At 40.5% G+C, this 288,358-nt stretch overlaps 2 protein-coding genes and 1 pseudogene across 4 annotated transcripts; 2 read left to right on the top strand and 1 right to left on the bottom strand.

Moving 5' to 3' along the window:
* The first annotated feature begins 2,412 nt into the window (after nucleotides 1–2,412).
* On the top strand, nucleotides 2,413–3,032 carry LOC308244276 (small ribosomal subunit protein eS24-like; annotated as a pseudogene). Its single transcript has 2 exons — nucleotides 2,413–2,600; nucleotides 2,824–3,032. The product of its transcript is annotated as a small ribosomal subunit protein eS24-like (transcript).
* An 80,193-nt stretch (nucleotides 3,033–83,225) lies between these two features.
* On the top strand, nucleotides 83,226–235,113 carry FAR2 (fatty acyl-CoA reductase 2). Its single transcript, XM_080662856.1, has 12 exons — nucleotides 83,226–83,335; nucleotides 177,189–177,417; nucleotides 192,100–192,275; nucleotides 194,391–194,570; nucleotides 216,668–216,845; nucleotides 218,850–218,894; nucleotides 220,696–220,814; nucleotides 222,418–222,485; nucleotides 225,174–225,345; nucleotides 229,586–229,715; nucleotides 232,536–232,663; nucleotides 233,501–235,113. The coding sequence occupies exons 2-12, from the start codon at nucleotides 177,229–177,231 to the stop codon at nucleotides 233,661–233,663; spliced, it is 1,548 nt and encodes a 515-aa protein (XP_080518982.1). The 5' UTR covers nucleotides 83,226–83,335; nucleotides 177,189–177,228; the 3' UTR covers nucleotides 233,664–235,113.
* Nucleotides 235,114–238,034: 2,921 nt separating this feature from the next.
* Nucleotides 238,035–281,109, bottom strand: ERGIC2 (ERGIC and golgi 2). Of its 2 annotated transcripts, XM_080662855.1 has the most exons (15): nucleotides 280,972–281,015; nucleotides 278,602–278,727; nucleotides 273,431–273,570; nucleotides 270,771–270,879; nucleotides 268,874–268,920; nucleotides 260,039–260,109; nucleotides 258,351–258,391; nucleotides 256,830–256,928; nucleotides 254,879–254,974; nucleotides 251,310–251,365; nucleotides 250,354–250,452; nucleotides 243,893–243,990; nucleotides 240,514–240,676; nucleotides 239,409–239,491; nucleotides 238,035–239,244 (listed from the first exon to the last, which is right to left on the bottom strand). In XM_080662855.1, the coding sequence occupies exons 3-15, from the start codon at nucleotides 273,534–273,536 to the stop codon at nucleotides 239,182–239,184; spliced, it is 1,131 nt and encodes a 376-aa protein (XP_080518981.1). In that variant the 5' UTR covers nucleotides 273,537–273,570; nucleotides 278,602–278,727; nucleotides 280,972–281,015; the 3' UTR covers nucleotides 238,035–239,181. The 2 variants fall into 2 exon arrangements, with proteins under 2 accessions (XP_080518981.1, XP_080518980.1); XM_080662854.1 differs by lacking the exon at nucleotides 278,602–278,727 and having other exon boundaries at nucleotides 280,972–281,109.
* Between the last annotated feature and the right edge of the window lie 7,249 nt (nucleotides 281,110–288,358).

The raw sequence follows: 288,358 nt of genomic DNA, 5'->3' as shown, positions 1-288,358 counted from the left end.
AGGTGCTCCATCCTCTATCTTAAGGGCTTCCCCTTTTCCATGGCCCTTGCACAGTTCTTCATTTCTTCTTGCTCAGCAGTCATCCTTCAAAGAAACATATGCCAGCCTTTGTTTTCTACAGACACCTGCAAACTTCATAAGCAAGGTGGCACTCTACCCCATAGAATACTTACTACTTCCTGAACTCTGTTCTCCTTAAGGTGATATCATCTCCACTGCCTCAGCTTGTGTGTGTGTGTGTGTGTGTGTGTGTGTGCACGCATGCATGGGTGCACAGGTGCACAAATTAGAGGGAATAGGGCTTCCTATGCTGATTTTTCTAGAACTTATCTTTGGACCATTTTCACTGTGATATCCACCCTCAGAAAAGGATTATAATAAATAATTCATAACTATATAATCCATTGGAGAAGTAAGATTGACAAACAATATGATAATAAAGATAAATCATTTTGTTTTCAGCCTTGCCAGACAGTCTGTACCAGTTCTATAGAGCTCATGTGCACTCCTCCATTGCTGCTTCTGGAGTTTCCCTAAGAATGCCAATGGGAAGCACAGACCCAAGCCATATTCTTTTCCCCAACCCCTGGTTTTTCAGCTTTTAATCCTCAAACACTAAATAAACATTACCTCCCTGTGGCAGTCTGAAACTCTCTTTTCACCACCTATTACTGTAACCAAAACACAGATCCAGCTGCTTGCCCCAATGAAAGTCAAACTCCTGGGACAGCTCCTAGTGCAAAAGGAAAGAGGTTTATTCAGGTGCCACAACCTGGGAGAATGGTGGACTCCCATCTCAAAGACCATCCCCTCTTCCTGCTCAAGCCCATGGTTCTTATAAGGATAGGGATGGGAGCACTTTTTTTCTATTCGATTATCTTGCAAGCTTTTGGCATGCTGGGGCCCTGTCCATTCATCTTTCTAGCTTTTGGCTGCTTATCCATTCATCTTTTGGCACAAGAACCACCGCCCCCTGCACCCCGCACCATATTGACCAATGGAGGAGACTCCCATGAGCTCCCTAACTATCTGTCAGGGTCAGTGGGGAAGAGGGGCTGCAGGACCCAGTGTCAGGAAGCTTAGTGATATCCTAGCCCTTAGCCCACCTTCCTACACTGGACAGGACATCTGCATGCAGGGGAGCCAGTTGGAGTCCACAGGGCATGCCTGGATCCCAGCGTGGCCACATCCTCTGTGCACACCCCACTAGCTGCTCACCCCCCTGAAGTGGCCAGCGGTTGCACTCACCCTGCTTCCAGCTGCCTGGACTCTGACTGACTATCTACAGTAGCGTACCTTTTGCAGCAGAACCAGAACTTCTATAAAGGCCTGTCTCTTACCACAAGTTGAGAAACAGGGTAAATAGAGTGGGGAGATTAGAAGAAAGAATCTATTATATTCTTACATCTTTGTACTTAGCACTCCAAAACTAAGGCACAGCAGAGATCAGTGTATGCCTGCTATATAGCTCTGTGTGCTCAGTCCTGGCAGAGATGCTAGAAAAGAAGCAACACCTCTTAGAGGTGAACAGGTTCTAGCTTAACAAGGGTGTTTCTCTCCCACCCCCACCACCACTCCCACCCTCGAAGGATTTTGAAATCATCACAAGATAAACTTGTTCTCCAGAGTCAAGAGTATTTTCTGACTACTAGGGGAAAATATCACAATTTCTTTCCAAGTCCAGAATCTACTCACTCAATTGCATGCCCCAATTACCTTAATCCCTACACTGAATCCCTTTATTCACTAAACCCAGATAGGATTCCATACTTAAAGACAGCAGACAAAAAATTGGGTGAATCCTCCAAATCTGGCAGTGCTTTTTATAACCAATCACATGCCTACAAACACCAGCCACAATATAAACTGCAACAGCCCACAAATTCAAAGATTGGCAAGGCCTATGTTTAAAGCCATCTACCCAAGCCACTCCAAGACACGCTTTCTTGCTATTCTAACTTTTATGTTGATTTCTTGAGGTTTCCAAGCTAATGTACCATGCATCAGATTCCTTGTCCTTCCAGATTTTGATCCAGTTAATATAAAAAGACAAAACATTTGGCTACCAATGCAGCAATAATTTGTTAAGCCAAAAATCATCAGTAGAAGCTATAACCAATGCATCAATATTGTTAAACAGGATCAAACTATTTACATATAGAAAAAATTGTTCCTTTATTGTGACAAAAATTGCACTAACAAAGTGATCAAAGATAATGTCTTCTTGACTGGTACAAACTGACTTCATGTGCCTCCTTATGTAATAAACTGAGAAGAACTGATCACCTATCTGTATTGTATGCCTGACAAAGACACAAAACCTAAATCTAGTCATGAGAAGACCATCAGATAACCCATGTTAAGAGGGCATTCATCTTTTCCTCCCTGGCTGCTTGAAGATCAATGTCCATCATGAACAACACAGTAACTATTCAGACCAATAGATTACTTCAGCGGAAACAAATGGTTATTGACGTCCTTCACCCTGGGAAGGCAACAGTAGCCAAGACAGAAATTTAGGAAAAAGCTAGCCAAAATGTATAAAACCACACCAGATGTCATCTCTGTGTTCAGAACCTATTTTGGTGGTGGTAAGACAAGTGGCTTTGACATGATTGGTTGATTGATTGATTGATTGATTTTATAATCTTTATTGTTAAAGTATTACATATGTCCCATTTTTTCTCCCATTGACCCCTTATAGCCTGTCCCAGGCCTTCACCACCTATTGTCTATGTCCATGGGTTATGCATATATGCATACAACTTCTTTGGTTGATCTCTTCCCACCCACCCCCGCCTTCTCTGAGATGTGACAGTCTGTTCCACTTTGGCATGATTTATGATTCCTTGAATTACGCAAAGAAAAATGACCCCAAACATAAACTTGCAAGACATGGCCTATGTGAGAAGAAGACCCCAAGGAAACAGAGAAATGAATGCAAGAACAGGATGAAGAAAGTCAGGGGGACTACGAAGGCCAATGCTGGTGCTGGCAAAAGTGAGCTGGGGATTGGACAACTGAAGCAGTAAAGATTCAGTGACTTTATCTGTGGTGACTGTGCAGATTTTTCATGAGAAGATTAATAAACTAAAAACTTAAAAAATAAATTTAAAAAGAAGGCATTCATTAAAGAACCAAATTGTATTCTTCAGTAATATCAGTGTCATGAAGCCAGAAAGAATGAGGAACTCTACCAGATTCAAGGACACTAAAAACACAAATGCAATGTAGAGTCCTGGATTGAAACATGCATTAGGAAAAACAATTGTTATAAAGAACATTTGTGAAGCAATTGGAAAAATTTGAATATAAACTGTATATTAAGTACAATATGCAGTTTAATTAGGTACAATATTGTGTTAGTGCTAAATTTCTTGAATTGGATATGCCTTTCTTCTTAGTATACTAGTACATATGCATAGGAGAATGTCTTTGTTCCTAGTATACATATACTGAAATATTTCGAAGTGATGGTTTATAAAATCACCAATTTACTCTCAACTGGTTCTAAGCAGTAATAATTATATTAATATGCACATATTTGTGGAGATAGATAAAGTATGTGTGAAAAACTTTTTAACAATTGGATCTAGATAAATCATATATGTGTATTCATTGGCTTACTCTTGCAGGTTTGTTGTAGGTTATAATTTTTTTAAATAAAATATTAGAAAATAAATTTGGAGCATATAAAAATAAGAATAAATCTAAAAATAGATACAAGAATCAGATTGAAGATCCCAATATCGGCTTTATTACTGGTAAAGTTGGATTGGAAGACAGCAGAAGTAACAACAACAAAAAGTGTGTTTCCATTCCTTCCTGAAGTGATTTACTGGAGACAGAGACCTGAAGAGCTCCATGCATTTCCCAAGCTACCTCACTGCCTTTTCCTCTCCTGAGAAAAGTATACCTCTCTAATGGGTTTAACCACATAGAGAGTATTCTGTCATATTTTTTCTACTTTTAATATTGTTACATGAAATATACACGATAGTTTTTATTTCAAGAGCTCCTGTTTGGTTCAGAAAAGCCTCTCTGTCTGTTCTTGATATCATACTCATCATGGTAATTGCATGCTTTCTTGTAATATGTAAAATAATAATACTTAGTTTATCTGCATCCGGTATCTGCCAATTCTAATATTGTCAGTCTCTTAGTATTTCCGTGTTTTGCATACTGCCTCTGTTGACTCACTATGATTGCTTGAGATCTCATTTTTCAGCAATCTTGTTTCTGAAATTATGCTTACTTTTATGGTTGAGAGTATTATGCTGAGACAGTTATGAACAGCTCTCCAAATTGTGATCAGCCATATGATTGATCCCCTATGCTGGGACAATCTCAGACTCCTCCATTATCTTGGCTCAGAACAGGTATCTCAGACTTAGCTTCCCTCACCGCCCCCCCCTTTTTTTTTAAATCGGTAGCCCCTCCACTCCGATGCTATAGGAATCTGGCTGGCTTTAGGGAAATTCTCACTGCCTGTTGGCCCAGACAGAACCTCTGCCACTCTGGTTTAGTAGCTCTCACTCATTCCACACTGGTTTGGCTTCTAAGCATTCCCGCTTCAGCTCTGGCCATAAATATCCAGGCTCTGTACCCTAGAAAATCCAGGCTTGTTTTTACTACTGTCATTTTAAGTGATTGCTGACTTTGCTGATATTCCCTCAAAGTGGTAGATTTCCTTGTGTGTTATTTAAACTTGGATTGTGAACTCATCTTCAGTTTTTTCTTCTCCTGTGAAAGTCCTGTGTACCCTAGGTTGTGAAACTGTTCCTTTCAGAATGGTTTTGAATTTTATTCTTCAAAAGACTCCCCAAGCTTTTAACTTCTGACTAATTTTCTAACTAGAGGTGGCTTTTTTCTATACGCATTACCAGGTGGGTGACAAGCATCCTGTTGCTGTTTCCTGTTTGTAGATCTGTAGGTGGAGTTGTTCTAGTGCTTTTCCCCAAGTGGGACTTGAAGGCTTCCAGCTTTATGTAGAGCTTGGTTTCCGCTCTCCTCCTTGCATGGACCGCAGATTATATCTTCTGTGGCTTATGTCAGGCCTTGTGCACTTCCATTCTGCTCTGTTATCAGCTCCTGGTTGTGCCTTTGCCTGGGGTTTCCTCTAGTTCTGACACCTGAGGATATCTCACTTTTTCTTAGTTATGCTTCTCCATAAGTTCAGTGTGTTCATAACAGGATCAGAAGAGGTTGTGGGTTCCATGATCTATTTCATTTCAATACCCCATTTTTCTAGCTATTCTCATAATTCCTCTATAACACCATTTAACAACTTCCCTGGCTATAATTAGGTGGACAGTTTGGTAGGATTGAGCCTACCCTCAACTCCATGGATGGGCTTAAGCTAATTAGTGACCTGCATAACCCTAGACAAGAGGATTGGCTTAGAAATGGTCACATGCACTCAGTACAAGTCAATGAGAAAAGAGAAGCCATGTTCTGATACACTTGATAAAGTTACCAAATTTTAAAAGATACAGGATAGTAGTGTGGAAATGTTATTGACAACAATACATATTAGAATTTTTATTTTACAATTTCACTTTAAATTTTGCTTGACTAGGCCCACAAATCACTCAAAATAATGCAATTAATCTATTACAAAATGTAATGTTTATTTATTTTTCACAAAGGGGCTTTTATATGGATATATAGAAACCCTTTCAGAGAAGGTTCTTATCTTGTTCTCCATTATATAATAGAGATTAAGTTTCTTCATACTGTATTACTAGCTAAAGTTATCAGTTTATTTCATTACTTACTTTGTCTCCTCCACAAAATTTTAATCTCCATGATACAAAGACCTTCTCTCTCTTTTTTGTTTAAATTTCTTTATTGATTAAGATATTACATATGTGTCCTTATTCCCCCATTACTCCCCACCTCCCATTCATGCCCCCACCCACCTGTTGTCTGTGTCCATTGATTAGGCTTACATGCATGCATATAAGTCCTTTGGTTGATCTCTCTCTCTTACCCCCACCCTCCCCTACCTTCCCTGAGGTTTGACATTCTGACTGATGTTTCTCTATCTCTGGATCTATTTTTGTTCATCAGTTATGTTGTTCATTATATTCCACAAATGAGTGAGATCATGTGATATTTATCTTTCTCTGCCTGGCTTATTTCACTTAGCATAATGCTCTCCATCTCCATCCATGCTGTTGCAAATGGTAAGAACTCCTTCTTTTTTACTGCAGCGTAGTATTCCATTGTGTAGATGTATCACAGTTTTTTAATCCACTCATCTGCTGATGGGCACTTAGGCTGTTTACAAATCTTAGCTATGGTGAATTGTGCTGCTATGAACATAGGGGTACATATATCCTTTCTGATTGATGTTTCTAGTTTCTTGGGATATATTCCTAGAAGTGGGATCACTGGGTCAAATGGGAGGTTCCATTTATAGTTTTTGGAGGAAATTCCATACTGTTCTCCACAGTGGCTGCACCAGTCTGCATTCCCACCAGCAGTGCACAAGGGTTCCTTTTTCTCCACATCCATCCTCGCCAGCACTTGTCATTTGTTGATTTGTTGATAATAGCCATTCTGACAGGTGCGAGATGATACCACAATGTTGTTTTGATTTGCATCTCTCTGATGATTAGTGACTTTGAGCAGGTTTTGATATGTCTCTTGGCCTTCCTTCTGTCTTCTTTCAAAAAGTGTCTATTTAGGTCAGTTGCCCATTTTTTGATTGGGTTGTTAATCTTCTTTTTGTTAAGCTGCATGAGTTCCCTATAAATGTTGGAGATTAAACCTTTATCATTGTTATCATTGGCAAATATGTTCTACCATGCATTGGGCTTTCTTGTTGTTTTATTGATGGTCTCCTTTGCTGTGCAAAAGCTTTTTATTTTGATGTAGTCCCATTTGTTTATTTTCTCTTTAGTTTCATTGCCCTAGGAGCAGTATCAGTGAAGAAATTGCTTTGCATATGTCTGAGATTTTTCTGCCTGTGGATTCTTCTAGTATTTTTATGGTTCTTGTTGTATGTTTAAGTCCTTGATCCATTTTGAGTTGATTTTTGTGTATGGTGTAAGTTGGTGGTCTAGTTTCATTTTTTTGCATGTATCTGTCCAATTTTTCCCAACACCATTTATTGAAGAGACTGTCTTGACTCCATTGTATGTTCGTGCCTCCTTTGTGAAATATTAATTGAGCATAGTGATTTGGGTCAATTTCTGGGTTCTCTATTCTATTCCATTGATCTATATGTCTGTTCTTGTGCCAGTACCAGGCAGTATTGAGAACAGTGGCTTTGTAATACAGCTTGAAATCTGGTATTGAGATCCCACCTCCTTTGTTCTTCTTTCTCAGGATTGCTGTGGCTATTCAGCGTCTTTTTTTATTCTAGATGAATTTTTAGAGAGTTATTTCTAGGTCTGTGAAATATGCCGTTGGTATTTTGACAGGGAGTGCATTGAATCTATAGATTGCTTTGGGTAGTATGGACATTTTAATGATGTTGATTCTCCCAATCCACGAACATGGTATGTTCTTCCATCTGTTTATGTCTTCCTCTATCTCTTTTTTCAGAGTCCTGTAGTTTTCCGCGTATAGGACTTTTACCTCCTCAGTTAAGTTTATTCCTATGTATCTTAATTTCTTTGATGTGATGGTAAATGGGATTGCTTTTTTAGTCTCTCTTTCTGTAAGTTCACTATTGGTGTATAGAAATGCCATAGATTTCTTGGCGTTAATTTTGTATCCTGCTACATTGCCGAATTCATTTATTAAGTCTATTAGTTTTTTGATGTAGTCTTTCGGGTTTTTTACATCCAATATCATGTCATCTGCAAATAAAGACAGCTTTACTTCTTCTTTTCCAATTTGGATGCCTTTTATTTCTTCTTCTTGTCTAATTGCAATGACTAATACTTCCAGTACTGTGTTGAACAGGAGTGGTGAGAGTGGGCATCCCTGTCTTGTTCCTGTTCTTAGGGGAAATTATTTTAGTTTTTGCCCATTGAGTATGATGTTAGCTGTGGGTTTATCATATATGGCTTTTATTATGTTGAGGTATGATCCTTCTATTCCCACCTTGTTGAGAGTTTTTATCAAGGAAGGGTGTTGGATTTTGTCAAATGCTTTTTCTGCATCAATTGATATGACTATGTGATTTTTATCTCTCAGTTTGTTTATGTGATGTATCACGTTTATTGATTTGCGGATATTGTACCATCCTTGCATTCCTGGGATAAATCCTACTTGGTCATGGTGTATGATCTTTCTGATGTAGTGCTGGATCTGATTTGCTAGAATTTTGTTGAGGATTTTGGCATCTTTGTTCATGAGGGATATTGGCCTATAATTCTCTTTCATCGTGTTGGCTTTATCTGTTTTTGGTATTAGGGTGATGCTGGCTTCATAGAAGGAGCTTGGAAGTGTTCCTTCCTCTTGAATTTTTTGGAATAGTCTGAGGATAGGTTTTAGTTCTTTCTTGAATGTTTGGTAAAACTCCCCTGTGAAGCTGTCTGGCCCCGGGCTTTTGTTTGCTGTGAGCTTTTTGATGACTGCTTCAATTTCTTCCATAGTTATTGGCCTATTGAGATGTTTAGATTCTTCCTGATTGAGTTTTGGAAGGTTGTATTTTTCTAGGAATATGTCCATTTCCTCCAAATTGTCCAGTATGTTGGAATAGAGTTGTTCATAGTATTTTTTAACAATCCTTTGTATTTCTGTGGGGTCAGTTGTTATTTCACCTCTTTCATTTCTGATTTTGTTTATTTGGGTCCTCTCTTTTTGCTTCTTGGTGAGCCTGGCTAGAGGTTCATCAATCTTGATTATCCTTTCAAAGAACCAGATCTTGGTTTTGTTGATCTTTTGTATTTTTTTTTTTTTTTTGGTCTCAATGTCGTTTATCTCCGCTCTGATCTTTATTAATTCCTTCCTTCTACTTACATGGGGCTTTTCTTGTTGCTCTCTTTCTAACTCTTTGAGTTGTAGGGTTAGGTAATTTATTACCATTGTTTCTTGTTTTTTGCAGTATGCTTGTAGAGCTATGAACTTCCCTCTCAAGACTGCTTTCACTGTGTCCCATAGATTTTGGATTGTTGTATTTTCATTGTCATTTGTTGCCATGATTTTTTATATTTCTACCTTGATCTCTCTGGTAACTCAGTCATTGTTTAATAGCATGCTGTTTAGTCTCCATGTGTTTGATTTTTTTGGATTGTTTTTATTGTAGTTGATTTCCAGTTTTATGTCAGTGTGATCTGAGAAGATGCTTGATATGATTTCTATCTTCTTGAATTTGAAGAGACTTTGCCTATGACCCAACATATGGTCTATCTTTGAAAATGACCCATGTGCACTTGAGAAGAGTGTATATTCTGTGGCTTTGGGGTGAAATGTTCTGAAGATGTCAATTGATTCCATCTGGTCTAGTAAGTCATTTAGGATTGATGTTTCTTTGCTGATTTTTTGTTTAGAGGATTTGTCCAATGGTGATAGTGGGGTATTAAAGTCTCCTACTATGATTGTATTGCTGTAAATCTCTCCTTTTAATATCCTCCAGGAGTTTTGTGGTTTTTTTTATGTGTTTGGGTGCTCCTGTGTTGGGTGCATATATGTTTACCAAAGTTATTTCTTCTTGTTGGATTGCTCCCTTTAGTATTATGAAATGGCCTTCCTTATCTCTTGTTATGTCCTTCACTTTGAGATCTAATTTGTCAGATATAAGTATTGCTACCCCACCTTTTTTTTTCCATTTCCATTCACCTGAAAAACCTTTTTCCATCCCTTCACTCTCAGTCTGTGTGTTTTTTCTGAGGTGGGTTTCTTGTAGAGAGCAGATATATGGGTCGTGTTTTCTTATCCAATTTGTTACCCTATGTCTTTTGATTGGGGCATTTAATCCATTTACATTTATAGTTAATATTAATAGGTACTTATTTGTCACCATTTTTATTCTTTACCCCTGTGTTCCTTCTTCGCTTCCTATTTCTTTTTTTTTACAGCAGACCCTTTAGCATTTCTTGCATTGCTGGTTTGGTGGTAATAAATTCCCTTAGTTTTTGTTTTGTTTTTTGTCTGTGAAGCTCCTGATTTCACCTTCAATTTTGATTGATAGCCTTGCTGGGTACAGTATTCTTGGATTCAGACCCTTCCTTTGCATGACTTTGTATATTTCATTCCATTCCCTTCTGGCCTGATGAGTTTCTTTTGAGAAATCAGTGGCTAGTCCAGGGTTGGGCAAACTTTTTGACTTGAGGGCAACAATGGGTTCTCAAACTGGACCGGAGGGCTGGAACAAAAGCATGGATGGAGTGTTTGTGTGAACTAATATAAATTCAAAGTAAAGGAGCGGAGGGGAGAGCAAGAGAACCCTCCACTCTTTCGGCTCTGCGGGCCGGATAGAACAGCCAAATGGGCTGGATCCAGCCCACGGGCCATAGTTTGCCCACGGCTGGGCTAGTCTGATGGGGGTTCCTTTGTAGGTAACTTTCTGTCTCTCTCTGGCTGCTTTTAAGATTCTTACTTTGTCGTTGGTGTTTGCCAATTTAATTATAATGTGCCTTGGTGTTGGTCTTTTGGGGTTCATTTTGCTTGGGACTCTGCGAGCTTCTTGGATTTGTATGGGTTTTTTCTTCCAAATATAAGGGAAGTTTTCTGTCATTATTTCTTCAAACAGGTTTTCTATCCCTTGCTCAGTTTCCTCTCCTTCTGGAACTCCTATTATGCGGATGTTGTTTTGTATTGTGTTGTCCCAAAGTTCCCTTAGGCTCTCCTCCTGCTTTTTAATTTTTTTTTTTTCTAGAAGCTGCTCTATGTGGGTATTTTTTCCTACCTTGTCTTCTAGCTCACTGATGCGGTCCTCTGCTTCTTCCTGTCTACTGTTGATGCTTTCTATTGAGTTCTTTACAGCAGCAATGTCATTTTTCATTTCTTTTTGGTTCTTCTTTATTTCTTCTTGGTTCTTACTCATATTGTTGAATTTGTCTTCCATTCTTTTCAGCCACCTTATGACAATTTCTCTGAATTCTTTCTCTGGCAGGTTGCTTGCTCCATTTCGTTTACTTCCTTTTCTGGTGATGCCTGCTTTTCTTTCATATGTGGGTTGTTTCTTTGTCTCCCCATGGTCTCTCTTTTCCAGGTGTCTGGTTATGTAGTTCTCTCCCTCCTGCGTTGATTTAAAGGCACAAAATACAACACAACCAGGTACAACACACAATTCACTGAACAGAAATGTATTCACAATATTAATAACCCCAAATAAAGGTGACCACCAGAGAAAGCAAATTAGGGGATAGGAAAGAAAGAAGAAGAGAAAAAAAAGAAAGGAGTGCCAAAATGAAATTGGGAAAAGGAAAAAAAAAGTAAGAGAGAAAAGAAAGAGAATAAGAAAGAAAAGGGGAACAAACTATATATATGGGGAGAAAACTCCAATAGAAGAGCCACTAATCCCAGCAAATGCCAGCAACAAGTACCTGGAGATGAATACAAACTATAAACAACAACTAATATCAAGTGAGGTGAGGGAAAACAGATGCAAAAAACAAACAAAAACAAAGCAAACAAAAAAACAAAACAAAACAAAAAAAGAATAAGCACAACAATCTCACAAATAAGCATAAAAAATCGATATAATCAACATTCAAGCAAACAACAACAAAAGGACAGAGAGAAAAACAATTTTTTGGATAGTGAAGGCAGAGAAGAGAGAGGTGTGTATGAACTCTGAGCAGGGGATTGGAAATTAGATATATAAGTAGGGTGAAATTTTAACAGGGGGTAAAAAGAAAGAATAGGGAAAACCTAAAGCAAGAAAAGGGTAAGAGAAACAGGACAACAAAAGGGCAAAAGTTAGGAAGAGAGTGATGGCATAAAGGTAGACTTGAGATAGAGTAGAATGATGCTAAAGGAAAGATGAAAATAGAATGTAGAACACTAATCTCAAAGTCAAATAAAGAGAAAATAAAATGACACTTTTTTTAAAAAAAAAGGTAAAATAGTAGTAGTAATAATACTGATTGAAAATAAAAATGTAATAATTGAAAAGGTAAAATCAAGTGAGGAAAAAAGAAAAAAAATAGTTTCTTAAGTAAAAGATGAAAAAGAAAAAAACATTTTTTAATAAAAATAAAAAATAAATAAAATGTGCAGTAATTAAGGTCATTCGCTTCCTCTATTGTTCTGTTTGGCACGCCTGTTTCCTAGTCAGGACAGTATTGCAGTTCCCTGTGTTCCACTGCTCCTCAGTGTTGTAAGCCAGTCCTGATTTTTAAGCAGGCGGTGTGTCTTACTTTCTTGTATTCCTTTATTTGTGATTACACAAGAGTCAATTTGTGATTCAGCTCCTGGGTGGCAGTGTTTCTGGATTGATCTCCGGGTCTATAGGTCCTCTCTAGCCTGTGTTTAGATCCTGCTTTCCCTGTGGCATTCAATACCGGTTTGTGGGAGTGGGCTGCCCCAGAGCTGGTTCTCCAACGGTCACTCCCTGCTCTGATCCCCAGGTTCCAGAAAAACAACTTTCCCCTGCAATCTCCTAGGGTGTCTCCAACTGGGTGATCCTATGTATTGGGCTCAGTAATCAGAAGCAAGGATTCAAAGAGGAAAAAGCACAAGTGTGCGAACTCCGGGTCTGTGTGCAAACCTGCGCAATTCCCTTTTCCCCCTTGTGTCCAAGCAGCTGGTACACTCCCAAAATTTTTAGGCTGTCCTTCTGCGTCAGATCAAAATGGGTTGCTTTTTAGAGATCCCCTCTGTTAGCAGCTCTGAGGACCCCCTTCCACATTCACGGATCACGCCAGCCCCAACAGCCATGGGTTTTTCTAGGTGCAGACTTCCCCCAGTCCTCCAGCTCCCACAGTGCATGCGTTTCTCTGTCCTGCCAGGACCAGAGACCTCACCTTATCCCAGGCAAAATCTGACCTTTCCATGGTGGAGTGTAGAGCTCCTCTGAATCCGCGTGTTTGTGCCAATTGGGGACTGGTGCTCTGGGGTTCGCAGCTGTTCAGTGGGTGCCGCAGTTATAGATTTTCAGGCTTCTGATAACATCCACTTTTCCCTTCAAGATGGCGCAGTCTCCGTGTCCAAGCCGGTGGCTCCGGGAGGGAACCCAGCAGCAGTGATCTGCCCGGTCAGGGGAGCCCCGTCCAGCAGTCCCCCACCTTCTCCTGGAGTATAGCTGTCCCTTAACTCTCCAACAGACACTCGCCATGTGACCCTCAGCTGTTCTTTCTATCTGCTCTGGGACAAGGCTCGGGACACGTCTGTCTATTCTGCCACCATTTTTTTTCCTTGAGACCTTCTCTCTCTTATTAACCACTATATTCTCAGTGCCTAAAACAGTGTGACATGTATTAAAGACAGTATTAGGTGAATAAACCCTAACCACAACTCAGGCTTTTTTCTGCTGAATCTCTTCCCAATAACCTGCTCATACCCCCAAAGAAAATACTATCTCTCTTAAAAACACTTTAGAATATAAGATTACTGTGTTGTTGTTTTTCCCAAGAAGCCACACACACAAAAAGTCTCCTGCTTTCATTGGCCTCTATCAGGACATGTGACCACCTCTGAGGCAATTACATTGGCCAGAATCATGGCCTTCACTAATTGACTTAAGCCATCATATTACTGAGGGTAGAAAGAATCCACTCAAACCAGTTGGGTAAATATGTGAAAGAGGCAGTTCCCTCAAAGAATATTCTGGTGCAATTACCATGAAAAAAAAAAGAGGTATATTCACTAGTATCGCCAAAAGCTGACCACTATACCACCCAACCTATACAACGGGATCTTACAAATGTTAATTTTCGTCCAAGCCTTAAGGTCAAGTGACTCGTGTATGGCATTAACAAATAATTAACACAGAAAAGGGCTAAATTAGAACAAAATCTCCAAATTTTCTGCCAATCATTTAATTATTATTTAAATTAATTACTATTTAATTTCTTGGTATACGTTCATTAATTTATTTATCCATCAGCAAATATTTTTGATCATCTACTATGTGCCAGACACATGCTGTGCCAGATATTGAGGCTAGAGCAGTAAACTATATAAGCAAGGTCCCTGTCTTAATGGAGTTCATATGTTAGTGTGAAAGACAAATGATAAACCAATGGGTAAGTGCTTATATAATATAATGTCAAGTGGCAATAAATGCCATGAAAAAAAGGCAGGGTGAGTAGATAATGACAAGGAGAGACACCTTATGAATGGTGGTCAGAGAAGGCCCCACTAAGAAGGTACAGCTGAGCAGAGATCTGTTTCACACAAGACAGTGAGATATGAGGATATCCGTTAAGAGGGAATTTTAGCCAGAAAGAACAGCAAATAGCAAAGACCTTGAAGTAGAAACATGCCTGGCTAGTTTGTGGAAGAGCAAGGAAATGATGTGAAATGATTAAAGAAACACAGGTGGTATAATCTTGGACAAAGAAGCCAACCTCTCCTAACTGTAGTGTCCTCTTTCGTAAATAGGAGATAACCTACTTTTTACTATGGATAACAGGGGACTTTACATAGAAAGCCTCTGACACATAGTAGGTGTTCAGCCAAAGATATCTTTCTTTTACGCCTTTTACCTTTCCTGTGGGTCCAGCCTTCCCTCAAGTCATCTTAGGACACTAACTAACCATATGCTCAATTTGCCGTTATAAACCGTTTGGGTTTGAAGGCAGCTGCTGCTTTGAAGTGTTCCCTGTCCAAACCATGTGGTTTTGTGACCCTTTTGTTCATGATCCTGTTACACTAACCACAATCCACAAAGAAGACTGCAACATGCTACCTTCTTCATTCTGGTGTGTGTGTGTGTGTGTGTGTGTGTGTGTGTGTGTGTGTGTGTGTGTGTGTTACAACTCAAGCTTTTTAAACTAAGCGGGTTGTGTGGGTGTCTGGTCCTATGAGTCAAAGGTTCCAACCAGAATATAAATAAAATCCAGCTCTTCGTCAAAAGAAGCCAGTGTCAACTGGTATGAACCAGAACATGCATTGTACCATAAACCCTTGTAAACTATTGAAACCCATTCTTCGCTAACGTTTCCAAATGTATTGGAATAACATTTTCTATTTGGCTTCTATGGTGCTAACTTTTGCGAAATTGCCAGGTCTCACTTTAGGTGTAGCTTTTAGATATACATCTTGTGTACATACATATGTGTATGTGTGTGAAGACATATGAGGTATGTGTGTGTATGCGTGTGTAAATAAACTGGTCCAAGAATATTTATTTGCCTGTGCTTTTTATAGATCCCCTTACGGCCCTGGTTTTTAACCTCAGCTCCACAAAACTCTTTAGATGGAGGGAGATGGAGGGAGTGTAGATGTATGTGGGCTGAGATGTGGGCCATATGCCATTGCTATTTCCAGTGGAACTTTGGCTTTTATGTATTTCACATAGTTGGTAAGATTTTATTTGAATAAAGAGTCCTGCTAATAAAAATATGAAAATGTCTTAGGATACCAGAACAAAGCCAAAGGGAGATCTGCTTGGAAATATAATTAAACAAATTATGCCATATTATCAGATGGTGAAGAAAAGAGACTTAGATTTGCCTGACTTCTTAAGTCAGTGACAAATAAGCATTTCCTTCTCTTGTGTAACTTACGGTATTAGGTCCACTTTAGGTATATGTGGGTAAAGTGTTTAAGTGAAAGAAGGAAAAACTAGAATATTGTATAATTACTGTGAGATAGTAAATTATAACATTATAGGGATACATCATTTTGAATTTCACAAGTAGCATTATTTCTGATTTGCTAGTTGCATTGCCAGGAAAATGGCTTTGCATTTAGGGTATTTGTCATCCCAGAGTTACAGGACTATTTCACAGTTTTAGAGGCAAGAATATTAAAAATTTATATGAACTGTTCAGTGAACAAGGTCTTATGAGCAATATAATTTATGTTAAAGTTCTGATTTGAGTTACATTTCCATAGGAAATTTATTTAAGATTCTTTTTTAAAATCATTAGAATTATTGAGGGTTGTTTGTTTGTTTTTTTCAATGAAATTGAAAAGGTCATTTTGTGAGAAATATGCAATAATTTTTCTAATCATCAATGTTCCATCCTGACTATCCTCCATTCTGTTGGCCATTTCAGGGCATCCTCATTTAAAACGAAGCCCTGGTCCATTTGATCCGGGTGCCTTCCAGCTCAAAAATTCTACGATCCTATGAAACGTTGCCTAGTGGAGTTTTCCACATCTCCCATGTTGTTTATTCTGGAACACATCACAGCAGTGGAGAATTTCCAGTTCTTTTTACTGATTTGTTTTTGCATTTCCTTCCACCTAGATTCTGAAGGGGTGGTGGGAAGCTTTGAGCCACTTTTTTTTATTATTAAAAAAAAAAAATCTTAGTCTTAAAAATAGCCTTTCAGAAAGACTAAATTCTTACTAAGGGTTTCCTGTTTTCTTTCATTCACTGTTCTCTACCTTAGGTGCCAATTTTTCAAAGCCAGAGAAGAAATGAACTGCATGAGGTGGTTGGGTCTCCCAGGTGGACCCAACCTGCTGGAACTGATATAAAAAAAATATGCTTTTTCTCAGTGTCTGGCAATATAACCCACTGGGGAGTGCACAGTTTCATTATCTTCCCTGCTCATATTCTTTCTAAAATGGTATATTAAATTTAGAATGTGTCTAGGATCCCCCCAGAGACTCTCTCAAAGTCTAAAGCCCAGACAGCTGTCTAAATTCCTGCCCTCAATACCCACTCCCTAGTGTCATCTACTTACATCGCAATTGCTCTATCATATTGACCAAAGATTTTCATTCCCATTTTTTAAGATATGTTTTTATTGATTTCAGAGAGAGAAGGAGAGAGGGTGAGGGAGAGAGAAACACCAGTCAACCAGCTGCCTCCTTCTGGGGATCAAGCCTGAAACCAGGGTTTGTGCCCTGACCAGGAATTGAACCTGTGACCTCCAGGTGCATGGGATGATGCTCAACCAACTGAGTCATCCTGGCCAGGCTTTCATTCCCATTCTAAAGTCTTCCGCTTCATCCCAAGTTCTGCCACCATCTTGATTGCTGAGAAATGTGCTTGTATGACACATCCAACTCACTGACCCTTTGGTTTCTTGATTTACTCATATCTGTGGACTTTTATCCATTTCTGTTTTCCACTCTCAGGACTAAAATTTTGTCCTTGTCATCAACCTGGAGGGGTCCATCCCTGATGTAATCAACTCCAACAATTTAGACCATAACTTCTGTTCTTCTGCTCTTCCTACTTACTAGTACTCACTGCCATTGTGCCCACACTCTGACAGTACTGCTGTGTCTTTCACCCATCTATTTTTTCTATGTTTATCCAGACTTTCTCTTTACTCTTCCAGCTCTATCTAGCTAGATTTCATAAACCACCACCTCTATTAAATCCTTACAGTATACCTAGTCATCTTAATGCTTATTGATTTGATCACTGCCTGGCAAAACCCAAGCCGTGGTTTAACTCAGCTAGCTCCTTTTACTTTTTGAATGTCATAAGCAACTGAAACTATGATATCCAAAACTGGACTCATCATCCTCCCATTGGCTCTAGCTTACTGTGTGTTATCCTCATACCGGGTACTATGATCTATTTGGTTGTCTCAGAAATAAAACATCACACTCGACTCGTCTACCTCCTCACCAACCCTCATTTCCAATCTGTCACCAGGCCTTGATGATTTAGCTTTAGTCTTTGTTTCTTCATTCTCACTTCCACTCATTTATTCTAGTCTCTCTTTGTCTCTTAGACTTCTACAATAGCCTCCAAATTGGTCTCCCTGCATTCAGTCTTGGCCTTGTCCAATTTATTATGTACACTGAATCTAGAAGGATAGTGTTAAAACACACACACACAAAAAAAAAAATAAAAAAATTCCAAGTCCTTGGCCTGGTAGCTCAGTTGGTTAGAGAGTTGTCTCAATATGTCAAGGTTGCAGATTCAGTTTCTGGTCAGGGCACATATAAGAGTTAACCAATGAATGTATAAATAAGTGAAACAACAAATCTCTTTTTTTCTCTCTCTCTCCCCCTTCCTCTCTCTGTCTAAAACCCATACATTTTTTAAAAAAGCACACAATTGTGATCAATTACTCTTCTAATTAAGACCTCCAGTAACTAACCATCGCTCTCAGAATCAAGTCCAAACTAACTGAAATGACCAGAGCCTGCCCATGATCTGAGCCTATCCCCTCCGGGTGCCTTGGATCTAATCACAATGAAGTTCCTCTAATAAGCCTTGCTCACTTTGGCTTCCAAAACTTTTTGTATGAGCTCTGCTTAAGCATCCAGTCTTGCGTTCTTTTCCCCCAATCCACTAATCTGTCTAGCTGCTGGTATTAATTTAGGTAGTATTTAGACTTCCCAAATATGAGAAGGCATCTTTCCTGTATTGCTTTCCTTATCATACTCTTGATCATTATCTTGTGATGGAATTGCCTATTTATTAGTGCCACCTATGCCCTATCCAAGTGAGACTATAACCCCTAAGAGGGCAGAAACCTTAATTATGTGGTTCACTCATAAAACCCCAGAAACTAGCATAACAATAGAACATTGTAGATACATAATAAATACTTGTTGTATTAATGAATGATTCAGTGGGTGTAGTCTATCCATTAACTGAGTCATTCATTAAAAAACATGTAATATTTTTTTAAATAAAGATAAAAAATAGAAGAAAGCCTTAAAAATTATGAAATGCCATTCATAGTTATAAGTGCAAGAAAGACAAAATACAATCTTATAGGACACATTGGAATACATTTCTATAATAAAGGTAATGTGATAATAATAATAACAAATCTTTTTAAAACATTATGTGCCAGTCACTGTTCGAAGTGCATTCTATGTCTTGTTCAATCCTTATAACAGCATTATGAAATATGTATTATCTGCATATTACAAATTTACAAAATGAGGCAAAGGGAACTGAAATAACTTCTCTAAATTTAGGAAACAAGTGGCAGGGCCAGGATTTGAACCTAAGTAGTCCGATCCGAGAAACGGTGAAATGCCAGTTCTTTATCGAAATTGTTTTCTTGGGTCATAGTTATTTCTGTGCCTATATTTATTTCAAAAAGTAAAACATTAATTTGAGAAGTGAAGAGACCTTATGAATCTCAGTTAAACAAGGGAGGTGTGTTGTTGCCCTGAAGGCTTTCACAATCTGTATGGGTGTGGTGAAGGTAAAGGATAGATCAGTACATGAAAAATCGTGATTGATGTAATTGGACTGTGAACAGAGCATTCTAAAGGTTCAAAGGAAGTTGTGATTTTCTCTGTCCTCAAGAGGTAAGGTGTCAAACAAACTTTTATGAAAACATTTATTTTTAGCTGGATTTTGAAGGATAGAGTAAACAAAGGCATAGAGGTAAGAGTATGAATGACTTGGAGAAATAGTCACAGTCCAGACTAGTTGGGGCATGGGCTGCTTGGGTATTTTTAAAAGGCATAAAACAGCAAAATAGGGTAAAGTTTTGTGTATCCTGTTAGAAAATTCTGATATTTTTCTTGGTAAGGTGATAGCAGTGAGGAGTCCAACCAAACTCTGACTAAACTTCTTCCTAGCTTTGAGACTTTAGGTAAATCACTTAAGCTCTCTCCCTCAGTTTCCCCATCATAAAATAAGGTTAATAATGATGTCTATATTACCAACTTGTTGTTGTGATATTCAAATTAGTATATGTATCACTCTAATATATACCAAATTTGTGTGCAGTCTATTTGTTTATACTAGCCTGGCAGATAGTAAGCACTATGTGTATATGCTTGCTATTATTATGATGTAACTTTCAAACATTTGTTAAAATTGAAACATGTGAAAATAAAATCTTATGTGGAATCCATATGTAGAAAATAAATTAAAGAACTATCAAATAAATAAAAGCTGTTTTGTTAAAAGAGCTCCATCCCCTTGAACTGTTGTTCAATCTGTTGAGCTGCCCCAATAGCAATTTGTGGTAGAAGAGTTTGAAATCCTCCATGGTATACACTGGAAGGAAACCCATAACTCGTTAGGGAAAGAGGGGCTTCCCCTAGCCTACATCTCACTCCTAAAATCCAGACTAGACCTCTCTACAGCAATGTCTAACAGGCATCTCTAACATATCTAAATAAAACTCTTAATTTCCTTTTCTTTGCCCGCACAACCCACAAGTCCATTTTTCTCTACCTTCCCCATGAGTAAATGTTTCCACCATTCAATTGGTTGTGAAGCCAAACCCTTGATTCCTTCCTGTCTCTCACTTCATATTTATTCTGACCTGCTTAAGATCCTTTCAACCATATCCCATAGCATGTAACATAGAACACAAACTGGTTCATATGAGCATCATTCAGAGTTGGGCATGATTTGATCTGACCGCTGCCTTCTTCTCCAGCATTGTTCTGTATCCCTCACTGGTTGCTTTTCTTCCTAGAACATGCGGCCCTACTCCCCTCCTCAGGGCTTTTGCACTTGATATTATTTCCCATCTATTGCAGTGGGCTTTCTTTTATTTGCAGTGGATGCATTCCTAACATCTGGAGTTCCACTGCAGAGCTGGTATTGTAAGAACTATTCTGTCTTACTTACTCATGAATTCTTTCAGCTAGTTCTTATGGCTTATATTCCCCCAGTTATTTCACTTTGCATCTTTAAGAGTTCATTTGTCCAAGAGAAAGCCAAAGGTCAGACCAGGGAAGGGTGTGTGTGTGTGTGTGTGTGTGTGTGTGTGTGTGTGTGTGTATGTGTGTGTGTGTGTGTGTGTGTGTGTGTGTGTGTGTGTGTTTCACTAGGGAACCTGGACCTGTTCCTGGAGACTACAAGGTTTTAAAGACAGAGCTTCTTGTCAAATTTTCATTTTAGATAGATTTCTCTGTCAGTCACATGGAGGCTAGATTCATCTCCATTTCACAGATGTGAAGTTTTAGGCATTAGGAAGTTTAACAAATACCCAGACTATAAAGAGAATAAATCACACTTGAATCCTGATTTTCTAACTTCAACTTCACAATTATTCACTTTATTGAGTGAATAGAATGGATTTTCTTAGGCTAAACATCTGTTTATTCTTTCCTTTCAAATCTGCTTTTCTAAGTCCCAGGAATAGAGAAATAAAGAAGATTCAGTCCCTGCCCTTTAGAATTCACAGTCCTCTTATGTTTGAGCTTTAGTTTGGTTCCTAATACTCTTCTATTTTCTCCCCATTGAGGTGATTAAATCCATTCCCCATTCTTCCCTGGTGTGAAGGGAACATGGAGTATCCTTCTGTAGCATTGGCTTCGCCCATGTTTCTGTTTGAGAGAAGTCTCACCATTCTTGTGGCAGCTAAATTGAGTTGGAAGACAAATAGAAATTTGACCAACATTTGACGTTTGTTGTGCTTCCATCTTGAACAAGTGTTCTAAGGATTCTGGTTACACAAACCATCACAAAGTTTCCAAGAGAAGAGAGATTGAACTGGTGAGGCTATGAACCTTGCCCAAAATGAAGTGTTTGTCCAGAACACTCAATGGCTTCTTTAATATGAAAAAAGAGGAAAAGAAAACATGGATGCATTCACAGAGGTTTAAGCATTTTTTTCACTGTCTCATCTCTAAAAATATTGCATTAACCCCAAAGTTCATAATAACATTTTTGGTTTGAGAACTATTTTCATTATAGGAAAGATGATATTACACAGTGAGCAAGTATGGGGGTTATATAGCAGACAATAATAAATTCAATGATGGAAAGCAATGATTAATAGTCCTAAACACTTAAATAGCTTTCTTAAACCATGTTATTTTTAACCTTGTAAGAACCCTGTGGTTAAGTGGAGAGCAGGTAATCATACAACAACTGAAGAAAATTAAAACACAAAAGGCTAATCTGTTTAAAGTGTTGATGGCTGTACTGGCATTAAAAGTCAGGTCTCTGAATTCCCAGATGATATCTTTCCTATTAAATTATACTCATGTGGTAGTCAACAAAAGTATAAGTCTGGAACTCAGACAGCTCTAGATACAGACCTTTTTGTATACTGCTTCATTTGTACCTTAACAGTAGATGTCTTAGTGAGAAATAAAGTGTACACTGGGGTATTTCTGTATACTTTATCTAGGTTCACTCTTATTACATTTTAATTTGTATGAAATATTGTTTTTGCTTAATCTGGAATATAGAGTCAGGAATCTTGGGTCAGAGATTTAAAAGTGATATTAATTCAGCCTTTCAGATATGACCGGGGGCCCCTGTGCAGAATTAATAGATCACTCCCATGTACCTTTCAGCTGTACTGAAGTGCTAGAGAACACATGCTCTAAGTGAGAGTCTACATTCATGTCTTGATTCATTTTTCCACTGTGTGAACTTGGGCATGTTACTGAACATTTCCGTACCTCAGTTTCCACATGAGTACAAATTGTAAGTCTTTATGTATGAAACTGGAAGGATTAACTGAGACAATACATGTAAAACACCTAGAACAATGTCTATCACATACTTGGTTCTCAATAAATGTCAACTATTATTATAAATCCCAACTATTATTATAATTACAATAAATGTTGCAATTATCTTAATTAGAGTAGCACTTTACCCCATGTGTGACAAATACACCTAACGCCAGTAGCTGGCAATTTTCTGTTAATTTTAATTATTTTAATTATGTTTCATTATCTTCCAAGTGAGGCCACATCATGGCAGCAAATTCTCAGATATTCCATCTTCTATTGACCTATCTATGTAATTGTTCCTTGCCTGACAGACAATTGATAATGGCAAAAACACCCAACTTTGTTTTAACAGGTAATCAGCTCTTTTAAGATAAATTTAATTTCCTTGCATGTTTATGCCTTACTCTGTTATGAGAATAGATTATGACAATGCCATACTTGGAAAATATTTATGTGTGTTGAATTTTTCTTACTTCAGTTCATTCAATAAACACCCATTAAGCACTGTGGTTTCTGCCCTCAAGAAATGTACAGTACAATAGGGAGGAAAGCATAATTCTAACACATATTTTCCCTCTTAAAGCTTATTTTGAGATAAAGCCTCGCATGCAGGTGGCTTATTTAAGACTAAGAACCAGAAAGCAGGTGTGAGGGACAGGGGACTAAAAAGTAAAAGTGGGGGGGAAAAAACACAATTGAAGTATGTGATAAAGATGGTCACTGCTCCAGATAACTGTTTCTTGATTTTGTGGGACTGTCAAAGAAACATTGGGAAATATGCTTTACATTTATCTAACCAGGAGACAAAAGAGGGATGCATTTATCCATGAGCTCCTATATACCATTGATTAATTGCGTTCCCAACAACCTTAACTCTCCTGCACTTTCTAATTGCATATTGTGAGTGTTAAACTAAAAATCAGGCTAATCACTCTCATCTTTTTAGTCATTTCAAGTTATTTCATTCCTTGCTTGCTGGTCTGATGGCATTTGGAACCAATAGATTTCTTATTCTGTCCTAGGGAACTACAGCCTCTGATAAAGCAGTTCAGGTTATGAATATTCCACAAGTGGTATCCAAAAGTGAGGTGAACATGAAAGGGACCAATCTACTCCCATCCCTTGATTTTTTGCTTTTTTTTGACCATTTAGTCTACCTGGTGAGGATATAGACCCATATACTTACTGTTGATTCAACACACATACTGTATTTTGGAAGACAGCACCCCAAACAGCCAATGTTAGCCTCATGCTGGCACCTTACGTGAGCTTTGAACTGAACATTCCATCATTCTAATATGTCATTTGCTTCAGGATAGGGAGGTATGTGGTAAAAAAAATAGAGTCCATTGCCATGCACACAGTGTTATCCCTATGTTATCATAAAACAGGTCAGTTGGTCTGAAACAACAAGTTTGGTGTATCATGCTAATGGATGACTTATTCTATAAGCTCTCAAGTGGTGCTGGCCAAGATACTAGGTATAGACAAAGCAATCTTAAATCTAGCATAGATAGTTTTGTTAAGAAGAAATCACTGCCCTTTTAATGGTAGAAAGGATCTGATATAATTAAGTTGTTTTCAAGTAGAAACTTGGTTATACCATATTAAGAGCCCAGTGTTGGCCTAGTTTCCAGCAGATTGAACACAGCCATGGCATTAGCTAAGTCAGTCTTGATTAGAAGGATCCCATGCTTTAGACCCAGGTAGAACCTCCATCACTGCCACCATATCTGCCTTCATAGGTCCTCTGGGCAAACAAAGGTGTGCCTAATGGTAGAGACTGGCGAACATCTACTATATTAGTCTGCCTGACTACTGGTTGACTTCTCTGTAGTGGGTGCAGTATGTGAGCATGTTGTTACTACAATGTCCTCATATTTTGTGCTCATTTTCCCCAAAAAAATAAATTTTTATGCCACTTTCCCAGATCTCCTTTTCCTGGATCTTGCTCCTGCCAACCTACTTGCCACTAGCCAGAATTCTGTGTATATTCTTACCAAGAGCTATTTCTCTAACCACAAAAGGGATGCCAAGTGCACCACTTAAAGATTTTGCCACTTAGTGGATCTCCCCCCACCACAGTCTTTAGGACATTCCCGAGTGGGGCTATAGTTCTGTACCATTTAAATCACCACTAGAACATTTTAATAAACTCATCTGTGAAATAGTCCCAAATTTCTTCATCTTCTATCAGCTGGCCTTAGGAAATCTTCCATGAGGCATGCTGTGAGTTGAGGAAGAAGCATTTGTTCAACAAAGGTTGGTGTCATAGGAGTTTGAGATATCAATTCAAAGAATTTACTTGTGCCCAAACCAATATAAGATATGTACAATGCATTGCTTCTGTGCCCATCCAATCTTGTTACTGCATGGGTCTGATATTATCTAGCTCATGATGGGCAGCTTGGGTTTATAAGTAACCTTCTTGATGCCCCAAGGCCTGACTCTTGGTCTTTGCTAAGATCACATATGACACCAGGACAAACTCCCTCATATAATGGGGAGTTCTCTGTCAGAAAAGCATGGCCTTGCCTTAGCTGTGTTGCTCAATGAATAGAGTATAGGCCTGCAGACTGAAGGGTCAAGGGAACATGCCCAGGTTGCGGGCTCAATCCCCAGAAGGGTGCATTCAGGAGGCAGCCAATCAACGATTCTCTCTCATCATCATTGATGTTTCTATCTCTCTCTCCCTCTCCCTTCCTCTCTGAAATCAATAAAAATATGTATATTTTAAAAAGCATAGCCTTCATTAATATCCTTAGAGATATAAGCTATGAGTCTCTTACTAGAACTTTCCAAAGACCCCACATTTTAATCCACCATGGATATTATAGCAGTTATCTAATTGCTGCATGTTGCTGCATAACAAAGTACCCCAAAACTTAATGGCTGCAATTATTTTATCTTCCAACTATCATTTATTTTATATCACTAGAAGGAATAGTAGTCTTGATAGTGCCTTCTCCCTTGCCCATTCTCATTTATATGGAATGGGATTGGAGAGATAAAAACATGAGACTCTCTCATCCACTAGTAAGTCATTTGCCACTATGTGGCCAAGGTTATCCCTCCTGTGAGGTTTTTATCTCTGTCTAAATGGCTTCTAATTATAATTCTTGTATTAACCCTAACATACTTTCCATTCAGCCCATTCAGCTGTCCCCAAGCAACTCAAAGACTCCTGGTTGCAAAATATAAGTTATCTCAATTATTTCATGCTGTAGTTTTGCTCAAGGATTGGTACCATGCTTCAGGCAACTCAAGATAAGCATGTAATTGATAAGTAATGCAATCCAGTTTGGCTGAGATTAACACATGCTATACAATAGAAATCAACCCACTTTTTCTGGAAGGAGCCAGAGAATAAATCTTTTAGAATTTGCTAACAATATGGTCTTTGTTGCAACTATTAAACACAGCTGTCATAGCATAAAAGCAGCCACAGACCATGCATAAATGAAAGTGCATGGTTTTGTTTCAAAAAATCTTTATGTACCAAACTAGGCCAATAGCTTACAGCAAGCTGACCCCTGCTATGCACTATCACTCCTCCATATACAGTATCTGTACCTTTTCTGAATCCAACACAGGTGAACATTTTTGTCATTGTAATGCTACAACTTGCCAGGAGTTATAATCATCTTACAGGTGATTAGTTCTCCACTTATCGCTATTAATGCCACCGACTGCTCCTGATAGTGAGTGAGCCAGTTCTATAGTCCAAGTCTGAGACCTGGCTTTTAAGAACCACTTCTCTGCTAACTGTTTTGGTTTGGGTTCTCCAAAAGCAGAGGCTGAGCCAAGAACTTGGGTGAGATTATTTTTATTTGGGATATGATCCCAGGATACAGGGTGAAGCAATGTGGAGAGTAAGACAAGGAAGGAGGAGAAGAAACTATCTGTCTCGACTGTGGGTAATGAGGACACCAAGAGAAGCATGCAACATGTTTCCTAGAATTGTCACTTAATGGGACAAAGAGTGGGAGGCTATAATCCTCAAGTACCAGCTTTCATCCCATATTTGTTGACAAAAATTAACTTTCCTGAATTCTGGACTGAGTGTGTGCATGGGCCAAGTGATGTCTCTGGGCTCCTGCAGAGCTGGGAAAGGCATGAAACAGAACGTGGAGAGAGTGTGGTGCCCTTGGAAGTGGGAAGCTGCCAGTGCAAGGTGACTCTTAGGTCATGCTGAACTCTCATCACAGGTACGGCTGAAATCAGAGGTGGGCCAGGTGAAGTGACCCAGGTGTCAGAGGTGTAGTTAAAAGGTGAGACACATAAAGGAAAGTTCATTTGTAACACTGAGAAAGAACCATCTAAATAAATATAAGCATGGAGAGGAGGTGTGAGATGGCCCAATCGGGTGGAAAAGCAGGGGGACCAAACCTAAGACCAGTTGTCTAACTGGCTTTCACTTCTTATGTCAAACTACATCCAATTTATGATCCAAGGTTTTGAGCCATTTTGAGACAAAGTAGATTCAAGGCAGTTTCCATCTCTGAATTAAAGATGGGGAGTACCTACTATTCTTTCAATGGTCTCCACAAAATCCTAGCGCTCAGATGGTCCTACTGCCCAGAAAGACTCTTTCGTTTGCCAGGGCCACACAACTAAGGCCTGAAAGTCCACACCTGGCAGCCTTTCTCCTGTTTTGTTCTGCGGAGCCAATAAACTGCTGCTTAGGAAACCAGAAGCTCCTTGCCTCTATTTTATTTTCAATTCTACTCCCCAAGACCTTCAGGATAAATATGAGAGGAGATAAAGGAAAAGTTAAAAAAAAAAAAACAAAAAAACTCTGTTACTACTTTGATATTCAAATCCAAGACAGGCCCAAAATAAACCAAAAAATGTCATTATGAATAAGATACTTAATGTAATACTGTGTTTAAAACAGAGCAAACTTTAATAAGAAACATAAATGTCAGAATTTAAGAAAAGTGTCACATAAATTATACCGTCTTATTTTAAAATCTTACTTACTATTCATCTCATATTTTTTGAAATATCTAAGAATATTAAACATGGGAACAGTATAAAAGCAAGTGTGAAAAGGCAGAATATAAAATTGCCTGTACTATTACTGAGTCTTCATTTTAGACAAATAAGGTGGTACATTTTCTTGTCACTATGAGATTGACCCTTGTTGAGGGTATTCCAAGAACATCACTGTGAAGTGGAGGGATTGTTCACAGGAATGATCACTTATAGAAGGTGAACCCAAGGGTCCCTGCTGGTGGATTCCGACTTGCATGCCTTGGAGATTGAAGAACTGAAATATTTTGTCCTGGCCACTGACCACAAACCAGAGGTAAAGGACACACAAAGCCTCAGCTGGCCCAGAACCAGGAATGTTGAAATGGACACTGAGCTTATCAGAAGCTTTGTGGTGCAGAATGGATGACAGTCTAGGAGCATGGTGACTAGTTGTTCCATATAATGTGGGGGAAACCGGGGCACACTCGTAAATATGGAAACAGAAGTCATAAAAGTCTTTCATAGTGTAGGAATGCAACTAGCAGTGACTAATGCCTTGTGGTTCTTTCTAGGATAATAAAATGCAATGTTTATGGAGTTTGGCCTGAAAATAATTTCAGCTATTTTAGGAACACAGTCTTGGACAATGTTGACACCCTGGCAAAACAAAGACCATTCTCAAATAGTAAATCAATCTTCAGAAGGTAAGGAATCCTGATTTCTTGAAATAAAGAAAGCATCACAGATCTGAGGTGAAGCCAACCCTGAACAAGAGGAAGAAAGGGAAGAAAGACATCATTGGTAGGCTAGGATTTTGAAAAGAGATTGAATGGAAATTCTGTAATTGGAAGATATTCATTTGTGGGGTGGAGGTGGGGTAGGCAGCATTCAGCTTCATTTTGAATTATTTGAGTGATCTAAAATGTCTCTCCCTTAATTTTGGCTTTTCCCAGGGTTCTTCTTAGGCCCTCACACACTGTCTCAGGACATTGGCAGAAGGGCAAATTAGCAACCACACATCTCTGAAATTATTGGATGCAATTTCTCCTTTACTTTAGCTTGATTTGGCATCATTTTAATTCAAGAACAATTTTAGATTTTGTTAGTAATTGTTTTATTTCTAGCCTAAGAGAGAGTCTACTCCTGAAAATTATGAAATTCCTAGATTCTGTGGATGACAAGTCACTGTATCAGAAATAAAATAGAAAAGAATCAATATTGTCCAGCCAGTGTGGCTCAGTGATTGAGTATCAACCTGTGAACCGGAAGATCACAGTTCCATTCCCTGTCAGAGCACATGCCCCCGGGCTGTGGGCTCGATCTCCAGTGTGGGACATGCAGGAGGCAGCCGATCAATGATTCTCTGTCATCATGGATGTTTCTATCTCTCTCCCTTTTGCTTCCTCTCTGAAATCAATAAAAAACATTTTTTTAAAGAAAAAGTCTATAAAAAATACAAAGCCTACATCCCTTGAAACAATTGAAGTATCAGAATAGACATGCTCCTAAGGGAGAGAAAATTGGAATGACCATTTGTTTGCATTACATTTTTTTAAAATTAATATTCTCCCAGTGATATTTGTTCATAAGGATTTGATCAGACCAGTCTCTATTTAGAGTATTGGCAACATCTTTTGACACCACAGGACTTGGGAGTAACAAGACTTTGTGCTGCCCTCAGAACCATTGACCCGCCAACAGTTCTCTAGCCAATGGTCAGAGAACCATGGACAGAGTTGCTCTTTCATTTAGTGTGGATCTGTTTTGAATTAATTCTCAGTGAAAAACAGGTGACCAAACTTTGAAAGTTCTTCTCTGGAGCAAATGACCTACCAGAAAACAAAATGGCATGTTATTAATATTATATAGAAACACCACAGTTTTATTAAGTCATCTACTCCCTTGGCAAAGAAGGAAGAATCCAGTTCAACTACTGGTTATCACTAAATGGAAGAATTGCTGCAATAACACCCACAAACACTAGTCATAGCAAGTAACCAAGATTAACAATTGAGCTCTTTGAGAACGTTATCTAAATAAACTACTGCCCATCATATATTTTATTGTTAAATGTTCAGAATTCTAACTGTGCAGACAATAAAAAAACCCATTAAAGAAGAAGTTCTCAAGTACCTATTAAGGGAGACTGGGTGGTTAGCCCACATCCATTCTGAACTAACCTTTTCCTTTCCATGGAAACGGACTTATCCAGCCACCCTTACAGCTACAGATGGCCATGCCTACTCTTCAGGCCAGAGACTGAGCAGAAGTCTGCTGGGGTAATCTGGAAAACTTTTTGCCTCACTGGTAAAGGGGGCAGCAATAGTTGGCAACAGCACCTCATGGCTTGAACATGAACCTGATGCCTTGAAGCAGATCACAAGAACTTCAGAAATGCCAGATGTGATATCTTTGAGCTGCTGAACCATCAACTGCCACATTTTCTTGTTATATGGGAAAACACACTCTTTTTCTTCAAGCCACTTTTTGGTTGAATTTTCTGTTACTTGCAGTGAAAAGTACTCCTAACAATAAAAGACCAACATCAGAATCAATTGAGTTTTCTTTAAATAATTTATTTATCTCATGTTTGGTATCAGAAGGGAGTGGAAGTGAGACACATTAACCCAAAACCATGAAGATGCAATTCCAATAGCTATAGCTTTCTCCCTTACTGCCCCCCTCATCTTGATATTACCTTTAAACAAGGAAAAGAGTCTCTCAGTTTTTTTGGGTTTTTTTTTTAATATATATTTTATTGCTTTTTTACAGAGAGGAAGGGAGAAGAATAGAGAGTTAGAAACATCGATGGGAGAGAAACATCGATCAGCTGCCTCCTGCACACCCCCCACTGAGGATGTGCCTGCAACCAAGGTACATGCCCTTGACCGGAATCAAACCTGGGACCCTTCAGTCCGCAGGCCAACGCTCTATCCACTGAGCCAACCCAGTTAGGGCGAGTCTCTCAGTTTTTAGCAAAAACTATTTAATAACCAAAGAAAGCTTCACATTCTGAATTGTCCAATGAGCTCAGGAATAGCCACCTAACAATGAAGCACATTTATAAGCATCATTCACAATCAAAATTGGGAGAGGACAAATAATAATCAAACACCACCTAGGTACAGATATTTTGCTACTAATTTTACATACATTATCTCACACATTTAAGAAAGTTTGAGAGATTTTTTAAAACTTAAATCAAATTTAATGGGGCAGAATTTATTCGCAATAAAACACATTTGTTTCAGGTGTAAAGTTCAATAAGTTTTGATAAATATACATTCATTTAATTCCCACTACAGTGAAAGTAGAGAAAAATTTGCAAATCCTAAAATGTTCTGTGCTGTCCTGTCATGACCAATATTCCTCAACTCCCAGCCCAAGCAACTACTGATCCGCTTACTGTCACTACAGTGTATTGCATATTTATTCTTTCCCTTTTACTCACTTCAGGTTTAATTTTCTTTTTTTTTATTAGAAAAGTTTCAGGTGTATAAAATTACCTTAACATCGATATACACTATATAGAGATCAAATCCAAAAGTCTAGTTACTATGCATCACCATGCAATTGACCCTCTTTACCCTTCAAACCCCTTTCCCTCTGGTAATCACCAATCTGTTCTCTGTATCGATAAGTTTGCTTTGTTTTACATTTTTTTATTAGCCTTATATTCAACATATGGGTGAAATCATACAGATTTGTCTTTCTATGTCTGGTATTTCACCCTAAAGTTCGATCCATGTGATTGTAAATGGCAAGATTTCATTCTTTTTTTATGACCAAGTAGTATACCATTGTGTATATACATATACCACATCTTCTTTATTTACTTATCCATCAATGAACACTTAGTTCCCATCTCGGATATTGTAAATAATGCTGCAATGAACGTAAGAGTGCATATATCTTTTCAAATTAGTGGTTTCATATATTTCAGATAAATACCTAGAGGTGGAATAGCTGGATTACATGATAGTTCTATTTTTACATTTTGAAGAACCTACATAATGTTTTCTATAGTGGCTGCATCAATTTGTAATGTACAAGGGTGTTTTTTTTTCTCCATATCCTCTCCAACACTTATACCTTGTATTTTTTTATAATACCATTCTAACAGATATGACGTGATATATATTATTGAGGTTTTGATTTTCATTTCCAAATAATTAGTGATGTTGAACATCTTTTCATATGCCTGCTGGCCATCTGTATGTATTTTTTGGAAAAACATCTATTTAATTCCTCTGCTTATTATTGGTGGTATTATAAATTGATTTGTTTTTGGTTGTTGTTGTTGAGTTGTATGAGTTCTTTATATTTTTTTGGATGTGAACCCCTTATCAGATATATGATTTGCAAATATCTTCTCCCATTCAGTAGGTTGCCTTTTCATTTTGATAATTGTCTCCTTTGCCATGCAGAAGCTTTTTTGTTTGATATAGTCCCATTCATTTATTTTTGTTTTTATTTGGAGTTGGACCCACAAAAACAGTTAAGCCATAAGTCAAGGACCTTACCAACTACATTTTTTTCTAGGTGGTTTTTAATCCATCTTGAGTTAATATTTGTATATAGTATAAGATAGTGTTCTAGTTTTATTAGTTTTCATGTGACTATCCAATTTTTCTAACATCATTTATTGAAGAGACTGTTGTTTCTTCATTGCATGTTTTTGGCTCCTTTATCAAAAATAATTGTACATATGTGGGTCTATTCCTGGGCTCTCAATCCTGTCCCATTGGGCAGTATATCTGTTTTTGTTCCAATAACATACTGTTAGATTACTATAGCTTTGTAGTATAGTTTAAAATCAGGAAGTGGAATCTTTGAAAATAAATCAGTGGGATTCACTTTAATAAAATAAAGGAATAAAAATATATTATCATTTCAGTAGTTGAAAATTTATTTAATGAATTTACTCATAATAAAAACTCTCAGCAAAGAAGTAATAAAATGAAACTTCTCAATCTAATGGAGGGCAACTACAAAAACTGTACAACTAACATTATACATAACTAGGGGCCTGGTGCACAAAATTCGTGCACTGGAGAGGGGTCCCTCAGCCCAGCCTGCCCCCTCTCACATACTGGGAGCCCTCAGGGGATGTCCTACTGATGGCTTTGGCCTGCTTCCCGTTGGGAGCGGACCTAAGCTGCAGTCTGGCCTCCCTTTGCGGGAGGCAACCAGGCTGATCAGGGGAAGGCACCAGCCCCATCACCCCACTGCTGCAGCCACTGCCAGTCACCGCAGCAGCCAAGGTATTTTCATCAACATGGACTCCAGTCCCTTCACCATGAAAAAATGACAACTTTCTTTGAGCATTTTCAAGATGTGTCTTTCACAGGCTATGACATTTCTTTCTTTCTTTTTCTTTTATCCTCACCTGAGGATATGTTTCCATTGATTTTTTTCCCCTTCCCTCCAATCCCAGGCTCAGCCCCTTCCCAAGCCTAAAGCCTCCGCCCCAGGCTTTAGGCTTGGGAAGCGGGCACCCCCCACCCCCGCCGCCCCTCCGATTGCAGGCTTAGCCCCTTCCCTCCGATGGCCGGCTGGGAGTGACCTGGGTGCTGAGGGGGTTCCCGGGATCCAGGTATGTATGCAAATTAACCTCCATCTTTGTTGGGTTAATTTGCATACTCACTCTGATTGGCTGTGGACTTTGTGGAGGTACGGTCAATTTACATGTTTCTCTATTATTAGGTAAGATGGTAACAGTATGACATGAGAAAAGTTTCCAGGTTGAGGGTAATGTTCTATATATTGATAGATGTTTAGGTTACCTAGATATATTCATTTGTCAAAACTTAATAAAGGTACTCTTAAAATTTACAAATTTATAAATTATGTCATTAAATAAAAATTCCTGTAAACAAAGTTTGAAATTTAGTTAAAGAGAAGCATGCAGAAGCATTTAGGGAGGAGTATACTTATATATATTATGTACTTTGAAATGCATCAAAAATTCAGATGAGTGGATGGATGACAAATAGAATAAATAGATGGACGAATGTGCAGTAAGTATAATATAATGCTGATTGTGGAATCTACTTGGTGGGAAGCAGCATCCCATGTGCCAAACCTGAATATAAACCATCATTGGAAAGTTTCTACTAACTTACTACTGAAATCTCTGTTTAGTGGAAAATCTTCCAGGCTGTGCAACCCAGGAAAGAAATATTGTCATTGTTCAAACTGTCAGAATCTCCACTTGAGCACAGAGCCATTTTCAGGGGCATCAGATGAGAATATATTATCCCTGACAGTGTACTAGTGAGAGCATTTCCCCAGGTCTATTCTAATGAACTGGCTCTGCCTCATTGCTGAACAGCAGCTAAAGACAGAACCATCTGGGAAGCAGAGTATAGAATGATTTATATTTTTCCAAGAATCAAAGCAAGGTGGAATATTACTGAATGAAACCACGGATGTTATTCATAAAATCTGAGCCACATGAGGTTAGAGCTATATTGTTTTCCAGTCTAAGGATGAATGGCCACCTTTGGCCTTTCAAGAAAATAATCACATATTAAGATGATGAAGAACAGATGCCACTATTTGAAGCTTCAATTAGAAAGCTCTAAATGGGCTTAATTGGCAAGACAGTCATAATAACTATGTTCCGCCACAGGGTGGTGGAAGGGTGACAGATGTTTCAATGTGGTGAAGACAAATCCTAGGTCTAGTTGCTTCTGAACAAATGATTGACCAGGTTTGAAGCAATCAACTTGCCAATACTTAACAAGTTTCAGGGCAGCCTTAGATTTGACCAATTCCATATTGGAATTAGGTTTGAGGGGGAAAAAACTATTACAATGTTTTCTTAGAGGAGTTCGTTAGTAAAAATATTCATACCTAGCAGGGCTTAGAGAACTCAAAGATACAGCTTTCCCCCGGCTCTTCTAGAAAGCTCTGCCTCCCATTTTCTATCCCATCTTCTGTTTGAGTAACCCTTCCCTTCCTACTACCCAAAAGTCTCATCTTCATATGATTTTCTAAACAATATATATATATATATATATATTAATATCCCAGACCATACTAGTATACTGGTATAATCATATAAGTAATAAGTGACAAATGACTACTGATGTTGGACTATTTGCCTTTATGGAAAAACCTATAGTGCTTAGGCCACTGAAATGTATCACTAATGATTAAATTTCAGGTATCAGTGACAAGTTGGAAAAATATTGTTAGCAAAAAGCATTCATTACACAGTCATTTATTCATAAGGAATGCATTAGCACCTTTTCTTTGAATACCTTTTTGTAAGTTATATCAAAAATAAAATGAACTATAAGTCAGATTTCCTTCCCTCCAAGAGTTTACAAACAGAGGAGTTAAGATATGTACATAGCTAAACAAATACACAACCATTTTAATTTAGACCATGTAATTTTAAAAGATCATCTATTCCCTAGAAGTTCAGAGAATAGAGAGAGACTTCTAAATGAGGGGTGCGTGGAAGGCTTCAGTTGTCCATGAAGGATTCAACTGATGAAGCGAGGAATAAGGAAGACAGTCTGGGTGAGGAAAAAGCCATAAGCAAAGGTGTGGGGAAAGGCAGGTTTGGAAAATGGGCATCACTATCTTTTCATGTGAGTGATCATCGAAGAGTGTGTCGATGTACACTGGGCTTCTACAGAATAGTCAAGGAAACGGCCATTTATGTTCTGATTTGGCGACTCTAACACATGCTAAAAGTCTCTGTATTGTTCCTCATTCTATTACTTCTCACATGAGACTCAAAACTCTTGGGAGCCATGGTCATCTAACTTATATATGCCAAGCTAGAGTTACATTTTAAAAATTATCCTAAGTGAAATAAGCCAGTCAGAGAAATAAAAGTAACATATGCTTTCATTTATATGTGGAATCTAATGAACAAAATAAACCAATGAACAAAGTGGAGACAGACTCATGAAGACAGAGAAAAGGCTGTCAGCTGTCAGAGGGGAGGGGGTTGGGGGCTGGGTGAGAAGGGTGAAAGGATTAAGCAAAGAAAAAAAAAAGAAAGACTCATGGAAACAGACAACAGTATGATGATTGCCAGAGGAAAAAAGAGTGGGGTGGGAGGAGGTAGAAGAGGGTAAAGAGGAGACAAATGGTGATGGGAAGAGACTTGACTTGGGGTGGTAAATACACAATACAATATACAGATGATGTATGGTAGAATTGTATATCTGAAATCTATCTAATTTTATTAACTAATGTCATCCCAGTAAATTCAATTACAAATAAATAAAAATAGCAAATATACTTGATGCAAAACAATTCTTTGAAGTCCTAGTTTTATTTTGTTTTCTTTCTCCATACTGAAATCAAATTAAATTCCATACATTCCCTCTGAAATTACCAGCCTCTTTGCTTTATTTCTTTAATAAAGAGAAAAACATTATGCTTAACTGCAGTTTTAAAATAATTCCAGAGATTATCCAATCAACACTTCTGTTTCCAGGCATTATTGCATTTATTTCATTTCATAAATAATATAAGCAATACTAGTGATGATTAATAATTTTATAAATGAAAAATAACTCTGAATAATCTGGTCTTAACATAATAACTGGGAAATTAATTTATCTCATTATTAAAGTTATTTCACTAGTGATTTCTATTTGCAGAACAAGGACTTAGAAACTTTGTCCTCTAAACGAAGACAAGAATATGAGAAATCATTTTTGAGAGGATGATTATCATTGTTGGTATTATTACTAGACTTTCATAAAGCATACAATGTGGGATCTCTGTGAAGGGAACATTCACTCTAATTTACAGGGCAATGTTTAGTTAGTTTCAGCATATTCATATATTTCCAACCTGCACACATGGAAACTTCAAGCTAGGAAGGGAGCAGGTTGTGTAAGAAGGAAAAAGTGTGGGTTTGATCTTTGGTAATTGACCTAATTTTTCTGAGCCTCAATTCTTTGAATGCAAAGTAGAGATCCAAGTGCCTATCATATATGTGTGTTGGGAGGATTAGGTGACATAAAATCTATACAGTAGCTGCAGAGAACCCACACTGACAAAGCATTCTGGGAGAAATTATTTTCTGTAGTTGATAATAATCAATGAGCATGTACAGTAGCTGAAAGAGTAACTTACTCAAATGATCTATTCTCAGGGTTATATGTGTGTTCCAGGTCTAATTATACAGAAATTCCTATAAGGAAACCTTTTTTTTCACTTTTTGGAATAACAACAAAAACAACAACTATGAAAATAATGCTGGTGAAAGAAATATTCCTTATAATACAATTCGAAGCGATCTTTTCAGAAGACTTATGAATAGCACAGTATTATTTGCTTCTACATAGTGCTATGCATCACCTCACCAAATACTGTTAGCTATATATCTTTCTTATCCCCATTAATATATTTTAAACCTATAAAATATTCATAAAATTTAAAATCAGAAACACACAATTCTGTTTAAAAAAAACTTCTATATTTTTCACATAAAAATATTTCTTCTACTGTAATGTGACAGAAACTCAATCTCAGACTTACCCTTAACCAATTCACCAGCTTAATGAAAGCTCTCCATTCCCAGTGTAACACATGTTGACTGATAACCGCGTCCCACCAAATGCTCACTTAGTAGGGATGCATACTCCTGCACTCACATGCTGCATATGTACCAAGACACAGTTGTGTTTGTCCCCAAACCTGTTTATCCCAGTTCAATTTATTATCTTTATTTCACAATGTAACTAAACATTACAAAAGACTCTGAACCATGAGTAAGAAAATAAGGTTGCTGTTTCTATAAAAGTTGAGTAGAATTTTTGGAAAGACTCAAAAAATGTCAATGACAATAAAAAAAATAACCAATTAGGTGGAAGCAAGCAGATGTAAACAAATTAGGGGGAAAATTAATAGAAAATCAAGGACTTTTCACTTTAGAATATTTTTTTTTTCAAAAAAAAAAGACCCTGGACATTGCAAGTGATATAATTGATGTGATTAATGGAAGGGAAACAACATTGCATTTCAAACAGTGCACCCATATTCAAAGAAAATATTTTAGATCCACAAAAAGAAAAATAACTGTATATGAAGATTCATTTATATGTTTTAAGTTAACATAAAATGTTATTTATTTATTTTTGCAGTGTGTTTTGATTCCTTTACCTTTTGTGTATCTACTAGTGGTTTCTTTTTTTCTATTTATCATTAAGTTTACAGGGAGCACCTTATAGTTGTAAGTCTATTTTAAACTGATAGCAACTTAACCTCAATCTCATTTAAAAACAAAAACTAAACTAAACAAAAATAACCTACACTTTTACCGCTTACCCTCCCCACCACACTCGATGCTATTGATGTCATACTTTCTATCTTTTTATATTGTGTTTCCATTTAGAAAATTACAGCCACTTTTACATTGTTGTCTTCTAATTTTTATACTAGAGATAAAGGTGATTTGTGAGCCAGCATTAAAGTATCAGAGTGTTATGAATTTGATTGTATATTTACCTTTATCAGTGAGTTTTATATTTTCACTAGAAGCCTGATGCATGAAGATTCGTGCTAGAATGGGCCTTCCTTTCCCTGGCTGCCTGCACCACCTTTCCACTCCGACCCAGCCCTGGAGCCACCTCTTTCGCTCCAGCCCCGCCTTCCCATGCTGCCCAGAGGCCGTGAGAGACCGGTGGTGGGGCAGAATGCCTGCATCATCACCATGGCGATGACATAAGCATCCCGCCAGCCCCGGGTGGCTCAGTGCCTATGTATGCAAATTAACCACCATCTTTGTTGGGTTAATTTGCATATCACTCCTGATTAGCTGGTGGGTGTAGCAGAGGTACAGTCAATTTACACGTTTGTCTATTATTAGGTAAGATATGTTTTCATTGTTGTTGCTTAGCATCCTTTCATTTCAACTTGAAGATCTCCCTTTAGCTTTTCATGAATGTCCAATTATTCCAACACCATTTGTTGGAAAGATTATCTTTGCTCCATGGTATTGCCTGTGCACCTTTGTCAAAGATCTGTTGGCTATATTTTTGTGGGTCTACTTCTAGGCTCTCTGTTCTGCTTTATTGATCTATTTGTCTATTCTTTCATCAACACCACACTTACTGTAGCTTCATAGTAAGTCTTAACATTGGGGAGTGTCAATCTTCCAACTTTGTTCTTCTCCAATGTTGAACTGGCTAGTTTATTGCCTCTCCATAAACGCTTTGGAAATCAGTTTGTTCATAACCACAAAATACCTTGCTGGGATTCTTATGGAGATTGCACTGTATCTATATATCAGGTTGGAAAGACATCTTGACAGTATTGTCATCTTAATCGTATCATGTAATATCTCTCCATTTACTTAATTCTTCCTTTATATCTTTAATCAGAGTTGTATAGTTTTCCTCATATAGATCTCTGCAAAACTGTCTCAAAACAGCACAACACATTGTATGGGACATTTGTTACTTCTCTAGCTTTTGGTGGTTCCACATTTATTGTAGGTAACTGCAATTAACATAAATTATTATTCTGCCTATTGCTATTGCTTGAGAAAGAAAACTTACTAATTAAAATCCTTAGGGAGCATATTGTTAGACTAGGAGTTTGAGACTGTGTTATTTAAACAAATAAACAAAAATCATTATTTTAAATTGTATTATTTCCCAAAAGATAGGTATAGGCACATGTAATGGTTAGTAAAGTCATCTGTAAAGAGAGATATTCAGAACTAGGATTCTGAATTCTTGATCATCTACTTCCCATGGTCTCCAGAAAGCACCCCAGCTATATCTCTGAAATATATGTCCATAAAAAATTATAAAGGGGCACACCTTTTATTACCGGCTGGTACTGTCTCCCAAATTTTTATGTAATCTCATAACCTAGAATATCAGTCAGAGTCTTCTAAGGAAACTGAACCAAGAGGATGTATATATACATAGTGACTTGTTTTAAGAAATTGTCTCATGCGATTATGGAGGCTGGCAAGTCCAAAATCCACAGGGTAGACCATCAGGCTGGAGACAGGAAAAGCAGATGCTGTGGTTCAAGTCCAAAAACCAAAGGCCAAATGCCATTTGCTGGTGGAATTCCTTCTTGCTCAGGGGAGATCAATCTTTTGTTCTATTCAGACCTTCGATTAGTTGGAGAACCCCACCCACATTAGAGAGGAAAATCTTCTTTACTTAAAACCCACAGATTTAAACATTAATTTTTCTTTTAAAAAAGTGTTTTTAAAATCTTAGTATATAAATTCCTGCTAATTCTTTCAGGATAAATTACTAAAGTGGAATTATTGAGTAAAAATACCTATATCTATTTAAAGATTTGAATCATTTATTTCAACACTTGGTAAACAGTCATTATACAATATAAAAGTTCCCATTATGCTTAAAGGAAGAGCAAGACTCATTTAACTTGAAGATAGGGTTTCTTTATTTAAAATAAAATTATGTAAACTCAGAAAGGAGAATAACAATAATTAACATGAGAGAAGAGCCATCCTCAGAAACGTAGGAAATGACTTACTGACCAGATTAAGGTTTTTCCTACTCAAATAAGGCACATAAATTCTGTGTGGAGTAATGCTTCGCATGTGTTCCATTAAGCTACCTAGAGGCTAGTACTGTTGTCTGAGAAAGGAGAATTGAAGAAGCTGCTCATGATGTTCATGATGGACTCAGTCACACACTTCTCCAGAAAAACACCCTCACAGAAACATCAGAATAATGTTTAACCAAATACCGAGGCTCCATAGCCCAGCCAATTTGACACTTAAAATTAACCATCACATCTGGCTCACTGCTCCGAACTTTATTACTTTAGCATAGAGTTAGATGCCACCCAAGGTCTGTTTGGCTTTTCAGTAGACGGGCAATAAATACAGAGACCCAAAGGATCTTTTTTTCTGAAAAGATCCTAAGAGACCTGAAAATCAGAGCAGTCAGAGAAAAATGGTTGAAAGCGTTGCTTGGATCCTCTTCTACTTTAACCTTTATTCCTGCCACTATAACCTCTGCCTCTATTTCCGTGGTCCCATCTTGTGTTCCTTGAAGAATCCCTATCAGAACCTCATCTTGGGAGTAGAGTGAGATGTAGGTAGAGTGGGGCTCCTCTGGGAGGTGACAGAGCACTGAAATCAGAGGCACACATCACAAAGCTTCGTGATAGGCACTTGCAGAGCCTTGGTGGTCTAGCCAGGGTACTGGCAAATAAAAAGGTGCATATTCTGTAGATCATCGTAAAACAGTCATAAAACTGATTAAATGTTGGTCTGCTTTTTATTATCACCATATGCTGGAAATTCTAAACAAAGACAATGATATACCTTTGCCCACCAAAAAGGACCACTCCCACAATCCCTCTCTTTGGCCACTACTGTGACAGAGGCCTTTAGAGCATCTGTAAATATGCTCTAAAAGCAGTATCCTTATGTCAACCCCACATGTGCAGATGGGAAATTCTCTTCAATCACAGCATCTGTCTCCCACCCATGAATTCATGCACCTTATGGCAGGAAGAGGGGGACTGGAGCTGGGGGTACAGGGGGGCTCTAATTCACTTTGCTAGAGACAAACTAAAGTTCCAAGAAAAAAAAAAGGCAAGGAAACCTGAATCCACAGTGTGAAGTTAACTTTTTGGTTTGTTTACTAAAGTGCCTATATGTATATACAAACAATAATTGTCATTTGTCTCAGGTATGAATCAGTCTACAAAATCAGGTGTTCGTTCACATATCTGTAGACAAAAAAGAGGCCACGTACTTAACCTGAAAAACTTAGAGAGACCCGCCATGTGAGCCTTACAAACTCAGAGACAGAATGTAACCACACTGGGTGGTCTAAACATAAAAATTCGTAACTAAAAGTGGGTCATGATGGGTCATCACTCACTAAGCCTGTAGTTTCCCTGATGGTCAATCTTTACTTTTGAACTTGTACATTGTCTTTGTGCACCTAAGATAACATAACTTTGAAATGTCAAAGTAATTTTCTTTTCCAGACCCCTCAAAGGTACAACTGTGGGCACCAGAGCAGGAGCCCACAGAACTCTTCATTGTTATCTTGTTGCCCATATACATCTCTATGTGCTGGAAATGCTAGCTGTACTGCACCCACCAATGTAAAAGAAGAATGTGTCTCTATATTTTGCTATTTATCCAATCGCAAATTTTCCCAATTTGCTTTCTCCTAACTTCCTATTCTACCAACAGTGAATTTCATGTAACCCTTCTTACATCTCCTCCTTTAATTCTAATGCATAAAATAAGCTGCAAACTGCCATTCTCCGGAGCATTTTCTCAATCTGTTGAGATTTTGCTTCTCAGAAATTGTCATCAGTTTTGCTCAAATTAACTTTCATAAGATTTGTCCTTAGGCTGGACATTCTTTGTTGACATGTCAAAAAAAATGTTGTAACACTACGTGCTGGGCACTATTCTATTCTGGAGGCTTGATTCTAACAGTAAACAATACAGAGAAGTGTGGAATGCAGGCACTCCTACTTCTTTAACTATTGGACCTGTTGAATCAAACAAAAACACTTCTATCTTGCAGAGATATCAGTTTCCAGTGACAGAATAGTGTAAACTGATACTGAAAAAAGAAATGTTTCCCTTCATTGTCTAATAACTAGTTAGTGATCATCCCTGGAAACACCAAGATCCATCGTCTCTGGAAACACCAAGATCCATGACCATGCAGAGCAGGTCAAACAGTTGCAAGTGGATAAAGTCAGTGGTGAACTCTTCCAGTTACACATATAGATACACATGATTTGCAGTGAAGGAAAAACAAAGGAACAAAGAATGTGCCTGGTATGTAGGCACATGTTCCAGTCATGGTAACTGAGACTTAATTTGAGAAGGCCATTTGTCACTTACAGGGTTCATTCTTGATAATTCCATCAGATAAAGTATTCCCATTGTTACATACAGAGAAAGGAATGTACCTTAACTCAGAATTTAAGTTTGGTTATTAATTTTCCCCCCAAAAGCCAGAAAGATTTTCTCTTAGCTTGATTCAATTAAAACACCAAATAATACAGTTTTGAATTGCTCCAACGGAAAAACAGATGCAAAATTTTAAAATCACGTGAGCTATTGATGCCAATGAGCTTAACCCTGCAAAGGTAATGTCTGCTCAGGTTAGTGTGTCCTCTCCCAGGACTAAAGTGCTCTGCAGAAAGGTGCTTTATGATTAAAGGTGACATGGGTTGAGACACTCACAAAGGCTTCTCTACCAGTTCTGCCTCATTGGGATCCTTTCAAATTGTGAGATAACTTAGATAATTCTAGACCATACAAGATTCAAGCATGAGTGCTATGTTAGACTCAACAATATTTTTACTATTCAGTTCTTTCACTTGCCTTTGAGCAATTGCACAGAAATAAATGCAAGTCAAATACCAGAGTAATGTAACCACCAATGATGACCTAAAGCATGGATCAAATTCAAACCCATTAAGGAAAAAAAGAGGAGAATGAAGAGAAGTGTGTGTATTCTAATGGCTAGAGACATGGTGGTACCCATCTTTAAATATAAAAATCAATGGCAAATGACCATTTTAATTTAATGGGCAACCAGAGGTACCATGATCTGATGCTGTTCCACCATATTCAAAGAGCAAGAGTTTCTCTGTGTGTATGTATTAAAGAAATATTTTGTTATAGATTTGAGCATGCCCACATTTAGTAAGCAGTAGAGGACTGCAGAAAGGAAAAATTTGGGGCACATATTAGAAATATAGCTAAAGGATTCTTCAATAAGTTTCTCTTCTGTGGTCCATTCTAAGTCAGGTATTATGATCCTTTGTGACTTCAAAATTTCTGAAAGAGAATAAGCAAAGAATACAAATCTTCTGAGATGCCTGTAATGGTTAATGTTATATGTCAACTTAACTGGCTCCTGGGGTGCTCAGCTTTTGGTCAGACATTATTCTGGACATGCCTGTGAAAGTGTTTTGGATTAACATTGAAGTTGGTAGACTGAGTAAATCAGATTGCCCTCCTTAATGTAGGTGGGCCTCATCCAAACAGTTGAAGGCCCAAATGGAACAAAAAGGCTGACCTTCCCCTAAATCAAGAGAATTCCTCTTGCCTGATTGCCTTTGAGCTGGAGCATCAACTTTTTCCTGCCTTCAGACTTGAATGGAAACATCAACTCTTCTTGAGTCTTGAGCCTGCCGCTCATTAGGCTGGAACTACGCCATCAGCTCTCCTAGGTCTCCACCCGGCCAACGCACCTGCAGATCTTAAGACTTGTCATCCTCCATATTATGTAAGCTGTTTCTTATAATAAATTAAATAAATAAATAAACACACACACACACACACACACACACAAGTGAATAAACAAACATACATATACATGTATACATTGTTAGTTCCGTTTCTCTGAGAACCCTGACTAATGCAATGCCCAAGAATATTTTTCTCAAACATGAATAAACTTTCCCCTTCCTACCTACCTCTTTTTTCCTCTTCCTTCCTTCCTTCCTTCCTTCCTTCCTTCCTTCCTTCCTTCCTTCCTTCCTTCCTTCCTTCCCTTCTCCAAACAAGAATACAGCCCTAGCCAGTTTAGCTCAGTGGATAGAGCATTGGCCTGCTGACTCAGGGTCCTGGGTTTGATTCCAGTCAAGGGCAGATACCTTGGTTGCAGGCTCCTCTCTGGTCCAGGCCCTGGTCAGAGTGCGTGCAGGAGGCAACCAATCGATGTGTTTCTCTCACATCGATATTTTTCTCTATCTTTCCCTCTTTCCAAAAATCAATGGAAAAATATCCTTGGATGAGGATTTTTAAAAATAAGTAAGTAAAAAGAATACAGATATGTACAATTATCCTCAAAATATATACTGAATAGTTGATTAGATTTCTGATGGCTACTTTATCTTTTACTAAATTTCTATATGCACTTGGGTATATTTCTGGGTTTTCTACTCTATTTCAATAATCTATTTTATATGTCCATAGCACTCCTTTTTAAAAATTATTTTTAAAATTTTAGCACCACTTTTTTTAATTATTGAGATTTTATGAGTTTTAATATAAGGGTTTCTCCTCTGCCTGTTATTGGTCTTCTTTTCCAACTTTATACTAGGTGTATTTTAAATTCTTTTTTAAATTGAGGTATAATTTACATATAGTGAAATGGATGAATCTTAAATGCAAAGTTTGATGAGCTGAAAATTTTAAACAGCCATGCCCATTTCAATTCACAGTGTTGTATTTGAATTTATTTGTTTTTGAGAAGTGATATTTTTATATTGTTGCATCTTGCTATGCAAGCATAAAGTATGTTTTTTCCCATGTGGTCAGATCACCTTTGAGTATCATTATATGAAGGTCACAAACAGCATCTGCACTGTTTTGGGGGGTCAAAATGAACTATTTTATGAAGCCACTAAGAATTTGGCGGTTATTAATTACAGCAGTTAGCCTATACCAGCAATACAGTTAGACTTAATGTCAGGGTTGGTTTGGACTTTGTTGTCTTATCATGCCTGTGTTATTTTGGCTACAAGATCCTGGTATGGCGAGTGCAATTAATGTGCAAGTGTACTATTTGTTAACATAAGAGAATTTCTACAAAGCACCACTAGGTGTCCTCTACTTATAATTTTCACTGAGCAACTGATAGACTGAAACTATTTTCCCTGTTTATGATTCCTTTTGACTGTGCTGGCTAAACTCATCAAAAGTTGACCCAGGATTTCACCTTTCTGCCATCATTGCTAAAACACAATTTTATTGGAAAATGGAAGCAGTGTGCTCTCTATTTTTAGAAACATTGTTTAATAGATCATTCTTTCTTCTTGGAAACAAACGTGTAGCCTTTGTCACATTATAAAGATTAACCCTGAGCCAGAGACTGGTTGATGATTTCTCTGAGAGTTAAGAAAAGATTTGGGAGAGATAATTTAGGCTCCCTCATCTCCCACCTCTTATCTAGCACTATAACACAACAGGAAAATGTTTCAAACAATATCAATGTGAGATCTAAAGGAGAGAAGTAATTACAAAGTGGGGGCATCTTGAAAAGGAGGGACTTGACTTTAGGTATGTGCTTGGAGGGAGGCATTGGTTTAAGATCATTTTAAATGGTTATTGGTTAAACCACCCCATCCCCCACTGGCTTCAATATTCTTATCTGGATAAGAAGAGAATAAGATTGAAGAAAAGTAGACCAAATCAGAGGCTGTTAAGGCAGACTAGACAAGAATCAATGGTGCCTAGAACGCAGGCAAGGGCAGCAGGGACAGAGAAAAGGGAGATGGCTTTAAAAGGAATAAAAGAGATGAAAATATACAAGATTTGGAAGCCACTAGGTGTTTTAGGAGAGAGAAAGAAAGATGTCTAGAAAAACTCCAGAATTTCAGGATTGAGTTACTGGACATGATGGTGCCTCTTCCTAGGGAAGGAAAATCTGAAGAAGGGAAAGAATTGTGGTAGAAGGAAAGAAGGAATATGTTTTCCCTTTTTAACATGTTAATTTTGATGTATCTGGGGCACATCCAAGTGAAAATATCAAATAGACTGAAATCATTCTGAAGAAGATTTTTGGTTAAACAAGAGAGAGTGGCGGAATTTTTAATCTTCTCCACTCCCTCAAACTCCACCAAAAACAACCGAAAAAATAGAGGGAAAATAATCTATCTTCAATGAAACATGGAAAAGGACACAACCACAAGCCACAAATTAGGAGTCAGGTCTGCCAAATACTGTGAAGTCTAGACTAAGATGAGAGAAGCGAGCATGAAGAGCCAACCCTTGCCTCCTAGGATCTAGAACATGATAACTAATTTCCCCCAAAGCTCCCGTCACCAACAGCCTAAACATCCTTTGATTGGCATGGTGAACTGAGCTCTGTGGGTTCAAGCAGTCCACGAGAAAGGAGGGATGTCCCTATAGAGACCCAAGGCGACATCTCAGAATGCAGGGAAGGTGCAGTAAAAAGAAATCTATCCTGCTGACCCAGTGTCCGTATGAGTGAGAAAGAAGAGGAGACACGGGAAGGGAAAGGAAAGATTCACAATCTGCTGTCCTAGCCAAGGGAGACCTCTGGAGGTGAAGTGGGGTGAAAGAGGGAGGAGAAGCAGTTATGGCCAGACTACAACAGAGCTTGTGACTTAAGAGACTCTGCTGTTATCCTCAGCCACACCTAGCCACAGTGTCTATTATTTTATTTATTTACTTATTTTTCTCAAGTGGCTGGCTTACATTTGAAAATGAGTAATAATTATGAAGAAACCAGCATGGGCTAATACATAAAAACTGCCAACACACAGACACAGACAAACACACACAGACACACACACACACACACACACACACACACACACACAAGCAAAAGGCAGATAAAGAGCAGTTTATCAAAAAGAAATAGAAGCATTACTCAAGAAAGTAGGTAAGAGTAGTTCTCCACTTGATATAGAAATGTGATCTCTGTTAAGAAGAGACACACGAATGAGATAAAATGTCATAGATATTTGCTGGTTTGGGCCATCTGGCATCCACTTCCTTTCTCTTATTAATAGTACCCACCCTGCCCTCATGTAACCAACATGCTTTAAGAAAAAATGACCCCACCTTCATCTCTAGAGGTAATGTTTCAGCCATAGTGAATGGTTCAAGAATGGGCCTGTGACTAAAATTGGTCTGCTCATAATGAACCTGTTATTTCTGTGTAACATTTGGGGATGGGGGGGGGTGGGGGGGGGACCAACTAGCAAACAAATAAAACCTTTTAGTCTTTGTTATGTGCATGAAAGATAAAGTTCTGGAAGCTGCTGATAGCCATCTTACTAACATGAGGGAAGCTCTTGCCTATGAATGGAACTAACACCAAAGAAGCTAATTTGAAAAGGAGAGAGAGAGAGAAAGAAAAAAGAGAGAGAGACCAAGTCCTGAACAGGTAGTTTTAACCCTGGACAAACTCATTCCCTCATCTCCTCAAGATCCAGTCAGTTTTCTCTTATTATTTAAGCCATTTGGGTAAGAGTTATATATTGCCAATTTCAGAAACATTCCTAATTGAAACATGAAAAATTAAGAAACAATATTTAATAGTAATAAATAACATTTATTAACTACTTTTTCATGCCAGACATAATACTAAGCACTTTATATAAAGTATCTTAGTTAAACATCAGAGCAAACCTCTACAGGCAGTCCTCGGGTTACGTCGGACTCGATGTACATCGTTTTGTGGTTACGTCGCCATCTCCCATTTATTTATATATAAAAAAAGTTCCGTCATTTCAACGTATGTACATATGTGCTTTATGTTTTTTATTCTTTATTTACCATAAGTAAAGGTCAGGAATTGTTATCTTTCTTTTAAATTTTTTTTTACTGTTTCACTTCAATACTGCTGTGTATGTGCTCCATGTGAGTGATGTAGGTGCTTACATAGGTGGGGTCTGACTTACGGTGAAAATTGCGTTATGTCGCCATCTCGACATCACCCGAGGACCCACTGTATAATAGGTACTATTATTATCTCCACTTTACAAATGAGACAAGTGAGTGACCCAGATGAGATCAATAATGTTTCCAAAGTCACAGATCAGGTAACCAATTTAGCAATAATTTGAACCAAGTGAATCTAACATCAAAGTTATATTTAAAACGTCAGCTAGACTTTCTTCTGCACAAAGTCATTTAGGCAACGTACGAAGATACATTAAATAGATACACCTAAAGTGGAGCATAGTAACTCTGTAAATTTTTCTCTGTTCCGCTAGTTTGGTTTGTTTCTTCTTGAATACTACTTATATAAAAGTTGGGTCTCCTCATCCTCTTCCATATTTATCATCTTTTCTATAAAAGTGTTTATATCCTTGTTCTTTTCCAATTGATTTTGTGAGATTTCTCCAAGGTTCTTTATAGTATTTCAGTGATGTTCATTGGGGTTTATTAAAAATTTGGTTGCTCTGTAATGTTCTCTGTTTATTTCTTCCTTTTCTGGCTTTCCAGCTCTTGTCTTTATCCATAGTTGACATGATTACTAGAATTAATAAGTGAGTTTACTAAAGTCAATGTTTACAAGGTCGATATGCATAAATCAATTGTATTTCTATCTTGTTGCAATCAACATTTTGGAAATTGAAAGGCAATACCATTGGTAACAGCATCAAACAATACAAAATAAAGATAAATCAAACACTTAAAAATACAAAGCATCACTGAGAGAAATTTTAAAAGACCTAAATAAATCTAGAAATGTGCTATATTCATGAATTATAATATTCAATGGTGTAAAGAAATCAATTCTCCCTAAATTAGTCTATAGTTTAACAGAATTACAGTTAAAATTACAAAAGGCTTTTTTTTTTAGAAATTGGCCAATAGACTAAAACACATCGATATTTACTATAAAACTGTAATAAGAAATTCTGACATAGTGTTACAAATCAAGCAATAAAACATCAAGCCCAGAAATGAGTCCTCATAAGTATAAATAGATTATCAACATAAGAGCATATACACATACAATCAAATGAATCTCTACCCTAACCTTACACCACACATAAAAGTGTATATGACTTAGATCACAACTATATGTAAGAGCTAGAACCATAAAGCTTCTAGAAGAAAACACAGTGGGGAGTGGGGGGAATCTTTGTGAACTTGGAATAGGCAAAATCACCAATCTTGGCATAAATTCTTAAGTAAATCACATACACACACAAAATAAATTATACAAGAAAAAATTGACAATATATACTTTGTTTAAATTAAAGCTTGTACCATTCAAAAAATAATGTTACAAAAATTAAGAGAGCCTAGTTTGGGAGAATTATTGCAATGCATTTATATGTAAATGGACTAGTGTGCAAAAGCTATAAAAAACACTGACCACTCAATAATAAAAAGCCATACAACCTAATTCTTTTTTTTAATTTCTTTATTGATTAAGGTATTACATAGGTGTCCTCATCCCTCCATTAACTCCCTATACCCCCTTCATGACCTCACCCCCTTGGTGTTCATGTCCATTGGTTAGGCTTATATGCATGCATACAAGTCCTTTGGTTGATCTCTCCCCCTTACCCCACCCTCCCCTACCTTCTCTCAGAGGTTTGACAGTCTGATCGATGTTTCTGTCTCTGGATCTGTCCCTGTTCATTAGTTTATGTTGTTCATTATATTCCATAAGTGAGTGAGATCATGTGATATTTATCTTTCTCTGACTGGCTTATTTCACTTAGCATAATGCTCTCCAGTTCCATCCATGCTGTTGCAAACGGTAAGAATTCCTTCTTTTTTACCACAGCGTAGTATTCCATTGTGTAGATGTACTATAGTTTTCTAATCCACTCATCTGCTGTTGGGCACTTAGGCTGTTTCCAAATCTTAGCTATGGTGAATTGTGCTGCTATGAACATAGGGGTGCATATATCCTTTCTGATTGGTGTTTCTAGTTTCTTGGGATATATTCCTAGAAGTGGGATCGCAGGGTCAAATGGGAGGTTCCATTTTTAGTTTTTTGAGGAAACTCCATACTGTTCTCCACAGTGGCTGCACCAGTCTGCATTCCCACCAGCAGTGCAAAAGAGTTCCTTTTTTTCCCCATTCTCACCAGCACTTGTCATTTGTTGATTTATTGATGATAGCCATTCTGACAGGTGTGAGATGATACCACATTGTCGTTTTGATTTGCATCTCTCCGATAATTAGTGACTTTGAGCATGTTTTCATATGTCTCTTGGCCTTCCTTATGTCTTCTTTCGAAAAGTATCTATTTAGGTCCATTGCCTGTTTTTTGATTGGATTGTTTATCTTCCTTTTGTTGCGTTGTATGCATTATCTGTAAATGTTGGAGATTAAACCCTTATCGGTGATGGCATTGGCAAATATGTTCTCCCATGCAGTGGGCTTTCTTATTGTTTTGTTGATGGTTTCTTTTTCGGTGCAAAAGCTTTTTATTTTGATGTAGTCCCATTTGTTTATTTTCTCTTTAGTTTCCATTGCCCTAGGAGCGGTATCGGTGAAGAAATTGCTTCGGCATATATCTGAGATTTCTCTGCCTATGGATTCCTCTAGTATTTTTCTGGTTTCCCATCTTATGTTTAAGTCCTTTATCCATTTTTAGTTTATTTTTGTGTATGGTGTAAGTTGGTGATCTGGTTTCATTTTTTTGTATGTATCTGTCCAATTTTCCCAACACCATTTGTTGAAGAAACTATCTTGACCCCATTTTATGTTCATGCCTCCTTTGTCAAATATTAATTGGGCATAGTGGTTTGGGTCGATTTCTGGGTTCTCTATTCTATTCCATTGATCTATATGTCTGTTCTTGTGCCAGTACCAGGCTGTTTTAAGAACAGTGGCTTTGTAATACAGCTTGATATCTGGTATTGAGATCCTACCTACTTTTTTCTTCTTTCTCAGGATTGCTGGAGCTATTCGGAGTCTTTTTTTATTCCAGATGAATTTTTGGAAAGTTCATTATAGGTCTGTGAAATATGCCGTTGGTATTTTAATGGGGAGTGCATTGAGTCTATAGATTACTTTGGGTAGTATGGACATTTTCATGATGTTGATTCTACCAATCCATGAACACGGTATATTCTTCCATCTGTTTATGTCTTCCTCTATCTCTTTTTTCAGTGTCCTGTAGTTTTCCGCGTATAGGTCTTTTACCTCCTTAGTTAAATTTATTCCTAGGTATCTTAATTATTTTAGTGCAATGGTAAATGGGATTGCTTTATTAATCTCTCTTTCTGTAAGTTCACTATTGGTGTAAAGAAATGTCATAGATTTCTTGGCACTAATTTTGTATCCCGCTACATTGCCAAATTCATTTATTAAGCCTAATAATTTTTTTATGAAGTCTTTAGGGTTTTCTATGTACAATATCATATCATCTGCAAATAAGGACAGTTTTACTTCTTCTTTTCCAATTTGGATGCCTTTTATTTCTTCTTCTTGTCTGATCACAATGGCTAGTACTTCCAGTACTATGTCAAACAGGAGTGGTGAGAGTGGGCATCCCTGTCTTGTTCCTGTTCTTAGGGGAAATGGTTTTGGTTTTTGTCCATTGAGTATGATGTTGGCTGTGAGTTTGTCATATATGGCTTTTATTATGTTGAGGTATAATCCTTCTATTCCCACCTTGCTGAGAGTTTTTATCAAGAAGGGGTGTTGGATTTTGTCAAATGCTATTTCTGTATCAATTGATATGACTATGTGATTTTTATCTCTCAATTTGTTTATGTGATGTATGACATTTATTGATTTGCAGATATTGTACCATCCTTGCATCCCTGGGATAAATCCTACTTGGCCATGGTGTATGTTCTTTCTGATGTACTGCTGGATCTGATTTGCTAGAATTTTGTTGAGGATTTTGGCATCTATGTTCATGAGGGATATTGGCCTGTAATTCTCTTTCATTGTGTTATCTTTATCTGTTTTTGGTATTAGGGTGATGCTGGCTTCATAGAAGGAGCTTGGAAGTGTTCCTTCCTCTTGAATTTTTTTGAATAGTCTGAGGAGGATAGGTTTTAGTTCTTCCTTGAATGTTTGGTATAACTCCCCTGTGAAGCCATCTGGCCCTGGGCTTTTGTTTGCTGTGAGCTTTTTGATGACTGCTTCAATTTCTTCCATAGTTATTGGCCTATTGAGATGTTTAGATTCTTCCTGATTGAGTTTTAGAAGGTTGTATTTTTCTAGGAATATGTCCATTTCCTCCAGGTTGTCTAGTTTGTTGGAGTAGAGTTGTTCATAGCATTTTTTAACAATCCTTGGTATTTCTGTGGGGTCAGTTGTTATTTCGCCTCTCTCATTTCTGATTTTGTTTATTTGAGTCCTCTCTCTTTGCCTTTTGGTGAGCCTGGCTAGAGGTTCATCAATCTTGTTTATTCTTTCAATGAACCAGCTCTTGGTTTCATTGATCTTTTATATTGTTTTTTTGGTCTCAATGTCGTTTATCTCCGCTCTGATCTTTATTATCTCCTTCCTTCTCCTCACTCTGTGCTTTTCTTGTTGCTCTCTTTCTAATTCTTTCAGTTGTAGAGTTAGATGATTTACTACCATTTTTTCTTATTTTTGAGGTAAGCCTGTAGAGCTATAAACTTCCCTCTCAGAACTGCTTTCATTGTGTCCCATAGATTTTGGATCATTGTGTTTTTGTTGTCATTAGTTTCCAGGATGTTTTTAATTTCTTCTTTGATCTCATTGGTAACTCAATCATTATTTAATAGCATGCTATTCAGCTTCCAAGTGTTTGAGATTTTTGAATTGTTTTTATTGTAGTTTATTTCTAATTTTATGCCATTGTGGTCTGAGAAGATGCTTGATATGATTTCAATCTTCTTGAATTTGGGGAGACCTTGCTTGTGACCCAATATGTGGTCTAATTTTGAAAATGTCCCATGTGCACTTGAGAAGAACATATATTCCATGGCTTTGGGGTGAAATGTTCTGAAGATGTCAGTTAAGTCCATCTGATCTAGTGAGTCATTTAGGATTGCTGTTTCTTTGCTGATTTTTTGTCTAGAGGATTTATCCAGTGATGTCAGTGGTGTATTAAAGTCCTCTACTATGATTGTATTGTTGTCGATCTCTCTCTTGATATCTTCCAGGAGTTTTGTTATGTATTTGGGTGCTCCTGCATTGGGTGCATATATGTGTATCAGGGTTATATCCTGTTGTTGTATTGATCCCTTTAGTATTATGAAGTGGCCTTCCTTATCTCTTGTTATGGCCTTCACTTTGAGGTCTATTTTGTCCGCTATAAATATTGCTACCCCACCTTTTTTTCATTTCCATTCGCCTGAAAGATATTTTTCCATACCTTCACTTTCAGTCTCTGTGAGTCCCTTGTTCTGAGGTGGGTCTCTTGTAGACAGCATATATATGGGTCGTTTTTTTAATCCATTCAGTCACTCAATGTCTTTTGATTGGAGCATTTAGTCTGTTTACGTTTAAAGTTATTACTGAAAGGTACTTGTTTGTAGTCATTTCTATTTTTGTGCTTGTGTTCCTTCTTACCTTTTTATTTCTTCTTTTTACAGCATTCCCTTTAGCATTTCTTGCATTGCTGGTTTGGTGGTGATAAACTCCCTTAGTTTTTTGTTTTTTTTTTTGTCTGCGAAGCTCCTGATTTCCCCTTCAATTTTGATTGATGATCTTGCTGGATAGAGTATTCTTGAATTCAGTCCTTTGCTTTGCAACACTTTGTATACCTCCTTCCATTCCCTTCTGGCTTGATGTGTTTCTGTTGAGAAATCATTTGATAATCTGATGGGGGATCCTTTGTAGGTAACTCTCTGTCTCTCTCTTGCAGCCTTTAAGATTCTCTCTTTGTTGTTAATATTTGCCATTGAAATTATGACGTGTCTTGGTGTGGGTCTTTTGGGATTGATCTTGTTTGGGACTTTCTATACTTGTGGAACTTTTTTCTTCCCCATATCCAGGAAGTTTTCTGTCATTATTTCTTCAAATAGATTTTCTAATCCTTGCTGCTCTTCTTGTCCTTCTGGCAGGCTATTATACGTATGTTACTTCATTTCATGTTGTCCCAAAGCTCCCTTAGACTCTCCTCCTGCTTTTTAATTTTTTTCTCCAGTTGCTGTTCAGATTGAGCTTGTTTCTGTACCTGATCTTCTAACTCACTAATTCGGTCCTCTGCTTCTTCTAGTCTACTGTTGAAACTTTCCATGGTATTTTTGATTGTAGCTATATCACTTTTCATTTCTTCCTGATTCTTGCATAGGTTGTTGATTTTCTCATCCATTCGATGTATGAATTGCATGACCATTACTCTGAATTCTTTTTTGGTCATGTTGCATGCTTCAATTTCACTAATTTCCTTTCTTGGAGACTCTTCTTTCCTATGGGGATTGTGTCGTCTCCCCATTCTGACTGTCACCAGAAGGTGCAAACTTCGAGTTGTGTGGACCTGGGCCATGTGCAGTAGGAGCTTCACACTGCCCGAGTGTCACTGAAGTGCTCCAACATTAAGACGTGTGGCTGCCGTGGGTTGGTGGGAACCAGGTTTGCCCAGGGTCATTGTTACCAATGCTCAGTGAGGCTTCATGTGCACACCTAGAATCAGGGACCCCGCCTGCACCATGCTGTTGGTGTGTGCCAAAACTCAGAGTCTTCTAGTGCATGCCAAGAGTCAGAGTTCCCCTGTGTCTGCATCAAGAATCGAGTATCAGAGTCTCTGTTGCTTCATGCGGCTTCTCCCTAAGAATCAGGGTCCCTGTATGCACATGCACCAAGAATTGGAGTCACTGGCTCTTAGTGTAACTGCGCTGCGAGTCAGGGATCCCAGGCACATGTGTTAAGAAACAGAGTCAAGTCAGTGGTGCTCAGTGCTGCCTCCCGCCCAGAGAATCGGGGTCCCGGTCACCTTGGGGGACTGGGTTGCACAGTAGCACGGTGTCAGCCAGAGGTCTGCTCCTATGCTGTGAAAACAGACTTCCATGTACGCTTGCCCAGAATCGAAGTCAGGTGGCACTGCCACCCTGAGTGGGCTTTGTGTTTGGTTGCCTGATTGCGATGCAGGGAGCAGATTTCCAGTCTCTGTGCCTGCGCAGGCTCAAATTCCCATAGCGGTGCTGCAGCCTGTGAGAGTGGCAGGTCTATCAGTTACTATGGTGTTGCTCACAAGTCTGCGGGGAGGGGGATAGGCTCTGTGACTCACCAGAATTTGCGGCAGGGATGTCTGGATTCTTGTTGTCTGTTGGTCTGCAGCTGTGATTACAGGTCTCTGTCCCCAGTGGCTGTAGGGTCTTGGTTTGCGTCTGAGACCAGACTGGGTGGTGCTGAGGCCAGGATCCTAGTCTCAACAGCTCTGTTTCTCAAGATGACATGGTCTCTGTGCCTGCACTGGCCGCCCAGAAGTGTCCGTGTTGTGCGTGGGGCTCCACCATCTGAGACTGCCCAGTTTGGTAGCCCCTTGGAAGACCTGCAGAATCTAACTGTCCCTAGCTGATACAAACACACACACCACACACGTCCATACACTCCTCTATCGCTCCCTACTCTCTCACACTCTCTCCCTCCCTACCTTCCTGCAGGTCATCATCTTCCCCTCCCAACCTAATTCTTTTTTTTTTTTTTTTTAATTTAGGGAGCCTTTATTAGCCAGCCGGTGACTGCTCTGCCTTTCTCCACACAGGGAGGAAGAGAGCAGCCCCGACCCTTTGTGTAGGACCACTTTTAAGCACATTTACCACATCCTGTTTTTGCAAAGCAAGCAACCCAAGACAAAACAGTTTTTCTTAAGTAATGTCAGGGTCATGTTATTGATGACCATGTTATTTACAGGGTCATCTATTCTTCAGAAAGCTGACAGTGTTCTATGTTCTATCTTGCAAGGCTATTTTGTGAGGTACAGCTAGGATTCAAGGCTAAGTCGACTAGGAAGAAGCATGCTCAAAAATTTCTACTCTCTAACATTCCCCACTGGTTTTATGTACGTGAGTCAAATCATTGACTCTTTTGGGTCATTGTTGGTGAGGGAGTTATATTGACCCCTGAGGACTATAAGCTTGATAGAATTAATTCTCTGCTGAATAAAGTCAGTGGGCCTTTTTATAAGATAAGGGCCCAGAATGAGGGCCAGGACTAATCTTTAGAGGGTCCAAAGAGTCCTGGACTCTCTATTTTGCCTGGGCTGTCTTAAGCCAGGTGTGATGAAGCCACGTTGGGATTCTGTCGAACTTGACTGCTGTGGGGGTGGTCATTACCAGGTAGGAGTCAGTCCTTATGTGGCAAATTTCTTTATCTAAACAGAGTCACCAGGGTGGAAGGATGGACCGGGTCAGAAATTGGTATAGGCAGAGTACCTTGGACATGCTTCTGGACTGCTGTCTGGGTAGACTATAAAGCCTGTAAGAACTTGACTAAAGATTGGTTATGGATTTCAGCTTTTCTAGATTGGGTTTCCATGTAAGCTGGTGAGGTGGGTAGGTCAGGGTTTAGAAGAGTCACTAGAATCTGTAGAGGCCCCACTGGTTTTAGGGCAGCCTCCAGGGCTGCTTCATCTGCAGCCTCATTCCCTCTTGCTTCTGTGGAGTCCCCTTGTCTCACATAGATAGAGATGGAAAGACTTAATTACATCTGGTAGTGCTAGTTGGCCCATCGTCCTTGCTCTGCTCATATCTGTCTAACTGCCTAATATATTACCTCAAGGATCCTGGCTCTGAATTCTTTTAGGGAAAATGGACATCGGTGGGCTCTTCTAGTACTTCCTGCTGAGGCAGGTCAGAGGTTTCTCTCAGAGCCAAGAGATCCTTGCTGTCTCTCAGAGGGACAATGAGGCCTGAAGGAGGTGGGCTTGTGACCTGGTGGAGACAAACTGTAACAAATGGTCTGGTGGAAGGCAAAGAAAACCTATCAATTTTAATAACTTCTATTGAAGTAGAATTTTTCTCCTCAAAATTACCCCCATGTTTATCAAAAGAGCCAAATTAAGACTAATTTATCTACTGTATTTAATTTGGCCTGATTGTTTGCATAAACATAACAAAAATGGTCATTGACTACCTTTGCCAGAATTTCATGTTTGAATCTTAATGTGCCCCCATAGGGCCAGGAAGCCAAGCCATCCAGCTGCCGTCAGGCCTGCCTGTAGTATCTGCTGAGTTAGGTGAAGTCCTCACCTGTAGTGGCTCTACCCGGGCCCATGCCCTAGGCTTCAAGGCGCATCTCAGCCCTCCTATTCATCGCGGCTCAGAGTCCAACCTAATTCTTTTTTTTTTTAATTAAATAAATCTTTATTGTTCAGATTATTACAATTGTTTCTCCTTTTTCCCCCCATAGCTCCCCTCCACCTGCTTCCCACCCCACCCTCTGCCCTTACCTCCCCCCACACTGTTCTCATCCATAGGTGTACGATTTTTGTCCAGTCTCTTCCTGCACCCCCCATACCCTTTCCCCCTGAGAATTATCAGTCCACTCCCTTTCTATGCCTCTGATTCTATTATATTCACCAGATTATTCTGTTCCTCAGGTTTTTAATGCACTTGATTTTTAGGTTCACTTGTTGATAGATATGTATTTGTTGTTCATAATTTTTATCTTTACTTTTTTCTTCTTCCTCTTCTTAAAGACTACCCTTCAGCATTTCATATAATACTGGTTTGGTGTGATGAACTCCTTTAGCTTTTTCTTATCTGTGAAGCTCTTTATCTGACCTTCAATTCTGAATGATAACTTTGCTGGGTAGAGTAATCTTGGTTGTAGGTTCTTGCTATTCATCACTTTGAATATTTCTTGCCACTCCCGCCTGGCCTGCATAGTTTCTGTTGAGAAATCAGCTGACAATTGTATGGGTGCTCCCTTGTAGGTAATTAACTGTTTTTCTCTTTCTGCTTTTAATATTCTCTCTTTGTCTTTTGCCCTTGGCATTTTAATTATGATGTATCTTGGTGTGGTCCTCTTTGGATTTCTTTTGTTTGGGGTTCTCTGCGCTTCCTGGACTTGTTAGTCTATTTCTTTCACCAGGTAGGGGAAGTTTTCAGTCATTATTTCTTCAAACAGGTTTTCAGTATCTTGCTCTCTGTCTTCTTCTGGCACCCCCATAATTCTGATGTTGGTACGCTTGAAGTTGTCCCAGAGGCTTCTTACACTATCTTCAACTTTTTGGATTCTTTTTTCTTTTTGCTTTTCCAGTTGAGTGTTTTTTGCTTCTTTGTATTTCAAATCTTTGACTTGATTCTTGTGTTCCTCTAGTCTGCTGTTGGGTCTCTGTATAATATTTTTTATTTCAGTCAGTGTATGTTTAATTTCTAGTTGGTCCTTTTTCATATCCTTGAGGGTCTTGCTAAATTTATCAGCATTTTCTAGGATATTCTTGAAAAGCCTTATAACCATGGTTTTGAATTCTATATCCAGTCATTTGTTTTTCTCCATTTCTTTCGTTTGTGATCTGTTTCTTTGTCTCCACATTTTTGCTGCTTCCCTGAGTTGGTAGGGTAGCTTTGTGTGCTAGGTTTCCTATATGGCCCAGTGGGTTGGCCTCCCCAATTAACCTGAGGTGGACACTCTTGGTGCATCCCTTTGTGGACTGTGTGTACAGCCTTGTTGTAGTTAAGTCTTAATTGTTGTTGGTATCACTGGGAGGAATAGACCTCCAGGCCAGTTGGCTGTGAGGATCAGCTGTGTCTGCACTGGGAGAAGTTCGGTGCTGGAGACAGCCTTATAGGATTAGACTTGCAAAATCGCAAAAGCCTCTGTGCTCAGCTTGGATGGGGCAGAGTCTCAGGATGAAGCAGACAGTCTTAGCTTCCTGTCAGCCCTGCCCTTGCGCGCGTGCCTCCAGACCTCTGTCTTCCTCAACTCCCCTGAGTTTCTACCTGACAGTCCAGATTCCCCCTGTAAGAGCGTGGGTCCCCAGGGGCTCGCCTGGAACTGGGGTCAGGAGCAGTCAGGAGCTTTAGACTCCCTTCCGCTAGGGAATGCCTGTGGCAACGTCTGCATTCAGCTTTCTCTGTGAGCACTTGTGTGTGCGCGCACGGGTGCGCCTCCAGACTCGCCACGGCTCCCCCGGGTCTCCGAGTCTCTGAGTCTCCATGTGCCTTTCTCTCTACCTGACAGTCCATACTCCCCCTATATGAGCCTGGGTCCATGGGGTTTCGCCCGGAACTGGGTTTCAGTGCAGTCGGAACTGGGGTTCAGTGCAGTTGGGGGCTTCTTTCCCCCTCCCACCAGAGAAAGTCAGCCAGGCACTCAGTCGCCCTTCCTTTCTGCGCGTGTCTCCGTACCTTAGCCCTTTTTTGCCGCTCCTCTGATTCTCCGTGAGCTTTCCTCTTTCCTTCTAGTTGTGAATTTCCACTCAGCCAGCCTTCCTGTGGTTCTGGATGATGTCCGTTCTGTCCTTTAGTTGCAGTTTTGAAATTGTTGTGCAAGGCAGCAGTTTAGGTGCTTACCTATGCTGCCATCTTGGTTTCTCTCCTAATTCTTTAATAAACAAAATTTTTGAACAGTCACTTCACCAAAGACATATAGAAATAACATATACGCACATGAGAAAATAATTAGCATCACCTTTAGGGAAATTCAAATTATAACCATAATGAGATATCACCCTAAAATGTCAAATATTAGGTAGATTGATAACATCAAGTGTTGGCAAGGATTTGGAGCAAATACACCCACTCACACATTGCATATGTCTTTATCATATGCAAAGTGATAAAGATAATTTGGAAAACAGTTTAGAAACATAAAGTGTTTAAATGCAATTCCAATAAAACACAGAAATTTATAGCTAAGTATTTACCTGAATAAAATGCACATGTCCACAAAATGTATATGGAAATGTGAAGGATAAAACTTGAAGCAATCCAAATGTTAATCAACTAGTAAATAGATAAGCAGTGTGGTATATTTATAAAATGAAACACTACTCCATAATGAAAAGAAATGTACTACTATACACACCACATAGATGAATCTCAAGAACATTATGCTAAGTGAAAGAAGCCAGGCATAACAGACTACATAATGTATAATTACATTTATATAAAACCTTGAAAAGGTAAATATAGAGTGATGGAAAACAGACCAGTGATTGCCAGGATCCTGTAATGAGAAAATAGGATTTACCACAAAGGGACATAAGAAAACTTTTTAGATTAATGGAAATGTTCCCACATGAATCTCAACAGGTTTTGCATAATAACCTGAAGTACACCACTTTGACTATTCAATTTAATAGGTCAACATACTTAACCAATAAAGCCATGTGTATAGCATTTGTGAAAAGTGTATATGCTGGTGAACTTTAAGAAATTATGTCTAAACATTTTAAGAGCTGGCCAAAACAAGCAAAGCCCAAGATATAGATAATGTTTTGTCATCATATCTGGAAGCAGTTGGTGTTAGCATTTGCACGGATGGTGCTTCTTCAAGCAATTATGTTCATGAACGTTTTCACCTCTCTTGTAAAATACCTGAAAATATTGACTTCGTCACAACACATTTCTTTTTTCAAGAGGGATTCTGGTGTCCAATATTCTTGAAAATAAAATTAAAAATTATTAGGATGATACTAAATGGTTAGCTTTATTAAACAAGATGAGTTTGCTCAAGAAAAGACCAGTATGAAAATATAGACTAAGAACAAATAAATCTGCTATACACAGAAATCTGGTGATTTAACTGATGATGAGTTCTTACCAAGTTGTTTGAATTGGAAGATAAATTTCAGGGGCATTTTCAAAAAGCTAGTAGTCTGGATTTTCCTTTACAACTTAATGATGGCTGCAGAAACTAGCCTTCTTTGCAGACATTTTCTTCATATAAACCAGCTGAACAGGTCTATGCAAAGCCTGGAGACAATGTTTTTACTTCACAGGACATGAGTTTTGGATGTAAAACAACAAAACAAAACACTCAATATTTGGGAAAATCATGTTGCAAAATGAAATCTTTAAACTTCTGTTTGGACCTGAAAGTGAGAAAGGATATCAGTAAGTTTCAAATATTGTTGAAAATCAGCAAGAACTTACAGGATAGAATTCAGCAATATTTTCAGTCCCTTCTCTCTGAATTTTCTGCTCAGCTTGAGACCATGACTTTGACAGAAGAAAGAACTTCTTGAGCTACACTTAAAATGATACTTACCAATCTGCCCCAGAGAAGTTCTGGATTTCAGTGTAAGAGTATCATGCAAGTCATCAGGAAGCAATGAACATTCTGCTGAGCTTTTCAATTTCTTAACATGCATGATTAAGACTTTTCTTGTTTAAACAATCATTAAGAACAGGGAACACCCTAGCTGGTTTGGCACAGTGGATAGAGCATAGGCCTGGGGACTGAAGGGTCCCAGGTTCAATTCTGGTCAAGGGCATATTCCCGGGTCATGCAGGAGGCAGCCAATCAATGATTCTCTCTCATCATTGATATTTCTATCTCTCTCTCTCCCTTCTTTTCTGAAATCAATAAAATATATATATATATTTTTTAAAAAAGAACAAGGACAGAAATCTCATTTTAGTTAAAAATAAAATCTATGTGTGCTTTTCTCAAGTTTAATCTAGAATTATTTGTTAGCAAAAACCAAGCATAGGATTCAAAATAAGGAGGTGAATTTGATTCTTTACATTTACTAGTAGTGTCAGAACAGCACTTTTATGCATATATTAGAGGCCCGGTGCACAGATTCATGCACAGGTGGGGTCCCTCGGCCTGGCCAGCGATTGAGGCCTATGAGGGGGCCAGCCGGCTGGGGAATGTGGCCCCAGGATGTTGGCTGGTTGCAGGGAGGGACCATGGGAGGTTGGCCAGCTGGCCAGGGGAAGGGGCTGCAGTAGGTTGGCTGTGGGAGCGCACTGACCATGAGGAGACAGCTCCTGCATTAAGCGTCTGCCGCCTGGTGGTCAGTGCATGTCATACCGACTGGTCGACCAGTCGTAACGGTTGTAATGATTGTAACGGTCACTTAGGCTTTCATATATATAGATAGCTCCATTAAAAAAATCAAGAATGCTTGTATAATAATTTTGCAACAGCTAGGGCTATGAGCTTGATCATGTACTTTGAGTAAAGTAGGAGTAAAATTGTGTCGGGTATATTTTTATTCATATAGCTTCGGTTTAAGACTTTAGCAGTTTTACCGTTCAGCATTGTTAGTAAATTTTATGTTGTAAGTAGCATTAGTTAAAATCAATTAATAATTATAATTTAAAGTAAACCTGTCAAAACCATCTTTAGAAAATTGAAATTCCATTTCAGCTTAAGGTAGTAATTTACTATGTTCACCTTGTGGATTTTAAAATTCATAAAAATCAAAGATTAATTGTGAGAAAAGTAAGCAAATCTTACTTTCAAGAATTTTCAAGAATGTGGGACTAAAATGTTGTTTTTAGTTTTAAATGCAAGAAAAAAATACTTGTTCATATACAATCTATTACATATACCATGCATGTATCATAGCTCATTAGCATCTTGCAGAGTAAAAATTTGTTGTAAGACTTTTAGACTTAGTTGGATATAAAAAAATCAATTAAGAAAAAAAAACTGAAGTTTTGATATCTATACTGCTTTAATTTTGTGGGGAGAAGGAAGTCACACAAAAAAAGTAAGCTAATAAATTGGCTAAAAAAAAGATCATAATAAAAATAGTATTCTTTACTCAATGATAATTAGTAATAATTGGTTCATTATATCTACATCTTATTTATCACATTAATGTACCATGAGCTGTAAATATAATTTTTGTGCAAGAGTTCCTGATTCTTGATCATTATTGTAAGAATTCTTCATGGGTAAAAGATTACAAAGGCTTCAATAGACTATCCATTGGGAAGCTTCAACGCATCATCCATAAATCCTCTGAAATGGAATGCAACATTTTGCAATAATTATTATTTTACAATAACTTCTAGAAAATTTATATTTTGTTATTGTAAAAATAATATTTATTTCCATATTTTCTAATTGGTTATTATATTATATAAGAAAATGATAATTTTCTGTATGCTTTTTATCCAAGTTCCTCACAAAGTTCTTTTTTGCTATTAGCTTCAGTTGATTCCCTAGAATAATTTAACCTGCAAACAGTGATGGTAAATGATGGCACGTAGTAAACGTGTTATTTAAGGATGTCCAACATTCCAATCATCTCATCTCATTGTAGCTTTGGTGGGAGAAGCCCTTGACTTTAGAGTTAGCCAAGTGACCTTCTCCTGGGACTTTGCATCTTGCGTCAGTGACCTGGCATTTCGCTTACTGTTGGAGGTTATAATCATTGAAGCTAAGGCAGCTTTGGTGGATAGGATGCACCAGGACTATTTCCGGCCAGATACGCACTGTCCCTACCATGTGTCCTGCTTCCTGACCCTTCTGAGTTCTTCGACTCCTGTTGTTTCCAAGTCTGGTCTTCCAGCCTGTCAACAAATCTGTGAACACTTAAGAATTTTCCAACCCATGACCGGTTTGGCTCAGTGGATAGAGCGTCGGCCTGTGGACTGAAGGGTCCCCGGTTCGATTCCGGTTAAGGGCATGTACCTGGGTTGCAGGCACATCCCCAGTGGGAGGTGTGCAGGATGCAGCTGATTGATGTTTCTAACTATCTATCCCCTCCCTTTCCTCTCTGTAAGAAATCAATAAAATATTTTTTTAAAAAAAAGGAATTTTCCAAGAAATTCCCTTTCTGCTTAAATCAAATAAATTTCTAAATTACACCATTTTCATACTTATTTTTTTCTGGTTTTAATTAGACAGTTTCTAGTATTTCACTCTTTAGTATTATTTTGGCAATTGGTCTGTAGCAAATGGTATTCCTTTTTTTTTTTTGATTACTGAAATTAACTTCAAAATGTGGGTTGCTAAAAAAAAGTTTTTAAACAAGAAATGGCTATCTCATTTAATCTATGCCATTTTTAAGCAGCTACTGAAAGGATTGTTTGTTTCTGTGAGTTGACCTATTTACATGACCTATCATAATAATAGTTTTTCTCACATTAAATCATTCCTGGGGGGAAGTTCACTTGATTGTGGTGGGCTATTATTTCACTTTACTTCCATTTGCTGAGTATTTAAATTCTAGACTTCCTAATCTACACATAAGTAAGATATTCTATCATGAGCCACCTTTATTAGTTTTCAGTACTAGATCTATTCTCAGTTCAATTGGTTCATATTTTTATCTTTTTCTACACCATTGAACAGATTATATATTATAAGAATATATATATATATATATTATATTATTCTTTAAGAGTTGAAAAGAACTTAGAATATAGCCAGAGGCCCTCAAGCATTTATAAAAAGTAAACCTTTGACCATAGTTAGACTAAGATAATAGTCAAAGATCTAACAAGAATGATATTTTTAATGTAAGATTTTGTTATATTGCTTACCCATTCTTATATTTTTATTTTTAGAAGATATTAAGTAGAAATGTCATAACTTTTTTTTAGATCCTAGATACAAAACACATGCTTTATATTCAGATCATAAACACACTTAACCCAATCTCTACGTCTACCTGGTGATAAGTTACCATGGATAAAGGCTATGTATCCAAAAGAATGTTCTCTATTCCTGTGTTAACATTGTAAATCTCCATAAGAATCTTCTACCTATTTCTTGGTACTTTGAGTATAAAATGGAAAGCTGGATTATTCGTTACATAGAAGATACAGTTGTATTGTACTGCTGCTGCTTTGGATATGTGTAAATTCTGAAGAAGCAAGGGACAAGATTTCATTTGGATTCTCTGTGGTCCTTTTTCAGGTCTTTTTATGCTAATCTACTTTTATCAGGTTTCTATTTGGAATCAGGATTTATTCTTTCAACTGGGAACTATAGGACATCTCTTTTATTTTTAAAAGTATTTTATAAATTTCCATTTGCTTTTATTCATTTCACTGACCCTTCAGGCAAAGCCATTTGCAGTTAAGGATAATAGTTTCCAGAAGCTGGCAGACTGCTGATTCATTCTTCACTTAAGAATAAGAAATGGTAAAGTTATATTAAAAGCAAAGATAATTTCAATAGTGCCTTTTTGTGAATGCTACATGAATACTTTAACAAGAGTAATAATGGAAAACAATGTCTTAGCTGAACCACTGCAGAATTTTTAAAAACAAAGAGATGTCCATCAATTCCACTTCTGAATATTTATCCCCCAAAATGAGGCAAGTACTTGAATAGATAGTTGTACACTGATATTCATAGTAACATTATTCTCAGTCATGGAAAGGTGGAAGTAATCTACATGTCCATCAACAGATGAATAGATAAACGCAATGTGGTATATACCTGTTCTGGAATATTATTCAGCCTTTAAAAGAAATATAATTCTGATACAACAAGAGAATGACTAGACATGCCACAGACTAGGAGAAAAATTTTGCACAAAGCATATCTTATAAAGGACTGGTGTGCAAAATATACAAAGAACTCTTAAAACACAACAAAAAGAAAACAAACAACCTGATTTAAAAATGATCAAAATATCTGAATAGAAACTTCACCAAAGAAAATTACCCAGGGGGAATATATATGAAATAAGTATATGAAAAAGTGCTCAATATCCTATGTCCTTAGGGAACTGCAAATTAAAATGTGATCAACCACATACCTATTAGAATGGCCAGAATAAAAAACACTGATAACACCAATAGTGGCAAGGATGTGAAGCAACAAAAACTCTCATTCATTGCTGTTTGGAATGCAAAGTGGTACAGACACTTTGGAAAACACCTTGACAGATTCTTACAAAATTAAATATACCCTTACCACACAATCCAGCAATCACACTCTTTGGTATTTACTAGAATGAGCTGAGAAGCTATATCCACACACAAAAACCTGCACCTGGATATTTATAGCAGCTTTATTCATAGTTGCCAAAACCTGGAGGCAATCAAGATGTCCTTCAATAGGTGAATGGATAAACGAGCTCTGGCATATCCGGACAATGGAATTTGATTTAACACTAAAAAGAAATGAACTATTAAGCCATAAAATGACATGAAAGAAATGTAACTGCATATTACTAAGTGAAAGAAGCCAATATGAAAAGGGTACATACTGTATTATTCCAACTACGTGACAGTCTAGAAAAGGCAAAGCTATGGAGACAGTAAAAAGTTCAGTGGTTGCCAGAGGTCAGGGGAGGGAAGGATTAATAAACAGAGCAGAGAGGATTTTTAGGGCAGTGAAACTATTCTGTATGATATTATAATGATGGATACATGTCCTACATTAGACAAAACCATAGAATGCACATTATCAAGCGTGTACCCTAATGTAATGATGGTGATAATAATCTGTCCAAGTTGGTTCATCAGTTGTAACAAATGCACCACTCCTATACAGGATGTTGATAGTGGGGGAGGCTGCCAGGGGCAGGGCAAGCAGGGAGAATATGAGAACTCAGCACTTTCCACTCAATCTTTCTATCCACTGAAAATATCCTAGAAAATAAAGTCTATTGAAGAAAAAAAGAAAAATATTCTGATGCATGCTACAACATAAATTAACCTCAAAAAATTATGCTCAGTGAAATAAGCCAGATGAAAAAAAGACAAGTAATGTATGATTCCACTTATAACAGATACACAGAATAAACAAATTCATAGAGACAGAACATATAATAGTTTCCAGGGGCTGGGGGTTGGGGGCGGTGATAATAACGAATCATTATACAGAGTTTTACTTTGAGAGGATGTAGAATTTTTGGACATGGGTAGTAGTGACGATTGCACAACAATGTAAATTACACATTTAAATTTATTAAAATTATAAAGTTTATGTCATGTATTTTATCACCATAAAAAAGGAAACTCTTTGCTTTCATATTTTTCAGATTTATCTGTGTTTCCAATGAAGTTAAGTAATAACCAAGTTGAACATTTATATGAATAACCCTGGCTCACAAGAATTATGGTTTATTTGACTTAAGATTTGATAACTGAACTTTCTCTTTTTTTCAGTCTCTCTTTGTTCAAAACCTAAATTCTATATGAAATGCCTTCCATCACTGAACAACCCTTAATTCTCCTGATATGCTTCACAGTTTAAAGCTGGAAAATTTAAAATAGATCATACTGAGTGACAGAATTCAAATTGGTCCTGGGAGAATTGAGTTCAAAATAATATTTATAAAATGAGAGATAAGGTAATACTAAATTATTAATAATATCTTGTGATCTGCTTTTCCTCAAACTGGAACTGTTCCCCTTGTTCTGACACAGTAAAAATACATATCTTCAAACAGTACAACTAAGTTGGAGCACCCAAATATATTAGCCAGCCCATGGCACCATACAATGGGGAGGGACTCCCAAGTTTCCAGCTTCTACCTTTGGACCATACGCCGAATGCCCCAACTTTTATAGCTCCTACCTAAAGTATGGGTCCCCATGGGTCACTATATAATGATAAAGGGTTGATTCATCAAGACTTGAATGAAAAAACTTGCATTTAAGACCTGAAACCGTAAAAATCATAGAAGAAAACATAAGGGGTAAGCTCCTTGATAATGGTCTTAGTGATAATTTTCTAAATCTGACTTCAAACAGAAAACTAAATAAGTGGAACTACAATAAATTAAAAAGCTTCTGCACAGCAAAGGAAATCAACAAAATGAAGGCAACCTACTGAATGGAAGAAAATATTTGCAAATCACATATCTGATAAGGGTTAAATATTCAAAATATGTAAGAACTTATACAACTCAAGAGCAAAGAAACCAATAATCCAGTTAAAAATTGGAGAGAAGATCTGGGTAGATATATTTTCAAAGAAGACATGCAGATAGCCAACAGGTACATGAAGAAACACCAGAGAAATACAAATCAAAACCACAATGAAATATCACCTCACACCTGTCAAAATGTCTACCATCAACAAATCAATATATGACAAGTGCTGGTGAGGATGTGGAGCAAAGGGAACCCTAGTACACTGCTGGGGAAATGTACATTGGTGTAGCCACTATGGAAAGCAGTATAGATGTTCCTCAAGAAGTTCAAAACAAAAGTACCAGCAATCCCACTTTGGGGCATCTGTCTGAAGGGAAAGAATCATTATCTCAAAGAGATGTGTGCACCCCCATGTTCATTGAAGCATTATTCACAATAGCCAAGATAAGGAAACAACCTATGTTTGAGTTGACAGAGAGAAGGATTAAAAACATGTGGTATATGTATATAATGGAACACTATTTAGCTTTTAAAAAGAAGGAAATCCTGCCATTTGGGACAACATGGATAAACCAAGAGGGCATTTTGCTATGTGAAATAAGTGAGACACAGAAAGACAAGTACTGTATGGCATCACATTTATGTGGACTCTAAATAAAAAAAATACAGTCAAGCTCATAGAAATACAGAGAATGGTGCTTACCAGGGAGGGGCTGGGAAAACAGGGTGAGGTTGGTAAAAGAGTACAAACGTTCAGTTATAAGATGAATAAGGTCTGAGACTCTAATGTATACCATGGTGAGTATAGTTTATAATAGTGTATTATATAATTAAATTTTGCTAAGAGAGTAGAACTTGTGTTCTCACCCAATTAAATAAATCAATAAACATGTGAGGTGATGGCTGTGTTAACTCCATGGTGGTAATCCTTTCACAGTGTATATACAGGGTGTCCCAAAAACATGTATACACACTTCAACAGCTGGTAGCTCAATTTTGAAAATGAAATGTATTTTAATAAACACTGCCTTTATAATTATTCAAAGTGTATATACACATTTTTGGGACACCTTATATATTAAATCATTACACCATATACCTTAAACATACTACAATTATTTGTTTATTGTATCTCAATAAAGTTGGAAAAAAATAGATCACATCTGCTCCTTACAGTAATCCCCTAGGTAAATATTGCTCACCCCTCTCCTTTGGTACCAAACACCACTCTTATGGTCCCTCTATCTGGGAAGGTGACAAAATGCCCCTTAGTCAAATCTACTGGAAGTAAATTGTATCCAGAAAAATCAGCAAGGATTAATAGACACCTGTTCTAAGGGAACAATAAGTAAAATGAGGAGCACTGACAAAATTCATTCAACAGTGACTTCGACAAGATGCAGCTCGGTGTCTCATTTTCCTAATCTGTAAGATGGAGATAATCATAGTACCTTCTGCATAGGGTTGTAATAAGAATTAGATGAATTAAATGTATTATGTCTTTAGAGCTATGAACATAGTAAAAATTATGTAAATGGTTGTTAATTTTTTTTAACTATTTGCTTTTTAAAAAATTGACTTCATCAGCCCATTTCTCTCTACAGAGGAGTCTTAGGCACTGTGTAGCTTCTGACGCACATCACAGCTAAAGTTAGCCAATTGCCAATTGTACACCAAGATGAGCAAAATGCTCAATGGAATTATGGTTAAGCTCTTTCAGTTTCATTTATTTAACAGTTGTATTCAGGACTGCCAGGACTTGCATTCTGAGTTTGGTGAAGCTGGGGAAATGACAAGCTGTGACTACGCTGGATCTTTGGTTCTTGAAGTTACTTGTAGGAAGGAAAATATCGCTCTGGTCTACATAGTCTCTACTAAGGACACCAATCAACAGTAAAAGAATATAGTTCAAAGTGAAGAAACAGCTATTAACAAGATCAATTGCTGTGAGTATTTTATGTCTTTTATTTCTATAGGCTCATTTTGTGTTTAATAATAAGCATCTGTTTTGATTTTTTATAAGCTATGTAATTCTGTTTCTAAATTAAATCTCCTAATCACTATATCCACAATTCATTTCATACAATTTTTAATTGGCCAGAAAGGGAAAAAAAGGGGGGGATTTTCAATGAGAAGCTAATAGAGTTTATATACTTTATTGTTCATTATTACATTTAATTATCATTGAAAGATTATCGAGTTAGCATTACCATTTCTGTTTTTACAAGTAAGAAAAGAGAGAATGAGAGCAAGGGCAAAAACAAAAGCAAGCAAGGGAGAAAGAGAAACTGGAATTGTTTACTTCTAATATTAAATTCAGAAGATTATATTAAAGTTTTAAACATTTTTGTCCACATTTTCATAAATAATGAATTCCACATTAATGCTGAAATAATTGAGATAATGCAGTATTTTGCTTTGAATTTCAAATTTATCTTTTTATTTCATGCTCTTGTCTCCTAAGAACCTCCCAGGGGAGTGTTCACTTTGCTTAATCCTGATAATTGCTTGATTTGTAACATATTTCTTTCCCACTAGACTTACAAAATCCTCCAAGAAAGAGGGCACAGAATTGCTAAAGAACAAAGATTTAGTGCTGTGTTTGCACATGACTCAATTCTAACCAATTTGGAGCCTGTCGATTTAAGGTTTAACACAAAGTCCTTGTAAGACACGGACTGTCTTGTTTAAAAACATGCAGGGCTTCTGATAATACTACTGTTCTGTTACAACCAGAAATTTTACTAAAGCAATTGATGGAGGAAAAGAAAAAGCCATCTCTAATCTTTAACCTTTTCCTTTAACTTTCCAGATTTAGCTGAGTGGTATCTTCATTTTTTAAGGATCTAAGTGTATCCAGTATGCTCAGTAAAAAAAGCTTCAAAGATTCTTTGTTCAACAAAGCAAAAATGGTGACCACAAATATTATTAAAATTATTATCCTCTTGCCCTAGTTGGTTTGGCTCAGTAGATAGAGCATCGGCCTTCAGACTGAAGGGTCCCAGGTTCGATTCCAGCCAAGGGCACATGCCTGGGTTGCGGGCTCAATTCCCAGTAGGGGGCATGCAGGAGGTAGCCAATCAATGATTCTCTCTCATCATTGATATTTCTCTCTCTCTCCCTCTCCCTTCCTCTCTGAAATCAATAAAAATAAATTTTAAAAAATTATCCTCTCAATTCATCTTTCTTCTATATTTGTTCTTTGGGTTAGACATCTTAAAGTACTCATTTACCTAATAAAAGAGTAGCATGCTAATTGACCGTACCTTCGCGACACCCACCAGCCAATCAGGAGTGAGTATGAAAATTAACCAAACAAAGATGGCAGGTTAATTTGCATACACAGGCACTGAGCGGCCAGGGGCGGGACGCTTGCTTCGTCACCATGGCAACGATGCAGGCGTTCCACACCACCCCAGCCACTCTGGGACTCTGGGCAGCGTGGGAAGGCGGAAAGGCAGCTCCAGGCTGGAGGAGAAAGGCGGTTCCAGCCAGAGCAAAGGTGGTGCCGGTAGCCAGGGAAAGGAAGGCCCATTCTTGCACAAATCTTTGTGCATCGGGCTTCTAGTAAAATATAATAGAAACTGCAGAAAATTATGAGCTGGTAAATTATATTAGTTAAGGCTTTTTTATTTTTTTAAATATATTTTTATGGATTTCAGAGAGGAAGGGAGAGGGAGAGAAAGATAGAAACATCAATGATGAGAGAGAAACATTGATTGGCTGCTTCCTGCATGCCCCCTACTGGGGATCAAGCCTGAAACCTGGGCATGTGCCCTTGACCAGAATCAAACCCGGACTCTTCAGTCTGCAGGCCAACGCTCTGCCCATTGAGCCAAACCAGCTACAGCATTTAAGGCTTTTTAAAATGAAAGTAAATGAAATCTACTTAACTTGAACAAAATAATAATAATTAATAATAAATAACTTTTCTTAGAATACTGATATATATCAGAATCCAAAAAAGATAAAAGGCCTTGAGAAGGACAGGAACTTAGAAAACTCTGAAGACCTAGTACAAGGGTGGGCAAACTTTTTGACACGAGGGCCACAATGGGTTCTTAAACCGAACCAGAGGGCCGGAACAAAAGCATGGATGGAGTGTTTGTGTGAACTAATATATATTCAAAGTAAAGGAGTGGAGGGGAGAGCAAGAGAACCGGATAGAACAGCCGGATCCGGCCCGCGGGCTGGTTTGCCCAAGGCTGACCTAGTAACAAAAACTCACAGATTTTCTAGAATGCTGTCTAGGGTTACTGAGGTTCCAGAAACTTTGAATCTGTGTCTTTTGGGTCAAAATTTTCACATTTCTGGAAGGGAAAACCTGATTGGCTTGCTAAGGTCAGGTGATCATCCTTGAATGAATCAGTTTCAATCACTAAAGGTAGGCTCTTAAAATCCTTCTTAAAACCCTTCCATAGCACTGTGTTACTTCCCTAGGACCAAATATCCTACCAGGACCTATAGGGCCTTATTTCACCTGGAGCCTACCTATTCTCTGAATTTGCTCAAACCACATACCCTGTTACCCAAATACACTGTCCCTTGAGATCTTTGACTTGTTCTCTTGCCTAGAACTTTCCCCATCACTCTTTCTCATTCTTTACATATCAACCAAAATGTCAATTGACAGAGTTTTATCTTCATCCACATCTAAAACAGGTTTCCCCTGTTATCTCTCTCTCACAGAGTTCCATTCTATACCTTCATATTTCAGTTTGTAACCAGATGTTTACTTTGGAGATAGTTTCATCTCTGTCTTCTACTCTCTCCAACTATCTTACCTAATAATAGAGAAACATGTAAATTGACCATACCTCCACAAAGCCCACAGCCAATCAGAGTGAGGATGCAAATTAACCCAACAAGATGGAGGTTAATTTGCATACATACCTGGGTCCCCAGAACGTCCTTGACACCCAGGTCACTCCCAGCCAGCCATTGGAGAGGGGAAGGGGCCTAGCCTGAGATCGGAGGGGCAGAGGGTCCCCTCTTCCTAAGCCTAAAGCCTCAGCGGACCATCCGGAAGTCAGCACTGGGTTGCCCAGCTGCAGCCTGGTGACCCAGCACTGACTGCCCAGGTGGCTGAGACCCAGAAAATGAGTCAGGGTCTGATCTGCAGCCTCAGTGGAAGCTGTTGATCAGTTTACTTACCTCTCTCTTCCTCTCCCTCTTTCTTTCTGCTCTTCGCCAGCAGCCAGGCTTTTCTTTCTCTCCTGGCCTCCTCCGAGATTGCTGTTAAGCGCTGCCTCTTTGATCAGGCCCAGAGATAGGCCTGGAGATGCTGACTGGCATAGGAACCGACCAATCAGAACCAAAGGTGGGTGCTGTGGGGAACCTATGGCTGCCTAGGAGGTGGAGCTTCTGACGCTGACTGGCATAGGAACTGACTAATCAGAACCAAATCTGGGTGCTGTGGGGAACCAATGGCTGCCTAGGAGGCGGAGCTTTTGATGCTGACTGGCATAGGAACTGACCAATCAGAACCAAAGGTGGGTGCTAGAAGGAGCCATGGCTGTCTAGGAGGCAGAGCTTTTGATGCTGACTGGCATAGGAACCGACCAATCAGAACCAAATTGGCCAGCAGAGGAGGGCAGTTGGGGGTGACATCAGGCCTGCAGGAGAGGGCAGTTAGGGGTGATCAGGCTAGCAGGCAGAGGCAGTTAGGGGCAATCAGGCAGGCAGGCAGGTGAGCAGTTAGGAGCTAGTGGTCCCAGATTGTGAAAAGGATGTCTGACTGCCAGTTTAGGCCCGATCCCTAGGGATCCCAAGGGGTCCCCAATTGGAGAGGGTGCAGGCTGAGTTGAGGGAACACCCCACCGTGCATGAATTTCGTGCACCCGGCCTCTAGTAATCTATAAGAGGGAAGAGATTTTGATTCTTTTGTCTCAGTTTCAAAACTAGCACAGTGCCTGATATATAGCAATCAGTCCATAAATATTTGTAAATGAATGAATGAATGAATGAATGAACCATGGCTGATGAAGGATCACCCTTATGCTTCAGGGGCATTTCTCAAAGAGGGAAACTGGTCATCACCTTACACACTATCTAGCACTGATCATGGTGACAACTGACTGACAGAAAATTTGAAAACAAAATTGGTAGAATTTAACCCAAACTGACTCATCCTATATAATAAAAGGCTAATATACAAATTGACCAGATGGTGGAATGACCAGTAGCTATGACACGCACTGACCACCAGGGGGCAGACACTCAATGTAGGAACTGCCCCTTGGTGGTCAGTACGCTCCCACAGGGGGAGCGCCACTCAGCCAGAAGCCCTGAGCCAGGCTCATGGCTGGCGAGCACAGCAGCGGTGGCTGGAGCCTCTCCCACCTCCTCGGCAGTGCTAAGGGTGTCTGACTGACGGCTCCCAGACTGCGAGAGGGCGCAGGCCAGGCTGAGGGACCCCCCCTGCGAGTGCATGAATTTCGTGCACCAGGCCTCTAGTACTCAATATTTCACATAGCTATTTTTTTTCTTTTACTTTGCATAGCTATTTTCCCTTTGGAAAAAAATTTGATAATATTTATTTTGGGGGAATGTAGATAGGAATGGGATTTAATTTTACTTACATGTGCCAAACACTACAGTTAGATGGCCTTAGTAATATGAAAAAAGTATGGAGATGAAGATAATTATCTAAATAGAACATGCCTCTGAGTATTTGAAATTCAGAGGATAACACATTAATTATTAAGCAAACAGCTGAAAACTTCAGTTTTTCTGCTTAGAAAAGCTATTAATATTAAGGAAAGACTGTAAAAGATTATGTGGATATAAATTTAATAGCAATTCTCATCCTAACCTAAGTTTTGTCCTAACCAAAGTTATGGAGGACAAAAGGTGATGTTTTATCTTGGTATCCACTCACCTATTGGAATTCTAGGCCTGGGAAATTCAGGCCCAGGTCAGGATATATTCATTGTAACCTGTTGCAATACTGAACAGCTTGCATTGGTGGGGCACGTGTCTCTTTCACCCTTCCTCCTCAGGCCTATTTTCAAACTCCAACAGGTTATAGGAGGTTATTAGGAGTGGACTTCCTTTATCCCAGCTGCACTGCATGCCCAAGGAACAAGAGTGCTTAGTGGATCACTTACTAAGCAGAATTGGTGCTGTGGAATGGACCATCGTTGCTCAAACCATCAAACATCTATAAGAATAAGTTCAGTGGTCTTCTTTAATCAAAACCTACATTAAACCATCATGAATCATAGAGACAATCCACTCCCAGTGATCACAGCAAAAAGAAGAGCAAAACTTATATTAATATAACTAGAGGCCCAGTGCACAACATTTGTGCACTGAGGGGGGTCCCTCAGCCCGGCCTGCACCCTCTTGCAGTCCAGGACTCCTCAGGGGATGTCCGAATGCCGGCATAGGCCCACTCCCCAGGTAATTCTTGAAGTTGGGCAGTGTCAGTTCTCCAGGGAGTGGGCCTAAGCTAGCAGTTGGACATCCCCCAAGGGGTCCTTAGCGCTGCCGCGAAGGCGGGAAAGGCTCCCACCACCGCTGCTGTGCTCACCAGCCATGAGCCTGGGCTTCTGGCTGAGTTTGCTCCCCCTGTGGGAGCCCACTGACCACCAGGGGGCAACTCCTGCATTGAGCGTCTGCCCCCTGGTGGTCAGTGCGCATCATAGTGACCAGTCATTCTGCCATTCGGTCGATTTGCATATTAGGGTTTTATTATATAGAATACCCTATATCTTGATCTTGGGCTGTTTATTTTCTTATTATTGAGTTTTAAGAGTATATTTAAACTCAACAATAACAAAAATATTTTAGATACAAGTCCTTTATCAGATAGAGCTTTTACAAATACTTCTCCCAGTCTGTGGTTTGTATGCACATTCTCTTGACATTGTCTTTTGCAGAGCAAATGTTTTAGTTTTAATGAAGTCCAGTTTATCAATTATTTCTTTCATGGATTGTGCCTATGTTGTTGTATCTAAAAAGTAATTTCCAAACCTAAGCTCATTTAGGTTTTCTCTGTTTATTTTCTAGGTATTTTATAGTTATGAGTTTTACATTTAGTGTATGATCCATTTCTAATTAATTTGTGTAAAGGATATAAGATCTGTGTCTAGATTCTTGTTTTTATTTTTATGTCCAGTTGTTCCAGCACCATTTGTTGAAAAAGACTACCTTTGCTTCATTGTATTGTCTTTGTTCCTTTGACAAAGATCAGTGGACTATATTTATGTGGGTCTATTTCTGGGCTCTCTATTCTGTTCCATTGATCTATTTGTCACTTCTTTCACCAGTACTACACTATCTTGATTACTCTTGCTTCATAGTAATTCTTGAAGTTTGGCAGTGTCAGTTCTTCAACTTTGTTATTCTCCAATGTTGAGTTCTCCTAGTCTGAGTCTGAGTTTACAATCTTTGCAATCAGTTTGTAGATATCCACCAAATATCTTGCTGGAATTTTGTTTGAGATTGCATTGTATCTATAGATCAAGCTAGAAAAAAATGGACATCTTGACAATATTGAGTCATCCTAATCATGAACATGTAGTATCTCTCCATTTATTTAGTTCTTCTTTGATATCGTTCATCAGCATGTTGTGGTTACACCTTTTATAGTCCTTTGACATTCTGTTCTGGTTTTCTCTGTCTTTTTTTCCTTTTTGCCTTTTCAACTTTGGAATTTGTGTTGTCATGTCCTCCAGCTCAGGGTCTTTCTTCAGCTGTATCCAGGCCATTAATGAGCCCATCAAAGGCATTCTTCACTTCTGCTACAGTTTCTTTTTTTTTTTTTCTCTCTCTAGCATTTATTTGTATTGTTTCTTAGAATTTTTATCTCTTTGTTTATATTATTCATCTGTTCTTGCATGTTTTCTACGTTATTCATAAAAGCCTTTAGCATTTTTTTTTTAAAATATATTTTATTGATATTTTTTTTTTACAGAGAGGAAGGGAGAGGGATAGAAAGCCAGAAACATCGATGAGAGAGAAACATCGATCAGCTGCCTCCTGCACACCCCCCACTGGGGATGCGCCCGCAGCCAAGGTACATGCCCCTGACCGGAATCGAACCCGGGACCTTTCAGTCCGCAGGCCGACGCTCTATCCACTGAGCCAAACCGGTTTCGGCAAGCCTTTAGCATTTTAATCATAGTTTTTAAAAATTCCTCGTCTGATCATTCCAATAGTCCTGCCATATTTGACTCTGGTTCTGATACTTGTTCAGTGCCTTTAAAATGTGCTTTTAGCCTTTAAAGTGCTTTTTATTTTTTATTTCTTGGTAGGGTGGACATGAATACTGGGTAGAAAGAACTGCAGTAAGTAGGTATTTAGTAATGTAATGGTAAGGTGTGAAGAGAAGAGAAACATTTTAGTCCTAAAATTGTGTCTTAGTCTTTTGGTGAGCCTATGCCCCTGGCTATGAGAAACCCAAGTGTTTCTCAGATTCCCCCCCTTGGATAATGACTAGAGGGGGGCTGGATTTGGGAACCTCCCTTCACATAGCTAAGTCAGGCTCCAATAAAATTCTACCAGGTTAGTCTCTGATAAAATAGTTAAGAAGGACATAATGTTCTGGCTATTTCAAATGGTTGCTCTTCCCCTCCTCCTGCTGGGAGCACCAGGATTTTTCTTTGCTGTTCACTGTGAGGACGTGGTAGAGGTCCCGGAAGTAAAATTCACAAAAGTGTTTCCCACTCCAGCCCCATTACTAGGTACCACTGGGGGAGTTTTTAACATACAGTTGTTCATGTGGAGCCTCCAGCAATTGGTCAAGTACAATTAAGTTTTTCTCCCTAGATACCAGTATTTGGAGGTGTCTGCTCATGGGTTCTGTTCCTGCCATTTGTGATTTTCTGTATGATTTTCTGTATCTACTTGTCACTTTCTCCAGTTTTGGTGGCAGCAGTTTGCCCTGTGACTGTACTTCCCTGACATATTAAGAAGGATAGTTTATTTTTCAATTTGTTTAGCTTTTTATTGTTAGGAGGGAGTGGAGGCTCATAACATTCTTTCTTAAGTAAAAATCCTATCTAATAAAAGGGTAATATGCAAATTGACCGTACCTCTGCTACACCCACCAGACATGCCCACCAGACACGCCCACCATCCAATCAGGAGGGAATATGCAAATAAACCCAACCAAGATGGCTGCAGCCACAGAGAGCAGGAGGGAGGCTTGGGTTTCCCTGGCAATGGAGGAAGCCAAGCTTTCTGCCTGCCCTTGCCGGCCCAGGCCTCCACTCAATGCTACAAAGTTTCAATTATAGAAGATAAATCCCAACAAAAATGGCAGCAGCCACGGAGCTGGAAAGAGCAGGAGGCTAGGGTTGCCCGCGGTGATGGAGGAAGCCAAGATTCCACAGCCCTGGCCTGCTTTGGCCTCCACTTAAGGCTACAAAGTTTCAATTATAGAAGATACATAAATCCCAACAGAAATGGCACCACCACGGACAGAGCAGAAGGCTTGGCTCCACTCCAGGCTACAAAGTTTCAATTGTAGAAGATAAATCCCAGATACCAGGGCCTCCACTTGGGTCACCAGGGGGCGTGGCCGGCCTGCAAACCACCACAGGCCCCTCGCCCAGGCCACCCCACGTCCCAAGGGAACCCCACCCTGATCCAGGACACCCTTCAGGGCAAACCAGCTGGCCCCCACCCGTGTACCAGGCCTCTATCCTATCTAATAAAAGAGTAATATGCAGATTGACCATCAGTCCAACACACAAATGTCTGCCCCCATGTGGTCAAAGATCCTGCCCCCATGTGGACACAAGATGGCCACCACAAGAATGCCAGCAGGGGAGGGCAATTGTGGGCGATCAGGCCAGCAGGGGAGGGCAGTTGGGAGGGACCAGGCCTGCAAGGGAAGGCAGTTAGGGGCAAACAGGCTAGCAGGGGAGCAGTTAGGCATCAATCAGGCTATCAGGGGAGTGGTTAGGACGTGATCAGGCTGGCAGGCAGAAACAGTTAGGGGCAATCAGGAAGGCAGGCAGGCGAGCAGTTGGGAGCCAGCAGTCCTGGATTGTGAGAGGGATATCTGACTGCCCGTTTAGGCCCGATCCCAGTGGACATCGGACATCCCTCGAGGGGTCCCAGATTGGAGAGGGTGCAGGCTGGGCTGAGGGACACCCCACCCCCGTGCACGAATTTCATGCACTGAGACTCTAGTTTTTTAATATAATTTCAATAAATGCATAAATGTGATCATACTATACCTTAACTCATATTTTAGTCTTTCTTTTTGTGTCTATGTTTGCCTGGTACTCCTTCTTACTTTCCCCACATGTAGCAGGGCCCTCTCTCACCAATCAAGGTAACATGTTAATAACCCAGTACACATTCTCCATGTTTTTCTCTAGGCCTCCAGAGACCTATATATCTATGTATGCAAGTACATATTTAAAGTTATTTGATTTTGGTTTAATAGAAATAAGATCATATTAGACATGTTTTTCAGCATATTACTTTCCTCACAAACTAAACTGCTTGGAAATCACTGCAATTCAACTGGAATAGCTTTAATTTATTCTTTTTAATGTCAACATAATAGTCAATAGAGAGGATGTGCCTTTAGTTAATTCAGCTGTAACTCTATTGCATTTTTGAAACAAGATTCTCAAAAGAATTCTCAGTAGCATTCTCAAAAGACTCTTGATGTTTATGACGCAAGGCTTAAGGAACCATCAGCTCAGACTACACTCCACTTAGATTCAGAAAATAGCAGTTTAGTCTTCACCTGTTACACTTGTACAATTGTGAATGAAGAGGTTATATAACTTTCAAAGACCTGTATATCTCTGTAGGGGAAAGGAATCAAGAAAAAAAAAAAAACTATGAAAATCCATAACTATCTGCTTCGTATAATGGGAAGATAATAATTTTTTTTTCTCATGCAGAAGATACTCTTAAATAAAGTAGGAAACAACACTGCTACCACTGATGCTACACCTACCACCGAGGTCAGTGATAAGATGGCCCAATTCTAAGCCACGCGAGGTCACCGCACTGTAGTGGATGTGTTCCGTAGAATCCTTTTCCCTCCAAGGGGTGGGGCTGTGCCTATGATGGGTTTCACTCCTGTCATTGTTTATGTGATGAAAGTGAAGGCCCCAAATCAGTTGATTTTGAGTTAATCAAAAGCGAGATGATCCCAGGTTGCAGCCCTTACAAAGGGTCAGAGATTTCAAGAGGGAAAGAGATATTTTCTTCTGCTGGTTTTGCAGAAGCAAACAACCATGCTGTGAGAGAGCACAGGGATAGGACCAGAGAGAGGATGGCCTCTAAGTGTTGGAAGAAAACCCTCACCAAGAGCCAGTGAGAAAACAAGGCCCTCAGTCCTGCAGCTGCAGGGAACTAACTCCTGCCAACAACCAATGAGGAGCTCAGAAAAGGACCCCCACCCACAGATGAGATTAGAGTCCGGGCTGACCTCGTGATTTCAGCCTTGTGAGACCCTGGACAAATAACTCAGTTACACTGTGTCCAGATGACTGACTTACAGAACTTTGATATAATAAACGGATATTGTTTTAAAACACCCAATTTATGGCAATTGGTTATGGGGAAATCTAAAACTAATAAAGTGACCTTAGACAAGACACAAAGTCCAGTCTTCACCACTATAAAATAAGACAGTAGGCCCAAAGAACTAGTTTTCTAGTTCCAGAACACCATATTTTTATGATTCTACTGTAGATCAAAATCAAACCTCTTGTTTCCATGCTACTATCCATCAACAGAAAAGTATTTGTTTTTTAAACTCTTTATTTTATTTTAAAAATATTTTTAAATTGATTTTTAGAGAGAAAGGAAGGGAGAGGGAAAGAAAGAAACAACCATGTGAGAGCAGCTACCTCCTGCACGCCTCCTACCGGGGACTGAGCCTGCAACCTGGGCATGTGCCCTGACCAGGAATCTAACTGGAAACCCTTTGGGGCATGGGGTGACGTCCAACTAACTGAGCCACAACAGCCAGGGCAGAAACAGTATTTGCTTAAAGAGATAGTATTGGGGAATGGTAGCATTCTTTTGGAACACTGTATTTATTCACAGTCTCCAACTTTAACATGTCATTAGAATGATCTGACGTATTATATTAGGTCTAGCACATTTTGTAAGTATTTTGCATATTAAATAAAATCTTCCAGGCAGATTTACAAAGAAACATTCATTTTATGAGGTTGAATAAAATGGTAAATCATTAAGCAATGGTGAAGTAGAGAAGACTTTGAAAGTAGATGCCAGTTATTGTAATAATGTATTTCTCAACATTGACCTTCAGCAATAGTGGTTTTGAGATAAACCCCTAGAGAGTGCCCTTCCCCCTAGACTTTGTTCCCCCTCTCCCACCACCAACAAATTCATACGTTGAAGTCCTAACCCTCAGAATATGGCCTTATTTGGAAATAGAAATGTGGAAGATGTAATAAATTCAGATGAGATCATTAGGGTAAGCCCTAATTCAATATGAATTGGGTCTTCATACAAAGGGGAAATTTGAACACAGACACACACAGGGGAAGAACACCCTATGAAGATGATCACAAAGATCATTTACAAGCGAAGAAAAGCCAGAGATTACAAGCAGACCCACCAGAAGGGAGGCATGAAACAGATTCTCCCTCAAAACCCTCCAAAGGAACAAACCCTGCTGACAATTCCATCTTGAATCTCTGTCCTCTAGAACTGTGAGACAATATGTTTCTGTTGTTTAAGCTGCCCAGCCTGTATACTTAGATATGGCAGCCCTAGCAAACTCATACATAAATGTAATTTTAATGGTGATAATCAAATTATGACTTTGTATTTTATAATAATGTTGATAGATAAAATAATGTTGCATTTTATCTGTCAACACTCCACTGAAAGTATGTTTTATTTTCTCCTTTATTAATTAACTAGAGGCCCTATGCACAAAATTCATGCATGGTGCCCAGCCTGCATACTCTCACAATCCGGGACTGCTGGCTCCTAACTGCTCTCCTGCCTGCCTGCCTGATCACCCCTAACGACTCTGCCTCATTGCCCCTAATGACTCACCTGCTTGCCTGATCGCCCCTAACCACTCTGCCTACCTGCCTGATCGCCCCTAATCGCCTCTGCCTCGGCCCTGCCTTGGCTTTGTCCAGAATGACGTCTGGAATGTCATCTGGAAGGTCATTTGGCTGTCTGGTCTAATTAGCATATTACACTTTTATTATTATAGATGCTGTAACAAACCTGCAATTTTGTTCATGTGGCATTTCTCTTTTTGTGGGTTATTTCCTTCGGATGCATTCTAAGAAATGGGAATCATTTACCAGTCTTTTACTGTTGAGAACATTTAAAAAAAAAGTGACTAAAAATATTTTATGCCTTGGAAATGTGGGCTAAATTGCTTTCCAAAGAGTTGTAGCAATATACCTTCTTTTTAATGTCGACCTGCTGTGATGAGTGGTTTCAGCACATTCTCACCAACGTGTGACTGTGTCTTTTCAAGTACTTTCATACACGTTTTGAGGACACATTCAGATTTATTCTTGAGTAGGGAGAGGGGTAACAGAGTATGTTTATTTGGTGCTAACTTTTCCTCTCCCTGTTGATTTCAGGCAGTCGCCAGAGGAAACTAGCCAGGTGTCTTTAGGCTACGCTTTCCTTGACGCATTTAACTGAAGAGAGTCCAGTAGAAGATAATTCAAATTGGGTGTAAATTGTTTTAATGCAGGAAATAGCTCATTGCATTCATTCTAACCTTCATGAAGTCTTTATCTATGGCGATCGGTGAAGGGGAATGAAGACAGCTTATAGAGCAATATTCCTTTCTGGATTTTCTTAATGTAGCATAGTTATGCAGGAATTTACCTTCCACCTGTGCAAGGAATTAGGCTGGGCATTTGCTGGGTTTCAGCACATCTTGGATGAGACCTGTGACAGCTCCACTCACATGCCTGTCCTTCCCTCTACAACTTCGCCCTGATGCCGATGGCCACACCTAATCACCCCCCCCCCCCAAAATCTATCAGGCTAAGAAACCAAACGTCTTTTTGAAGAAACTGAAGGGCCGCTGAGCAAAGCTAGCCCGCCGCTTTCCTTCAGCAGCATCTTATCCTCTCCAGTCTCCATCCACCTGCCCACTCCCACCCGCACCGCTCGCAGATTTCTGTCCCCCAAGCCTGGGGAGGTCTGAGTAAACCGCGCCTCCAGCCCCTCCTGGGTGTTCGGAAGAACCCTGCGCTGTGGGTCGTTGCGGGGCGCCTCGCAGAGTTTGGATCACATAGATACAGAGCATCCCTCCCAGGGGGGATGGGGAGGGGGGTGCAGAAGGGACGAGCTGAGTCAACTCGGATTTGGGACTGCCCATCCTGCTAGGGTGGCTGGGGAAAGATGTGTCCTCCAAGCATTCAGACCAGAGCCTTTGACCCCGTGTCTGTCTGTCTCGATCCTCCCTCCGTCCTCTCCTCTTTTTCTCTCTCGAGGTGTGGGAGCTCTCCTTCTTTTCCAGACCAGAGAGGGGCGCCTTTCCTCTTCCCTTTCCCCTCACCCACCGATTAAAAAATGAGGAGCGGGGGTGGGAACCCGTGGAGTAATAGTGGATCTGCCTGGTGCTGAATGAATGGAGGCTCAGGGCGGGACTGAGCGAGCGGCCCCCTGCCCTCGACTGCCCGGTCCCCGCCAGCCCCCGCCAGCCCCGCGCCCCCCTCCGGCCCCGGGCTGAGGCTGCCGCCTGCTCCGCGCCCTAGCCGAGGCCGCCGCGCGGCGGGGAGGGTGGGGGGAGGGCGGCTTCCTCCGCTCCACACCCAGTCTCCCGCCGGATATATAGTGTCACGTTCAAGAGCCCAGAGACAGGAGCTGTTTCCTTGCGGCCGGAGCACTTCCCGTAGCCCCGGGGAAGGAACGGATTAGAGGAGCCCACCCCGAGCCGGAGGAGCAGGTATTCCAGAGTCTGCAGCCCCGCGGCTGGCCGAGCCCGCGCCCGGGAAGGCAGAGCGCGGGCTGGGCTGGGCTGGGCTGGGTGGGCGCGGGGCCGGGCGGGAGCACCCTAGCGTTTTCCAAGGCTGTGCGCGCAGGAGCGCCCCGCCGCACCCCGCCGGCAGCCAGCTGTTAGAGCGCGTTGGGCGCCCGCATATTCGCCAAAGTGGGGTACGCAGGAGCGGGTACCGCGGATCGCGAGGGTTCCAGTGGGGTGCTGCTCCCGGGCAGCCCGGGACCGAGGGAGAGAGGCGCCCGGCTGGGCTCGCCCAGGCCTCCTTGGCCCGCGGGCTGTTCCTAGAAAGAGCGCGCCGACTCCCGGGCCACGTGCGGCGCGGCGCCGCCCCGGCTGCCCTCCTGCGCTTCCCGCTTCCCATTTCCCGACCCGAGATCGCGGCCTCGCCCCCCCTCCCCCAACCCCACCCGGGTCTGGGAGCATCCAGACCCTCCCATTCGGGTCTGGCTGGACACGGTCTGGGGCCCCGGGGCGGAGTCTGTCCTGGTTGAAAGTTTGGACCTCTCCCTGTGGCCTGGGCGTCTTGGAGGGAGCAGGGGAGCGAGAACTAGAAGACTCCATCTGGAGTCCACGGCTTGCGGGGAGGCAAGTCAGATTATCCGCAGGCAAATCCATTTCATTAAGAGACATAATGACTACCTGAATCCTAGAAACCATCCCCGCCTGCCAGCCTCCTTCTCTTTCAGCTGTCGGGATAGGTAAATTATGAGCACTTATTCTTCCATGAGTGAGTTTCCTGGTGTGAGCAACCGAGGTTCTCTCTGGAACCCAAGAGCTTCGAATCTCTGTGCCCCATTGTGCCACGCGCGAGAACAGTGACCAGAACACAAATGGGTGATGCTTTTTCTGCGTGGGAGAGGCTGCATCTAGACAAGTTGGACACTGTGCAAATGGAAATTTGAGGATTACGCCGTGGATTCAATTACCCATCTCTCTCTATCCCCATTTCTATAAGTTGGAGATTTGGCTGAAGAGCATTTTTAGTCTAAAAGTGCAAAGGAACTGAATACAATTGGAATGCCGCCCCTCACTGCAGGAGCAGGCTTTTCAGCAAAATCTACATGTAGGGATATTTGTGTGTAGCACCTCCAAGAGATGACCACCACCCCTTTGTTTTTTCTGAGGGTGCCTCCTGCACCTGCTTTATCAACAATCCTACCTTACTCCAGTTCCTAACATTGGGTTATAGTTATCTGTAAAACAGGTATAAGTAAGCATGAGTTGGCAGATCTTCTGGTGATATATTTCACCTTTCTTAATAGGAGGGAATGTGGTATCTAACTACAGAAGATGGAGAACCTTCCTTGAAAGGGGTGAAAATAAATAAAATAGCTCGTGTTTAGGTAGTACTTCGGGGTTTGTAAAGAATGGGCTCATCTGGAATATCTCATTATTTGCTTTCCTATATTTTGAAGGTGCATCCTCAGGCGTCTGTCTTTCTGGCAACAGCTGGGCAGCCTTAACAATTTTTTGTTTTGTGCTCATCCCCATGCATTCATGAAAACTCACTCATTCACAGTCTTCTGAAGGATCGTGCCTAGGGCCCACCAGCATGCTGTATTGTGACATGCTGGGCTCTGTGGGAACATTTGCTGCTCTCGAAGATGCACTCTTATCCCTTTATTGTGTTAACAGACCACTTTGAAAATCTGACAATAGCTTTGGAATATAAGAAACAATCATATACACATCAACACAGAATTCTGCCTAAAATTTCAGTCTCCTTGATACCCAGCCACCCAAATGTTAGCCATCCAGGGACCCCAGGCACGCCCAGCTTCATGGAAACAGGGCCCTGTACTTGGAAGGGCCCCCACGCTTGGTTTAATGTCCTGCTGTTACCTTCAGCTGTCTTAAGAACTTTCAAACAAGGAGCCCCAAATTTTCATTGTACACTAGACCAAGCATGTCAAACTGGCGGCCCGCATGCGGCCCACACCAAATATTTTTGCAGCCCAGCCAATATAATGAAATGGTATGTAAGAAAACATTAATTTTATCATTGCTCTTATTCTATTTTAGACTTTACTTTTCTAAATAAGCCTACGTTTCTCTTAAAATTGAAGCTTGGGGGTTTTTTTGTGGCCCACATAAACTTAAACCTTGTTTATTTGGTCCGTGGTAGCCGTTGAGTTAGACATGCTTGCACTAGACCCTGCAAATTCTTTAGCCAGTCCTGACCCCAGGTTAACAGCCCTATTCTGAGCAACAGCATTATCTCATACCAATTCTTCAGGGGAATTCTCCAACACAAGTTATCAGCTGCATACTTATGTCAGTGAGCCCTCTGTGGCGAGTTTCCTCTCTGACAAAATCAAGACAGCAGACAATAGCTTCCTTCTACTCTGTTCATCTTAAAGCGTTGTTGTGAAGACACACTAGGTAAAAAGAGGAAGTAATTGTGAAAATGTCTACTTACCTGGAATAGTTCTACGCTAACAAAGACAGTATTACAGGCTTAAATATCACTATTTGGATAAGATTAGAAATGGCAACTCGAAGTACAGAATAAGTTCTTGGATCTCAAAGACACTTTCTGAATTAAGTTGATGTTTGGGTCTAATTCATCCAAATATTGAGTCAATGATTCAATTTTTTTGAGGATATAATCCTCTTTGTTTCGTTTAAGTTTTAAAAATCCATATTTTCAAAATCTTGAACAAGTCACTTTTTTATATGTTCTAGGAGACACCTAGCAATATAAAACACACCTATTCCCTTATTGCGTTATCTTCACCTCCTGTAACGCTGGGGAGGAAATGAGACACTGGCAAGTCTTCTGTCTGCACACTCCCCTTAATTACTTCTCCTGACCTCAGAGCTTATCTTTATACCAGCCTTTATTCCCAGCATAATGTTAAGGTACGCAGAAGGGCAGAGGAAGAAAGAGTGAAAGGAAATGGGTCAAACTCTCACATCAAAGTCTTATAATGGGGGCACCAGAGGGGTAGGGTGAAGACTCCTTTTCATGCAGCTGCCCTGTTCAGGGGCACACTTATGCTTTAGGATATGAAGTACCAAGTCCTGTACTTGATAGACTTACGACATCATTGGCAAGACAAAATGTGTAAATAAAAGGTGCCAATAATAGCAGATAAGTTATTACAAGGTATTATAAAATTTGGCACAAAATGAATGGTACAGAAAATAAGTGCAATGAGTTCCCAAGAAGAGAATAAAATAAACTGAAATGGACAGTGAAGCTTAAGCGAAGAGTTACATGAGATGTCCCTGTAAGTTCTGCTTATCATAGTGATGAATGAGTGAGTCTTCTAGGTGATAGGTATGCAAAACATGAAAATCTGGATGGGACTAAATTTCACATTAAGAAAAAGCAGGAACTTAAAACCATGAGAGAACTTTCCACTGGCTAAATTCATTCATATCCTATATAATAAAGATGTAATATGCAAATGGTCGTATGCTGTGAAGCGTAATAACCAACCAAGTAACAACCAGATCACGGATCAGCAGGAGGGTGGGGCAGTGAGCTACAAGAAGGCAGTGGAGAGCTACAGGAGGGGGCAGGGCAGCAAGCTATGAGGGGGCACAGGGGGGCGGAGGGAGCTACAGGAGGGCGGGGCAGCAGGGGAGAGCTACTGGAGGGCGGCAGCGAGCTACTGGCACAGGGCTACTAGTAAGTAAATAATTATTAAGCCCATTCTGTGACCAGACAATGCCAATTTCACAGCATACAGTGTTAAATAAAGCAGATATGCTCCCCATTCTTTTGGAACTTAGAGACATTTTTAAAACAAACATAAAATAACAAATTGCTGGAAGTAGTATGGAGAACAGAGTGCTATGAAGAAAAAGACACAGGGGCTGACTCAGATTTGATGCTCTTTAAATTGATATTTGAAAGAAGCATATGGGTTAACTTGGCAAAAAAGATTTTTTTGGGGAAAATCCATCTGGGCAGAGGAAATAGCAAATGGGAAGGCTTTAAGGAGAAGAAGAGACCCAAAGTGTTCAAGGGACAGCAGGCACCTGTGGCTGGTGTTTGGTGAAGGTTTGCTGAGAGGCTGGCTATGGGTGCGGGGAGGTAGGTAGGAGCCTGGTCATGCAAACCTTCACAGATCTTGATAAGGATTTTGAATTGTATTTTAGTGGGGAGCCTTTGAAGACTTTGAAGCCAGAGATCACCTAATTTATATTTTAAGATCTTTATGAGTACCATGAGAGAATGGACAGAGTGCCGGTGACAGTGCTGCCAGGGCATATGGCAGGGAGAGGACAGAGAGATGCATTTGGAAAGTAAAATTGATAGAACTTGGTGACAGAGAGGATGTGAGAGGTGAGCGAGGCAGGAAGAAGTGTGAGGACAAATTTCTTCAATAGATACTGCTGAGTGTTTATAATTAAAACAATAGGCTCACATGTGTATGATTCAGAGTTGCATATAAAGAACCGAAAAATGAAATGAAACCTGCTAATCCTACTTAGTACCTCTAGGAAGTAGGCCAGGCTGTTGGGTAGAGGTGAAGGTGAGAGAGAGGAGGGAGGAGGCTTTCGTTTTTCATACTATCACTTGCACTGTTGGGCTTATTTTTAAACCATGTATTCTTTTATAATCTATAATAATAAAAGTGTAATATGCTAATTAGACCAGACAGCCAAACGACCATCTGGACATTCCTCCGGGGCTTTGAGGGCTGGCCGAGGCGGCCGGGGCTGTGAGGGCCGAGCCCCTTGCACGAATTTTGTGCATTGGGCCTCTAGTTGTTTAAAAGTTACCACTACAACAAATACGGCTCCTGTTTTTCTGGCTTGAGCATATGGATAGAATACAGGGTAATTTCCTAAAATGACAACAACTAGGCGAGAAGGACCTGATCCTCACCAAAGTGGTTTTCCTAAAACATAACTCACTCCCCTGCATAAAACCTTTAGATTCTAGGGCACACCCCCTCCCCACCCCCGTCTATAGCAGTGTTTCCCAAAATGTAGTCAGTGGATCATTCGTTTCTTGGAATATTAATAACAGTTACGTGAAAGAGAAAAAGGCTTTCCTGATCATATAAGCTTGAGAAACACTTGATTCAACTTAGTAAAGCAGTTTCTTTTCTTAAAAAAAATTTTTTTTAATTGATTTCAGAGAGGAAGAGAGAGAGAGAAATAGAAACATCAGTGATGAGAGAGAATCATTGATTGGCTGCCTCCTGCACACCCCACACTGGGGATCGAGCCCACAACCCTGGGCATATGCCCTGACTAGGAATTGAATGGTGACCTCCTGGTTCATAAGTCCACTCTCAACCACTGAGCCACCCCAGCTGGGCAGTTAAGCAGTTTCATCGCAGGAATCCTCAGAGCCTTTAATATACTACGAATCACTGAAAAATAAGAGGTATTTTATGGCATATTTCCTAAACTTATTTGTCCTTGAAATGCTTTTTGGTGGAACCTGTCACAGAGTCAGTGTTCAGCAGAACATGCTTTGGGAAATGCTACCCTTGTATTAATAGATTGAACCTTTTAGCATACATAGCTCTCTTAACCATCAGCTTCCCTCATGTCTTTCATGCTCTTTAGTTGGAAGAAAGCAGATTAGAATTGACCCTGTCAATTGGCTTGAAATGGATGATGAAAACAATTCTGCTATATGGATAAGAGATCCAGAGATAATTCACCTGCACGATCTGCAGTCTGATTAAAAACATTAAAAAAATTGCTTCATGATGGCAGGGCTATGCAGGACCTCTCTGGAGTACAGCCTGTCAAGTCTAGATTTACACGTGAGGGACCTGGAGCATAAACAGTGGAGAAGATGTTACGGGGCCTCTCGTGTTCCATGGCAGGTCTGGGCCCTACTTGATGTTTGTACTGTATCTCTGGCAAAGCCACACCATCCTATATAATAAAAGCATAGTATGCAAATTGTCCCCTCAACCAGGAGTTTGTCCGGGAGTTCAACAAGGGAGCAGGGCCGGCTGGGGGAAGGGAGGGAGTACCCAGCTGGCAGCCACGAGGGACCCTACCAGGGCACGAATTTTGTGCACTGGGCCTCTAGTGTGAATACACAGAGCATGTGATTTTGCAGTGAATCTCAGACATTCTTTCCTGGTCCCCAGTGCATTTGAATGCTGGTGGGGTGGAGGCCAGAATATAATCTGTGACCAAAGAACAGTGCAATAGAATGGAACAGAAGGGACAGGTTCACACAACTAGAAAATTGGCTGTGGTTTCACCCCTTTGGTGCTCTAGCCCAGTAGCCTGAGGGCAAATTTGGCTCCCCCCTGTTTTGGTATAATGCTCGAACTAAGAACGATTTTTGTATATATATATTTTTTACTTTTTTTTATAAGAGAACATTTATTTGGTTAATCACAGAGGTATAAAAAGTAATTCCTAGAAGAAGTGTGATTAAGAAACAAGTTATAGAGGTAAAGGAAGGGCCCTAGGAGCTTGGGAGTGAGGAAGGTAATGGTAACCTGCTTGGGCCAGGGAGGGGAGGGGAGTGGGGAAAAGGGAAAAGCATAGGCCAGGGTGTGAGCTCCCTGGGAGGTAGGGCGCACTGGGTCCTCCATCCTAAGGGTTTTAAGGGAAGGTCCCAGGAGATAGTAATAGACCAGTGGTTGGCAAACTGCGGCTCGCGAACCGCGGTTTGCCGCTCTGTTGACTAATGAGTTTGCCGACCACTGCATATAGACTATTCAACAGTTTTCCAGGTGTGTGCTTTCAGGGTTGTGGTCTCCGCTGATTGATTAGCTGGCACCAGGGCAGGGTAATTATCCAATGCAGCTGGTCCTGAGGTCAGCCATGGGGTCACTGGTCTGGTTTTGCTGCTTTTCTGCACCTGGAGCTGAAATACAACTTCCCATTCTGACTGGCAAAGTCAGGGCTCTGGGTGCACCTGAATTCCGGGGGCCACTGCCAGTCAATCACTGCTATCAGGAAATCTTTCCAGATCAGGGTGTTCTGTGGGAATCAAACACTATGAAATATGAGGCTCCTGGCCAGCCACATTCATCCAGGAATCTTCCATGAATAACTCAGAGACCTACCTTTAAGAAAAGAATGTGTTTCAGGTGAGATCATTCAATAGGTATTTATTATTATTATTATTATTATTATTATTATTATTATTATTAAACACCTGTATCAAAGCAAAGAATATTATGTGGCCAACAATCTGATTAAGTAGACAGTGAAGAAATTAATTACCAGACACTAAGAATAGCATTTGTTTATTGTTCTCATCATGGTTTATTTAACAAGTCTTAGATAATTAATTTTGTATACTTATCCCTTCCAGTCCAGCAAAATGATTTCCAAGCTGCAAGTGACAACAGGTGTCCCCTATGGCTTTTGGGCTATTCTCTTGTATTTAAGGCATTTAAACTTCCCAGGCTCCTCCAGAAATGGCCCCACACCATTAGAGCACGGAGTTGAGTGGGTGGGGAAGCAAGGGCTCTTCCCTGTGACTCTCTGAAGAAAAGGCAAAAACACGCCCTCTCCTACCCACTTTTTCATCCTTCCACTTCAGATGAGGAGTTGTTGGGTCAGTAACATTGGCTGGTGAATAACAGGATGACCACGGGAGGCAAGAATAATATTTCCTCAGTCAAGAAATGAGAAAAAGTCATTGTGAAAATGCTCCACATTGTAGAAAAATAGGGCTTTATGTAGCAGGGGTCAGTGAGAGGACACATTCTACAAACCCAAGGTAGTCTTGAAAACAGGATAATTGGAAATTAGGAAGAACACTAAGTTATGTGTCTGGTCCCAACATACTTGAAAGCACTTAGTACTTCAAGCAGACTTAGATCTACCAATGCACACTATTGTCAAGAAACTGGAGGAATCTGCCCAGCTGGGTGTAACAGTTCAGTGTGTGCATATATTGAAGGCTTTTGCTTGCTACTTTGAAGGAAGGACATTTATACTGTAAGATGTCCAGATAGTAGCAGCATAGTCTTATGTAGTAATGAAAGCATCTTAAAGATGGACAGTCATCTATCTATATAATAGAGGAATATGCAAATTGCCAGGATGCCATAATGTCACGACCGAACAGCAGGGACCTGAGGCTGCATGGCATCTGGCGCTGGGCTGGGGACCTGAGGCTGTGCACCCCCGCCTGGAGGGGCTTGATGGGGGTGGAGCCGGCCGGGTCTGGGTCTCTTGCATTATCGAAGCGCGTGCAGGTGATGGGTGGGCACTTGACTCTAGGTCCTGCGGCGCACTCCAGACTCTGATAGGGAGATTTTCATATACATTTTACTATTTTCTTTCATCTCTGACACTTCTATTATAGAGAAAGGGCAAATAGCAATATTAAAATATTTTCTCTAATTAATTCCCTTTTAATGTCCACGAATTTTGTGCACCGGGCCACTAGTCATTTAATAAAAATAGACCCATTTAATTAAAACTTAAGAGAATTTGTTCACTTAATTCCACTTGAAACAGAAATGTAAGATACCTTGATAAATATTAATGAAATCAACTTTATGTCATTCTATGTGGGTTTTATTTGTTCGTTTGTTTGTTTCTATTACACTATAACTGTTGTCTCATTCTGAATTGAATCTCATTCCTATTGTGTGTTTATACAAGACCTTCAGGACATATCTGCCCTCAAGATAAGTGTGTAATCTAAAAGTTGGACACTTGTTCTAACAAAAGGTTTCAAGAGAATTAAAAGCCAGTTACAAACTATTCTCAAAGCTGCAGGAATCTTAGATGGTTTGAAAAGAGTTCATTTCTTTCATCCAAATGAGCAGTTTCCTTTTTTCTCAGCATCTTGTACTTGTCAAAACTTTCTCCTTTGTAGAACTGAGACATTACCTCTTCCTTTCCATCTACAATTTTGGTCTAGTCCTGCCTGAAGCAATGATTATGCAAATTGCAGGGAGAGCGTGCTGATCACAGGATTACACTATAGGTAAATTAGGTTTCGATTTCTTTAGGGACAGAGTGCAACTTGCTCGAATTAGACTTTCCTGAACTCTCCTAGTCAACTATATGCTGGCACATATCACACCAACTTATCCACTGTGCGTATGGTGACTACAAATTGCTTTGCTTTAATTACGTATATTCATATTCTACATTGTAGAATGCCTGAGTCCCTTATCTATATTTGGTCCCCTGATTTTATAGAAAGGAAAAGCTACTCGCAAAGATGTAAAGTAACTTGTCACACGTCTTCTTAATGGATGAGTAGACTAGTATCCAAATCTATTACTTCAATCCCATGACCATCCCATTCATTATTTTATTTTATTTCATTTTACTTTATTTTATTTTTAGACAGAGTGGAAGGGAGGGAGGAGGGGAAGGGAAAGAAAGAGAAAGAGGGAGAGAGAGAGAGCAATAAGGGTATGATGGGAAATGGAGTTCACATAAAATATTAAAAAGTCCACAGGGAAGAGAATGAAAATTCTTCCCAAGGAGACAATGTCCTCCTTTATTCACAAGACCTGAGGATTCATTAGCCTGTGCTCCTCTCCTCTTAGTTACTCACTTTCCCCAAACCTGGCTATGGAGTGGGTTCATCCCCTTTTCTTTCTGCCTGGAAAGACAGACCCACAATCTCTTTGAGTTTTAAGTAATTAACTACTAATCACTGTGGGAAAAGATATAGGGGAAGAGCGAAAACAACCAATGTGGGAAAGTTACAAAGTTTCCAGAATACCTGTGCGTCCGGGCATAGAGCCAGTAGTTAGTTGCTGCCTTCCTCTGAGATGACAAGTGGAAATCCCGTTTTCTTTAGCCATTCATCTTTATTTCTAGAAGAAAGAGCAAAAAGCCAATCCTCTGCCTTAAAAATCCTTACCCATCATCTTACATCTGGATGAGTATGACATTTGTCCGATGAGATGATTTATAGCTTTCAGCAGATTCTCAAAGAGGCCATGAAGGAAGCAAGATCGAACCTTTGGAACAATCAAGTTACTCATTTCCCCTCTTTGAAATACTCCAGACCTAAGCCACTGCCAGGTCAGGAATGAGTCCCTGGTAAAGATTCCTCACAGGGCCCAGAGAACTGTTTGGGAGGCTTAGGTTTCCATATTCCATCTTCATTTTGTCACATGGTTCAGAGCACTATATTGTTCCAAAACAGGAAAAGAATCATGTCCTTGTCCCTGTATAACACCTTCCATTCCTCCCCATTCCTTAGAGCAGTTTTGCCAAGTGTGTGAGCTGCTAGATGAGGTGTGTGTGTGTGTGTGTGTGTGTGTGTGTGTGTGTGTATGCGCATGCACACGTGCACGCATGTGCACGTGGAAGGGGTCCCTAGTGCATAGGCGTCTTTTAACATCACCTTCCCTTCCTGCTCTGTTCTCTGGCTGGGTGTCTATAGACAAGATACTTAACCTTTTGGGCTACTTGGACTGCTGTAAAAAAATACCTCAAACTGAGTGGTTTAAATAACAGAAACCCATTGTCTCACAAATCTGAAGACTAGGAATCCAAAATAGAGGCATCAGCAGGGTTGGTTCCTTCTGAGAGTTGTGAGGGAAGGATCTGTTCCGGGCCTTTCTGCCTTGTAGATGGCCATCTTTTCTTGTGTCTTTACATCATCTTCTCTCTATGCATGTCTATGTCTCTGTCTAGATTTCCTCTTTTATACAGTCATCGTGGATTAGGGGCCCACCCTAATCCAGTATGGCCTCTTAGCTAGTTACATGTACAGCAATTTATTTCCAAATAAGATCACATGCTGAGATGGTGTGGTTTAGACCTTCCATATATGAGTTTGAGCAGGGGGCACAATTCAACCCCTAACGCTCAGGAAACTAGTACCTGACCTAATACTTGACTCCTCCTTACCACAATGGAATGTGGTGATGAAACTATCTACTAAGTATTTTTGTGTTAAGACAATTCATCAAGAGTTTTTTCTCCATGTGACTTTTATTATTTTTATGAGATACATTTGGAAAGTGAATAGATTGTAAATGCAGTAAGTGGAACATGAAGTTTCTTTCAGATTCCAGCTTCCAGATCAAATAAACAAAGTACTTGAGTGCTCCATAAACTCCCATCCAGTCACTACCTATTTTCCCCCAAAGCCATTGCTATTCTGACTTCTACACCATAGATTAGCTGGATTCAAACCTAGATTAGCCTTGACAGTTTTTAAGAGTTTCTATAAAGGAATTCATATAGTATGCTTTCTTTGGTGTCTGGATTCTTTGCTCAACATTATGTTAGTGAGATTCACCCAAATTGTGTAAATTTGTAGATTATTCATTCTCACTGCTATACAGTGCTCCATACTGTGAATATACCACAATTAATCCCTTTGTTTCTATTAGGGGATTCTGAGGAACAGCGCTACTAGGAACATTCCTATGAAGGTCTTTGTTAAACATATGTACACATTTTGTTGGGTATGCCTAAGCATTGAATTGCTTTATATAGGCAGCGCTTCAATGAAATCTGCCAAAGCGTTTTCCAAAGTGATTGTATAATTTATACTCCCAGAAGCAGTAGTTAAGAGATCCCCTTGTTTCAGATCCTTATCAACACTTCCTGTTTTCTCTTCTCATTTTAGCCATTTTGGTGGGGGAATTGTTGTATGACATTGTGGTCTTGTTTGTATTTTTTTGATGACTGACAAGATTGAGCACTTTTTTATTTTATTTTATTTTTGATCACTTGGATATCTTGTCTTGAGAAGTGCCCAAGTATTTATCCATTTTTCTGTTGTCTTTTTCATAATGATTTGTGAATATGCTTTATATATTCTAGATATAGTTCCTTTGTTGGATATTTGTCTTCTCCCAAGTATGGCTTTCCTTTTCAGTCTGTTAATTTTTTCTTTTGATGAACATTTTAATAGAGTCCAATTTATTAGTATTATTCTTTTGTGGTTAGTGTCCTTTTGCCTACTTGAGGTGAGAAGATGTTATTTTCTAAAGAGTTCATTATTTTACTTTTCATACTAAGATCTGTCTATCTGGAATTAATTCTTTATATGATGTGAGAACTAAAAATTCATCTTTCCATTTGGAAATCCAATTGACTCAGCACCATTTATCCTATCTAATAAAAGAAAAACATGCAAATTGACCGTACCCTGCTACGTCCACCAGCCATTCAGAGCGAGTATGCAAATTAACCCAACAAATGTGGCAGTGGCCATGGAGCTGGAGTGAGCAGGAGGCTTGGGTTGCTCCTGGCAATGGAGGAAGCCAAGCTTCCTGCCCACTCTGGCTGGCCCTGGCCTCCGCTCAAGGCTACAAAGCTTCAGTTATAGAAGATAAATAAATCCCAGATACCTGCTTCCAGCTGGCCCTGGCCTCCGCTCAAGGAGGCGCTGAAAAAATAAAAAGAAAAGAAAAAAAGGAGGGGCTGGGAGCTTGGGTTGACAGGGGGCATGGCCAGCCTGCAAACAGCCATCAGCCCCTCACCCAGGCTGGCCAGGCACCCCAGTGGGGACCCCCACCCTGAAGGGAGTGTGGCCAGCCTGCAAACAGCCATTAGCCCCTCACCCAGGCTGGCCATGCCCCCCCAATGGGGACCCTCACCCCATGGGGGTGTGGCCGGCCTGCAAACCACCACAGGCCCCTTGCCCAGGCTGCCCCACGCCCCAAGAGAACCCCCACCCTGATCCGGGATACCCTTCAGGGCAAACCAGCTGGCCCCCACCCATGCACCAGGCCTCTATCTATACTAATAAAAGGTTAATATGCTAATTAGACTGGGAGACCTTCCAGATGTTCTTCTGGACAAAGCCATGGTGGTGGGGCCGAGGCAGAGGCAGTTAGAGGCCAAGAGGGGAGGGCAGTTGTGGGTGATCAGGCCAGGATGGGACGGCAGTTGTGGGTATCAGGCTGGTGGGGGGCGGGGCCATTGGGGGTAAGCAGACCAGCAGGGGGGCCAGTTGGGGGCAAGCAGGACATCAGTGGGGGTCAGTTGGAGGTGATCAGGACAGCAGGGGGGGGGGGCGTTTGGAGTGAGCAGGCCAGCAGGGGGGCAGTTGGGGGCGAGCAGACCAGTGAGGAGGGGAGGTGGGGGCAAGCAGGCCAGCAGGCAGGGCAGTTGGGGGTGAGCAGGCTGGCACGGGGGGCAACTGGGGGTGATCAGGCTGGCGGGGAGGGCATTTGGGGGCGAATAGGCCAGTGGTGGGGGGGGCAGTTGGGGGCAAGCAGGCCGGCAGGCAGAGGGGTTAAGGGCAATCAGGCAGGCAGGCAGGCAGGCAGGTGAGCAGTTAGGAGCCAGCAGTCCAATTGTCGGTTTAAGCCCGATCCCTGTAAACTGGCAGTAGGACATCCTTCTAGGGGGTCCCAGATTGGAGAGGGTGCAGGCCGGGCTGAGGAACACCCCCCACCATGCACGAATTTTGTGCACCGGGCCACTAGTCTATATATATAAAACGCTAATATGCAAATAGAATGAACAGTGGAACAACAGAACAACCGGTCGCTATGACGTATGCTGACCACCAGGAGGTACATGCGGAATATGGCAGGCATTGGCCCTGGCGGGATGGTGGAGCAGGTGAGTGGGGGTGCCAGACCCAGGTGGGACACTGGTCACTGTCATCGTGGCGAACCCCTGGTGGTTACTGAAAGTTCTTTGCTCCCGTGTGCCACAGTCCTGCCCGGCACTCGCACCTGCTGCCGGCCCCCTTGCACTGCTACTAGTGCTGGAGCTGCCGCTCACACCCACTGCTGGTGCTCAGCGCCAGCCCCAATCGCTCGGCACTGTCAGCGAGTGCGAGTGGCGGCTGCTGACCCCAATTGCCCCTCAGGGATTCTCCACCTCCCCATGCCCTTGAGGGGCAATCAGGGCCAGCAGCCACCTCTGTACCTGCTGTCGGCGACAGCCCCGGTTGCCCCTGAGGGCTTCTCCACCTCCCCCTGCTCCTGAGGGGTGATCGGGGCAGCAGCCGCTGCTCACACCCACTGACTGTGCTGGCTCTGCTCGCACCAGCTGCTGGCACTGACCCCAATCACTTCATGCCATCAGTGAGTGCGAGCAGGGCCGGTGCCGTCAGCACATGGGAGCAGTGGTGGCAGGAGCAGGGCTGCCCACAGTGAGGAGACCAGGGGCCGTAGTGGGAGGAGCCAGGTGGGGGTGCGGAGGATGGGCCGAGACCCACCCCGTGCCCACCACAGCCTAGCGGCCCACAGTTCCTTTCAAGGTGCATGAATTCGTGCACTGGGCCCCTAGTTTATTATAATTCTGCATGTGATTTTAAACAGTAGCAGTCTGAACACCTCAGGACTGACAAATTTAGGAATGAAGTCACTTGAAAATCTACCTCACTGGAATGACTTCTGAAGCCCGCTGTGACTATGAATACTTTAGGACCATTTGTGTTAAGATCAAAGTACTTATTTTACCTGCTTGTAAGGATTTAATTTCTGGTCTAATAAATTAGGTAAAATAAAATAAATTAGTTTATTTCACACTCAAATATCCAAGTATAAAATTTGACAATGCCTGACCGTAATCACTAATGGTCCAAGAACATCTGGAAGGTCTCCTGGAAGTTCTCCCAGTCTAATTAGCATATTAACCTTTTATTAGTATAGATAGAGGCCTGGTGCACAGGTGGGGGCCGGCTGGTTGAAAAATATATTTTAAATTTTATACTTGGATATTTGAGTGTGAATTTGGACAATGAATGAAAAAAAAAATAGTGTCAAGAGTAAGTTGATGACCAAACATTTAGGGAACAACAATAAAAGGGCTTATCTTTGGTTATTAAGGAATGGCTTATCTTTCTCCATTGTACTTACAACTAAATGTCTCCCTAGTTTCCCCGACTCATTTGAGGTTGGAAGGTGGCTGGAATAAGGAGAAATTGAAAGCAGGAAAATTAGTTAGAGAGCCTTTCAACACATAGTTATTTAGTGATTACAGTCAGGCATTATGTCAAATTCTGTGACTATTAAGAATAGTAAAACAGTCACTTCTCTTAAGGTGTCTGTGGAGAGAACAGACCAATAAACAGTCATTTACCTATAATGTGATATTTAATGGGGGCTGTGAGGGTCTGGCAGATCAGACTTCCAACTCCTCTCAGAGTGGAGAAGAATTGGAACTACTTCCCAAAGGCGTGAAGTCTGAGCTTTGCTGACTCAAACAAAGGGAATATGGCTGGGTGGTCTAGAGCATGGTTTTTGGAACTGGTCTACACGCTCTGTGACCCGAGGTAAATCTCTTTAATTTCTCTGTGCTTCAGTTTCCTCTTTGTAAAATGGAGTTTATAATAGTAAATGCCGTGGAGGCTGAGCTATTGTCACATGGAGGGGTTTGGTCCGGAAGCTCCGGAGAAGCAGAGGCAATTATCAATGGCTTTGGTCCAGTGTGAGGACTGAGGTCGAGAGAGAAGAGCAGACCTGAACCCAGGAGTACAGGCTCTTGTCCTGACTCGGTACGGCTCGCTTGGTGACGATCTGCGCTAGAAAAGTGACTAGTTATCTCACAAGCCCCTTCCAGCTCTCACACCCTATGATTCTGCAGCTCCTGCAGACTTAAGCAATAGGATTTGGATTCTGGTCACAGAGAAATAAAAAAAAAGAAATCAAATTTGATTCTGATATTTCCAGCTGAGTGGGTGAAAAGAAATAGGCAAGTAAAGAAGAGACTGGTGTGTGTGGACACTGGGAATGACGGGGCACAGATGTGTGGACAGAATTTTTGAATAGGAAGAAACCATTTCTTTTATTTGCATTCCTGTGGTGGAGAGGCGGTATATTTCAGTAGTCAATAACTGTGGGAACCCCTTTCACGTCCCGCGTGGTTCAGCGTTCAGGTTCAGGGTTTGGGTTCTGGAGGAGGCCGCACACAAATGAAAGAGACTAGAAAAATATTAATTTGGCTATATTGGGGGCCAGGCGGCAGCCCACCTCTAGGGGGAGGACTACTCTCGCTCTGGCCTTGCAGTCCCTTTTATTAAGATTTGGGATCCACCCATAGCCAGTAATAGCCAATCAGCAAGGATTTACATAAGATTGACAGGTGGAAGTTGCTTCAGCTACCAATGTCTCAATCAGAGGACAATGAGTGGCTTCCGACAAATAACAACCATAGATTCAGAAGCCCGATTGCCTGGTACACTTTTCAGCAAGTTACTGAAGCGCTCTGCATCTAGCTGGGTTTCTTCTGTAAAACACAGACAAAATGCAGGCTGAACCGCATACAGTTGAGGTCAAAATGGTTGGATATTGGTAATTTTACATGTTTCAACCTAACAATAGACACTTTCTAAGGGGCTTACTGAGAAATAAGTGAGTTCAAATGGGTCCCATGCTAAGGACAGGGCTTGGCACATCATAAGATGCCCCAGAAGTGATTCCCTTACTATTAAGGCTATCTGGATTGTTCAAAATCTATTATACCAGTTGCATTAGGCATGAACAATTAGGCATTGCATAATACGTCTACTTAGGCCTCTTTCCCATCCTGGCGTTGAAACAGGCATGAGGACCTGAATGGCCCATTGGTCTGTAAGGGTACAGTTGAGTTGTGTGTCCAGTGCTGGCTCCCATTGCCATTTTTCTTATTCCCAGTGCTTTCATCTAGATAGACATAGGTGTTTACTCCAAAGGGGAACTTACCATCAAAGTTCCTGAATTGAAACTAGCTTTCTCTCCTGGCACCCTCCTCCCCAGCCCAGCCCATGGCATCAAGGGGTCCAATTTCAGTCTCCTTCACAGTATAATGTTGGGACTTGCCATCTACCTTCTGAGACCCCTCGGCAGTCCAGACACCAGGCTGGCCCTGCAGGGAGGTGGGAGGAGGGGACATCTCAGAGTGGTCCTGGGTGGAGACCCAGCAAAGGGGAGAACTGAGAGGAGGGTGGCTGGAGCCCCAGCCAGCTCTCAGCCATGAGTGAGGGGGTGGGGCTGAGGCAGAGGCTGTGGAAAAGCCAGGCTCTGACTGTGTTGCTTTGGACAAGTGTTAGTGTGTGTGTATGATGACGATCCAACTGTGCATGTACCAGGATGCAGAAAGATGTTAGAGGTAGCAAAAAGGAGAGAAAACGGAAAACCTGCCTCTCCTGAGTTTGTAAAGCAGGACCAGCTGCAGCTTTTTGCAAAACCGTTTACTGATCGTTGCCCAGGGTGCCCTAGAGTAGCCATGACTCACGTTGTTGGGTTGATATGATAAAGGTCCTCATTTGTGCCTTGTCGTCGTACTTTCTTTTTGGTGTGTCTTGAAGAGCAGAGGTTCTGACTATTAATGTTGGTGAATTTGCCAAAGGTTTTCTCCTTGTATTGAGATTTTTGTGTCTTGTTTAAAGGGAGCCTTCCCTGTCTACGTCGCTTTTTAAGCAATTTGTTTGTGAATGTCACCTCAGATTGTGGTTTCAGACTCAAGATTGTAACGGTTGATATCCTCTTGTTGATGCCAGTGCAGTGACACAGTTCACACAAAGGAAGGAAATACTCTAACGATGATGTGCAGGATACTAAGTCATGGTTGATTAAAATCACCCTACTGAATGTTTCACAGGTGCACGGCCCCATGCAGGCACTTTAAAAAACGATGTTACATCAATCCTAGGGGTTAAAACCAAGGCTCACCAATTTTCAAATATGGTCATTCGGCAAGTATCAACATAAAAATATAGTCATTACTGAAGCATAACTTCAGTGAAGAGGGACTTCCATCTAAAAAAATCTATTTTGAAAATACCTTTAATAACGCTTCAGTAACTTGCTGGAGTGTTTTGAAACGCTCCCATTGTTTGGATAGACTAGACATGTTTGTATTAAGAATGGCATCATATTTTCCTGAAAGTCAACAAAAAATGATACTATATTCATTTTCAATGGGAACAGACTCATGGGTTTTTCTTTACTACCAAGAGATGATATGTATGTAATTGTACCAATAGGTAAATATTTGAGGCTGTTGAGGATAAAGTCTCCTTGCAAAATCAGTACCTTTGAGTTCCTAGAGTTCTAATATTCTACTATGCATTGGTTAAGAAAAAATACAAAACAGAGAGTTACCAGGTGCATAGTACAGGTGTCCTAGATGTAGTTATAGGAAAAGCAGGAAGCAAATGAACACCTGAGAAATCCCTTATTTTCTTTATTACTTACTAGATGCCTGGTGCACGACATTCATGAACTGATGTGGGGGGGGCTCCTTCAGCCTGGCCTGCACCCTCTCGCAGTCTGGGACCCCTCAGGGTATGTCCGACTGCTGGCTTAGGCCCGCTCCTGGCAGGGTCCTTAGCGCTGCCGTGGAGGTGGGAGAGGCTCCCGCCACCGCCGCTGTGCTTGCCAGCCATGAGCCCAGCTTCTGGCTGAGCGGCGCTCCCCCTGTAGGAGCGCACTGACCACCAGGGGGCAGCTCCTACATTGAGCGTCTTTCCCCTGGCGGTCAGTGCACATCATAGCTACCGGTTGTTCTGCCGTTTGGTTGATTTGCATATTAGGGTTTTATTATATAGGATACGAGTTAGAAGACTTCATTTCTATGATCAAAATTTAAGTCCTGGCTCTGTCACTGGTATGGGCCTTAGCCAAATTATGTCCTCACTTTCCACATCTGTGGATAATGGCCCCTCTCTGTCTACCTCCCAGGATTGTTGTGAGAAAATGCTGAAGTGTGCACTTGAGATGCTTCAAGAACTATTAAGATAAAGAGTAAGACATAATGCCCTGACCGGTTTGGCTCAGTGGATAGAGCGTCGGCCTGTGGACTGAGGGGTCCCAGGTTCGATTCCGGTCAAGGGGATGTACCTTGGTTGCGGGCACATCCCCAGTAGGAGGTGTGCAGGAGGCAGCTAATCGATGTTTCTCTCTCATAGATGTTTCTAACTCTCTATCCTTCTCCCTTCCTCTCTGTAAAAATCAATAAAACATATTTTTTTAAAAAAAGAGTAAGACATTATGAGTTGCTAATGTTAATGGTATTAATAGCATGTAAGACTGATAATTCTGTATGCAGAGGCTCTAATATATTGTCTATTTATAATTTTGCACACTAATAATAATAATTGTACTTTACACTCCTTGGAGGACTTTTACATCCATTATTTCATACAAGCCTCAGAACAACCAGCGAGGTGGGCAAAGTGTTGTCCTGCCTTGTTGCTAATGCAGACCTCTGCTTTTTAAACAAAAGAAAGCCTCTCCTCTTTTGCATCTTCTGCCAGTCCTTGTAGCTGTTACTTTCACCGCCAGCTCATTCTCTGATATCTGTCAAATATGTAACTCACGTATGTCTATTCCTTCCCAACTTTGGAGCATATCCTCCAATTCCACATCCACGTGGAGGAGCACACAGCACTCTAGTGCCTGATTGCACACCTTCACCAGCTTTCAGTTCCCGCCCTAAGGCACCTCGTTTTAGAAACCTGCTTTTAAGGACAGTCCTTGGCTTCAGCATTGCTTCAGACGGTTGTGTCTGAAATCTCTACATATAACAGTTCACACATGGATGGTGAAATCCTATGCTTCCAGCTCTCTCGTTTTCTTTTTTCCCACCAAAGCTACTGTTCCAGTTCAGCACAAATACACGTTTTCATGGTCTATGAGGTTCCTCCTGGTTGTATTCCTTCCTTTTGCAGCTTCCGTTCATTGCTTTTCTTTTTTGTCAGCTTCCTTTATTCCCTACCTGTTCCTTTTGTTTCTCCTTAACTCCACCCTTTGTCTAATCAAATTTGCATCTTGCTAACAGTCCATATGTCCTGCTCCATCCTCCAGCAATCAGGTTTGCTGTAGAGAACTTGTGTGAAACAGGCATAGGACAAGTTCATCTTTAACCCCACCAGGACACTCCACTGCTTTCAGCTTCTTAGCTTGTTTCTGATCTAGTTTCTTTCCTCTCTATAGCAGTAATTACAAATATGTACCCTTTTCCCTGAGCACCTTCCTTTACTTGCAGCTCTTTTACTGATAACATACGGGTTGCCTCATATTCTGTAGAAGGAAGTACCCAAAGATCTATCTCAGGTTCTGCTCTAATCTACAAATGTATCTACTTCCCACCCACCCAGTCTCACTTCTTTTCTTCCTTTTTAGAGGATGAAATGACCTTTCGGTGTTCAGGGTTGACCACTCCATCTTTTCTAGTAATTTTATTCCATCTGAGCTTCTTTAGGACCTTGGTTCCACTTATTTTTGATTGCTCCTTCTTTTCTATCTTATTCCTCCCAGACTATGAATATCGCATTTCATCAGCAAATGAACTCCCCCCACATACTCTCAGTTGTATTCTATTCTATTCTCCTTCTACTACTGTGTGATACTACATCACTTTCCCTCTGTGGTTGAACTTCTCCCAAAGGTAATTTACCCTAGCTGCTCATTTAATTTAGTAATCTGCCCTTGTTGTCATATGAAATACTACAATCAAAAAACAGTTTGTGATATTTTCTGGGACTTAATTTGGTGCCTTTTTTCCAGTCACTTTCTCCTTCTACATTGACATTAGACCTTCCTCAATAAGGATGTTTGCTTTGGATGAGTACATGACTTGACTTGCTGTTTTGACCAATGACTACAGCTGGTACCAGCACACTAACCATGAAACCTAATGTTGGAAACAAGAACTTCAAGGACAGTGATAGGAATTGTGAGAGAAAAACACACACATTTCTCATGATCAGTTATTATGAAACTAGAGGCCCGGTGCATGAAATTTGTGCATGTGTGGGGGGGAATCCCTCGGCCTGGCCTGCAACAATGCAAGCGTTCCATGCCTGGCCTGGCCAGAGGCCCTCCGAGGCCGGGCGTGGAATGCTTGCCTCGTTGCCACGGTGATGAAGCAAGCATTATGCCAGCCCACTCACGCTGCCCTCTCTCAGCGGCTGCCCCCCTGGGACTGGGGGACTCCAGTGGGGCTGAGAGGACTGGGCACTGCCATCTTGTGGCTATGGGTGCCGCCATCTTTGTGGCAGAGTGAGGGTCAATTTGCATATTCCCTCTTTATTAGATAGGATTCCTAGAGAAATGTTGCCTCAAAAAGAAAGTGTAGTCCAAGTAAATGTGCATATCCTCATAGATGAAGTTAAAGTAGTTTCTGTGCTTGAGATTCCAGAGAGTCCCAGAGGGTGAGTTCTTGATAATGTATCAGTCAAGAGTAAACACGGATGTCAGGAGGAGCCTTTTCCTCACAGTTTTTCCTGGCTTGAAACCAGAGACCAGTTAGGAGGAGCTGAGCTTTGGCTCTTGCTCTGTAAAAGGAGAGAGGGCACTTTGATGAACCCTCAACTCTGTTGACAGAAATAAATGGGATTGATGATACTGTGAAGTGGCATGGGGAACCTTTTGCTGTTAATAGATGTCAGCTCATTTCTGGAGTTGGAGAGTGAGGGATGTCCGGCTGATGGAGTTGGCCCCTGAGACACACTGACTGACAGTGCATATCTAGCTGCAGCAAAAGCCTATTTCAAAAGAAGAAGAAGGAGAAAGAGAAGGAGAAGAGGAGGAAGGCAACAAAAACAAAACCCAGCTCAGAAAGAAATGAATAGCGAATAATTCAAATTATAAATAATAATAATTTAGTATTTATCTTACAAAAATGCTAGGGTAAAAATTGAAAAATAAAACAAAATACCAAAATGTTAGTATCAAGAGTAGAAACTAGGTGACCTCAGTTGATGAACTTTTAAAGGGCAAATAATTTAAATATGGAACGCCTTTATTTTTATGAAACGATGCACCTGTTGCTTAAGTTTTCAAAAGCACTAAACATAAGAGATCATTGTTTGTGATATTCATTATCAAATTTTATTTTTAAGCTCCCTAGATTGCTCTTGCCTCCTATGAAAATTTTGGGAAAATGCTTAGCAAATTTATTTAAAGAGAAAATGTAATCCCTAATAAAAGCTATTTTTTTAATGATTGCTATTAAAGCAAGGTGTACATTTGTTTTTCTTGGTCAGTTTCCTAGTATCAACTGGGGTCTGCATCATGCCCTCAAGGCCTCTGGCCTGCCACTCAGCTCAGTGATACCCGGGTAATTGGAATTCCAGCTGAGTCTGGATAAGAACAGCAAAAGTAGGCAGGAAATGGCCAGTGGCAGAGAATATTTTGAACATTCTTATTTAGTTTGTGTTATTTTCTCCAACCTAGAAAAGAAACATTCTTTCAGAAAAAAAAAATCAACCACATTTTTATTTAAAGAAAATGAAGCTTAGATGAAGCAGTTGAAAGACCATCTAGAGGAAAATAAGAACTGTAGCGAAAACTGTGCCCCTTATATTAACAATTGTGAAATTTGAACAAAAAACCTAAATATATAACTGCTTATGACAAAGGCTGAGAAAATGATACTATGAATATACTTTATACACCATATAGGTGTGTTACCCTAGCCCTATATCTTTAATCTGTGGAATTATTTAGGCTGTTTCAATGCTGCCTTAGCCACTCTGTTCATTTGGGCTTCTATACATAGCAATGCCATAGAAAATGGCAAAAAGGAAATTTTATGTAATTCAATGAATATTTTTCAGAGAAAAAGTGATACATTTGGTTGTGGAGAAGCCAGAAACTATAGATTAAATCAGTATTCTTTAACAAACTACCAGTGAATTTCCTTTAGCCATGCTGACCTCCAATCCTTCAACTTGGTAAATCAAGACAGCCCTACTACAGCCAGCACTCACATCACAAAATGAAGCAATGGCCAACCTGATCTAGAGCCAGAGAGCTTTCTGAAGGGCAGGGAACATAAAATGACCCTGGTAAGAGCCGGAGGAAGTTTATGAAGGATGCAGCAGTACATGGAGCCCAGTCATTTAGAGATGATGGTTGAATACTCTCAGAGGACATCCAGAGATCCCGGCACTTGGCACAGCTCTCGTAGTCTCCTTCCAATCTTCTGGGGCTGAATTGGATCAAGAGAGCAGTGCAGGTGAAGATCTGCCACAGAAATTCCAAATAATCTACGGAGCAAATACAGTCAAACCTCAGTTCTCAAATGCCTCTCATCTCAAACAGTTCGCTTCTCAACCAAGTTGTTCATGGAAAAACAATGCCTCGGTTGTCAAAACAAACTTCAGTTCTCGACTGGACAGCCCTTTCGGGCTTGGACCTATATGATCAGTCATGCATCTCTCAGGCTACAAACACCGGCATGAGGATGAGTCAGTTTACTGCTAAACCCCACGTTGTTAACATCTCAGGAAATTCGTGCATGGGTAGGGTCCCTAGGCCTGGCTGGCAATCAGGGCTGATCAGTTTCCTCACCTCCCTGCCTCCCCCTTCCCTCGCTCCCTCAGTGCCCCGCTGCCTCCCCCTGGTGGTCAGCACATGTCATAGCGAGCGATAGAACTCCTGAGGGACACTTTGCATATTAGCCTTTTATATACATACTAGAAGCCCGATGCACAAAGATTCAAGCTAGAATGGGCTTTCCTTTCCCTGGCTGCCAGCACCTCTTTCCACTCTAGCCCAGCCCCTTTCTGCTGAGGCCCCAGAGCTGCCTCTTTCCACTCTGGCAGCCACCTCTTTCCATTCGGGAGCCGCCTCTTTCCGCTCTGGCCCCTCCTTCCAATGCTGCCAGAGGCCCTGAGAGACTGGGGATGGGGCAGAACGCCTGCATTGTCGCCATGGCGATGACGCAAGCTTCCCACCCCCGTCACTTGGCACTGAGTATGCAAATTAACAGCCATATTCGTTGGGTTAATTTGCATATCATTCCTGATTGGCTGGTGGCGTAGCGGAGGTATGGTCAATTTACATGTTTGTCTATTATTAGGTAAGATAGTAAATCACCTTGGTCCTAAGAAGATTAGTGATAGCAAAGTGAAAAGGAAAGTTGTGAGAGCAAAAATTGAGCTTAAAAAAGAAGTACAGTATATATCAGAAGGTTAAAACAAAGAACCATTTGCAAATCTGAAAGAGATTAATTCAATTTACATTATTTTTAATTGGGGAAAATGATTCTGTTTTTGAACAAATCACTTCTTCAAACAGCCTTCCCAAAATGAATTAAGTTCAAGAACTGAGCTTCCACTGTAACAGAAAGCTGGCTATGGCTGTGGTCTTGATGAGAAAATTTAAAGAGAGGCTCTGCTTCTATTAAGTTTTTACTAACAAAGTATTGAAATGCTTCTGTGGAAAGAATAGGGATCGAAGAATGATGCTGCTGTGAACTAAGCCAGTGAATCTGTTCATCATCCCAGTGTCATTTCTCCAGGAAAAAAAACCAATGGAATGTAACCAATTTTTCTGTGGCTGATTCAAGAAGGGCTATCCTGGGGTTTCCCCCTACAGTTGGATAAGCAACAAGGTGTTTAGCTGAACTGTAATCAGTTCACACACTCATAGATCTTAGATCTGGACAAATTTCAAGTGAGCATTTGTTCTGGGATCTAGAAGGTATTATTATGTTCATTGCATGTAATTGTCGACTTTACAGTTAAATAGCAATTGTGACATAAGCCTAAAAAATTCAATAACTGTATTTCTGCTCAGAAGACAAATTGCCTTTACGAACAAGAACCAGACAAAAAGAAATAAGGAAAATTGAATTGATCTGTGTTGCTGACATGAAAGAGCTTCTTAGCAATGCAAAAACAGCGGATAATCTACACCTGGCCTGCAAAATGTCAGGTGTTACCTCCTGTGGTACACAATGCTTGTTGTCTTCTCTATGGAGGCTAAACGAATAATTCTCATCTGGTGGTCGGTGTAAAATTAATGGCCCTCAGAAACAGTATAGTGGATGCAGGTCTGTTATAACAATTACAATGATAAAAATAACTATAAAAATTCTCAGTAAAATTGGTTTGCTATACTGCCACTCGTTTATGGTCTTAAAATTTATATTCAGTGATCATTTTTTAAAGTATGCTTGTAAAATAAGTGTCTTTCTTAGGATGGAAAGGGAGGATAGTTTTGTTTTTCCAGCATGTGAGGCCCAAGCTCTTTGATACTGCTTCTTGGAATATAAGACATAAAAACTAAATAAATCCTATGCTAGACAAGTTATTGAAAAGTTATCTTCCTTTGGTGACAAGGCATAGCTTGATGTACATGCTTATTGGATTTACAGACGTTATTTCACTGGACGAATATGCTAGCCCTGTCATAGCCAGATACCACAGGATCGGTGGCTTACACAACAGAAATGTATTTTCTCATAGTCCTGGAGGGTAGAAGTTCATGACCAAGGGGTCAGCAGGTTTGGTTTTTTCTCTCCTTGGTTGCTAATGGCCAGCTTCCCAATATGTCCACACATGGTCTTTTCCCTGAGCACACACCTGTCCCTGGCATGTAAATTTCCTTTTCTTATAAGGACACCAGTCATATTGGGTTGGGCCTCACCCTAAAGACCTCATTTTAATTTGGTCATCTCTTTAAGTACATTTACATCCTGAGGTACTGAAGGTTAGAGTTTCAACATATGCATTTGGGAAGGGAGGAAACATTCAACCATGACAATGCCATGCATTGCATCTGAATCCTGATGCCAATTTGGGGAAGTTGCTGAGATATATGAGAAAAGGGAAGAGAAAGGAATCCAACATCTGTTATGCTTCCCCAGTGTAGAGTACTAGGCTAGGTAGTTCAGAGACTTTATGTGTACTCATAGCCACCCTCCATTCTTATCCTGTGCCAGGAACTTTACATAATTCTCATCAATCCTCACAATAAAGCTTCAAGCCAGACATGATTCCCACTTAGCAGAAGACAGAATGGAAGTGGTAAGTGTTTTTCAGAGCTGGCATTCACACACAGGCCTCTCAGGCCAAGAATCCCTGTTCACTCTTCATGACGCCAGAGTGACACATGTCTACTCAGGTCCTTGACAGGCAATCCATGGCCATTCAAATTTGTACGATCTAATTTCAGGAACATTTTCCTGTTTTGAATGGGAAAACTGAGGCCCAGTGAGAACCGAGCCCTGCCTGGCCCCATCTGTCTCCTCTACTTTAGTGATTTGTTGTGAACTTAGCTGCATCAATCAGATATGGGGTTTTGGTGATGGGACTGAAATGGACCATTTTCCATATAAAATTTAAAGCTCCCCCTATAATTACTGTCAAGAAGAGAAACATAGATCGGCTGCCTCCTGCACACCCCCTACTGGGGATTGAACCTGCAACCTGGGCATGTACCCTGACTGGGAATTGAACTGGCAACCTTTTGGTGCATGGAATGATACTCAACCAACTGAGCCTCACCAGCCAGGACTTGAGTGGCTATCTTAATTCCAAATGAAAGTTTACTGAACCCTTCAGATTTCCAGAGTTTATGCCACATTGTTGTTGTTATTATTTAGGAAACCTCAAAAAGACATATACTAAAGACTGTCTTAACTGCAAATATCAATACAAATTTGGAAGTTGATAAAGGTGAGGATTGTGTATCATTGTAAATGTACCAACTGCCACTGAAGTGTACACATTAAAATGGTTTATTTTATGTTACGTGAATTTCACCTTAATAAAAAAAAAATCAACACAAAGATAGAAAATCTCAGAAGCTCATCTCCCTCCTCTATAAAAAAAAAAACAAACAAAAAAAAACTTGCATAACTCCACCAGGATAATTCTCTATCCAGACCACAGAAATCAATTTGAATCTGCAGTTCTGGGAGAGATTAGGTCAGGCTTTAAATAAAGAAGTTATAGGCAAGTTAAATTGTCATTGAATTCTTAAATACTATTCAGCATCCAAAAACTATACTTCTGAATTATTTGTTTTCACTGTGATAAATGATGTGGCCTGATCCCAGGATCCACTGTAAAGGTCAATATATCATCTTTGCTCATAACCATTCCTAGAGAGGAGTTATTTTAACCTTTGGTGGTATTTTCTAGTACTTCACTCTGACCCTCAAAGTTTGTGAGGCCCAGTTAAATCTCTCCCTCAGCTTTCAAAATCTATTTCTTGTCTTTTACATCCTCAGTAGTAGTAGATAACAACTGGTATGAATCCAGCCATACCATTTTAAAAACTTTATAGTATTGTTGCTCGTCTTTAGTCTCCAATTTTATACGCTTTTCCTCAGAGTTTTTTAAACAAACTTTAAACCATCTCTATTATTTACTTTTTGCCTTTTTCCCGTTTCATACATTATTTCATAGGGTTCCCAAGTAGATATGATTGTTTCCCAGATGTATAATGAAGACATGAATTTATTCTTCAAGCATGCTTTTCTTTTCTTCTCTAGACACACAGCGATACCATCCAACACTATTGGTGCAATGAATTGCAACGTGCATTCACACTGCTACCTCACCTGTTCTATGTCAGTTCTGGGCTCTTTACCTACGATGACACTAAGATTGTGTTACTGTGTTAAAGCCTACGTTAGAATTCAGTTTGAATTCTCTATCTTTGGCAATACCTGGTGATTCTTGAAATGTTTTTAATTCTCTTGTGTGTTTGCTATTAGAATCCATTCTGTACACTTCATTCCAACTCTGAATTCTGATGCTGTTTTCATAACGTTCACCTACCTGGATCCGAGCTGGGAAGGACTGTCCCCTAACAGCTTATTCAAATGGAAATGGATGTGTTGCTGCCTGTGAGAAATATTGGAACATAGCAGAATGAGGTTCGGGAGGAAAAGTCAGGACATCCCATGTGGCCTGCAGGTCATAGGCCGGGCAGGCTTGTCAAGGAGAGAATCTAAGAGCCATGAGTACAGAAGGTGAAACTCAAGTGTAACCATAAAAACTCCTTGACTACTTAGGAGGGAAAATTCTGAGGCGTAGTGTGTTAATTTGCTAGGGCTGCCATATGAAATTACCCCAGACTGGGTAGAAACAACAGACATTTATTTTTTCACTATTCTGGAGGCTAAAATGTCTAAGATCAAGGTGTTGGCTGGTATCCTTTCTTTGAGTGTTTTCTTTTGGTCTTGCAAATGACCACCTTCTTGCTGGGCCCTCACATGGCCTTTCTCTGTGTGTGCACACCCCTGGGTCTCTTTGTGTATCCAGATTTCCTCTTATTTGGACGTGAGTAAGATTGGTTGAGGACCCACTTTAATACCCTCATTTTAACTTAATCACCTTTTTAAAGGCCTGATCTTCAAATACACTCAGGTGCTATGGCACTGGGGGGTTAGGGCTTGGGCATATGATTAGCCCACAGCATATGGGTTTTATACCATTTAATTGTTTCCCTGAGAAATTAAGGCCCACTTGCATAGAGTGGTAGCTGGCTTATTATCACTCCTTCCTGGGTGCTTTTCTTTCCCTGTATCACAAGCTGACTCCCCTGCAGGTGTTTCTTGCACCTCTCCAAACTTCCACTCAAATCCTTTTCTCAGGATCAACATCTGTGGGACGGCAAAGCAGGACCTGTACAAAGGAAAAGACATTACATTGCTGAAGAGTGACACAAAGACCATCAAGCTAGCATCAGATGATCTGATTTCAAATTCTAGATTCAAATTCTACACTAACGTTGTCAGGTTGTCCACCTTCCTTAACCTCAGTTTCCTCATAGGTAAAATGGAGATGACAGTGACGTCCGCTTTGTAGGGTTCTTTCAATTCTTGAATTAAAAACTGTATATGATACCTTAAAGTTACTTTTAAATATTATTGTTACCACGGTAAGGCATAATTCTCTGCCCTCAAAGAATTCGACTTAATTTGCATAAGCAAATTTAAATCTGTGAAATGTTTATAATAATACATAAGACAGCATCTGGTTAAGTTTCAAATGAATGGTATATTCCACCACCATAGTCACTGCTGAAAATATTAAATAACACCACATTCTAACAATCCAGGAGGCTATCTTGAGCACTGAATCCCTTTACTTCACTGGTATCTATATTCACTTGTTATAGGACCAAAAGTTTGTATAAGAAACTGTCCCTGCCATCAGCTTATCATCCTGCCTGGAGCACACAACTTGTATGCAAAGGAATGAAATAAAAAGCAGCGGGAACAAAGTGCTAGAATACTAGATAAATAAGCTTCATATAACCTCAGAACAGCATGCAGGGTAAACACTCAGAGCAGTTTTATAGTGCAGCCCTTAAGTAGGCTGTCATTAGACACGGGGTCAATAAATGAACAAAAAGTACTTTTCATAAAACCAAGGCTAACTCACCCTGTAGAATGAAAAACATCAACACCCAAAAGGACTTTATGAGCATTTTCTAGGCCATTGGTTTTCAAGATGAGAGGATATATACCACCCCACCTCACCTTAGGGGCACTGGAACTATGAGAAGAATGACTTTTGGCTGTTGGGACTAGAGAAGGGTAAACATTACTGGGTAGGGCCTAGAAATGCTAAACACAGTGCAATGCAGGGAACACACCCTCCAAACAGCCCAGCAAGGAACTGTCGTGTGTCCATCCATCCCACCTCCTAACCTCCCAACCTTTCTGCTCCCATAACAGTAAAAACTGATGCTCATGAAAGATAAGAGAGTCTCCTGCAATCTCCTGGGTTTAACATCAGTCTATATTATAGACAGTGCTAGCCAATAGAAATAGTACGTGGGCCACAAGTGCAGGCTACCTTGTAATTTAAAATTTATGAACAGACACATTAAAATATTTCAAAACTGGTAAAATTAACTTAATATATTTTACTTAACCTAGTATATATAAAATATTATTTCAATATGTAATTGATATATAATTTTTTAAATATTTTTATTGATTTCATAGAGAAAGGGAGAAAGAGAGAGAGAGAGAGACATCCATGATTACTCTATCCAGCAAGGCCATCATTCAAAATTGAAGGGGAAATAAGGAGCTTCACAGACAAAAACAAAAGGCTAAGGGAGTTTATCACTACCAAGGCAGCAATGCGAGAAATGCTAAAGGGAATGCTGTAAAAAGAAGAAACAAAAAGGTAAGAAGGAACACAGGCACAAAAAATAAAAATAGCTACAAACAAGTACCTATCAATAATAACTTTAAATGTAAACGGACTAAATGCTCCAATCAAAAGACTTTGAGTGGCTGAATGGATAAAAAAAAAAAACATGACCCATATATATGCTGTCTACAAGAGACCCACCTCAGAACAAGGAACTCACACAACTGAAAGTGAAGGGATGGAAAAACATTTTTCAGGCAAATGGAAATGAAAACAAAAGCTGGGGTAGCAATACTTATATCTGACAAAATAGACCTCAAAGTGAAGGCCATAACAAGAGAAAAGGAAGGCCACTTCATAATACTAAAGGGATCAATACAACAACAGGATATAACCCTGATACACATATATGCACCCAATGCAGGAGCACCCAAATACATAACAAAACTCCTGGAAGATATCAAGGGAGAGATCAACAACAGTCTTACCTAATAATAGACAAACATGTAAATTGACCGTACCTCCACTACGCCCATAGCTAATCAGAGTGAGTATGCAAATTAACCCAACAAAGATGGCGGTTAATTTGCATACATAGGTGCCCAGTGCCTGGGTCCCGGGAACATCCTGGCACCCAGGTCACTCTGAGGTAAGCCCTGCGTGGGCCCCAAGCAGCCTGGGAAGGGCCTGAGCCAGGGGGCTCCTGGGCAGGGCCAAGCCTGTGATCAGAGCTGAGGGGGCAGGGGCGGAGCCAGCGATCAAAGGGAGCTGAGGGTCCCCTGCCCAGGCCTAAAGCCTCGGCAGGCCTGGGCAAGGGCGGAGCCGGCAATCAGAGGGACCTGGGGGTCCCCTGCCCAAGGCCGAAAGCCTTGGCCAGAGGCTTTAGACCTGGGCAGGGCCCAGCCGGCGATTGGTGTGAACTACAGAGGAAACGCCTTTTCTGACTACTCATTGGCTAAGCTTCCTGTATGCTACTGGTAATATTCTTAGTAACTTGGGTAATAAGAATCAAAAATGGTGATCTAGGGTTTTTCCACCACACTTCTGGAGAAAAAAACGAAGGTCTGCTGCTGGAGGGCTAAGAAATGTCATATCCTGCCCTAGGATATCCAGTTTGACTCAGTGGATAATGCCTCAGCCTGCCAAATGCAGGGTCTGGGTTCAATTCTGATCAAGGGCATGTACCTAGGTTGCAGGCTCCTCCCTGGCCGGGGCCCAGGTCAGGGCTCATGCAGGAGGCAACCAAAGTGTTCCTCTCACTTTGCTGTTTCTCTCTGTCTTTCCCTTTCTCTTCCACATTCTCTAAAAGTCAATGGGAACACATCCTCAGGTGAGGATAAAAATAAATAAATAAATAAATAAATAAATAAATAAATAAATAAATAAATAAATGTATGTCATATCCTATGAAAGACACATCTTGAAAATGCCTAAAGAAAGTTGTCATATTTTCATGGTGAAGGGACTGGAGTCCATGTTGATGAAAACACCTTGGTGGCTGCAGTGACTGGCAGTGGCTGCAGCAGTGGGGTGATGGGGCTAGTGCCTTCCCCTGATCAGCCTGGTTGCCTCCCACAAAGGGAGGCCAGACTGCGGCTTAGGCCCGCTCCCCATGGGGAGCGGGCCTAAGCCATCAGTAGGACATCCCCTGAGGGCTCCCAGTATGTGAGAGGGGGCAGGTTGGGCTGAGGGACCCCCCCACCCCCAGTGCACGAATGTCATGCACCGGGCCCCTAGTACATACATAGTAGGGGACTTTAGTACACCACTGACACCACTGGATAAATCCTCTAGACAAAAAATCAGCAATCCTAAATGACTCACTGGATCAGATGGACTTAATTGACATCTTCAGAACATTTCACCCCAAAGCCACAGAATATACATTCTTCTCAAGTGCACATGGGACATTTTCAAAAATAGACCACATATTGGGTCACAGCAAAGTCTCCCCAAATTCAAGAAGATTGAAATCATATCAAACATCTTCTCAGACCACAATACCAGATATCAAGCTGTATTACAAAGCCACTGTTCTCAAAACAACCTGGTACTGGCACAAGAAAGACATATAGATCAGTGGAATAGAATAGAGAACCCAGAAATCGACCCAAACCACTATGCTCAATTAATATTCAACAAAGGAGGCATGAACATACAATGGAGTCAAGACAGTCTCTTCAATAAATGGTGTTGGGAAAATTGGACAGATACATGCAAGAAAAATGAAACTAGACCACCAACTTACACCATACACAAAAATCAACTCAAAATGGATCAAGGACTTAAACATAAGACAGGAAACCATAAAAATACTAGAGGAATCCATAGGAAGAAAAATCTCAGACATATGCTGAAGCAATTTCTTCACTGATACCGCTCCTAGGGCAATGGAAACTAAAGAGAAAATAAACAAATGGGACTACATCAAAATAAAAAGCTTTTGCACAGCAAAAGAAACCATCAAAAAATAACAAGAAAGCCCACTGTATGGGAGAACATATTTGCAAATGTTATCACCAATAAGGGTTTAATCTCCAACATTTACAGGGAACTCATACAACTTAACAAAAGGAGGATAAACAACCCATTCAAAAAATGGGCAATGGACCTAAATAGATACTTTTTGAAAGAAGACAGAAGAAAGGCCAAGAGACATGCTCAAAGTCACTAATTATCCCAGAGATGCAAATCAAAACGACAATGCAGTACCATCTCACACCTGTCACAATGGCTATTATCAACAAATCAACAAACGACAAGTGCTAGAAAAAGGAACCCTCGTGCACTGCTGGTGGGAATGCAGACTGGTGCAGCCACTGTGGAGAACAGTATGGAGTTTCCTCAAAAAACTAAAAATGGAACTCCCATTTGACCCAGTAATCCCACTTCTAGGAATATATCCCAAGAAACTAGAAACACCAATTAGAAAGGATATATGCACCCCTAGGTTCATAGCGGCACAATTCACCATAACTAAGATTTGGAAACAGCTTAAGTGCCCATCAGCAGATGAGTGGATTAAAAAACTGTGGTACACAATGGAATACTACGCTGTGGTAAAAAAGAAGGTATTCTTACCATTTGCAACAGCATGGATGGAACTGGAGAGCATTATGCTAAGTGAATAAGCCAGTCAGAGAAAGATAAATATCACATGATCTCACTCATTTGTGGAATATAATGAACAATATAAACTGATGAACAAAAACAGATCCAGACACAGAGAAGCATTGATCAGACCATCAAAACTCAGAGGGGAGGTAGGGGAGAGTGGGGATAAGGGGGAGATATCAACCAAAGTATTTGTATGCATGCATATAAGCATAATCAATGGACACAAACACCAGGGAGGTGAGGGCATGAGTGGCGGGGTGGGGTGGCAATGGCGGGATAAGGGCACATATGTAATACCTTAATCAATAAGGAAATTAAAAAAAAGAATCATCCATGATGAGAGAGAATCATTGGTTGGCTGCCTTCTGCACGCCCCCCAATAGGGATGGACGCAAATGGGAATGTGCTCTGACTGGAATCAAACTGTGACCTCCTGGTTCATAGGTCAGTGCTCAACCACTGACCCAAGCCAGTGGGCAATGTACAGTTATTAATGAAATATTCTATGATTTTTTGTACTAAGTCCTTAAAATCTGCTATTTATTTATACTTAACAGCACATCCCAACTCAGACTAGATACAGTCCAAGTGCTTAGTAGCCCCCTGTAGCTAGTGGCTTGTATAGTGTAACTCTAGGAGATGCTGTGGGTTTTCTAAATGGTCTTTGTCTTTTTAACAAGATGCATGTGATAGAAACTGAATGAAAGACCTCAGTTGATTTCATCTTCTATTCCTGTCACTGTATCATAGAAAGAAATGAGATTGGTCTGCCTAAGTGCTTTTTAGAAAGCCAAAGATAGGTTGTTGTTGATGATGATGATGATGATTAGGTATTAAGCTAAATTAACCATTTTATAATTCCAGGTTTGACTTGTTTCCTGAAAAATATTCTTTTTTATATTTTTTTTACATTTGCCATAATAGCTTTCATTATTCAGGATATTGCCTGAACACAAATTTCTAGCCTTCTTTTCAGAATTTTATGCAACTTAGTTCTTATGGCTCTCTTTTTTTAATAATAGTTTGCCTAAGTTTCCCTTGCTGAAACTTCCCCCAGCTAATAAAACCATTTATTTATCCCTTAGTCATTTTTTTACATGTTACTAAGTTCCTTCTGTCATTCTTTCATTGAATATAGCCAATTTGTCCATTCTTCCTGGTTTTTCTAGAGCTTGGTTATTAAATGATGAACACTTTGCTTCGGGTATTGTTTAATTGTTTTTCATAAATATTTTATTTCCACTTGACTTTCAATAAAAATATTTCTGAAGTAAAAAGAAAGAACATCCATAAATATACTTTTTAATATTTTGATAGCAATATAGGACATTTGAACTTGAAATCTTTAAATTCAGCAAGACAGGTTTTAAAATGTATCAAGCTTGTATTTAGTGGCTTAGATTATGAAAAAGAGGCAATCATATAGACTTTTCTGAATATTTTATAGGGAGTGATTTATCCACAGTTTAGTTGGGCTATGGTAACTTTATTTCTTGGTAGCAGAATAAAGTAAATGGTCATTTCTAGTCTATGTGGGGTTTGTGCGTTTTTTGTTCATTCTTCCTCAACCAAAATAAAAAGTTGTATATTGCAGGCCATGGATAGGTATGTCTGCTTTTACTTACGCTTTTTGGCTGAATTTCCTGTTAAGGTCTAGATTGTAAATATTATATGCTTTGCCAATCTAATGGTTTCTGTCACATCGACTCTGCCTCCCTGCCATTAATCAGGAAAGCAACTAGAGACAACATGTGAAGGGAACAGCCTGGCTGGGTTGCGATAGAACTTTACAGAAACAGACCTCAGGCTAAAGTTTGTTGGTCCTTGTTCTACATGTTGCAGAATCACTCACTTCATTTTGACTATACAGACTTGCCCTTCGACCTCCCAATGTGATTCTGGCATAAGGTTTAGTTGTTATGCTGAGCTTTGAGTACAAAGAAGACAGGTTCAGAGTTCACTAACTCTTGCCTGACTATGAAACTATATTGTCGTTTCAGTTTTCCTGCTACGTGTATTATAAAACTCATTTATAACTCTGCTTTTAAAACAAAATTATCCAAGGTTTACATTGTTGTTTTATTTCAGTAGCTTCCATGAAACCTCACCCTCCAGCTTTAGTTTTTGATCCTTTGTGTTTATGTATTTCCAACTTTGAGTTCATTTGCTCAGTGGTGAATACGCCTACATTTTCTGATTTACACCACAGTGTGAAAACAGCCTTCCAGTTCCCCAAGGAGGATTCATCATAAATGTTTCTCCATAAAAGTATAAGGATGCCTTTATAATGCTCTCGGCTAGAATGGACAATTGCAAGGTACACGAGGCTGCAGCCATCACCACTGAAACAGTGGGGCCAGCTTGAAAAGCTTTCAGTAGGAAAACCTAAATGAGATGCTTTGGAACTACTGATGTGAGTACACACTGGAACGAATGCAATACAACAGCTAACACTCTTCGAAACAGAAAGGCCTAGAACTGCTACAGAAGTGCTTTCTCTAGTTGTGGCCACCCTGGGTTGTTACTGTTGAAGTGTAAACTGGCCAAGTGACAATTGCTAAGGGAACTGTAACTAAAAAGGCCTTTGATAGTTACATTGCATTAATAGGCTTTTGATTCCGGGTGATTGTAAGTGGTTCTCTTGCAGAGTAGCTTGAAAAGATTGTTTAGGAGTGATAAAGCAGAAAGTTTGACTCCTTTCAGAATCTCATCCACTCCCAGCGTCAGGGTTTACTTCTGCAGAATCAGTTTGGAACAATGCGTTTTGAGACGAGCTAATGAATTCCCATGTAGAGACTACTCCTTTAAAGTACACAGCGGAGGCCTGTTTGTCAGAAAGTCAGTTGCCTGGCTAATTGTGTTGGTTGATTGGGACGTTGGCTATGGTTTCCAAGCAGGTAGATTCCCTTGGCTTGTCAGAAAGCAAGAGAAGAATACTCATGGTCCAATGAGTAGCCATGACTACCATCATTAAGTCTTTCACTTCCTCCATTGCCTCACATTCAAGAATGGCTGAACCAACACATCACAGTAACTCCTGCCATTGTTTTGTCATCGTACCTCCACAAACCTGATCCATTACACTCTCCTTTAGGATTATGCCAATTTAAATATTCTGAGTGAACGTGAACTGTCAGGTTCATGCAGCACCTCCAAGGCTTCAGAGTACCAAAAGCCAGAGGACCCCAACAGACGAACTTAGAAAGGAAAGGGGTGAACATTTATTAAGCACTCCCTGCATGCAAGGCACCATGATGGATGCAATCTCATTTCATCCTTACAAGAACCTCCATGGAACAGATAAGGTTAACCACAGTTAGTAACTGGTGGAGCCAGTATTTGCACCTAGTTCAGGAAAACTCAAAAACCCCTGAGTTCTTTAAAAATCATCTATGTATTTGCAGATTCCTAGTTAAGCAGGTAATATTTGCTGTACGTGTATCAAGTTGCTCAAAGGTTCCATAAAACATTGCATCTATGCATGAAATACCTGAGCCAAGTAATATATCTAAATTTCCTTAAGGAATGAGGTCCAATGAACGAGCACCGGCTTTTATAACAATCAGTGAAGCATAAGGATCTGGTCAACATGAAATATAAGTGAAAGTGGAAATGGAAAGCGAGAGAGCGTCGGAATGAAGGCATTGGTTCCTTCAGTGGCACTCATTTCCCATTTATACACATACCTGTAAGTTAGTGTCTACATTACAAATATCACGAGATTTTTTTTAAAATTTGATAACACGGGTTAAAATGCTGATATTTCTAGCCATGTAACTTTCAACCTTAGCATTTACAGCAGGGCTCAGAGCTGGCCATACACTGCCTTTTAAAGCACATGCCTTTTAAACAGTAAAGTGTTTTAATAGACAATGTAGTAGAGCCAGGTTATTCTGGGTTGTAATATAAAAACTGAACACACCTCTTTCTCTTGCTCCACTGAAGTTAACTACTGCTTCCTGCAGGCATTCAAGTTTGCCTCCCATAATGTAGAACTATTCCTTCAAATGCAGTGTGTATTTTTTCTCAGAGGAATAAAGTTGTGTTTCCATATGTTAATGGGAGCAAAAAGAAAAGGCTGTAGTAGTAGTCTGCTGGCAGGTTTACCATTTCCAAAGACTAGTCTTCAACTGAGGTTCTGAAATTCAGACTTGGCATCATTTTGCATTGGTTAAGTTCAATAGAATGGATTATCAGTATGTGAATCACAAGAAATTAATATGTAAACTGGAATCCCAGTTTATTAAGTTTCTATTGGATGCATATTTCTTTTTTTAATTTTATTTTCATTTTTTATTGTTGCCACTATTATAGATGTCCCCCATCCCCCACTTTGCCCACCTCCACCCTCTCCACTCCCCTCCCCTGGCCTTCACTGCAATATTGTCTGCACCCATGCGTATATGTTCTTTGGCTAATTGGATGCATATTTCTTCCTAGGTACTAAAATTATTGCCTCTTCATTGCCAGGGACCCTCCTTCCAGTATCATGGTAACTAGGTGTTTTAGCCAGTCCATAGAGTTTGGATGGATTCCCCACCCAAAATTTGGTTTGACTTCCAAACTGCTGATCACACACACACACACACACACACACACACACACACACACACACACAGTTTTTAATACCTATAATGAAGAGAAGGGAAGAGAAGGACAGACCTCTCCAGCTGAACTGAAAATGGCTTCCAAGAGCCATGAAAGAGGAAAGGAGAGTGGGTTTGAGTGTTTGTGGTGGTCAGAGGATAGGGCTGGGGTGAGGGTTGTAGCACATGATGTGAACTTACTGCTGGTGACAAAACACCTAAACACCTGGGCTTTCGTATCAGCTCACCCAGGTGTGGGGCAGAAGGGGAGGTGGGAAGGGTAAGGCTTAGAAGATGTCTATAGTCACAAAAAACTGGAGTCAGACTCTATTATACTGGGTCTTCAGATTTGTAAGAAAAAAAAATTGTTTTGTTAACACAGAATTAAAGCAAAATGTGGTGAGCACTCTTGAAAGGGTTCATGCAGTGCATGGTGAAGACTAAGGAATCCCTGAGCCCCCACAGCATAGGCCCTCTGGCTCCCAAATCCCTGGTGTTTTACGTGTTTACCTTTGATCAGTGTGGGGGGAGGGGAAGAAATTTACAAATTATTCTTCTTCTGTTCATGGGATTTTTGTTCAAAACTTTCTTTGATATTAGAAAATTGATTTTTTTTTCTGCCCAGTTTTCCTTACATTTTAGCCTGGGAATCAAAACATATTTTCCAGTGATTTCTTCAGATTAGCAAACCTTATCTGTTGTGGATATAAATTAAACTACTTAAATTCCTAGTATTCTAAGAAAAGTGTACTTTTCACTACAACCATTTTTTTAAATATATTTTATTGATTTTTTACAGAGAGGAAGGGAGAGGGATAGAGAACTAGAAACATCGATGAGAGAGAAACATCGATCAGCTGCCTCCTGCACACTCCCTACTGGGTATGTGCCCGCAATCAAGGTACATGCCCTTGACTGGAATCGAACCTGGGACCCTTCAGTCCGCAGGCCGACGCTCTATCCACTGAGCCAAACCGGTTAGGGCTACAACCATTTTTATATTCTTTTTTCTAAACTGGATGGTAGTGAATCGTTTATTTCTTATTAATTTTCAACTTGCATGTTATTCCAGAACTCTGACCCTATTCTCTCATATCATGATTTAAAAGGAAAATAACATGTACATTGTGAAATGTTAGTAATTGCAGAGAACATTCCTCTAAACAACTAAAAAATGCATAAAGAGCAAAGTAGCAAAGGTGAGATAATTTCTGAGTGGCTATGACTAACTCTTTCGTGTCTTTGTTAGGGAGAGAACTGTGCCGCGCCAGCACAGCCAAGGGTTCCGTGAGCCTGAGGGAGGGCTGGTGAAGGATGAAGAAAAGACAGACAAAGAGAATAAGCTGGGTCTAGGTGGATCTTCTGGCTGAGACCACAGAACAGATCCGGACTGCAAGCTGAGCCTTTATTTTATAGTCAGAGGTAAACAAGGTAATTTACAATGTTCTTGTAAGTTTCACTTGTTTTGGCAGCACTTGCTGCACCTCCCACAGCCCATCAGCTACCCAGGAAAGATCTAGGGAGGGTCACAAGATCAAGCTTAATTATGTTAAGAGGGCTGTGCCCTCTAAGCTGGGACTTGTTTGCGGCTTTGCCAGCAGGTCAGTCCAAGGCTTAACCCTATAACCACTCCCTACAAGAACAAAAATATATATATACTCAAAAAGAAATAGAAAAGATTCAGAATATAGTTGAAAAACATATGCTAAAACAAGAAACATTTGTTAAAAAAAAAAAAAACCTCTTTGCGAGGGCCTTTTTTAAAGCTTTATTTTAAAATCTGTTTATAAGAAGAACAAAGTAGGTTCTGGGATGCATCAGCCTACATCAGTGGTTCTTGATCTTGGAAACAAGAGAATTGATAAAAATCCTTAGTGGAGAGAAAATTCACATGAAGCACCTGCATTTGCATTTGACCTGTAATGTGTATTATGTTATTCAGTGCTAACTTAATGCTGCATGGTAGGTGAGAATCATTCCAAAACAAAAGGAGTTGTTTCCTAAGCTATTTCGTTCTTACTAGAGCAGTGTCTCATTATTGGCCAGCTGTGTTCAGTTAGAGTCTCCAGTTTCTCTCTGAACTTGACTCTGTGTGTTGTTACTTAACTACTACCCCATGCTTCAAACTGAAATATAAGAAGCACAATCTTACATTTTTATGAATATGTTGATGACGAAAAGGCCCCTTAGCCAGGCTTACAAGGATCAGATATGAAAATAATAGCAACCTTTGATTGAATGGTTACTATGTACCACACACCATACAAAGCACCACCTCATTTAATCCTCCAAACAGCTTTATGATATGGTATTAATCCCATTTCATTTATGAGGAAACTGGGGCTTAGAAAGTTAAACAATGTGTCTGCATACTTACTGAGCACCTCCTGAATGTCTGATACTATGAATAAAGATATAAATGAAATAAAACATTTATTGGCTCAGGAAACCTTTAGAACTAAAAAAAAAAAAAAAAAAAAAAATACCTGTGTTTGAAATTCTGAAATGCAGTTTCCAGCCTTATATTTAATTTTACACCAAACTAATGATATGGAGAGTTGACTTCTAAAACTGTATGTATGTTCATTTAAAAAAAAAAAAAAAGTATGTATCCCATCGCAGGCTCTGTTGATGATGGCAACCAAACAAACATATATGTCCCAAGGTATATGAACTCAAGACCAAACAAAACCTCAGACTTCAATGCAAGACAATGTTTATGAACCAAAAAGATCACCTTCCTTGTTGGTATCGCATATGAAATGATTGATACAGCTTAGTGGTGACATTAAACGTACTCCAAACAGATGTGACATGAATAAAAAAGAAAACATGCATGGAGAGTTTCTTTTTATGCCTAATATTTTATTTATTTTTAAAAAAATAGATTTTATTGATTTTTTACAGAGAGGAAGGGAGAGGGAGAGAGAGTTAGAAACATCGATGAGAGAGAAACATCGATCAGCTGCCTCCTGCACACCTTCTACTGGGGATGTGCACGAAACCAAGGTACATGCCCTTGACTGGAATTGAACCCGGGACCCTTCAGTCCACAGGCCAACACTCTATCCACTGAGTCAAACCAGTTAGGGCAATGCCTAATATTTTAAAACAGCTTTGTTCAAAAGCATTTTATATCCTTTCCCATTATTATTTTACATTTAAATATCATAGTACCTTTCCTTTAAGGTTTACCACCAATATCGATCACTTTGTCATAGAGGACAAAGGCTTTGGAGTATTAATACTTTGAAGTAACACTTACCCTCTTGTAGATTAAAAAACACAGGGAGGCATAAAAATGTTAGGTCTCTGGGAAACAATCATGCAATCAACCCTACCTTCCACCTGCAAGGGAAGCAAAAGCAGAGGGATTTTTAAATATAAAGGTACTTTCTGCATCGTAGTCATTATTTTTGTCCTACTTCATCTTCTCAAACTTCCTACCTTTCCTGAGCATCCAGAGGATTTGAAGTCCATTAATTTCCCCCTTTCTCTTCCTCTTTGACCTTTGCATTCATCCACCTAGTTGACAAAGATATATTGAGTAGCTGGGTAGGTGCTAGAGGTACAAAGATAAAATCACATTTCTCAGAACAATGTCACCTGAAGACTTCCCCGAAGTTGACTCGGCTGAGGCCCTTGCTCCAGGTTATTTTTCGTTAGTGCTGGTCATCACATTACGCCATTCTCATCAGTGTATGCATGTTGCTCTTGCAAGTTCTAATACTCCATTCCATGTTCCATCATTGCCTGCTTCATTAGCCATTGACCTAGAGCCTATTGGTGCGCTTTGCGCTGTTCTGTTTTATCGGTGGAGCGACAATACCTATCTTAACTTGAAGCCAAAGCTTGTTGTGCCTCGGAAATTCCCTAAACAAGGGAGGATTGCCCTGTTGGCAGATAGAAGTAAACACGCTTTCTCTGCGCAGTTTGAAGTTGAATCTTATAGGCTTGAGGTTGCAGGACCAGGTCCTCTAGCTGGAGCCATAAGACCAAAATGACTACTCATCGGACCGATCAAGTACTCAAGTCTCCGCTCCTTGGTACAGAAGTGAAGCTGGCCTTGAGTGGTAGCAAACTTCATTCTCATAGGAAGATACCGAAACCATGAGTTATCACCTGGAGCATCACTGATCTGGTCAGCCGTAGCAACAACATGGAAGGCGTCAGCTGACCTCATCCACAAAGTAGAAAGATCTCTCCCATGTTTACTACAAGACAAAGTCCTCCTGGAGACTTTAGAAAAAAAAAATCATACTTCTCTTCTTAAGGTACTTAAAGTCTAAAAGGGAAAGACAGTTTTGGAAAGAATTGCAATGGCCCTGGGTGGATACTGCTGGAGTTCTAGGCAGGGGCGTTGAGCTGGGCCTGTTAAGGGAGCCAAATGTAATGTGTATGACTCAAGTGTAGGGTTATGTTAGAGGCGGTAGCCGTTGAAAAGGAAGACGCATGCAGAGTCCAGCTCCCCTGTTCCTTGTTATATGCCACACTGAGAATTTAAACTTTATCAGAAATCACATTAACAAGGCCTAAAAATGGAAGAAACTTAAGCAGGAGTGCCATGATAATATATGCATTTTAGGAAGATCCCAGCAGAAGCCGTGTGGAGGCAGCGTGGACCAGATTGTCAGAAGAGATGGCAGGCTGCTAGGGGCACTGGGCAGCTGCAGTAAGAATGTAGCGGGGACGTGCAGGGAAGATGTTCACTGAGGCCGGAGCTCCAGGCTTCATCCATTGATCTTATGTGGGGATTGAGTGAGATGGAGGCAATTCTCACATTCTGGCTTGAGTTGCCAAGCGAATTGTGGTGTTAATCAGCATTGAGGATCAATTCACTTTTTTAATATGTTGTGTTTGTGGTGCCACTAAGACTTCTGAATACAACTGTGCAGAACTCAATTAGATATAAGTCTAGAGCTGAGGAGAAAAATCTGGGCTGTGGATAACACAACGAAAGAGCCATGTACTAGTAGGTGGTGGTTAAAGCCATATGTAGGAATGAGGTAACCACTAACTACATTAAAAATGAAAACAATGAAGGGCCAAGGGTACCTCCCCCCCCCCCGCAAGGAAGTATTGCCTTCCTAGGAGCCAAATTGGAGGACTTATAGGCCATCTGGTACCTTTGTGTGAACTACAGGACACCTTGACTGCCATCAGCCAGAAAGTGGTCATAATGAATTTTCAAATCTATGAAGTGTATGAGGTGAATGGGACCCTGGAGCTGAGCAGGGCACACTCCCCTAATCACGTCTAGTGGCCAGCAATACTAATTTAAGAAAAATAAAAACTTACTTCCAATCAGCATCTTTAGTGTTCCAAGTATTTTATACTCATTATCTAAATTCATCTCCATCATCATTTGACAAATGAGGGGAAATACAGTTAAGAGTAGGCAAGTGGCAGGATTAAAATCCAAAGTCACATTGATCTGGTCCAAGCCTACTAATTGATGCCTTACAAAAATCACCACATGGTTACATTTCCTTTTTTTGGAGTAAAATAAGGCTGGACATTGGGGTGTACACAGAGATAATGGCAGGACCTTCTGAGCCTTCAAGGAAATATTTGTTTTCTCACATGAATAGTGTTTTCTTTTACATGTTGGTAGTTATGTACTCACTCTTTTAAGAACTTACTGAGAGATTCATTTATTTTTTAAAATATTTTTATTGATTTCAGAGACAGGAAGGGAGAAGATACAGATAGAAACATCAATGATGAGAGAGAGTCATTGACCGGCTGCCCCCAACCTGGGCATGTGCCCTTGACTGAAATCGAACCCGGGACCCTTCAGTCCGCAGGCCGACGCTCTATCCATTGAGCCAAACCAGCTAGGGCTCATTTATTTTCTTACCATCAAAATAAAAAATTCTGACAGGAGCAACCAGTAACATTCTAGTGAAACAATGATTCCAAACCTATTCTAAATATATTTTCATGGAAAATCTGAGAATTATAGGCGAAATAAATCTCAGTAATATTTCCCCAGAAGACGGATGCTGTTTTAATTAAATAGTACGTGAGAGCTAAAGAATTTATGGAGATAAAATAGTACAAATAATTTTATAATTTATTTTAAAGATGACTTTTGAAAATGACTTTTTATTCTTAGTATACTACAAAAAGGAGAAGTGCTTTACAAAATTTGATTTTGCTAAAGTTTTGGCTCTAAAATCATGGTCTTGGTTTATGTGGCATTCTAATAAGCCAAAAATCTCTTCCTTAAATAATAGAAAAGTAAATGGAAATATAGTATCTCTCCCACCACAGTGTAATTGTTTTTGCCTTTATCATTTTTGCAGGAAAACAACTCATGCTGCATATCTACCTTTCTCTGCAAAGAATTACTGAGTAGGTGAGAGGTTTTCTTGGTTCTTGGGTTCCCGTGGGAGAATCACCCAAGAGTGAAGTTCCTAGTATAAATCTTAGTTAGTGGGAAGGGTCGACATGCGTATACTAGCACTTGAACCCCAAGAAAAGCTCTACGTCATGGCAATTGTATGACCTCTGAGGTTACTAAAGCCATTTCATTTCCCACAGTATAGTTTGGCACACTGTGTGTGTCAGGGCAGAAATAAAGGTTGCAATTGGGTGGGACATCCATTACCACCAGCAGCTTATAAATTGCAGAATATTTTGAGTTAGATAGACCGTATCTCAGAAGTAAAATATCATCTTTCAGTAAGACCCAACGTGGTAAGACCTACATGATGTTGTAATAACAAACTTGAGCAACAGCAGTCAACTCACAGCAACTTGTTTTTTGGGTGTGGCAACAAATGAGCTCTGTGGAGTCAGTGAGTTCTCTACAGAGGAAGCAGCCTGTACAAAGCCCCAGACGTGAGACTGTGTACCTACACAGCTGCCACACGCTTTTACAGGTCTTTTTGTCTTGACAGACTCAGACGGATGATTCCTTTCGAATAATATAATAATTGCAAATATTTGTTATATTGTTGCTTTCATGGAGAAATTGGATTCTCCATTGCATTATTATTTTACAGTGAAAACCACCACTTGGAAGTATTCATTCTTTTCAGTCTATGAAAATCGCCCATGTAGCTGTATTGGGTATGGCAGTAAAAGTGTATGCGTTTTACTATGTTCAGGAAATGTTGCTTGTTGGCCCCCTGCCAGGCTTGAATTATTACAGAGATTTTCAGGGGCTGTGGAGAGAGAGCTGTCAAATAGGAATAAAATATTTTCTCGGGTCTCAGAGAAGAACAGGCCTGGTAATTGTCAGTGTGCTGACATGTTATACAAACCTTTGCTCTCTTACCTGACCTGATCTGCTGATCTGAAGGCACAATATTTCCACTCCATAGTATTGTTGAATGACTAAGCGGGAAAGTAAGTAAGTAAAATGTGGATACTAACATCTATGCCATGTGTAAAGCACTTGCTGTTTGGGTGAATATGTAGTGAAAGAACAGCCACGTGGCACCAAAAGCTACGATCCAGGCTCTGAAGATAAGGAGACCAATGAAATGAAGAGGAAACCCCATATGATCCTTTACATCTGAATGAAATAATAGTACTAGCCAACCTCAAAGGGTCTCAGATAGAGGGAGATTACAAGGCATCCTTACAACTTGAAAGGGTCTCAGAGACCCTGAGATTCTCAGAAGGCTCAGTCTCTAGGATATAGCAGCTGTCTCACATCGGTGGATGTGGAAGGAGGCTGTAAGCAGGGAGTTAGGGCCCAGAATTTATTGATTCTTAATTTCACTTGTCTTTTAAAAAACTGTATTTTAGCCCTAACGGGTTTGGCTCAGTGGACAGAGCATTGGCCTTCGGACTCAAGGGTCCCAGGTTCAATTCCAGTCAAGGGCATGTACCTTGGTTGCGGGCACATCTCCAGTAGGGGGTGTGCAGGAGGCAGCTGATTGATGTTTCTCTCTCATCGATGTTTCTAACTCTCTCTCCCTTCCTCTCTGTAAAAAATCAATAAAATATATTTTAAAAAACAAGTGTCTTTTATTTTTCTGACTTGTGGCTACCAGATACTCATTATAAATCCGTTTTTAAAAAATCAGTATCAATTCCCCTTACTTTGATTAGAGCCGAGGTACTGTGACTTAATGATAGTATCTTCCGTAGTAAAGATGCAGTTTCTTAAATGGTGCTTTCCTTAAATTTACTCTCCAATATGTGTCATCACGGAGAAGCGTATTCCATGAGAATGCATCCTCACCCAGTGAGAATGGCCCTGCACCCCTGTTTCCCTGACTTTCCTCCCAAGAACTGAGCAAGAATCCCCAAAGGACCCAGCAAGCCTCACCCTTGTGCAGATTTGGACCAAGTGTTTATTTCTCATTGTGTCATGAATCACAATGACATTTATAGCTTACTTGAACTTTTTCAGACCATTGCAATGTTCCTACAGGGTTTGATAATCAACCATTAAGATACCATATCCTAAAGGAATCATCCAGGTTTACCTAACCCAAACCCTTGCCTCGTCTGAACTAAGACTGATTGAGGCACTGTGTTGAGTTTCCTAAACTATGGCTTATAGTCAACCTGGCACAAGGACCCATACCCTGAAAGTTTCACCCACAGCACTACAGACACACAGCTTTCCCACAAAGCCCCTTTTTGGCTTCCATGGATAAAATAACAGTTTGGTGCCTTTGTCCCTTTTCAGGCAGTCAAAAATACTTACTGATCCCTAACTAAGTGGAGGGCACAGCGGAAGTCAGCTCTCATTGTTTCCATCTCTAATTGGGGGATTAAGACATACAGGCATTTAAGGAAGGAAAAACACTGGAAGTGCTAAATAAGAATAAAAGAAGATCATAACATAAAATGACATAGGGAAGCCCTGCTGGCATGGCTCAGTGGTTAAGCATTGGCCTACGAACCAGGAGGTCACGGTTTGATTCTCGGTCAGGGAACATGCCTGGGTTGTGGGCTCGATCCCCAGTAGGAGGTGTGCAGGAAGGAGGCAGCGGATCAATGATTTTCTCTCATCGATATTTCTCTCTCTTCCTCTCCTTCCTCTCTGAAACCAATAAAAATACATATTTTAAAAATGACATAGGGCAATCCATGATGTGTGCCATGCCCTGACAGCTGGGGTTGCCATGGGACTGGTGGAAGGGGCGGCGTGGCTGAGTCCCAGAGTAGCCCAGGCAAGTATCATGGATGAAGCAGGGTTTGATCTGGGCCTTGGATGGGCCAACTTAGGATGTTTCAAAGAATTCCATGTCAGATACCCTGGAAAGGCAGAAAAATTGGGGTTCAATGAGAAGGAAAAAAGTTTAAAGAAATGAAGCTTATTTGGTCAGGTACAGCGTTAGTGTAGGAGGCAGAAAAGTCAGGTTTCAGCTGATTTGTAAATATCCATGTGTGTCAGGCCCAGGCATTTTGGAAACATTTGGCTTAGGATAGTGGGGTATATTTAGCTACATCTGACTTTTACAGCTGGAGAAATATATTAGAATTTTTCTGTTTCACATAACTCCTTGCTTCCCTTTTCCACCTGCTCCTTGGAAGCTTAAGTTAGAAATTAAGTGTAGACATATTCTAATACTCACTAGTCCCTCACCCTCTCTGATACAGAATCTCTCCTGTTACCTTGTGGATGTGGTGATTCAGACACAAGTACAACTACTGTATAGGATCCCCCTGAGGAATAGCCAGAAGGGGGCGCCACTGAGGCAGCAAAGCCAGTGTTTCCAACAGGATAACCAGACCTCATTGTTACCTATAATGAGGGTACCCTGCACTTGTCACCGCCTGAATTACACGTTGGTTTGTAAGTTGGTGTCCCTGCTTCTTTCTCATTTTCCTTGTTTGAAGGGCAGGCCTGAATAAAGATTCAATCATTTTATGGCTAATATTGGGCTGACACAAGTTAAATGGGTGGATGGATGGATGATGGGTGGGTGGATGGATAGATAGATAGATAGATAGATAGATAGATAGATAGATTTTACTAAAGAAGGCCACCTAACAGGATGGAAATGTTGTTTATAGCTGGCTTTTCTTAAGATTCTTTGCAGAAAGAATTGTTAGATCTTGAAAGGAGATAAATTTCACATCTTGAAAGGAGATAAATTTCGCACGAATTCAGGAACCTGGACATAGCATGTTAACCATGAGTCTCTGCTTATTCATATAATAACTTAAAAGACTATTTCAAGTAAGTGTGTATTTCAGTATTAAATGCACAACTGACTCGAAGCTTCGCATTTCCTGACTGGACAAGAGCTTTGCGCACAACCCCTGTGTAAGAAAATAACAACAATAACGCACGTTCTGAAAGCTACTGAAATTCTCTTCCAGTTGCTTGTACCCTGGATTGAAATTTAAAGACTCTGGGACCTCCAGAGAATGCTTCAGTTTCTGCCATCTATTCTCACACATCTACTCATCACTGAACAGCTGCAGACTAGACAGTTTTGCCCAAACTTCAGTGATGAGGAAACTTGAGCCCTGCTGCTCAGACCCTTGAAATGGGAGAAACAGGCTTATCAGAAGCCAGATATCAAAGAATGTTTCCTCCCATTTGTGTGTGTGTGTGGCCTTCCTTGGCTTGTAGCTCTGCAAGTATCACAATTGTTATCTTGTTTACTCTTCACTTACATTTCTAATATCAGATTAACTAGAAGGTTCACTATGGTCTGTTTCCTGAGGAGAAATGTGATTGTCTGTTATTCAGGCAGTGGGAAGTATTTACTGAGAACTCAGACAACTCGGGTCTCAAGCTAAGTGCTAGAGAGAAGAAAGGAAAAGAGCCTGGCGGGGGCGAAAGGAGACATATGTAAAACTTTAGACAATAAACAAATAAAATAATTAAATAAATAAACATAAAAAGAGCCAGGTTAAGTCTGGAGTTCTGGAGACAATGTTATAAAATATGAGCCAATCAGAGAATAAATGGATACTAAAGGGAGAGATACAACAGCTGCAGTACACGTTCTGAAAATGAAATGATTTTCATAAGATCACTGGAGTGTTTATCTGAAACTTGGGATTCGACTAATGAGTGGCATTTCATTTCTGAGTAGCGGGGGAGAAGGGGTGAGAGAGGGAATGAACAAAATCATGGGAGAATCTTCCAATGAGCAAATCATGGGAGAATGTTCCAATGGCAAAATGCAAGCTTGGTATGACAAAACAGTAACTAATATGGGGAAAGCAATATGCTTTCGGGGGGTTAGTCTATAGAAGATTAGACACCCGGAAGAGTCTAGCCAGAATGTGGGCAAGGAGGCTGTTGCAGAAATGTAGGCAGGGGGTAATTTAGACCTGAACTAAGCACAAGAGAAAGAGGATCCAAGAGGAATTTTAATGGAAGTGTCCAAAGATCATATAATGTTTCTAATTTAAAAGAAACAGTAGATATCACATAGTTTAATGAATAACAATAATTTTCCCTCTGATATCATTTTTGTCTTTAGAAATGCTTTTGACTTTACAAGTGTAGTCCTATAAAGTCTTCTCTCACTATCTTTTTCTTTTTTCCAGTAGATGAAGTGGATTAGGTCGATCATCAATGTATTTATGTTGACATTAGGCCAGCATGGGCTCCAGGTCGAGCTTACACAGTTCAGAAAGGGGTACATTCCTTTAGGATAAATACCTTTTAATAGTTTACAAAGGCCACATTGAATCTGTGGTGGGAGCAGTGATTTTACTCCCTCTGACTCTGCTGCTGAGCTTCCAGACCTCCCAGTAGAAAACTGGAAGTTAGTTTTGCTAGGCAGGCTGGGTACGAATGAATTGTGTAGGCCTGCCTCTTTGCCACTGGTTTCTGTTCTCCCAAAATTCGTATGCTGAAATCCTAACCCCAATGGCCTAGAATGTGACTATTTGGAAATAGGGTCATTGGTCAAGATGAAGTCATATTGAAGTAAGTGAGCCCCTAATCCAAAATAACTGGTGTCCTTGTAAAAAGAGAAATTTGAACACAGAGACACACACAGGGAGAAAATCATGTGAAGATTGGGGCTCTGCTGTCATGTTGTATCATAAGTCAGTGAGTGAGATACAAGACGCTTTAATGAGCCAATTAATTAGGAGTCGTTTATTGCGCGTGAACGCAATAAACACCAGAGGGAGGTGTTTCTTCCAAATCTCTGAGCGAAGACACAGAGGAAGTTTCCCATATTTATACCTTTCGGGCTCTTTGTCTGCAGATTTTACGAAGAGCTCTGTGTGAACTATTGTTACAGACCGTTTGTCATCTTGGATACATAAAGAACAAACATTTGGCATAAGAATATGAGAATTATTATCAGTATTAGTCCATTACGTTAGATGGCTAACTTGCAAGGTCAGACAGTTAAGTTTTTACCTTTTTCTGTTATTCAAACTAAAACAGTTATTCTACAGAATAAGAGACTGTCTAAAAATGACAGAGTTTACAGAACAAGGGACTGTCTAACAATAGCAGAGAATTTCAAACAGCAGTTTTTACACAAGATGGAGGTTACCATGCTTCAGTAACAAGCCAGGGAATTAGCAGAAGCCTGGACCAGGGGGAGCGTGGCTTTGCCAGCACCTTCATTTTGTACTTATAGCCTCCAGCACTGTGAGATGCTCAATTCCCATTGCTCTGAGTTGGGAGTACTTCGTTACAGCAGCCCAGGAAACCGAAACCGTGAGTCCTACAGCAATGAGGGCAACAAGATAATAGAAACTGGATTATAACCCAAAGTAAACGTAAGATCTGGCTCTAAACATCCGTGTTGCTTACGGTCATTCAGAAAGTAAATCTTTTGATAGAATCAAACACTTTGAAAAGGGAAAGACATTCAGTGTTGTCCTGTATCTCTCTAACTTGCATCGTAGATTAATTGACTTCCATGTTCGGAAGGAATAAAAAGGTCATCTAGCTCAGCCATCCACTGGATAGTTGAGTATCTTCAGCAGTATGCCAGCAAAGTGGTTCTTCAGCCTCTGCTTGGATGTACATCTGCTAACTCCGCAGGCAATACACTCTATCAGCTCTGATGATCAAAATATGGTTTCTTATATTAAACTGAACTGTATCTATTTCTGTCTTTCACCCATTTATTACAGTTCAGTTTCTTAAAGTTAGAAAAAGCACATTTAATTCCCTTTTACCGTGTTAGGCCTTTCAGTGTTTGAGAGCTGTCCTGACCTTCCTAAGTCATTTGTTCTCTAAACTAGTCCTTGAGTTCTTTCAACGATTACTCATATGACATAATTTTTAGTTTTTTAACCTCCATGGGCAGCTTCATTATATGTGTTTCAGTGTATTGTATCTATTTTAGAGTGGAACATAGGAATCAGTTTATTATATCTACTTTAGAGTGGTTGTGGTCACAATAGCACAGACTAGAATAGAATTGAATATACTATTATTCTAGATGCTATCCTTCAATAAATGCATCCTAAGATTACATTAGCTTTGGGGAAACATCATGGTGATCCATAATATTGCACTAAAATGCCTTCGTTTTCCTATTAGATAAGCTGCATGGTAAGCTCTGGCTTGATCATCAAGTACCAGAAGTAGCCTGGCACATAATAGGAGCTGATAGGTCATGAATGAATGAATGAATGAAGAATACATGTACTACTAATAAACCATGTATCCTCCCTGAATTTGCAGGGTGTTTGTTTTTTATTAATTCCAATGAGAGAACATTACTTATTTTTACTTCGTTTTGTTAAACTCAGCCAGAGAATAGTGTTTATTCTTCTAGCCAGTTAAGTATCCTACCACATATTTTTCCCAATGAATTATTCATTCTTCTAAAATAATTGAGTTGATCTCTTGTGCTAGATTTTCTGTATATCAAATGAAGAAAACTTTTCTTCTTGACTCACAGGGATATTAAAGGACTGATGGGATATATATCCTATCTAATAAAAGAGAAATATGCAAATTGACCATCACTCCAACACACAAGATGGCTGCCCCTATGTGGTCAAAGATCCTGCCCCCATGTGGACACAAGATGGCCACCACAAGATGGCCAGCAGGAGAGGGCAGTTGGGAGGGACCAGGCCTGCAAGGGAGGGCAGTTGGGGGGGACCCAGGCCTGCAGGGGAAAGCAGTTGGGGGGGACCAGGCCTGCAGGGGAGGGCAGTTGGGGGTGACCAGGCCTGCAGAGGAGGGCAGTTAGGGGTGACCAGGCCTGCCTGGGAGGGCAGGTAGGGGCAATCAGGCTGGCAGGGGAGCAGTTAGGCATCAATCAGGCTGTCAGGGAGTGGTTAGGGGGTGATCAGGCTGGCAGGTAGAAGCGGTTAGGGGCAATCAGGAAGGTAGGCAGGTGAGCAGTTGGGAGCCAGCAGTCCTGGATTGTGAGAGGGATGTCCGACTGCCTGTTTAGGACCGATCCTACAGTAGGATTGGTCCTAAACGGGCAGTCGGACATCCCTCGAGGGGTCCCAGATTGGATAGGGTGCAGGCTGGGTTGAGGGACACACACCCCTGTGCACGAATTTTGTGCACCAGGCCTCTAGTATGTATGTGTGTTTGTGTGTGTGTGTGTGTGTGTGTGTGTGTGTGTGTGTGTATATATATATATATATATATATATATATATATATATATATAGCACTATGTGAATTAGAGGAAAACTCACTTTTACAGCTTCTCGATGGAGACATGAATACTCAGTATACCAAGAAAAATCAGTGTTTCAGATTCTTTTGTAAATAAGTAGTTGTCACAAGAAATATTTTGAATTGTTTGGAATCTCTATTTGACATGCTTTGGCTCTCTTGGTTGACTTATTGTCAAATTAATTTAACTTGAGTTGTAAGGCCTTGAAGACCCCCGGTGGGTCCTTTGGCAGACCGACGACCCCAAATCAAACGCCGAACTCGAGTCTCGATGCAAAAGCAAGAGGTTTCTTTATTCAAGCGCGGCGCAGGGACTCACAGGCAACAATTCTCACAAGAGACTGCTGACTGGAGCCCTGAACCAGGGTTGGTTACAGGCTTTTAAAGGCAAAAAACCACACGCAGGTGGGGGGCAAGATAGAATGTTGACTTATTCTCACGGGAATGGTATGTTTTATCTCACAGAAAACTTTGTGAAAACAAGAACTTTAACAGAAACCAGAAGCTAGGACATTTACTGATAAGCGCTGAGGGGGAGGTCAGCATGCTCTTCTCTGGGAACAGAGCTGTGCCTGCTTTATTTTAACTATTCCTGCACCTGCTCTGAGAGTGCATTCTTTCATTCCCCCCTTTTCTTTTTGGGGAGTTCCAATCCTGGGACTACAGACCCTCACTTTGGGAAAGCGGTTGGTATCTCTGTTGGAGTACCATTACCTGGACTGCACTTATTCTATTCCGGATAAAAGCTACCAATCTGTTAAGGATGTAGGGGCCAAAAGTCAGGAGTATCAAAAGAATTACTAGGGGGCCCATTAGGGTGGAAATCAGGGTGGTGAGCCAGGGGGAACGATTATACCAGCCTTCAAACCATCCCTGGTTAGCCTCCCGTTCTCGCCGCCGGGTCTGAAGCCTCTCTCTAAGTTTGGACATTGAGTCTTTTATAATCCCAGAATGGTCTGCATAGAAACAACACTGTTCCCTCAAGGCGGCACAGAGTCCCCCTTCCTTAAGGAACAGGAGGTCTAGTCCCCTCCTATTTTGTAAAACTACCTCAGATAGAGAAGTCAGGGATTCTTCGAGTTTGGTGATGGACTGTTCTATAGCCTTGAGATCCTCATCTATGGCCATACGTAGTTCCTCAGTGTAGTGAGGAGCTTGGACGAGGGCTGTTACCCCTGTCCCGATCCCCGCTGCTACCCCTAAACCTAACAATACTGCCAGAGTAAGTGAGATCGGTTCTCTTCTATACCGGCGAGGCTGTAAGTCAAACTCATCTTCGAAGGAGGTAGCCTGGTGGTACAGGACTCTGGGAATCAGTTGGACTAGTATACAATAATCCTGAGAGCTGTTGAAGACCAAAGTAGATATACAGGGAGTCAGCCCTGTGTTACAGGCCCACCATCCCCCTGGAGGGGGAGTTAAGAAGAAGTTAGTAGTGGTCTGAGGACTCTCTAGGGTCTGGCTGCAGAGCTGCTTTCGGTCTTCCGGGACCTTTCCTAGGCATGTACCCTGCCCGGAGACTTCCGTCAGGGTCAGTTTGCCATGGGTCCCCCAGCTGCAAGTAGTATGGGAGGTAGTGTTGTTGGTGACACCTGAGAAAGCAATTCCCTCATAGTAAGGGGGTCCCAAGGCCAGGCATAGCCAACAAGAGTCAGTTAAATTGGGACTGGAGGAGTTTAGGATACTGAAGGCCCCTTGTACTAACCCCAGGAGCCTTTGGCTAGTACTCAGTGTTGGGGGTGTGGGGCGCGTCGACCCCACCTCTGACAGCTTTGGGGTGGTGCGCTCGTGCTTCTGCGGGGGAGAGTTCACCCCGGGAGCACGCTGTTCGGATAGGACAGAATTAGGCCCTAGGGGGACTGGGCGTTCTATTTCCTCTACGTCTAACCTTAATTTAAAAATAAGGCCATCATCATGTTGCTCCTTGTACAACCGGAGCCCCCACTCTTGTCCCGCTCGCCAGCCTTTGTACCTTCTCCCGGCTTGCGTGAAAGAGATGTTCAATGGGTTGGTCCATCCCCAGTGACCTGACTGCTGAGTGGCATTTCTTTGTACCTGGATGTAGTCCCATACGGGGGGGCCATTACCCAACCATTTCCCGGTTCCAGTAGTTTCGCATCCCCATTCGGCACAGAAATATTCCCGTCTACTTCCACAATTTCCTTTATGTCCCCTCCTATCTTTAGGGCAAACATAGAAAGGAGTCCCTCTTAGGATTTCTCGCGCCCCCCAATAACTGCAATGTACCGAACCTCCAACCTTCTTTCTACTTATGTTTTCTCTAATTTCTAACCCCGTTTTAGAGGCTTCTACTGAGGTGTTGGGAAGATCCCATTCCCGGACTCCGGCGGCCAGAGCACAGATGTCAGGGGTTAGCTGCGGCCACCAGGTCCAGAGAGGTGCTATCTTGGTCGTCTCCCAAACTATTTGATGCGTTTGGGAGGATATAACTCGCCAGTTTAGTCTCTTCAGGGCATGGGGGTTGCTACTACTACTTATCGGCAGGCCCAGCAGGAGAAGGAGAACGACGGCAAACACGGATCTTGAGGGGGTTGTCAGTCCTTTCCACTGTCCACTCATGGTCCTGCGGGGGCGCTCGTTTAGCGTACGAAGTGTGGATCCAGGTGGCGATGCCGTCTACTTTAACAGCCGTTGGAGTCGTCAGCAGTACCAGGTAGGGTCCCTTCCACCTTGGCTCGAGGTTGGCAGCGCGGTGGCGTCGGACGTAGACAAACTCCCCAACCTGGAACTGGTGTGGCACCTGAAGCTCCCCTGGTTGATAGAGGGCAGCTAAGGGGGTCCACACTTCCTTCTGGACAGTCTCTAGCGCCTTCAACCTGGCAAGTAGGGATTGGGGGGTATGAGTACCAGTTTTAACCGACCAGGGGTCTGCAGCCAGGGGCGGAGGGGCCCGAAACAAGATCTCGAACGGAGTTATTCCTAGGGGGCCAGGAGTGTTTCGCACGCGAAAAAGGGCAAAGGGAAGGAGGACTGTCCAGTCTGCCACGCCAGTCTCCATGGATAATTTTGTCATGGCCTCTTTTAATGTTCTATTCATCCTTTCTACCTGACCTGAGCTCTGGGGCCTGTACGAACAATGTAATTTCCAATCCGCCCCCAGTATCCTGGCCATTCCCTGACTTACCTGGGCAACGAAGGCTGGTCCGTTGTCTGACCCAATTACCTTTGGTACTCCAAACCGGGGGAAGATGTCCTCTAGGATCTTCTTGGCCACCACGGTTGCGGTCTCCTTCTTAGTGGGGAAGGCCTCTACCCAGCCTGAAAAGGTATCTACAAAAACTAGGAGGTATTTATAGCCATATCGGGCCACCTTTACCTCTGTGAAGTCCACTTCCCAGTAGCTTCCTGGGCGGTCGCCCCTGAGTCTCTGCCCAGGTGGGAGTCGGGAAGGGTGTGAGTTCACCAGTTGGCACGCTTTGCACCGGCTGACCACCCTTTCCGCGAGACGAGTGAGTCCTTTGACGAAGTATCCGGAGGCCTGACAGGTAGTGCAGAGGTGCTTTGCTCCCAGATGTGTGAGCCAGTGTAGCTGCTTAAGATAGGCTTTGGCGGCTTCCTCAGGTATTACTATCTTCCCTTCTACCGTCCTCCAAATTCCTTGCTCGTCCCTTATATATTTCTCTGGCCTTTTGACCAGTTCTTCCTCCTCTTCCTGGGAATATTTGGGAAGTTCCAGCAGGCTCATTGGGGCCTCAGCTAGAGCTAGAATATTCAGTCCTAGAGCCGCTCGTTTAGCCTCTGTATCCGCCCTCCGGTTTCCTTCTGCTACATCTGAGGTCCCTCTTTGGTGGCCAGGGCAGTGGATAATAGCTACTTCCTGAGGGGCATGTATGGCCTCCAGAAGGGAAAGGATTTCTTGCTTATTCTTAATTTCCTTGCCTGCTGAGGTAAGGAGGCCTCTCTGGCGGTAGATGGCCCCATGAATATGGGCAGTGGCAAAAGCATACCTGCTATCAGTGTAAATGTTGATTCTTTTTCCTTCTGCCAGTCTGAGGGCCTGAGTTAGAGCTATCAATTCAGCCTTTTGGGCCGAGGTCCCTTCTGGTAAGCTACTAGCCCATACTATCTGATCTTTACTGACCACGGCTGCTCCCGCCACCCTTTTACCTTCGAGGATATAGCTGCTGCCGTCCGTGAACCAGGTGAGCTGGGCACTGGGTAAAGGTGAATCCTGGAGGTCCCTCCGGGGCCCAGTTTCCTCTGCCAGTATCTCGTGACACGAGTGGAGCACTTCCTCCCCGTCAGGGCTCATCTCAGGCAGTAGAGTCGCTGGATTTAGAGTCACTGGTGCCCCAAAGAGGACCCGATCTTCATTCAGGAGGAGGCTCTAGTAGTGGGTCATCCTTGCGTTGGACATCCACCGGTCTGGTGGTTGTCGGATAATGCTCTCCAGGGTGTGAGGCGCCACTATAGTCAGCTTCTGCCCCAAGGTGAGCTTGTCTGCATCCTTCACTAGTAGGGCTGTGGCCGCTATGGCCCTCAGGCAGGCTGGCCATCCCCTTGCCACCGCGTCTAGTCTTTTTGATAAGTAAGCTACCGGTCTCTTCCATGGCCCTAAAGCCTGAGTCAGGACCCCCCGGGCAATCCCTTTCCTCTCGTCTATGTAGAGGGTGAAGGGTTTGGAAACGTCCGGCAGGGCCAGGGCCGGGGCTGAGAGGAGGGCTCTTTTAATACTGTCAAAGGCCTTCTGTTGGGCCTCTCCCCATTCAAAGGGACTCCCCTGTTTGGTTAGGGGGTAGAGTGGTTCGGCCATTGTTGCGAAACCAGGAATCCAGAGGCGGCAAAACCCAGCGGTCCCTAGGAACTCGCGCACTTGCCGGGGGGTCTGAGGCCTTGGGATCTGGGTGACCGTACTCTTGCATGCCTCTGTGAGCCACCTCTGTCCTCCTTCTAGGGCATACCCTAGATAAGTCACCCTCCGCTGACAGATCTGAGCTTTCTTTGCCGATGCCCGGTACCCCAAGCGAGAGAGTTCTGAGAGTAGGACCCCGGTACCTGTTTGGCAGTCTTCTTCCGTGGCTCCGGCCAGGAGGAGGTCATCCACATACTGGAGGAGGGTGATCTGAGGGTGCTTGGCACGGAAGGGCGCCAAGTCCTGGTGCAGAGCCTCATCAAAAATGGTGGGAGAATTTTTGAACCCCTGTGGGAGGTGAGTCCAAGTTAACTGTCCTGTGGTCCCCGTGTCTGGGTCCCTCCACTCGAACGCGAAGATACCCTGGCTAGCAGGGTGTAACCGGAGGCAGAAGAAAGTGTCTTTCAAATCCAGGACTGTGTACCAGGTATGGGACGGTGGTATTGAACTCAGGAGGTTGTAGGGGTTGGGGACTGTAGGGTGAATGTCCTGTACCTTCTTATTGACCTCCCTCAGATCCTGAACTGGTCGATAGTCATTAGTACCTGGTTTCTTCACTGGGAGGAGTGGAGTGTTCCATGGTGAACGGCACTTGACCAGGACTCCCAACTTTAGGAGGCGCTGGATATGGGGCTTAATCCCTTCCCAGGCTGTCCTTGCCATGGGGTATTGCTTTACTGCTATCGGGGTAGCGGAGGACTTGAGCTCTACTACCACTGGGGGCTGTCTATCAGCTAGGCCCATTCCAGCTGTCTCCGCCCATGCTCCTGGATACTGATGAAGCCATTCAGTTGCCACCCCTCCTGTTTGTAACCCTGTTTCAAAGAGCCGGTGTTCGTCCTCTAGGCGGAGAGTCAAGAGGGTGGCAGCTTCTGTCTCACCCTGGGTTACAACAGGGCCTTGGGGAGTAAAGGTGATTTGGGCCCCCATTTTGGTCAATAAGTCTCTTCCCAACAGGGGGGCAGGGCATTCAGGTATTTCGAGGAAAGAGTGGGTGACCTTCCCTGACCCCAAGTCTATAGTCCGGGTAGTAGTCCAAGGGTACTGCTTATTACCGGTGGCCCCGATTACCCAGGATGTCTTCTTAGAAATCGGCCCCAGCGGCCCCTTTAAAACTGAATATTGAGCTCCAGTATCTACCAGGAAGTCTACTGGTTTCCCCTCCACTCGAATAGTTACCCTGGGCTCAGGGAGGGGTTCCGAGCCCCGTCCCCTTCAGTCACTGTCCTCATGAAGTGCCAGTACTTGCTTTGCTGCCTTATCTGGTTTCTTAGGGCATTCCCGCTTCCAGTGCCCCTTCTCTTTGCAGTAGGCACACTGATCCTTATCCAACGGCGGTCTGTTGCCCAGGTTTCCTGACTGCCTCCTCTTTTCTCTCGTCAGTGGTCTGCTTTCTCCTACCACTGCGGCCAGGATACGCGTTAAGTTCTTCTGTCTCTTTTCCCTTTTATCCTCTCTCTCTTCCCATTCTCTTTCTTTCCTCTGTTCCTTCTCCTCTGCTGTTTCCCTCTTATGATAAACCTTTTCTGCCTCTTTAACTAGGTCCTGGAGGGTGTAATCCTGTAACCCTTCAATCCGCTGAAGTTTCTTTTCTATGTCTAGAGCGGACTGACCTATAAAAGCCATAACCACTGAAGCCCTCTGTCCTTCCGATGCAGGGTCAAACGGGGTATATCTCCTGAACGCCTCCATTAACCGCTCGAGGAAGACAGAGGGGGGTTCAGCTGGTCCCTGAAGGACTTCTCTTACCTTAGCCAAATTGGTGGGCCGGCGCACTGCCCCCCGGAGGCCAGCCACTAGAGTCTGGCGGTAGACTGTCAGTCGCTCCCTACCTTCTGCCGTGTTGAAATCCCAGTCTGGTCGGGTAAGGGGAAAGGCAGCATCCATCAGGTGGGGGAGTTGAGTAGGTCGCCCGTCGGGACCAGGTGCGTTCTTCCGGGCTTCTAGGAGAATTCTTTCCCTCTCCTCAGTAGTGAAGAGGGTCTGGAGCAGCTGTTGACAATCGTCCCAGGTGGGCTGGTGAGAGAACATAAGGGACTCCACCAGCCCCGTCAACTTCTGGGGATCCTCTGAAAAAGGAGGATGGTTAGTTTTCCAGTTATAGAGGTCAGCAGAGGAGAAAGGCCAATACTGAAGGGGCTGAAGCGGTGCCGGTCCCCCATCGTCCGACGGGGGAGGCGGAGGTCCGTATGCTCGGAGGGGACATGCGACGGTGGAGTCCGGGGAAGGGGGCAGTCCCCTTCGGCTTCGGGTGCCCTGAGCCGGTCCCTCAGCAGGGGGAGGATCAGGAGGAGAGGGGACCGCCGGCCCTGGGCTCCTTTGTAGAGACAGCTGGAGGGAGGGAGGATAGGGTGGCGGAGAATCGAAAAGGAGGAGGTCGGCCTGAGGGTCGACCAGCGGCTTCTTGGTCGGCTTCTGTGGGGGAGACTGGACAGTTAGAACCCGCGAGGCGGTTCGGGGCAACCAGGGTCGGACCCACGGGGGAGGGTTTTGCACAAGATCCTGCCAGACGACGACGATGTAGGGCTGTTGGTTGGGGTGCGACCCGGGTCCGGGCTGAAAAACAGTGTCTTTTACTGCAAAAATGACGGAAAGGTCAAAAGTGCCCTCTGGTGGCCACCCGACATTGAGCCGAGGCCATTCAGAGGAGCAGAAAGTCTGCCAAGGTCCTTTTTTAACATTTACAGAGAGATCAAAACCTCGTCCCTGCACGTCCTTCCAGTTAGTGAGAGTCAGAGACAAAGGAGTACTCTTTCCCTGTCCCATTCCGTCCGTGTCAGGATGAAAAGAGAGAAGCAAACAAAAGGAGACAATAATGAACAAGACACTTAGACAAAGGGCCCAACGAGACTGAAACAATAACCTGATATAACCAGACGGACGAACACCCGTCCTACAGATTGCCCGGCCAGACTTTGACTCGCCCGTCGCCGGACACCCGACGACGACCAATTTTACTCGGTCGTCTCCTGAATCTGGGGCGTCCCCCAGTTTGACAGTTTTTCTGACCGAACCCTAATCGGCCAGAGGAGCCCTCTCCTTACGGAGAGAACAACCTGTCTTTACCAGAACCAGAAATCCTGAAACAGTTAACAGACGAACCAGACAACAGACAACAAGACGAAATCTTTTCGGGGGCCCCCCTTACCTCCAAGGTCAGTTCTGACGCTTGAGGGGTGGTCGCTTCTTCCCGGCCAACGCACCAAATGTAAGGCCTTGAAGACCCCCGGTGGGTCCTTTGGCAGAGCGACGACCCCAAATCAAACACCGAACTCGAGTCTCGATGCAAAAGCAAGAGGTTTCTTTATTCAAGCGCAGCGCAGGGACTCACAGGCAACAATTCTCATAAGAGACTGCTGACTGGAGCCCTGAACCAGGGTTGGTTACAGGCTTTTAAAGGCAAAAAACCACACGCAGGTGGGGGGCAAGATAGAATGTTGACTTATTCTCACGGGAATGGTATGTTTTATCTCACAGAAAACTTTGTGAAAACAAGAACTTTAACAGAAACCAGAAGCTAGGACGTTTACTGATAAGCGCTGAGGGGGAGGTCAGCATGCTCTTCTCTGGGAACAGAGCTGTGCCTGCTTTATTTTAGCTATTCCTGCGCCTGCTCTGAGAGTGCATTCTTTCATTGTCATTTTAATGAGGAAATTTTTTGTGTTTTCTCTTTTTAAATGAAACGCGAATAAATATTCAGTTTTCCATTTAAGTGCCAATCAAAAATTCTAAAGCAAAATATAGAAACAGATGGTCCAGAAAGTTTGATTTAGTGGAATAAACGGAGACCACATTAATCAGCTGAGAGTACAGCGCATACAATGATAAGGAACACTGTTTCATGGGTTTTCGTTGCTTCTTTGTTAGAAGAGCTACTAAATTTTACTGGTGTAAGAAAGATGTCAGAGTGATTTTTTTAATCTTCTAATGAAAAATCCAAACTTTGTGTTGAGATAGGACATTCTCTGTAAATCACTCAAAGGACATATAAGTGAAAAGTGACTCATTTACAGCCATATGGTAACCCATAACGACAGCACATGCTTAAATGGTTGTATTATTTTGGCATACTATGGGACTCCTTGCCCCAAACTATTTAACATGGTGCTTGGGGCCATATATTATTTTCAGGCAAATCCATTTTCAAATATTTTATTATTTCTGTAAGAATCTTCTTATTCTATGAACCAGAATATAGATCAGACATACTTTTTCAATTAATATAGTGATACATTTTCATATTATTTATTATGCCCAGCCATTTTTTTAAATAACATCGTGTTTAATTCCATGACTAAACTAATTTCTTTATTCTCTTATTGTTAGATATTTGTTTTCAGATCCCCCCCCCCGCCACCTCCTCCCCCACCCTGGTTATAAGAAAAGCAGTAATGAACAATGATAAATTTTAGTAGGGATAATAGAAAATTATTGAGAATAGGACCGGTCTACATATGTCTTGAGAAATGAAGAAAAAGTAAAAAGGCTGAATGATATTGGGGGAAGCCTTAGACATATAACAATACTCAGGAAGGGAAGGGGACTGTCAAGGACGTATGTGTCCGCAGTCCTTCCCAGAACCATCGTTCTATTAGTTGGGAAGGTGTCCGACAGACACCTGGAGGATCTATCAATAGGACTTTATTTGATCTGAATAGAAAATAGATTTTAACTACAATCTGTGGTTGACATATTCTCTGCTTCTATTAATGACATTTCAGCTAGTCACTTTTAAAAATACAGTAATTAGAAATTCCCAAAGCATGTTTAGAAATCTTTTATTCTATTTATTGAGAATAAATGCATGCTCATCGAGATACAACCAATAAAAATATATGAATCTGAACCTGAAATAATATAAGACAAATTCTTAAAAGTCTGGATTTCACTTCTGCCTCTGCTCTAAAAACAAATGTGTTCTCTTGAGAGAAAAAAAAAATTGCTAACTCTAAAGCTCCATTTCCAGTCTTTATCTTGCTGACCTGCTTCGTCCATTTTCCACTGGTCACTATATCCTTGGCAGTTCCATTTTGTGATTTGTGACCTCCACCCTTGGATTCTATTTTAGCTGCTCTTTCTCTGACCATTTTTCTTTCTTTCTTTCTTTCTTTCTTTCTTTCTTTCTTTCTTTCTTTCTTTCTTTCTTTCTTTTTAATATATGTAAGGTTACTCAGGATGCTATATTTAACCCCCTGCTCTTAGGTCTTTCACCATCATTTGGCAAAGTTATTCATTTCTATTCTATTCCATATATAGAATTGTGTCCAGCCCTCACCTGTTTCCAGATCCCCAAGAAAGATGAGCACAAAGAAAATAACACCTAGGAAATTGGTGTAAAATAAAGATAAGGAGAAAAATCTTAACAGCAACTGGAGGTGGGGAAGATTACATTCAGGAAAACCACAGTAAGAATGATGACTAACTTCTTCTCAGAAACAATGAAAATCAGAAGATAATGGAATGATATGCTTAAAATGCTGACAATAAAAACCTACCCAGTTAGAATCCTATATCCAAGGTAGGTACTACTATTATCTACCTCTTATGGCTTATATGAGCATTAAATGGGTCATTATTATAAATCTGGTCCATAGAATAGTAGTTGGCCCATAATTCTAAACAAGTGTGTGTTACACAAAATAAAATCCACATGGCAGTTGGGTTTATAAATTGATACAATCTCTCTGAGGAAAAAATATGCCTAAAGCAAATGGTATGGGGAGAGGAACTTGGTTAATTAACAAGTTTTGTCACCATAACCTTTCTAAATTGGAATTTTAGGCCCAATTTAGAATGCTAGTGGTACTGTACTAGTTGTTTTATAGCTCCAGGCAATAAGCTCTATCATAATTCATAAGGCTCATCCATGGATGAGTAATACCAACTGTCTTATCACAACAAAATCCTTAGCAGAACTGCCCACACACTGATACTTTTGTTACAATGAAATCTGATCAACATCAGAGATTATGAAAATATGTGTAATATAATGTGCTATTTGTCAGGTATTGTCCTAATTTCTGTAATTTCCTCCCTTTAATCCTCCTATAATGTTGTGAGGGAAGTACTATTATTAACCTCATCCCAGGATGATACACAGAGAGCATGAAGCACATAGCAGTTACAAATTTATCCAAAGTTACTTAATTAGAATATGTCAGGATTACAATTGTAGCCTAAACTACCTGATTGCTGAGATGGTGCTCTTAACCACTGTGCATTTCTGCATCTATAAAATCGTTTTTCTTCTCTTTCCCCAAGCAAACACATGGAACTGATTAAGCTGAAGTGGAAAGATATGTTTGGAAGTACTTCTATTTTGGTGCTTTTTTTGTTCTTCTTACTTTCCAAGCTCTTTATCTTTACTACCTAGCACAGTGCTTAATACATAACAGGTCATGAATAATTTTTGTTCTTGTATAAATAAATGATTGAATGAATTACAAGGTGATATCAGTTCCTGATCCCCAACAAGATAATCAAGTTATATTTTTCTTTTTTTTCTTATGTAGGCAGACTTTTATTAAGTTATTTACAGTTAAGCAGTTTTGAAATGCTTTCAAGAATGTAAAAGGACTTTTTGTCACATCGCTTAAGAAAACATAAGACAACCACTTCCTGCCCACCCCTCCCCCAGCCCCTCGGGTCTCATTCAGTGGCCCCTGGACCAAAGGGTCACAGGTTCAACTTCTGCTCAAAGGCACATACCTGGGTTACAGGTTCAATCCCTGGCCCTGGTCCGGACACATGTGGGAGGCAACCAATCAATGTGTCTTTCTCACATTGATGTTTCTCTCTCTCTGTCACCTTTCCTCTCTTCCACTCTCTCTAAAAATCAATGGAAAAAATATCCTCAGGTGAGGAATAAGAAAAAAAGAAGGAACAAGTTTTAAATACAACCAAAGAAATGGAAAGGATAAAAACTAACTACTCTTAAGTCTATTCTAAAGAATAGCTAACTATTCTTGCCTGACTGGTGTGGCTCAGTGGTTGAGCGCTGACCCGTGAACCAGGAGATCAGGGTTTGATTCCTGGCCAGGGCACATCACTGGTTGTGGGCTCAATCCCCAGTGTGGGGTATGCAGGAGGCAGCCAATCAATGATTCTCTCATTGATGTTTCTATCTCTCTCTCCCTCTCCCTTCCTCTCTGAAATCAATAAAAAAAATAATTTTTTAAGAATAGTTAACTATTTTTAACTGCTACTCTAAAACCCCACTATTTCAGGTGAATAGCTCATAGGTTCTTTTTTTTTTTGGTAATTCATCATACATTTATTAATGGTACAGACAATGTATAAGCTTTGAAAATAGAAAATGGCCATTATAAAGTATATGATGATCTAGATGCATCAACAAATAATTGCAACATAATGTTATAAGTGTTTTCTTTAAATAAATCTTTATTGTTCAGATTATTACAGTTGTTCCTCTTTTTCCCCCCATAGCTCCCCTCCACCCAGTTCCCACCCCACCCCATGCACTTAACACCCGCCCCCCACTGTCCTCATCCATAGGTGTAAGATTTTTGTCCAATCTCTTCCCGCACCCCTCATACCCCCTTCCCCCTGAGAATTGTCAGTCCACTCCCTTTCTATGCCCCTGATTCTATTATATTCACCAGTTTATTCTGTTCATCAGATTTTTATTCACTTGATTTTTAGACTCACTTGTTGATAGATATGTATTTGTTGTCACTTTGCTGTTCATAATATTTATCTTTACCTTTTTCTTCTTCTTCCTCTTCTTAAAGAATACCCTTCAGCATTTCATATAATACTGGTTTGGTGGTGATGAACTCCTTTAGTTTTTTCTTGTCTGTGAAACTCTTTATCTGACCTTCAATTCTGAATGATAGCTTTGCTGGGTAGAGTAATCTTGGTTGTAGGTTCTTGCTGTTCATCACTTTGAATATTTCTTGCCACTCCCTTCTGACCTGCATAGTTTCTATTGAAAAATCAGCTGACAGTCATATGGGTACACCCTTGTAGGTAACTAACTGTTTTTCTCTTGCTGCTTTTAAGATTCTCTCTTTTTTTTGCCCTTGGCATTTTAATTATGATGTGTCTTGATGTGGTCCTCTTTGGATTCCTCTTGTTTGGGGTTCTCTGTGCTTCCTGGACTTGTAAGTCTATTTCTTTCACCAGGTAGGGTTAGTTTTCTGTCATTATTTCTTCAAATATGTTTTCGATATCTTGCTCTCTCTCTTCTTCTGGCACCCCCATAATTCAGATGTTGGTACGCTTGAAGTTGTCCCAGAGGCTCCTTACACTACCTTCATATTTTTGGATTCTTTTTTCATTTTGCTTTTCCAGTTGGGAGTGTTTTGCTTCTTCGTATTTCAAATCTTTGACTTGATTCTTGGGATTCCCTAGTCCAGTGGTCGGTAAACTGCGGCTCGCGAGCCACATGTGGCTCGCGAGCCGCGGTTTGCCACTCTGTTGACTAATGAGTTTGCCGACCAATGCCCTAGTCTGCTGTTGGATCTCTGTATATTATTCTTTATTTCAGTCAGAGTATGCTTAATTTCTGATTGGTCCTTTTTCATATCCTTGAGGGTCTCACTAATTTCTCAGAGGTTTCTAGAAGATTCTTGAGTAACCTTATAACTGTGGTTTTGAACTCTATATCCATTCATTTGCTTTCTTCCTTTTCTTTTTTTTTTTTTTCTAAATTTTATTGATTTTTTACAGAGAGGAAGGGAGAGGGATAGAGAGCTAGAAACATCGATGAGAGAGAAACATCGATCAGTTGCCTCCTGCACACCCGCCACTGGGGATGTGCCCGCAACCAAGGTACATGCCCTTGACCGGAATCGAACCCGGGACCCTTCAGTCCGCAGGCCGACGCTCTATCCACTGAGCCAAACAGGTTAGGGCGCTTTCTTCCTTTTCTTTCATTTGTGACATGTTTCTTTGTCTCCACATTTTGGCTGCTTCCCTGTGTTGATAGAGTGGCCTTGTGTGCTATGTGTCCTATAGGCCCAGTGGCTCAGCCTCCCCAATCACCTGAGGTTGACACTCTTGGTGCACCCCTTTGTGGGCTGTGTGCACAGTCTTGTTGTAGTTAAGCCTTGATTGCTGTTGGTATCACTGGGAGGAATTGACCTCCAGGCCAATTGGCTGTTAGGACCAGCTGTGTCTACAATGGGAGAACTGCTGTGCTGGAGACACCCTTATGGGGCAGGACTTGCTTCAGTGGGGCTTTGGTGCTCACTGAGTCTGCCCCTTGAGTGTGTCGCTTATGAATGTGAAGAGTTGTAAACTGGTATGGTTTCACACTGACTACTGGGTGCACTGGCTCTTGGATCTCCAAGGTGGTGCAAAGTCAGCCACTGCCTGAGGCCACCCAGCAGGAGCTACAGAGAGATCTGCAGATTCCTCCTCTTTGTTTGGAGTTTGGAAGTTCCCAGATGAGGCCCAGCTGTGAAGCAATGCAGGCTGCTGCTGCAGGGCCTTAGGCCTTCTTTTGGAAGCTTTGGAGCTCTCTGACCCAGCAGCAGTTTGTTAGGTTTTAGGTTGCAAAAGAACAGGCCATTCATATGCAAAAGTCACTGTGCACAGGTTGGGTGGGGTTGTAAATTGGGTGGGGCGGGTTCTCAGGGAATCACCAGGGTGGAGCAAACAGCAATGGCTGCCAGTCAGCCCTGAACCAGAGAGGTCCTCAGGTCTCTGTGTCCCGTGGCCCCATGCAGGAACAATGATTGCTGCGAGCACCTCTGAGAGAAAGCTGCCCTTGCATTCCTGCCTGATGCCAGACAGTCCAGTTTCTCCCCGTATGAGTCTGGGTCCCCAGAGTCTAGCCCAGAACTGGAGTTCAGAGCAGTCAGGAGCTTGTATCTCCCTCCTGATTGAAAAAACAACAGCACACCCAGTTGCCAGCCCATTTCGCGCGCGCCTTCATACCTCCGCACTTCCACAACTCCACACTTCCTACCAGTCTCAATGCGCTTTTTTCTTTTCTTCTAGTTGTAGAACTTCCACTCAACTAGCTTTCCCATGGTTCTGGATGATTTTTGTTTTGTCTTTTAGTTGGAGTTTTGATGTGGTTGTGAGAGGCAGCAAGTACAGATGTTTACCCATGTCGCCATCTTGGTTGTTCCCTAGCTTATAGGTTCTTCAAGAACATAGCAAATCAGATACAGTCCCTCATCCCCAACAATGATGTAAGAAGGCTCATTTCTCATGTTATCCCTTCTTTGAAAATGAACTGCTCTGAGGTCAGCATGCAACTGGCCTGTTGCAAGCTCATCTGCAGAACAGGCCTCCTAATGAATCTTCAATGAGCAGCAAGAAGTGAAGGTTTTCAGCCCTAACCGGTTTGGCTCAGTGGATAGAGCATCGGCCTGCGGACTGAAGGGTCCTGGGTTCGATTCCGGCCAAGGGCATGTACCTTGGTTGTGGGCACATCCCCAGCAGGGGGTGTGCAAGAAGCAGCTGATCGATGTTTCTCTCTCATCGATGTTTCTAACTCTCTCTCCCTCTCCCTTCCTCTCTGTAAAAAAATCAATAAAATATATATTTAAAAAAAAAAAAAAAAGAAGTGAAGGTTTTCAAAGCAGAGTGGAATATGGATCAATGGAAAAATGAGAACTATGTCAATGAAAGGACAGTAGCCCAGGGTGAACAGAAAGAGCAGGAATTGAGGGAGGTGAGGACAGCTCCCCTGACATGGGACCTGGACTCTTAGTCAGTTTATGACATGCCATGAAAGTGCCCAGGCAGGAAGACCCAGGGCACCTAGTCTGAATCTTATCTATACCGTGTGACTTTGGCTGAGACAGTGATCTCCTGCTTTGCTCATTTAGAGAATGGTGCTATGCTGGGGTTCTTATTCTAGCATTATATAGGGTTCAGCAATCTGGAGAAAGGCTGTGTATAGATTAAATAAGAGTCCAGAGATGAAAGATAATTTTGAAAGGCATTGGGCGTTTGAGGAGCTTTAGCTAAAGAAGCTAAAGTTTTTCCTTGCCTTAGGACCTTTGCTTTTTATTAACACAATTTGTCCTAAGGCAAGGTGCAGATAATACACTTCAAAGGGTAAGGTTTACAGAAGCATTGTCAGATTGGGGAATAGCCTTCAGCTGTTCAGGTGTTTGGCCAACAGGAGGCAATAACATGTAGATTAAGATGCCCTGAGCTGTCTGGCAGCAAACAATCATCCTATTTAGGTTTGGGGGAAGTGCTTTTCAGCCATTCCAACAGGTGATTACATATGTTGCTCAGCCCTTGTTGAGCCCTCAAGTTTCATTCAAACTTTTGATGAAACTTTTATAATTATGACATGCTGAAATTCGCTTCCTGCAGTGCTACTGCTCCAAGAGTAGATGAGGAGAGGACCTACCACCCAAGATAGATAAATTGTACTAAATGCTAATGCTAAGATTCAACTTATATTTTTCAAACTCTGTGTGTGCCAGGCACTGCAATGGCAACATTTTAGAACCCAGGACGCATTGTCTGCATTTCACAATACATAGGTGATTGCAATTGTCCTTGGGAACCCAGCCTATAGAGCAGGGGTCCTCAAACTGCGGCCCGCGGGCCACATGCGGTCCGCCGAGGACATTTATCCAGCCCACCGGGTGCCGCTGCCTGTCCTGCTTAGCAGCCGACTCATCCCAGGCCCGCAGTGCGCATAGGAATTTGTTCATAGTTTTTTTTTTAAACTATAGTCCGGCCCTCCAACGGTCTGAGGGACAGTGAACTGGCCCCCTGTTTAAAAAGTTTGAGGACCCCTGCTATAGAGTCTTCCAATGTCAGCTTGAGGTGAACTGGACCCCAGGCACAGAGATATAATAGTGAGACAAACCTTTCTTCCCTAGGTAAAGCTCCCCTAATGAAAGGCTGCTGGTTGTGGGATTCTGTGAGAACTCCTCCTATAGCTCTTTAGACCTGAGTTAGGTTCTTCTGCCACATTTCCTGCTCAGCTCTTCTTATTGATACCTTCTGGTCCTAGAGAAACCTGAAGCCAGAGAGATAAGACAAAAAGGTAAGAGAAAAACAAGTGAGCAATGAAATCCCAGATGTTGCTAAAGCTATTAGAAGGTTGATGAAACTTGGGGCTCAACCAGGGCTGTGCAACATATGTAATCACCTGTTGGAATGGCTGAAAGGCACTTCCCCCAAACCTGAATAGGATGATTGTTTGCTGCCAGACAGCTCAGGGCATCTTAATCTACATGTTATTGCCTCCTGTTGGCCAAACACCTGAACAGCTGAAGGCTATTCCCCAATCTGACAATGCTTCTGTAAACCTTACCCTTTGAAGTGTATTATCTGCACCTTGCCTTAGGACAAATTGTGTTAATAAAAAGCAAGGGTCCTGAGAAGAGGAAAACTTTAGCTTCTTTAGCTGAAGCTCCTCTGACCCCAAAGCCTTTCAAAATTATCTTTCGTCTCTGGACTCTTATTTAATCTATGCACAACCTTCCTCCAGATTGCTGAACCCTTTGTAATGATGGAACAAGAACCCCAGCAAGTAGGAGTGACAAGCTACATGAGTTTTGGGGTGAGAGACTGCTCTTTCTTACTCATTTTCACTTTTCCTTGGTCTTCACCATAGCCCATCAGAACTCATTTATCCTAAGAAACCAATGACTAATTTCCTGTGAGGTAAAATCAATAAATCTGCAGTGTTTTACATTGGTTAAAAATGAGCGCTCGATTCAACTTGTGCTGTGAAGCACAAGCCTAATCATTGTTGCAACTTATTTAAATGTTTAAATGAAGAAAAATTGCTTTTCACTATGACTGCATTACATGAAATACTGAACTTTTAGTAGCGGTGGGGTATTGGGTGGGGGTGGGGGAGTGAGATAGTTGTTGCCAGTCTCTGAAATTCAATTTTGCCTGGAGTATGTGCATTAGCAAGTGTCCTTTGGGCACATCTGGTACAGATTTATAGTCTAAGGATTTTCCTGTGGGATTCAAACACAGATCACAATAGCGGGGAACTTGAGAGCTCCAGGGAAGAATATAATATTTCAATTGCATTTTATCATTTTATTGAATTTGCCTGGAAAAATCAATTAAAAAAAGAATTTAATTTTCATACTCAAATCAGAGATTATTTATTCCAGCTCATGTCTGACAATAGGTGTGTGTGTGTGTGTGTGTGTGTGTGTGTGTGTGTGTGTGTTTGTGTGTGTGTGTTCATTAAATAATCAACTCTAAAGCACTCAAAAGGCTGATTTTTCTATTCTGTTGGGTGGGGGGGTAATTGGAATGGGCCTTCATTCCATAAATGTTTCACCTCTTTTTTCTTCAACTGGATTCTCCATGGGACATGCTCAAACTCTATACATACCAAAGTAGTGATTTATTAGACTTAAGCAGTACCTTTAAAAGATGTTGATAAGACACTTAAATTGTGAATATTTGAAAGTGCAATGATATGAAAGGTGTGATTGTGTGGACTACCTGATGGGTCCCAAGTGAGCCCTTCATTGCCTCATGTCCTTTTCTGAAACTAAGGGATACGAAAATAACATTAAATAATGAGTAATTAGTTAACTTTGTAAATGAGAAACTTTCGGACCTCACAGCTGTGCTGAATCACAATTGAGCTGTTTTATACTGAATAAAGTTTCTTTCTTTACCACACCCCCAAATTACCCTCCCCCGAATAAACACTGTTGGGCAAGTTGCTTACCCTCTTAAAGCCTCCCTTTTCTCATCTGACATAATCATGCCAGCTTCATAGGATTGCTATAAGGATTAAATGGGTTAATGCATATGAACCTTTAGCGGAAGGCCTGGGGCAAAAAATCTTAGCTATTTTGTTATTGTTGTTGGTCCAAGTTTACAGTTACAGGGCAGCTATCCAATAAGACTATAGGACAAATGCAGATGTGGAAATTGTAATATGAACAGAAAAAAGTTAATGAAGACAATCATATTCTCCCTAGAGTGGAGTTGCCTAGTAGTTGTACATTAGTGTACCTTCCGACACCCTAAAGCCTCACCTGGTTTCAGTTTTTAAAAGGATGGCAGCTCCAGTAAGTTATTTCCAAACTGAATACAAGGTGAGGAGATTAAGGTGCCTGAACTTTACCCTGGAGAATGCTTAGATAAAGGCATCTTACTAGTTTCATATAGAAGAAAAGAGTCACTGGAGACAGAGTTTCTGGGTTCAAATTCCTGCTCTTCTATTATTAGACTTGCACAAGTTATTTAAGCTCCCTGGGCTGAGAGTCCTCATTTGTTACCTCATGAAATTATTGCAAGAATTCTCTGAGAAAATAATTACGTGGTACATGGAACATTTGTACCATAGGAAGTGCTCAATAAATGTTAGTGTCCCTTTTCATTTCTTATGTTGGATGATATTTGCATTAAGAAGTGTTGAAAAAAAATGATGCATATTTAAAAATTTTAAGAGTTCATTTGAAAAAAAAATTAAAGAAAACCTCATGTATGCCATCAGAACAAGCCCTCATGCCTGCCCTCTGAGGCCCCAGGAACAACAGCAGCCTCTGTTCTCTTATTTTTCAAATAGTACATGGACCTCTCTCATTGGTCAATTGCAAGTAAAACCCATTTAGCCAGAGAGTCAAGGAAGGGTGGCCTCCAACTTCCTACAATAGAGAGAGTTGAGAAGGCAGGTCCGGAGCATCAACAGGCAACACCCCGCCTAGTACACCCCTTTTGGTACTCTGCACTTGCTCACACCCTTCCCGCTAGGTTTAAACTTCCAAACGACATCATGCTTTTACCTAATGTGATGCAACAACTATCCTTCATGCAATCGAGGCGCTTCGCCTTCTTTCCAAAGTCCTATCCATCACTATCCATCTCTCATGTCCATTCCTCTTGCAATTCAATGGAACTTGCTTTTGCCATCCTCTAACTTGAAGACTAAATTAAAAGGTTTCCCACCAACAACACACCCTGTAGAAAATAACCAAGGCCCGGCCAGCGTGGCTCAGTGGTCACAGTTCAATTCCCAGTCAGAGCACAAGCCTGGTTTTTGGGTTTCATCCCCAGTATGAGGTGTGCAGGAGGCATCAAATCAATGGTTCTCATCATTGATGCCTCTCAATGTATATGGATAATGTATAAAAGGTTAATCCACTATCCCTGACACCATGGTTTCTTATTATCTATTTAATTTCTGACCATTAACATGAATTCTCCCCTCTATCTTTCTTAGGGTCAATGAACACTGTATGGGTAATGTTAACTTATGGGTAAGAAGTAGATCACTTCTTCTCTATTGAGTAGGTACACTATGTATTTCTAATATTTGTCCCAAGACTTTAAACATGATTATGTTGTCATTTTGCCTTTACACAAGGATATTACAACAGATTGTTTCCAGGAAGATTTATCCAGGCAGATTGCTTTATTAAACAATCGATTTTTTTCAACACTGTAAAATAAGAAATATTAGTATCAGCCAAGGAAACATCTGAAGAAGCAGCATTCTCTTGACTGTAGGGAAAAAATTTTTTTTGAAGAATTTTTATATTGTATTTAATTTTCCAGGGCAATTAACATCTGCCCTGTTCTAGATTTGACACTTGGACAGAATAGCCACAAACTATGTATATTTCATTGGTATACTTTGCTAAGGTCAATACAATTGGCTTTCATTTTGTTTTGTTTTTAATAAAGAGTAGGTTTTTCAAACCTCATTACAGGCACTAACCTAATATACATTGTCCTCCTTAAATATTTTAATAGTCCTGTATTCAACCTTGCATATTGGTTATGTTGTTTCCAAATGAAACAAAAATATAGTCAGGAGTTCTCATTTTAAAAATACTGGGGTAATGTCTCCATGTTTCCTTCTGAAAAATGACACCCCCTTTCTTAAGATGACATTTACTTTAAATGTTTAAATTTTAAACGTTATTATTTATAAGTATTGTACTATAAAAATTTCATTTGAGGAACTTGCTATAAAATTATTTTTGTGGTGATTTATTTCATTTTCCCCCATCATATTCTAGCAGAAAATCTTAAACTTCCTGAAGTTTAAAGTGTAAACTTCCTGAAGTGTAGACGCCCTGACTAACATCTACAGAGTCAGGGTGAAACTCATAAAGACTGTCTTTGTCTGAGGCAGAAGAAAAACAGAGACTATTAAGGGTTTTGTTTTTCTTCATTTGCAGAAACTCAGCAAAGCTCTTTCTGTAGTTACTCAATTTTGACATTCTTTGCAGCCAGGTCAACAATGATTGTTTTCAAAAGCAATTCCACCCATGATAGAGGATCTTCTAAAGCCCATATTCCCCACTGAGTATGGCATGCTGAGCTTCCGATTGCGGTTTACCTGTCTGTCCTATCAGGATTGATATATTTTGAAGTTGTCTGTTTTTAACTATTCTAATGATGAAGAAACAAAGTAAGATAAAGTGTGAAGATCCTGAAAGGCATCTGATATGTTTCAATAAATCCATATGAAAAACTTGGACACCTGATTTTTAAACAAGCTCCACAGGTAATCCCTATGGGCATCACTGTTCTAGCAATCTCACTTTAAATTCATGATGTACCTGCTGACAGTTTCATCTCTCAATTTAAAAAAATACAACAAGAAACAAAGTAGTCCTGAATAACAAAAAGAAATTGGTTGGCAAAGTAAAGATGCCAGAAACCTTTTAAAAAGATTATATTTATTTGTTCTCTGATTTATTCATCCATTTATTCAAAAAAAAAAATCACAATTGAGTGCCTACCAACTGCTGGCTCTCCCCTAAGTCCCGAGGATAGTGATGAGCATAGGCAGATGCATTCCTGCCCTAAAAGAGTTTAAAGTCGAGCTGGGGAGCTCTTTTAATCAGGACATCGTACAGATAAATGGCAAATTACAATGGTGGCAAGTGCTGACAGAGAAAGGTGTATGAAAGAGTTTAAATTACAGCTCAGACTGAAAGATCAGCTTCTCAGTGGAAGGGAAAAACTGATATCTGAAGGATGACTGGGCGATGACAAGACAAATATGGACTTGAGAACATTCCAGTAAAGGGAACATCTTGTAGTCAATGTGTCTGGCTGGTGCTGAGCAAACAGCAGTGAACAAAACAAACTCCCTGCCCACCTGGGGCTTATGTTTTAATATTTTTTTTATTTTTTATTAATTTCAGAGAGGAAGGGAGAGGGAGAGAGAGATAGAAAAATCAATGATGAGAGGGAATCATTGATTAGCTGCCTTCTGCACGCCCCTTACTGGGGATCTAGCCCACAACCCAGGCATGTGCCCTAGACTGTAATCGAACCCTGAACCCTTCAGTCCACAGGCCGATGCTCTATTCACTGAGCGAAACCAGCTAGGGCTGGGGCTTAGGTTTTAGTTGGTGGAGAAAACAGACTATAAACAAATAACCCAATAAATATAAATGATTCCAGGTGGTTATAAGTACTGTGAAGAAGAAACAATAAACTGAATAGGGAGTACAGGGTGTGGAGATGAGGTGGATGTGTTAGGGCGGACACCTGGGAGAAGGTCTCCCTAATGAGCTGCCTTTGAACTGAGACATGAAGGAGAAGCAGCATGCAGCTATGGGTAGGGGGAGCCTCCCTGGGCAGGGAGAAGAATGGGAACTGAGGCCTGGAGTAGAGCTTCTCTTGAGCAGAAGAGACTGGGTCTGAGTGGGGGTTGGGGGGGGGTGGAGGAAGGAGGGAGGCAGTGGTAGAAGATGCCATCATCTACTACAGGTAATGGGGCCAAGTCATTCAGCGCCTTTTATGTGAAAAAGGCAATTGTATTTGGAATTGGTGTTGACCTAGATGTTCTTGGAAACACTTTTAACAGCTATAGTCCCTTCTCAATAAAGGCTTACAAAGAGAAAAAGATAATGCTAATAAAGTGTAACATGTTGACATTGCACATAGAGAAATGCAACTCAGAAATCCTTTTAGGGAGATCATTTCTTTTTTTGTTCAGGAAAGTAAATATGGGCACCTTTAGTCTGAGAACCACTCCCTCTTACCCCCTCTAAGGATGGGGTTGGGATGGGAATCAGGGAAGGAGAAAGAGGGGACAAGGAGGGGGAGGAGGGATTCCAGAGGACAGAGCAAACCTGAGGGAACTGGTGGGAAATTTCTGAGGAAGGAGGAATGCAAACAAAAGGCAACCATTGGAGAGTTTAAGCATAGGACTGATAGACCTGACTTGCCTCTGAGAAGGATCGCTTGAGCTAATATAGAGAGCTAGTGGCCCAGTGCACGAAATTTGTACACATTAAAAGGAAATTAACTAGAGGAAGTATTTTAATATTGTTATTTGTCCTTTCTCTATAATAGAAATGTCAGAGATGAAAGAAAATTAGTAAAATGTATATGAAAATCTTCCTCCTGTCAGAGTCTGGGGCGCACCGCGGGACCCAGAGTCAAGTCCGCGCCCACCCGCACGCGCCTTGAAATCATGCGAGACAAGACCCGGCTGGCCCCACCCTCGTCAAGCCCCACTGGGCAGGGGGCACAGCCTCAGGTCCTCCGGCCTGGTGCTGGGTGTGTGGGGGGGGTGCAGCCTCAGGTTCCCTGTCAAGCCCTGCCAGGTGGGGAGCACAGCCTCAGGGCCCCCAGCGCATGCCGGGCGGGGGGCGCAGCCTAAGGTCCCCCGGTGCACCTTCAGGTCCTCCAGCCCTGTGCTGTGGCGGGAGGCATGGCTTCAGGTCCCCGGGCCTAGCACCAGGGCAGAGGGCACGGCCTGAGGTCCTCCAGCCCGGCGCTGGGGCGGGGGGGGCATGACGTGAGGTCCCCCGGCATGGGACAGGGTGAGGGGCGTGGCCTGAGGTTCCCTGTCAAGCCCCACTGGGCAGGGGGCGCAACCTCAGGTCCCCTGCCCTGGCCCAGTGCCACGCAGCCTCAGGTCCCTGCTGATTGCTCGTTATGGCTCATTACAGGAACTCGGCCTCTGTTGTGAGTGCAGCCATCTTGTGTTATGAAAACCCACCTCTGCTGTGGGTGCAGCCATCTTTGTTGCAGCGTGACAGTCAATTTGCATATTCCCTCTTTATTAGATTAGATGGGCTGTTTGTGGAACAAGGGTGAGGGCAGCAGGAACCACTTAGAAGCTATTGGTAATGGTTTGGACCAGTGTGTCATAAGCAAAGGTGGTGAGAAGTGGTCAGATCCTGAGTGCACTTTGTAGGTAGGGCTGATGGGATTTGCTAAAGATCGGTTAGTGTGAGAAAAAGAGAGTCCATGTGGCCTCATTGTCTTTGCACTGATCAACACAAGGAATAGAATTTTTCTTTACTGAGATGGGGAAGATTATAAGAGGAGTAGGTTGGGGAGAGGTGGTTCAGTAGCTTATTTTTTTAATGCTAGAAATTTTACTCTATATTTAAAGGCCAGTTTTGAAAATGCATTCTGAATTTGTACTAGAGAAAGGTTAAGCTATGCATATGCTACATAAATAAGGTGTGTGGATATGATATAATGTTTGGATGTTTATGTATGGATGTAAACGTGCTAAATACACTTAACTGTCTTCCTCTAGTATTTCTGTGACTTTACATTTGAAATAAATCGAAATATACCTTCTCTAGAAAATGAAGGAGGAATTTCTGTAAAGTTTAGATTTATTTTGTCTAGATATTCTCCAAATTGTGATTTCTGTTTTTGCACATATACATGACTCTGTTTCCTTCCCTTCTCAGGGGAAAAAAAAAAAAAAATTGTTGCTTCCTCCCTCCTCTGGTCTCTCTAGCTCAATTTCTTCCTTCCTTCCTTCCTTCCTTCCTTCCTTCCTCCCTCCCTCCCTCCCTCCCTCCCTCCCTCTTCCTTCCTTCCTTCCTTCCTTCCTTCCTTCCTTCCTTCCTTCCTTCCTTCCTTCCTTCCTTCCTTCCTTCCTTCTTTCTTTCTTTCTTTCTTTCTTTCTTTCTTTCTTTCTTTCTTTCTTTCTTTCTTTCTTTCTAATTTCGCACACTGCAATGGTTTTGCAGACTTCATTGTGACCTGACAATGCTCCAATATTTCCTTTGATGTTGTATTTTGGGCTCCTTTCAAAAAAATATATATAAAATGTAAAATCCTTCCTTTCCTTCCTGTGTCAACGTTTGAAACGAAGAGCAAACAGTCTTGTTTTTCTTGTTGCATACTAAACAGCCGGACCTGTGTTGCTCCCTGTCTTGCCTGCCTTTCATTCCTGAGGAGGCACCTCTGTGGCTCCAGGGAGTGGTTGGTTCCTGGGGCAGTTGTGAGGGTGTGGCCCAGGACCCTAGTGTGTGTGTCTGAGTGGTGAGGAACACCACTAGGGTCTCTGTGGAGACATCACTCATAGGTACACCCAGTGATAGTGACAGATGTCACACGTGAGGGTTTTAGAGAACTGAATCTGAACGCTAAGCATGCACCTTGCCTCGGGGTAATTTTGTAAGTCCATTCCAATACACAGCATTTCATGTTACAAACAAGTGATCTACAAGGGTTTCACAGAATTTCAGGGTTTCTGTGGCCTGGAAAGGAACATGTATGTAAGTTTGAGGTCTTTGTCTTGACAGCTTGACTCCATTTAGAACTGGTAACCCAAAATGACAAAATGCAGTAATAAGACAAAAAACTTCCTTCCTTTAAATCACCTCCTCTTTGTGACCCCCGGAGACTGTTTTACTGGCGAGTTTACCCCTTCTCTAAATTAGTGACTATCCACATGTGAAAAGTCTGCATCCTGAAAGGAGCATGCTGTTTTTAAATCCTTTAAATTACATTGAGACTCATGTCCAATGCCCACGTGCCCTGATTCAGTCACTGGGATTCAGGCCAAGTGGACAGCACTGTAGTCCCATTTCCCCCACAAGCAACTCAAGTCTTACCACCTACCGTGCTCTAGATCTGCTCATATATCCTATTCACGATAAAGAAATGTGGAATTAGAGTTACTGCAATAACCCCGGAAATCCCCTTAAACTCTCAATAGTGCATCTGAATTGAATTCAACTGCTACACCAATAGACATACAGATTAGTAGCATTATCCTTGGAGTCACTACCTTTTAGGGAAAGATAAAAGTACTCCAACAGTAAAAATTAAGGGTTAGCAGAGGACAGTGGAGAAAAAGCCTCTTTTATTTTTCTACACGTGGATAACGGTTCCTGGAATACCTTTGGAATTAGTGAGATCAAGTGGAAAGCCTTGCTCTGCCACTTGTGTGGCCCCATTCACAAGTTAACCTCTACAATTCCCCTTCCCTGTAAAATGAGTGTAAGAGTTGTGTGGAAATACAGGAAGACCAACCAAATGGGAACAAATACGGGCTATTCATTCTGAGCCTGCAAGAGCAAGGGAGGCCCTCACCCTCGCCTGTGTTTTGGCACAGACTCCGAAGCAAAGGAGCTAGAAAGCTTCCTAGGGAAGAAAGAGAAGGCTTCGGGGCTGCCCTGTTGGAGATTATTGGTGTGGAGAAGCTACACATAGGCAGGTTAACTACAAGTGGGGCATCCCGTGTGATTGGTTAGTGGTGGATATGTGGCTTTCTCTGATTGGTGCTAAATTGAAAATAGGGACAAAAATTAGGGAAGCTGTCAGTTGTTAATCAAGTCCTGGCTGTTTTGCGCTGAGCTGAGGTCTTTGTCTTGACAGCTTGACACAGGAAGGAAAGGAAGGATTTTACATTTTATACATATTTTTTTGAAAGGAGCCCAAAATACAACATCAAAGGAAATATTGGAGCATTGTCAGGTCACAATGAAGTCTGCAATGGGTTGTTTGGATTGCCATTAGAAGTAGCAATTTGACTTCCAGACAATCGAATTTACAGCTGGCTGGCTTCCTGGGTTGTGTATTGTAGATAAGAGGTTGGGTTCCTGAGCAGATTGCTGCAGGTTGTGGGTCAAAGCTCTCCTTTTCTATAAGGTCTGGCCATTGCTCATGTGTATATTCAGTCTCTCAGTTGTGCCCATGAAAAGCATCCATCAAAGCGCTATCGTTTGGTGGGTGCTCAATAAATGAAGTACCAATGGACACAGACACTGGGGCGGTGGGGGCTTGCCCGGGTGAGAATAGCTGGGTGGGGGGGGGGGAATCAATTGGGGAAAAAGGAGACATATGTAAAACTTTAGGCAATAAATAAATAAATATCCTATATAATAAAGAGGTAATATGCAAATTAACCCTCATGCCCTCACAAGACCAGGCCGGCAGGGGGGTTAGTGAGGGACAACCAAATGACTGAATAACAGGCTGCATGGGGTGACCAGGCCAGCAGGGGGGTTAGTGAGGAATGACCAAATGACTGAATAAGCATGCTTCATGGGGTGACAAGGTCGGCAAAGGGGTTAGTGAGGGACGACCAAACGACTGAACAAGCAGGCTGCATGGGGCGACCAGGCCAGCAGGGGGGTTAGTGAAAGACAACCAAATGACTGAACAACAGGCTGCATGGGGCGACCAGGCCAGCAGGGGGGTTAGTGAGTGATGACCAAACGACTGAACAGCAGGCTGAGTGGGGCAACCAGGCTGGTGGGAGGTGGGGGTGGGGGCTGTGAGGGGTGACCAGGCCAGCAGGGGGGCAGTTGGGGGCAACCAGGCTGGTAGAGGGGGGAAATTAGGGGCAACCAGGATGGCAGGGGGGGGGGGCAGTAAGGGGCGACTAGGCTGGCAGGGGGGGGGCAGTTGGGGGCAACCAGGCCAGGAGGGGGGGGCAGTTAGGAGTGACCAGGCCAGCAGGGAGGGGGCAATTTGGGGCGACCAGGCAGGCAGCAGGTGAGGAGTTAGGAGCCAGTGGTCCCAGATTGTGAGAGGGATGTCCGACTGCTGGTTTAGGCCCGATTCCCGGGATCAGGTCTAAACCAGCAGTCAGACATCCCCCAAGGGGTCCCAGATTGGAGAGGGTGCAGGCTGGGCTGAGGGGACCCCCCCCAAGCACAAATTTCATGCACCAGGCCTCTAGTGTGTGTGTGTGTGTGTGTGTGTGTGTGTGTGTGTATATATATATATATATATATATATATATATATATATATATATATATATATAATCCTATCTAATAAAGAGGGAATATGCTAATTGACCATCATTCCGTCACAAAGATGGCTGCACCCACAGCTGAAGCCAAGTTCCCATAAGGAGCCTTAACAAGGAATCAGCAGGGACCTGAGGCTACGCCCTCCCCCGCCCCCATAGGGCTTGACAGGGGACCTCAGGCCACGCCCCCCGCCCTGGCGACAGGCCAGGGGACCTGAGGTATGCCCCCCACCCTGGCGCCAGGCCAGGGTACCTGAGGCCATGCCCCCCCACCCAATGGGGCTTGACGGGGAACCTCAAGGTGAACTTCCCATCCTGGTGCTGAGCTAGGTGACCTCAGACTGCTCCCCCAACCCCAGCACCAGGCTGGGGAATCTCAGGCCGCGCCCCCCACCAGGTGGGGCTTGACAGGAGACTTCAGGCCGTGCCCCCCACCCCGGCACCAGGCCGGGGGACCTCAGACCGCACCCCCTGCCCAGTGGGGCTTGATGGTGTACCTCAGGCTGCACCCCCCCCGCCCCAGCATCGGGCCAGGGGACCTGAGGCTGCGCCCCCCTGCCTGGCTGGGCTTGACAGGGGACCTCAGGCCATGTCCCCCACCCAGCGGGGCTTGACGGGATCTCAGGCCATGTCCCCCACCTGGCGGGGCTTGACGGGGCACCTCAAGGCATGCCCCCCACCCCAGTCTGGGCTGGGGGACCTGAGGCTGCATCCCCTGCCCGGCGGGGCTTGACAAGGGTGGGACTGGCCAGGTCTGGATCTAGCCCAATGGGGGCGGGGCCGGATGGGTCTGGGTCTCATGCGATTTTGAGGCGCATGTGGGTGGGCAGGGACTTGACTCTGGGTCCCATGGTGCACCCCAGACTCTGACAGGAGGAAGGTTTTTATATACATTCTACTAATTTTCTTTCATCTCTGACACTTCTATTATAGAGAAAGGGCAAATAGGAATATTAAATTATTTCCTCTAATTAATCCCCTTTTAGTGTGCATGAATTTCTTGCACCAGGCCACTAGTAAATAAATAAAGTACAGTGTCAGCAAGTGTTTGAAACCACTGCTCTCTGACACCTTTTTCTTGATGTCTGTGCTAGATTTTGTTTCAGAACTGGGTAGACGTAGGAAAGCCAGATTATCTTGGTATAACCAGGTCTTTTCTGTGGAATTATGTCAGAGTTGGAATGGTACATCAGTTGTAAGAAAAACACCTGTGAATTCCTTAGGAGAGTCTGAAATTGCCCATCTCGTTAATTTCACTTTCAGGAACTGTCTAAGCCCAAAAGAAACTGCAGGGTCCTAACAGGTCTCTCCATTCATCCTGAGTTTAGGATGTATTCTGGGGGTGCCTATGAGCTTAAAGCCATTTACAGTTAACAGTTCTGTAATAAGAACTCACATGATGAGAGACAAGGCACTTTTTCCTGAACAGGTGTCTTGTTTATTGCTGTATTCCCAGCATCTAGCGCAATGCCTGGAACATAGTGTACATTTAATCAGCAGTTGATATCTTGGTCACTTCTTCCCCCCAAAATGCTAAATTCTGGAAAGTATCAATGCACACAGAAAATGGAATTTTAAAGCCCTGTTCAATGAACAGAAAGGGAAGATGACTTGAAGTAGCTTATCTTATTGGAGTCAATGGAAAGTGGTGCAGAATTTGAACTTTAAATGCTAAACTTAGTCAAATGATTTCACAGAAACATTTCCCAAGCCAGTTGGTTCACACAGCCTGTCCGAGACGGCACATTTCCATGTGACAAGCAGAACCTCTTGCAGGAGACCAGGATTTCAAAGACAAGAGACCTGGCTTAGCATCCAGCCTGTACTAGGATGCACATTATCCCACACACACCCATTTATCCATTGTCTGTTCATTCATTCATTTCACTTATATAACACTGACTGAGCCCCTCGAATTTACCAAGCATTAGGTATTAAACATGAACCTACGGTCCCTGCCCTGTAAGAGCTCAAGGGTCTAATATAAAATCCATGCTGAACAGGATAGGACAGAATTTATTCATTCAATTATAATATCTGGAGCACATGATGATGACCACTAAGGTCTCTGCCCTTAAATAACCTCAACTCATGTACAGCAGAAAACTCATGTACACAAATATATAAGATAGAACATGGTAAGAGAAAAACAAAATGTCCTTCCAATGTTTCTACCATCCATCTCTTCCCTTCCAACCTCATTGACCCAACTGTAAAAGGTGCCAAGTTCTGTCCAGCCTTTTTTTTATTATCAAATCCTCCCAATAATATTGTTCCCATTTTACAAATGGAGAAACCACCTGGTGAAGGCTAACTCCCTTGCCTAAGATCATAACTAGTAAATAGTAGAGCTGAAATTCAAACCAGCATCTGCCTTATTTAGGCGCACCTGCACAGTTCAAATCCGTGTTTTACAAGGGTCAACTGTATTTACATTTATTCAGCTTTTTCTTGAAAGGCTGTCAATATATTGGAAACAAGGATTTCTAATTCACCATAGTATATGGATTTAGGTATAATTAACTAATCCTTGTATTAACCTTTAAAAATATATCATTGCTGACATGGTCCAAGAATAATTACTTGGCAAGTGGCCATGACTAAGGTGCTGGAATCTCACTACACCACATGACTAACACTGTGCTTTTTCCTTGGATGGATATAGCTTATAAATATTGTGTCTAATTATTAACAGCAACAAATTCTGGTAACCCACATAGCTGCAAAAGAGCTGTATGCTTTTAGATATAAACATTAACTTTGTTGTGACTTCAGTTACAGAAACTGTGCCTGGGAAAATTAACATATCCCATCATTCCTGTTATCTGGAAAATGCTTTTTTCTCAATCTCTGTTAAAAACAAACAAACAAAAAACACCCAAAGATTGTAATTTAGTACAACCATTATGGGAAAAAAGTATGTAGGATTCTCAAAAAAGTAATAAGAAAATCCCAATATGATCCAATAATTCTACTTCTGCAGTTATATCTAAAGGAAACAAAAACACTAACTCAAAAAGATATCTGCACCCCCATGTTCATAGCAGCATTTTTTATAGTAGCCAAGACATGAAAATAACCTAAGTCTCCTCTGAAAGATGAATGGATAAAAAAGTTGTGATATATATGTATGTATATATATATATATGAATATAATATATAATATATAATATATAATATATAATATATAATATATAATATATAATATTATTTAGCCATAAAAAAGGAAATCCTGCCATTTGCAGAAACATGGATGGACCTTGAAGGCTTTATGCTAAGTGAAACAATTCCAAACAAGAAAGACAAATACTGTATGATCTTAAATGTGGAATCTAAAACAACAACAACAGAAGCTTGTAGAAAAATAGATCAGATCTGTGGTTACCAGAGGAGGAGGGTTTGGGGAGGGGGAATTGACGAAAGGTGGTCAAAAGGTACAAACTTCCAGTTATGAGTGCTATGGATGTAATTTAAATATGATGACTATAGTTACCACTGCTGTAAAACTTTGTTAAGAGAGTAAATCTAAGAGTTTTCATTATAAGATATTTTTTAATTTCCTTTGAGTGTATTTATATAAGATGATAGATGTTAACTAAACTTATTGTGGTAATCATTTAACAATATATGTAAGTCAAACCTTTATGCTGTACATCTGAAACTCATATAGTGATGTATGTCAATAATATCTCCACAAACTGGAAAAAAAAGCATAAAATATTGGTAATCTTATTTCAGAGAGAGAAGAAAAGAAACACTACGAACAGTTTGCTTTCAGCTAGCAAGGCCAGCAATACCTTCACTCTCCCACCTTAGGGATATATCTACTCTCTAGCCCTGTGTCATAGTTTGGTTTGCAGGAATCTTTATCACCTTTCTTTTCCACAAGATATCATATTGGTCCATTACATTGGTGATATTATGCTGATTGGACCTGGTGGTCAAGAGTCGTAACCACTGTAGACTTAAAGGTAAGACATTTGAGTATCAGAGTAGTAAATAAATCCAACAGAATTTCAGGGGCCCTTAATCTCAGTGAAATTTTATGGGCCCAGTGGTGTGGGGTGTGTTGAGATATCCACTCTAAATTAAAAGCTAAGTCATTGCATCTGGCCTTTCCCACAACCAAAAATAAATAAAATAAAATAATAAAATAAAATAAAATAAAATAAAATAAAATAAAATAAAATAAAATAAAATAAAATAAAATAAATAAATAAATAAATAAATATTTTAAAAAGGCACAATGCCTAGTGAGTCTGTTTGGATTTTGGAGGCAACATGTTCCTCATTTGGGTGTGTTACTCTGGCCGGCTTAGTGAGTAACCCAAACAGCTGCTAGTTTTTAATGGGGCCCCGAACAGAGGAATCTGCAACAGGTCCAAGATGCTGGGCCACCTACTATTAGGTCTGCCCCGTGGGCCTTACAACCCGGCAGACCTAATAGTACTTGCAGTGCCAGTGGCAGATAGGGATGCTGTTTGGGGCCTTCTGCAAGCCCCTGTCATAACACAGGCTCTTAGATTTTAAAGCAGAGCCCTGCCATTCTCTGTGAACAACTAGTCTCCTTTTAAGAAATAGCTTTGAGCCAAAACCGGTTTGGCTCAGTGGATAGAGCGTCAGCCTGCGGACTGAAAGGTCCCAGGTTCGATTCCGGTCAAGGGCATGTACCTTGGTTGCGGGCACATCCCCAGTAGGAGGTGTGCAAGAGGCAGCTGATCGATGTTTCTGACTATCTATCACTCTTCCTTCCTCTCTGTAAAAAATCAATAAAATATATATTTAAAAAAAAAAAAAAGAAATAGCTTTGGGCAAGATACTGGGTCTTAGTAGAGACTGAACACATAACCATGGGCCACCAAGTTACCATGAAACCTAAGCTGTCCATATGGAAGTGGCTGTTGTCTGACCCACCGAGCCATAAAGTTGTGCTTGCTCAGCGGCGCTCTGTCAACTGAAAGTTGTATATATCTGATCAGGCCCAAGCATGCCCCGAAGACACAAGTAAGTCACGTGAAGAAGTGACCCAAATGCCCATGGTCCCCACTTTTGTTACACTGCCTTCTGTCAGGCTACACTTATGACCTTACGGGGAATTCCCACTACTCAGTTGACAGAGGAGAGAATTCTCAGGTCTGGTTTACAGATGGTTCTGCATGATATGTGGGTACCACACAAAGTGCACATCTGCAGCACTACAGCCCCTTTCTGGAACCTTCCTGAAGGACCATGGTGAAGGAAAATCATCCCAGTGAGCAGATCTTTGAGCAGTGCACCTGGTCAGATGTGGGTTATATACTGATTCGTGGCCTGTGGCCAATGGTTTGGCTGGGTGGTCGAGGACTTGGAACATTATTGAAAATTGATGACAAGGAAGTCTGGGAAAGATGTGTATAGAATGAGAAAAAACATGGAGATACGTGTGTCCAATATAAATGTTCACTAAAGAGTGAACTCAACAAAGGAAGAGTTTAATAATCAAGTAGATAGGATGACCTATTCTGTAATTACCAGTCAGCCTCTTTCCCCAGCCACCCTGTCATCACCCAACGAGCTCGTGAACAAAGGGGCCATTTAGACACAATGGAGGCTATGCACAGGCTCAGGAACATGGGCCTCTGCTCACCAAGGCCACCTTGGCTGTAACCACTGCTGAGGGTCCAGTCTGCAAATGCCAGCGTTGAGTCCCTGACATGGCACCATTCCTCTGGATGACCAACCAGCTGCCCGATGGCAGACTGACTACATTGGACCACTTCCATCAGGGAAGGGTCAGTGTGTTGTTCTTACTGGAATAAACACCTGTTCTGGATATTCTGGATTTACCAAAGCTCCACAATTTCTTAGAAATTTCTAGAAAGAGAGAGAGAGAGAGATGTCATATCATCTCCAAAATAAAAAGTATTTAATTCCAAGGAAAACATGAAAATGTTGGCTTACCATTCATTCAGGAGAGTTTCTTGGTGGTCATTGTGTTGACCAACCATTCTTTTATTTATAATCTGACCAATTTATAATTCACCAAGAGGAAATAGGGAGCATCATGGTTTGTATTTTATTGTGATTCTCTTAATATTTTAGATTCTTCCCATGCTGACTGATGTTTGACTTACCTATAAACAATAATAATAAAACCATGCATTTTTTAAATGCTTCACCATTTAGCAAGAATGTTTGCATAGTAATTATCCACACCTAATATGGTATGTAGTACACAGTAGGCACAAAGTACACCTATTTAATCAATTATTATGAAATGATGAATTTAGATCATATCTTTTTTCCTTTTTCATTTGTTAAATTGAGACTTTTAAAAAGACTTAATAAGTTAGCAGAAGCAAACTTAGAAGAATGAGTTGGGGTGATTGCTAAATTTGGTGTTCTTAAAGCCAGCCTGAACTATCCCTCCCCATCTGGGACTGTTTCCAACTTGATATTTCTTGACAATGGAACATTGCTAATCCAATTAGTGAGGCCTGTGCCCAACAGCTGCCCACAGTACCTCTGGGGCTTGATACTCTTCCATCAAGAACTTACTAGTAAAAATTCTCTCAGATGCCGAAACCGGTTTGGCTCAGTGGATAGAGCGTCGGCCTGTGGACTGAAGGGTCCCAGGTTCGATTCCGGTCAAGGGCATGTACCTTGGTTGCGGGCACATCCCCAGTGGGAGGTGTGCAGGAGGCAGCTGATCGATGTTTCTCTCTCATCGATGTTTCTAGCTCTCTATCCCTCTCCCTTCCTCTCTGTAAAATATCAATAAAATATATTTTTAAAAAAAATTCTCTCAGAAAAACTTTACATAAGAAGCCCACAGTGAAAAGTACCTGATTTCATTGCCAAGTTGTATAATTTGGGATATATGCAGGAAACGAAAGCAAGAAAAAGGAAGATCTCTCTGATGAAAACTTTTTTTATCACTAGGACCTTCACACAGATATATGACATATATACAGGTTTTTAAGGCTTAAATTAATAAGGTTTCTGTAGTTTATCAAAGAATACCTGTGCATATTTTCACAAATCTGTGAAAACCAAGAACCGATATCTTACCTTTATGCCACAAAGATGAGAATATGAGACAGATACATCTGCTACGTAATAAAGGGTTACATCATAATTGGAAAGGTTTATATATATTACTAGTGGCCTGGTGTACAAAATTCGTGCACAGAGGGGGAGGCGGGGTGGGGGGGGGTGTCCCTCAGCCCGGCCTGCACCCTCTCCAATCTGGGACCCCTCGAAGGATGTCCTACTGCCGGTTTACAGGGATTGGGCCTAAACCAGCAGTTGGACATCCCTCTCAAAATCTGGGACTGCTGGCTCCTAACCGCACACCTGCCTGCCTCCCTGATTGCCCCTAACCACTCTGCCTGCCAGCCTGCTCGCCCCCAACTGCCCTCCACCACCGGCCTGCTCACCCCCAACTGCACCCCCCCCCCCGCTGCTGGCCTGCTTGCCCCCACCTGCTGGCCTCACCCCAAACTGCCCCCCACTGTCCTGATCACCCCCAACTGATTCCCACTGACAGCCTGCTCACCCCCAACTGCCCCCCCTGCCAGCCTGATCACACCCAATGCCCCCCCACCAGCCTGATCACACCCAATGCCCCCCCCCCCACCAGCCTGATCACCCACAACTGCTGTCCCATCCTGGCCTGATCACCCACAACTGCCTTTCCCTCTTGGCCTCTAACTACCTCTACCTTGGCCCCACCACCATGGCTTTGTCCAGAAGAATGTCCGAAAGGTCTCCTGGAAGGTCTCCCAGTCTAATTAGCATATTACTCTTTTATTAGTATAGATCAGTGGGTCTCAACCTTTCTAATGTCGCGACCCTTTAATACAGTTCCTCATGTTGTGGTGACCCCCAACCATAAAATTATTTTCGTTGCTTCTTCATAACTGTAATTTTGCTACTGTTAATGAATCGTAATGTAAATATCTGTGTTTTCCGATCGTCTTAGGCGACCCTGCTAGCGGTTCTTAACCTGTGACTTATGGTTGGGGGTCACCACAACATGAGGAACTGTATTAAAGGGTCGTGGCATTAGAAAGGTTGAGAACCACTGGTATAGATAGAGGCCTGGTACACAGGTGGGAGCTGGCTGGTTTGCCCTGAAGGGTGTCCCAGATCAGGGTGGGGGTTCCCTTGGGATATGGGGCAGCTTGGGCAAGGGGCCTATCGTGGTTTGCAGGCCTGCCATGCCCCCATGGGGTGAGGGTCCCTGCTTGGGGGGCATGGCCAGCCTGGGTGAGGGGCTGAGGGCTGTTTGCAGGCTGGTCATGCCCCCCAGCAGGGACCCTCATCCCATGGGGGCATGGCTAGCCTGGGTGAGGGGCTGAAGGCTGTTTTCAGGCTGGCCACACCCACTTCAGGGTGGGGGTCCCTGCTGGGGTGCCTGGCCAGCCTGGGTGAGGGGCTGATGGCTGTTTGCAGGCTGGCCACGCCCCCCAGTGGGGATTCTTACTCCATGGGGGTGTGACCAGCCTGGGTAAGGGGTTGAGGGCCCTTTTCAGGCTGGCCACGCCCCCCGGCAACCCCGGCTCCCAGATCCTCCTTATTTTTTTTTTCCAGCCCCTCCTTAAGTGGAGGTCAGGGCTGGCTAGAAGCTTGGTTTCCTCTGTTGCTGGGGGCAACCCAAGCCTCCTGCTCACTCCAGCTCCATGGCCACCACCATCTTTGTTGGGTTAATTTACATACTCACTCCTGATTGGCTGGTGGGCGTAGCAGAGGGACAGTCAATTTGCATGTTTCTCTTTTATTAGTGTAGATTGTCAAGAGTTATTTTACTCACTTATCCAAAAAAGCACATGGTTTTGTTCTAGTGTGTTTGTGCATGTATTAATTTACTAGAGTTGTCATAACAAATACTACAGACTGGCTGGCTTACACAACAGATATTTATTTCTCACAGTTCTGGAGGCCAGAAGTCCATGATCAAGGGCCAGAAAATTCAGTTTCTGGTGAGAGCTCTCTTGGCTTGAGATAACTGCCTTCTCACTGAGGCCTCACATGGCCTGTTCTTGGTGCTTGTTGAAGGAGAGAGTATTCTCTCGCATTTCTTCATCTCATTAGACACTACTCTTATCAGATTAGGACCTCACCCTTATAACCCCATTTAAACTGAATCTATTTCCAAAGGCCTTATCTCCGAATACCTTCACATTTGGGGTTACAGTTTCAACATATGAATTTGAAGGGAACACAAGTTAGTTGAAAAACAGTGTGCAATGTCAGCTGAGCCACACGTTTAAAAATAATTTAAACACATCTTAAACTTAGGAAATTTTGCCCACAGCACTAGTTGTTATTACTTTCTAAGAACTTTTTTTAAGTATGTGTTTATTAAATTACCTTTTAAAATCATGGGAAGCAATCACCACCATGATACAACACTCTTTCCCTTTAACCCCATCACACTATTATACAACTACTGCCTTCTATTTCATTCCCCTCCAGGCTATTCCACGGGGATTTGTAATGGATGTGATGATACTCTACAAGTTAGTGTCCTCCTTTTTTTCTTTGAATATTATTTTAAGTGTATTTCCTTAATTCAACATACTTACTGAAAGATTTACAGTATTTAATTTTGATGGAGATGAACAACTTCAATTTACTGAATTTGAAATAAACAACATTGATCCTTTTTCAATAGGCTGGCCCATATTACTGGGCACATTGCCAACCAAAACTCCGTTGTCTATGTGAGATATCACTTAACATACAGCATACTTGGTATCTTCCAAAAAAGGCAAAAGAATTACTTATAGATGAGATTGACTTGGTTATCTACATAATTATTAATATACAGCAACCAATACTGAGTGGTCTTTTTCTCAGCTGATCTCATGCTGGTCCGATTGTCATTCTTTCTTAAGTTTGCCCAGAATAGGTTTAGATTCATAAAACTGAGAGTCAATCTAAATGAAAAGTGAGGTTAGTAGTCTAATTTATGAGACAGAAAGAAATTTTGTTAAATAAAAAGTGGGAAATCTTTCTCTGGAGAAATCTTCCTTCCTCTCCACTTTGAAGACTATCTAGTTTGCCACACATATAATTTGCTTGGGGAACTGTAATTAGTTATGAATGATCCAATATAGACAAAACAGGGTGTGGCAATGGGTCATATTCATACGTAGCTTTACAAGCAGAATTTTTATCCTTGATTCTTGACTTTTTAATAGGATGTGCTAAATATTATAAAATGAGAATTCAAGGCCCTAGAGCAATGGTTCTCGGGGGCGGGGGGGGGGGGGGGCGGGGGTGGTTTGGGCACATTTAACAAAGTTTACATCCTGCATTGCACTGAGCAGCCCCACAACGAAATGCATGTGTCCCAGAAGACTGATAGAGCCAAGGCCCGGAAACCTTCACCAAGAGTAAGATTCCTGAGGCAAAGTTTCCTTTTTAAAAGTGTTTTTCTCTAAAGGACAACCAAGAAATTTGGATAAACTTGTCTCCCTTAAATATTTGAATCTTAATTTTTTTTATTTTCCAGAACTACTCAAGGAATAATTAAAGTTCCCATATGCTGTGCAAAAAAATGTATAACTTGGCACAACTATCACAATTCAGTATTTTAAAATCTGAATTGTGAGAACAGCCTCATTTTACTATCAAAAGGAGAGTAAAAACTGTTTTCATTAATGATCATGGGGCAACTGGTGATCTTAAGGAGAAAATGCTCCAGAATAGAAAGGTAGAATCTAAGACGCATACAGCCAGTTTACTACCATCGCAGAGTCCTCTAGACAGCGCCTGGCTCAGAGTTGACATTTAGTGAAAAGACACTGGCCCGGCCAGCATAGCTCAGTGGTTGAGTGTCGACCTATGAAACAGGAGTTCACGGTTCAATTCCCAGTCAGGGCACAGGCCCGGGTGTGGGATCGATACCCATATGGAACGGGTTTGAGGGAGTCAGTTTTTATAAAGGAGTTTCTGGGGCCAGCAACCAAGCCTTAGTCTGAGAGTAGAAGCAAGAAACAGAGGAAACATCTCTGAAGCAGCTTTGATCTGAGGATGGACATTCTCTTTGACATTTTTCAGAATCAGTTGCCTTGATTGGAGTCACGGTCACCGTGGTCACCAGGTCTTGACGACCAGGTCTTGACGACGGGGCGATCAGTGCCAGGAGACACTGGTGTATGTTTTGTTTTCCTCTCAGGGCAATCAGTGTACCCTGCTATGGTTTCTGTTGTGTTTGAGAAGTATCTGGGCTGTGGACAGAGCAGGCAAATTCCATTCTTTGAGGACATATCAAGCCTTCCTTTGTCCCACGAGAAATAAGCTTGGGAGAGGTGTTTCCTGCTCTCTAAAATTCTTCATCACATGTTGCAAAACTGTGTCTGGAACCAAAATGTCTTAACAGTATATTTGCATTTCTAGAAAATGTGACTCCACTAAAGCATATGAGATTACAAAACAATGATATTATCAGAAGAAATAAGGTTGGGAAGTCCCTCTATCCAAACTCAGTTTCCCTTCCTTAATTTCTCTGCCACAAGCCATGCTCACTTGTGCCAAATATTAGAGTGGAGGAGTATGGTGCCTACACATTTTCATATAGAGAAGAATTGACAAGGTTCATCATCTAGTGGAGTTGTGTTTGGTGATAACACTGTATTTGGCTTGACGATTGATTGAGTTACAAATTGTCTCCTGTTTCCAAAAGAGGGTATAGAAAATGCTTCAGACAGAACATTTAAAGTAAATGTCAAAAGGAAAAGCAAGAACCATTAAGAGAAAAAATGTGGAACTAGTGATTATATTAATAGCTAATACTTAATAATAGTATATATTTAATATACTCTATATAACATATTTTAAGAGTTTTGCATGTGTTCATTCATGGAATTCTTACCACAGCACTAGTAAGTGGATACTTTTATTGTCCCCAGTTTATTGCAGCATAGAGATTAATAACTTGCCTGAGGTCACACAGCTAATAAGTGATAGACTGGGATTTGATTTCAGGCAGTCTCTCTTAGAACCTGTGTCCTAACCTAGGATGTTATCTAAACTCGTGACACCACTTTTCTGAGCTTCAAGGCAGGCAAGGCAAGAATAGTCTGTATTTTTCCAAAGTACTCAATTCTTGAGAAAATGGTTGAATAGCTTATAATATGAATAACGTTATATAATATGATAAAAAATCATTAATTGATGTTTTGCACAAGGTTCAAATGTGTTTCTCAAAATAATATTTCTCACATCAACCCTCAATAAAAGGGTTTTAAACAGCAGCTCAATAAGTCTAGCAAATGTGATCTGAAATTCAGATTTCCTAAAGCGAATAGTATTGATGATTGGGTGTGATTTCTGTCATCCATCCCAGTTTTGTCTACATTTGTAACAGTCTTGTTTATTTATGTGCTTATCTGTATTGTCTTGTTTATTTATGTGCTTATCTTTGTATCCCGGGCCTCCTCTGCTGGAGTGGCAGGTACCCAAAAGTATTTGTTGCATAATTTCATGAATGAATGAATCTTCTAAAGGCAAAGACTTCTGCTCAAGAACATAGCTGCAAGATCCTCAAAGTATAAATCATGACTATAAATTATAACGTGTACATTATAACTATGAAAGGTCATTGTTCCTGAGGAGTTACTGGCAGAGTGACCTTGACTGAAGCAGAAGAGGCTGGGTGTGAACTCTTGGACTTGTTGCATATTCCCCTTTATAACCCCGATGCCAAGGCCAGTCCCTGGAGTTAGTTGTGTTATGCAAGATCCACACCAACCCGGTCCAAGCAGACAGCTGAGGATTTGCTGTGGCCTGAAAAGTCAGTGGACAGAAAGGAAGTCTGCTGCTCTAGAGCCAGCACCGCCTTCACTCAAAGCTCAGAGGCTGCTTCCAATCAACAGTCTCTTACTACCTGGGCCTTAAAGACAAACACTTCATGCTGCATTTCTACCGCATGGGGACTGTTTGTCAGGAGTCCTGCATCCAAGTGCTGCAGCTGGCTCCCACCACCCTCTCCCCAGGCTGTGGAAACAGGGCTTAGCCAGCCTCTGTCTGTGGCCTCCCTGTGCAACCTTCTCCATCCTTTCTCATTTGCAATGTTTCAATCCTGTGAGCAGCATATGAAGGAAAGGATGGCACTCGACCCATTTTCAGCTCAAGGAAGAGAACATATCAATTCAGAAATGACTGGGTAGGACAGGGCCAGTCAGCTCAAGTAAAGCTAAAAGTTATTTGCTCAAGTAATGTCTCTAAATAAAACTGCAATGAGCCGTGGCCGGTGTTTCTCAGTGGTTAGAGCGTCACCCCATGCACCAAAGGGTCGAGAGTTCTATTTCTGGTCAGGGTACATATCCAGGTTGCAGGGTCGATCCCCAGTTGGGCGTTTCCAAGAGGCAGTGACCGATGCTTCTCTCTCACAGCAATGTTTCTCTCTCTCTCTCCTTCTGGAATCAATAAAAAACATATCCTTGGGTGAGGATTTAAAAAAAAAAACTGCAATGAAATAATAATTATATCCTAATTTTAAAAAGTTTTATAGCTGTTCTAAGTTTTGGGTTAACAGGTTATAGAGCCACTCCTCGCCTTATTATTTACATTCTTGCAATCCTGAACTCCTTTTATTTCCCCCATACAGCATGCTACACCACACCTTGGACCTTTGTTCTTTCTCTTTTTTTATTTGGCTTGGAACACACTTACCACAGCCCTTCTCTGTCCTCAAGTTTCACCTCAGGTATTGCCTTCCTGAAATTTCCAGGTCCTGCTCTGCACCCCTCCACTGTGCCCCCGTTGTTTCAGCTCTTACTGTGTTACATACTGTATAACAGTCCCTACGTGTCTGTCCCCTGCATTCGACTTTGAGCAATTCCTTGAGAGCAGGAACCATGTTTCACTCATTTCTTGCCCACAGTTCCCAGCATAAAGTCTGGCATATACAGTGAGCTGAATAAATATTGATTGCCAGGAATCATGTTGTCAATAAGCCATGATGCTATCACTCTGACCTATCCCTGCATTCAAAATTCTGAGAGCACCAAAAACAGTTTAAATGACTGCATTTTAGAATTTCCAAGGATGTCATCTTCTGTTATTTCTCTTCCTTTTCAGGAACCTCTTTCTGGAGCCACGAGAGACAAAGGGAATAATCATGTCCATGATTGCAGCTTTCTACGGTGGCAAGTCCATTCTCATCACTGGGGCCACGGGCTTCCTGGGGAAAGTCTTGATGGAAAAGCTATTTCGCACCAGCCCGGACCTGAAAGTCATTTATATCCTCGTGAGGCCCAAGGCCGGCCAGACACTGCAGCAGAGGGTCGTCCAGATCTTAAATAGTAAGGTATGACTCATGGGGAGAGACTTAGGGCAAGGCGACCCTCTACAAGGCGACTCCCTACAGTGTCGTATATGGCCTCAAATGGCAGGTGAAGGTCAGGATATGGGGGCAGAGGGAGGAGAGGATACCAACAAGATAGCAACCAACTGCTCCTGGGAATCAGTCGTGCTTTCCCATAAGAGAGAAGAGCGTGCTTAGGCTCTGTCCCGGGCAAGCGGTCAGGGAGCCTCCATGTGGGAAAGGAATGTTTGGGGGAGCAAAGGGACCAGGTGCTGCGAGGCTCTGGATCCAGGGCCTGTTAAGAAAAACATGGATAACATTGAGGGCAGCTTGCTCTGGAGGCAGAACTGATGGGAAGTTGTAATTAGCCCAGAGCTCTCTTGTACATTCCATAAGCAAGTCCTGCAAAACTAGCATCAAGACTCAGGGTTCATTCTGGAGTCAAAATGTTATACTCGCTTCAAGGAGTCACCTTTGTGACAAACATTATGGGGAGAATTAATGAAAAAGAAATATAGGTTAATGTAAAAGAAGAACTGTCTCTTCTGACCCCAGAAGAAAGGATTAATATGAGCCAGGAGAGAACAGCATGGATTGCCAAGGGAGCTTTCCTCCAGCCTGTAGAATATTTGTCAGGTGCAGGCATTTCAGGGTTTTATTTCTAGTAATTAGAGGACTTCTTCAAAGCAGCTGTTACCTATTTATGATGAAATCATTGCAGCGCAGACTGGCAATTTTGCAAAGGATTCACAACAAGCGGGGCTGGTTGTGACTGTGGGTTTCAGACTCGTCTATGATTCAGAAGTTCATAGTCTTTCTTCTAGGCATCATGGCCTCCTCGGTACCTACCTTAGTGGGAAAGGGATTCGGCTGGGTAGTGCTTATATTTTTGGTTTGGGGTTGATATTTTGATTTTGTCACTTATGAGATATTACCTAAACTAGTGGTTTGAAAAGAAGCTGGGCATCTTGCATACCTTCCCTGATGAGTTCTTGAACTGTAAGACCTTGAGAAGTTGTACTTTGGAACACTGTGATTATGTTAAAAACTACAAACAAAACTGAAAGCAGTCTTCAGTCTGGAGAAAGCACCAGGGTTTGTTAATTTGAGAAAATGAAGTTTTTTAGTAAGGATGAAGATTATTAACATAATTGTCTCCAGTTTATTTTTATTCTTCCTTTTGACATTTCACTGATCCCTGAGAAATCCAGAAAGCTTGGAGCAATAGAAAGGAAAATAAGGCCGGGGTGAAAGCTTACAATTACTTAATGCAGAGGGGTTTGGTTTGAGGAAGGACCCAGATAAGTTCTACTAGTAACAGGTTAGATCACTCCTGGTACAGTTTGAGGTGGGGCATGTTAGGGCCTTAGGGGCAGGTGAGAGGACAGGAAATCTGGCATGGGCGGGTCAGGTGCTGAGGAATAACCTGCAGCTCTCTGGCAGTTCCAGAAATGTAATAAGCACGGAATCCTCCAGTTTTCAAAGAAGTGCCCAAAAGTCAAGTCCTGCAAAACTAGCATCAATAATGGGATAGTAATTATAACAACTACTTACTGAGTGTCGGCTAAAGGACAGATGCTTTTCTCGTCCTCACAACAACAATCCAAGGAAGGGTTCTTTGTTTTTCTCCATTGTATTTTTCCCATTATTATTATTATTACGTATCACAGAAATGGCCATGTAGATGCCTGTTGCAACATAGTCTCATCCCTGAAGCTGCCTCTTCTGATAGTTCTTGACTGTGTGGTTGCCTCTGGCGATAGTGCCTCCGTTTGCTATAGTGCCGATGCTGGATAATGCCCAGCCCTGTGGTAGCTGCCTGTTGCCATAGTGACAGCCTCTCCCTCTCAGGATAGCAGATGCCTCTGAAATAGTGACTTCCTCTCATGAGTGACTTCCTCTCTGATAGCAACTGCTTCGTGAGATAGTGCCCAGCTGGATAGCTGCCTGATGCAACATAACCCAGCCAGGTAGCCACCTACTGCGATATTGTCCAGCCCAGTGGTTGCCCATCGGGAGATTTAGGGAATTCTAAGGGAATGTGTATTTTTTTAAAGTTTAATTTACTTTTATTGAATTTATTGGGATGGCATTGGTTAATAAAATTACATATGTCTCAGGTGTACAATTCTATAACATATAATCTGTATATTGTATTGTGTGTTCACCACGCCAAGTCAAGTCTTTTTCCATCACCATTTATATCTCCTTTACCCTTCTCCCCCTTCGTACCCCCCTCGAATTCCAAGTATTCAACATTGTCTTTAAAAAAATATTTTTGTTTCTTTCACATCTGGGAAGCTTCTAAGGAAAATGAGGCAGGTTTCATGTGTTGCAATGTGAACATGCTCACCACACCCCATGCTTTTCAACTTGTGGGTGCCGAGGTTTCCTAAGCTGGCTGCTTAGTCTCTTACTTATGAAAAATGTGCTCCTTTTATTATGAACTAATCAGCTTTCCATCTTAACCAAACCAGTTTCAGATACAGAAATTGATATTTTCTCTATTTTGCTATCTTGAATATGGCTTTGCTTAACAAAACATGATGTCCCCTCGTATAACAGATAAGTAGTTGGAAATAAATCCTACAGTTGTGAAATTCCAAGAAATATTACGGGTATTTTGAGCTTCATTAGTGCCATAAAGATGTGGGTTGTTTTGTGTGTTTCGTTTTGTTTTTCCACAAAAACCACGTTCCATGTATGTCTACTTAGGATCTTAAACTGCCCATAATCTACTCTGAATAACTTTGTAAGAAAACACCAAGACAAAATCCATACCTGAAAAATAAACCCCAAATAGTTGAAATTACATTAAGACTGAGGTAGTTAAGTGATTGCGAGGCCAGCATCTAAACAAAGTTTCATTGAGAGAATACTGTATTTTTCTGTGTATAAGACACTATTTTTTTCTAAAATCGTTAGACTGAAAATTGAGGGGCATCTTATACACCGGAAGTCAGCCAAGGAGGGAGCCACGCAGGTGTAGCTGCCCATACCTTGTCAAACAGGCTTCCTCCAATCACGAGCCTTATTGTTACTGACGTTAGCTGATGCCTTAATTGGAGGTGGAGGTGGAGGTGGAGGTGGAGGTGGAGGGTGCAGAGATGCAACAGGGACTGGAGTGTTCTGAACCCATAAAGATTTTTAAAGAATAAAAAGATAAGTACCGGTAAGCAATTATCTTACTCTGCAAAATTCAAACTGAATGTCATCAGCTATGCAAAAGAGCATGGAAATAGAGCTGCAGAGAGACCATTTGGACCTCCTCCCACTGAATGTATGGTCAGACAGTGGAGAAAACAGAAAGAACAACTCCTTAAGATGCCAAAAAAGAAGAAGGCCTTAAGAGGAAAACCAGCAAAATGTTTAAAATATTGATTTCTTAATTTTGGGTTGGGAAGGGGGGGGTAGTCTTATACATGGGGGTGTCTTATACACAGAAAAATATGGTACCAAAAATGGGTGGGTCTTTTCCTAGCAAGTTAGAGTAATCAGACAAAGGAAGGGTCACAGAGAGATTATGCTGGGTTTGGAACGCAGCATCAGAGAAGACCTGGCACAAGTCAAGGTTTCCAGGAAGGGCCTATCCTGTCTGATGTAACCAGAAATCAGATTTATAAACAAAGCTTGGCAGGTTGTACTATATAATTCAAGTCAACTTCTCTGGAAAATGTGAATTATTCAATAAGCCCTCAGTTGGCCCCTAAATAAATCAACTTTGAAATACTCTGGGGAGCTTTCTGTAATGAATCATGCAGGGACACACACTGGACCCTCAGTTCACAGACCAATTGATTGTGTTTCAGACAATAGAAGATGGTAAGATTTAATTAAATCGTTAACTGAGTCCTTTTGCAAGACTATCACTATTTGGTCATTTTCTAGAAGACATTATGTAAATTAATCCTTAATAGAAAAAATAATGCATTTAAAGAAATTAACTTTGGCCCTAACCAGTTTGGTCAGTGGATAGAGTGTCAGCCTGCAGACTGAAAGGTCCCAGGTTCGACTCTGGTCAAGGGCATGTACCTTGGTTGCGGGCACATCCCCAGTAGGGAGTGTGCAGGAGGCAGCTGGTCAATGTTTCTAACTCTCTAGTCTTCTCACTTCCTCTCTGTAAAAAATCAATAAAATATATTTTTTTAAAAAGAAATTAACTTTGAAGTAATAATAAAAAAAACCAACAACTTCGAACCAAAAACATTAACACTGAACGAAATAACATCTGCAAAGAAAAGGCCAACAATCTGACCTTGTTGAGTATTAAGAAACACCCAACTGAAATGTTAATTTCATTTTTTGTAAAGTTCCTTGTTAATTTTTAAAGACCCTTTGATAAGGAAACAAAACAAAACAAAAAGAAACATTTTTCTGTTTTGTAAAAGCTGCTTATCCCTTCTTCCAAAAATGAATTTCTAATTGACTTTAATATTTCTGTTATATCTCTATATAAGGTAAAGGCAACTGGAAACAAGTTTATATTATAAATCCCCAAAGCCAGTTTTGTTCCATTACTATATTTTTTCCTAAGAAACTAATTATCCCACAAAAATCAAGAGACCTCTATAAACTTGGGACAACTAGAGGGAATATAATCTTGCCAGGCATTTAAATTTCCCATGACTAACAAACACACGATTTTAAAAGCCTGTAACTGGTTTTCAGTTTGACAGCTACTCAGCTGAGATTAGTTGAAGCATGTTAAGCCTCTCCCCTGTGGGCCATTTCCTTTCTTTCAAGAGAAAAAGAAAAAAATTAAAGAAATTGATTTAGTCCTGGGGAAATATTAAAGGTCAGAGGAACAGAAACAATTTATTTTCTAGATTCCTTATTTTCTTTTACAATACCATTCACTAGTTAACTCAATCACTGACATAATTTCAGGTATCCAACTTCCTTCCTTCTTTTTAAATTGTTTCCAATCATGCAAAGCCTTTTTTTTTAAAGCTTCAAAATGCCTGTACTAGTTTCATACAAACAGTCACTAAGCCACAAGATTCAGCATGATTCTGGAACACATTCAGTTTTCAGAGGTATCTGGATCATATGGTCTAACCAGAAACATTGAGATGACCCAACACACACACAAATACTCACACGTACATGTGTAGCTGTCAGGTTAACAGCTTTGGAAAATGGACTATTGTGGAAACAGAAAGGGAGTTTTTCTATTATTAGGAAACTAGTAAGTGGCAGGCACTAGGCTAGACATCTGACTTTCATTACCCTAGTTAATCTTCACAAAACTGTGGTGTGCCTTATTGCAACCTCTACAGATGAGAAATTAATCCAAAAATGTTGCCATCTATCTAAGGAATGACAAAGCAGAATTTCTCTTTTTTTTCCTTTAATATGTTTTTATTGATTTCAGAGAGAGGAAGGGAGAGGAAGAGATAGAAACATCAATTGGCTGCCTCCTTCACACCTCCAGTTGAACCTGCAAGCTGGACATGTGCCCTGACCTGGAATCGAACCCTGACCTCCTGGTTCGATGCTCAACCACTGAGCCACACCCACTGGGCGAGAAAGCAGAAATTCAGTTCAGTTCTTTCATCTCTAAAATGCCCATGCTTTCCCCGCTGCATTGCATTGCCTCCCCTAGGACATTGCTGCTTCTAACCAGGTACTTAATTCTCCATAAGAACTCTGTGAAACTGGCCTTGGGTATGGGAACAAGGCATTCCCAAGGTGCTGGACTGAACATTGCCTCTAGCACTTATGTAAACTAAATTAAAATCATGTTGAATGCAAAATGGTTTTTAACAATAGCAGAGAGTCTGCTGAATCATTAGTTCTCCAGGTCATCTAATGAGATAGTCCAGTGATTAGCATTGTAGATAAACTAGAGGCCCAGTGCACAAAAAATCGTGCATGGGTAGGGTCCCTAGGCCTGGCCAGCAATCAGGGCCGATCTGTGGGGTGACTGACGGGGAAATTGGGGAGCCCCTGCTGGCACCCACCTTGGAGGTGATGGGCGGGGTGATCGAGGGATGGCACCACCCACTCACCAGCAGGCCCCGCCCCCCTCCCCGATCGTCCCGCCACCACCGCTAGTCACCTCTCTCTGCGGGAGGCAACCAGCAGGGTGATCGGGGGGTGGTGCCAGCCCGCTCGCCAGCCAGCCCCAACACCCGCCACTGCCACCAGTCATCTCCTTCTGCAGGGTGACCAGCGGGGCAATTGGGGGGCCCCTGCTGGCACCTGCCTTGGCTGGCCTGGGGCTTGTGGGCCAGAGGCAGCTCCTGTGTTGAGCATATTCCCCTGGTGGTCAGTGATCATCATAGCAACCAGTTCCACTGGTCATTCCACCATTCGGTCGATTTTCATATTAGGCTTTTATTATATAGGACTAGAGGCCCGGTGCACGAAATTCGTGCACGGGGGGTGTGTAGGATCAGGCCTAAATGGGCAGTCGGACATCCCTCTCACAATCCAGGACTGCTAGCTCCCAACTGCTCACCTGCCTGCCTTCCTGATTGCCCCTAACTGCTTCTGCCTACCAGCCTGATCACCCCCTAACCACTCCCCTACCAGCCTGATTGATGCCTAACTGCCCTCTCCTGCAGGCCTGGTCCCTCCCCCAACTGCTCCCCCCTGCAGGCCTGGGTCCTCCCCCAACTGCCCTTTCCTACAGGCCCAGTCGCCCCCAACTTCCCTCCTCTGCCGGCCTGGTCACCCCTAACTGCCCTCCCCTGCAGGCTTGATCACCCCCAACTGCAGGCCTGGTCCCTCCCAAGTGCCCTCCCCTGCTGGCCATTTTGTGGCGGCCATCTTGTGTCCACATAGGGGAAGCCATCTTTGACCACATGGGGGCAGCCATTTGTGTGTTGGAGTGACAGTCAATTTGCATATTACTCTTTTATTAGATAGGATAGAGGCCTGGTGCATGGGTGGGGGCCAGCTGGTTTGCCCTGAAGGGTGTCCTGGATCAGGGTGGGGGTTCCCTTGGGGCATGGGGCAGCCTGGGCGAGGGGCCTGTGGTGGTTTGCAGGCTGGCCACACCCCCCGGGGACCCAAGTGGAGGCCCTGGTATCTGGGATTTATTTATCTTTTATAATTGAAACTTTGTAGCCTTCAGTGGAGGCCAGGGCAGGCCAGGAACTTGGCTTCCTCCATCACTGGGGAAACCCAAGCCTCCTGTTCCCTCAGTGGCCACAGCCATTTTTGTTGGGATTTATTTATCTTCTATAATTGAAACTTTGTAGCCTTCAGCAGAGGCCTGGGCTGGCCAGGGTGTGCAGGAAGCTTGGCTTCCTCCATCACCGGGGAAACCCAAGCCTCCTGCTTGCTCCGTGGCTGCAGCCATCTTGGTTGGGTTAATTTGCATAATCACCCCTGATTGGCTGGTGAGCGTGGCTTGTGGGTATAGGGGAGGTACGGTCAATTTGCATATTACTCTTTTATTAGACTCACCCAAGAGATGAGTCATTTGCCCCAGTCACACAGCTAATATGATAGAACTAGGATGCAAACCCTGGCCTTCCTGACTCCAAGGGCCTGACTGATCTTTCTGATACATCATCAATGGCTCTCCCCTTCCCTGCATATCAGACTCGCTAAAGACTTGCACAAAGCACAGGTGCCCAAGCTTCCACTCAGAACGGTGGAGTCAGGCTCTCCACAGTGAGGACATCTGGGCTCTTGGTTTTTGGTTGTGTAAACAACTTCCCAGGCAAGCCTGCTATGTGCCAAAGTTTGATAACCACACTACCACACAACACTGCATTATGGTCCTGAAGAAATGATCCTCGCTAAGCAGTAAAAACTTCTAGATCAGTTTTTTATATCATATGGGAGTTCATTGATGAGCTAGCCAAATCCCAACATTTTTAAAATTTTTGAATTATTTACATTGGGTATGATGGTTTTATTTTCCTTAATCTACATGAACTTATTTGTGTTTAATTGTTCTCAACTTACATTATATTCTTTCTTAACAAGTCTTTCTTGTTGGAGAGCTAACTGGCATGACCCATTAGTTTGCTTTTCCTCCACACTCTAAAATTTCTCTGACAAATGTTACAGGTTCTCTTTTGCTTTAGAATATCAGATATTTCACAAAGATTGCCCTTTAGTTAAAGTGAAGTTACCTTTTATTTTTTTAAAAAATATTAAGCAGATTTTAGTGGGTTATTGGGACTAAATAATATAGTTAGTAATATTTGAAGAGAGGGACTCAGTAAACTGAATAAGGATTACTAGTAAAGACTCTCATGATCATAAAAGATTTGATTACCTCAATGATGCCCAGGAAACAGTGACCGAACCTCTTTGTGCATACCTCCAACGTGAGGTCATGTGGATGGTGGGGGTTCAAGTTCAGGACTTCGACATTGCTTCAAAAGCACGATATAAATGTCCTGCCCCCATCCCTTGCCCAAGTCCTGCTTCTAATAAAAATGCAGTCTTAGTGTCTGGCTACAGAAGTCAAGTTGTACCTAAGGAGTTTATTGGTTCCAAAATAATTTCTCTTTCTGGCTTTCTCATTCTGCTGAATTTTCTTACTTAGGATTTGCAAAGTTTCTCTCTTGCCTCTGGGTGATAAGTTACTATTGCCATAAATAAGACCGTCACTCATGTTTAAAAACAAATTAGGAGAAAGAAATACTTGCTGTGTAATGTCTAGTCAAGGGAACACACCTAAACTTTCCAAGAAAAAACAAAAAACTATAGCTTTGTTATCAGTTTGAAATGCGTGGCTCACATCCCAGCTGCTATCTTTCAGGAGATGTGCCTGCTCCTGCCACACGGTTTCCTAAGTGGAGAAGCAGCAGTCCCTCGGCTTGAGTTTTCCTAAATGGAGAGTGGTTGTTCCTTCTTTACCGTCTCAGTTTTATGCCATTAAGTAAAGAATATGTGAGAAGGAATAAGATCACGCTTCAGTGAAATTTTTGAAATTATATTTTTCACTCATTTTTATTCCATCTGCTTTTTCTTACGTTTTGACCATGTCTCACATTAGTGATACCCCGAATGGCAAGCTGGGACTCTTCTCGCAGGTTCTTGTCCTACAAAGTTTGAAGAATAAATTTGCAGACTAAAAGATTTTAAGCAAAAGTGTGGAAGGTTATTGCAAGGGTATACAAATTCCCCCTGGGGAGGGGTCCCCAAAACGAAGAACCCTGCTCTCTCTCTAAGATGGGAAAAAACCAGTCCAGTGAGTCTCTTTGTCTACAGGTTTATAAATGCTCGAAGCTTCTTTATCTGTTCGTCCTACTTTCTAATTGGACCCTTCTTTATTTTATGTCCCCATGTTTTCCTAATTGGCCTCTTTCCCCCTTTTCCCTGCATGGTATCAGTTTCCAAGTTTCAAAGCTCACCCAGTGCCCCCCTCCTCCTTTTTCCCCTTATCTTGTAACATTCTTGTAAACAATCTGGCGGGTTGGCGCCATCTCTGCCCATCAACTATGCATTCCTCTCCATGAGCCCTTACCCTAAAACTGCCTTTTCCCTAACTGCCTCTCCTGTCTCTTAAAATCCTCTCATTAGCAAAAGAAATGTTCAGAAGAGCTGATATCTATTGAGGATCTATGTGCATCATTTCATCTGTCCTTTGGGCTTGTCATTATTACAAAGGAAAAAGGTCTGCTCTGCTCTGAGAATTTCTAGCTGGCATTGGCAGTTAGTACAGAGGGCCCAGGGTGTCTTCATTTAGGAGTAGTGATCTGCTACCTTTCATCCTCCCACTACGAAAGAGCTGGGAGCCAATCAATTTCAGGAATCAAGCTCCCATTCATGATTCTATTAGTATTCTCACAGTAATTAATTTTAATTTAATAAACAAAATTTGAATCCTTTCAATGAACTGGGAGCTGCCAAGCATAGATGGACAAGAATCAATGAGTTTACAAACCAGGGTGGGGGCGAAATTTAAGCCCTGGCTTTACAAATGGACATGAATGTTCAGAGTCAGTGTTTCTCCAAGTATGTCAGACCTATCGATGGAGCTTGTTAAGAAATGTAACTTCCTGGGTGACATACCAAACCTACCCCGCCCAGGTGTCTGAGGGTGGAGTATGGGAATCATTTTTAACCAGTCCCCAGATTATTCTTATGCCTACTGCTTGAAAACCACTGATATCCTGTAACTGCCCTGGGCAGTTATAAAGGGAAATGACATTTGTTCATCAGTAATTATCTGTGTTATCATTCCAACTAAAGAAGTTCTCATCTTGGGTTCAGTAAAAATCAACTAAAGAACTTCATGTAAAATGCAAAGTCCTGATTATGTCCTAGTAATTTCTTATTTAATGGGCCCAGGAATATACTGTGTATGTGAGTGCATGCTGAGGTTAAAAGCATAGGTTTGGGGAGGCAAACACCTCAGGATAAATTGAGTAATGAGAGCTTGTGCAAGAATCTATGTTCTGTATGGCTGGGCTATTTAAACTTTAAAATGAAAATAATAACACCTACCACACAGGATTAGTAGTTTGATTCATTGATTTTAAATAAATATATACCCCCACTTCCATTTCTCCCAACCTCCAGCCCCTGCCTCTGGCAACAATCACCAATCTGTTCTTTGTATTATGAGCTCATTGTTTTTTATTTTGCTTTGTTTTTTAAGATTACACATATTGGAGAGATCATATGGTATTTGCTTTTCTCTGTCTGACTTATTTTACTAGTATAATGTCTTTGAGGTCCACCCATGTTGTCACAAATGGCAACATTTCATTATTTTTTATGGCAAAATAACATTCCATTTTATATACACTAGAGGCCCGGTGCACAAATTCATACACAGGTGGGGTCCAGCCGGCCCGCCTCCACTGGGGACGATTGGGCTGGGCTGGCTGGGGAGAGGGGACGCAGAAGGTTGGCCGGCTGGCCCTGCCCCCTGGTTGAACTCCTGGTCGAAGTCCCAGTCAAGGGGACAATTTGCATATTAGCCTTTTATTATATAGGATATTCCATCTATACTAATAAAAGGGTGATATGCTAATTAGACCAGACGTATTACGGACGACCCTCTGGACATCCTTCCAGACAAAGCCATGGCTGCGAGAGCCGAGGCAAGCCGCCAAAGCTGGGAGGGCCCATTGCAGAGCACCGGCCAGGTTGGTAGGACCCATTGCAGAGCCCCAGCAGTCAGACAGGGATCGGGCCTAAACTGGCAGTCGGACATCCCCCAAGTGGTCCCCGATCAGAGAGGGTGCAGGCTGGGCTGAGGGAGCCCCCCTAACCCCATGAACGAATTTCATGCACTGGGCCATTAGTTATATATATATTCCATTATCTATATACAATTTCTTTATCCATTCATCTGTCAATGGACACCTAGGTTGTTTTCATATCGTGGCTACTGTAAATAATGCTGCATTGAACATGACAATGCATATATCTTTACGAGTTTGTGTTTTCTTAGGATAAATACCCAGAAGTGGAATTGCTGAGTCATATGATAATTTTGTTTTTAATTTTTTGAGGCATCTATGTGCTGTTTTCCATAGTGGCTGCACCAATTTACAATCCCACCAACAGTGCATAAGGGTTCCCTTTTCCCCACATCCTCTCCAATATTTGGTATTTCTTGTCTTTTTTATGATAGACATTCTAGCAGGTATGAGGTCATATCTCATGGTTTTGATTTGTATTTCTCTGATGATTAATGATATTGAACATCTTTTCATGTGTCTATTGGCCGTCTGTCTGTAATCTTTGGAAATGTCTATTCAGATCTTCTGCTCAATTTTCAATTGGATATTTTTTGCTATTGAGTTGTATGGTTTTTTTTTAAAACATATTTTAAATATTAGCCCCTTTTCAGATATATGATTGCAAATATATTCTCCCATTCAGTAAGTTGCCTTTTCATTTTTGTTACTGGTTTCTTTTGATGTGCAGAAGCTTTTTTACTATAATGTAGTCCCACTTATTTATTTTTTCCTTTGTTGCTTTTGATTTTGATTAAAAACTCATTGCCAAGACCTATGTCAAGGAGATTACCAGCATGTTTTCTTCTAGAGCTTTATGATTTCAGGTATTATGTTCTAGTCTTTAATCTATTTTGACCTAATTTGGAGGCATAGTATCAGATAGCGTTCCAGTTTCATTCTTTTGCATGTAGCTGTCCAATTTTCCAACGCCATTTATCAAAGAGACTGTCCTTTCCCCTTTGTATATTCTTGGCTCCTTAGTTGTAAATTAATTGATCATATATGAATGGGTTTACTTCTGGGCTCTCTATTCTGTTCCACTGATCTATGTGTCTGTCTTGATGCCAATACCATACTGTTTTAATTACTACTATTTTGTATCATAGTTTGAAATAAGGGAGCGTGATGCCTCCACCTTTGTTCTTTCTTGAGATTGCTTTGGCTATGCAGGGTTTTGTGTGGTTCCATAAAAATTTTAGGATTATTTGTTCTATTTCTTTAAAAAAAAAATGTGATTGATATTTTGATAGGGATTGCATTGGATTTATAGATTGCTTTATGTAGGATGGCCATTTTAACTGTATTGATTCTTTCAATCCATTGAATATTTCTTTTTACTTATTTGTGTCTTCTTCAGTTTCTTTCATGGAACCCAGGAATATACATTTTTAATATGCATACTTGCTAGTGATCCCCATGCAGTTTGATTGGGGGATAACACCTTCAAAAGTACTGACCTGGTGGATGGCAGTTGGCTATAACATCTAGCATTCTCTGTAATATGTAGCAGTATTTACAGAGTGTTGTTTTATTAGAAATTATAGCAATATGGTGAGATTCAGACAAGGCATGTCATATAATGCAGCTAATTCATTGATTTATTTTGACTCACCATAATCATTTATTATTTGGATCAGAAAACTCAGACTTTTTTTTTTTAATATATTTTATTGATTTTTTACAGAGAGGAAGGGAGAGGGATAGAGAGTTAGAAACATCGATGAGAGAGAAACATCGATCAGCTGCCTCCTGCACACTCCCCACTGGGGATGTGCCCGCAACCAAGGTACATGCCCTTGACCGGAATCGAACCCGGGACCCTTCAGTCCGCAGGCCGACGCTCTATCCACTGAGCCAAACCGGTTTCAGCAAAACTCAGACTTTTTTAAGTGAACTATTTCATTCAAATATGTCCTCTCATTTGAAATCATAAGTCAATATATAGAATATAGATTGAGACATTATTTCCTGAAATAATAATTATCTCCTATAACAGTAATGCTGTAAATTAGTATTTGGGTGCTGTTCAACATTGCATTGGTTGTCTGAAAGTACAATATGGTGTGAAGTACCCTCTGCCTTTTAGAGTCACAAAAAAACAAAGGAAATAGAAAATCTGTGTATAGCAGCTTACATCAGACATGAGGAACCCCATTGCTAGAAGGGTGGACACTGAAATCATCTTCCCTTTCTTACTGTCAAGCAGCCAAAAATCATCACAGGCCAAAGTCAAAGATTCCACAGAACCTTAAATAAATATCTTTTGTGAATAAAATCTATCAAGCAGATTCAAAAAATGTGCCTTCCACAAATTTAGTTATTTTTAGAATTGAAATAACACCCCATGGAAAAGGCTGCCCTTTGCAGAAAAATAGTAGCTTAGAGATAGAGTATATGAACTTGCCAAGCAATATGTAGATTTAATTTCCTTCTCTGATCACCTTCATAAAACTCCCAGCATGGCCTCTGAATATGGTCTTGCCTGACACAAATGAGGCATGATTCCTCTGACTACCTGAGATCAACTACTTATTACTCAAAGAAAAGCCTGGGGTAGATTTTTAACGGAGAGAAGAAGCCTGCTACCAAGGATCAAGGAATAGATGAAAACATTCTTTGGTGGTTAAAGGGTAGAAGAGAACTGTCTCTGCTACTCTATTATGATTAAAACCACAGATGCATTTTCTCTGCCCTTAACTTTTCTAAACATTCAGCCTTACATTTCTTTCCCTCCGCTGTTAACATATCATACCAATATTACAGTAAAATTCCATTTTACCAAAATAGGTTGGGACCAAGATCATTTTATTAAAATCATATTTCCTGACAAAATGGAAAACACCAATTTTATTTAAGAACTTCTGTGTGGAGGCGAAAGTAGAGACCTCGATCCAAGTGAATAATTGTAATGAATGAGCTCATGTAATTATCTTACTTGGCAATAACTGCCATTTATATTAGAAAGAGAAGACATAAAATTTGTATTTGTTTTAACCATTATAAATGTGCTTAATTTGTTTCCAGTTATGTTTGTGTTACTAGGACATCTTGTTAATCTGGCCAGTTAAACATGTTGTTTTGAATTTATCCTCATGAGACTTTGTAATGCCTGAAAATTTATAGAGGCTGGTAATTTTGCACTGAAAACAATATTTTCCAGCACAAAATGAAATCACCACCATGTATAAACACAGAGGTGCCTCATAGGGGAGGAGGGGAGGGGGCCGGATACATTTAATTTACTATCACTCCTCCACTCTGCAGGAACATTCAAACACACTTTTTTCCTGGTTATTAGAACTGACTTTTTCAAATGTTTATCTAATTATGAGGAGCAGGAATGATCCCAAACTTGAATTGCATGAAATTAAGCAAATGCTCTTGGGATGCCTTCTTTGAGTGATACTACAACTACTAGTAAAACCCATTTTTGAGGATTAGAATGAAACAAGTCAGTGAGAACAAGAACAATGTGCTGGTGCTGGTGATCTTTGTATATTGATTTATATTTATGTTTCAGCTGTTTGAAAAAGTCAAAGAGGTCTGTCCCAACGTGCATGAGAAGATCAGAGCGGTTTACGCAGACCTCAACCAGAATGACCTGGCCATCAGCAAGGGGGACATGCAGGAGCTGCTCTCCTGCACCAACATCGTCTTCCACTGCGCCGCCACCGTGCGCTTCAATGACCACCTGAGGTACTTCCTGTTCCCCTCTCGTGGCTTGTATGGATATGTGTGTGTTTACCTGTTTGTAAATCTATGGTTTCTGTTGTTAATTTTTTTTAAAAAAAGGTAGTCCCAATGAAAAAGTACAAAGGAGTAAAACTTCTCCAAAATCTCACATGCCAGAGCTAACCACTTAACATTGTGGAGAACATTCATTCCAGTTTTCCCTTTCTTTTTTTTTCTTTTTTTAAAATATATTTTTATTGATTTCAGAGAGGAAGGGGAGGGAGAGAGAGAGATAGAAACATCAATGATAATAGAGAATCATTGATCGGGTGCCTCCTGCACCCCGCCCCCCCCTACTGGGGATTGAACCTGCAACCCAGGCATGTGCCCCACACTGGGAATCGAACTGTGATCTCCTGGTTCATAGGTCGAGGCTCAACCATTGAGCCACACCAGTTTTTCTTTACGCATCCATATAGTAAAATACATTTATGTTCAAATCTACAACAAAGTCATCATATTGAGAACATTTTTGCAAACTGCTCATTTATTTTTTTTTAATCTTTCATTGTCTATATAATTTGTAATGACTACATGATATTCCTTTGTACACATATGTAATATATGTATTCAACCAGTTCTGTATTGGTGGATTGTTCTAGTTTTTCATTATTGTAAACAACTCTGCAATGAACACCTCTGTACATAAATGCTTTTTATATACCTTTGGGTGCTTCCCTTTGGGTACATACCAGGAAGTGGAATTGTTAGGTACATATCAAATGTGCCCAGATTAGGAACAGATTATAATTTGTCATATAATGCTAAATTGCTCTTCAAAATATGGTATCATCAATTTACACCATCACTATGCACACGATTCCCCATTTCAACGCCCACCACAATACTCTATTATAATTCTTTAATTCTTTTTAACATTGTTAATATGATCATGGAAATGACATTGTGAGTTCTGATTTTTATTTCTTTGATAATTAGAAAGATTGAAGATGTTTAAATGCTGATTGGTATTTTATTCTTTTGTTCAAATACCTATCCACGGTTTTTGCCTATTTTTCATTTGAAGCATTTTTTTTCCTTATAAATTTTAAGATTTCTTGAAAAATTTAACAATTCTTTGTTTTTTAAAAGGCTTCAAATATTTTAACAGTTTACCATTTATCCTCAACTTTGTTTTTATTATGTATGAAGTTATTTGAAATTTCTTCTAGTATTTTTATTGTTTCATTTTCACATTTCAATTTTGACCTATTTAACATTTATTTAGCTATTAGGGGGAATGAGAAGTCAGGAAAGTTCTGTAAAAAGAAGAGTGAGGTAGGTGTGAATGTAGAGTAACCTTTTTTATTATTTCTAACAGATGGTTACTTCTAAAACACTTATTAAATGATTTATTTTCACTTCTTTATTTGAAAGGAAACTTGTAACATATTAAATTATCATTTTTAGTTTCATTCAGCTTTCTCTTTCAACATCATAGTATTTTCATTACTATAATTTTTATTTATTAGGCAAGTATACATACATCATTTTTAATAGGATTTTCTTGACTATTCTCACCTGCTATACTTCTTGATTAAACTTACAATAATTTGCCAGTTTTTTAAAAGTGTTGGAAATTTTATTGGGATTACCTTGAATATGTAGATTCATTTAGAAAAACAACATTCGTTCTTTCTATCCAGGAACAATATATTTCTTTATATTTATTCAAATTTTTTGTCATGACCCTTTTGAAGTTTTATCATTTTTAATAGTCTATTTGTTTATTATTAATGTGATATATTTTTAAATGTTGGGTTTTGAATCTGTGCCTTTCTTCCACTGTATTCTCTAATTGTTTTTTCTGTCCTTACTGGATTATCTTATTGTCCATCCAACATTTTTTAGCTGCTTCTGTTTGCTTTCCAGATATACAATGATGTAATCTGACATTGGGTTTGTGACTGCTTTACATCTATTAATATTTATATCTGTGAATTTTTTTTTCCTAATTACAAGCCTGGAATTTCAGAGCAGTGCTAAGTAAGAGTAGGGATCATAGGTATACATGACCCTCTTTTCACCAAGAAGCATGATACAGGCCAGTTGTGTTTCTTTCTGCTTAATTCTCTCTAGACATGCCGTGCAGCTCAATGTTACTGCCACCCAGAAGCTCCTGCTCATGGCCAGTCAGATGCCAAAGCTCGAAGCCTTCATACATATCTCTACTGCCTTTTCCAACTGTAACCTGAAGCACATTGATGAAGTCATATATCCATGCCCTGTGGAGCCAAAAAAAATCATCGACTCTATGGAGTAAGTTGGCTCAAATGAGGGGACAGGAGTGGGCAGATTGTGTTTGTCTTTGATTCTTTGTTGTCACTCACTAGTGAGATAGCAAAGGGGAACACCCTTGAAACAACGTGCTGTGAAATGGTGCTAGCTTTAGCTACCCCGTCCCTGCTAGTCCCTCCATCCCCAGGTCTCCTTAAATAGCTTAATCTTGTTATGGCATTTAGGATTGAAAGAGGTACTTGGGGATACTTTACATAGAAGTGGTTTCTCACTTCTTAATGAACTCAGTATTATCACTAAAGAAATATAGTATACTAGAGGCCTGTTGCACGAAATTTGTGCATGGGTAGGGTCCCTAGGCCTGACCTACCAAGGCCAATCGGGGCCTTCTGGCTGCCAGCCTGGGCCTTCCTTCATTCCACGCAGACCCCTGCTGGTCAGCACATGTCAGAGAGAGCGATTGAACTCCAGGTCTCCCAGTCGAACTCCCGAGGGGACACTTTGCACATTAGCCTACGAAAGCTCAGAAGACACGTTTTGGAGATTGACAAGGGTTCAACTTGAGGCTTTGCAACTTACTGGCTGTGTGATGATGCCAAGCAAGTTCCTTGGCCTCTCTGAGCTTCAGTTCCTTCATTGTAAAATGAGGTTAATAATAGTGCCCATCTTATAGTTATGGTGATAAACTGATAAACACAAGCAATTATTGTAGTGTTAGGGGGTGTTCCATAGCAGTAATCAAAAGGTTAGTAAAGAAAAATGGAAAGAGAAAAGAATTCCTCCAGATCTGGCAGGAGTCAGTCTCTTAACCTGTTTGGCCAAGATACACTTTCCTTACTTTCCAATTGTGCAGGAGAAATAATATGCAGCATTTTCCCCTTCTTGCCAACTAACAGGAACCACTTTATTCTTAGGACATGGCCGCAGTCTCAGAATAAGTATGCTTCTGTTTTCTGCTTCTTTGTTCTTCTGCTCTATTTACTAAGTTTACCTTGTTACTTTTTTTTCTTTTTCCTCTGCATAAAAAGTATCAGAGCAGAGAAAATAGACTATTTCACAGTGAATTTGTCAGATTTTAATGTCATATACTACTGTATTTCTGTTTAAGATATACTCTTTAAAAGGAAGCATTAGCTAAAATGAGAGTTCATTCCCTTCAGGGCCAACATTTTTATCTCGTGTAGCTCTGGGATAGATATTTTTACCTCTCATCAAAAATATCCAGGACAAAGAAGAATGAAAGCCCTTTAAAGGACCTGAAGGTGACTTACAGTTGTTAATAAATCATGCTTTGCTTAATTGGTGAAAAGAAAGCTCTCAGAGTGGGGAGTTTGTCAGGATAGATAGAGAAAAGACACGCTGATGCCCTAGGTCAGTGCAGGGAAGTCTAAAGCCTCGGGGCATTTTCAGGGTGGAATTGAGTTGTCAGTGAGCTGCCTCCTTAAGTGCTGTCTCTTGGTGTATATGGTGCCTACATATGGATATGCCCAGGAAGGGGACAGATCTCCTTTGATTCCAGACCCTGGCACTGAGAGTCCACACTCAGTCTGCTGCTGACCCCTTTGACACCTGAGGTTATAGCACAGTAGTCTCGGAGAGTCCCCCAGAAAAAGAGGGAGACAGCAAACACTCCGCTCAACCACAGTAAGAGATTTCTCCAGGTACTTCCCTGCCTCCCAAACTGTGTCCAGACATTCAACACCCTTAGATTTCAAAGCAGAGGATACCTGGATTTATCTCAGGTGTTCAGCCTTTCCCACACTTCCCCCACTATATGTCAGCCCATAAAGGCAGGTGATTGCTACATGATTTTTGATCAGACTCTCATTGACACTTGTACAAAATCTATGTTTCTGTCATTTACTGCTCTCCAAGGAGAATAATTATTTAAATAAATAGGCAGCCAAACAGAATTAGGAATGAAATTGTATTTTACCTCAGCAGAATACATTTTGAATGCAATTAAGGAGTTTAGGTATTTTTTAAGACAGGAAAAAAGTCATAACCACCATTTATTAATTCAAAACTTTATATTTGGGACCACCTGTTCAACTGCACTTCTTGGCCCTCCCCTTTCACTTGTGCCACAGTCACACAGAAGTAATCACACCTCTAACCAATGGACACAGACACTGGGGCGGTGGGGGCTTGCCCAGGGTGGGAATGGCTTTGTGGGGTGGTGGTGGGGAGGGTCAAGCAGGGAAAAAGGAGACATATGTAAAACTTGAGACAATAAGTAAATTTAAAAAAAAAAGAAGTAATCGCTCCTCTCTCATACCACCTGCCTTTGCTTACTAAGCTCTGTTCCTAAAGAGGACTTCACCTCTGCTTCAGACAGCAAAACTCTGCCCTAGAGTCCCTCAGACTTCGGTGGCCCCATAGTACCCCATGTTCATTCTCTCTTTTTTTTTTTAATATTTTATTATTTATTTATTTACTTTTTACAGAGAGGAACGGAGAGGGAAAGAGAGTTAGAAACATCTATGAGAGAGAAACATCGATCAGCTGCCTCCTGCACACCTCCTACTGGGGATGTGCCCGCAACCAAGGTACATGCCCTAGACCAGAATCGAACCTGGGACCTTTTAGTCTGCAGGCCGACGCTCTATCCACTGAGCCAAACCGGTCAGGGCACCCCATGTTCATTCTCAATACTGGTTGGTAATCTGTATTTTCCATTAGATAGGGAAGGACAGTGCCACAACCTTTTGCAGCAAGGACTCAGAATCTGGAGAAGGGGCCGCACATAAATGGATATACTAGACAAGAAATATAAATTTAGAAGGCATGGGGGAAAGCCAGGCAGAGGCTTCACTCTAGTGGCGAAGCTCGCTGACTCTCCGACCCATAAGCTTTTTATTTACTAGAGTACACATTTACCCTTTAGCAAAGCAAACAGACATTTCAATGGTAAAGTTTGGTAAACAATAAAAGGATTATCAGGTTAGGGGATCGCCTTAAGATATTCAGCCAGCAGCAGGTAATAATATGCAGATTTTCAGCACTGCGAATATCAAAGTCCATCAGCCTTCTGACAGACTCCTCGCATCTACATGCTAACCACTTTTTGGTCCTTTCCTCCAGCATATCCCCCTTTTTGTTTTAATAAATTTCAGAGCTTTGATCCTTTTAAGATTTTTAAATTCAATGAAAAGGATTGAGTTCTTTCATGTACTTTTAAAATTGTTGTCAGGCATCAAAGGAATCAGTCTGCAGTAAGCTCCTTTCTGGGCCAACAGTTCTTTGAGTCCCTTGCTAATCACTGTCCAACAGTTTTTTATGGGTTCCCTTCTCAATCACTGTCCCCTGTGACATGACAGCAATGATACTCCAGTTCTGGATGGTGGACAAACCGTGGGCAATGACAATGCAGGTCCAACCTTCTCTGGCTTTGTCCAGGGTAACCTGCACCGACACACAGCTGATGACTGCTAGCATGGCAAGGCGTCTTTAACATCCTCCATCTCTGGACTGTTTCTCTCTGTCTTGTCAGCATATTGCTTGGGGCAACTGCTATCTGTGGTTGGATAGTATGGTCAGTTCCTCTCTCAGAATCATTGTTGCAGGAATCCACACTGGCTTGGAGGAGTTTTCTGGAAATACATAAGCATATCCTCAACCAAAGGTTAATAAAGGGGCCTTTCTATAAACTTGACTCAGGATCTTTCCATATAATTAGACCATTTTCCTTTGGCTCATTCTGACACCAGGTGTGTCTTGCCATCAGCATTACAAGTAAAAAAATTTTAAAGTGAAAAAATTCAAAGTAATTAAGGCTTGATGTAATTTACTTATAGGAGATTACTCCACTATCCCCCCTTTTTTTATTTTAAATTGGGAACATGCAATTGGGACATTCCTTGAATTTATTGCAAGATAAGCAGCTTTACTATGAGATGAACCATCAGTAAGAAATAGTTAATGCTCCAGGAATAGGTTCCTGCCGAGTACAACTAAGTTCCCCCTGAGTATTCACTTATTTCAATTTGACAATTTAAATCTCTCTGAAATAAGGCTTGTTTTCTAACTTAATGACACTCATTGAATTTCTGCTATCAGTCTTTGAGTACAATGACACAAGCTTTGTTAGGGAGGCAAAATGCAAATTATTTACTTTTCTTTTTGAGGCGTAATACATTGACTTTTTTTTTTTAAATATATTTTATTGATTTTTTTTTAAATATATTTTATTGATTTCTTACAGAGAGGAAGGAAGAGGGACAGATAGTCAGAAACATCGATGAGAGAGAAACATCGATCAGCTGCCCCCTGCACACCTCCCACTGGGGATGTGCCCGCAACCAAGTTACATGCCCTTGACCGGAATCGAACCTGGGACCCTTCAGTCCGCAGGCTGATGCTCTAGCCACTGAGCCAAACCGGCCCTGGCTATTTTATTGATTTTTTACAGAGAGGAAGAGAGAGGGATAGAAAGTTAGAAACATCGATGAGAGAGAGACATCGATCAGCTGCCTCCTGCACGCCCCCTACTGGGGATGTGCCCGCAACCCAGGTACATGCCCTTGACCGGAATCGAACCTGGGACCCTTCAGTCAACAGGCTGATGCTCTATCCATTGAGCCAAACTGGTTAGGGCTACATTGACTTTTAATTACAGTTTTCCAGATATTTGAAGAAAATATCCTTCTGGTTTTTTTTTGTTTTTTTTTTCCCAGAGTAATCTCTAGGCCATATTTAGGGAGTTTCTTTTAAAAAAAACCTTTTTATTTCTTTTAAACAGAACAACAAACTTGGTTGCTTTTTGGATGCTGGCCAATACTTACATGCCTACATTTCAAGTGACTCTCTTTTTCTTATGGTGACTTCCTAATAGTGAGATTTAATGCTTGAATAATAACTTTTAGTTTACCTCATAAATAGTAGTGGAAGTGATTTTAAAATTTCTCCCTTTTATTAAGCTTAAAATTTACTTTTAAACAGTATTCTTTTTGGCTAGTGCTCATTTGCATATGTATGCAAATTTTTACTTTGGCCTTTGTTCAGCCCAATTGCTTATAAAAATATTGGCTTCTCATATAACTGAGTTTATATGAGACCTTGATTATATTGTAAAATGCTCATTTATTAAGTAATTAAAGTAGGCATCTTTATTGAAAAAGTAAAGTAAGCAAACTTATACATTTGACCTATGAAGTACAGATGCTGTTCCCTCCCCTAGCCTATTTAAAAAGCAGGCTGCCTGAGGCTTTTGTTTTTTAAAATTCCTCTGCTGAATAATCTGGTTTTGCTTAAGAAATATTCAGCTATTTTGCCTTGCCCTACCTTAGAGGTTGAAATCTTTATAACATTTAAAATATATAGATCAACCAAAGGACTTGTATGCATGCATATAAGCACACCAATAGACACAAGACACTGGGGGGGGAGGGGGTGGGATGAGGGCATGCGACAGGGGGTAGGGGAAGCTGGGGGAAGGTCAATGGGGAAAAAAAGGAGATATATGTACTAATATATGTAATACTTTAAACAATAAAAAAATAAAAAATAAATACATAAATAAAAAGATGCAAAAAATAAAATATATGTATATAAATAAAATATAGTTATTAATTTTTATTTGATAAAGCCTTCCACATTATTTCAAGTATATTAAATTGACCTAATTTATTTCAACAATAGTTCTTTTAAGAAGAAAGAATAAATCCTTGAATCATTCCAGGGCCTTTGAAATGTCCCAGGCTATCCCTCCATTAAAGTATTGAAATTTAACTTGGAAAGATTGATGCCTAACTGCTCCCCTGCCAGCCTGATTGCCCCCAACTGCCCTCCCCTGCAGGCCTGGTCCCCCCCAACTACCCTCTCCTGCTGACCCGGTCACCCCTAACTGCCCTCCCCTGCCAGCCTCATTGCCCCTAACTGCTCTCCCCTGCTGGTCTGGTTCCCCCCACCTATTGCCCTCCCCTGCAGGCCTGTGTCCCCCCAAACTGCCCTCCCCTGCAGGCCTGGTCCCCCCCAACTTCCCTCCTCTGCCAGCCTGGTCACCCCTAACTGCCCTCCCCTGCAGGCTTGATTGCCCCCAACTGCCCTCCCTTACAGGCCTGGTCCCTCCCAACTGCTCTCCCCTGTTGACCATCTTGTGGCAGCCATCTTTGACCACATGGGGGCAGCTATCTTGTGTGTTGGAGTGACCGTCAATTTGCATATAACTCTTTTATTAGACAGGATAGAGACCTGGTGCACGGGTGGGGGCTGGCTGGTTTGCCCTGAAGGTTGTCCCGGATCAGGGTGAGGGTTCCTTTGGGGCGTGGGGCAGCCTGGGAGAGGGGCCTGTGGTGGTTTGCAGGCTGGCCACGCCCCCTGGCAACCCAAGCATAGGCCAGGGCTGGCTGGAAGCATGTATCTGGGATTTATTTATCTTTTATAATTAAAACTTTGTAGCCTTGAGTGGAGGCCAGGGCAGACCAGGGCAGGCAGGAAGTTTGGCACCGGGGGCAACCCAGGCCTCCTTCTGGCTCCAGCTCTGTGGCCGCAGCCATTTTTGTTGGCATTTATTTATCTTCAATAATTGAAACTTTGTAGCCTTGAGTGGAGGCCAGGGCCGGCCAGGAAGCTTGGCTTCCTCCATAGCCAGGGGCAACCCAAGCCTCCTGCTCACTCCAGCTCTGTGGCAGCTGCCATCTTAGTTGGGTTAATTTGCATACTCGCTCTGATTGGCTGGTGGGCTTAGCAGAGTGATGGACAATTTGCATGTTTCTCTTTTATTAGTGTAGATATATATATATCAAAGATTATATTATATACTCTGTAATTATTCTAAAATATATTAATTAAATTTAAACTGGTTTTTATATTAAAAATTTAGTTAAGACCATAGAATTAATCCTTCTTTTTAATTAGACCAATTAAATATTATACCTTAGATTGAAATTTTACCACACATAGTACACATAAAGGCTACAATATATTTTAAACTACTAATTTCTCTAGAGAAAATACAAGAATTATTTTCTCAAAAATAAATTTCTATACTTTATGCATTTTGTTATTACAACTATATAATTTCTCCTAACTTAATTTGAACTTTAAACTCTTTGAAGCCTTAAATTTTAGGTGGCAAGTTAAATACCTAGCCTTTCTTAGATAAATAATAACTTCACATTTTCAAAAATACAAGACATTTAATTAATAGGTTCAATTTTGTCATTTAGATTTTTCATACGTGGCAAACTCAGATTAATATTTCAGTATTTTGTCATTTTAAAATACCTAAGTATTTAATAAGTTTTATTATTTAATTCAGTAAACTCCAAAGCTTTAAATTACCAAAGACGTTGGAAGCAGATCTTTAGCTGCTTGAATGTAAAACTGCCACATTCTTTCCTTAGAGATAACATCTAAGCTTACTGCTGTGGGAAACGTGACCAGCCCCCTACTCCATTAATATATCTATAATTATCACTGAAAAGCTCCACCACATATTCTTCATTTTAGTTACATCTATTTATTTATGTTTCAACAAATTTAAGATTTTAAAGCCAATTATTGCCATCTAAGGCAGTGGTTCTCAACCTTCCTAATGCCGATACCCTTTAATACAGTTCCTCATGTTGTGATGACCCCCAACCATAAAATTATTTTCGTTGCTACTTCATAACTGTAATTTTGCTACTGTTATGAATCGTAATGGAAATATCTGTGTTTTGCGATGGTCTTAGGCGACCCTGCTAGCGGTTCTCAACCTGTGGGTTGCTGCTATAGAGCCTAAGATCATCGGAAAACACATATTTACATTACAATTTATTAACAGAAGCAAAATTACAGCTATGAAGTAGCAATGAAAATAATTTTATGGTTGGGGGTCACCACAACATGAGGAACTGTATTAAAGGGTCGCAGCATTAGAAAGGTTGAGAACCACTGATCTAAGGCATTTACTTTGGAAAATTCTGTAACAGAGATAACTTACTGACTTTTAATGGCCTCAGTGGTAACCTTGGAATGCAGTCCATTATTATTCAAAAACTATCCATTATTATGAAAACACTAATCTTGTTGCCTAAACCCAGCCTGTATATTTTCCTTGGGTCATTTTTGCCATCTTTTCGATAAAAAACAGTTTTGTGTTTATTCTATAACATCCGTAAAGAGATGGAGCTCAGTCCAAGAAGCCATCCAAAATCAGATGGGGGTGTGCCTTTTCTCTTAAACTAGCCTTTTTCTCTTCATGAGTACAGAAATCCCATACACATCCCCAAATTTTGCCAAATTCTAAATGATGGACCAGGAAATAAAAACATGGCTAAAAGGAGACTTTTAATGGTACTCTCAGGAGTGGGCGTCCATTTTACAGGATCACCAAAAGACTTAGTAATTAATGGGCCACGTGTCTCCTGACCCCAATATCCTGTTTGCTCTGGGGAAATTCAGTAAATGGCCTGGACACCTAGGTTTCTTTTCCTGTTAAATTAAATTAAAGGCATGCTTAATAGACTAACAATAAACAACAAAGACACATACAAGTACCCATAACATATAGACAAGACTTAATAAATCAAAGTTCTTTTCCTGGATCTTTTCTCTCCATAGCATTGACTAGCCTTTAAAGTTATTTTAGCTAAAATCTGCCTGTCCCAAGGCATCATATGGTAATTTTCAAACAAAGCATTAAAGAGTCCCCCTGCGAGAGAGCTGATGGCTCCACCCTCTCTAGCTGCTGAGCCTTTCAACACTACAGGCGGAGGATCGGGCAGGGCCTTTTTAGTTATTACAGACTTTTGATCCCCAATACAAATTAGGCATAATATAATTTGAACAAGACCCCACATAGTTAAATATGACAAGGCCACTGTTTTCCTTGAGCCTGATTTAAGAAAGTACCTTTTGACATTTTAATTTCGCCTTTTAATCCAGTTCTTCTCCATTACGGTCTGGCTTGAAAAAGACATCCTCGTCCACTTTGGAGCACAAATTCCAAAGCTGGTGTGAGTTTTATGCACAGTGAATCTTCCCACCTGCTAGGAGATCCCCGAACTTCCCGGTGAACTTCTTTTTCGCTCCAGTAAATCTTATCCAGTCCCTGTTCCGAGGTGCCATAATTGCAGCAACCTTTTGCAGCAATTTTTCAGGAATCTGGAGAAGGAGCCACGTATAAATGGATATACTAGACAAGAAATATAAATTTAGAAGGCATGGGGGAAAGCCAGGCAGAGGCTTCACTCTGGTGGCGAAGCTCGCTGACTCTCCGGACCCATAAGCTTTTTATTTACTAGAGTACACATTTACCCTTTAGCAAAGCAAACAGACATTTCAATGGTAAAGTTTGGTAAACAATAAAAGGATTATCAGGTTTGGGGGTCGCCTTCAGATATTCAGCCAGCAGCAGGTAATAATATACAGATTTTCAGCGCTGCTGAATATCAAAGTCCATCAGCCTTCTGAGGGACTCCTCGCATCTACATGCTAACCACTTCTTGGTCCTTGCCTCCAGCAGGGCAGGTGTCTGGCTCTTTCTTGCTTTCTAGTGCCAGCACATAGTAGGGACTCAAATATTTGCTGAATGAATGAAAACTTTTTTAAAATATGTTTTTATTCATTTGAGAGAGAGAGAGAGAGACATCAATATGAGAGAGAAACATGAAGCGGTTGCCTCCTGTATGCACCCCGATCAGAGACAGAATCTGTAACCTGGGTATGTGTCCTGACCGGGAATCAAACTGGCAACTTTTTAGAGCATGGGATGATCTCAACCAAATGAGCTGCACTAGCTAGGGCATGAATGAGAACTTTTGATATCACTAGATGATGATTGTTCATACCGCTCTGGCTTGCGGTGAGGGGGTGGGATGGGTTGATGTTTGTGTGTTTTGACAAAAGCAAGAATAGATGACAGAATTTCAAAGCTAGTTGATATTTTGGGATGTGAAGTCCTATGTGTAAAATAACTATAAGCTCATATATTACCCCTGTCTCTGCCCATTTTTCTTCTTAAATTTCAATTAAAACCTAAGTGTTAAAAGTCAATAACACTTTACACAACGCCCAGCAACCCATCACTACTACATCATTGTCCATGACTGTTTCAAGGATTTCTATATCAGATGGAATTTCTTGAAGTTCAATAACATCAAATATCATTAAAGTTATTCTGAATAAATATTAATTCACCTAAATCCAGGCTTAGTTACTTTGTTGATGAATATATTTATTCTCAGCCTTCTCTGTTTTTTTTTTTTTTTTTTAATGGGCCTAAGGTTAACATAAAATTATTTCCCAAGCCTTTTAGTTTTCTAATTCCTTAAAAAAAATTTATTAACAATAACCCCACCAGGTCTAACAAATGTCCTTGTTCTTAGTAATCCAACTCATTAAAAAAAAAAAAAAAAAAAGGAACCAGGAATTAGACAAGAAGATCTTAAAGCTGTACTCTGGGCTTTGCGATCTCAAAACAATCACCCATGTAAATGTGTTAATTAACTAGATGGAATATTTTCACAAGGTATCCTATCTAATAAAAGAGTAAAATGCAAATTGACCATCACTCCAAGACACAAGATGGCCACCCCCATGTGGTCAAAGATGGCTGGTGGACACAAGATGGTCTGCAGGGGAGGGCAGTTGTGGGCAGTTAGGGGTGACCAGGCCAGCAGAGGAGGGCAGTTGGGGGGGACCAGGCCAACAAGGGAGAGCAGTTGGGGGGGACCCAGGCCTGCAGGGGAGGGCAGTTGTGGGTGATCAGACCAGCAGGGAGGGCAGTTAGGGGTGACTGGGCCAGCAGGGGAGGGCAGTTGCGGCGGGGACCAGGCCTGCAGGGGAGGGCAGTTAGGGGCAACCAGGGTGGCAAGGGAGGGCAGTTAGGGGTGACCAGGCCAGCAGGGGAGGGCAGTTGGGGGCGACCAGGCCTGCAGGGGAGGGCAGTTAGGGGAGACCAGGCTGGCAAGGGAGGACAGTTAGGGGTGACCAGGCCAGCAGGGGAGGGCAGTTGGGGGCGACCAGGCCTGCAGGGGAGGGCAGTTAGGGGAGACCAGGCTGGCAAGGGAGGACAGTTAGGGGTGACCAGGCCGGCAGGGGAGGGCAGTTAGGGGCAATCTGACTGGCCAGGGAGCAGTTAGGCGTCGATCAGGCTGGCAGGCGAGTGGTTAGGGGGTGATCAGGCTGGCAGGCAGAAGCAGTTAGGGGCAATCAGGCAGGCAGGCAGGTGAGCGGTTGGGAGCCAGCAGTCTTGGATTGTGAGAGGGATGTCCAACTGCCCGTTTAGGCCCGATCCCACCGGGCGGGCGGATATCCCTCAAGGGGTCCCAGATTGGAGAGGGTGCAGGCTGGGCTGAGGGACATCCCTCCCATGCACGAATTTCGTGCACCAGGCCTCTAGTCCTATCTAATAAAGAGGGAATATGCTAATTGATCCTCACGCTGTCGCAAAGATGGCAGTGCCCACAACCAATAAGGAGGAAATATGCTAATTGACTGCCCCACCCTCAAAGATGGCAGTGCCCATAGCCAATGAGGAGGGAACATGCTAATTAATTGACTGCTCCTCCCTCAAAGATGGTGGCGCCCACAACCAATAAGGAGGGAATATGCTAATTGACTGCCACACCCTCAAAGATGGCAGCACCCATAGCCACAAGATGGCAGTGTCCATTCCCCTCAGCCCTGCCAGGGCGACAAGGCCATGCCTGTCCCCAGGCGGGCCCTGCTGCTCCACGCACTTGCTTCTGGAGTCCCGCAGTCCCCTCCGCTCCCCAGCCGCCCAGGGCCAGCCCGAGGCACAGGCAAGCCTCCGATGGCAGCTGCCCAGCCAATGTCTGAGGCGCAGGCAAGCCTCGGATGGTGGCTGCCCAGCTGCCCAGGGCTGCCCAAGGCTCAGGTAACCAGGGCTGGCTAAGGCTTGCGCTGCTGGCAGTGGCAGCAGCAGAGGTGTGATGGGGCGTCTCCCTCCCCTGATTGCCAGATCGCCTCCCACCCCTGAGGGCTCCCAGACTGTGAGAGGGGGAAGGTCGGGCTGAGGGACCCCCCTTCCAGTGCATGAATTTTCATCCACCAGGCCTCTAGTCTATATATATAAAAAGCCAGTGACCAGAACACTGTAACGACCAGAATGACTGGTCGCTATGACACCCATTGTGGCTAGCAAACCACCTGAATGGGGGGGTGGGGCTGGCCAGCCAATCTTCCATGGCCCTTCCCCCAAGCCGGTCTGCTCCTGATCAGCCTCTCCTACACCGATCTAAGGCAGGGCACCCGGCCAATCCCTCCCCGCAGCCCTTCTCGATAGCTGACCCCGCCCCCTATTGGCCCACCCCACTCCAATCGGCCTGCAGCCCCTTCCCCCAACTGTCCCCACCCCCAGTGGGCCCCCACCACCCCTATCAGCCTGCAGCCCCTCCCCCTGGCCAGCCGCCCCTGATTGCCCTCCTCTACTCCAATAGGGGGTGGGACCAGCCAGCCAACCTCCTGTAGCCCCTCCCCCCAGCTGGCTCCACCCACAATGGTCCCCACCACCTCAATCGGCCCACAGCCCCTCCCTGCAGTCAGCTCCCCCCCTGATCAGGGGCAGAGCCAGCCAGCCAACCTCCTGTAGCCCCTCCCCCCAGCTGGCTCCACCCACAATGGTCCCCACCACCTCAATCGGCCCACAGCCCCTCCCTGCAGTCAGCTCCCCCCCTGATCAGGGGCAGAGCCAGCTAGCCAACCTCCCACGGCCCCTCCCCCAGGTTGCTGGCCCCAATCAGACCCCCACCCCATTTGGGGGTGGGGCTGGCCGGCCCACTGCCCACAGCCCCTCCCCACAACTGGCCCTACCCCCGATCAGCCCCCACCACCCTGATTGGCCCACAGCCCCTCCCCCAGCCAGCTCCACCCTTGATCGGCCCCCCCATACTAATCGGGGGTGGGGCTGACCGGCCAACCTCCCATGGTCCCTCCACCCAGCCACTGACCCCAGATTGGCCCTCTCACACCCCATTTGGGGGCAGGGCCAGCTGGTCCACTGCCCACAGCCCCTCCCATGGCTTGCCCCGCCCCCAATCACCCCCCCCACCTCAATTGGGGGCAGGGCCCACTGGCCAATCATCCTTGGCCCCTCCCCCAGCTGGCCCGGCCCTGATTGGGCCCCGATGGGGGCAGGCCCGCTGGCCAACCTTCTGCTGTCTCCTCCTCCTGACAGGCCTGGCCCCAATCCACCCTGATTGGGGCCAGGCCAGCCAGACCCCACCCGTGCACAAATTCATGAACTGGGCCTCTAGTACGTATATAAAATCATTACAATGTACACTTCAGATATTTTATAATTTTATTTGTCAATTATACCTTAGTAAAGCTGAAAAATAAAATAATAAAAAAAGGAGAATCACCCATGACAAACTAAAATGAACTTCTTTTCCCAGAAAGCCAGTTTAATGGGAATTCCAGTCTGGGAAATAAAAGATGATTTGTACTTTTTTCCAAAAACTTTCCTAGTTGTCTATGTCCAAGTGATCCCGCTCAGTGTTGTTAATAAAGGGAATGGGACTGTGAGCCTCAATGTAACATGTGCCATCCCTGCCCCATCCTTCCCAGCCCACCCCATTTTCTGTCCCTCCCACAGCCCACCGCTCCCTTTCTCCACTCCCTTCCTTCAGCCCACATCTGAAGCTTCCAGAATCCTGACGGTCCTGAAACACTCCCAAAAGATAACATTTGATTGTAGGAGTATAAAAAATTCAGCATAAACACATTTTAAAATTAAAATTTCAATTAAGAGCTAAGGTTTTTAATTGGTATGACAAGCATGGCCATTAATCAGTATGAAGCAACTGATTTTCTTGGCTCTTATACCTGCCTTGTCTTCTGCCCCTCATCACAACCATCACAAACATTTTATCATGAGGTGTGCCACCATGCTGACTCACCTCTGCCTTTATAGTTCCAGCTTCTACATAGTTGGTGATAGTCACCTTTAGGAACTCATGTGCATACATGGACCAGGGATTACTAGTGAAATTTCACTTTTTTCAGTGCAGTTATTATTATTATTTTTTTAATGCATATAACTGACCAGAAAAGATAGGGCTTTGGGGCTGCTGCTGTCTGTATTTTTCAGGCCAAGGTAACTTCTCTTAGCAGAGCTAGTGATGGAGAAAAGGGCTTTTGCACCTTTATAAAAACCTGAAATAACTAGTTAGGAAGTAGAAAAATGGATCCATACATATTTACTGCTTTATTTGACATACTGTGATCAATTCAGTAAATACGCACTAAGAAGGGAAGAATCATTGTCAAGCAACTATTGTCAGCAAAGACACTTTCAGATAATTCCTAAACATAATATTGTAGGGTTGATATTATCACTGCTGTAATAAGAAAGGCACAAATGCTGAGAGAGGCTAAATAACTCTTCAAAAGGCTCTCATCCAGTAAGTCACAGAGAGAATTTCCTCCATAGCCGTGTGATTCTGGCCACGTGACTTTAGTCTTTCCAGTTTACCCACAGACTTGGCAGTGCCAGAGGTTAAAAGGTACTTTCTTAAGATATAGATTGGAGAAGATGGGACATATTAAGTTGATGGAATTGGAGGGAGTGGAAAGACTATTAAGACAGGCATAGGAGATAGACTTGGAAGAACAGGTGGGATTGGGGTGCATGCTACGCAGAGCAACTGGAGCCAGGAAACCAGGGGCACATTTGGGATACAGATGTCAGTCCACTTTGGTAGCATACCTGCTCTGTGCAGGGAAGCCATTAGCGATCAAGCTGGAAAGATAGGCTGGGGCCCTGCTGTGGAGATTGTGAATACCACCTGAGAAGATTGTGAATACCATGCAGAAGACTGCACGTAGCTCTGTAGGCAGTGGGGATCCATTGAAGAAGGGCTGTGTGTGTGTGTGTGTGTGTGTGTGTGTGTGTGTGTGTGTGTGTGTGATGGGAGGGGCTTTAGTCAGTTGTTTTATTTTGCTTTAATTAAGGAAAGACTTGGATGAAAATGAGCTTTAGGTAATATGGTCGTGGAAGGGAAGGATTGTATATAGATTGGCTTGGGGAGTAGCCAGAGGCAGGCAGACCCATTACCTGAGATCCAGTGGTGGAGAGGACCAGAATGGACGTGGCAACAGATAAAAAAACACCTATGTGAATTTGGAGAAGAAATACATAAGACATGGTAATGCTTTGCATATGGGCCTTACACATATTTAATTAGCTACCAGATTAGAATATGCATATTGTCACAACTTGCATTTCTATTACCAGGAATTTAATTCTCCTTTTTAAATTTTATTTATTTATTTCAGAGCAGAAGGAAGAGGGAGAGAGAGTTAGAAACATCAATGATGAGAATCATTGATTGGCTGCCTCTTGCACGCCTCCGACTGGGAATAGAGACCACATGTGCCCTTGGCTGGAATTGAACCTGGGACCCTTCAGTTTGCAGGCTGATGCTCTATCCACTGAGCCAAATCGGCTAGGGCCAGGAATTTACTTCTTTTAAACCTTCATTGTATTGAAATTTTTACTCAAAGAAGCAGTGCCTTTCTGAGAGCTAATCCCAATTTAAGTTGTAATAACTTAAATTTGTGGAGTTCTTTTAAATTAGTGATTCCCCAATTTGCTTGGCCATAAGAATCACCAAATTATTAGGTTATCAGCCCTAAAAATGGAATTAGTGGTTCCACAGTGATACCTTAGAACCACTCAGGGAATCTGGAAGTTTATCCGAGGCCTCACGTGAGTGATTTATGAGGGGGCCGATCTGGGAAACAGTGAGTTAAAGTGCTTTCTTGTTGAACACTTTGCATCAGCAGTGAGGTTCACTCCTGTTCCAGTAGCCAGTGTAGCCTCTTTTTCCACACCCCTCACCTTCTGGTGTCCTTTAATTTCTTGATTCTCTAACTCAATAAAAAGTCCCCAATAGATTTGTACCTACTAAAAATCACACTTTTGAAGCTACCAGGTCACCCAAAGCCACAGCTAATTTGCCATGTGAGAAAAAAAAAAAAAAGGGTGTTTCTTGATCTTTTACTTTCCAGATTGTATTATCTAAAGATGGCATCTAAGTAGTTGACACAAAATTGAAAATTCTGTGTACTTTTAATATGACCAAGTTGAATAATTGTCATGTTGTCAGGCCACTGGAACCCAAATTAAGTGCTCAATACATTTGGAGGAAAATACAAAGGCTCATTCAACACAAGCTCAGATATATTTCTTCTCCCCAGTAATATATTTAAATTTACCCTGAAGCCAACGCTGACAAATTAAAGTTGTTCAACATATACAGAACTTTAGCTTTTCAACACTTTCCTCCACCACCATGCTCCATTCTCTACAAAGACATCCCCTTTCCCACAGTCTTTCTACAACCTCAGCTCCTTCTGAGTCCACCCATTCCCTCCTATCATTGGCCAGCTCAGCTTACCAAAACCTTATACGGAATGTAAATTGGCCAGTCAAGACCATCTTATGGGAGACCACCCATTTACTGATTAAATAGCTGGCTCCTGGGGGTAGAAAGGTGATTAGACACAGATAAAAAACATAATCTGTACTCTACTGGAATCATTGAAAAGTGGGAAACAGACCAGTGAGCAAGTACATAGAACATGATGATTGCATTAATCAAGGGAAGAACTAATTCAGATGAAAGAAGGAGAGAACAGACATTAGTTACCATGAAGCTTACTCTGAAAGCTTTGCCTAGTACACCGGTCACCTTGCCCTGCTTATTGAATAAGAAAATTAGGAGGAAAAGTATATATTCTTCTTGCTGTCTCATTTAGTAAGTACATAAATTATGAAGTTACTAGAGGCCCTGTGCATGAAATTTATGCATGGAGGGGTGTGTCCCTCAGCCTGGCCTGCACCATCTCCAATCAGGGACCCCACAGGGATCAGGCCTAAACTGGTAGTCAGACATTACTTTCACAATCAGGACTGCTGGCTGCTAACTGCTCACCTGCCTGCCTGATCACCCCTAACTGCTTCTGCCTACCACCCTGATCACCCCTTGCCAGCCTGATTGACACCTAACTGTTCCCCTGCTGGCCTAACTGTGCCAACTGCCCTCCCCTGCCAGCTCAATTGCCCCAACAGCCCTCCCCTGCCAGCCCGATTGTCCCAACAGCCCTCCCCTGCTGGCCTGGTCGCACACAACAGCCCTCCCCTGCTGGCCTGGTTTCCCCCAACTGCCCTCCCCTTCCAGCCTGGTCGCACTCAACTGCCCTCCCCTGCCAGCTTGATCGCCTGCAACTGCCCCCCCCTGCCACCCCGATCACCTCTGACTGCCCTCCCCTGCCAACCTGGTTGACACCAACTGCCCTCCCCTGCCAGCCTGATCTTGCCACCAACTGCCCTTCTCTGCAGGCCAGGTTGCCCCAGTTGCCCTCCCCTGCAAGCCTGGCCGCCCCCAGCTGCTCTCCCTTGCAGGCCTGGTTACCCCTAACTGCCCTCCCCTGCAGGCCTGGTCACCACCAGCTGCTCTCCCCTGCAGGCCTGGACACCCCCAACTGCCCTCCCCTGTTGGCCTGGTCGCCCCTAACTGCCCTCCCCGCAGGCCTGGTCACCCCCAACTGCCTACCCCTGCTGGCCTGATCGCCCACAACTGCCCTCCACTACAGGCCTGGTTGACCCCAAATGCCCTCCCTGCAGGACTGATCTCGCCCCCAACTGCCCTTTCCTGCTGGACTGATCTCACCCCAACTGCCCTTCCCTGCCAGCCTGATGGCCCCCAACTTTCTTCCCCTTCCAGTCTGGTCGCCCCAGCTGCCCACCCCTGCAGGCCTGGTTGCCCCCAGCTGCCCTCTCCTGCAGGCCTGGTTGACCCTAACTGCCCTCCCCTACAGGCCTGGTCACCCCTAACTGCCCTCCCCTGCTGACCTAGTCACCCCCAACTGCCCTCCCCTGGCAGTCTGGTCACACCTAACAGTCCTCCCCTGCAGGCCTGGTTGCCCCCAGATGGCCTCCCCTGCAGGCCTGGTCACCCCTAATTGTCCTCCCCTGCAGGTGTGGTCACCCCCAACTGCCCTCCCCTGCTGGCCTGGTCACCCCCAGCTGCCCTCCCCTGCCAGCCTGATTGCCCCCAACTGCCCTCCCCTGCCGCCTGATCTCACCACCAGCTGCCCTCCCCTGCCAGCCTGATCTCACCCCCAGCTGCCCTCCCCTGCCAGCCTGATTGCCCCCAACTGCCCTCCCCTGCCGCCTGATCTCACCACCAGCTGCCATCTCCTGCAGGCCTGATAGCCCCCAACTGCCCTCCCTGCCAGCCTAGTTGCCCCCAACTACCCTCCCCTGCCGCCTGATCTCACCACCAGCTGCCCTCCCCTGCCGGCCTGATCTCTCCCCCAACTGCCCTCCCCTGCTGGCCTGATCTCACCACCAACTGCCCTCCCCTGCTGGCCTGGTCACCCCCAACTGCCCTCCCCTGCAGGCCTGGTCATCCCCAGCTGCCCTCTCCTGCAGGCCTGATTGCCCACAACTGCCCTCCCCTGCTGGCCTGTTTGCCCCCAACTGCCCACCCCTGCCAGCATGATTGCCCACAACTGCCCTCCCCTGCCTGCCATCTTGTGGCGGTCATCTTGTGATGACGTGAGGGCATTGTGGGAAGGCGCGAGAACCACCCTGGCTTTTATTAGTATAGATGAATGATATTAAGAGGCTGTTTCAATAAGTTTTAAACCAAAAAGGTAAGTAATATTTAGAGAAAATTGTGGGCATGTATACACACACACACACACACACACACACACGTTGCTTTCTGAAATCTTTAATAACTTTTTGCTTCTTTCTAATCAATCTTAAGTAGTTTAGAATTTGGGACCAGTGGGTTCAAAACGCCTTCTTGAGTGTGCCAAAGGGCATTGGGTTAATTTCGGAAATACCCTTTGGTTTCCATGCTAACTTATCTGCTGTTTTCAAAAGGAATGGGGATCAAACCACAGCAGCAAATCAAAGTTGGGTAAAGAAGAGCATGAACTGATTGTACACCCTGAAAAGGGCATCAGGGATGTGCATACTTGTTACCCTTGTCTCTGTGAAGTTGGGAAGTGGCTGGGTGAAACAATGGCTTGTTTGGCTGCATTAGAAAAGATTATTTTGAAACCATTGACTGCCTCTGTAGATTTATGCTCCTTGATTGTTTCACCAAAAATAAGAATGCCTTAGGTTGATGGGCTCATTTTGTTTCATCAAGAAGCTTTAAGTGCAGTTGTGACTATTTCTGTTGGTCCTCATCATAACCTAATCATTTAGAACAGATGTAATCATTGCCATTTTTACAAGTAAAAATGGGGGAAATGAGAAGATAATATGACAAAATACAGGTGGAGCTATGAATGGGAGGCCATCTACAGAACACTACATCTTCTCTTGCGTTTGTGTTCTTAGGAACCTATGAAACCAACATTTTCTAAGAAGCTAGCTCACCCAACTTGATAAACCCTTTAAGTGTGCCCTTTTGATGCAGACCAACGTCAGGACAGCAGCTGGTGCCAGCCATGTGACATACACTCCTAGTGTGTGGTTGGGTCTTCAGTTTTCTTAGAATGGTTTTTCTTCACAGCCTTATTGAAATTAGGTGAATTGTATTGTTATGTTATTTATATCACAATAAAGCTGTAAAAGAAGAAGAAGAAGAAGAAGAAATTAGGATGTATTTCTTCTGGCCCAGTTTTTGTAACCTGTATGTTCTTGCTGGGAAAGAAATGGTCTTAGGTTAGTTAACCCACTGTGGCCCCCAGATAAGATGAGGTAAAGGTAACATTATTATAAGGATGGAGAGCTGCCTACATTATTCCACATTCCCTCCCAACCCTCAGGTGGCCATATAATTATTTTTTCTAAGTATTTGGAGTTGTTTTCATTGTTTTAAATTTATCTTTATTGTTGAAATTCTTACGGATGTCCCCCTGTTCTCTCCATTGGCCCCCTCCAACTTCCCCTCCCCATGCTTTCACTGCTCTATCGTCTATCCATGAGTTATGCATATATGCATGTAAGTTCTTTAGTTAATCTTCCTGCCCACCTCCACCCCCCTTCCATCTAAGGTTCATCAGTCTGTTCCATGCTTCAGTGTCTCTGGATCTATTTTGTTCATCAGTTTATTTTGTTCATTAGATTCCACATATAAATAAGATCATGTGATACTTGTCTTTCTCTGACTGGCTTATTTCACTTAGTGTAATACTCTCCAGGTCCCTCCATGCTGTCTCAAAGGGTAAGATATAGGTTTTTTTATAGCTGCATATTATTCCATAGTGTACTAGTCAGTGTACCACAGCTTTTTAATTCTAGGAACTTCTCAACCTTTCCCTATTCAATTTAAACAAAAGGCATGTGAATATCTAGAAAGCATTCAGTACTAATAAATAGCAGCAAAGAGAAAAACCAAACAGCATAGACAATGCTCATGTTCTACTCCAACATCAAGGGAGAGGTGTTAAAATGGAGAGTGGAGTTTCTGAACAAGTCCTGGCATAAACACATCTTAACTGCTCACCAGTATGCAATGGGAGCAAAGTGGTAACAGCTAAGATTTTTCTACAATCGAAATAGTATGACTGAGCTCAGTTTTATAAGACAGGAATAAATATATCAAATCACACTAACACAGTTAAGAAATCTAATTTTTAAAAACTATATTATACCAAAAGTTGACCAAATAGGTCTGCCAGCAAAGAGAAACATTAAGTATTTAATTGACAATAATTGTATTACTCTTTCAAGAACTGCAGTAGACTTGAACATTATCAAAAATGCTTCTGACACCTTTAAAGAAAGGATTGGGCTGATGCCATGGTAACTCAGTTGTTTAAGATACATGTCTTGTTGTAAGTAGAAGTGTTCAATAATCACTATTACCACTGCTTCAGAGTACTGTAACCACTCCACTTAATAGACTATTAGTAGTTATTAAGGCCTTTCAGAATTCATTGGAAATCTCTGGAAATAATTACTAAGTTATTAACAAAGTAGACTCTAAACAGACCTTCAAAATATTTTCATAGATTTGCTAAAACGGATTTTAAGTCTGCTGAAAGTACTAGTAGCTGCTTTCATTTGTTGAGGCATTGAATGGAATTTTAAAAATTAAAAGCTGAAATTTGCAAGATCAGTTGATGCAGTGGGTTTTAACTGGATGGCAATGACTGAGTGGGGTGGCCACAGAAGCACCTTAGACGAGAGTGCCTTTAAAAGCCATGAATGCACCCAGCATGCTCCTGGGCTCATGATTGGCACTAACAAATGTGTTCCATGAACATATACTTTTGACCCTGTTGGAGAGAAAGTCATTGAAGATAGAGATTATCTATACTAATAAAAGTGTAATATGCTAATTAGACTGAACAGCCAAACAACCTTCCGGATGTCATTCTGGACGTCCTTCTGGACTAAGCTGCGGTGGCAGGGGCCAAGGCAGAGGCAGTTAGGGGTGATCAGGCAGGCAGGGGAGCAGTGAGGGGCAGTCAGGCAGGCTAGGGAGCAGTTAGGGGCAATCAGGCAGGCAGGCAGAGGTGGTTAGGGGCATCAGGCAGGCAGGCAGAGGCGGTTGCGGGAGATCAGGCAGGCAGGAAGAGGTGGTTGTGGGTAACAGGCAGGCAGGCAGAGTGGTTAGGGACAATCAGGCAGGCAGGGGAGCAGTTAGGGGCAATCAGGCAGGCAGGGGAGCAGTTAGGGGCATCAGGCAGGCAGGGGAGCAGTTAGGGGCAATCAGGCAGGCAGGCAGAGTGGTTAAGGGTGATCAGGAAGGCAGGTAAGTGGTTAGGGGCAATCAGGCAGGCAGACAGAGTGGTTAAGGGTGGTCAGACAGGCAGGTAGGCCAGCAGTTAGGAGACAGTGGTTCCAGATGGCGAGGGGGTGCAGGCCGGACTAAGGGACCTCCCCCACCCACCTCTGTGCATGAATTTTGTGCACTGGGCCTCTAGTTTGCAAAAAATTAGTAGATTGCATAGCTATTAAACCTGTCCATCTAGGTGGGAGGAGGTAGGATTTACCTGGTGAGATTGGATTCAGCCATTGTACATGATTTGGACAGGTTCACACTCAGCCTCACTCTCCAGTGACTGTTCTCAACTCCAGAACTCAAGCTAGAACGTGGACGTTTCATTTGATTGTCTGTGGCTCACAGTGTTTTTCAGTCTATTGTGTAACATTTATTATTGGAATTCTTTTTTCCTCGGACTAACTTTAGATGGTTAGATGATGCTATTATTGACGAGATCACACCCAAGCTGATTGGGGACCAGCCCAATACGTACACCTACACCAAGGCCTTGGGGGAGATGGTGGTGCACCAGGAGGGCGGCAACCTAAACATTGCCATCGTGAGGCCCTCCATCGTGGGAGCAACCTGGCAGGAGCCTTTCCCAGTAAGTCCCTTCACCCCTTCACAGGACTCCTTGCTCTGCTTCCAGGCCAGCGTCCTTCTAGCCCAGTCGTTTTCTGATCTCTCTCTCTCTCTCACTCTCTCTCTCTCTCTCTCTCTCTCTCTCTCTGCCCCCCCCCCCCCCCCCCCCGCCAGGGTGTATAGCTGAGTGCAGGAAATTAAACATGAACCCGCTATATTAGGGCAAAATTCCACATTTGGTTCAGGAATTATTTAGCCTGAAACTCCTCTGGGACTTACTGATCTGGAGTTGGGTGGAGATCTTAAATTAGCTTCTCATTAACTCTAGTCTTAAATTTCCATAGGAGGTAGTTTCATTTCTTGCCTTTCCCACTATAGTTTAAATGTAGCAGACTGGCCCTAGCCAGTCTGGCTCAGTGGATAGAGCATCAGCCTGTGAACAGAAGGGTCCCGGGTTCGATTCTGGTCAAGGCCACATGCCCGGGTTGTGGACTTGATCCCCAGGGTGGAGTTTGCAGGAAGCAGCCGATCAATGATTTTCTTTCATCATTGATGTTTCTATCTCTCTCTCCCTCTCCCTTCTTCTCTCTCTAAAAACCAATAAACATTTTCTTAAAATAATAACTAAAATAAAATAAATTTATCAGACTGTTCTTAATGGCAAAATCGGTGGCATCACCACTGCCAGGGTAAATTGGAAACACAAAGCTCACAAAAGCTTCTCAGCTTGGGAATAGTCACTGTTGATGTCTGGGTACTGCTCTGTCCTTTTGAAAGCACTTTGGAATATATTACCTTCTCTGAAGCAATTCTGTGAAGTTTTAGGGCAGATAAAGTTGAGCTCTACTACTTACTGACAATGCAGACTTCCGAGCTGTCTCACTTGTAAAACTGGGCTGTTGCTCCCCACTTTGCAGAGACTATGAGACAGTATATGGGGAGTGCTCCACAGTGCCTGGTCCCGAGAACGGCTCCAAATAATCCCTGCATCTTCTCCCCTCTCCTCTCTCCTCTCCCATTTAACACGTGCATTTTGACTTTTACAGATGAAGAAACAGACATAATACAGTCCACTGACTTGCTTAGGGCTAAAGAGACAAACTCAAAAAGACATTTTTATCCTACAGCTCCTAAGCATAATCTCTCCTCTAACATCTCTAAGCAAGCTAATACAATAGAGAGAGATAGTGTGGATGGTATGAATCTTAAAATTCTCCAGAAATGGGTAATTCCTACAAATCATGTTTGAAGTGTTCCCCCAGGGACATAAAAATCTGGCCTGAGCTGGAGGAAAATGATGACTGATGAATTTGTTATCACAGTGGTCGGCAAACCGCGGTTCGCAAGCCACATGCGGCTCTTTGGCCCCTTGAGTGTGGCTCTTCCACAAAATACCACGGCCTGGGCGAGTCTATTTTGAAGAAGTGGCGTTAGAAGAAGTTTAAGTTTAAAAAATTTGGCTCTCAGCCCTGACTGGTTTGGCTCAGTGGATGGAGTGTCAGCCTGTGGACTCAAGAGTACCGGGTTCGATTCCGGTCAAGGGCATGTACCTTGGTTGCGGGCACATCCCCAGTAGGGGGTGTGCAGGAGGCAGCTGATCGATGTTTCTAATTCTCTATCCCTCTCCCTTCCTCTCGGTAAAAAATCAATAAAATATATTTTTTAAAAATTGGCTCTCAAAAGAAATTTCAGTTGTTGTACTGTTGATATTTGGCTCTGTTAACTAATGAGTTTGCCGACCACTGGGTTAGCAGGTCCGATTTAGCCCCCAAGATGTCATTAAAACAGCTTGAAACTACCCATGTCTCCTAGCAGAATTTTAATTCTTGCACAAATAAAGTGTGGAAAATATGCAGTGCTTTGCCATTGACCTTTGTGTGTGATGTGAGACCTACTGGATTAGACAATTATATTAGCTGGGGTCTCAGTGCTCCTGTTTGAAATGTATCAAGATTAGATTGCAAATGTTCCAAAGGTATTACACTTTTCTGACATGTGTAATCAATAGAGATCTTCTTTATTTTAGGGTTGGGTTGATAACATAAATGGACCTAGTGGACTCATTATTGCGGTACGTATACTAATGTGGAAATAACTCCTTGAAAGGTGGTGGAGGGATAGTAACTAACAACATGCTGAGTATTGACTTAACTTCATTGATCCAAAATCATAAATGTTACTTTACTAACTACAATTGAAGTACCTTATCTCAGTTATGGTGATTGGAAAATAGAGGCAGAATAAAATTATTTTTATTTGTGAATTTTATTATCAGAAAAACAGATATACTGTGATATCAATGACCATTTAGGAGTTTTCTCTTTGGAAAGCCTTTGGGCAAGGAGGACCATGCCTGTAGTTCCCTCTGATTACCACAAGATGGGGGTGTTTCCTCCTTTTGGCTGATCATTAATAGCTTGAGTTAATGCAGCGAACTGGTGATGCAATAAAAATCATATTCACAAAGATTATTAAATTCTTGATTATAAAACACATACAAGAGTTTCTGTGTGTGTGGATATAAATTATATAAATGCATAAAATACATTAGTAACCGGTTCTTAATAGATACAAGAAAGAGAACCATCAACTCGGGCAAAGATTTCAAATTAAAAATGGATGGATTTGGGAAACACTTTTCAGCAAGCCTCTCACAGACCAGGAGAAACGTCACTGGTTCCTCTGGGTCAGCAGCCCTGTGTGCGTGTCCCCCTGCCGTGAAGACTGGTTCAGCCTGAGCTGGGGGGCATCACAGTTCATATTGGAGCATTTTAAGACCAGAACCACAACTCCACTCTTTAGGACAATGAACAGCAATTCAATTCTGAGTTTACATCTTACAAACCTCATACCTCAGACACTGCCTGTGTTCTCAGAGATAGGTCCAATAGGAACTAAAATTCAAATATAGGACAGTGAATTATGACCACTTGTCAAAGATAGTGAGAATGAACCTTCTGGGTTTTTTGTATTTTTTTTTTCCTTTAGCAGCTTCTTTTTGTTCCCTACCTGCCTTCCTCTTCTTTAAGGCTTAGTTATGGGTGGACATTGGTAATTTAGAATATAATTATTTTCACATGATCCTAGAGTGTGTCTTATTACACTGTTTACAAAACTGCACATTTATTCAGTTATCTAAAATTTTCCAAACTGGTTTCTTATGCCCAAAGGAAGGGGAATCAGTTACAACAAATTAGGAACACAAGAAAGTGCTAACAACCACTGAAAATCGATGTTGGAAATATGTAGGGTATAAATAATTCATAAAATAAACACAACTTTTTAGTTATTAACTGTCTTATTAACATGAATAATTCCCAGTTTTTACATCTATATAACATCAGCGATCTGTGAGGTGAACTAAGATATCAAAAGAAAAGTAAATAATGGTGTCCTTTTCCCAAGTAATACGAAGTTGCTAAATGGTAGAATTTTGTTAATCTTTAAAAATAAATATTTCTTAAACTTTTAGTGTCTGCTCTTGCTTGTAAATTAGTAAGCACTAGCAGAAAACATTATTAAGAAATGGTAAACTAATACAGTATAAATGGGAAGTTGGGGAAAACTTAATGCGTATGAATTAATTTTTAAGATGTGAAAAACTCTTCTTGGTGTTTGTTAATTAACTAAATATATTACCTCTCACAAATTTGAGGACTTTCACTCCCTAAAGGAACCTAAGGACCACTCATAGGGGTTCATAGAAGTGTTGGCATTTGAGATGAACGTGGCTGGAAGGCTGTGCAGGCTGTGACATCAACCTTGATATAGTAGCCTCATAAGCAGTGGGGCAATGGTAGCTGTTATTACTAATTAGCTCCAGCTGTTACTTAAGACCTGGCTCAATATATTATGTTCTTCTTCCCATGCAGACGGGGAAAGGGCTTCTCCGGGCCCTGAGAGCTACTCCAATGGCTGTGGCAGATGTGATTCCCGTTGATACAGTCGTCAATCTCACCTTGGCTGTAGGATGGTACACAGCAGTTCAGAGGTGAGGATGCTAAGCTGGCTTTCTTTCAAATATTTAATGATAATGAGGGTAAATATATTAGGCCTATTTTCAAAATATATGCATTGTATTGTAGAAGACCCCAAATGTGACAGGGTATATGTTTCAGTATTTTACATAGTTCCAAATATATAAGTACTATTGTTTATAAGTACTATTTAGTACTTCATTGATCATAAAGTAACACCCTTTAAATTATTAAACCATATAATTCTTTTTAAAAATATGTTTTTATTGACTTTGTAGAGAGAGCAGATGGGAGAGGGATAGAGAGATAGAAACATGGATGAGAGAGAAACATTGATCCTGCACACCCCCTACTAGGGATCGAGCCTGCAACCCAGGCTTGTGCCCTGACTGGGAATTGAATTGGAATCGAACCAGGGACCTCTTGGTTCATGGGTCAAAGCTCAACCATTGAGCCACACTGGTTAGGCGAATCATAGAATTCTTGATAACAAAAAAAGCTTTTCTTTTTATTTAGTAATCTAAAATAGAGCTTCCTATTTTAAAAACAAAGGAGAAAAAGGGGAATAAAATGAGAGCATATTTTGTTTCACTGACCTGCTCAGTTCCTGATAAATGCCTAAAGTTCAGACCACCATGTATGGGGTATTTACTGATACAAAGAAAAAGAAAAAAAAAATTGGTTATTTGCATATTTGGCTCTGTTAGTAAATGATAAACAGAATTAAATGTTTTTGGGTTTTTTTGAGTCAGACTTTTCCAAACCAGCAGAACTTAGTTGGATTTAGGAAAAAACCTAGTCTGTAGTTTTGCCCAATAAACATGTCTATAATTTAGAAATATGATCATTCTCATCATCATTAATGCCAAAATTTCTGTTCGGGTCTGAGTTCGTTGTCTTGCAAAATCAAAGAATGAGTTCATGGACAAAGAGATGAGCAAAAGCAAAGTTTATTAGAGATAGTAAAGTAATAAAGCTCCCTGCAGCAGAGAGGGGTCCCCAAATGGGTTACCACCGAAGCTTCTTTGTCTCAGGGGTGGGCAAACTTTTTGACTCGAGGGCCACAATGGGTTCTTAAACTGGACCGGAGGGCCGGAACAAAAGCATGGATGGAGTGTTTGTGTGAACTAATATAAATTCAAAGTAAAGGAGCGGATGGGAGAGCAAGAGAACCCTCCGCTCTTTCGGCTCCGTGGGCCGGATAGAACAGCCGAACGGGCCGGATCCGGCCCACAGGCCGTAGTTTGCCCACGACTGGTAGGGGTTAATATGTGCCCTGCTAACTTCCCATTGGTTGGTCTGAAAAATTCTGCTCTAGCAATATCCATACATTTTAAACTTCAGGGTTCCTGCCCCTAACTGCCTAATCTAACTCCTCATCATGATACCTCCATTTGCTCCACAAATATGTCATCCTATTTCCAATCTCTTACACACATACACACACTTTTCCTCCACATCTTCCATTTTGCTTAGCCAAAAGAAGAAAGGTTGCCTAGGTTACCTTACTCATGAGAATTATTGAAACATCCTTTTTTTACATATTATTTTCCCTTATCTTTCTTTGATGAGTTTTCCATTTTGTTTTATTTACCTAATTTTTCTTCTATTTTCCAGACCAAAGTCAACGCTAATCTACCACTGTACTTCTGGTAACTTGAATCCCTGTTACTGGGGTAAAATGGGTAAGTGCCCATAGCGATGTAACTATATGACTACTATGTCTGCCACAGGGGAAAAATTAGACCAATTGTGTCATGAAGCTTAGATCTAATGGGGAAAAACACACACAAAAAAATAAGAGCTAAAATAATTACAACTGTATATGTGTAAGAGTTAAGTATAATGTACCAAAGAAGGGTCAGTGGGAACATCTGCGTGATTATAAGCAGTAAGTGGTCTGTTAGTTATAGAGATTTTTTTTTTTTAAGAATTTTTTTAATACATTTTATTGATTTTTTACAGAGAGGAAGGGAGAGGGATAGAGAGCGAGAAACATTGATGAGAAACATCAATCAGCTGCCTCCTGCACACCCCCTACTGGGGATGTGCCCGCAACCAAGGTACATGCCCTTGACCGGAATCGAACCTGGGACCTTTCAGTCTGCAGGCTGACGCTCTATCCACTGAGCCAAACCGGTTAGGACTGTTAGTTATAGAGATTTTAAAAAATAAGTGAAACCAAGTAGAAGTCAGCAATAAGCAATGTCAGTGATCAAACACTGCTCCTGTGGGGGCCACTGTTCCTGCTGCGGCCACTGTTCGCTACATTGCTACATCCCTGACAATGTGAAACGACAAAGTAGATTTAGAAAAGTCCAACAATATAAACTGTTATTGAGTCAGGGATACTCTTCACTAATTATGCAGTTAGCCATAAGAGTCAACTTGAGCCCTGGCTGGTGTGGCTCAGTTGGGTGCACTCTTATGCACCAAAAGATTGCTGGTTCGATTCCCAGGCAAGGGGGCATGACCGAGTTGCAGAAGATAGCCGATTAATGTTTTGCCCTCACATTAATGTTTTTCTCTCTTTCCCTCTCTATTCCTCTCTCTCTAAAAATCAATAAAAATATTTCCTTTAAAAAAGAGGAACCTTGAAGGTGTCTGGTTGAATGAATGAATCCTGCATAGAGTAGAAAATTAGCTAACCAATCTTGAACTCCTTTGTCAATTTAGAAGTTGATTTTCTTGTCAAAATCTGAAACTTTAGATCACCTACCTATTTTTAAGTACTAGATGTAGAAAAAAAAATCAAATGTACTTAATATTTTAGAATCTGATTTCTAATTCAGAGCACTCAAATGTGCTATCTGCAAAGTTACCACTTCAATGAAAATTAAGTGAAATTCTCTAGCAGTAAAGTTCTTTAGAGCATATATCCAGTTATTTAGGTTATCTAAATAATTCTAAAAACGTTTGGAAATAAAAATATAAAAATATATCTCCTATACCACAATAACAGAATTAAGATATCATTCATAAAAAGATGCATTAGTAGCCACAAACAAGATATTTTAAGCTCTTAAATAAAAAGATGTTACATGTAAATTCTATTGCTGAGATTCAAAATAATCTTCGTCCATGCCAATAATTCTTAATATCTGTTTTATGGAATTATAGAATCTCGAGGTTCAAAGTGATCTTAAAAATAAACTGGGGGTTTGCTTTATTTTACATATGGGACCCAGAGACTAAATGATCTATTCAAATTCATATGGGGAGCTGGTGCCTAAGATAGAAGACAGGTCTCTTGCCTCTCGTGAATGTGTAGTAACCACTCCACTAGTGATTCTTAAAAGTAAATATGAATTCCTCTGGGAGGAAAACAGTCCAGATTTCTGGTTCAGAAGTTTCTTGAGAATCTTTTCTATATAGGGTATATATTTTTTCATATAGATTTCCAAGTGGTATCTTTTAAAGAAATAATCTTATTACCATAACTGCTGTCTTCACAATTGAATAATGCATTTATGTATATTCTTTGAAAATTCTACATAGATAAAATGAAAATGGAATACAAATGAATATTGAAAATTATTACTGACTTTGCAAATATACATTTAAAAAATTTTAACACGGCTTTTCCTAAGTGAAAATATATAAAGAAAAAATATATTGTGAAAAAAACCTCTGGAGATAAGAGTAGACAATTGAGTCTGATGTATTCCCAGAGAAGTAGAAATCCCAAAGAAGACTGGTCTTTAAAGTGAACCAGCACATAGGAGTCCTGCCTTTACAGCCTCTCTTTCCCTGAAGCCCTTAGGTTTAAGTAGCCCTTTATAAGGTTTAAGTAAAATGTTAAGAAACTTTCCTGATAGTTCCTAAAGTAGTGATCCAAACAAGGAAATAAGTCCCCTAGGCTCTGTCTTGGGGCTTTTAGAACTACTAGATAACCTTGGAATTGAATGATGGATTTAAGTTTTTCTGAATAACATTCATTATACTGATTAAAACTATTTCTTCTAGAAGTAGTTTTAAAGATTTCAAGAAAAGGACCCAATTCTTAACCTATTCACTGCCTAAAATTTGCAGGTAATTACTTGCCAGGATAAAAATCTTAGTAATCTCAGAAATTGTTTCTTGACTCTATAGAGCAAATCCTTATTCTTTATTGTTTTGACCCATTGCAATTGCCATCCACCACAATGGGCGCAGGGGTCCTCAAACTTTTTAAACAGGGGGCCAGTTCACTGTCCCTCAGACTGCTGGAGGGCCAGACTATAGTTTAAAAAAAAAAACTATGAACAAATTCCTATGCGCACTGCGGGCCCGGGACGAGTCGGCTGCTAAGCAAGACAGGCAGCGGCACCCGGCGGGCCGGATAAATGTCCAGACTTATTCCTTACTTCAATCTCCCCGCCCCCCACCCCCAGGATTCCAAGTCTTGGCAACCTTTGAAAAAATTCCATTTGAGAGAGCTTTTAGGAGGCCATATGCTGACCTCACAAGCAACACCTTCACAACCCAGTACTGGAATGCCGTCAGCCACTGGGCCCCTGCCATCATCTACGACTTCTATCTACGACTCACAGGAAGGAAGCCCAGGTGAGAAGCTGGGTCAAAAGCTTTGAGAGTGTGGCTGCATGGAAGATTATGACTCCAAAGTCCTTAGCCCTCCCTTCAGCTGGGGATCAGAGGTGACAACTGAATCTAACACACACACACACACACACACACACACACACACACACACACACACACACAACTTTTGGGACAAACAAAGCAACAGTAGTGACAAGCCCCATACCTTTAAAACCCTCCATGATAATAAAGGAAGTTAAATGTTAAGGAACTTGCTTGATGAATTCAGCAAGTACTCATCCACCAAAAGAGAAAAGCATCTGAGACCCTTGTATCTGGGGTTTTCTAAATTGTTAGGTAATTTTCAAATGTACAATAATGATACCAGCCTCAATTACACACCCACGGGAAGATACATTTCTCACAACGCCCAAAGAGGACATGCTCATCATCCCAATTTCACAAATGAGGAAATAGAAGCTAAGGGGAAAATTGCTAATAATCTGAAAGGAAGTGATGGAGGAAAGATCTGGAGAAATCTAGATTTACTGTCACTTGGAGGTGAGTGAAGACTTTAGAGGGAACAGGGTAAACAGTATGCAGAGCTTAGGTGCTGTCACTACGTAGCTGTGTGACGCAGGACATACTCTTTTATCTGTCTCACTTGAATATTATGTGTGTCTGAGGAGCCATCATTATCATCATTACCAAAAGCAACTCCTGCAACCAAGAATCAGAATTATGAATTGTCTGCCTTCAGTGATAGCTTCTTTATAAAAGAGGACGTCTTTCTCAGCATGTTTCATTTCCATCCTTATTATCGGAGCAAGTGACTAAAACATAGGCAATGTAGAGTTTATTTAAATTTGCAGAGACCTTATTAAGAGCTCATCACTCAATAATTGTCAATTTCTCCTTGAACAAAGTGAAAAGGGGACACTGTGGCTATGGGGAAAATATTTGTATGGGGCTTATTACATAAAAATGGGAAAAGAAAAACAACATTGTAAGCAGAAATGCTAGACTTTAAAATATATCATAGATGGCCCTACCTGGTTTGACTCAGTGGACAGAGCGTCAGCCTGCTGACTGAAGGGTCCCAGGTTCGATTCCGGTCAAGGGCACATGCCCGGGTTGTGGGTTCGGTCCCAAGTTGGGGGCGTGTAGGAGGCAGCCAATTAATGATTCTCTCTCATCATTGATGTTTCTATCTCTCTCTCCCTATCCCTTCTTCTCTGAAATCAATAAAAATATATTTAAATATATATATATATTAGAGGCCCGGTGCATGAAAATTCATGCACTGGAGGGGGGGTCCCTCAGCCCGGCCTGCCCCCTCTCACAGTCCGGGAACCCTCAGGGGTGGAAGGCGACCTGGTGATCAGGGAAAGACAATGCCCTCATCACACCTCTGCTGCTGCCATTGCCAGCAGCACAAGCCTCGGCCAGCCCTGGTTACCTGAGCCTCGGGCGGCCCTGGGCGGCTGAGCAGCCGCCATCTGAGGCATGCCTGCGCCTCGGGTGTCGGCTGGGCAGCCGCCATCCAAGGCTTGCCTGTGCCTCGGGCCAGCCCTGGGCGGCTGAGGGGACTGGAAGACTCCAAAGGCAGGCGCAAAGAGAGGCTGGGCCCACCTGGGGGCAGGCCTGGCCATGCTGTGCACTTGCTGCCCCAATAAGGGGACTAGGTGCCACCATCTTGTGGCTGTGGGTGCCACCATCTTTGAGGGTGTGGCAGTCAATTTGCACATCCCCTCCTTATTGGCTGTGGGCACCGCCATCTTTGTGAGGGCAGATGGTCAATTAGCATATTCTCTCTTTATTAGATAGGATATCAAGGATGGAAGAAGACCTGTATAAAATGCAAAGTTTAGTAAGCAGAGAAGACAAAGAAGGGACCCAATACAAGTCTTTATGAATTTTGTTCTTGAGAAATTGAATTGTAATATTTGTGGGAAATTGGTAGGTTTTTGATAGACATCTTAATAATAATCTTTATGGCAGAAATCCTTTTAGAACCTTTCCTCACCACATGTATTTGATCTATGCATTTACAACCACATATGGAAATACATATAGTTTGGCTTTGAGTTAAACAAATACCAGTGCACATGAGTTTTTTGTAGAATGTGCCACTGGTTTGGCAAAGATGCTGAGGGGTGGTTTTGCTGGATTGGAGCATATGAGGGCTGGATGGAGCCCTCAACAAAGGTTCTGTCCATTTGCAATTGTCAAAATAAAGACAACAAATGGCATCTCTTTGTTACTTTTGAGCCCCAAGTCCTCAGCACTCCCTTGTGTTCATCAAATATTCAAGTTTTATTCATTAGACATTCAAGTTTTCTCCTCCATCAGATGTTCATTAGACATTCAAATTTTCTCTGCTCCGAGTTGCTTCTATTTCTCATCTATTTTTTTATTGGGTTGGCCTTATTAGTTTCTGGAAACGTGTGTGTGTGTATACACATCTATATTTGATATATTTCCTCTAAGTCTGTTCCTTACAGCTTTGAATATGAAATTTTTATAATACAAGGGGAGCTACATGTAAGTTTGGAGTCTGACTTCTGACTTCACCAGTTTAGCCACATGAGCCCTAAATTACTTAACCTGCCGTGAAGCCTAAATTTCTCACCTGTAAAAAAAAAGATAGTAATCATAGCTATTTTATAAGGTTTTTGAATAAAAGTGTGTAGAATACAGTAACACTATTATTACTAAAGAAGGTCTAAATTTTTATGTGATAAAATGAATCACTTTTTGGCTTTTGCATTTTATGTTTTAAGAAGACCTTCTCTACTGGAGAATAAGAAATGTATTTTTTCTTTATAAAAAATATTATGCTGCTGAAACCGGTTTGGCTCAGTGGATAGAGCGTCAGCCTGCGGACTGAAGGGTCCCGGGTTCGATTCCGGTCAAGGGCATGTACCTTGGTTGCAGGCACATCTTCAGTGGGAGGTGTGCAGGAGGCAGCTGATCGATGTTTCTCTCTCATCGATGTTTCTAGCTCTCTATCCCTCTCCCTTCCTCTCTGTAAAAAATCAATAAAATATATTAAAAAAAAAAATTATGCTGATATAGTCCTGTACATACAATATCATTGCACAATGATTAAGAATTAAAACAAATCTATTGAAATCACATCAGTTACATCAGAATTATAGAATGGATGAAGAATGTCTTATTTCATTTGGGCTGCTATAACAGAATAGATTAGAGGGCTTATAAACAACATAGATTTATTTCCTACAGTTCTGGAGACTGGGAAGTCTAAAATCCAGATGCTGGTAGACTAGGTGTGCTGAGGACCTGCTGCCTGGTTCCTAGACAGTCATCTTCCTGTGCCCTCCGATGCTTCGAGTGAGCTTTTATAAGGGCACTAATCAACTCCCAGTCTCCTCCTTTAAAGACCATCATACTAGGGGGATATAGGTTTCAAAATTTGAATTTTGGGGGAACACAAATATTAAATCTGCAGCAAAGATGTTAGATAATAACAGCTAAATAGAACCCTGTTCTGATGCTTGTATCACGGAGCAATTATTTTACCTCCTAAGAATTTCCCATGATACAATGAGAGTACCTCAGGAGTCATAAAGTATGTGGGCATTAGGATTGACCATAAATAAAACCTAATTCCCAAAACAGCATAGGAAGTCATTGCTGAGTTACTACTATCACAATTTGCCTGATTAAGGGGAAAATCAAATGTTCTATAGGCCAAAGGTGACTTGTAGCCGTAAGTCCTAGGTTTAAGCATTAGCCTTGTAACCACAAACCTATTAATCCTTCTGTAAAATGAAGATAAATAATACAGATCTTGACTACTTCAGAGTAATATTGAGAGGAGCAATTAGATTGCATATGGAAGTTTTTGTAAGTTGTTAAGTTGGCAAGTTCACACAGCCAAGCTGGTCCAAGTCCTGACCACAGGATTGAAAGACGTGGTCCACTTTAAGTAATGGGACACAGGATGGCGAGATGACAAAAGCAGAGGCTTTTTGAGGTCAAAGCTGGTTAGAATTTTGGCTTCCACACCTATTATTGTGGCCACTTTATCTTAAATTCACTTTACTGCATTCATACAAGTGCAGATTTACACCTACCTAACTGGGATGCTATGAGAATTAGTGGAGATGAAGATTGGGGGAGGGATAATTTTTATATCTTTCTCAAAGATAATTTCTCACGCATTCCTGTAGAGAACAGGGAAGCAGCCATCTGTGCTATGCTGATGATATTGGCTCTTATCTGATCTTTAACTCAGGATGACAAAGCTCATGAATCGGCTTTTAAGAACTGTTTCCATGCTGGAATATTTCATCAACCGGAGCTGGGAATGGAGCACGTGCAACACAGAAATGCTCATGTCCAAGCTGAGTCCTGAAGACCAGAGAGTAAGTACAGCACTGACTTAGCCAATAGGAAAATCTTGCTCACTTGGAATTTGTAAGTATTTGACCTGAAAAGTTGATGAATAAAGTTCTAGTTATATAAACAGAATTTAAAAAAATATATATTTTTATTGATTTCAGAGAAGAAGGGAGAGGAGAAGACAGAAACATCCATGATGAGAAAGAATCATTGATTGGCTGCCTCCTGCACGCCCCCTATTGGGGATCAAGCCCAAAACCCAGGCATGAGCCCTGACTGGAAATTGAATGGTGACCTTGTGGTTCATAGATCAATGCTTAACCACTGAGCAACACCAGCCGGGCTATACACAGAATTTTTTTTCTCTAAGAAAATCAGTCAATGCTATCAACACAGTTGCAGGAAACAAGCTTAATGTAGGTAAAAAATCAAGGGTCTTGGTCTTCGGTTAGATCCTCCCTGCTGTTCTGGGGTCTTCATACACTTAGCTTTCTTTGTTCACTCTCCCAGCTGTAATGTTCTCAACAAACCCTGTGTATCTATATCTTTACCCTAATAGCCATAGCATATGACTTTGATAAAAAATTATAATTTTCTTGCTTGTACACTCTCTCCTCCAGTTCTTATCAAATCAAAATCATTTGGCATCTCTAAAATAGTTTCTTTCTTATCTTTTTAAAGCTAAACTCAACTCCTATTTATTCTATCTCATAGAAGACCTCCCTCCATCAGTATTGCCCTCTCCCCAGCATTGTCAATCTTCTTCCCTATAATGATTTAATCAACTCAGACTTGTATTTCTTAAAACATGCCTTCACTTTAATTGCTTAGCATCAGCACCATTTATTTCTTTATATTAACTTTGTGGTGGTAACAAACAAGCCCTGAAATCTTTGCATATTCTGAAATTCACAAATATATAAATCTTTTGTGCTTTCTACATGCTCCTAGCTTTCCTTCTCAAGGAATCAAGAGTTCCCTGATCATGTCATTAGTTTGCAATTTAACTTTAAAATTTTCACTCTTGATTGACACTTTCCCACTGAAAAAAAATTTTTAAAGGAAAAAAACATTTCTTGATTTAACTAGTTCTTGACAGCATGTAGAAGAAACCAAGTCATATTGAGAATAAACATTAAGTGGGTAGCTAGCCTGGCTTTGCAGCTAAAGATTTTACTCCTAACATACCAGCCTCATAGAGCACGATTCAAATCCAATCCTAGAATTTATGCCATGGAACCAAAGGGTTACTTGCACAATCTAACACTATAAACATTAGATTGATAAACCAGATGAGATTTAGAAGGATATTTTAATTGAAATCATCACTGAGTACCTCTATAATTAACATGAAATAGACCTATTTTCAGAAATGTTTACATACCTTATACAGACAAAATTCTTCTAAGCACCTGTTTGAAATGCATGGCTGATTGATCAAATAAGCTTATTTTTAAAAACCTCAAGCTATTGTACATTATTTTAAAAATTAGCTTCAAATTTTATGTATGCTTATCTTTATTGCATTTCTCCATAGAATTTAACCATCTAAATAATTTAAAAGGTAATGAGCTTAGAGTTTCATTTTTGACATTTTACTATTTTAAATTAAAATCACTTAAAATGTCATGAAAAAATCAAATCTGTAGTGGATTTAACATGCAATTTCAATACCCTAGCAAAGATAATAGTCCTGAATACTTGGATGTAATTGCCAAACTCTGGGATGGCTCGGCTTCCAATTTGATTTGCCCCATAGAATCAGGTTTCCTAACCAGGGCTTCATTGAAATCTCACTTAGAAAAGTGAAATAGAATAAAAGAAAAGGCCGCTGTTTGTATCAATAAGTACGTAATAGTGATATTGTGGAAAACAAACATATCCAAACAAAACTATACTGAATTACTTTTGGAAAGCAATTCAGCTTTGGACAAATCTATGAAGCTCTTTGTAACTTGTTAATCTCATCTGCTCTCTTTGATAATACTCAAAATCATCTCAAAGATTTGATATTTCTTACAATAACAACATATATAAACAAAATAGAAATAAATTGAATTAGAATATGAAGTCAAGGATAAAAATGAAAAAATATAATGTCTATCTATAGTATACAAGATCCTACCTAAGTCATTCCTGTTGAAGCAGTGAATTTTTTTGAGCTTTTTGGTGGAAAAGGAAAAGGGAAAATAGTTTCATGGTATTTTTTGTCCAGGAGGAGAAAACATACTAGTGTTCCAAGAGAAGTAAAGCTTTCCTTACCACTTAATACTAAAATAACTGTTCTGAACGGCTTCATTTAATGGCACACTGAAAGACATAATGGATATCTCTAAAGCAAATACAAAATATAAATTCTGCTAAGCTACTCCTCAAGGCTTTGCTTTCCAAAGTTTGCCTTAATCTGCATAAAGTGCTGATATTGTAGGAAAGGTAGGTAGGCCAAGGGACACCATCAACATTTAAGAGAAATGGAAAGAAAAGGATGCATAATTTGTTTTGGTCCCTAACATATTATTCCATCACTTTTAAAAATTATTAATCCACATTTACCTGAAATGAAATTAGCTTTCACCAGACTAATAACAGTTCCTTAAATTTCCCTCACAAGACTTCCTGAAGATCAAGTATTTGTGCTTGATCCATGTTTAAATATTGCAAGGAAAATAATAATCTATATCATCAGGTCCTTTGAAATAGCAGCTCAAATAATCTCCTTTGGAGGGATCCAACCTAAGTCTTCTAAACTGACTGTTGCTTATTTTTGTAAAAGAAAATTTAGTGAACTAAGTGATTGTCCAGCCATGCAATTCTGGCAATCCTTTTATCTTTTTGCCTTTCAGGTATTCAACTTCGATGTGCGCCAGTTGAACTGGTTGGAATACATTGAAAATTACGTTTTAGGAGTCAAGAAGTACTTATTGAAAGAAGATATGGCTGGGATCCCAGAAGCAAAGCAACACTTAAAAAGGTAAGCGTAGTCGATCAGTTAATATTTATGTGTATCTGATTTTACACCAGACATGAAATCTGAGCCAGGGAAAGGAGGAATTAACATTTTTTTCAGCATTTACTTAATAATAGGTCCTTCTTTTTATACTATGCCCTGTGATACACTGCTTCATTTACCTTCACCACACCCCTATGAGGCATTCTGTTATCCCATTTTTATCAATAGTAATGGTCATTTGTTCATAGTCACACATGAACCAAATTTGAACCCAAGTGTCTTTGATTCTTCTACCACACCCTATCATGTGATATAGAGAAAAAATACCCAGTAGGCAGGACTGATCAGACTATGTAACATGGGCATAACCACTCTTCAAGTCCTTCAGCTGCCTTAAATTTGTCATTAATCCCTTAAAGGACAAAGAATTACAATAGTCTGGTATAATTCTGGCAGAAGCAAAGGGTTTTTAATAGAGATAGTAAGGATGAAAACAGAGGTTAGAGGTTGAGAACTGTAGGATTTACCCTCTAGTGAACAGGAACCAGTAAAGATTTGTGATATGGTAATAGGATCAACGTACCTTTAAGAAAGACTGTTAGTCACGTTTGCAAGATAGGTTACAGTAGAGAGAAGTATGATAAATAGAAACTAGTCAAGGTAATGTTATGGAATTCTGATTATTGAGAAAGAATGTTGTGGAAATAGAAGATGAAACTCAAAGGCTTATCAGGTCAAACCTGTAAGCATTTAATAATTATTTGCTTGTGATAGCCCAAAAGAAACACAGTTATATTTCAGATAATAGTTGGGTATTTGGCACTGTTTTAACTTTGACTATATATGTCTATTCCCCAGGCTGCGGAATATTCACTACCTCTTTAATACTGCCCTCTTCCTCATTGCCTGGCGCCTTCTTATGGCAAGATCTCAGATGGCTCGGAATGTCTGGTTCTTCATCGTGAGCTTCTGTTATAAGTTTCTCTCCTACTTTAGGGCACCCAGCACACTCAAGGTCTAAGAACATTTGGCAGTCTTCATTTATCTGGTACCTCTCAGATATCTCTAAAACAGCAAACTGTGGTCCTCAAGATTAGGAAGTGGCAAAGACTATGGCCAACCACATCACCTGTCAAATGTCCTGTCATGTATTTGCCCCTATTTCCTATTTCTATATCTCTATTTTTTTTAATGCGAGAGAAGGAAGTCATAGCCAAGCCTATAATCAAACATATTTTAGGAAAAAATAATTTCCAGATTGCTTTCTAACACTCTATGTCCTTGAATATAAAACACCAAAGTACAACCCTCTTTCCATATTTAGCGTTCTTCTCATTGAGAGGACTAACTGCAACTCAAAACACAGAAGAACACCCAGAAGTGGAAATATGCTAAAGAAAGGCAGTTCTAGCCTTGAAACCAGTCTGGGGTACCCAGTATAAAGGTTTAAAATCAATCTAAGTGAAAGAATGGTTTCAACATCCTCACAGATGCTGTAACCTTATATTTAAGCTTATTTTACTCAGGCCTCAATAGGAGTGACTAAATGGCGAGGAAGCTCCTAGGTTGGAATCATACAAAAACCCATTCTCTTGATCTTTGCATTGAGGAAAAACAAAATTTTAAACACAAATTTAAATGCTAGTCTTAGTCTTTTTCTATAAAGTGGGGAAGATGACTCTAGTGAGCACCAGAATTTGCTGGTGTCTCGATCATTCCAATTGCACATCGCTAATTGTACAGTGTACAGCAGAAAAAGACAGACTTCATTAATTGACTACATTTAGAGAATAGGTGTTTTGTTTAAAAATATTTTATGTAAAATAAAAATGAATTACTAAAAACTATTTATTCCTAAATTTCTATATAACTATTACCATAACTTTCATCTTATTTGAGAGATCAGTGCATACTGGATTGCAGTTATTGCATGCTAAAAACATGGGTTATTATTTAAGTCTAATATTTGGGGCCCAATTAAAAATAATCAAAACTACTAGACAATTACATGAACATAGAATGTTAACATGTTTATGCTCACTAGCTGGAATAATTGGTACTCAAAATGGCACATTGAAGTAATTGAGGGCAGCTTCTAGGATTACTTGAGATTTTTCTGAATCCATAAAAGGCATTTTGGGATAACTCTTCTGGACAATGTCCTCCCCAATCTCATTTAAGTTCTGGGAATTAATTACTTTCCAGGGCACACAGCCCAGCTCTGAAAAAAACACCTGGTGATCTTTAGCTTAAGATGTCTATACAATATTTTTGAGTTACACTGATAAGTACAGATACAGTAAAAATGAAATATATATAATTCAATGAGACTGGATAAAACATAATAGTTCTAAGAATTTACTATCTTTTGATTATTGTGTTTCACTAATTCAATAAATTCCACTGATCAAATATTCATTTTGACTTTTGATTACATGGAAATTTGAATTAAAAATGTTTTTCTCTTTTTCAGTATTGTGTCTTTAACTGCTGACTACTGCAGATCTCCCTCCCTGAGAAAAAATGTAATCATCCAAAGAACCTACCAGATGAATACAAATTAACATATAAGTACATAATGCTCCACTTTTTCTGACCATTAATAGGGTAGCATTTGCATGCTGCATTGTTTTCTACCTGTCGCATTAGAGACATGACAGTCCTCTTGTAAGCAGTGAAAGCAGATGGGTATCTGTATGAAAGAAGTGATTTTAAACCAAGACTAACAATTATTTGAGTGCCTAATATATACAGTGCAATGAGAAAAAACCCTCCTACTTTTGGGGGGAAGGGGATGGTAAATAGAAAGAAAAGGCATTTATATTTGAAAAGTTTTGATAACCCCTATATTCTGTACTCACTAAATACCCGATACAGTAATAAATACTACTGAGTTGAAGACAGTCACCACCTAAGGCAATTAATATTAGAGAAAGTTAGGGCAGATGGACACAGAACTCAGAAAAAACATTTCTCATAATTTTATACTAACCTAACATCATCATCTCCACTTATCACTTTAAATAACTGATTTAGAATCTCAAGGTAAATAGACTGACCCGAGGGACTAAAACCCAAATAATGTGTTATCTCACAATAAACTTAATAGTTAATATAGGTCAGCCTAAAATTTCCAAAAACATCAATAATCTGCAAAGTTCACAGGAGTCACATGCAAATTTTCCAGTGGCTATTTTTCTAGAACTGCAAGTCTAATGTTCTAGAAACATAAGCAACTACCTATACTAAAACGTAATGGTTGCTCCATACGCCCACACAGAAGTATGGAAAAATGCTCAGTGCTAGATTACTTTACGTATATATATATATGTGTATATATACATATATACACATATATATATATATATGCGCGCGCGCACACACACACACACACACACACACACATATATATATATATATATTTAAATTAACAAAATAAAACTAACAGTTGCTGGTACTTTAATTACTAACTTCAAACATGAAAACAGAATGTATGTAATATAACCCTCCCCTTACACCATTAAAAAATTAAGACATCTTAGTCAGTCCTTTATGAATTAAGTTTGTACTAAAGATTGTAAATTTTGTTTGCATTCATAATTTTTTTTAAAATTCAGTGCTTTGTATCATAAAATGCATGAGAAAAGTATGATATTAATCATCTGAGTTGAAAAATAGAATTTTGTAATTCTGAGTTAAGCTTTTCCAAGAGGTAGTCTGAAGTGTACAAATACTGTAGCAGAGAATTATTCACCTAAATATTTCATCTCTTATAGGCCAAGGTATGCAAATAATTAAAAAAAAATTTCATATAATTCGAGGTCTCAACTTCAAAATATTTAGGCTGAAATATATGTGTAAATATTATGAACAGCCTAATAAAAAGGATTAAGTTAATAAAGTTAGGTACCCTACTGAAGGCATCCCCAGGCATAAGCCGAATAGGTCACTACAGTGTTCTCTGCAATTGAAAAGCAACACTTGGTGAGATCAGAACACCTAATAAATCTTAATATACAGGTATACTTCATCATCCATCATCCAAAGGGCTGATCAGAATCTTATGTTTTGATTGCCAAAAAATCTGATCTTGCTATTCAAGGAATTTAAGGAAATCTTTAATTTTTAAAATGAAAATCAATGCAAAGCAAGATTTTGCTTTGAAGAAATTCCTTTCATAGTTTTAATGGGACAAATTAATTCCATTAACATTTCAATATAGTTCATAGCGGCACAATTTACAATAGTTAAGATCAGGAAACAGCCCAAGTGCCCATCAGTAGATGAGTGGATAAAAAAAATGTGGTACATTTATAACATGAAATACTATGCAGCAGTAAAAAGGAAGGATCACTTACCCTTTGAGACAGCATGGAGGGACATGGAGAGTATTATGCTAAGCACAATAAGCCAGTCAGAGAAAGACAGTATCACATGTATGTGGAATCTAATGAACAAAATAAACGGATGAACAAATAGATCCAGGGACATAGAAGCATAGAACAGACTGCAGAACCTCCAAGGGAAGGCAGGGGAAGGTGGGTGGTTGGGAAGTGATCAACCAAAAACTTGTATGCATATATAGATGTATAACCCATGGTCACAGACAATAGGGTGGTGAAGGCCTGGGGCAGGGGGTGGAGGGGGGGAAGCAGGCTAGAAGGGGTTATTGGGGGGGTAAGGGAACATATGTAATACTTTCAACAATAACGATTTAAAAATTTTAAGAGATATTTAACTGTTATAATCCTACAAGAAAGAAAATTCTAAATGGTTATTGTCTTTCCTCCCATTAAAAAACAAAACCCCTGAAATTTGATGGAATTCTCTGACAAGCAGACTCACAGAACCAACAGTCTAATAAAAATAAAAATTCTAATTCTCTCGTTAAAATTCCTTTTGATAATTGCTCTATTAGTTTCTAGTCTTTCGTTGGAAATATTTGAAGAAATAAAAATCATATTATTTGGAATTTTTTGGATTCAAATGTTTCAAAGCCTGTTATGTCACCTGTATTAATCCGTTAACTTTGTGGATCTTAATGATAAACTGTATTTTAAACATTGATGCTTGTTATTTTCTGCAAAATACCATTCAAAATAAGTTTCACTGCAAAGTTTTATCAGTATTTCTCCTCTCCATTACATTACTGTCCAAACGTGTTTTCAAGAAACCATTTTACTTAAAAAAAAAAAATCCATTTGAAAAACTACAACTTGTGACAGCCTATCCTCTAAAAACCATGATTTTAAATCTAGCTTTTTAGCCTTGGCCTTGGTACTTACCTGGAATTTTTGTTGCCCTATTTCCCTAAGTGCTTTACACCATGGGGATTGGTTAATGATTCTTCTACTAACATTAAATATTACAAAAGGAAACTGATGTTGGCACACATATTCCAAATAAGTTTTTAATGGTACCTGAATGATATCTCCCTCATTATTTTTAAATTTTTATAGTCTGAAAATTTTAAATCAAGTCTTAAATAGTAAGAAAGCCAGAACAACATAATCTAATACAGAATCAACCACATTCAGGACATTCTGAATGCAAATACCTCTTTCATCCAGTTTGATAGTTTAACGGAAATCATTTAATATAACCTCTCAGATATGACATTATCTTGTTTTACTTAAATAGCTGCCTCACACTTTTATTTTATTTAGTTACCCTGTCGCCTACTCACCACAGCACGTATAAAATATTCTACTTTTCTTAATATTTTACAAACTGATAATTTTCATTATCAGTAGTGTATCTTTTTATTACGCACCCCCTGTTCCCACAGTATACCAACACAATATGATCAGATTAGAAAATTTAGCATCTTTTAAAAACATGTGCTTTTTTCCCCCCTGTATTAAGTGCCCACCATACAATTTGTGAATGATTCCTGTTACATGTTATAGCACCTATGTACCTGCCCCTGTAAGAATTCACCTTGGTCTTTCATGACCCTGCCTTGAACAGTTAAAAAAGTCAATAGCCAGAGGTTAAAGAAAAGCAGTTACCTTCAAAAGACCAAACTATTGGATAAATGGTCTTGTCATTATGGCTTAACATTAATATGGCTATGGCATGTGAACCCATCCCTGTTTATCTTTATTAACAAGGTGACCTGATCACAACTTTTTAAAGTTTAGACTAGTTTTCCATATTTTATTCTGATATCATACTTTAAAAACAAAAGGACGCAGACATTAGCACTATTAATGCCTTTTTCTTTAGATGTGGTTTGACCTCTTTCCTTCAGGCTCTTCAAGGTCCGATTTCAACACTGCCCATTTGCTATGAAAATATCAGAAGGGGTCATCTTCGAAGCAATATTCCAGTTGGACTTATTCACTGATTAGCTGCATAATTTCTTCTAAGACATTTGTAACAGACACAACATATATAGGATTTCAGTTTTTTTCTAGGTATGATTCCTGCTTTTCATTCTTTTTTTTTTTTCCTTTTGAATATATTGCACAATATTTTATTATTAAAAAAGGTTTGATGTCTCAGGCAAAAAGTTTTTCTCCTTCACCGAGGAGGTGCTAATGTGTACTATTTTCTAAAAGAGGTAAGTGGTTGTCTGTGTGGCCATCCTCAAAGGGAACCTAGGGAGAAAAAGACCAGAGCATCAGTTTTACTCATTACACTAGTTCCTCTAAACACAAGGCTTTACTGGGGACAATTTTTTTTCTGGGCACCAAGATACTGTTTAGATTTAACAATGGTATTACGAGTTAGAGATCAGTACCATTTATACTCTACTACTTACAGAATTGACGGGTTTATAGGATCCAAGTCTGAAACGACAGCAAATGATTTCAACTATAAATTTTCCAATTCCATGTAACATGCCTGTAATAAAAAAATGTTTTAATTAAATTATGCTATAATGTAATTATTTCCTAAATAATATAAAACTAAACTATAATGGTATAGATTAAGGAAGGAAAGAAAGTAGTTAGCTTTACTCCCACAGTTAAAAGTAATGAGAGTTAAATTTTAAAACAAATGAATTTATTTTCAAAATCACAAGATCCAATGATTCATGAACTTGACAAAGCAATCTTTTCAAGAGTGCTTAATACATCTTCCACCCACATAATTTTAAAAAATATATACCAGCACCACAAATTTAAATGCATTTAAATGAAACAATGACAAAGACTTTTATAAGAAAAGCTAGTCATTCATCTAAAAAATAGAATTCAAAGTATATAAACTACTCAGTCCATGTAATACTCAATAGGGGTTGGGATAAAGAAGGAACTATTTCCTTTCTCTATGTATAGTACTTAACTCTTACAATTCTGCAAGTAATTATCATCTTTGAGAGAACCCCATAATATCAGGGGAAAAAAGGTCAAAATCATAAAAACACTGACTGAACTATCACATAGTTCAAAGTACCATAAGATATTATTTTACGTATCATACAATTAAAAATACTTTAAACCAAATAGAAAATTTACATTCAAGTGTCTACTATTTCTAGGCATTTTCTCATCTAATTCTACAACACACTTGCAAGTTAGGCACCATTATTCCCTTTTTTATAGATGAGAAAACAAATTTCAGAAAAGGTAAATATTAATTTTATACAAAGCTATCACTATGTAAATGGGAAAACTTGGATTCACTTCCAGGATCTGTCTAGCTCACTAAGTAATCTCCCTTAAATCACTGAATGCAGTGAATTTAGGTATGCTTAATCCATTAATTTTGGAGATTTGGAATTAAGTCTTAAAAGAAAAAGTTCTTTAAATATCAAAACATGAAAAAGTGTGTAAATTTTTTGCCCCTTTTAAGTACAAACATCCTAATTTCAGTGTCAGCATCAGTTTTAGAAATTAGACAAAAAAGGAATGAATCTTAACCTGTTGTTGAAAAGATTCCTCCAATGATACCACAGAGTCTTACAAAAAACTGCCAGAATGGCATATGTTCTTCAGTAACTGTCACCATAAGAGAACTGAGATCATATTTCATAAATATCCCAGAGAATCCATGGCTGCCTGCAGCATGGTTAATGACACGTTCCTAAAGGAAGGCAAAGGAAGGGGAGAGATAGGAGGAGGAGGAGGAAAACAGAATTTACATCAGCTGGTTACTTACATACAGTCAATATGAAGCCCTACACCCCTACTGTAGGAGAGGGACATCCAAATCTATGCATGAATTACCCCACTAGTCTAAGATCTTAAGAGACAATCAAATTGTTCTGTATTCTTTGTGTGATTAGCTTTAGAAGCAATCAAAAGAAGAGAATTATTCTTTCTGATTTTCTCTAAAAGGTCACTTAACATACAAATTTACTGTTGAGCTCAAGAGCTTATAACAAACTATATGGGATATTCTTCATTGACCAAATCAATGAAAACTAAATTCTTATTTTGACATATTTTTTACATCTATTTGCTAAGAATTTACAAAATAATCATTTACTTCCTATTATTTAATTGATCAGATTTCAATACAAACAATTTCACTCTCTGCTGTTCACTTTAAATGACATAAGATATAGTACAGGAAAAAAAACAGTGCATTAATTTTAAAGATATCAATATTTGGTTTAAACTGGTTCAGTGTTTAAAAATTTCTTTTCTTGAAAGAAATGAAACTAAAATTATAAACCTACCACACAGCACACTAAGAAAATATTCTATTTCATTCCATTATGTTTACACTTCAAAATCAAGTTTGCAAACTTTCTAAAACATTTCTTATAGCTCAAAACAACTATGCTATCACAGTACTTTTTTATGACTTTTATGTCAGGCCCTACCTATTTTGACTAAGCTACAACTAAACTGCAAGCTTTAGAATAACAAGGTAAGTTAAAACAATTTTATGTGGACATTACAAAAGCCCTTCCCCTATTAACACAATAGAGCCTTGTAAAGCCATTGTTAAACTTTCCAATAAAGTGACTTCACCTTAAAGCCCTGGTAAGTTCAGCCATGCCAAAATATACTCTCACCACCTCTATGGACGAAAGATATTTCAGGGATTGATCAGACTGCCCTTGGAACAAAAGACTAATAATGATCCCCTTTGGGTTGCAGGACCAATAAAGGCCAGTCCTCCCCATTTCTGTCCTCCTCATCCTCCACTTGACCAACTCCTTTTGTGTTTTTGTTTAAGTGAAACACAACTGTTTTTAGTCACTTTATTGGCACAAACATACTCTGCAATGGTCAAATGCTCTGGGATTCTATTTTTTATTTTAATTCTTTTATTTAAAATAGAGGCCTGGTGCATGAAATTTTGTGCACTGGGGGAGGGTCCCTCAGCCCGGCCTGTGCCCACTCGCAGTCCAGGACTCCTTGGGGGAAATCCGTTTGCTGGCTTAAGCGGGCCTAAGCCAGCAGGCAGACATCCCTTTCGCAGTCTGGGATATCTCGCTCCTTACCGCCCGCCTGTAGCAGAGGTGGGAGAGGCTCCTGCCACTGCCGCTGCGCTCACCAACCGTGAGCCCAGCTTCTGGCTGAGCGACACTCCCCCTGTGGGAGCACAGTGACCACCAGGGGGCAGCTCCTGCATTGAGTGTCTGCCCCCTGGTGGTCAGTGCACGTCATAGAGACCAGTCGTTCTGCCGTTTGGTCGATTTGCATATTAGGGTTTTATTATATAGGATACAACATGGACATAATATCATATTGGTATACAGTTATCTTTTTCCTCTCTCTTTTTTTAAAGTTGCATGTTCCTCAATTGTGGATGTACCGCTTGAGTTGTTTCTAGTATTCTACAAATAACACAAAGAATACCCTCATACACACATCATTGTGATATTTTTTCTACTTTTATCCTTGTATTCAACTTCTAGAACTGGGATTACTGAGTCATTTTATAGATACTGCCAGATTCCCTTCCTTAGAGACTATGCTGTTTTGCATTACCATAGCAATGGTGTGTGCCTGATTTCCCCAAAGCCTGGCCACTGTGTAGACTGACATCAGGTGGTGCCAATTTTAGTGAGAAATGGTATCTCCCCACCCATACAGAAATGCAGAAAAGCACAATATACAGGCAGTCCTTGGGTTACATTGGACTCGACTTACATCATTTTGTGATTACGTCACCATCTCCCATTTACAGTATTTATATAAAAAAAAAAGTTCTGTCATTTTGACATATGTACATATGTGCTTCATGTTTTTTATTATTTATTTACCACAAGTAAAGTTCAGGAATTGTTATCTTTCTTTTAAATTTTTTTTACTGTTTCACTTCATTACTGCTGTGTATGTGCTCCATGTGAGTGACGTAGGTGCTTATGTAGGTGGGTTCCGACTTACGGCGAAAATCGAGTTACATCACACCAGAGGAACGGATCTCCGATGTAACCCGAGGACTCTCTATATACTTGTGTACACTTTACCTAGTTTCTCTTTCTGTATACACACCCCCCCCCACAACACACACACACAAAGAGTTATTATACCAGTACATACTTGATTCCTCCCCTGAGTCATGTGAAAAGTTTTAAACACATGACACTTCACCCCTAAAATCTTTAGTATTTAATCTAAGAAAAAGGAAAATTCTACAAGTTTAAGGACAAAGCCATCACAAAGTATAAGACTATTAAAAGAAAACTCCATCTCAAGAAAAGCCTTAGAAATCTTCTGAATACTAGTATTTGAATATTTACCATTCTTAAACACAATAAGAAAACATGACCCCAGAATAGATGAGAAATATTAAACTGTACAATTCCAGCACTGTGATCCTCACTGTCTTATTTATTTATAAAGCCAATGCACCCTAAGGTTGCAGAACATTTGTCTTCTTAAGTAGACAAAGCACAAGTTAGGAAGGCAAACCCTCAAAATCTGTTATCTGAGCCACAGTAAGAATGCATGACCAAGGTTAGATATATTAATTAAAAAAGAAGTAACACAGAAATCAGAGAATCTGCCAGCAAATAAGAAAACTGTTTATACCAATACATGAAAAAACATTACAAAATCAAGATATTAAGACTAAAATAATTAATGCCATTGATTTAATAACTTCGAGTTAATTAAATACAAAACCTTCCAGATTTAAAACAAACAAACTACTTCTTTTCTTTCACTAGAACATATTAACACCCGTTTCTGCTATTTTATTGTCTTAAAATATTAATGCACTTCAAATTTTCAACAAATTTACAAGGGGGAGGGCACCAATTGAAACTACAACCTTATTTTGTAGCAGGAGGAATATAAAATGCTAAAAATATCATTTTATTAATTGGATTAAACTTACCCTTTCTGTCACAGAAAACTGATGGGTGTCTGCTGAAATTTTGTATGTATGCAGTTTTGTTGGCACAACTGTAATAAAATATTGGAACATCTGGTTGTCTAGAATAAAAACAAATCGTGTTTTTTTCCATCAATCCAGTAGCAACAAAACTACTGCCAAACATATCCTCCTTCTATTAAATACACTAATCAGAAATTTAATGCTACTTGTGACTTAATGCCTAGCAAAAAATAATTTTAAAAGACTAAATGAAATCAATAAATACTTGATAAAATAATTTCTCAGTAATCAGATTTCAAATAGTTACATACACATCTTTTATAAGACATTTAAAAGGATGAACTAGTCACTTAGATATCTTTGTAATCATTACCATCCTTATATGAAATATGAAAAATAAAAGTAGCATTCCTTTACAGTACAGAAACTAGTAAGAATAAAGTTACAATACTATAACCATCACAAGACATATTTTCAGTTTCTACTAATATCTTAAGATATGTAAGTAAACCAACATTGAATTAGCCACCCTTTGGTTAAATGTAAGGAAATTGATACCACAGCAGAAACTAAGTAAAGGAACTATTCAATTATGGCTTGGGGTTATTGTGTAATCAAAAGAATCATATTTATATAGTCACTAGAGGCCCAGTGCACGAATTCATGCACGGGTGGGGTCCCTCGTCCTGGCTGGCTATTAGGGCCGCAGGAGATTGGCCAGCCAGGGGGAGGAGCTGCGGGAGGTTGGCTGTGGGAGCACACTGACCACAGGGGGCAGCTCCTGGGCTGAGCATCTGCCCCTGGTGGTCAGTGTGCATCATAGTGACCAGTCGTTAGGTCACTTAGGCTTTTATATATATAGACTAGGGGCACAGTGCACAACATTCGTGCACTGGGGGTAGGGAGGTCCCTCAGCCCAACCTGCCCCCTCTCACATACTGGGAGCCCTCAGGGGATGTCCTACTGACAGCTTAGGCACGCTCCCTGTAGGGAGCGTGCCTAAGCCACAGTCCGGCCTCCCTTTGTGGGAGGCGACCGGGCTGATCACGGGAAGGCACCACCCCATCACCCCGCTGCTGCAGCCACTGCCAGTCACCACAGCCACCAAGGTGTTTTCATCAACACAGACTCCAGTCCCTTCACCATGAAAAAATGACAACTTTCTTCAGGCATTTTCAAGATGTGTCTTTCATAGGATATGACATTCCTTTCTTTCTTTTTTTTTTTTATCCTCACCTGAGGGTATGTTTCCACTGACTTTTAGAGAATGCGGAAGAGAAAGGGAAAGACAGAGAGAAACATCAAAGTGAGAGGAACACTTTGATTGGTTGCCTCCTGCATGAGCCCTGACCTGGGCCCCGGACAGGGAGGAGCCTGCAACCTAGGTACATGCCCTTGATCAGAATTGAACCCAGACCCTGCAGTCGGCAGGCCGAGGCATTATCCACTGAGCCAAACCGGCTAGGGCAGGATATGACATTTCTTAGCCCTCCAGCAGCAGACCTTTGTTTTTTTTTTCTCCAGAAGTGTGGTGGAAAAACCCTAGATCACCTTTTTGGATTTTTATTACCCAAGTTACTAAGAATATTACCAGTAGCATACAGGAAGCTTAGCCAGTGAAGCAGTCAGAAAAGGTGTTTCCTCTGTAGTTCACACCAATCGCCGGCTGGGCCCTGCTCAGGCCTAAAGCCTCTGGCCAAAGCTTTAGGCCTAGGCAGAGGACCCCCAGCTCCCTCTGATCACCAGCTCCACCCCTGCCCAGGCCTAAAGCCTCGGGGCCTGAGCAGGTGCCCCCCAGCTCCCTCCGATAGCCGGCTCCACCCCTGCCCAGGCCTAAAGCCTCAGGCCCTGGGCAGGGGACCCCCAGCTCCCTCCAATCACTGGCTCCAACCCTGCTCAGGCCGAAAGCCTCTGGCCGAAGCTTTAGGCCTGGGCAGAGGACCCCCAGCTCCCTCCGATCGCTGACTCCGACCCTGCCCAGGCCGAAAGCCTCTGGGCAGGGGACCCCCAGCTCCCTCCGATCGCGGGCTCCGCCCCTGCCCAGGCCTGCTGAGGCTTTGGGCCTGGGCAGGGGGCCCCCAGCTCCCTCTGATAGCTGGCTCTGCCCCTGCCCCCTCGGCTCTGATCGCAGGCTTGGCCCTGCCCAGGAGCCCCCTGGCTCAGTCCCTTCCCAGGCTGCTCAGGGCCCACACAGGGCCTACCTCAGAGTGACCTGGGTGCCAGGATGTTCCCGGGACCCAGGCGCTGGGCACCTATATATGCAAATTAAACGCCATCTTTGTTGGGTTAATTTGCATACTCACTCTGATTGTCTATGGGTGTAGCGGAGGTATGGTCAATTTACATGTTTGTCTATTATTAGGTAAGATTAGGAATGTCTAGGTTTAATACAAGTCATTAAATACCATTATATTACTAATTATTAATTCTAAACAATTAACAGTTCACATAGTACAAAACATTAATTCTCTAGGTCTATCCTATATAATAAAGCGTAATATGCTAATTAGACCAGACAGCCGAATGACCTTTCAGACATCCTTCCGGATGAAGCCAGAGCTGCGAGGGAAGCCTGGGTCCCTGCCGGCGGCCATAGGGAAGCCAGCCCGGGTCCCGTTGCCTGCCAGAGGGAAACCTGGGTCCTGATTGCCAGAGGGAAGCTGGTGCCAGCAGCCAGGGGAAGGAAGGCCTACTCTTGCACGAATTTCATGCATAAGGCTTCTAGTATTCTATAAAATTCATGGATTAGTTTGCCTATTCTAGAATTTCATACAAATGGAAGTATACAGTATATACTTTTGTGTGTCTAGTTTTCTTTGCTCAGCATAAATGAATTTTTATTTCTACCAACCCAATGTCTGTCTCTTATCTCAGTCTAATTCTGAATAGGGGAGGGAAGGGTGAAACTTTAGATAGGAGGGAGAGAGGTATGTATAATGGTTGCTTCACACACTAGCATTAAACTAGTTTCTAACATAATAAATCAAAGCTTGTTTCAACGTCACCACATATTTCTCTTACTACTTGTACCACACTAACTTTAAAAAAGTTTTTTTTACCAGTTCTCCCATTATTAATTTCAACATAATATCCTAAATATTATCATAGACAATAATAGGGTGAAAGGGTATCAACTTTGTCTACCACCAGTAGATAGCATATCAACTGTGGGTGGTCTTCAGTTTAATCTTTTAGCTTGTTCTTTGATGTAAGGTGAGTTGCTCATTCTGTGCTTAGATTTAGGTGTTTTACAAATAAACTCTATCATGTCACAGAGAGCAAGCTGAAAGTTATAGGAGAAAAAGGTGTTTAGGCATTAAGTATTTATGACAAAAGTTGAAACTGAGAGTGGTGAGGCAATAACCAATTACCTCACTCACATATGGGTGAGATAATTAGACTTGGTGGTAAAAATGAAGGACAAAGGGAATCTCTCCACAAGCTGGAGTGAAGTCTCAATGCAATAAATAACAAACCATGGTCAAAGAAATATGACAGGAAAAACTGTAATCCTTTTAACCTGTGGCCAGACAAATACTGAAGATCTATTTGTCTAATGTTAATTCAAGAAAGGGCTACAGGTTTGTTAAATAACTTAATTGCCAGTCTGGGGGTTGGGAGGCAGGTGGGGTGCAGTTAAATGAAATGTTGCTGCAAGCTACAAATTGTTCCAAAGGTTTTAGATATATTCAAATCTGCATAGTTTTAAAGGTGTATCTGTTAAGTAATCCCCTCAAAATTTCAGGAGAACATTAAGGAGGAGGTGGTTACTTGAACATAATAGATTTCTAATGCTAACTTTTTATCCTTTTTGGAAAAAGAGGCCCAACAGAACATATGTTAGGAGAAGAGTATATCTGCTTTAAAGCTTTGAATAACTTACTGACACTCATCTAGTGGCATTTTATAACATAACTCTAAATACCTACTAGTCTTTTGAATTTAGGAACAAGTAGACTTAAAAAAAGCCTTCTGAAAATTAATGTTTATATTTAGAACCACTTCTGTACAGAAATTGTTCATTTTAGCATCATGAAACACAGTATTAACCAACTTGTTTTCAAATGAACATTTCTAAAATAATAATTAATGCATTTTGGTATATAATGAACATATACTTAGATTAAAAATTAGATTATAAGAGTTTATAATTTCTACTCACACATTTACAAATTCAGTACACTTAAGGATCCTTAAGTGAAAACATTCTCATAGAAACATAAAATACTTCTGAAGTCAGTATTTTAAGTAAAACATCTTTAATGTATCTGATTATAACACTACACTAAGAGTAATATACTAAAAAGAATATTAATAAAGCTCTTTGAATTAATAACATGAAATCCTTAATTTCAGTTTTGCAAATATTTGAATTCCTGCTAGTATAGGAAGCTTTAGATGTCCTGAAAAGGTCCTAAAAGTGGGACATGTCATACAATATGACTATTTAAGAAGAGGAAAGGGAACCAAAACCATCAGGAAGCTCAAGAAATTACTTGCTACAAAATTTAAAAACGTAACTAGAGGCCCAGTGCACGAAATTCATGCATGGGGGGGGAGGTGTCCCTCAACCCGGTCTGCACCCTCTCTTAATCTGGGACCCCTCGGGGGATGTCTGACTGCCTCTCACAATCCAGGACCACTGGCTCCTAACCACTTGCCTACCTGCCTGCCAGCCTGATAGCCCTCTAACTGCTCCCCTTCCAGCCTGATCACCCCCAACTGCCCTCCCCTGCTGTCCAGATCGCCCCCAAATGCCCTCCCCTGCTGGCCTGATTGCCCACAACTGCCCTCCCCTGCCAGCCTGATTGCCCACAACTGCCCTCCCATGCCACGACCCACCTCTTCCTCCAAGACCTGCCTCCTCCATGCGAGGCGGCAGAGACGCCGGGACCGGCCTCCTTCATGCCGCGCAGAGATTTAGAACCCCCAGGCCTCACCATGCAGAGTGGCCGCCAGGCCCCGCCTCCCCTGTGCGCGCAGCCATTTTATGATGACGTCGCGCAAGGGTGTGATGCCATCTAGGCTTTTATTATATAGTATAATAATAATAATAATAATCCACCCATATTTAAATAAACTTAAATTTTAAGTGGAATAGAAGGTTAAAACAGTAACAAAAGGTACCTGTGCTATAATGTACAACAAGCATGTCAAACTCATGGCCCGCATGTGGCCCAGCCAATATAACGGTATATAAGAAATATTTTAATAAAAATTTCGTAACGTAATTTTTTCAAGAACCTGTTATACATAATTATTAATAATGAACTATAATATTCGCTAATGACTGATCACTATAAACATGTTGCATTCATTTCCTTTACATGCCTTACGTGTAGGCACACCATTTCTCTCCACTAATACTAGCAGCGAATATTTTAGCAGCTGACTGCCATATCATTAGTCTTGAACTAATTTGTTTGGTGTGCGCACAGGAAATATTTCGCTTTCGGAGAGCAAGAAAAATAGGCTTATTTGTGTTACACTTATTAATTTATGCAGTTATTCAGTGTCTGGTAAATTAATGTTCAAGAAAAAATATTTTTATTAAAATGGTCTATTATTTCATGTTAACGATTATTTCAGCCCTTTGTATTCAGCATGTCTCTATTGAAATAAACCTACATTTCTATGAAAATTGAAGCTTTTGTTTTTGCAGCCCACATAAACTTAAATCTTATTTATTTGGCCCATGTTAGCCTTTCAATTTGACATGCTTGATGTACAACTTCTATCTGTGTTGATAACCAAACCATTATAGAATAACTGTAGGTTTCTGATGCCTGCAAAATTCTGCAGAGAGGTTTCCATAGTGGTAAATATGCATTTTAGAACTATGAACCTATACCCGTGGTCGGCAAACTGTGGCTCGCGAGCCACATGCGGCTCTATGGCCCCTTGAGTGTGGCTCTTCCACAAAATACCACGGCCTGGGCCAATCTATTTTGAAGTGGTGTTAGAAGAAGTTTAATTTTAAAAAATTTGGCTCTCAAAAGAAATTTCAATCGTTGTACTGTTGATATTTGGCTCTGTTGACTAATGAGTTTGCCAACCACTGACCTATACCAAGAAGAAAATTCTTCTTAGAATGTTGAAACTTCCTTTTGTTCTCATTCTTTCTTTAGTGAATATGGGAAAGCAGTTATGCCCTATTAACACATTTATCTTTCATACATTTAGAGAGTTTTTAAGTTCTACTCCTCTAGCCCACATTAAATTCTAATTTTTTACTCTGCTCTATGGCTCATTTTTTTAACATTTTAAATATTATTCACTGGTAGGACAAAGTCTTTCCAGACACATCTCCACTTAAAGGTTATCAACCACTTAAACTACTTAAAAGATTTATCTGCTTATCTGTTACAAGTGGGTTAAGAGTATTATTAAAAATGTATTAATACTAAAGTTATAAAAAATTGCCTACATGCAAATTCCAACAATAAGTATTAAGTACTTACAATCTATAGCAATTTTTTCAGTTCCATCTAAAGGATTAATAATTCCTGGAACAAGCTCTCCAAATGACAAATGATCTATTCTGTGAGAAAAGTTGTATGCTGAGGCAAAAAATAAAACCAATTAAGTGGAGAATTATTATTATTTAAAACACATATTACAGATGGCTTCACATTGTTATCTACTTTCACATGAAAACATCTAAAATCTGCAGGTGTAATAAAATAGTATTTAAAACCACGTTAACTTTGAGAAAAACGCATATAAATATCTGGGAATTAAATGCATAAAGGTAAGTAAATTCTGATAAAATGCTGTATCTCAAATTTCATGATTATATATAAATCAATGTCTGAGAAATAATATTACATCTAAGCCTGATAACCCCAAAATAAGTCTTTTCTGGTCTAATCACCATCTAGTAATAGGATTATGTTGTTGAAACCACTGGGATGTCGTCCATGAATCCAAATAATTAACTGATCTGGTATATTTTTAATGCCCTGCTATATAGGACCAAACAGATTTTATGGACTTTATTACTTTAGTTCTCTAAAGCAGACATTAAAAACTAAGTTTCATGACAATCATTACAAGGAACTAACTTGAATATTGTGTATGCCCATACTATTAAAATAAACTTGAAATTATGTTTCCTTCATTATCCATAGAAATTAGCAGAAATGTGCACAAAGTAATACAAAGCACACTAGGCTGTCCTCCCTAACCTGGGCAACTTCTGAGCCATGACTAAACAGAAGACAGGAGCTTAAGGACAGGAGAATATGGATTAGAGTCGATAAATTTAATCATTTATTTTCTCCTATGGATATCTGTTTTCAAAACAGTCCACTTTCAAAGCCCTATCTTGCACCTGCAATAAAATAAAAAAATAATCAAACAAAACACTTTTCTTTCAAGGACCTCTTCATGGAAAAATATTTCAGAAACTGCTTACAGTCATGGTTGACAAGTGCTGCCAAATGTGCATGACCTCGGGGATGTGGAATTGCCCTGAAAGGAGGAAAAAAGATTAAAGAAACTAAAGTAATTAGTTAAATATATAACTAAATTAAAATCTGAAGAGGGATCTTATCTTTTCTAAGTTATATAATTTTCTTAACATAAAATAAGAAGATACTTGGCCTATGATTTGTTAGTCTACTCATCTCAACAATTTAATAAATTGGGGGTTGGCAAACTTTTTCTGTAAAGATCCAGATAGTAAATATTTTAAGCTTTGTGGACCAAGATACAAAATTGAAGATATTATGTAGTAAGGCACATAAATAAACTTTCAACTTCAAATGAGCATGGCTAATGTTTTAGAGAAAAACTTTATTTTTGGATACTGAAATTTGAATTTCATATATTTTTCATGTCCTATGATATATTACTCCATGTAAATTTCAGTGAAGCAAAGGTTATTGAAAATCAGAGGGTACTGGGGGGAGGCATTTTCAGTTGTCTTGGTCACTGGGGAGCTCTATTGGCATTTAGTGGACAGAGGCCAAGGAAGCAAGGCATCCTGCAAGGCAATGACAGTCTCACACAAAATAAAATTGTCCCACATCATGCAAAACTGTCCCACATCTTGCGTGACACTCTTAAAAGGTATTTACATAGGTGAAAAACCTATGTATAATGACCTGAGTCTAGAACTTAACTCCATTTATCTAAAAAAAGTACTTTGTTATAGTTTCAATATACACTAAATTTCCCAGGAAACAGAGGAAATGTTATTTTTGTTTTGTTCACAGTATTACAAAAGTTGTTCACTATTTCAGAGTATCAATTCAACAATAGAAATAGCACTCATGATATTTGAGTGGCCAACACATCTGTTTCAGTCTGCATTTGCAGCTGTTGTAATGAGACATGTAAGTGGCAAGCATCTGCCTACTTCACTGCCTTATCTAATGTAGTCATGCTCAACAATCTGCATATTGAAATAAATAGTTCTCCTTTATAATACAGTTGAAAATGATACTGTGCCTGAGAGGTAATGTGAGATCTTAAAAAAAAAAAAAAATCAATATTGAATTTGACAAACCTATTACCAAAAAATTAGGAGTGGTTTATAGGATACTTCAGAGATGATAAGCTACATCATTTTCAATTTGGCCTCTCCTATTGCTGGAATGAGTTATCATATGAAGAGATAGGTGAAATTGGGAATGAAGGCTATAATTATGGATGCTCATACAGTATTTGTTAACAGAGTTTTGACCTTTCACAGTTAGCTTTGGAGTAGGATACTGTTTGTTAGGTTTGAAGTAGGATATTGTTTGTTTCCAAAAATATAATAAAACTTTCTCTATTTCTCTGAGCCAACTAGTATTTGCCTGTATGATACCAAGAAATTCTAAGATTCCCAGCTATAGGTTGGGAATGGAGAGAATGAGTGGTGGCAACAGTAACAAAACAACAACAACAAAAAAATGGCCTGGCCTGTGTGGCTCAGTAGTTGGGTGTCAACCTGTGAACCAGGAGGTCACAGTTCAATTGCAGGTCAGGGCATATGCCTGGGCTGTGCTCGATTCCCAGTAGGGGGCGTGCAGGAGGCAGCTAATCAATAATTCTCTTTCATCATCGATGTTTCTATCTCTCTTCTCCCTTACTCTATGAAATCAATAACATATTTTTTTTTTAATATATTTTTATTGATTTTTTACAGAGAGGAAGGAAGTGGGATAGATAGTCAGAAACATCGATGAGAGAGAAACATCGATCAGTTGCCTCTTGCACACCTCCCACTGGGGATGTGCCCGCAACCAAGTTACATGCCCTTGACCGGAATCGAACCTGGGACCTTTCAGTCCGCAGGCTGATGCTCTATCCACTGAGCCAAACCGGTTTTGGCTCAATAACATATTTTTTAAAAAAAGAATGTTAAAAAGAATTGGACAACAAAGACAAAGAAATGTTTGATCTGATCACTATAAATACTGAAATAATTTGGCATAAAATTCTTATGCTGTCTCTAAATATATATACAATCTTCAGCCACTTTCTTTCCTGCTTTGTAACCTTTCCCTGAGCGTAGATGTCTTTCTCTCCTTTATATATAAAATTGCTAATCATTCACTAGTTTGAACAGTTATGGTTATCCTCAATAAAGCCTCTGCTGACAAGCAGAGTAGGTCAGGTATCTTGTTATATAGTTTCGCATCAACCATACTTCTCCTTTCTAGGTTCAATGCAACTATAATTATATACTTACTAGAGGCCCAGTGCATGAAATTCGTGCACTGGGGGGGGGGGGGGGGTGTCCCTCAGCCCAACCTGCACCCTCTCCAATCTGGGACCCCTTGAGGGATGTCCAACCACCCGTTTAGGCCTGGAGGGATCGGGCCTAATCAGGCAAATGGACATCCCTCTCACAATCCAGGACTGCTGGCTCCCAACCGCTCACCTGCCTCTGCCTGATTGCCCCTAACCATTCCACTGCCAGCCTGATGGACGCCTAACTGATCCCTGGCCGGCCCGATTGTCCCTAACTGCCCTCCCCTGCTGGCCTGGTCACCCCTAACAGCCCTCCCCTGCAGGCCTGGTCCCCCCAACTGCCCTCCCCTGCAGGCCTGGATCCCCCCCAACTGCCCTCCCTTGCTGGCCTGGTCTCCCCCAACTGCCCACAACTGCCCTCCCTTGTGGTGGCCATCTTGTGTCTACATGGGGGCAGCCATCTTTGGCCACATGGGCGTGGCCATCTTGTGTCTTGGAGTGACAGTCAATTTGCATAATACTCTTTTATTAGATAGGATTAGTTCAATTAACTGTTTCAAGTTTGGATTCTCTCAGACTGTCAGTACCAAAAGGACAAAAACTCCCTTTATTCACTGTTTCATTCTTAGTATCTAGCATGTTACTTTGCATATAACAAGTACTCAAAAAATGTCTTTTACAATAAAGAATTGTTCAGTTCTGCAACTCAAGACAAATAGAGGAAGGAAGGGAGAGAGAATCAGAGAATCCATTCAGAAATTTACCAAGTATTCATTGCATAACTGTTTTGTGCAGGGTGCTGCTTATGAAGGCTGATGATCTAATATTTTTTCCTTAACTGTTATCTAATTTAACTTTTTCCCAGACACTAGTAATTTCTAACTATATCAAAATACCTGTCTCAAATTAGTTAGGATTTACATTTTGGTGACAATCACCAAAGAGAAAAACAACACCACCATCCAACAAAATGAGCAAATTAATGAAATGTCTAGGTAAGAACTTCCAGGCTACTAAAACTTGGTAAGTAGGTTTTAATTCATACTGTACCTACAGCTCATTTACTTTAACATATAAAATATAACATGACTGTTTAACTTTATTTTGAAGTAGTATTAAAGTTAGTAGTCTTCCCTATCCTGAAATTAAAGCCCGGACAAATCTCAAGACATCAAAAATACAGATACAAAACATTTTAAGCTGTCTTTTAGTAGTTAATATATATTGTTATTTTAGCAAAGAATTTACTTTTAACAAACTGACAACTTGTCTAAGTATTTTCAGTAGGTGAAAAGAACATACTTGCCCACAGTTATGTGAAAATTCCCCGCTACTTTATTGACATATAGATGACCATGAATTCTGCAAGCATCGGGAGGCTGTGATAAATCATCTTCCCTATTATAACAAGATATGCTAGGATTATTTACAGCACATACAATATTGTCACCAGTATTGATCTGTAAGGATCAATTTTCAGGTAATGTTCTAAATGTCAAAAGTGGAAAAGCAGTTTTTTGAGGTCTGTACATTTATAAAAAAGCATTTATCTCTGAAATAGAAAAAAATTACATAATTATTATTTACATATTACATTTACACAAATCTAAAATTCCATGGTTCTAAAAAATCTAACCAAAGGAGTAAGTCCCATGATAGAAGAAAGATTAAAAGTAAAGAATCAGTCCAACAAAGACATACTTTCATCATCTGTTTTTGGTACTTAAGAGGATAGGGGAGGATGGGACTATAAATGAGGTAAGAGGGAAAGGCATGCCATCTAAGTTCAAATAGACAATGACATTTTCTTTCTAAGCAAATGTAAAACCTTTTCAATAGTTTTAGACTTAAATGATCATTTCATGATTATAACATTTCCAACTATCAGTTATTCTAATCTATAAAAAAAAGTAAGTAAAAAAACCTCACAAAATTCCTAATCAAAATTCATACATCCTCATAATATGAAATCCTCATAATATGAAATGCAGTTAATTTGTTCTTAAAACATAACAATGTTAAATAGAGGTATACCATGCACACATAAAAGAGAAAAATTAAATAAAATGAAATATAGTGAACACTTAAACAACACAAGTGTTAGGAGTACTGAAATTCACATATAACTTTTGATTCCACCAAAACTTAACACAGTTTTCCTTAGTATCTGTAGGGGATTGGTTCTAGGACTCGAGGGTACCAAAATTCGGGAATGCTCAAGTACCCTGTATAAAATGGCATAGCATACAGTTGGCCCTCCACACCTGTGGAGTTCCAACCACGGATGGAAAACAGTATAGGTTATTGAAATAAATCTGTGTATAAGTGGACCTGAGCAGTTCAAACCAATGTAGTTCAAGGACCAACTATATTTGTGATAATCCTGATCAGTATCACAGACTATAACTTTAAGAGTAAAAGGACATCTTAATCATACAGAACGATTACATTTTCTCTGAGAAATATGAGATCCAGAGAACTAAATCAATGCTAAAATGATGTCAAAGTAAGTACATTAATAAATAGTTGCACATTTAAAATATACACCTCACCTTAGTGGGAGTGCTGTTGAACTATTAAAAGCATCAACAAAATGAAGACAATCCACTGAATGGAAGAACATATTCACCAATACATCTGATAAGGGCTTAATATCCAAAATTTATAAGGAACTTATACAACTCAACCACAAAAAACACAATCCAATTGAGAAATGGGCAAAGAACCTGAATAGACACTTCTCCAAAGAGGACAGACGTACAGATGACCAATAGACATATGAAAGGATGCTCAATGTCACTAATCATCAGTGAGATGCAAATTAACTACAATGAGGTACTGCCTCACACCAGAATGGCTATCACCAATAAATCAACTAACAAGTGCTGGTGAGGATGTAAAGAAAAAGAAACCCTAGTGCACTGTTGGTGGGAATGCAAATTGGTGCAGGTACTGTGGAAAGCAGTATGGAGTTACCTCAAAAATTAAAAATGGAACTGCCTTATGACCTAACAATTCCACTGCTGGAAATATATCTAAAAAAAGACCAAAACATTAATTCAAAAGAATATATGCACCCCTATATAATGCAGCATTATTTACAATAGGCAACATTTGGAAGCAGCCCAAATACCTATCAGTAGATGAGTGGATAAAAAAGCTGTCTTACTTCTACCCAATTATTCAGCCGTAAAAAAAAGAAATCTGACCTTTTGTAACATCATGGGGTGGACCTGGAGAGTATACAACTCACCTTGATGGAAGGGGAATTGGACTTTTAATAGCACTTTTAAATAGCACATCTTGAAGTGAATGTTCTTCTTGTAGTCTACTCTGAATCAGCTGCAGCATCCTAAATATAACACAAACAATAGCTTATAAATACAGTAAGGTACACAAAGGAAGCCAACCCTTTTTAAATAATCATAATAATTAGATGACTTAGCTAAGCCATACATTTATTATTACAGGACTTTATTCTAATATAAAGTATCAAGTTTTCTTTGGTCATTTTCCTTGAAAGCAGGAAGAGTGAGGTAGGGTGGCTATAGGTCTAATAACTGGGCTCCCAAATAAAACTGTCTGATTTCATCAATAATGGATGTGCAGTCTGAGTCACCAATAAGTAGCTTTTGCTCATCTGAATATCTAAATTTATGCATGCATGCAATAATTATAAAATTCTTACTTTTTGTCATTAAATAAAAGTGTTGTAAATACAAAAGGAATTAAACAAATAAGAGGCCACACAATAGATCTGATATACTAGTATCTCCTTTTTGGAAGAAACCTGAGCTTTATTCTATTCTAAGACCATTCTAAGCAAAGTAATATATTCTACCTGTGATTTTTACGAAGAATATCAACATATAAGGCAGAGGATTATAAAAAACAAAGTTACATTCGAGAACCCATGAGCAGATTTTCTTTTTAAATATACGTAGCCACAAAGAATTGGTTGAAGATTTTTTTGAACAAAATTTGTATGTTCACAATAACTTATGAAATTATTCCAAACAACAAAACCAAAAATAAAAGTGTTCCTCTAATATTTCTACCTTTGGGCCATATTATCTCCTATCATTTTCAGCAATAACTTTGTATCTTCAAAGTTATTTTACCTTCTTTAATTTTCACTGAGCATTGTTTCAATATTAGAATCTTGCAAGTAATCTATCCATCAATAATGATCCAATTAGGTATAGTTTATTCATAAAATGGACTGCTACATGTACTTAAAGGGGAAGTTGTACAAAATACCACGTTAGATAAAAAAAAAAAAAGCAAGTTATTGAACAGACATGGAATGATCCCATTTGTATTAGAAAAACATAACATAAATATGCAAACATATAAAACATTATATATGAACAGAAAATTTCTAGAAGGCTACACAAGAAATCTGGTTATTACCGCTAGTCATTAGTACTAGGTTTATAGAATGCTGAGGAGGCTTTAACTTTTACTTTGTATCCTTTCTATCCAAACTGAATGTTAATGATCAAATATTGCTTTTACAATTTTTTAAATAGTTAATAAAATTTTAAATGAAACCTAATGTGTATTATGATCCAAAGTACATTAGAAATAGGATTAACATGACTTTCTTAAGATCTGGTAAAATTTTTGAAAGTGTAAAGATTACATTATATAATATATTCTGCTAATATTTCATCCAGAGAAATGCCTAGACAAATATACCAATCTATGAAGTCACAATAAACAAAATGGGATCTAGATTTCTTTGGAGCACAATACTTAGTTTACTTATTACCTCTGCCACTCTTTTTGCTGTGGAGAAAGATCAAACATTACCTAAAATAAAGAAAAACATAATTACCAACATTGTTGATTTATCTTGGCTTTTATATAATAATTTTTTAAATGTTCTTTGAACAAGAAACAAATTTATGGTGTTGTAAAAAACAAGTATTCATGTTTATATTGAATCTTCTATAAGTCAACCTAAAAAATTTAAATTATTTTCATTTAAAAATAGTATAAATGTTATTAATCATTTAAATAATGCCAGCCTAAATTTTATTAAAAAGGAAAAAAGAAAAAAATATATACAGCTTAAGTGTAATATTCAAGCTTCCAAAGCCCATATTCTTGCTGGGATAATACCATGATGAGATCAACATTATTTTTAAATGAGCTAAAAAAGAGCACTGTAATTCTTAAATATGTTAATCATTAAAGAATAATTCAAGAAATTTTATTCAGGCATTACCTTCATCAATTCAAAATCAGACTTGGTTACTTTTATAATTAGAGTGAAATATGCAAGCTTCTCATGGTTTGAGACAATATCCACAATTTAATTTTGCAACAAAAAGTCCACTTTTGATTTTCATAAAGGTAATTCATAATAAAGCATATTAATCCTACTTTTTATTAACATTATTAGTTATCCCTTCATAATCGGGCCCTAACCTACTACTCTCTCTTTACAAATACTTGCTTTTTAATAAAAGTGGAACAATCCCTCATTCTATCAAACAGTTCTGCCTCTGTGCCTTTGGTTATTTAATCATACCAACCTGGAACATCCTTCTCCTGTAATTTTGACCCTTATGTCTTTCTAAACTCTATAAATCATATACGCCAAGTTAAATTGTCCCATCTTTCTGATTTCAATAAATGTATTCTGATTTCTCCTCCTGCTGAACTTGTCTGCAGCATGATTCCCAACTCTTTTCACACCACTGCACACAAGGATAATGCTAATATCTGAAAATCACCATGCAACTTCTCCCCAGTTACCTTGTGAATAAAACGATTGGAAGTAGGGACAGAAAAAAAATGGCGTAATCTGCACAAAATCTTAAAGGTAGAAAATATAATCACTAAATTTTAAAACATAATGAGGGCACTGAAAAGAAGATTGGTCCTTTTGGATCAAGATAATCTCCCAGAACTCAGAGGCAAAGTTCAAAATATATATTTAATGTGAGAATAAAGATTCTGAGAACCACTCCACAAAATTCAACATTATATGATCATTTGAAACAGAGGTGAAAGCACTACTCTGAATATATTAAAGCAAACAAGAAAAAACACTTAAAAATTAAGATCACCAAGGACCAAAAACAAAACAAAAACTAAAGGAGATACACCCTTGGATATAAATAATAAATATTTGATTTCAAAAGTAAAGAAAAAAAAAGCGCATACAAACTCTAAGAAATGAGAAAAGAGAAAGGAAAACTATTAGAAAGCATTAACAAAAATATAAAATAAGAATATTTATAAAACAGACATTAAAGGCTTATTAAAAATGCTAATAATGGTTATCTCAAGATTTTAGTATTAGATAAAATTTTCCCCCCTAAATTTTTACAAAGAATATGGATTACTTAAACTAGCTGAAACAAAACCAAATAGAAAATATCAAAACTATTTTTTAAGGAGCAATTTCTCAAAGCATATTTTATTAAAAAACATATGAATCAAACTTACTGGTTCATAAACTAGACCATCTGCAGATGCAACCATTGTTTCTGCTAAATCCAATACATCTGCTCCAATATCTGCATTTTAAAAAAATTAAAAGTTTTACATTCTATGCCAGGAGTCAAACTCTATCTGATATAAAGTAACAAATTAAGATGACTAACAGAAAACTCACTTTCCTATACAGCTTAAAGTTAAAACAGTACTATTATATAGATTTGACAGAAATTCATAAAAAATAATGCTTTTTCTACTTTTTACACAGTAAAAAAATGACAGCATTTCATGGTAAAACATAAACTTGATTGAAGAGCTTTGTAAAAACTGGAACCTAATCACAAGTACTAAATGGCTGCTACACAAACTATTAATTACAAGGATTATTGTTAGAGATTAAAATAAATCTTAAGGCAAAGCTACTAATGACATTTTAATATCAATAGAAAGTTTATTTTGAAAAGGCCAAAATTCTAATGATGTTCAAATACCTAAAATAAGGTAAAATAATATATTCAGCATTAACACTAGCAAATAAGTTGGATACAAAGTATTTCTCTTAAAACCACTAATGTAAGGAAAAATAGATGGAAAAGAAATTTAAGACTGTTCTAAGATAATATCTCCCCAAAATTAATTTCCTTAATTGCGTAATACTATTTAACACTTTAAAAATTTTATCTGAGGACAGTTCTGAGGGAGGGAATAATGGCGGCGGAATAGACAAACGTGTTCAGAGCCTTGTCCCGGAGCAGAAAGAAAGAACAGCTGAGGGTCGCACTAGGAGCGTTTGTTGGCAAGTTGGGAGACAGCTGAACTCCAGAAGAAGGTGGGAGACTGCTAGACGGGTTCCCCTGACCGGGCAGCCAACTGCAGCTGGGTCACCTCCCGGAGCTGCGGGCTTGGACGCGGAGTCTGCGCCATCTTGAACCGGAAAGTGGAGCTTATCAGAAGCCTAAGAATCCACAACTGCGGCACCCACGGAACAGCTGCGAGCCCCAGAACAACGCTCCCCAACTGGTGCAAGCACACGGGTTCAGAGGAGCTCTACACTCCACCACGGAAAGGTCAGATTTCGCCTGGGATAAGGTGAGGTCTCTGGTCCCGGCGGGAGAGAGAAATGCGCGTTTTGCGGGAGCTGGAGGACCAGGGAAGCCTGTGCCCAGAAAAATCCATGGCTATTGGGGCTAGCGTGATCTGTGAATGTGGAAAGGGGTCCTCAGAGCTGCTAACAGAAGGGCTCTCTAAAAAGCAACCCATTTTGATCTGAAGTGCAGGGACACCCTAAGAATTTCAGGCTGTCTAGACTTACGCGCAGCCCTGGAGTTCGCCAGGTGCCTAGTCTTAGGCGCAGCCCCAGAGTTCGCACACGTGGGCTTTTTCCTCTTGAAATTCTTGCTTCTGATTACTAAGCCCAATACATAGGATCACCCAGTTGGGGACACCCTGGGAGACTGCAGAGGAAAGTTGTTTTTCTGGAACCTGGGGATCGGAGCGGGGAGTGACCATCGGAGAGCCAGCTCTGAGGCAGCCCACTCCCACAAACCGGTAGTGAGTGCCACAGGGAAAGAAGGCTCTAACACTGCCTAGAGAGGCCAAAGATAGACCCAGAAGTCAATCCAGAAACACTGCCACCCAGGGACTGAATCACAAATTGACTCTTGTGTAATCAAAAATAAAGGAATAGGAGAAATTAAGACATACCGCCTGCTTAAAATCAGGACTGGCTTACAACACTGAAGAGCAGTGGAACGCAGGGAACTGCAATACTGTCCAGACTGAGAAACAGGCGTGCCAAACAGAACAACAGAGGAAGTGAATAACCTTCACTACTCCACATTTTATTTTTATTTTTTATTTTTTTATTTTTTTAATTTTCATTTTTTGCATCTTTTACTCAAGAAACTAACTTTTTTTTCTTTTTTCATCACTTGATTTTACCTTTCTAATTATTACATTTTTATTTTCAATCCGTATTATTACTACTGCTATTTTATCTTTTTTTTTTTAAAGTGTCATTTATTTTCTCTTCATTTTATTTTGGGATTAGTGTTCTACATTCTATTTTTATCTTTCCTTTAGCATCGTTTTACTCTATCTCAACTCTACCTTTATGCCATCACTCTCTTCCTAACCTTCCCCTTTTCGGTGTCCTGTTTATCTTACCCCTTTCCTGCTTTAGATTTACCCTATTCTTTCTGTTTACCCCTTGTTAAAATTTCACCCTACTTACATATCTAATCTCCAATCCCCTGCTCCAAGTCCATACACACCTCTCTCTTTGCTGTCTTAACTATCCAAAAAATTGTTTTTCTCTCTGTCCTTTTGTTGTTGTTCGCTTGAATGTAGATTATATCGAATTATTATGCTTTTTTGTGAGATTGTTTTGCTTATTCTTCTTTTGTTTATTTTTTTGTTTGTTTTGTGCTTCAGCTTTCCCTTGCCTCACTCAATATTAGTTGGTGTTGTAGTTTGTATTAATCCCCAGGCACTTGTTGCTGGCATTTGCTGGGATTAGTGATTGTTCTATTGGAGTTTTATCCCCAATATATATAGTCTGTTCCCCTTTCTCTCTTAGTCTCTTTCTTGTCTCTCTTACTTTTTTATTTCTTTCTCTTTTCTCTTTCCCTTTTCCCAATTTCATTTTGACACTCCTTTTTTTTTTTTTCCATCTTTCTTTCTTTTTCCTCTTCTTCTTTCTCTCCTATCACCTAATTTGCCTTTCTCTGGTGGTCACTTTTATTGGAGGTTATTAATATTGTGAATACATTTCTGTTCAGTGCCTTGTGAGTTGTACCTGGTAGCGCTGTATTTTGTGCCTTTAAATCAACGCAGGAGAGAGAGAACTACATAACCAGACATCCAGAGAAGAGAGACCATGGGGAGACAAAGACACAGCCCGCATATGAAAGAAAAGCAGGCATCAACAAAAAAGAAAGTAAACAAAATGGAGGCAAGCAACCTTCCAGAGAAAGAATTCAGAGAAATGGTCATAAGGTGGCTGAAAAGAATGGAAGACAAATTTGACAATATGAGCAAGAACCAAGAGGAAATGAAGAAGAACCAAGAAGAAATGAAAAATGACATCGCTGCTGTAAAGAACTCAATAGAAAGCATCAAGAGTAGACTAGAAGAAACAGAGGACCGCATCAGTGAGCTAGAAGACAAGATGGGAAAAAATACCCAAGTAGATCAACTTCTAGAAAAAAAAATTAAAAGGCAGGAGGAGAGCCTAAGGGAACTTTGGGACAACACGAAACAAAACAACATCCACATAATAGGGGTTCCAGAAGGAAAGGAAGCTAAGCAAGGAATAGAAAACCTTTTTGAAGAAATAATGACAGAAAATTTTCCTGATATAGGGAAGAAAAAACCCACACAAATCCAAGAAGCTCACAGAGTCCCAAGCAAAATGAACCCCGAAAGACCGATGCCAAGGCACATTATAATTAAATTGGCAAACACCAAAGACAAAGTAAGAATCTTAAAAGCGGCCAGAGAGAGACAGAAAGTTACATACAAAGGAACCCCCATCAGTCTAGCAACTGATTTCTCAACAGAAACTCATCAGGCCAGAAGGGAATGGAATGAAATATACAAAGTCCTGCAAAGGAAGGGTCTGAATCCAAGAATACTGTACCCAGCAAGGCTGTCAATCAAAATTGAAGGTGAAATCAGGAGCTTCACAGACAAAAAAAGACTAAGGGAATTTATTAACACCAAACCAGCAATGTAAGAAATGCTAAAGGGTCTGCTATAAGAAAAAAAAGAAATAGGAAGCGAAGAAGGAACACAGGGGTAAAGAATAGGAATGGCGACAAATAAGTACCTATCAATAATAACTTTAAATGTAAATGGATTAAATGCCCCAATCAAAAGACATAGGGTAACGGATTGGATAAGAAAACACGACCCATCTATCTGCTGTCTACAAGAAACCCACCTCAAAAAAAGACGCACACAGACTGAGAGTGAAGGGATGGAAAAAGGTTTTCCAGGCAAATGGAACTGAAAAAAAAGCTGGGGTAGCAATACTTATGTCTGACAAATTAGATCTCAAAGTGAAGGACATAACAAGAGATAAGGAAGGCCACTTCATAATACTAAAGGGAGCAATCCAACAAGAAGAAATAACTCTGGTAAACATATATGCACCCAATACAGGAGCACCCAAATACATAAAAAAAACTCCTGGAGGATATCAAGGGAGATATTGAAAGCAATACAATCATAGTAGGAGACTTTAATACCCCACTATCACCATTGGACAAATCCTCTAAACAAAACATCAGCAAAGAAACATCAATCCTAAATCACTCACTAGACCAGATGGAATTAATTGACATCTTCAGAACATTTCACCCCAAAGCCACAGAATATACATTCTTCTCAAGTGCACATGGGTCATTTTCAAAGACAGACCATATGTTGGGACATAGGCAAAGTCTCTTAAAATTCAAGAAGATAGAAATCATATCAAGCATCTTCTCAGACCACAGTGGCATAAAACTGGAAATCAACTACAATAAAAACAACCCAAAGAAATCAAACACATGGAGACTAAACAGCATGCTATTAAACAATGACTGGGTTACCAGAGAGATCAAGGAAGAAATAAAAAAACATCATGGCAACAAATGACAATGAAAACACTACAATCCAAAATCTATGGGACACAGCGAAAGCAGTCTTGAGAGGGAAGTTCATAGCTCTACAAGCCTACTGCAAAAAACAAGAAACAATGGTAATAAATTACCTAACCATACAACTTAAAGAGTTAGAAAAAGAGCAACAAGAGAAGGCCAGTGTAAGCAGAAGGAAGGAAATAATAAAGATCAGAGCAGAGATAAACAATATAGAAACCAAAGAAACAATACAAAAGATCAACAAAACAAAGAGCTGGTTCTTTGAAAGGATAAACAAGACTGATGAACCTCTAGCCAGGCTCACCAAGAAGCAAAGAGAGAGGACCCAAATAAACAAAATCAGAAATGAAAGAGGTGAAATAACAAAAGATCCCGCCGAAATACAAAGGATTGTTAAAAAATACTACGAACAACTCTATTCCAACAAACGGGACAACCTGGAGGAAATGGACATATTCCTAGAAAAATATAACCTTTCAAAACTCAATCAGGAAGAATCTAAACAGCTCAATATGCCAGTAACTATGGAAGAAATTGAAGCAGTCATCAAAGAGCTTCTGGCAAACAAAAGCCCAGGGCCAGATGGCTTCACAGGAGAGTTTTACCAAACATTCAAAGAAGAACTAAAACCTATCCTCCTCAGACTATTCCAAAAAATTCAAGAGGAAGGAACACTTCCAAGCTCCTTCTATGAAGCCAGCATCACCCTAATACCAAAACCAGATAAAGACAACACAATGAAAGAGAATTACAGGCCAATATCCCTCATGAACATAGATGCCAAAATCCTCAACAAAATTCTAGCAAATCGGATCCAGCAGTACATCAGAAAGATCATACACCATGACCAAGTAGGGTTTATCCCAGGAATGCAAGGATGGTACAATATCCGCAAATCAATAAATGTGATATATCACATAAACAAATTGAGACATAAAAATCACATAGTCATATCAATTGATGCAGAAAAAGCATTTGACAAAATCCAACACCCTTTCTTGATAAAAACTCTCAACAAGGTGGGAATAGAAGGATCATACCTCAATATAATAAAAGCTATATATGATAAACCCACAGCTAACATCATACTCAATAGGCAAAAACTAAAACCATTTCCCCTAAGAACAGGAACAAGACAGGGATACCCACTCTCACCACTCCTGTTTGACATAGTACTGGAAGTATTAGCCACTGCAATTAGACAAGAAGAAGAAATAAAAGGCATCCAAATTGGAAAAGAAGAAGTAAAGCTGTCCTTATTTGCAGATGACATATTGTACATAAAAACCCCGAAAGACTCCATCAAAAAACTAACAGACTTAATAAATGAATTCGGCAATGTAGCAGGATACAAAATTAACACCAAGAAATCTATGGCATTTCTATACACCAATAGTGAACTTACAGAAGGAGAGGCTAAAAAAGCAATCCCATTTTCCATTGCACCAAAAAAATTAAGATACTTAGGAATAAACCTAACCAAGGAGGTAAAAGACCTATACGCGGAAAACTACAGGACACTGAAAAAAGAGATAGAGGAAGATGTAAACAGATGGAAGAACATACCATGTTCATGGATTGGTAGAATCAACAACATTAAAATGTCCATACTACCCAAAGCAATCTATAGATTCAATGCACTCCCCATTAAAATACCAACGGCTTATTTCACAGACCTAGAAAGAACTCTCCAAAAATTCATCTGGAATAAAAAAAGACCCCGAATAGCCACAGCAATCCTGAGAAAGAAGAATAAAGTAGGAGGGATCTCAATACCAGATTTCAAGCTGTATTACAAATCCACTGTCCTCAAAACAGCCTGGTACTGGCACAAGAACAGACAGATAGATCAATGGAATAGAATAGAGAATCCAGATACCGACCCAAACCAATATGCACAATTAATATTTGACAAAGGAGTCATGAGCATACAATGGAGTCAAGACAGTCTCTTCAATAAATGGTGTTGGGAAAATTGGACAGACACATGCAAAAAAATAAAACTAGATCACCAACTTACACCATACACAAAAATAAACTCAAAATGGTTACAGGACTTAAATATAAGATGGGAAACCATAAAAATACTAGAGGAATCCACAGGCAGCAAAATCTCAGACATATGCCAAAAGAACTTTTTCACTGATACTGCCCCTAGGGCAATGGAAGCCAAAGAGAAAATAAACAAATGGGACTACATCAAAATAAAAAGCTTTTGCACAGCAAAAGAAACCATCAACAAAACAACAAGAAACCCCACTGTATGCGAGAACATATCTGCAAATGTTATCACTGATAAAGGTTTAATCTCCAACATCTACAGGCAGCTTATACAACTTAATAAAAGGAAGATAAATGATCCAATAAAAAAATGGGCAATGGACCTAAATAGAATCTTTTCGAAAGAGGACAGAAGGAAGGCCAAGAGACACATGAAAACATGCTCAAAGTCACTAATTATCTGAGAGATGCAAATCAAAACTACAATGCCATACCATCTCACACCTGTCAGAATGGCTATCATCAACAAATCAACAAACGACAAGTGTTGGCGAGGATGCGGAGAAAAAGGAACCCTCGTGCACTGCTGGTGGGAATGCAGACTGGTGCAGCCACTGTGGAGAACAGTAAGGAGTTTCCTCAAAAAACTAAAAATGGAACTCCCATTTGACCCAGTGATCCCACTTCTAGTAATATATCCCAAGAAACTAGAAACACGAATCAGAAAGGATATATGCACCCCTATGTTCATAGCAGCACAATTTACAATAGCTAAGATTTGGAAACAGCCTAAGTGCCCGTCAGCAGATGACTGGATCAGAAAACTATGGTACATCTACACAATGGAATACTATGCTGCCATAAAAAAGAAGGAATTACTACCATTTGTAGGCACCTGGATGGAATTAGAGAACATTATGCTAAGTGAAATAAGTCAGTCAATGAAAGAAAAATACCACATGATCTCACTCATTTGGGGATAATGAAAAACAGTATAAACTGATGAACAAAAAGATAGATATAGAGGTAGTAAAACATCAAACAGACTGTCAAACAGCGGTAAGGTTAGGGAGAGGTGGGGGAAATAAGAGATCAACTGAAGGACTTATATGCATGTATATAAGAGTAACCAACGGATGCAAAACATTGGGGGGTGAGGGCATGTATGGGAGTGGGGGGGGGGGGAATGGTAAGATATGTACACATATAATACCTTAATTAAATAAATAAATAAATAAATAAATAAATATAAAAAAAATAAAAAATAAATAAAAAAATTTATCTGAACTACTGAATTCTTGTCTCTACTTTTCAAGTGGTAATTTAAAAGACAACTTTCATGCAAAAGTATCCTTATTTTTTTTTTTCTGGGAACTTGCATTTTTATTTATTTTTTAATTTTTTTAAATTTCTTTATTGATTACAGTGTTACATATATGTCCTTATTCCCCCATTACCTCCCTTATCCCCTCCCTCATGCCCTCACCCCCTGCTGTCTGTGTCCATTGGTTGGGCTTATATGCATGCATACAAATCCTTTGGTTGCTCTCTCCCCCTTGCCCCCACCCTCCCTTATCTTCCCTCTGAGGTTTAATGGTCTGATCGATGTTTCTCCTCATTTTTTAAGAGCACTACTGATTCAAACATTACCTAAAATACATATTAACTTTTTTATTTTTACTTCTACCAATATAATCAAGTAAAGTCAGTGAAGAAAACAGAAATCACTATTAACTTAAAATACTTGGATCTGTATTTTAATATGCAAGAGTAAAAGTAAAGGGTGGTAAGTTAAAAGAGTGAAACAGGATATTCTTAAGGAACATTGGTATAAAAACTGGTAGTCCACATAAAAAATAAATAAAGGATGTACCTAAATTAAAACTCTGATTCAGATAGATCTCTCTCTCCCTCTCCCTGCCTCGTTCTGAAATCTATTAAAAAAACATACACATATTTTAAAACTTGGATTCACAAAAATTTCCTATTTCTTTTAATTATATGAATGTGAAAGTTAAATCTCTTCTCTTTCTGGATAAGAAATTTAAAGAATATAATTTGGGGAGAAAAACAACATACATTATTAAATAGCACTGCAACAGCATGTTAAGACATCATAAAAGAAAAATAAAGTTAAAAGACAATGAGTGGTTTTTACTTTTTACTAGCAATTGTTTAAACAACTATATGTACTTACACTGACACTTCATGGCAACAGTAATATCTATATTGATTCTCAATTTGCTAAAAGACAAAAAGGAAACTTTAGTACCTATCAAGTAATCAACAAAACATGAGAAATATAAATCAATTTTATGACAAACTCGGATTTCAAAACTATGTCTATTAGAACTTGGATAGTATTTTTTATGGCCAAAGCAAAGTCACTTTAAAAGTTAAAATTCTATTTTGCAATTATTCCAAAAGACTTTCTGATTTCACACGTTTTTAATATAGTACCCTGCAATTTAATTTTACTAAATTAAGTAACTCCAAGAAACTCAGAAAAATAAGTTTTAAACTTTGTTTACATAAACCTTATGTAGAATATTCCTTTAAAACTTTTAAAATCAAGAGTTAGGAATTGCAAGTCTTTCTTCTCTATTTATCAAATAAATACTATACATCAGGCATTATGCCTGACTCCTTACAAATATTATCTCCTTTATTCTTTATCATGGACATGTAAATTGGGTAGCTTCACAGTTCTGTAGATAAGACAATGGTGTTCAGGGCAGTATAAATGCCTGGCTTAAGATCACATACCCACTGAATTGGCATATCAAAAACAAGGTCTGTGTGACTTGATAAATGCAACCAAATTGCCAGAAAAAGCCTCTCATGCTTCAAGTTTTGCATGGTCTTCCTAAAAGGTTCAACTAAAGCTTTATTTCCAAATGATGAATTCAAATTGAATTAATTTTTAAATATTAGAATCAATTAAGCACCATGAATAACAGAAATGAGTACCATCAATATCTGTTTTCCCTGGACTATCAAAATTTTTTTCAATCTAATAATTTGAATCTGGTTTCAATAGGAATTTTTAGAGCTTCAAAGGAGTTTTCAATACATTTTTAGAGCTTCACCGTCTTCAAGTTGTCTAGATTCAAGCAGTGCTCTAATAACCCTGAGGTTTAGGCACAAGAGATATTGTAGGAACCAGAGGAGATGACCAATTAGACAAGCTTCTGTGGTGAGCTATATAAGACTCCATTTGAAAAAAATAAAGTGCTTTATTGGTGCTTAAAACAAACAAAATAAGAAAAATAACAAATCTCTTACAAACCTACGTTATCAAGAATAATACACAAGGTATAGATAAAGAAGCTGAGGCCCAAAAGAAGTCAGTTGTATGACTTACCCAAGGTTACATAGCAATTTATAAATGTTTTACTTCTCACTAGTGTCATAAGGAAGGTACTATAATTATTATCCCCATTTAACAGAAAAAGTAACTGAAGCACATGCATATACAGATTTAGTAACTTCCATAGCTAGTAAATGCAGAACTGGGATTGAAATTGAGAAGTAAATATCTCTCCTATCCAGTACAATCTTTATAATATAAATCTGTTATCTTCAATCAATTAAAATCCAAATACTACAAATAAAATAAGGTATACTTTGTCTCCTTATTAAGGTACTGTACTTTCAAAGTTTTAAGTGATATTATTTACATTAAAGTTTAATTTAGACGTAATTTATAAAAATCAAGTTACAAGCATAAATAACATATATTTAAACAATATATTTTCCAAATTACACAGATTAGTATCTATTTCAAATTCTAAAGAGTAAACAATTTTAAAACATTAAATAATTCCTACTAGTTCAACACATTAAAATAAAAACATATTATATTCTCCTAACCTTTTTATACAGTGCATATTAAATCAGAGAACCTCCCTTTTATAATTTAACCAGTATTCAAATTATTCTAAAATGATTCTAATGCATTAATTATGAGAATTTATCAGAACTATTTCTTCAGAACTAAAATAAGCCAAATATAAAAGTTGGACATTTTTAAAAAAGGTATGTTATCTTTAAAACAATTTGAATCTAAAGGTATTTCAAGAAAAAAAAGTTACCTAGAAAAATCCTTGTCTACTTCATATTCATACTTCATCCATGTATCCTGATATACTGAAAATTCCATTATGGTTAATAAAGCCATAGTGGTAAATGCTATTAGAGAAACTGAGAAATCAAACAAAAAAGAGTAAGAGAATTAAAACAATTTTGTAAAACACTAGGAAACTATTTTAAGTGAAATTAAATATATCAAAGAATGCCTTAATGTTTGTCATGTGAATTATTACAATAAAAAGTTTTTCTTAAAATGTCCAGTATAGATTTTTTTTCTAAAACAACTCAAAAAATATTTACAAACACAAAAATTAACTCAAATATTTGTATTATTGAGAAAGCATTTTATTTCTTCAATATTACAAGACATCAAACTTTTATTTTCTTACACGTAGCAGTGTCATAGACATAATAAATATTTTACAATACAAATTTGAAAATAGTCTCCTCATAATTAAAAATGGATCCATGCCTGCAGCCCAATTAAAAAAAAATAACATACATCTCAAATCTCTCATAACACTCTCATGTACTTTGGTATCTCCTAAACATACTACTTCATTTATAAAAGCAACTCAAAGGTGAAAAAAAGGAAAGAACTATCATATACTATGACAAAACACACTTAAAATTTATTGTGTTTCACAAGAACTTGCACTATTTTTGTTAACAAAAGTTAATCACGAGATTAGAAATAGCAAGCAACTTAGTACACATTTACCAAATGAAACATATTATCTTATTAGCTCTTCAAGAGGGAAAGAAATAATAGTAAATACTGTTATAGTTCCATATTTTTCTTACATATTCCATTATTTATTTATTTTATTTAACAAATACTTCTATTTGTACCAGGTACTATTCTAAGCATTTTATAAATATTAACTTATTTAATCATTACAGCAAGCCTACTACGTAAATACTGATATCATCCCCATTTCATGGATGAACAAACTAAAGCAGAGGCCAGAGGGGTATGATTAATTTCCTCAAAGTCATTTAGTTAGGAAGGGAAGAAGGGGGATTTAAATCCATACAATCTGGTTCCAAATCCAAGCTCTTAGCTATTACCCTATGCTGCCTCTCTCCAGTAATGTGAAATTTAAGAATTTTTATTATAATGTATAAATTGATTTATTCTTAACCAAAAACTTCTTCCAAGTTAAATTATATTTGTATATAATCATCCTATTAATATAATTATACATAACTCAATAGCAATAAAACAGTAAAATTGGATTAACTTATTCCATAATGTTTTAATGAATACTGCTAAATGCTCAGACTACACTGAGTTAGATGCCAAAGAGAATATCTATAATAATAAAGCGTAATATGCTAATTAGACTGGACAGCCGGACGTCATTCCGTACATCCTTCCGGACAAAGCCACAGTGGTGGGGGCAGAGATAGAGTGGTTAGGGGTGATCAGGCAGGCAGGCAGAGGTGGTTAGGGGTGATCAGGCAGGCAGGTAAGCAGTTAGGGGTGATCAGGCAGGCAGGCAAGTGGTAAGGGGTGATCAGGCAGGCAGGTGAGTGGTTAGGGGCAATCAGGCAGGCAGAGTGGTTAGGGGTGATCAGGCAGGTAGGCCAGTGGTTATGGGTGATCAGGCAGGCAGGCAGAGTGGTTAGGGGCAATCAGGCAGGCAGGCAGGCCAATGGTTAGGAGCTAGCAGTCATGGATTGTGAGAGGGATGTCTGACTGCCGGTTTAGGCCCAATCCTGCAGGGATCCCAACTGCCGGTTTAGGGATCCCTGCGGGATCGGGCCTAAACTGCCATTCGGACATCCACTGAGAGGTCTTGGACTGCGAGAGGGTGCAGGCCAGGCTGAAGGACACATCTGCCTCCCCCGTGCTCGAATTTCACGCATCGGGCCACCAGTATCCTATATAATAAAGAGGTAATATGCAAATTAACCTTCATGCCCTCACAAGATGTCTGCCTACAACCAGACCGGCAGGTGGGTTAGTGAGGGACGACCAAACAACTGAACAGCAGGCTGCATGGGGCGACCAGGCCAGCAGGGGGGTTAGTGAGGGACGACCAAAGGACTGAACAAGCAGGCTGCATGGGGCGACCAGGCTGGCAGGGGGATTAGTGAGGGATGACCAAACGACTGAACAGCAGGCTTGCGTGGGGCGACCAGGCTGGTGGGGGCTGTGAGGGGCAACCAGGCCGGCAGAGGAGGCAGTTGGGGGCAATTAGGCTGGCTGGAGGCGCAGTGAGGGGCAACTAGGCTGGCAGGGGGGCAGTTGGGGGCGACCTCGCTGGCAGCGGGGGCAGTTAGGAGGGATCAGGCCGGCATGCAGAGGCAATGAGGGGTGATCAGGCCAGCAGGCAGGCAGGTGAGCGATTAGGAGCCAGTGGTCCAGGATTGTAAGAGGAATGTACGACGGCAGGTTTAGGCCCAATCCCCCAAGGGGTCCTGGATTGGAGAGGCTGGGCTGAGGGAACCCCCACCCCCCGTGCACGAATTTCATGCACCGGGCCTCTAGTGTACAATAAAATTATAGCCAAACAGCATCACATAAGGACAGACCAGTTACAAAGTTATTATATGTTGATGAGTTCTTCCTCATGGCTCTATTTCTGTATGTTGTTAAATGGATCACTCAGAAATTGCATTTAGTGTAGGAGTTTTAATTTGAATTGATACTCACCTGTCCCCCCACTGGCTGAAGTCTCTACATAGCTCTTAGGAACCTTTGGAAAGGCATCCAACTCTTTCACCAAACTTAAGGTTTTTTTTCGATTCAGTCGCCTCATCTTCAGGAAAACCTTCTCCTTTCATATAGTCATGCTAAGAAATAAACAATGAATAAATGTATCCTCAAAAAAGATAAAAAGGTTTATTTTTTTTGAAACTGATAAATGTCCTTGGAAGAACTTAATATTCTCATTCCTCCTTGAAAAAAACACCAACTTAACATTTATTCACATCTTTCCTTTTTTCCATTCCCACCCTCACAAACACAAACACATAAAGTAGGGCAAAAAAAAGAAAAGTAGTCAATCATATTTGTAATATTTAAATATACAAATCAAAATACATATTTCTCCTATTAAATTTACACATATAGGATATCCCAAAAATATGTATACACACTTTAACAACTGATAACTCACTTAATTTTCACTCCTTTTCAGGTTCAACTGATTTGAAATAAGGGATGAAGCCAGACTAGGCTTTGAACAAAGAAAATTTATCCTAAAGTGCCACTAGACTTTTTTATGGTGATACATAAAAGATGAAGTTTACGGCATAAAACCGGCAACAGTGGCCAAATTGAGGGCACACAAATACTGAAATAAATGATTCTAGATGTTTGTGATTACATTGCTTCAAGTTATCAGCAGTGCCTGGACCAGAACAATCATCAGCTTGAAAACAGTCATTAACAACAACAAAATTCATTTTTGTGGATTCTTTTAAATTTTGAAAATGAACTGTATGTTAATAAACACTGGCTTTATAATCATTCAAAGTGAGTATACATTTTGGGGGGACATCCTGTGTAGAAAAAATAATACATTCTCACTAGTAAATGACAATCAAGTAAAATAGGCATGCTCATACATTGCTAATGAGATGATAACTATATACCATTCCCCTTTTGACTAAATTCCATTTTTAGAAATGTATCTTAAGGCAACAATCTGAATTATGCACAAAACTTGGATCTTAGGGATATTTCTCATATTGTTATTTGTGACTATTGAAGATAGAAACAAACACATGGTATGCAATATATACACAAAAATGTTAAAAAGTAGATCATGGTGGGATTTTAATTATTTTATTTACAAAATGTAATTTTATGACTGACTTATAGAAATAATATAGGTGATACTATAAAGCATTACCAGAAATCAGAGCTATATTAATAAAATAAACACTTAACTGAGAATAAATCAAATGGTTACAGAAGCCATTAAAAGGAAAAGAATGTCTCTAGAAAAAAAAGCAGAAAGATTTGTCTAAAATCTAATGGATGGGGTTAATATAGAAAGAATAAGCCACAGAAAGGGCTTTCATAGAGGAAAAGGAGAGTCAGAGAAATAAAAAGTGGCAGCAATCATGAATATTGTCCAAGAGAGCAGGTCTAAACAGGGACACTACTAATTGGTCCAGGAGGGTACTACTGCCCTAGAGTGAAGCTGGATGCATGTGCTAGTATAGGTTGATTTCATTTGCCATTAGAAACATCCAACTAACTCCTCTTGCTGATTCCATGCTCACAAAGTGGCCTTTGGATTATAATTATGATTCTCATGTATATGGTTTTTCTAAGAAAAAAAGAACATATAGACAAAACAGATGACATATTCTAATTCCCAGTAAAGTTATAAAACTGGTATTCTCACTTGTAAATTAAGCTTCTGAGTGTTTGTTAGGCATAAACCAGGCTCCTAAAATGGTTCAACTGAGAGAGTAATCAAATTTATTTTCTGTACCTGCTTAGTAGTAACTGCACCAAGATCGATCTTCCTTCAATCTTTCAATTCCTATTCATTTCTCCTATTGGAGTTAAATGTTAAATATGTTCAATCTTCTTATCTTTAAAACTCTCCACTAAAGCTCAAGTCCAACTCCAACTACTGATCTCTGTCTGCATACCTATAGGCAAACTTAAAAGAGTAAGTTGTCGCCCTAGCCGGTTTGGCTCAGTGGATAGAGCGTCTGCCTCTGGACCAAAGAGTCCCGGGTTCAATTCCAGTTGCAGGCTCTTCCTGTTTGGTGCTGGTCAAGGCACATGCAGGAGGCAACCAACCAATGTGTTTCTCTCAGATGGATATTTCTCTCGTTTTTCCCTCTCTCTTCCACTCTCTCTAAAAATCAATGGAAAAATATTCTGGGAGAGGATTAACAAAACAAAAGAGTAAGTTATCCCCATTCATCTACTATGACTACTTCTCAGCACAGGCTCATTTAAGTAAATTTCTCTCAGCAAGGTCACTAACAACTTCCTTAGTACTAAGTCCAATGGCCATGTGCAGCCTTTACCTAATTTTGCCTATGAGAAGAAAACCTCCCCTTTTTCTTCTTGAAACACTCTTCCTTGTCATAATTGATAGTATACTCCTGATTTACATTCTACCTCTAAGACTTCTTTGGCTTACTTTGCAGATTCTTCTGCCTCCCAATTCTATACTAGGCCTTCCTCCCAACATCCACACTTTCCCCAAGCTATCTCCCATCCCTTCATTTTCCATCTACATGATTCCTCTCAAATCTTTATTCCCAGTCCAAAGCTCTCTGCAGACATGTATTATCTTGTTGCCTCTATTACATTTTCATGGGGGCATTCCAAATACATTTCAGACTCAACAAGTCCAAAAATGAGTATTTCACTTTACCAAACTTGTTTCTCCTATGTCCCTACCATAGTTAATGACACCCTGTACCCCAAAACACAAGGCAATAACACACGACAGAAACATGAGTTACATTCTTAAACTTAAGTTCTTCCTAAATTTCTTTCAAATCTGTCTTCTCTTTTCCAGGCTCACTGAGAAGTTCCTTACTAGCACCTTGGTTCCAATGGCCACAATCTATCACTGCATTGCTTCAACGTTGACTCATCAATCTTTCAATTCACTCTCCATACTACAACCAATAATCTTTTTAATACATAAAAGTGATTATATGCATTTTCTTTTAAAATCTTTGTAGAGGTTCATACCCATTACATTTGAAAAGTTTGGATTCTATCCTAACAAAGTTAAAAGTTAAAAGTCCTCAAAAACCAGGTCCTGCCCAGCCAGTATGGCTCAGTGGTTGAGTATTGACACATGCAACAGGAGGTCACCAGTTTAATTCCTGGTCAGGGAACATGCCCGGGTTGCAGGCTCGTCCACAGCAGGAGGCCTGCAGGAGGCAGCAGTTGCATGTGATGTTTCTCTCTCATCGATTTTATTTATTTTTTTAATATATTTTATTGATTTTTTACAGAGAGGAAGGGAGAGGGATAGAGAGTTAGAAACATCGATGAGAGAGAAACATCAATCAGCTGCCTCCAGCACACCCCCTACTGGGGATGTGCCCGCACCCATGGTACATGCCCTTGACCGGAATCGAACCTGGGACCCTTCAGTCCACAGGCCAACACTCTATCCACTGAGCCAAACCAGTTAGGGCTCTCTCTCATCGATTTTAGATCTCTCTCTCCCTCTCCCTTACTCTTTCTAAAATCAATAAAAACTTAAGACAAACAACAACAAAAAACAGGTCCTGCTTATCTCTTCAAAACCAATCCATCAATGTCTAAATTCTAGCCAAACCAAATCACTTTCTAGTCCTTAAACATGTTCTTTCTGCCAGATATAGCCTTTCTCCCTCTCCCCCACCTCTTTATTTGGCTAACTCCCACTTACTCTTTAAGTCTCAGTCTAGACATCTCTCTTTTGAAGGGGGGGAAACCATATGACCTCATACATAGTATTAGTTACAGTATGTGCTCCAAGAACACTGTTTCTTATTGCCTGTTTAATTTTCTGTTTTTGCCATTATAATATTACAGCAGGAATATATCAACCTATCTTTGTATCTCCAGTACCTGGCACAGCAAGTATTTGATAAACATTTGTGGAAGGAAAAAAATAAGGAAGGTGGGAAATTTCCCCAGAAATACCCATGATTGCACAGCTTTCCAATAGAAACAAGCTATCATTTTTAGATAAGTAAATATATATATTTAGATATATATATATATATATATATATATATATATATATTCCACAAAGAGAAGGAGTTTTCTGTTTTATTCACTACAGTATATCACAAGCACCTAGAACAGTGATTGGCACATAGCAGGTAGCATTTATTGGGCAAATGAATAAAACTGTAAATATTAGTTCCTAAATTGTCTATACGTTTACAAGCTTTATAAATGCGTTCTTTAAATTATATGTAATATAAAGATATGCAAAAGTTAGTTTTACAAAGCCTCTAACATTCATATAGCCTATTCAGCACTCCTCCCTTAAAAGTCTAGCTAGTCTATCCCACTTTGCTGCTTCTCAGTCTTTAGCTTCTTCCATTCCTATTTTCCATGATTACTACTCTAGAATGGAGTATCTTGTCACTCTACTGCTACTCCTGCCCCATTCCTGTTAATTCAGCCTACATCCAAGAAACTCATTGTATCTCCAGTACTTGCCACTCTATTCTACAGAGCCACTGTTCTTTTTTTTTTTTTTTTTCACTGATTTCAGAAAGGAAGTGGGGAAGAGAGATAGAAACATCAACAATGAGAGAATCATCCATCACCTCCTGTACACCCCTACTGGGAATACAGCCCGCAAAAACCGTGAGTTGACACTCAACCACAGAACCACACTGGCAGGGCACCACTATTCTGATATGAACAAGTTATCCATAACTCCTAGTTTTACTAAAAACAATCCTTCTACTGTCTCTCAATATGAAAACCTGACCATCAACTGGTGGTAATTCCTTTAAATCCTTACTTTATTTCTGAGACTCAAAGGGTAAAAAATTAAAATGTCTCATCATGATTTCTCAACCACCTCTTCCCTTTTCAAGTCTATCTTCTAATAAACTCATATACTACATAGAATTATAGCCTAATTTTCATATTATGTGCTAGATATTATGAGGACTTTATATATTAATTTAATCCTCTAAGTGACTCTATGAAGTAGACACTATTTTTATCTCATTTATATATAAGGATACTGAGGCACAAAAAAGTCAAGTAATTTTTGTAAGGCCATTCAACAGGTGGGAGAACCTAGATTTGATCCCAAGCAGCCTGACTCCAGAGTTCATGCTCTAAAACATAGTGTACACTCTCACTTTAGTACTTACTATTGTTTTCTCCATCTGGATATATTTATAATTTTCAGGGGGGATAAAGGGTGATAGAAGGAGACTTGACTTGGGATGGCGAACACATAATAAAATATACAGATGATGTATTATTGAGCTGCACACCTGAAACATATATAATTTTATTAACCAATGTCAACCAATATATTCTACATTCAAAGTAAAAAAAACTTTTTTAAAAAGACAGGAATTTCCTTAATGACTTCAGCATCTGGATCTCTTAATTTGTTTCTCTTCTTCCCCATTCCAGCACCATCCTTTGGAACTCAGGACCTGATGACCCTCATCCTATGGTAGTCGTTCACAATTAGAACCCTTTTACCATGTAAACCTAACAGGTCTTCTCCAGTGACCTCCATCTTAATTCTACCCAAAGACTCACACAAGCAGGGCCATGTTTTGGCTCCTCTTAATTTTTTAAACCGCTCCACCTCTAAAATCCAAGAGACTAATTTTCCTCTCTAAGCATAACTAATTATCCTTCCAGCTCCTTAACTGTCTGACTGGGACAGAATCTGCTCTTCATTTTCCCTGTGTTTTCAATCTCTTGGACTCCTCTGCTATCCAGTTCTATTGCTTCCATTCCCACTCTATTTGTCTCACCATCCAGTGTAGTCAGACACTTTTTATGAGCTAACTTCTATTTTAAAAATAAAATGAAGAGCGCTTCAGTAATTTAGGGGTCAGTAAGAAATTTAAGAAGAAAATTTTTTTTTTAAAAAAAGGGTCTTCTTCAGTCTGTATTTTGACTAAGTACCAAGGCAACATTTTGTGAGTAACCACAGAAATTAGAAAACAAAAATTTAAAAATAACAAGAGCTAACACTTATGTTAACTGTATGCCAGGCACTGTTCTAAGTGCTTTGCATGTTTTAACTCATTCAATCCTCATCAGTCACCACATGAGTTAGTTATTATTTATTCCCATTTTGCAGATAGGGAAACTAAGGCACAAAGAGTTTAATTTGCCTATCATGACATTTAAGAGACAATACTGAAAAATTGTTAACTAGGATTAGTAGCAGGAAGAGACTGCCTAATAGTAACCTCTATTAAAAATAAAATCACTATTTCTTCCAATTAAATCACTAACCCCCACAGAAAATAAATTCGTTTTTTCCCCTAATTCTTTTGTTGTGCCAGAGTAGGCCTGCTTTCCTTTGAGAAATCTTTCAAGCTTGATATATTTTTATGATCTGTACCCTCCAGCCATTGAAATACTCAGTTGAGTGGTAAACTTTACTCTCAAAAAGAAAGAAATTCCTTACCCATTCCCTACCACCAAACCCCAAATCATGGAGTTTCTTTTTCTCGTTTTTCCTCTAAGAGAGCTGGAATAATTGCATCAACTTAAAGATATCAATAAACAAGTTAAGTAAGCCAATATATATCCTGAATTCTTCAAGAAGTGAACAAGCTTGTGATTTCTATCTTTATAATGGCTATATACTAGAGTTCAAAGTATCAGGCTAAGCAATTACTTGAAGTACGTTAGTACAACTTCAAACACATGAATAAATCCTGCTTTTAACTGTATTTTAATTGTTTCTGAAAGCCAGTCTTGCAACATTTTAACAGATATTATGTAACTCTGCGTAGTCCCCAGGGCACTAAGTCCTAAATATTTTAACTTAAACGTATTTTCTCAAATGATGATCTTTCAACTCTATGTACCACCTTTACCCAAGGCTATTTATTCTCTACCACGAGTTGGCGAGTTACCTTCCAAGGGTTTCTTAATCTGCGAAGGTTTTGAGAAAAGTAGGGATCTGCCTGGGACCTGTCTCTCCGGTAACATCTCACCCTGCCCTGCCCCTTTCTCATTTTTCCAAGCGAGGTGCGAAAGCCTCCTTCCAGGCGAGGCCAAGACTTCAGGCGTTCTTAAAAAGAGAGAGCAACCTGCTGCCAAGCATATGGTATTTGTCTGAACGGTGGTGGGGAGCCCGACACCCGGGAGGATCGGGACAGGACCCGAACGGTCTTCACAACGCGGGACCTTCCGCGCCCGCGGACGGGAGGTGCCCCCGGGGCACCGGGCACCATGCGAAGCAATGAGTTCGTGTCAGCTGCTATCGGGTAAGCACCCAAACTCCTTCAAGTTGTAAGACAGCTCAGGGAAACGGAGCCGGGGAGAGGGGAGCGCCCAGGCTAGCGCTGCCCAGGGTGCTGCCAGTAACGCCCCCGGGGGAAGTGGAGCGGCTCCCGGGTCCGGCCCGCTCTCCAGAGGAGAGCGATGAAGACAGGAAGCCAACTCTATGACAGCCTCTCAGCCCCCTCAACTACATTCATGCCCGGAACAGCTCTGGAACAATCGAGAGAACAGCACCAGGCAGGGTTTCGGCGTTTTACCTTGTATTTCGGTCCCTGCCGATCGCCATGTTTCACAGAAGCCCGGGTCGCTCGGGTTCCCGTTTGCCCAGAAATATCGCGAGAGCCAAGGCGACTCCCACCGCTGAAAACAGCGAAGGGAGACAATGCAGAGTTCTCGCGATATGCCCTTTGCTGACGAAGTGTGTTGTGAATCGAGAGGCGTGGTTAAGATGAGAGGGGCGTGACTAAACCGAACAGAGGCTGCTGCTTATTTTAGGTATAACACGTGGCCAGAAGGAATCAGCTTCTCCAGGAAGGGTGTAGGTTTACCTTCTGGCTGTCCCTTAGAGACCGCAGAAAGAATCTCTCTCAACTCTTGCTACTGTACTTCATTTCTGATGAAAGGCTTGGGCGCAGGATTTATCGTTTGCAATCCTAATGCATATTACTCCTCAGTCTCTGCACCACGCCCCCAGTCTTTGCCTCCTTATTTCCTCCCATTGAGACTATTTAAACTTCATTTTCCAGACTTAGGTAACGCTTTTAATTATTTGCTCAATGTTTTTGTCTTCCGGATAGTATGCTCCTTAAGAAAGCACATCTTTCTCACCCTTTTATTGCCAGTACGTACCTTGCAGTCAAATATTTCTTGAGAAAGCACTTCATCTTTTCCTAACACTTCACAGTATAAGAGGTAATAGAAGAGACTTTGAAAAGAAAGGTTAAATGGGAACTATTTGAGAATAAGCACATCTGTTTTATTTTCCAATCAAACATTGAGGTTTTAATTTTCCGATTGGCCAGAAAAGTATTAAAAAGGCATATTGACGACTAATACGTAAGCATTGTTTTCCCAGTAAGTTCTGCTTTAAATGCTTTACTTGCCTTATCTCATTTAACGGTGTAAGGTTATACCATTATTTACCTGTTTCATAAATAAGGAAATTGAGTCAAGTGGCCATTAAGTGATTTATCCAAAGTCAGATAGTTAGGAGAGGCAGGGAAATAATGACCACAACACTAAATTGCCCTTTTATTTAGTGAATTAACATTTATTGAAATACTAATTTTACTAAATTGAAACTATCCTAGAATATAAGGACAAATCGTTTCCACTGATGCAATTTCACTTCTAGACTTCCCTGTCAGGATTAGTCCAAAAATGTTAAACCAACCTGAAGTTGATTTGTTTCTACTTGCCTCACATCTTTTAAGAAGCAGATAAGGTACTGGATAACACCACAGACTTAGTTACTTGCTCCCTAGTTCTTGGCTACAACTTAGAAAAAGAGGTAAATTAAATGTTTTGTAAATAATTGAAATGTCCTAAAATTTTAACTAAAAATTTAAAAATCAAGTGATAGAGTGGGGGGGATGGAGGGGTAATGGGGGAAGAAGGACACATATGTAACACCTTAATCAATAAAGAAATTAAAAATAAATAAATAAATAAATAAATAATAAAAATCAAGTGATAAGCCTGATAAATAATTTCTTAAATGTCCATTGCTCATTGAAATTGTGAAACTCACAGGGACCTTTCCTATCTGACTGTGTGCAGGGTATTGTTCTATGTGAATAAAATTAATAATTTTATGGGCTTAATAACATTTCCAATATTTACCAAACTAGAAAAAATAGTAATAGTGTATATTATAGTATTCAACTATGGTATATACATGATACACTAGATATGAACTTAATGACAATGCAGATACTAAGTTCTCAGGAGGCATGAAGCAACATTACCTTTCCGTGACTGATGTTTATTACTGAACTGGAGGCCCGGTGCATGAAATTCATGCATGGGGGAGGGGTCCCTCAGCCCGTCCTCCACCCTCTCCAATCCAGGACCCCTCGGGGGATGTCCGACTGCCATTTTAGGCCCCATCCCACAGGGTAGTCAGACATCCCTCTTGCAATCCGGGACTGCTGGCTCCTAACCACTTGCCTGCCCGCCAGCTTGATCACCACCTAACCGCTCCCCTGCCAGCCTCATGGCCCCCAACGGCCTTCCCCTGCTGGCCTGATCACCTCTAACTGCCTCTGCCTTGGCCCCCACCACCATGGCTTTGCCTGGAAGGAAGTCAGACGGTAGGAAGATGTCCAGTCTCCCAGTCTAATTAGCATATTACCCTTTTATTAGTATAGATGTATGAAACACACCAAATCCAAGTTCCTCAATACAAGGTTGAGAGAAGCGACGAGTTTTTTAGTACTGACAAAAGACTTATTTTTCAAGTATACTATTATAACACAGTTCCACCTTGCTGCTGTCTCAGTGATCACGCTCCTCCTCCAGTGACAGATGTGATCCAATCCCTGTAGGCAGAAATTCTGGTGAAGACCTTTGGTGCAGTGGAATGGCAGTTACTCCTTCCCCAGCTCACAATACCGATGAGCTTGTGCTGCCCATCCTGGGCGCATTGCAGTGGTCCTCCATACTCTCCCTGCAACCAGCAAAGAGAGACGTTCTCCTGGCTGCGTGATCTATAGTTGAGGCTAACCGCGAATGCACAGGATGATCAGACAAGGCACAAGTCACTCTTTCATCTCTTATTTCTACTCACAACAGCACAGAGAACCAAAGCCACTCATGTAGTTGGCAGATGTTACAGATATCTGAATAGTATCAAAATCTATATTTTCAAGGAGAGGCTAAAAGATACACGGAGTATAAATTAATTCAATACTGACAATAAAGTGTGCCATTCAGAAAACTTCAAGCATCTACTAAATACAATGGCTAAATAATAGTTTTAAAAGCCTCTTTATATCTTTATTGCTTCTAGAAGTAGGCACGTTGAGCTACCTAATTCACCTATGAAATCAAACCATAAGAAATTATCATTTTTGTAGGTCCAAAACAGTTGGATATCACCAATTTCACATAGTTCAACTAAGCAAATGAATAATTCCTTCTGAGAATTGAATTAACTTCAAGTATCAAATTAACAATCACAGCACATCAATTTAGCAATGTACTTATTCTTCTCACTTTTCATTTTAAAATTACCATACCTTTATACTTCTTTATTGTCAGCAAACACCCATTCATGAGATATACTGAAGAAAACTTCTATACCCATCAATGCAATCCTTGAATTACCATGCATGAGGATGATCCTGCAGCCCCTTCACAGATATTGGTGTTTTTAAAGTCCAGTCCCCAGTAGCTTCAACAAAATGTACTACTAATCAATGGTACCTCTGTTTGCTGCACAGTTTCAGAAAATTTATCTTCTAGTAGAAAATCAATAAAAACATATATAACAACCTAGATAAATGCTTTTAAGTGATAAAGTAAAAATAGCCCTATAATATATATATAGACTTCAAAGGTTAAGTCCCCTTATTCTTTCCTTTCAGCAATGTAATGATACTGTTAGGTGATTTGTTTAAAAACACACACACACACACAAGCAAACTGATACAGGCAGTCCTCGAGTTACGTCGGACTTGATGTATGTCATTTCGTGGTTACGTTGCCATCTCCCATTTATTTATAAAAAGAAAAAAGTTCTGTCATTTCGACGTATGTACATATGTACTTGATGTTTTTTATTATCTATTTACCACAAGTAAAGGTCAGGAATTGTTATCTTTCTTTTAATTTTTTTTACTGTTTCACTTCATTACTGCTGTGTATGTGCTCCATGTGAGTGACGTAGGTGCTTATGTAGGTGGGGTCCGACTTAAGGCGAAAATCGTGTTACGTCGCGCTGTAGGAACAGATCTCCGATGTAACCCAGGACCTACTGTGTTATTACTCCACAGTGGCTTTTACAACAGAAATAACAACAAAAAATTTTATGTGGGGTCTTTTGCCTTTAATACAGTCCTAAGAAGGTAGGGAAAAAATATCATTTTATAAAAGGAAAAAGACAAAGTTTACACCCAAATCAGTTGTTGACAAAACAAACAATGCAAAATTCATATTTTCAAGTTAAATCCATACTTTCTTCCATTGCTTTCAGGGTTCTCTCATTCTTTTGACTTGAATTTTGTTGAACAGACAATATGTTTAAGTGCTGACTAACTGGAAGCTGACAACTTAAAGTGCATTGTGACTTTGTCTTTAGTTTATCGGATATTTACTTGTAACTTGTTAATTCAGTTGCAGAATACAGTGGAAATGAGACCAGAGTTATGGGTTTGATCTTTATATGAGCTAGTTATTGTCACATAATCTATATGCCCATTTACCATTTTACCAGACTATCATTTCAGAAAAATGTCTCACATCTTTGGAAATAGGCTCATATTTTCCAAGTATGGAGTTTCACTGTAGTAGTATACCGTTATGAAAACAATTTTGTGTGTGTGTTCACAGTGCAACTAGAGAGTAATTATATGTAAATTAGACGCACAAATATTTATTAGATAATAAAATCACTAGATATTCTCCAACACAAGTTTTTACAAATATCAATGAACTGCTATCAGTGAACTAACATGAATAAATATGATGGCCTAAAACCCAATCAGTCACCTTTAGATCCATTATGAAAAAGACTTTTTTCTACTACCATTTTTACTAAAAATACAGAAAAATTGAAAATGAATAGACAGTATACTCAGACTACACATACATTTGTTTGGATTCTAATCTTGGAAGAGGTACTGAATATACTCACGATGTGGTTCAGTTAGTCCCCATCCAGCAGTCATACATTTGGAAAATACATTTATTTTGTCTTTTCCTGGCAAACAGATTGGAGAAACAAACTCTCCTAACCAAAAAGATGAGAAAGAGGCAAATATCATTTAGTCCATAGGGTTGGTATTAACATTGTTCACTTTTCAGTGATGACTCTAGAAATATCTGCTCTGACCTACAATACCCTTTTTAACTCTGTAATTTAATAAGTCTCCCAGAAGATACCTATTAATTACCTAGAGGGCATCATCCCAGTTGACATGTTACTACTTTGCTCCAGGTAGTTCCACATCTTCCAAGGACACTAGAAACACATGCCCTACACTGGGATGTGGGGCTCCTGGTTTCTCATCCACAACGTTTTTTAAAATCTGTCTGCCTTTTTGTCCATGTACTTCCAGGACATCACCTTGTTGAATTTGAGATGATAGTGGAGGAGAATATAATTACCTTCTTTTTTCAACTATATAACATGAGGAGTGGGGAAAACCACATTTGTAGCAATTTAAACCTTTTATGCATCTTATAGCTAACTAAAGGCCCAGTGCATGAACTCGGCCTGGCCTGGGGGGATCTGGCTGAAACCAGCTCTCTGACACCCCTGGAATCAGGCTGGTCACCTGAGAAATGCAGCTGCCAAGTCACCGCAGCTCAGCTGCTCCTGCACTGACCATTTGCCCCCTGGTGGTCAGTGCGCATCATAGCTACCGGTCAGACGGTCGAAGGGTTGGCCAGTTGGCTGGTCGCTGAGGCTTTTATATATGTAGATAATTATTTATATTTAATTTTATATCTAATAAAGGCATGCTACAAACTATATTTATACATTTAAGCATTCCCTTTTTTCTTACAAAATTTGGGTACACATAAATATTGTGCATTTATATATGTGTCTGTGTGTGTATACACTACATACACAAAACACCAAATGCAGTGCTCCTGGTTGGTTTCCCATGTTGTGGTTTACTGTTGTTCCCTTTCTAAGAATGATAAAGCCAAGGTTCGGAACAATTGCATCACCTGCTCAAGGCTGCCTGACTACTAGTTGATAGGGCCAGGTTAACACTTTCATGGTAGCTTTGTTTTAAATAAACATTTAAAAAGGACAAAATGTTAGTAAGTCATGAAGGGACAGAAAATTGAACATCTAATGGTTCAAATTCCTGTTCTAAGTTTTTGGGTTAACCCCATAGTATACAACAGTCTTAGAAGAATACATAGAATAAAGTTAATGTATTTAACAGTTAACCCCATAGTATACAACAGTCTTAGAAGAATACATAGAATAAAGTTAATGTATTTCTTTGACATTTTCTCTAGAGTTACGTTAATTAAAAATGCAAAAAGAAAAAGCTTTAGGTAGGCATTTCAGCTTTTAGAGAAAAATATATTTGAATATAAAAAGTTCTGAAATAATTATTTAACTTCAAAAATACATACAGAACTTTTAAGCAAGATGAAGGACATAAACTATATGGCAAACTTTAAAATATGGGAAAGAATTAATCATACTGACCTAGTTCAAGAGGTTTTTCCAGATGCAACAAGGATAGGTCATCATTAGGAGGAAATTGTGAGAAGCCGTGAGTGTATGCAGCTTTCACTGGCACCAAATCACTATTTCCTACGTTTGAGAGGTAACTTCTTCCTATTACCAGGCTGTCCATGACAGTGCTTGTCATAAGAAAAGGAGTGGGAGAATTGATACCACTTTTAATGAGGCTATAAATTTTCAAAATTACTAAAAAATTCTTTAACATTTCTCTTTTTTTCCTTTTTCATGAATTTATTGGGGTGACACTGGTTAACAAAAGTATACTGGTTTCAGGTGCACAACTATACAACGCATCATCTGTACACTCTATTGTGTGTTCACCACCACAATTCAAGTCTCTGTCCATCACCATTTATCCCTCCATACCCTCCTCCATCTGCACTCTCCCCCAGACAATTTCCAATTACATTAAAATCTTTATTATCTTGAATTCTTAGAAAGTAGGGATTTCTCATTAAATCCTTGAGAGAAAAACTTAAGTATCTACTTTCTTTCCTTTATAACATTAAATGAAATGATGTAGTATTTCTTTGACAATTAAGATTTATGATGCCTTAAGGTAATAATTCTACATATTATTATAATCATAATATTATACATTATATTATCTGTCTATGTAATGGTCATGGAAAACTATTCTGAAAGCTATAGTTACTCTACTCCCTAGTACAATGTTTCTTAAAGAAATATCTAAGGACTACATGTATTCAATCTGGCATGTACATTTATTTATTTATTCATTATTTTTCTCTTTATTAGGCAAATAATTTATTAAGTTCCCAGTAAGTACATAAAAATGATCTCTGGTAATGTATGCCAACACAAAATAAACAATCCTATATAATAAAAGCCTAATATGCAAATTGTTCCACCGGGAGTTCGACCGCTCGCTATGACGTGCGCTAACACCAGGGGGCGGCGTGGAACATGGTGGGCATCAGTGACATGGCACTGGCAGCTGGCAGCAGTGGAGGCGCTGTGGCCCCAATGGGCCCGACGAGAGCAGGAACACAGCGGGATGGTGGAGCAGGTGAGCAGGAGATGCCAGGCCAAGGCAGATGTGAGCAGGGGCTGATCGCCCCACCGATCGCCTTGCAGACAGTGACCAGCGGCAGCGGTGGGGAGTGGGGCCGCTGCTCAGCTCCCAGGCACTGAAGGAGCCAGGTGTTGGGGGGGGAGGGATTGATCACTCTGCAGGCGGGATGGTGGAT

The sequence above is a fragment of the Plecotus auritus genome (assembly GCF_963455305.1).
Source record: "Plecotus auritus genome assembly, chromosome: 3".
NCBI classification, from domain to species: Eukaryota; Metazoa; Chordata; class Mammalia; order Chiroptera; family Vespertilionidae; genus Plecotus; species Plecotus auritus.
The sequence above is the reverse complement of the archived record's forward strand: the minus strand, read 5'-3'. Positions and strand labels throughout refer to the sequence as shown.

Coding starts and splice junctions, on each gene's coding strand:
- FAR2 (XM_080662856.1), top strand. CDS start 177,229: ATGTCCATGATTGCAGCTTTCTACGGTGGCAAGTCCATTCTCATCACT. Junction 222,486..225,173: donor CTGTTACTGGGGTAAAATGG/GTAAGTGCCCAT, acceptor CCCCACCCCCAG/GATTCCAAGTCTTGGCAACC. Junction 232,664..233,500: donor GCAAAGCAACACTTAAAAAG/GTAAGCGTAGTC, acceptor TCTATTCCCCAG/GCTGCGGAATATTCACTACC.
- ERGIC2 (XM_080662854.1), bottom strand. CDS start 273,536: ATGAGGCGACTGAATCGAAAAAAAACCTTAAGTTTGGTGAAAGAGTTG. Junction 260,110..268,873: donor TGTTGCCATGAAGTGTCAGT/GTAAGTACATAT, acceptor TTTAAAATGCAG/ATATTGGAGCAGATGTATTG. Junction 239,492..240,513: donor AGGAATCTTTTCAACAACAG/GTTAAGATTCAT, acceptor TTTTTATTACAG/GCATGTTACATGGAATTGGA.